General features: G+C 37.8%; 5 protein-coding genes across 7 annotated transcripts; 4 read left to right on the plus strand and 1 right to left on the minus strand.

Moving 5' to 3' along the window:
* The first annotated feature begins 9,354 nt into the window (after positions 1-9,354).
* On the plus strand, positions 9,355-211,702 carry LOC117388935 (ephrin type-A receptor 6-like). The gene is made up of 17 exons (XM_055230560.1): positions 9,355-9,746; positions 25,579-25,643; positions 74,876-75,539; positions 119,120-119,275; positions 122,464-122,799; positions 175,390-175,514; positions 176,529-176,691; positions 181,492-181,600; positions 190,620-190,690; positions 196,959-197,084; positions 197,765-197,950; positions 204,736-204,797; positions 205,648-205,857; positions 207,382-207,531; positions 209,212-209,405; positions 210,091-210,246; positions 210,803-211,702. The coding sequence occupies exons 1-17, from the start codon at positions 9,668-9,670 to the stop codon at positions 210,915-210,917; spliced, it is 2,967 nt and encodes a 988-aa protein (XP_055086535.1). The 5' UTR covers positions 9,355-9,667; the 3' UTR covers positions 210,918-211,702.
* Positions 211,703-214,240: 2,538 nt separating this feature from the next.
* On the plus strand, positions 214,241-217,696 carry LOC117389510 (ADP-ribosylation factor-like protein 6). Of its 2 annotated transcripts, XM_033987193.2 has the most exons (8): positions 214,241-214,475; positions 214,939-214,989; positions 215,089-215,150; positions 215,225-215,293; positions 215,376-215,470; positions 216,104-216,233; positions 216,745-216,800; positions 217,523-217,696. In XM_033987193.2, exons 1-8 carry the CDS (start codon positions 214,353-214,355, stop codon positions 217,546-217,548), a joined length of 612 nt encoding a protein of 203 aa, XP_033843084.1. In that variant the 5' UTR covers positions 214,241-214,352; the 3' UTR covers positions 217,549-217,696. The 2 variants fall into 2 exon arrangements, with proteins under 2 accessions (XP_033843084.1, XP_055086541.1); XM_055230566.1 differs by lacking the exon at positions 214,939-214,989.
* A 344-nt stretch (positions 217,697-218,040) lies between these two features.
* LOC117388937 (F-box only protein 47-like) lies at positions 218,041-222,658 on the minus strand. Its single transcript, XM_033986493.1, has 11 exons — positions 222,604-222,658; positions 221,806-222,009; positions 221,171-221,332; positions 221,021-221,097; positions 220,781-220,855; positions 220,390-220,498; positions 220,080-220,253; positions 219,467-219,616; positions 218,846-218,988; positions 218,616-218,775; positions 218,041-218,153 (listed from the first exon to the last, which is right to left on the minus strand). Exons 1-11 carry the CDS (start codon positions 222,656-222,658, stop codon positions 218,041-218,043), a joined length of 1,422 nt encoding a protein of 473 aa, XP_033842384.1.
* A 1,808-nt stretch (positions 222,659-224,466) lies between these two features.
* On the plus strand, positions 224,467-227,186 carry LOC117389412 (claudin-14-like). 2 transcript variants are annotated; one of them, XM_055230562.1, is made up of 3 exons: positions 224,467-224,536; positions 225,210-225,479; positions 226,254-227,186. In XM_055230562.1, exons 2-3 carry the CDS (start codon positions 225,246-225,248, stop codon positions 226,758-226,760), a joined length of 741 nt encoding a protein of 246 aa, XP_055086537.1. In that variant the 5' UTR covers positions 224,467-224,536; positions 225,210-225,245; the 3' UTR covers positions 226,761-227,186. The 2 variants fall into 2 exon arrangements, with proteins under 2 accessions (XP_055086537.1, XP_033842977.1); XM_033987086.2 differs by lacking the exon at positions 224,467-224,536 and adding an exon at positions 224,574-224,677.
* Positions 227,187-229,564: 2,378 nt separating this feature from the next.
* Positions 229,565-237,483, plus strand: LOC117389542 (high-affinity choline transporter 1-like). The gene is made up of 8 exons (XM_033987225.2): positions 229,565-229,805; positions 230,171-230,284; positions 230,745-230,900; positions 230,984-231,132; positions 231,839-231,982; positions 232,093-232,246; positions 235,544-235,761; positions 236,830-237,483. The coding sequence occupies exons 1-8, from the start codon at positions 229,622-229,624 to the stop codon at positions 237,481-237,483; spliced, it is 1,773 nt and encodes a 590-aa protein (XP_033843116.1). The 5' UTR covers positions 229,565-229,621.
* The last annotated feature ends 20,423 nt before the right edge of the window (positions 237,484-257,906 follow it).

Genomic DNA, 257,906 nt, shown 5'->3' on the forward strand with positions numbered 1-257,906 from the left:
CAGACTCAGATCCTGATGTTCATATAGGCAGATTACGCAAGATGTGTAGGCCCCCAAACCAGCAAGGGGCCCTATGTCCCAACAGTTTTCATTTGTCAGTCAATCAACAGGTAGTTACAACAAACCAAGGCCCTGATTTGCATGCATGCTTAAATATTACTTTCTGATTGGTTAAATGCACACTGCCCTTATCCCCTCGCTCCCTTGCTCATAAACGCATGCCGGTGACAGTATAAAGACAGCACCGTGTAAGTTTACTACACTTGTGTTTGTTGTCTTTGCCTCACATCCAGAATTCAGCATCTTTAGGCTGCAGTGGGTCCCTGTCGATAATGAGAGACGTTTCCTTTAGACGGGTGAATGACCCATGAACAAGGTGTAAATGTGTTTTCATGCATATTTATCAGTTATGTACTCATTCACGCACATTTGCGTTTACAAATCATGCACATATTAATAAGGTTAATCACCTAATAATTATTTGTGCAGTTTTTTGTGGTCTACCTCTATTTATTGAAGTACATTTGGAGCCCAAGAACATGTTTGGGGGCCTAATGCGGCAGAGTGGCACTACCTTATAAGACTTTATAACATTATAGAGTCCTTAAATATAATCACACTTTAGCCAACTGGAAAAGATGAATGTGCTAAAAAAACACTGAAAATGACTATAATATTCAACATTTCCTGCTTGATAATCAGGACTCAATTGTAGCCTATTGTTGTTCTACTAGCGTATGCTCTCAGCCTTTATAAATGCCTTTGTGCTTTAGTCTGTCTCATGTGGGTATTACATTTACTGCATATGATGGCAGCTGTGTTGTCGAATGTGAATAATCACTTGAACCTGAGTGGCACAGAGGTAAGGCCCAAACCAAATTTTGCTTAGGGCCCGCTGAAGGTTAGAGCTACCCCTGCATGCAACACCCCCATGGTTTAACATCAGGTACTGTCCTTTTAAAGGACCTGAGCAGTCTCCATGTCTCTGCACTGTATTGAATAAACCTTAAGTCAGGACCTGTAGTCTGAGGTGAGGGCTGCTTTGCATGACTGCCTGAAAACATTGTGCTGCTGCCTCTATGTTTACAGCCACTACAGTGTTCTTTAGTCTTTGACTCAATCTTTGTAATCCCTCAGACGTCCTGGTCTGATCCATAGCAATCTGACCAGAACTGAACAAGTGGCTTGGATGAGCAGGGAAATATCCTCTCTCCTACTTCTTTAACTCAGATAAACTCCTTGTTGTTTGTTGTTGCACTTTCCTCTTACATTTTATATCTTTATTTGGTTTGCACTTTCTGGTCTCGCAAATGTGGTGATGTTTTTATAGAGAATGCAAGATTCTTTCCATATCACAGCTTTTCTTTTGTAACAAGTTTGTATTATTTACTTGGAATATAGTCTCTAGTTACAGGGGAGTTTCATTTCTTGTACCATTTTTGTAAATTTGTTTAATTTTCACCAGATAAAAAGTTGCATTCAAACATAATTAACATAAAACAGTAATATATATGTAGTTTTAGTTGCATTACTTGTATACTATTTGGGAAATACCCTTTTATCTATGGTAAATACTTTCACATTACTTTGAGATAAAAATGGTACGTTTTGTGACACTGAATGACGGACCACGCTTCACTTTCTCAAATGAAAAACATGCACATAAATTATCAGGAAGTGGAGCGATTTGTGAGGGCAAGTTGGGACTTACTTTCTCGTTGTGCCGCTATTTGAAAAATGGAGACATCAGGCTGCAGTAATCTACTTTTTCACAGGGCCACAAGTTGGGCTGGCAATATGTTACAAAACCTAGTACTCGACTTTTTAAAATTCTTATTAAAACAAATAAAGTAGTTTTTTATCTTAATTTGTGGACGTACTTTTAGTTAGAGTCATTTACCACAAAAAAATCAAATTTATTCCTCCAAGTTTAAACTCTGACCCAAATGCAGACAGATTATTGGCTGTAGACCTGTCAATTGAAAAAAAAAATAAATAAATAAATAAAAGAAAAAAAATGTTTGGATCTCAATTTAATAAAAAAAAAAAAAAAAAAAAAAAGAACAGCTGTAGATTCATGTCAAAGAGTAACATCTGTGTTTCAAATATGAACCATTTTCTAGTTGTTTACCTTGATAAACCCCATTCTTGTGTCTATATTCAAAGCAACACTCCAACTTGACGTGGCCTGTCCTCTGCTGTACAATTAAGTGCTGCTATTTTTTTTTTTTTTCCTTGTTCATTTAGGACCCTAACAGAGCTGCTTTTATTCACTCGAGTCAGAGCAGGCAGACCTCACACTTGTGCAGCGACATAATGAAAATTAAAAGCTCTATTTGATTTTGAAAAACAAATATAAAGCCAAACAGACTGTAAATTGCTGTGAGCGATTCTGAAGCAGTGTAATCATGACTTGTTTGTGCACAATTGTTTTACGTGTCACTTGCTTTGCGGTGCGCTGTTTAAGATACTCAATGTCAACTTCATCTCAGGCAGGGAAAGCTAGATTTGTTTAGATAAAAGAATGTTCCCTTTAGGCCAATATGATAATGAACAATTGTAAAATGAGTTCACGGTTGCACTAAATCTTCAGTTTGAAGATTTTATTAAGGGGAAGACCGCACACATCAAATGCCTTAAAAATAATGAATCATGTCGGGTATATTTTGGTGATTTGTATTCAAGCATCAGATGTAGAGATTATGTTAATGATATAAGCCATAACAGGTAGAGTCAGCTCATCGTTTACAGAATGTGTTTTCTTATATTAAATCCAGCTTTAGTTCGATGTGTTTAAAGTGGTTATATCAGACATTATTTGTGCCTTAAAACTTCTTGCACATCTTAGTATCGTGTTGGTTTAAGTTCAACTGTTTAAACAAGGCGATACGCAATAGCTTCCCACATTGATGTTGGGTATCCTGAAATGATATGGAGCGATTAAATGCTCCAAACCAGTTAAGTGGGAATCTTATTCATTTCAATGGAAAATTTGGGAAAACATTCACGTGACCAACAAGTCAAAGCTGCACTGATTATCTGTAGACTTTAAAACAGCTTTGTAGTCCCTATAGCAGGGGTCCTCAGCCTTTTTTACACCATGGACTAGAATAATGTAGGTTTTATTTTCACGGACCAGCTTTCTATGCTTGGAAGATTAAATAATAGATAAAAATACAACTCACCATATCACTGAATCAAAAGTGCTTGTTTCTTTGAGATGAGATGGTCCCATCTAGGAGTGAAGGGAGACAATGACATGTCCCCCTCTTGTTGCACAGACATGTTCTATTCGCCCGGTTTGCTCACAAAAAAACTCTAAAGGCTTATCTTTTAATCCCGGGTGCTTAGTCTCCATGAGCAGTTTTGAAGGTTTCTTTGCCTCGTTAGCTATATTATGCAGAGCGGACTCAGCGTGTGAGAGTCACCTGTAGCGACAAATCCATATTTTAAGTAGCAGTTCTCCTATTGTCTGTTAAATTTAACTTTCTGTTTCTTGGAGGTTGTAAGCTTCTCTTCTGGCTCCTCAGTTTTCCTTTTCCCCTTTGCAGAAAAGCTCTCCAAAGACTTTCGTTTTTGGCTAATTTTCACTAGCTTGTGGGTCTATTTTTGTATAATCTACTTGCCATTATATCAAATGGCTTTCTGTGGCGACTTCCTATCAGGATTTTCATTATATATCTATGGACAAGCTTATTAGCGTGTCATGACGAACAGGAAAACGTTATGTCAGAGAAGATGTGGTCACTGATAAATTATTTACTGTTTTTGTGCAACCTGGTAGCAAATGTGTAATGGACCAGTACTGGTTCCTGGCCCGGTAGTTGGGGCCCACTGCCCTATAGCTTTAACTTATTTGATGTCAAGACCAACAGCCCTATGCAAAATAATACAACCCCAATGACGATGAGCACCCACAGCAACGTCCGGCAGGGGAATAGAGAAGGTGGACTTAAAAAAAATGGAAGAGCACCTTTGATTACCACTTGATGATATCATGCAGTGGACAGGAACAAGAAAACAGCCTTATTATGCAGGATTATGAATGAAAAATATCACAGGTATGTTTTGATGATTGTTTGATGTGCTTTGATGAAAATGAAACAGATCGGTGTTAACTCTAAAAGATCGTTCGGTCAGTTTGTATAACATGGCACCTTTGGAAACTTTTTGCATATGCGCGAGCCATTTAGGACAATGCTTATTCGGTGCAATATGGTTCTAGCAACACCCCAAGGTCAATGGAATGGAGCAATACTATGAAGGAGTTGACAAGTGTAAAATTTGTAAATATTTGGAGGAGGACTGGAAGAGAATATGAATTCCAATTTATGTTGAACGATACCCTTTGGAAATCCAGTCTGCTATGACATCAAAAGGCGAGGGAGTGCCATCTCAACACAACGCAAGTCCTTAGAAAAATGGATACTTCTGAAAAATGTAGTGTGGACAGTATTAACAAAGGGGAATCCAGAAGAGACAAACAAGTGCAGGCTAAAGACATATGGGAGTTAACAGCGAGAGGATGGGGGTCGGACAGAAGGGGCAAGCGGGACAGAGGGATCTGGTAATCGGGCCGTCAGCACAGAGAGAGAGGGAGAGAGATGGAGGGAGAGTAAAAGAAAGTCACAGATAGAACAGCAGAGGGGTCAGAACCACAGAGCAGGCAGAGAATGGTCAGCAGCAGAAACAGGACAGGGGAGACAAAGGAAGACACAAACATGGAGCGTTCTGCAGAGGGAGAGATAAGGGGATGCATTTATTATATACATTTTGTCTCATGAACACTGGTCTATCAACAGTACTGCTACAAAAATAAACACAACAATAAATTCCCAACCAATTCTGAAAGCAATAGAATCTTGTAGTGTGTTTTGACTAAACAATATGAAACAGATTAGGTATATTTAACGCAACACCGGCTAGCTTTCTAAAGGTGGCACGTGGAAATATATGGCTAAAATCATACTTACGGGACGTGCACCATGGATATGAGCCAGTTTCATGCACACAAAGGAATAACATTTTAATCAAAACGAGCAGAAAGAGTCCAAATGACTAATTGTCAGAGTAAAGATGCATGTGTTTCTTCATCTTTCTGTCTTATAAAAACTTACACAGTGAGGCTTTAAACTAAATGTTGTGATGCATTATTACAATAAATCATTTGGCAGTATCAGAATGGGCTTTGGTGTGCAGCTGTGTGGCAGGTGACAGTTATTACTGGACACAGCGGCTGCAGAGGAAGAGATGGGCTGAAATAGCTCTGGTGGAGACAGTGTGAACACCAGAGGCCAGAGACAGAGCCTGGACTGGGCCCACCACACACAGATGTGCTGACAGATGTGCGCTCCTGTGCCCAATGTCTCCATTTCATCGCTTATGCAGACACACAAGTACACTCACACATTAATGTAGAAAGAGAGTCTGATGCACAATGCAACTTTAGCACTGAGCACTTTTTCTGGGTGATGATAATAATAATAAGTCGTGACTGTATCAATAAAAAGGTAATGACAAAAGACACATTAGAGAGATATAAAATTAAGAATGTCAAGAGGATTTGGTTAAATTGATATTTGTGATTATTTAGGCAACAATAAAAATATTTCAATAATTCTATATGCTAAAAAAAACCCAACAACAACAAACATTACACATTAAGTTTCATAAAGGTGTTTGCCTGTTTACAGCTATGGAACTGTTACATATTGGCTATTAGTTTATTCTCAAACCATAGTTGACTTTCTTGTGTTTTTAGGACAAAATTGAAAAAAAGTTGCCGTTAATCCTCACTTACCCTATGCAATCCAAGCATCCTAATTATTCACAGTGAAGAGCGAAGAGCTTTTCACAGCTCTCAGAGACTAGTGTGGGATTTCGCCCTAACAACAACGAGCATGCTAACGTATACTTCATGATTCTCTGACAATACAATGCTTTATAAATGAATGCAGACAGCATATTTTGACCTTGAGAGCTGCTTATACAATATATCTATACTGAGCCAAGGCAAAGTTTGCTCAAACACATGGGAACATTAATTTGTAAACATTATTTTACAGTCCAAATTTTATATTCTGTTGCTTTAAGGTCAAAATCCTGAGTTGAGTCTCCATGTACAGCCATTCACCAATGTGTGGCAGTTCATTGTGATTGGGACATTAGCGTTGCCGTTAGCGATATAAAAACTCATCGCTGGTGTCAGATTTGCTGATGCTCCTGTTCCTGCTCCTGCCTGGGATGAGGACAGATGGACAGGGCAGGCTCTCTGTGGACAGGGGGCGCCGTAGCTCCCTGTTAGGACACATATATACTTTGCGGTCACATCCCATTGACCACCATTACACCAAAGCAAAGCAAATTATTGGACTGTGAAGATTAATAGTAAGCCCTCTTTTCTCCAGTTATCGTACTGAACTGAATTTTAGTTCACAAAAGTCGTTTAAAGGGTCTGTACCCATTTATCCATATAAAGAAACATTTTTACCTCAGTACAGATATATTGTTAAAAAAAAAGAGGTCAAAATGAGACTGCTGTGGTCTGTCTGCATCCAATTATTATCCACAAATCAGAAAGCAATACTGGTGTGCTGTTAACATGCTAGTTTTGCTGACATTACCGTGACAACAAATATCCGCTCTGAAAGTGAAACACACTTATAAAGTCATCACAGAGAATTATAAAGTATAATAATATTTGTTACCGCCTCAAAAAGATACCTGGAGTTGTATGTTTATGTTGTAACCCTTTATTATTAGTCTGTCTACATCTGCAAACTCGTAGTTATTTTCAGCTACCAGTTACCTTTTTACCTTTAGTCCAGTAAAGATGGTCAATTCCAGGGCTGAAATCATCCAAATGATTCTAATGAAGGTGTACCGAGTTGAAAATCACAGCAGAGTACTTCCTGTATTACCGCATGACATCACAAGGTGGGACAGAGTGTTTTCCGTTTGACAGAAAAAGAAGAAGAAGCCTAAATATGTGGGGTTGTGTCTTAAACATGTGTAAATAAAACAAAACACAACTCCAGGTGTGTTTGTGATGAGGAAACAGCATTATAACATTAGATCAGATAATAGCATATTATGGGCCGTTTAACCATACTGTGACTTAAATCATCCAACATTTGTTTTTAAATGTTTTCGCTTTACTGTAACCAATATTATCTACATGCCTACCCCCACGTACATATTGTCACCCATCCTCCTGACCGTTGGCATCTTGTGCATGTTGTATTGGTAGATTGGCCGGCTGCAGTGTTGTTGACAGCCTGTGATGAGATGTATTTACACAGTGTGAGCTGGTCCCATGTCCTGATTGACTGGAGGCATCACAGCAGACACTTTGGCTCTGTTTAACCTGAGTGGGATGGGGAGGTTTGCTTGTTCACTCGATCAGATGTCCAGGAAGATGAGGCAAGACCTTTCTTCATCTTGGCTGACATTGGCGGCTTGGCAAGAACTAGGAGGCGGGGGCATTGTAGTGTTGAATGTAGCTGTATATATATTTTTTCTAGCTCATTATGAATACGTTAAGATGTAAATAAGACATTGTTACAGACACGGTAAAGAGATAGAGGGCCACAGTAGCTCAGTTGGTTGAGTGTTTGTCCACTGTCCTGAGGTTGGTAGAGCAATCAAATCCACTGACCCACAGGTTGGCGATGCATTTCCAGCACCCACAAATTAACTGCGGTCGTTTTGTCATTGGGTAAGACACGTATCTCACCTCGCCCCCAGCATCTGCACACACTGATGGTCTCTTGATGCCTAGAAGGTGGGAAAGCGCTATATAAAAATGTGACCATAGATACATTTTGTCAATACCACCCTCTATACATTTGTTATAACACTGTTTATAGAGATGTTTTGGTTTGTGGAACATTTTCATGGTGTTCGCAGGCTAGACATAATGGGGGCGGGAAGGGCATCTGGTGTAAAAACTGCTGTGATTACGGTACTGGAAAATGCCAAGAGTGCAAGCTTGATTGAGATTCCGAAAATGCCATGAACCTTTAATTTTTCTTTTGTCCCATATATTTTAATAAATCTCCTCAGCAGTTTGTATTGCTTAACAAATCTGTCGCTAGTTTATATTGTTGATAATCTGTTGATGAGCTAGTTGTACTTTCTAGGAATACTCCTTCAGTTTCCCTGTGTTAAACTTTATTTTCCATTTGGTGGTTAAAGTATTTGTTTGTAGGGCTCGCAGCCGTAAAAACAAATGTCCCCATGCGCACAGCAGTAAGTCAGTGTGACATCCCGTCCTTATTCTCGTTCTTATTCTCTCTCTGGGGAGCAGCTGTAACATCTGAGAGCTTCTCTGTATTAATGACACACATGTCCACAGTCAACAGCACCGGCCTGGACTTGTGCTTGCTATTCAGTCATCTGCTGGCATCTTGGTACGCTTATTTATTATGTCGCGAACTGGTTCACTTCTTTGTGTTAAACCGCTGATGAGCTATTGATGACCCCTCCACTCTAAATGCTGCGATTATGTTTCTAAAGGTTCTTATTGATTATGGGCTCAAAACATTATTACAGCGGGGTCATTAGACTAGGGTGCTTGCTACAAATGTGTTTTTGAATTGTGCTAATTTAAAGTTTTAAGTAAACAATGTTCTTTTGCCGGTAAAGTTATAACAGTGAAGTAGGCTAATAACTTACAAAATTACAGTTTTTTCTGTTTTTATTTATTTTTTTTTATTTTTTTATTTTTTTCCCCCTGGGGCAGCACTTACCTTCTTTCTTCTTTTTTTATTTTTTATTTTATTTTATTTTATTTTATTTTATTTTTTTTTTGTTCTGTTTTGTTTTGTTTTGTTTTATTTTGTTTTGCCTATAGTTGTCCACTTCTGTATTCTTAGTGGAGTTTGCTGTGTGATCAACCCAACTGACTTAAATTAGGAAACCACTTTTCGTAATTACATAGTTTAATAGTTTAAATAGCAATGTATAAATGCATTCCTTTTTAAATTGTATCATTATTTCAAATCACAGACATTATCCTGGGCCACCACTTTCTGAATCGCATCTCGTCCTAACGCGTCAAACGTGTCTAATTCCTCTATCCTTGAGCGAGCACTGCACTTGAACCAATAGATAAGACATACAGACTCTCCTCCTCTTCCACACGCACAACGCACGCTCTCCGCTCTCCACAGCGCGCACACACGTGAACACGCCGTTGCCTTGTGAGCGAACCCCCCCTAGTGCCGAGCGTCTCTCCTCCACGGTCCAGACGCGCTCAGTTTCCCGCCGTAGCAGCAGCTGTGTGTGCGGGGCTCTTCTTCTGCCAGTCTCCTCTGCATCACCACCGACTATCCCCCGCGGAAACCACTTCACCAAACCGCTCAAGTGTAGGTTCTAAGTCCTGCTCTTACTTTACCGGAGAATTCATTTGTATTTCTTGATCCACGGCAGTCAGATAAGTGCGTAAGAAGACGTCAAAGTTATGAAGACAAGTGTTTTGGACTGTGCGTTGTGACTTCGCTTTTGGGGGGGAAAAGGATGGACCCGATGTTATTCCGCTATCCAGCACTACTGCTCTCCAACCGAGACCAAATGTAACGCACCGGACGCTTGCCTGCGGAGGAATTCAGCCAATCTTTTGTGTACGGGAATAACGCTTATCCAATCGTCCCTAAATGCAGCAGATATGAGTTTTGACAGCAAATACTCCCTCTTTTCACTTTTTCTGGGGTTTGTCATCACCGGAGTCGGCAACTGCAATCAAGGTAAGCCGGGTACCCGCATTGTGACAGGCTCCATTTGCGCGCCGTGAATGTTTTACGCAATTAACTATTAGTGCCATACCGCGCCGTGCTGTTAGGAGTCAATAAAGTAGCACGACATCATTATTAAAAGTCGTTGAGCACATTTTGTTGGCGAGGAGCGCTGATGCAAACACGCTACTGCAGCAAGTTTCTGCATTGATTCCACTTCCTCCAATGCGAAGATGGGAGGTCAAGTTGTAGATGACAGCAGCTATGTAGGCTAAATCCATCCTTTCTAGTTCACGTAGAGTAAAGTTTTAACAATAGTTTTACTTAAAATGTCTCACTTAAAATGAAATTGACATGTTTTATAAGCTTTTGCTCTGTGCGTAAAGATGACTTGGAAAACATCCATGCCAACGAGCTCTCCAAATGACAACCTAAAGGCAAAGATTGCACAGCAGAGATGAAATCATGACGTGTAATGGTGCTTATTAAGGAAGAAACTGTAGGCAACAACTTTATTTTGTGAGTTAAGGTAGGTTATTTTATGGGTTTAGCTACTTTTCCAAATAATAATCGCAGTAACTTGGAACAGGCGTCAAGGGAATACAGATCAATGAAACTGACACTAAATATTCATAGCCATAAGTCACTGCATTAAACACCAGTTACCATTTATTTTATACAGATGTTGCATATTAGTTAAATCAGTTAACAACAGCACTGCTTTATTTTACACTAACATACTAATATACATGCTCCTGAATGCTCCAGTTAACATTTAAGATATGCATTTTGTTATATGTGGCATCTGGTGTTGGAGATTTTGGCTTTGGATCAAATAACACTGAATCTATGGAGTTACATTATATTTGAACGTATTACTGTAAAATTCTTAGTACAATTTTAAACTGAAGTTATAGCTTTTGTCTTATATGATAACCACGACCGCTGGATTATTGGCATCTTCTGGTGAGTTTATTGAACCACCATTACCAATATTTACAACCAGTTTAATAGTTTTAACACCCTGCTATGGCAACAAAAGTTAACAACAGTAATTCCGGACCCCATTTAGACTATCCATATAATCTGTATCCGTTGGGCTTTGTATCTCCCTTGTATAACACACAGGTGCACCACTCATAGGGTTTAAAATAGCGCTATATCGATCGCACAGGGGCACAGCGGGATCTGCCCCCCAGGTTGTGTTTTATTGTTCTGGTGGAGAGTTCAATAAGACCCAATGCTCCTCTTTGCTCGCTCAGACACAACATTCTCACTCACGGTTTTTCCCCGTCCAAAGATGCCATGATTGAGCTGATGTCTGCTTTCTATTGTGCCAAAGTCGCTCATATCGACAGGTCCGGGACAGCGGTACAACTGCGGGGCAGCTTAGTGAAGATGGGGCCAGATAATAACTCAGATGACAGAGAAAAGTGGTTTGTTTTATAGCGCACATTGCTGCATTATTCGAGATGGATGAAGCCAAGCTGTTGTTTGTATTTATCAATTTCTTTCTTCAAATGATAAAGGTTTTCCATCATTTTTCTGTATAGCAAAATGTGATGTTTTCTATTTTGGTGAAGGCGAGACAGGGGATGTGATCTGATACGCTTTTCATACTTCTAACCGCAGATAAGGCACACTTTAAGATAAGAGGTTCAGCACAAAGAATTGCTTCCTATTTTTGCTCTGTTCTGTGACTTTTTTTAAGAGCTTGTCAGTTCAACCGAGGGGACAGGAGGTGAACAATTTCGAAAAGGAAAAGCTATTATTGAGATTGCATTGTATTACTTTCTTTGTTCTTTAACTCCAAACTCTATCTCGCAATTAATGTCATGCATTTCAGAACACTGTAGCGGTCTAAACTGCTGGGTTAGCTTTTTTTCAACGTATTACTTCATACTAACACCCCATTCATACAAAGCCACATTTATTATGACAGTTCAAATTACCACTTACACTTAAACATATGCGATTACGTTTATTCACACATTAGATGAATTCCCACATTGCCTTTCTGTGGAATAAAGTGCAGTGTTTAGTGTTCGAAATACTTCACAAAACTTGTTTACGCTCACTATTTCCTGTGCCCTTGTAGAATTTTTCCAACCAGAAGATTGCTCTGTAATTCTCAAGATGCTGTCTTTGTTCGCCACTTCTGAAACAGTTGGGATTGATTTTTCTCTTTTTCTGCCCTGACAGTGAAACTCAGGCATTAGAAGTCAAGAAAGCAAGCCGCTCAGAAAATAAATGAATCTGACGAACGTCCAATCAGATCAGTTAAACCCTCTGCCAACATCTCAGTCAGGGAAAGTCTGCTGCTAGTTAGTGCCACATGAAAGCACAATGTTGCCTGCAGTTGGGTTTGAGAATATAAAGACTGAGGCTTGGCTCTCTATCACAGCTTTTTGCCATCACTGAATCTCAGTACAAAAGCATTGAGATCTCCATCACCAGCGTCTGAAGTAGATATTCAGCAGCCGCGTGCTGTCAGGAAAAATCAATCAGAGTGGTCCGAGCGAGTGTGGAAATGTCAGAAGTGCTCCTCTGAGTCATGTGACACCGCTATGTGCCTCATAGAGCATTAGGTGTTTAAAAAAATCCACTTATTAGACGTAGTTAGTGATTTTGTATCTGCTGTGTCTCAGGGTGTTTGGTCATTGAGCTCATGGTTGGCAGTGTGATACCCAGTTCAGTCAGCATATACTGCAGTTGTGTCCACGGGCAAGGAACGTCTCTAGCCTTGCGGTCAGTAGCGGTGTCCACATGCTTGTCAATGTGTGTGTGACTGAGGAGGTGTATTCACAGTAAATGCTTTAATATATTTGGTGTAAAAAAAAAAAAAAGAAAAAGAAAAGAAATCTCTGACATTATTATTATTTTTTTTAATTAGCCTGAAGGACACAAAAAACTAGAGATAGACCAATATATTTGTACTTTTTAATGTGTCGGCTATCGGCCTTAAATCTCCAGCACAGGCCAATATTTTGTTTTGGTCAACTTGCTGCCTAGAGCATACACACAAAGCTTTATATTAACACTTTAATACAAAGAGATAGCTGCGCAAAACACAGCTCTCTTGAAGGTTTGTGGTAAAAAAAAAAGTGCTTGGGGGGAGTTTGCAGTAAATTAAAATGATATAATTTGGGAAAAATAATTCAAATCTACCCTATACAAATACCCATAAAATATCAGGAGAGCTTCTCGGCCATCGGTTCCTCTGGATAGAAAAGAAAAAAAGACTGTATCAGTATTGGTATCGGCCATGGGAAAAAACATATCGGTCGATCTCTACAATAAACATACTAGAACTGGAGATTTTCTGTAAAATGTGTACAAATTGTAGAAATTCATTTTAGAATTGCCTAATCCTGAGTGTCCCAGAGATGGAAAAATAAGTTGTTACTACTAAAAAGGCTAACTAGGCCATGCATGTATGTAAAAACTACAACTCCTCTGTCGCAATTCAGTCATTTACAACTGTACTTTTGTTTAATTTGTTTTCATTTGTTTCATTTGTCATGGCAAATGTTAAATACATGCGTCATTTTTAAGTACATATTTTGAAAATTTACGTCTCTAATCTTTGTAAATCCAGTGAAAGCCCTCTCCTCCCTCACCTTCAAAGACGTCCTGTGATGATGGTAATGACTGTTCAGTGGAAAGAATGACAGGCGCGCGCTCAACTGGATCTGCGCTCAAATCTCATCACAAAGTAATTACACAGGGAGAAGAAGGTGGCCAATATGACTGATATTTAATTTAATCCTATGGTGTATTTAAATGAGCTGTAGAATTCAAATCCAAGGCTTTACTTGGCAGTTAGACATACTGTACATTATAATATTATACTTTGAATGTCCCTGGTTAAATGAGGAGAGTAGAAGGCAACTTACTGTGTTAAATGAACTAAGTTTTAATAGTTTTCTTCAATTTATTGTTTTGTTTTGTACCGTCCTGTTATGAACTTGGTAGACTAGTCAAAGAGACACAAACAGACAACAGAATAGACAAAATAGACAAAAAAAAAACAGAAAATAAATATAATCAACCAATACTTCTTATAAACATATACTCATTTGAATTTTAAGATGAAAGTTGCAAAAGCCTTATGACAGCGGTGTTGTTTTTGTTGTATTCACACGACTAACTCAGCAGGAAGCCTTATTCTTCTAAACCTTGAGTCTTGAAACGCTCATTTATAGGCAAGCCAGGATAAACGCTTTTGAAACCTTTTAACAAATACTACTGAAGACCATTTTAGCAGAATACTAACCCAATTTGAACCATACTTTAAAGACAAAATATCTGCAATAATAAAATAAAACCAGCTAATAATTAATGTCAATAAGGAGTATTATAATTCTAGTGCTTTTGAGCCACTGAAATATTGTGTGTCCTTTATTTACTGAATGATAAGTGAGATCGCGACGGGCCCACTCATTTAACACTTTGAGCCCATGAAGGGTATAATCAATCCCAGTGTTTGCTTCAGTGTCTTTTCTATACTGTCTGATCTTGTGCTTGTGTTAAAGATCGCGTCACGCCTCTCTGGTACGGATAGCTTTCAATTTCACCGCACATCTTCAGCTCGTCTGTTTATACCAGTGTACTTTGTTTGCGCTCTTAAATAAAAAGAATAGATAATGTATTCACTCGAGAGATGCTCCAATCATTTTCTCAAGTCCCAACGCAATTACTCCAAATCCAGCCTGCTTAGTTTTACAGACATCGTCCTGATCACTTTATAGCCATAGGATTGTTGTAATTATGTTCACCTATTTCTTTTGCTTTTGTCTATTTCTCATGACAGGTTATTGAAATTTACAAGTTGCACTTTAACTGATAACTGACACATTTAAATCATAATTTATTATAACAAATACAGTGTTACTTTTCTTTCTATGCATTTTTCTTCAGCTAAAATATTGCCATGTATTAATTTGCACTTTGTAAAACCCATGTGTTTTGAGCCAGATTCCCTCCCTGTTGCAAACCTCTTACCCTTATCCGTGCTTGGGTACAGTATAGAATGCGTTCAGCCAAATTTACATAAATGTTTGCGGCGCCAGGATGAGTCACTATTAATTAATTAAACAAGAGAGAAATGTGAGAAAATGTTAATGCTTGTCTGACAAAAGTGTATAAAGTGTGTGGTGAGGGGTTTTACAGCTGCAAAACATATATAATAATTGTAAAAAATAAAGCTGATTACTTCGCGGATTTCCTATTGCGGGTTATTTTTAGAACGTAACCCCCACAATAAAGAAGGGACCACTGTATTGCTGAAGTAAATATAGACAATAAACGGTCAAATTCATGCTGATGACGCAATAACTGAAGAGCAGATTTAAACCACAAAAACTATTCTAAATGTAGTTTGCATCTGTAATGAGTTTTTATTATTAAGTTATTTATTCAGCCTTTTACAACTTAAATCTTATCATATAGCTAAAAAAAAAAATAAAAAAAAATGCAGTAGTGCAAAGAAAATGTTCACTTGATAAATGTTGACCCCAAAAATATCTTATTCCAGCTCTCATATACTGAATGATAGGTCCATATAGTAATTATTCTGACAGCCCTATGAGCCACTATAGCTGCATTCAACTTTTCAACACAAGTTTAGTAGGTGACTTCTGAACAACCTCGCAACTGACAAACTCATAAGCAGGTCGTCATATTTATGTACAAAGCCAACTCTCACCTGTAGACAAGCCTGCTTCACATGAGTGCGAATGGAGACAGCGCCCCCAGGTCTGTGGAATGGGCGCAGTTATTTTAAGGTGTTTGTTTTGCACAGTGTGGAACCGTAGGCCAGACAAGAGATGTCATCATTCTACTTGAGCTCCGTATATTTATGAGTTGGCCAGCTCATGTTCTATTTATACCCCACAGAGGAAGTCCCAGAGGACCGTAGCTGCAGGCAGGGTCTGTGGGTGCTGAGCTGAAGAGAGCAGAGAACAGGGAGGATGGATAGAGATGTATACCCAGCCAGTTTTTAGGCTACACTGACAATTACTTCACATCGACAAAAATAGAGTACAGCCTCCTCGACAAAAGGATCAGGAGTCAGGACATAAAGGATAAAACCATCAGCTAAATGATTTCTATTATTCCATTTACGAGGGCTGGGAATCATAGGGTCCCTGAAAATTCGATTCAATACTCGGTTCACAATGTGGTAATATCATATGTGATAATTGATATATTGCTTATGATATTCTGTGACGTTTCACTATTTTTAAGATCAATATACATTTAAACAACAGTGCTTCTTTGTGAAGCAACTACCTGCACAAACTGAATATGAAATACACCCATTTTAATCATCAAAATTCCTTTGGGATGGGCGAAATGGTATAATGTAATCACCATTATTTTCCTCGTACTGAGTGGCTCTCAATTTGATACAGATTAAATTAGTCGCACAGCCCTACCTCACTGAATTCAGATTTGAATACTAATATTTTGGTTTGAAACTGACACAAAAGGAGCTGTTGGTTTTGACTTCTTATATTAGAAAAACACTGGTTATCATAATCCTCAAACATTTGGCATGTTTAAGCACTTGCTACAAGGTATTTCTCATTTAGAGTATCAAACTTATGCTTTAAAACATAGGGCGGATCTATAAAAAACAAAAACAAAATTTGAAGATCATAAAGGTTATAATTATAATAATGTGTATATAATATCATATAAACTAGAGAATTATTAATAACTTATTACAATAAAAACTACTATAACAGCAGTTTATGTTGAAAATAGGGTGCATAAATAATGTCTGATCTGGAGCGTGGCTTATCATTAAATGTTTTTAGCGATGACTGTAGCGAGGGGGCAGATGGTGACCAATACAAAGATGCTAAAAAGATGGAAATATATTATTTATTTATTTATCTATTTTTGTTTATTTTACTATGGTTATTTTTCATATTGTATATTGGTTTGTACTTACTTGTTTGGGTTTGTGTGTGTGTGTGTGTGTGTGTGTGTGTGTGTGTGTGTGTGTGTGTGTGTGTGTGTGTGGGGTTGTGTGTGTGTGTGTGTGTGAGGATCTATGAATGTTAATTCTAATGCATTTGTGTATGTAACAGTTGTGTTCTGTTCCTGTGCTTACCTGGTGCCCACCTGTATGGGAGGGGGGATGGTGGGAGGTGGTGGGATATGTTAAAATGTACAAAAAAATATTAATGAAAAAAAAAACAAAAAACAAAAAAAAACACTAGTTCACTGGGTATATGGCAAAATCTAAATATGTTATTTTTGTATTGAATCACAAATTAAATACATTCACAATATTTAAATTTATTGCCACACATCTGTCCCTCGTGAAAATCATAAAGTGTTGCTTTCCAGTGCAAAATTATTGAAATGCATTCAAATCTATCCTGGTAACATAATTCATACTGATACTTGTGGAGATGAGTCAACTTGAAGTGGCTTGTCATGTAACACCTAAGTACAGGTGTTATAAAGTATGTGAGTGGAGGCGTTTCATTTGTCACAGGACTCATGCAGAGTAAGGAATACACAGGTCTGCTTTTGCATATTCTTGACTGCAGGCGTTTTCACACTTCTTATCCAAGTATATATTTTTATTTTAAGAAAATTGAAGCGCAAATTCTTCTGTCTGCAACAGTCAAAAGGGCCAAGTCAGCAGAGAATAGTTTACATAAAATGACAGCATAAGTGCTAGAGACATGTTGTCTTTGAGTGTGGACAATAGCAGATGATACACTAAGAGTAATAAGTCACTCGCTCATTTCAATGTCATGGTGAGGGTCCCTGATCACTGACGGGCAGTGACTTTCACATGGGCTCTATGCGATAATAATATTCCAGTTTTGCATTATATATTTAGACAGTTTTAATATATAAATAGTCCCTTTGCCAGCCTCTCGCAGTCAAGCCTAATAATATGTATTTGGTTTAAATTGTGTGTGAAAGTGCAATAGATTTTTGTCACATTTTTCTTTAACTGCCACATCTAGGAGAAGAGTAACAATTTGCACTAGTCCTGAACCTGTACAGTTGCTTTAAGGTACAGTTTATTATCCCTTTAGGGAAATTTGACCTCTACAAATTTGACCATCCTTCAGTACCGCTGGGTTAACCTGTCAGGAGCAGACCCATCTCCAGATCTTGAGCTTGGTCAGGACTACCTTAGATGGAGGATTTTACATATTGTAGTTTGACTTGATGGAGAAGAAGCACTAAGCATTTCAGTGTAAGTTAGATTTGTATTTAATAGTTCATTAACATAATATGGTCAATATATTGAAATCAATGTTGACTTTACTGAGAACTGTGATTCTTATATATGCACATGATGTCAAAGTTGCTTTGTATTTTGGCTCTCATGGAGAACACATTCCTCACTTTACATTGCCAGATTCTGTGACTACAATCAGTCCGTATAAACCTAAACTGTCGCTCTCTACTTTGAATGCTCACCCACAAAACCCCATCACCTGCAGCAAATCATTCATTATATCACAAGGTTAGAATTCTGGATCCTCTGAGGTTTTATATTGAGGGTAAGTTGGTACAACTTGTGTTCGTGTCCTCAATGCAGGTTAAGGCAACCCAGGTTCTGTTGTTATTGTAAAAACTGTTTAAAATCTGCATCCTTCGTATTCAGCTTTTTTTTTATTTTTATTGTGATGTTAGAAGCAAAAATGTAATATATGTTATGCAACAGATTTATTATGGAGATATGAATGTTATGCCTTAGGAAGCTGAGGTGAAGATTACAGTGGTACATCTGATAATAGTAGAACACCCACAGATGTGTCAATAGCACTAGATGCATATTTCTAGCTCACCATCTCGTTCCCACAAAGCAGCTGTAAAATTGACTGAATTGAAGCGAGATTGTCTTTGAAATATGTGAGGGGTTTTTTGCAACACAGCTCCAAATATGGAAATAAATGTAAATGGGTGAAAGAAATGTACAGATATGTAGATTATTATATAGATAGATATGTAGATCTTTTTTTTTTTTTTTTGCTTTTTGACTTTGCGTATCTCCAGAACAACCATTTCATATGATTTGTTTTTTATTATATTACCCCATCTCTATTTCAGAAAGTACATGTAAATTGCTTATGATATTATTAATATTTCATCTATTTAAATCATAGACTCTACATATAAATGGACATAGCTAACCTGCTACCCACCGTGTTCCAAATAGAAAGTGAGCATGGGTATACTTCTGGCTCAATCAATCAACTCTGGTTGCAATTCACTTTCTATTGAAAAGCTGTAGCGCCTCTCTCCGTAACTGGTGCTGTCAGACTCGTCATTTTGGTCTTAAAATGTTCATCTTAACCCGCTCTGCATGCTCCTGGTGTTTTTATTTCACTATTGTGTCCGTAAATATAAGTATGAAGCAAAAGGAGAAGTTTAAATCTGTCAACTGGACAAAACCTTGTAAGAGTGAAGACGTTTTGCTGCTCATCCAGACCACTCTTTCAGTTCTGGTCACATTGCTGTTGGACACTGCCTTATTTATCTGAAGGGAAAGGCTACACTGAAGTACACTGAAACTGTAAACAGCTATTGTCTCCAATTTCAGCCTTAATGACCCTGTTTAACCTTTAATGGCCCTCCTGTTGTTCTCTTTTGTTTCTTTTTGTTTGCTTTGGGTCAAAGGATCGAATCATAGATCTGTCAGAGATTATGTCTCAGGGCCCCATTCCTGTTTAAGGAGGGACTGTCTTTTCTTAAACAGGAATGACAGATATAAAGCAATGTCCACCAGCAATCTGACCAGAACTGAAGAAGCGGCTTGGAATAGCAACGAAACGTCTTCACTCCTACAACGATTTGTCGAGTTGACAGATTTAAACTGAATCTTTTGCTATGAATCAGACCTCGGCGACTGAGGGATTACACAGACATAAAGGTATGAACATAATACCAGACAAATCAGGTTCCTTCTTTTCCAAAGGTCACTCCTACTAATGTTAGCAACCCATTTGACATACAGCATTGCTAAGTCTTGATGAGCTTCATTTGACTGGAGCCAACACTGTGGGTAACTCCTTTAGTTCATTTCTTTATACAGTGTATGCTTTAAATAGATCAAAAGAGATCAAACAGGCTCTAATATGCTTATGGTACATACAGTATGCCTAGAGTACATGCATGTTAAATAATAATAGCTCCGTGTCCATTATATCCACAAGCCTCAGCAGAGTACCTCCTCGTGGCTGTGTCTCTCTTTGTCTCGCTCTGGCCTTCATGTGGTCAATGAAACGTGCTAAAATCGGTCAACATTAGCACTGTAATCGCTAATGATAGTGTTGCATGACCAAACAGCCTTCCTTTCTACTCCATTCATTTGTAATAACTAGCTTTCCCACAGCAATGATGTTCTAATGGAGATGAATCCATGATATTGTCACTGATTAAAATTTGTGTTGGCATAATGAGTACCCAGAGGAGCACTTGTGAAACCATAAGTGGACATTTTGTGAGTGACGGACTGAAAAGCCGGTCGTTATCAGAGTTGAAAATACATAACCGATCCGGGCAAAAAAAAAAAAAAAAGGTATCATTGTTTGTGTGGTTATGGCAGTTATAGCATCGCTGCAACAAGACAATGAGTGGTGGAGGACAATGTTGTTGGCAGCTGCTGATCATATTCAGCTGTAATGAGTCATAACATGTGAAGTAATGATCGACTATAAACAAGCCCCCGGAGAGGCGCGCCGTGCTTCCACAGAGAGAGAGCAGGGATAAGCTAACTTTTCACACCATATTTATGCTATCACAAACAATATTTGGATTATTAAGTTATTATGAAATCTTTAAAACTAAAGCAGTGTGGGTCTGATCCTCTGATTACTACCATATACTGTGCCTACCTTAAACCTCCACTGTACCACAGATTGAGAACCACTACATTAGCTAGGCCTGTCATGATAACACATATACAGTGATATACAGTGTCTCCATAAAGTCTCTACTCTACAATTTTAAAATGTAATTACAAAGGCAGTTGATAAGATATATTCATTAGATTTGTTCTATTGCACTCGGTAAGCTTTTAACCACATTGCATTTTAGTATTTCAGGCATCCTGTTGATTAAAGAGGCATTCTTTTGAATGAACCTCTAAGAAATGGCTACTCTTCAAGAGAAGGCACAATGTGTATCATGGTTTATCTGTATCGAACAAAGATACGGGAGAGTATTGAACTAAAGCAAAAGATAACAGATGTGATTGAAACCATTGATGAGGCTCTGTTAGAGTGAACATGGGAAGAAATCGAGTATTGTCTTGATGTGCTTTGTACAATTAATGGCTCCCGTATAGGTGTATTAAATGAGGTAAAAAGAGCACTATATAAAAAGTCTGATTAAGATATATTTTTTCATAAAGCCTGATAAACACAGATAAACACTTTTCTAAATATACCATGTTATTAAAAAGCAGGAGCTGGAATAAATAAATAGCACAATGTATCTGTAATGTACTAAAAAATCACAAAGAGATTTTTGAAAAAGTACCCACGATATAGAGCCCTAAAAATGATTGTTCCATCTATCATTTATTAAACGATAAGTCCATGTAGTATTTATAGTGACAGGCCTACCATTAGCCAACTCACCAGGCTCAAAATAAGGCAGTGAATGTTTTTTTCTGTTTTAACATCTCTCTATCTGAGACATATCCAACTCCAATCCATGCTGTGTGTTACAACACCCACACAGAGATTTCCGGGGTGCCAAAAAGCAGGTGAGGTTTGGCATAGATGGCAGGAGCTCTGAAGATGTGCAATGACATTCACAGTGACAGTGGAGAAATGAAAAATGACAAGACCCGGAGATACTGGCGTTTAAACTACTGTGGGAGAGGCCATAGACATTTTAGTCATGCAAAATTAGGCCACCTGAAAAGACCAATATCAGGTAAAAGGGTGTGCTATTTTTAAAACTGCACCAATCTGACATAATTTGAACTATGAACTAAAAGTCATTTCCATACAGCCAATTTATCTACTTTTAAATTGCGACCATAGAATTTTGAGTCCCATTAGGCCAGCGGTGAGGGAGTGCACTTGTAATACATTGGCGTTATATTATTTTGCCCATTGAACAACTTTTTATGTCAGAAAGTAGGTTGGGCATTGTCTTGATCCATCTTTTTTTCACTTATCCAGAGCCCAGTCGCGTGGGCAGCAGTTTAAGCAAGGACTCCAAGACTTTTCCACACCCCAGACACTTCATCCAGCTGTTATGGTGAGACCCCAAGGCATTCACAGGCCAGCCGAGAAACATAGTCCCTCCAGCATGTCCTGGGTCTCCTCGAGGCCTCCTCTCGGTGGGATGTGCCTGGAGCACCTCCCTAGGGAGGCGTCCTAGAGGCATCCTGAACAGATGCCCTAGCCACCTCAGCTGGCTACTCAAGACGTGTAGGAGCAGCAGCTCTACTCTGAGCTCCTCCCTTGTGACCGACCTCCTCACCCTATCTCTAAGGGAGCGCCCAGCCATCCTGTGGAGGAAACTCATTTTGGCCACTTGTGACTTGTCCTTTCGGTCATTACCCAGAGCTCATGACCATAGGTGAGGGTAGGAACATTGATTGACCGGTAAATCAGGAACTTTGCCTTTTGACTCAGCTCCTTCTTCACCACAACAGTCTGATACAACGATCGCATCACTGCAGACACTACACCGATCTACCTGCCAGTCTCACGCTCCATCCTTCGCTCACTTGTGAACAAGACAAAACAAGATACTTGAACTCAAGACAAGGAGGGGTTGAATTCTTAGTGTAAAAAAATACAAATAAATAATAATATTAATAATAAAAATAAAACAAAAAAATATGATGGGTTTCAATGGTTTCTCTGTGGCTTCCTTCATTTAAAGGTGGTGTGTGGGCTGCTTCTGGTGGTATGCAAGGTCACCTGCAGTGTCACCTGCAGTGATTTATCTCATTTGGAGCTCAAATGTATTAATGTTTTGTCCTCATTTGAGTAAACCATACAACTTCATGGTTTCATTTTAGACCTGTTCATTTTCAATCCTAATTCAGGCTTGATATAGTCTAGGTTTAGGTCTGGTGGTATTCAGAAAGCCAAATATTATCTTAGGTGGTACTTGGTGTGGAACGTTTGAGAACCACTGATCTGAAGGTAATAGGTATGTAATGATATTGGCGATATTGAGATGTAGTGGCAGCAAAATTGCCTTGATATTGGTCTCTTTTTAGTATTCAGTGGTATGTATTTAGGTGAAAAATAGTAGTTTTGAGTTTGTGTTAGCAGACAAAAAACTAATACAAGTTCATATACATGATTCTTTACACTGTTTGAGCCAATGGGATTGCACGCTGGAGGCAGACGAACAACAATGTAGTAGTAGCATTAGTTCTGCTGAGACACAGCGTATGTACCTTCGGGAAATACAATCACTATGAGGACTCGCTTGGCAAAATGACTCTCAAAAAAGTTCCACAAATTCATCAAAAATAAAGTGCAGTCCAGACTAAAAGACTTCAGAGCAACAGCAGTGCCCTAAAACAGCACACAGTACACTGCAGTACACACAGCCTGGGATTGACGTATGTTTTCTGATGTTGACAAAAAAATAAATAATAAAAAAAAAAAAAAAAACTTTACTGCACTTTTTTTTTATTTATTGGGTGGACAAGGGAAGTTTGTATGTAGAGCACAACACAAAGTAGGGCCTTGTTCAAAATGCTGTGTTACAACTGTCCAATTGTAATGTAATTCCTTTTTTTTTTTTTTTTTTTTGTTGGACATTCTTTTTTACTTCTCCACCAGGCTGTTCACATTGCAGTTGTACTTATCATAAATTGATATATTGCACTTGAAAAGGTATTATGACAAAATGAAGACAAAAGACACCAATATATCTGTTATGCTAATTATTGTAAGCATATGCCCAATATCATGAGTCTACCTGTAATACCGTGAGCGTTCCTACAATATCGCAATAAATATCGTGCCGTGAGTGTCATACTGAAATAATACCGTATCGTGAGTTCTGGATATCATTACATGCCTAGAAAGGAATACAGGTTTTGCTAAATGGACTCCAGTCCTTCCTCATAACACACAAAAAGAGAAATATGTGGAAATCAATGCCATAATAAGTGTCATGTTACAGAGTGGGCCACATATACATCTACAGTAGAAAACGATACTGTGTGTGGTAGCCCTGGATATGAATAAAGGGAGCTCTGTGTGCCGTTATTCGCAATTTGGTTTCCTCATAAACATAATGAATGATGCACTACATTAAACAGTGACTTTGTCCAGGCTGCACATCTGGAACAAAGAGCTGAAAGAGATGTGCTTTTATAGACACTGTGAAAGCTTCTGGTCACTTTTTTATAATGGCACCATGTGTTAGTTTGCTGCGTACTGCTAACACTGATTATTTGTGCTTTTAACAGGTTATGTTCAGTGTAATATAATATTCACATTCTGCTTGCACTTAAAGGTCCCCTCTGTAACTTTTGGTGAGTGGGTGACCTCGCTCATAGAAATAATGTCATTGAAAAAATGTACTGTGGCTCCACCAGATATGTTATGCAACTCGTGTGTGAACCAAACAATAGAATCATTTCATACCAAGAATAGGTGATAGTTCCAAAATAAATCTTTAGCTGTATGATAAAACACAGTAAAAGAAAATTCTAATCTGGCAAAAAGTTATACGAGTGAAGACGTTTCGCTGCTCATCCAAGCCGCTTCTTCAGTTCTGGTCAGATTACTGGTCGACACTGCTTTATATCTCTCTGAAGGGACGAGCTAATAACACTGAAACTAACACACCTTTCTAGGGATGTCAATGATGATAAAACATTTAGAATTCCTACAATTTTCATGAGTGGACCTCTATACGTTTGCATTTTGAGAAGCAACACCAAAATATCTTGTGAATCTGACCTAGTTGTTCCCTCATTTTTCTGTTCTGCTCATCAGTAAAGTTCAGAATAAAGGTCACTTTTAAGATTATTTGTTTGTGTTGAAATTGAACCAAACTTGACTCCATAAAGTTCTCCTTAAACAGAGCGGAGTGCCAGGGTGTCAGTCTGCCGATGCATTTGGGAGTTTCGTATGTTTTTAATACTTTAACACTTGCTGACTATTGCCACTGTACAATACCTAAATTTGTTTTCCCATCTTTATTTAACACTATTGTGCTGGCATGAACTCAAAGGTAATTCCAGGAAAGCCGTGTCGTCTATGGTTCATTGTAAATCACTTGTCACTGGCAGAGACTTACCTCCTGAATTATTAAATCCTCTGTCCTTGAGACCAAGACAAAATACTGTCAAGGATGGCAATATTTTCACCAGTCGAAATGCAATGTTTTTTAATACTGGCTGCAAGGTGAGAATAAATCACTGGAAGCCCGATATAATTGAATAGAATGGAGGGGATACAGCACTGGTGTAATAATTCAAATTCATAAACACAAGAGTGCACTGGTTAATAGTCGGCATAATGAAACATTTTGTGCCGTACAAATAGTTTAAATCCTGAGCCGGCAGCAAAATAGAGGTTTAGAGCCGCGGCGAGAGGAGACGCATAGAAGCGAATGGACTGCTGACAACAATCTGACTGTAATCCATCAACTCCAAATTGTGTCACAAATGGCAAACTAGACCTTTCACTGTTTCATACTTGTAAATATTAATGTAACACGCCAATTTTGCTAATAACCAAATGTTTAAATTAACTTGTTTATGACTAATATTTAAATATGAGTCATTTGGACACATTTTTGACAAATTTTGTGTTTTGACATGTTGCTAATAGCTGTGTTTTACGTCTGCTTTTTTTTCCAGTCGTGCTGTTGGATACAACGTCTGTGCTTGGAGAGCTGGGATGGAAAACCTATCCTATCAATGGGGTAAGTTTGTCCCCTGCACCAGTTTACCTGCCTAACATTAATCATTACTGTTATAGTAAGAGGTAATGCTGATTTATGCACATATACTTCTGGAAAACACTGAGAAAAACTGATTGTGCTGCAGTTGTATAAGCCAGTGAACATGTTTGCAGACAAAACTCCTTGGGCCAGGCTAAAGCTTGGCAAGTGATGGTTGTGTAATGGCTGCCAATACCCAGTTATGAGTCTATACTAAAACTAGTGTTTCTAGACTAGCTACTAGTATCAAAACAAAACAAAACAACAACAAAAAAACATAAAATGCACAAATGAATGAACTAGAATGGGTCCACACATTAATAAGAAATTGTATTGTACCAATGTATTGTACTAACGGGAAACATTTTTTTTTTTTTATTATGAACTTCTATGACTCATTATAGATTCAAACTAACTACTTAAGTGTTGCATATTGTTGTTTATTTATTGCAATTTTGTACATTTAGAATACTTTTTTGGGTGTAATACTTCTTTATGGTTTGGTTTCAATATTATCGTTTATCATCTATATTTACTTGTATCAATATATCGCACTTGAAAATGTGTTATCGTGACAGACCTACAGTAGAGTAAAATTGATTGTTTGTGCATGTAGGCCAACATATATACAAAGTAATTCTGTATACTTTTCAATCAAAAAACATCTCTCTTATCTGGCCGTATCTGGTCCCGATTGTATCACCGTGGACATCACTAGATTTAGCCCATATATCATGGACTATTCATGCATGTTTTTGATCCACTTGGGAAATCCAGTTACTTGACGACACATAATGAGCTCACGTCTCGGAGGAGTGTGTCTTTATAATGTTCCATCTTCCCTTGTCAATGTCTGTGCTGTCCGTGTCACTGAGAAGAATGACTCTATTATTTAACCTTAGGCTGGCATTTCAGATGGCAGTGGATTTCAAGGTTTACTGCAGAAGGACGCGAGCTGCACTTTTTGAATGTTAATTACCATAATCTGCAAAGATGTTATCACTGGAACTTGTATTTTTGTTATTCATTCGTAAGACAGGTAAACATTGGTTCATCTTGATATTTTGTGATTGTGTTTTGAGGCAAGGGTTTATTTTAGGATAACTTTGTTCTTTAGTTTTTTAGAGTTAGTGTAAAAATGGAACAGCAAATCATATTACCCACTGAAATATGAGATTTTTTTTCTCTACACTGCAAACAAACGATACAAATACTGTTATATCTTAAAATACTCTGAAATAGATTTTGTTGGCCTGTGTTCCATGTGATCATAGAGATGGGCAGCTGAATAGGTTATCAGCTTCGATCAATAGCTCTATTAAATGCACATTACACTTTCATAAAGAAGCGTGTATCTGGTCTTATCAAAATGACTGTAATCGATATAATCTTGGCCCTAATCATTAGAGAATTACTGACCCAATGAGGTTCATTATTATTTGGTCCTGGCCAAAGTCGCTCTTAAAACGCACCAAAGAATTCATTCTACCGATATGTGAAAGTGCTACACTATTACAAAATACAGGTTTGGATTAGAATTTAGTTTATTGTTAAATGAACGTATTTTCTATACTACCACAGTAACTCTACTTTTATTAGCTGTTGGGTTCTGGGGTCTCTGCAGTGACAATTACTTAATTAAATAGATTCTGAGGTATTTATCCTGGCTGGCGACACACACTGTCTACTTCTCTTTAAAGGTGCTTCACTAGCAAGGACCACGCCACAACAATGGTATATGATAAAGATATTTATTGATGATATAAATTGATGTGGAGGCGAGGTAGAGACCCCTCTCTGTAGATGGTGAGGTCTTTGGGCTGAAGGATGAACAAGAGACGAGAGTCGAGAAAGTGGAGGCAAATGGTGTTGCCCGGATAGGCTTGTACTAAGGCTTCTGGGTAAGTAAAGGTGTGGCTGAGGTGAGCTGTGGTTCGTTGAAGAGGAGCAGAAGGAAGTTGAGGTCTAGTCCTGCTCCTGAATCTCAATTAATCATTTTAACTTCATATAATGTAACATTTCTGCAAACGCACTTGCTTGTCTCCGTGGATGTGTCTGTAATGTTCCACAGAGCTGGGTGATATGACAATTTTTTTTTATTTTTTCATATTGATGTATCTCAATTTTTAATACAATTTTCTCTTATGAAAACACAAATTCTTGTTTTGGACAGAGGCTTGACTATAGAAATCACATTTTAAAGTCACATTTTAAAATCTGCCTGATCATTTGCAATTAGAAAAGTCTGAATCTCAATCTTTGTTCAAAATTGAGTAATTACAATCAGTTACAGATGCTGTGCTTTGACAGTACACCTTCAAGTCTGTAACCAGTGTCTGCTGTGTGTGAGGTGAAAATGAGACTTGCTGGGGGCCATCTCCTTCAGTTTGAGTGACTATATCTGACTTCACACCTATTCAGTCCATAGTCAATCCAAATGATCCTCCACTGCTGATCCCTGAGGACCTTTCCCCTGCCTGTCCCTCTCTATCTGTCCCCAAGCCCCCCAGTGGCCTGTATCAGGACTATAGAGGCGATTACATCATGTAGGTCGTGTGACAGCCGCCCACAGCACAGAGAGAGAGGGAGGAGAGAGGGAGGAGAAAGAGGGAGAGAAGAGAGATTGAGGGAGAGAGAGAGCTACTGCCATGATTAAGCTGTCAGCCATCCAGCCCCCCCCCCCCCCCCCCCCCCATTTACCATTAATATTTAAGGCGCAGGGTGAGCTGCCCAGGGGAGGTGTGCAGATCTCGGGAGCTAAAATAGTTTAAATCCCCTCTCCTACCTGGAAGCAGCAACAGAAAGTCAATCGGCTGCATATTAGACACAGCCCGGTATCAGCAGTACACAGGGACCCTACATACTGCAGTCTATCAGAGCTGCACCGGGAACGCACGTCTGTCAGTCCCTGCAAACCAATGGCATCTTTCAATAATCTCCCATGCACCTACTTTCCCCATGTCATTACAAGCTCATGAGCTGGACCAAATGTAACTGGCCACGTGATGTAGTTTGTGGTGTAATTTCAATTTTTGTATTGGTTAAAAGTTGCATATTAAAATCAGAAAAAAGCATGTCGTTACCAGCCAATCAAATTTTACCTTTTTGTACAGTTATTATTAGTTTTAGCACATATGATGTTTACAGTTATTCTTATGAACAGTAGCACTAGGCCTGTCACGATAAGTACTATATCAACTTATCGTTTAGTATATGAAAGCTGAAGCAACATATTTTGTAGCTCAATATGTATCATGTGTACTTTTTCTTAGTGGGGGGATTTTGGATGTTTTGTTGTAATACTATAACATTTGAGCTGCAAACGTTTGAATCAAGTGATTTTTCTGTCAAATTATTGGAATATTCTGTTAAGTATTTGTATATGCCTCTAAATCAGGGGTGTCAAACACATGTCTGCCCTCAAAGGACCCGATGTAAAGTAAGTCTAACTACTTTTTTAACTTGTTAATAAACTGTTTCTGTATTTATTGCTTACTCAAGTTACAAATATTACATATGTATTTGCCTAGATGTAAAAAATGTGGCTGTGTAACTGCCTATCTGATGATAAAATGACATTTTAAGACCATCGTACCTTTTAATTTACCCTGTCGAGGGCCACAGAAAATTATGTGGAGGGCGACATTTGGCCCGCGGGCCTTGAGTTTGACACATGCGCTCTAAATGATTCTGTCTGTTTAAAAATGGTTTACAATGTTCATCCGTTCGTGTTTTATTGTTATAGTGTGAGTGGCATAAAGTAGTTTCAATATTGTTTGTTTTTTTTAATTTTTTTTATTTTTTTATTTTTTGTATTTCCCTGTACCACTATGTATCATGCTTCAAAATGTGATATTGTGACAGGTCTATTTGGAGTGTGTCCTTCCTAATGCACCAAACTCAGTATATAGAAGGATACTTATGATGTTGTGTGACTCTTATACTGACTAAGGCGACACAGTATTCTATTCTATTCTATTACATAATATGCAATTACCCAGTATTTGTCATTTCAGTCAAAATGCCAGTTTAATTGTGTAATTATTCAGGTCTGGTTTTGCAGAAAGAGTGCGATGAAATCTCGAAATTTAACAAAGGTAATTATTTTCCTAAAAATTGTCCACCATTACAATATGATTAATTGCTGTTAATGGGATGTCATATTTTTATCACCACTTTTTTGTAATTCCAAAATAACTGTGCTGTGTCTAATATGGTGAAAAGATCCATTCTAACTTATCTCTATGCATCGCAGCAATATTGCATGGTTCATAAAAATAGCAACAGAAAATCCAGTTACCAACATTAATTAAACTCCCACTGTCAATGTAAAATTACAAAATATAATTGTCCCGAAACATACTCTCATTACAGGCTTTTAATTTAATTATTTCAACAGGCACCCCTGCATAAGCCCACCATGCGGCGTTTATCTCCATATTATATTAAGTCAGATTTTACTGTCGCTTTGGCTGCTATCACAGTTTATTAGCCACGCTGAGCTCCTGAATCCTTGCTATGGGCTCACTTATATGCGATTAGCACTGCTTACCTGGGAATAGTTTTAATTAAAGTGAAAATTACATGCAAAAGACAGAGGCGCTTCAATCAATTAATTACAGCTGCGTGGTCTTCACTGTGACCACATCGCCTGTTGAAAGATCACTTTTTTAAATCCGAGCTAGGGTCAGTTTGAGAAACCAGTTGGATTTGATGTAATGATTCTTATGTTTGTTAATGACCTGTTGGGAGTGTGGGAATTTTCTGAAGATGCAAATGCTTTGACTTGTTGAAGCGCGGGCTCATTAAATCCGTGTACATTGAACAGGCATTGATCCCGAGCAGATCTTTCAAGGGCATTGACTCGAAATGACACCCGGCAAAGGTAACTAACGCCTCAGAGAAGTTGACATTTGAATAAGATTGGTTTTCTAAAAAGTGTAGAATTGTTAGCTTGGGGATTAACAAGAAGGGCATGGGTTGTATTCTTCAGGCTGATATTTTGGCCTCTCCATAGACTGTATAAAAAGTGGAGTGAGTGAGTGAGTGAGTGAGTGTGATGTCACCCAAAGCATTCGGCTCCAGTCAAATGAAGCTCATCACTTACGGGAACGAAGCTGTTGAATGTAACGCCCCTTAATAATGCTGTCAGTCAGACCTGTTGCTAAAACTTGTAGGTGTGACCTCAGGGAAAGAAGGCACCTAAATTGTCTCCTATTAATGTTCACATCTTGAGTTACAGAAATAAAAATACCAGGATCATGTTGAGCGGGTCAATACGAACACTTTAAGAACAAAATGACGAGCCTGACAGCAGCATTTACAGAGAGAGGGGCGACAGATTCTTAATGTAAAGTGAATTGGAGTCGATGGAGCTGGAAGCACACCCATGATCGCTTCCTATTTGGATTAGCCTTGGCTAGTAGATTAGCTAGTCCATTTATATGCACAATCTACGGGCCTCTCTGATTAAGCCTACTCTCGTGTTCTAACCTGTAAATAAATCTCACCTTTGAAAGTAAGACAAAATATCTCTTCAATGTACTTCTGAAGAAAACTGTGTAAAGAGTTTGGGGACCTACATACGTATATTATCTATCGGAAAAAGAATGAAAAAAATACTTCAAATGTGTTGGATACATGAGTTTATACACCAGCTGGACACATGCATTGCCTATACTTGTCCTTGTAACTAAGTGCAACAGTAATTAGTTATTTACCTCCAAATGTTCCATGTTTAGGTTCCAGTTTCACCACGTAAGGCCCATTATTGCTGGGATTGCCTCTTACCAGTTTTTCTCCTCAACACTTTTTGGTACCTGATTTTTACTGTCTTAAACACACGAAAAACAGAACTAGTCCATTTTAAGTTATTCTTCATTTACCTTATGCACTCTGGGAATCCTAATTATTTACCATGATGGTTTTAGAGTTTTGGCGGGAAAGCTCCCAACAACTAGCATGCTAATACTCACTTCCTGACTGTGAAACACTTTAAAGTAAGAAGCTGACAGAGCGCAGTGGACATATTTTGGCCTCATGAGCTGCTTATATATATCTGAACAGGGCCAAGACAAGTTTTGCTTAAATCTATTGGGAAAAAATGGGTGCAGTGTGCAATCTTTTTATCTAATTTCTTCCATATCTGAATTGTGATGAAGTGTGCTGTAAGAGAAACCGAGAGAATGGATACCACCACAATAAAAGCTGAACTCTGAGAGGCCCGGCACTCAAATATGCATGAGTCATTTCCCAGTGGTGTTAGAGCAGAGCAGAGCCTTATTTATTAAATTACACCAAACGGATTTTAAGGGATTAAGAATGCCTAATGTGAGCTTTTGTCTTCACACCATGACTCTGTAACAGGAGGCCGTGACAGCGGGTTACACCACAAAGACTGATGCTTGTCCGTCATAAAGCAGACAAGGGAATAATCCTATTTTTATCTATTGTCAGGGATTGAGGGAAGCCAATGAGTCAGATCTACTGGGCCTGGATTGGTTATGTAAGAGGCAGCCCAAATATTAGAGTGTGCATCCCAGACGCCCATGCTCTGCTCAGGGCCAGACATTAGTTTCTGTGTGTGTCCCTGTGCAAAGCTGTGATGTCTTTATTTAATCATGTTTTATGCAACTCCCAGCTTGGAGCCAATATATCATTCATTTTCATTCACTTGTTCACTGCTGCTACGAGCCTTAGACGGGAACTCATCAGAACTCAGTTGCAAGGTTGACACAAACTGATTAACAATGTACAATAGGTTCAAATATGTCAAATTAAGGTTAGGACTTTTGTGGTGCATTTATGCTGCAGTAAACTAACTACATGTTGTTTTGCAGGACTTTAAGCCAGATGCTCTCCTGGATTCTTGTGAGGTTTAAGCCATGTTATACTGCTGTTACCTCATACCCGGTGTTGGGTTTTGTTTCATTCACACATCTTTGAGCAACCCTTTATTATTAGGCTGTCTCATAGACTGTATATATAAATCATTCCTGCTAGAATCAGCAACAGGTTTCATTTACAGCAGGGGTGTCAAACACATTTTCACCAAGGGCCACATTAGCAAAATGACTCCCCTCAAAGGGCCAAATGTACTACTTTTTTAAATTGTTAGTTAACTGTTTCTATATTTATTACTTAGTCAATTACAAATATTACAAAAGACATTTGCCTAGATGTAAAAAATATGGATGTGTAACTGCATACCTCCTGATAAAATGACATTTCAAGACCATCCTACTTTTTAATTTACCTTCTCGAGAGCCACATAAAATGATGTGGAGGCTTGCTTTATATTGGCTTTTTGGTTGCTATGATACTCACGGTCTGAATTCCTAATATGCAATTTGGCTCCAAATTCGCCCCTATAACTGCTAGACTCGATGAACTTCATTTAACTGGAGGCAAGCGGATGACGCCACTCTCCCTTAGTCCGCTTCTTTATACAGCCTAAGGTCCAAAGGTCAACATGCTCTGTGCCACCTTGTGATTTCTTGAAGTGGTAATTTTTAAGTTAACAGCTTCTTTTTACCTTTAGTTCAGTAGAGATTGGCAATTCCAGGGCTGAAGTCTTCCAAATGATTCTAGTGAAGATGTATGGAGTTTAAAAACACAGCGGAGCACTTCCTGAATTTCCACAAAAGTGTTTTCCGTTTGAGAGAAGAACTCAGCCTAAATATGCAGGGTTTGTGTGTTAAATGAAACGAAACACAACTTCAGGTATGTTTGTGATGAGGAAACAACATAACATAGATCAGAAAATAGCATAATATGGTCCCTTTAATGAGTCTTGCCTTGCAACAGCAACACACGCTATACATTTATAGCACACCTATTATGTATTAATATCTAGTTCTTTCCAGTTATTTGATATAAATGGCTTTGAATAAAATTGTCTTCAAAACCGCTACAACGCTGGCTGCAAAGACTTATGGTTCTATAACATGAAATTACATTAGTGCTTATAATATAGGTACATTAAGAAATATAAAAATATAAGCAGCAGCATTGTAACTTTACTGAGAAATGATGTGGAGTTAGATTCAATTTATAAGACTTTTTATTTATCATTGTGTAAGGCTGTGAAGATTTCTACAGTAGATTCAAAAAGTAATTTATGTTGCTGTCTCTAATAGATGTACAGTATTATGGCTCCATTGAGGTTATGCATGGGTACATTTTATATGATCATATTCATTTCGTACAGCTGATAAAGCAGTATGAGCATGATATACTGTAGCCTATATTCTCCTGCAGAACAATAAATGAAAGATGTTTTACATATTACCAGAATAAGAAACATAAATAAGCCAAGTAGGCAGTAAATATAGCCACAATGTATCCTTTATTATAGATGTTTAGTTTTCTTTTGCAAAATAAGTACAGATATTAAGGAAAAACATGAGGGAATTTTCACACCCCCTCAAGCCTCTATACTAATCCATAATCTTTTCTTTGCAATATTTATCCACAGTAATTGATTGCACAAACCCCCAACCAAAAGGCTTATCTGACAGCACTTGTTCCATCCATAATACTATTAGCCGTAAGAGTGGGACTTGAGCAACAGCGAGGGGCAAAAGTCTGTCTGTCCTTCACAGGGCAGATAGTGAGTGCTGGAGTGATGGCCCACAGTGCAGCTTTACAGAGTATAATCCTAAATCGCAATTTCATCTGCGCTGGTATGGGGTTTCGCTCAATCGTGTTTTTGGGTTTTATTGGTTTCCTTATGTGTAATTGTACCGTCGCATCATCACAGACAGAAGATTTGTGTTACTTTTTTAATGATATTTTCTACACACTGAAATTGAGGAAAAGTTAGTATTAAACTGTATTGTCAAGTGAAATCTTAAAACTTGGTGAATTGCTGAGAAGTAGTCACAGCATAGCGTATTGCTTATATGTGGAATACTGTATGTTTCAGTCTCAGAATGTACTTCTGTTATCAATGGAATTTCAAAGGGAAGAAACATGAGGGCCACTATATGTTAACCATGAAAAGAATACTTCCCTAAATATGTATAAAAAATAGACAAAAAAATATATATATCTAAATTAACTAATGACTAACAAGAAATTACAAAAAAATATACAGGAAAAAAAGGGACTTCTATGAACTGAAACTAGGCAATTAAAAAAAAAAAACACAAAAAGTGCCCAAACCTAATACCATTGAAATTCGCAATTCAAAACAAAATGTTCTCTAGATCTTGTGAATGGTCAAAAATCCACAACATGGCTCCTACAGCGTGAATCTAAAATCCTTGAACAGAAGTACAATACTTAACTTTGAATAGTCTATTGCTATGGAAACTGTCCTAATTTTTCTTGACTCTGATTCTCAGGAATAAGCAGGAGAAAAGCATTAAGAAAAACGTTGATTTCTGTTACAGCTTAGAATGAAGTGTCTGAGTGATGTCCAACCGTGCAGCTCAAAAATAAAATGTATTCCTGAACCCCTCCATTTCTCCAAGTGGTGTCTGTAATATAAAAAAGGTATGATGATTTCGCACTCTGGTGTTCATTTTGGGGACCTCTGCCATAACCGGGCTTAAGCAGTACTGGGGGAATCCTTCTAATTGGCTTGTTTCTTGTCAGGGACACGCCAAGGCCGATACCCAACGCACTCCCTCCTGGCATCTCGCTGACAGCCGAACATATCCTGACAGCTTTTTTGGGCTAACCCGCGCCGTGCCAGGAATATGAGAGAGAGTTAAAATACGGAGGGAATAGCGCCGAGGAGAGGGGCGTGCATGTAGATGGAGCGATAGCATCACGGGAAGCTAAGTGCGAGGAGGTTATTAGCAGCAGGGCGACCGCAAGAGCAGAATATATGAATAAAATAAGCCATGGCGACCAAGGAGAAAAGAATAGACCTTGTTTGCTCTGGATAGAAAACAGATTTGGGTTTTAGGCAGGGATGTGAAAAGGGATTGAAATTCAGCTGTTGCATTTGGAGGTAGCAGACAGTAAATAATATGGACTTAGAAATAGAGTTTGCAGGAGTCTGAGGTTGCAGGTTCAATTGGGACAGCCAGGTGCATTCTTTGTAAGGGTTTCACTTTCACACTTGTCCTGATTTGGTCCTGGTTTTGGGCCCAGATTAGTCCTGATGGAGACTTGGTTTGGCCTTTCCAAATTCTGATTTAGTCCTTGTGTAATCCTGGTTTAGTTCTGGATTTGGTTACAATATTGTGATGTGTGTGCAAGTTCAAAAGGAAACTTAGTCAGCTAACATTTTTATTAGTTGCAAAATTATTTTATTATTATAACATTATAATGGTTTCGTATGGACAAGAGCAAAAAGGAGAAGGCATAGAATAAGGTGCCTGGAGTGAACTGTTAATATTAAATCCCTTTGTACATATGAAGACAGTGTTTACTAGTAATTCTCAGAAGGTCTGGTAAGTGTAGTTTGGGTCAGAGTTAGCACCACACACACCCTTTAGTCTTATAACTGTTTCACTGGGCATGTCTTTAGCTGACCAATAGTTTCTTTAGCTGACTAGAGCCATAACCCTAAATAATTACACACTTGTTTCCATTTTTCATAAGTATAAGTGAATTGTTAAAGCTAAAGTTGTCAGTGAAATGGTAAAATGGTAAATAGTCACATTTTTATATAGCACTTTTCCACCTTCAAGATACTCAAATGGGCCCCTATTTTGTTGTTGCTAAGACTATTTTAAAGACTGATTTGTGTTATGAGGCAATTGGAATTGAACTGTTTGGAGCATTTGGAGCTATACACACTGCAAATAATACTGACATAGAGGCAGAATGGTGGGTGTTTTGTTGTCATTTTTGTCCTCGTCGCCTCCACCGCACAGAAACATTCAAAACCTAGTTAAATCCCAGGCTGATTTGTCCTTCAGAAAAGGGCGACGAGTGGGAGAACTTGTGTTATAAATAAGATAGGGTCACAAACTTTTAACAGGTCACTGAGTCTGACTGTGTTACTGCTTCTACTGCTCTGGATTTAGATAAGCACTTTAGTGAGCTAACAGTGGATTGTCTTTTGTATACAATGATCTGCCATAGCATTATGACAAGTGGCAAGTTCTTTTTTGTAGACAAGAAAGTTTGAGCGGTGGTATTGGAAGTATATGTTAGTATCTGTTTTTTTTTGTTTTTTTTAAGTGTTCATGAAATTAATTTCTAGAAATAGAAATTCAGTGAACTGTCAACGTGCTTTACATCAGGGAACCATCTACCCCATCCACATAGACATCTATGCACCAATGAATAGAGACATTGGAGGCAAGGCAGGTTAAAATGTTTTGCCCAAGGACACTGGAACAGTATAGTTGGAATGGGGAAACATACCACAGAGATACTTACTTACTGTACTGTACTTACTGTAGTACTTACTGTATCAGTGTTGCAAACAAAAATGTGATTGTGTCAAGTGCACAAAGGTTTTGGAGTGAAGACGTTCGGCTTCTTCATTTCTGTATCAGTGTTGGACATTTTTGGCAGCAGTTATTTCCCAAATGTGTTGCGGAACAGTATGTACAATGATATTACTCTATTTTAACATTTCCAAAACTAGAGCTGTTGATGTGATGTTCCTGGTCTGAAGAGAATTTTCAATAGTTGTCCAATAGGCCTGTCATGATAATTACTATATCGAGTTATTTTTCAATACATGATAGATGGAACAATCATTTTTGAGCGTCAGTCTTTACAGTGGGGACTTTGTCTTTGTACTAATGGAGAACATTTGTTTCTGTTTTATGATAACGTGCTTTAGAATGTTGAAAAAATATGTAATTATAGACACAAACTTACCACTACGAGTTTCATTCTGCTATGTATTTATTGCAGCTCATGTTTTTAATCATATGGGACATTTAGAATATTTTTTTGGGGGGATACTTCTACCTTAGGGTTATTGTGTCAATATTCAGTTCAAGTTCAATATTATCATTTATTATCTATATTTACTTCAGCAATATATCATTCTTCAAAATGTCCCAACAGGCATACCAATGAAAGAACACTGTCTCTTCCATCAGAGGGATCTAAATGCTAATTGAGATTCAAAGAAGGGTTAAAGCAGTGACGGTTATTACATTTTGGAACAACATGATTGACATGTGGTCAAAAGGTCAGAAAAAAAAGGAATTCTCATAACATGTGGGGCCTAGGAAATATGCAAAGTTTCTGTATTGCATCAGAGATAAATTTGCTCAGTTGAAGCAGGTTGTGGTGTTTTCCGTTTCACCTCTCCAGATCATCGCTCAAAACCCCAAACGCTGATGACAAGTGATTAATGTAGCTGCAGCAAAGGTCAATATGAGATGGAGTAAGTATTTTCTGTACAACTCATCAGTCAGACATCTTTGAGAGGAGAGCTTTTCAAACTCTTATTGTGATTCAGCAGCTCTCCAGGATAAGACAGTTCAAGTATCATATTTTAGCTTTTTCTTGAGATCTTGACAATCCTTAAGTGGGTATACTGTATCTCAACACATTAGAAATTAGAAATAGACATAACGATTTGTCACTTGAGAGCTGAGACCAACTATAATTGCTTGTTAGAAACTTTAAACTGATGGGGTGAATAGAAATGTGTTTTTGAATTCAGGGACTGTTGATAGATTGTTTAAAGTCCCAAACAAAACTTTTTTTTTTTTTTTTTCATGATGCAAGGAGTAGGGCAATACAGCAAAATGAATACCATTATAGCGCCTTGGTTGAGAATTTTATTCCATCATGAGCTTTTAAGATGATAACTATACAGTGTACTATAGTTATCATCTTAAAATGGACGTGTTATGCAAAATCAACTTTTTAGAGCTTTTAATGATGCTATAGTCTTTTCTGCTTCTCATTTACCCCGTCAAAGTTGTATTTAGAGTGATTCATGCATGTTTGAGTCATCTTTATGCTCCTGTATTCAAGACATCATTGCTCCAAACAACCCCCCCCCCCGTCTTCACCGCCACCCGTATACACTGCTCTGTACTTACTTTGTTCTCCAATTTTATTTTATTAATTGGTGACATGCATAGGATTCAGCAGTGTCGCATAGTCATTTTGGCACAAAAATATCCGCTACTCGCTAGTGTGATCTGCTGCTATCCATAGGAGGTGCTGACAGCTACACAGCTCTTTGTTGTGATGACATTTACAGCGACATCAGCTCCCATTGGCCACATTGGGCAGTTGTCTAAGCTGGAAGCCTTTTATGAAGTCTTTGTAGATCAATATTGTGATTTAAAATATCCAAATTATTACATACCGATCCATGGGTATCATAGATTATAACTATGAAGCAGACTTTAGCAGTGTTACTAAAGCTCTTATTTCTTTCGAGAGTTCACACACTGTGATTAGACAAATCTGCCTGCCGCTCATTCATAATAGGGACTCGGGACCTCGTATGGCTGAAAGTATTTTACTAAGAGTTTATAATTAAACCGATATTACAGTTTATTAAAGTACACTCTAATTGTGTGCACTTATGTGTAGTTAAAGTGAATTGCGTTTTCCAGAGGTTAACTCAACAATATGCTTTCTGAGAGTATTCACATTAAAAATGATTTATTTTCAGGGTAGTTGGAGCAAAACATGTGACAACCCAAACATAACCTCAGATCAACCCTCTTTAATGATTTATATCTATAGCTCTGTGGCAAATGTCCCCAAAAGCACAAGCTGTGTCCCCAGGAGTTCCCAGATTTATAATGTCATAAATACGCATACACACATACACACCCATGCATCTACACACATACTGCTAACGCCACAGTGTGCTGCAGTGGTCCGCTGGTCACTGGAAGTCAGCCCAAGGCCACACCACTGTAGCTCCAATGGACTGTTTACTTCTGTTCGCTTGTTCTTGTGTCATATACTGTGTAAAGTCAACCCTGCAGGTGTACTTTGAGAGTTACAGTAGTTCAGAAGGCAGAACTCTGTGTCAAGTAACTACAAGATAGGCAGCTATTAATTTTGTACACTGTTGACACTTAACTTGTCCTGGCTGAGACTGTAGAGGTTATTAGTGTAGCTCCATCTTCTTTAGCAGTTTGTGCCAAGGCGCTGGTGTTGTTACGACTCTAAAATTTCAAACTCGATTTCAATGCTAAGGTATAGACTTGATACTCAATACCGATTCGGATACTATGATGATGATTAAAAATGATTTACACAAAAGAGTATCAGTTTCAACATTAAATCATAGTGGTTTCTTTTATATTACAATCCTTCAGTCATTCGAGTAGGTTCCACAGTGGTCCATGGGCGTATACTAGTCTTATGTGGTCTAATACTTGTTCTGATATAGCTCCAGATCATGCTAAATCTATTCAGAAAAGGTTCATTTCTGTCCGGGCAAGGTTCTTTTTTTAATACTGATGCTTGATCAAATGAGTATCTAGTTTGGATACTAGTTTTAATATCGATTAGTATCTACAAGGTGTGTGTGGCTTCTGAAATAATCGACTTAGAATACATTGGAGAGAGAGTAGAAGTTGGCAGAGACAGTAATGGAGCTTGGGATCGAATGTCAAAAACTTAACGTTCCTGGCATTGGTCCATAGAGATGCTTTGGCAAAAACACTATAAAAAGTAAACAAAAGAGATGTGGAACAACCCGCTAAGCTACCGATTCACTACTGGTAAATGCATTTATTAAACTAAAGTGTCTGAATATGTTTGAATAAAGTCCAAGTTTAGTATTTAACATAAAAATCTGGTTCGGTTAGGCTAACAGAATTCTTTGACGTAGGACAATACGATCTCGATTCCTGTGAGCCTTGTGAGTCCCTGAGTCCCTAGACCCAAGATAATTATGGTACAGGAAAATGATGTAGGGCAGTAAGGAAGGAATATTTCTCCAAATTGCAGAGTTCAGAAAAGTCCATTATTATAAAGACTAATGCATTGTTATATAAGCAGCTTGATGGGCAAATGAAGCATAAAAGCCAATGTCCTCTTTTGTTACATAAAAGAAATCCACGCATAGACACCTAATGCATTCATATAGTGTTGGGAACAATATCTCTCTATAGGAAAGAGCCACTCTTCTATCAACAGGCCGAACATCTCTCTTAGGCTGTCCGATTATGTGTGCGTGATTGAAACAGGATTTTTCTTTTTGGGCTGTCTATATAGTCGTGTAATAGCTTTGTGCCTAGCGGAGCAATCGCGGTGCTCCATCAAGCCCTGACACATCCATTTGTCACACTCTCGGTGGTCAGATACACAACCAACAGAGAGGATGCTCGCACACATGTACCTCAAACAATTGTGTCCACAGCCTGTACTACATAAGGTCTTGTTGTATTTTGGCATCGTCGTACAAATCAGAATGTGTCTGCACTCCTCACACTGTTTAGACTTGTCAGAAGACTACAAAGAAGAAAAATTCCACCCGACTTGACAAAATGAAAACCAAAAATGAAAATTCAGATTGATCAGCCCAGAGGTGGCAGTTTGGACATAATCAGCGTAGTCAATCAAATGAAGGCACAAGGGACGAAGAGGCTTTTATCCAAAACTGGAAATCGAACAAGAGAGGCTCCTTTGACAGTGGCAGAGCATGTAGAAGTAGTTATTAGAAGCAGGAAAAAAGTGATTGCAATCAGTGTATTGCACATTGCATTAAAAAGTAGTAGGGATAGTAATAGTTGAAGTAGCCGCCACAGTATCAGAAATAACTTAAAAGTGCATTAACTATTCTAGTGGATTGTCCACTACCTGCTTGTCTCCATGGGGATCTTAATGCTCTGCCAGAAATGTTCCACAGCAATTAATTAAATCTAAATCTATTACCATGGAGATGAGCAGGTGACTTTCACTAGGCAAAGTTACAGGTTACTGTAGAACATAAATGAAAAACATGTCCATGGAGACAAGCAAGTAGCAGACCCCCACCAAAAAGTTACTGAGTACGAGCTCAAAGCTTGGTGTATAGTGGTAGTATGAGATGTAGTCATGCTAGTATAGCTGCAGAACACACAATAACAAAATATTATAATAACAAAGAGTAGAAAAGTAGGTGGCATTGTGGCAGAATAGCTAGCTCTCGCGCGGGTCACCCAGGCTTTGTGTAGTTTGCATGTTTCTCCATGTGTCTGGGTGGATTTCCTCTGGGCACTCCAGCTTCCACCATCAACTCAAAAACATGCACAATAGGTACAATCCTCCAGTTAAGGTAGTCCTGACCAAGCCTCGCTCAATGTCTGGAGATGGGTCCTGCGCTGTGGTGCAGACTGTTCAAGATGAAATACACCAGCAGTATTGAAGGATGGGTTAAATGCAGAAGACAAATTTCCCCACAGGGACAATAAAGTGTACCTTAACCTTAAGTAGCGTTTGTAACACCACATGCGTTTGAATACCTGTTTCACATAAAATATATCTAGATTTCTATTTTTAATGACTAAATGTGTCTGAAGTGATAATGAGATAGCACGTACAAACATGATCAAGCGCTCCACAAAGACATCTGATAGAAGTATTTTTAGCCACGGTTAAACCATGTTATTTTCGTCCTTTACACTTGGGAGCAGGGGCTCTGAGCTGCAGCATTAATGATAATTCTGACTTGGATTCACTTGAATAGATGTGGTCGTTGGGCAGAAAATGTGTTGGTGGGTGAGGTTCCAAGTCCAGACCAGAGCAGCCGACCTGTGCTTGGTCTAATTGGTGTCACCTCCGTGTCTGCTTGAGTGTAAGAGCTTCTATCTGCAGGAGAAATGGGGCAGTGGAGTTTCTCTACTGTGGTACAAGTATTTATACTGCACTGAATATATTTTTATAGATGATGTATGTATGTATACATATCATTTTATGCATGTTATCATTTGTGTAAGAGTTAACTAGATTCATTGTCGAGAAACATAGTTATTGTAACTTTTCTGGTCGAGGGGAATGCCATCTGTATGGCAACTCCATGGAGATGTTAGCTTGGCCTGATGGACATAGGTTCAGTGCCATAATGTGGAATATTTTAGGCACAGGTCACAGCTCAAATCTGTTGCCAATTGCACCCACTCTGTGGTTTCTATGCAATTTTGGGGAAAAAACATGTTTAATTTAATAACTACTATGGGCACTGTACTGTGGGAAAACAAAAGCATCTCACTGGAAACAAACAGATACCAGATGCCAGCCAGACACAGACAGACTTACATAGTGCACCTTTAAATTGTAAACATCAGATCAATAACTGCCTGATTATTAAAATAATAACATTTGTTATCTGAGATGTCTCTATATTTTATTGAAATAATTGCAAAAAATATAAAATGCTTTTACTCTTCAAAAATAAATGCTATTTCAGTGTGGTCATATGCTTCAAGTTCATTTTAGACATTTTTTCTGCCTTTTATCGTGTATCACACACTGAATTGCCAAGGTCAAATTGCACTGAAAAGGCAGAATTTCGACAGCTGCTGCTGAGACAGGAATAGGACAGGGTAAATCAACACATATTTTAGTATTGGAAAATTGGTTTGTGTTAAAGGTCCAAGGCTGAAATTGAGCTCAAATATTGTAGGTCTTGTCACAGCAACTAACCTCTCTGTTTTTCACTTTGCAGTTGGTGTTTTTCTCAGGGAGCTATATTCTCAATAGTACAGTAATAACTGACCTTGATCATTTGTGCTGGGGTGTTAAGGTCCTAACAAAACAAAAATAGACCAAAAGGAAACTATTTTTGGGATTGGGCAAAAACTCTACGAACAACAAAGGGCTATCTGGTAAAGTTTTGAATGTCAAATAATCTTGTTATTACTTGTGTGGTAAAACACCTAAATCTATTAAGTAATAGTAATATAAATACATTTTTTTTAAATGTATATTTGTAAACATCCATAATTCATTCATGTATATTGGACTACTAAATCAATTCCTTCAAAAATTTCAAACCAGCTCATTACATTTTTTTAAATATAATTTTATTTCATTATTTTTCTTCTGTCCCATTAGTTTTCTGTCAGTGCTTGTTTGTGGTCATCTTGTTTTCAGCCCTACACTCTCTTCTGTTAGCATTAAACAGCTCTTTTGGCTGTGCTGTATGTTCATGTGATTGTGTGATTTAAAATGCTGACCAGTCAGCCCTGACACCACATGCTTTCACAGTGGGCCTGGCCTCAGCCCTTTTGAACTTAGCAGGAGACTCATCCAAATCTGAGTGTGGATCTGTGCAGCCTGCCCATAACGTTACACTGTTCCACTTCAATTATATGTCTCTCTACAGGGCAAACACCTCAGAGATCAACATCTTCACACATAGATCCCCATAAATATGTCTCTGTGCGTGAAACCTAGTCCTTTTTTAACCTTACTTACTGTACAAGCACGAGCTGTATCTGTCTGCTACACCAGGAGTGGGTGCACTATGAAGCGTTTCTGTTGTTGAGTCAGCCACCTGCTTGTCTCCACAGATATGTTATTCAATTTTTCACAGTATGGCATTAAACCGACAGGTAGCTGCTGCCACCAGGATAATTTACGGGTTAGAACCAAGACAGCTCACGGGAAAAAAAATGCATGTTTTTCAAGTAAATTCTTTGTTAGGTTTCTGTTTGAAATGTAAAATATATTTTTAGAACAATTTAATAATAATGAATAATGATGAATACAATAATAATGAACACAACAATACAACGAGAGGACTGTAATGTTATGTCAGGGGAAATTTTAAAGGCACAGTATGGAGAGGCTGGGGTGGTTGATGGTTCTACTGCTGCTTTGGTGATGGAGCAGAAGTTGGTTATGATGTGTTGCTGCAGTTTGCGTTACTTATATGAAATATATGTATGTTTTTTTTATGAGATTTATATTCCTTTCTATTTTTCCTGATGTGCAAGTTTTCATGCAAAACAGCAAACCCTCACAATCATATCAACTGACACTTTCCACTCAGTTCAGGTAATTTCCCTCAATATTGCCAGTGCATGTTTCACAAGAGCAGAGAGGGAAAGTTGCCAGTACACTGGGCTCTTCATCTGAGATTTCATTATAACCTAATTCTCCTGGCACATAGGTAAGGCTTTCGTGTTCCCTCTGTAATAAAACTGCTAGTGGGGCATACTGGAAGCCTCCCTTTTTAGCTAATTCAATCACAACCAGAGTCGCCACTCGGCCCTCAAGCCCAAACCCCTAGTTCCCTGTGGAGGTTGCGGATGGATAGGAATTCTGTAACAAAATGCTAGCTCTTGGAAGATTGATCACAGCAATGCAGGACAAAACCACCTCCCTCTCGTCTTCCCTTTCACCCTTGGTATCAATTTGCGAAACGCTCCAAGATGGCAAAGTCCCCAAATCGAAAATCATTTGTCTCCAAGTCTTTCAAAACCAAGTTATCGCTGACATATCTTGGGAAAAAGTGAACCGAAGATAGATAGCTGGCAAATACATCTGCTATTTACTCATCGTGAAAAATTATTAGGCAGAAGTCAAACTCAAAGTGGCATGGGAACATGTTTGCCCATGTAGCAAACTATAGAAAAGACTTGAAAGATATATGACAGTGAATAAATCCTACAGGAAGACAGTAATGGATTGATATTGTGTTTCTAATTAGGCAGTTTAAAGGGAAAATCACTATGCAAGCAAACCCAAAACTTGGAAATCCCAGTCTCATTTATATTCTTGAAGTTTTCTACAGACAGGGTCACTTAGTTATGCTCCAAACCCTGAAGCTCTGCAGATTATCCTCACTTACCGTCAGAGGAAGACCCGCGGGTGACGGAAAACATCTTTATCTCATCTATCTTCTCGAGTACGAGCCAAGAATCAACTTTATCTTGCCTAAAAATGGCACAAGCAAGGTTATATTTGTGCCACTACCAAACGTGGATAAAAACACATATGCAAAATCACTGCTGAATTGGGCTGAATTGGAAGAGATGATATGCTGTAATGGTTGAAAAGATTTGGACTGTATATATAAAATAGTAATAATAATGTATTAGAATGCAAGCTATACAACTTTAATGCCATATTGTGCAACCAGCTTTCAAAACTTACCAGATATTGGTTTTAAAACATGCAAACATTTATAAGTTATATATATGGTTATCATTTCACACAATACATGATAAAACCCAGATGCACATTAAACTCACAAAATAGCCTAAGGAAAGTAGAGTAGGAACACCATTTGTATCAGAAGTAGCATCCTGTTAGCTGTCTATTGCTTCATTTGAGATTAATGTTTTGTCTGGCACCGCTTCTAAAATGCACTTATCTTTTTATCAAACTTTGGCGGACGCTAAAAGCCATGCTCCGCCACCCGCGTTGCCCCTCTCCGAGCTGCCCCTCTCCAAGCTGCCTCTATCTCCCAGCCTCTCTCTCTCTGTCCTAATTGATTGAGCAGTCCAGACAATCCCGCACTGTCTGCACTCATTTCCAGGCAGGCTTGTTTAAGCGCCTCAGACTGGAGTCAAATGGCTGTGCAGAGGACTGGTGTCTCCTAGTGTTACCAGACTCACGGGCAGGTCAACAGGAAGGTGGAGGAAGATGGAGAAGAAACCCAAAATGCATACCGTAAAGACTCAAGCTGATTTAGGGGAATTTCAAAATTACTGATTTGAAAATGACTTCCCAAAAGACCTGCTATTAAGTTCACGCCCCTTGCAAAAGTGGGTGTTGAGTGGATAAAATGGATCTCTTATGGTTAAGATTTATGATGGGTCTGTTGAAGCCATAAAAAAACTATCAAGTATTTTAAGAACTACAGAACTTTTGGCTGTAAATGTAAGACTGAATGTGTCTAAATGTCCACGCTATTCCTTACCTAAGGCACTATTTAGGGGTCATCCCATTTTTAGTGACCACAAAGTACCTTGGAAAGTAGTGGGCATCGGTGGTCACTAGACTAGTCAATATAGAACACAATGCAATGCAAAAAAGAAAAATAACTGCAGACAGAGACAGGTGTTTAACCGAACACAGCATGACTGAAAGAAAGCTGATAGAAGCGCTAGTGTATCATGCTGTTGATCCTGATGAATAAAACACTGTGCTGTGTAAATTTGCTAGTGCTGGCTGTGTCCCTTAGCTCGAACTGTTAAAAGAGTGATAACTTCCACATCTCTGACAAAAATTTAAAAATCTAGTCTATTTACGTGAGCTCCAACTTGACAAAAACTTGTACGGTTATTGTTAGTCCATAAATACTTGTGCACCAGTCCAGTTTCATCATGTTTTATGGCAGAAATCTAGTTTTATCAGCGTTTACTCAGACGCCAGTGTCACATGACCCGAAACTAGTGAGCTGCGTGTCCGAAACACTCTGTGAATGAGTGCACCATAGAGTTGTTTAAAGAATGCAGGGCTGTGTGGTGAATGAGGGGTTAGGGGGCTAGGGTGGACATTCGGACACAGCCATTGCTTTATTTTGTCCATCCATCCATCCATTTTCTTCCGCTTATCCGGGGCCGGGTCGCGGGGGCAGCAGTCTAAGCAGGGACTCCCAGACTTCCCTCACCCCGGACACGTCCTCCAGCTCCTCCGGTGGGACCCCAAGGCGTTCCCAGGCCAGCCGAGAGACATAGTCCCTCCAGCGTGTCCTGGGTCTTCCCCGGGGCCTCCTCCCGGTGGGACATGCCCAGAACACCTCCCTAGGGAGGCGTCCAGGAGGCATCCTGAGCAGATGCCCGAGCCACCTCAGCTGGTTCCTCTCAACGTGTAGGAGCAGCGGCTCTACTCCGAGCTCCTCCCGTGTGACCGAGCTTTATTTTGTATGAATTTATTTTAACATTTGATAAAAAATAGGCATAACTCGAGTCAAATGCTGACTCCATATCAAACCAGCAACCGTGTCTTTTTTGGCTTGATTTTTATTTTTTATTTAACTCACATTTAGACCTAATGACCTCATCTGCCTTGCACGTATGGATGAGCAGACAGAGCATCCATAAGATCTGGGATTGACAGTGTTGTGAACCTGCTTCGTAATGTGGTACCACTTATCCAGAATGTGATGTTTACTGTTGTCAGGGTAAGACTTCTGTCATCATGTCCTTAGGCAAGACACTTCACCTTGGCCTGTCACGATAATCACCATATCGACTTATGGTTCAATATATGAAAGTTGGAACAGTATATTGTGGGGCTCAATATTTATGGTGAGTACTTTTTCTTTGCAAAACTGGGAAGATTGTTGTTATTTTTGTTGCAAGACGATACAATTTCAGCTGTAAAAGATTGAATAAGTCATTTTTATGGCTTAATGCTTCAGACAGCTATGGATTTGTTTGTTTACTTCCACCAGATCTGGAATGAACAAATTATGACTACAGTATAGCACTTTAAGAAGTATTGTTATATTATTAGTACTATTTTGTGATATGCTTTTTTCATTGCTATAAGGATATGATAAGGATAACAATAAGCTCTGCCGATATTTTGGGACGATATGTAGGTCAGATTTTGACCATTTTCCCCAAATCTTTATCATCCACAATCTTATATTACTACAAACTGGATAGGAGAGCAGTGTACTCATTTTTTGCAGTACCCTCGTTTGACTGAAATGTTCAAATAAAGCTTTATGTATATATTTTCCATGCATATTTAGCCAGCTGGTTGAACCAAACACAATATTGGCCTCTGCTAGAGATTTAAGGCTGAAAAGTGCAAATATCGGCCCAATATATTGATCTATCTCTAGTTTCAGGGATAATCTGATTGAGGAACAGACAAGAGGCTGAGCTGAAGAAGCTAATGATCTTGTTAAATCACAAACTTTGTCAGAACTGCTCATGTTGAGAGAGGTCAGATTCTGTAGAGGCCTAGAGGAAGACCAGAGGCAAGAGATGAGGTGAGGATGAACAAAAAAAAGATTCTATATTTACTTTTTCCTTTCATGGGAATCATCAAAAAAGGTCACCTGTCAGGCCTCGACTATGATGGATGGAGGTGTCAAAAGAGGACACAGAGAAAGATATTTCCAGACAGTTTTGATGGCGGCTTGAGGTCTTTGTTTTAATATTGAATTTTGCCTGTGTTTACGCTCATATTTAGTTGTCAAACTCTGTGCCGCATCAAGTGTCACTTTTTATCTCCTGTCCCCTCACTCTTATTTGATTCCTTCTTCCCTCCCCCTCTTGATGTCTCCCTCCCTCACCTCCCCCTCCTCTTTCGCTGTCAGGCTGGTGGTAGAGCAGTAGACTGTGAAAACAGAGTAGATCTTGTATTGTGCTGGTTGTGTGTTTGTTGCCTCGCTTGTCTGTGTCGGAGTGCTGGCAGTGCAATTAACTCAACATTAGACACATGAGGACTAGAGGCATGTTTTGATGGCTCTTCAGATTCCTGCCTGTAGGTGGATGGAAAATATACACTCAAGTGGTTTTGCATGGGAATAAGGGAAATGAAATTGGTTCAGGCCTGCTTCAAATCATCATCAGTATGCTATAAAGAACTTAACAAACTAAGGTCTTCCCCTACAGTCTTGTTTAGATTGGTTTAAAACATGTGTTTTTCAAGCTGTATTCTGAACTCCCAGTTGTGTTGGGAGTTTTTTGAGATGTCTTGAGGCTGGAGCATTTTGGCAGATGCTAAAATCAATTGTTCAAGCTAAAGCAACATTTTGGCAGTGGGTAGTACTCAGTTACGTTTACCTGGGTCCATATTACACTATTTTCTGATTTGTGTTATAATGTTTCCTCATCACAAACCTGGAGTTGTGTTTTGTTTCATTCACACGTTTCATTTTCATTTTCATTTGGATAATTTCAGCTCTGGAATTACCAATCTCTACTGAACTAAAGGTAAAAGTTAGCAGTTAACTTGAAAACTACTACTTCATGACACCACAAGAAACAGAGCTTTGGAGTTGTAGACAGACTAAAAATAAGGATTACTCAGACATGTGTGAATGAAACAAAACACAGCTCCAGGTATGTTTTTTTGGGAGGGAGTAAATACCATTATAACATAGCTTAAAGCTCACAAGAGTTGATTCTGTGTAATATAGGACCTTTAAAATTGTACTTTTCAAACATCATACTTTTACTTGAGTATACTTGACTAACATATTACACTTCAGTTTACTTGAGTAAGCATTTTGGTTACTTTTCCCACAGTTTGAAGTGAATATTAATACTGGAAATATGAAATGATTTGAGCAAATATGTTTCTTTCTTCACTTCACTGTGGTCTGTGGTCTTTAAAACACCAGATATTGTGCATTCTCATTACATTAAGGTAAAATTATAAATCAGATGTTACTGACTAGCAACAGCTCAAATAAAAGCGTTAGTAAGAGTAACAAATATTTGATTATATTCTCATTTCTTTTACCACTATTGTACTTCTAATACTACTTCTATCAATGTTATTTTGAAGTAGCATAAGTAACCACTCTCAGCTTTGATGGACACAATTACTCACGGTATCAGCACTATTTAGTTCCATTATTCTGTACCTGAATCGATATCACATTGTTGGATTTTTTTCTAGCGCCATGTCAATAAAGCAGATATGAATTTGATTGAACTGAAGCCGTGGAGAGCGATATGGAAGAATGAGCTCAGTGACCTTTCCACTATTTGAAATGTCAGAGTTGTCTGTAGCGTTGACTTCAGTGTTTGGCTTAAGTTGGTGCCAGTTAGGTCCCTGCCTCTGAATCATCACTTTAAAAGCTGTTGATGTCGAGAAGAGAGCCTTATTATGTGCTCTTAAGGCGAGATTTGAGCGCTGCAACACAAAGAAAGCAAGTTCATATTTAGAAAAGCCTCCACACAAAATGGCTTCAAAATGTGTAAAGCGCAGCAATTATCACAGTTACAGATGTTGTGTTTTGCATAGTTTTTAATCTCCATTTTTCTTTTTACAGTACCTTTGCTTATTTTGGCACCATTTCTCAGTGCAACAAATGTTAGGTAATTGTGTTTATATAAAACTTTTGCAATGAAGGCTGCAAAATAACACGTGACTAGATGCCTTGCCTTTGTACGTTTGAGGTATATGCACAGTGGCGCCTGTAGGACTGCACACACGTTTAGCAACTAATCTAATGTCTGTCGCTCGTGACTAGTCTGTGTGCGTGATAGTGTGCGTGGGAGTATGCGTGGTAGTGTGTGTGGTAGGGTGGGTGGTAGTGTGCGTGGTAGTGTGCGTGATAGTGTGCGTGGTAGCATACATGATAGTACGCGGTAGTGTGCGTCGGAGTGTGAGTGATAGTGGGGGTGATACTGTGCGTGGTATTGTACGTGGTAGTGTGCGTGGTAGTGTGTGTGATAGTGTGCATGGTAGTGTACATGGTAGTGTGCGTGATAGTGTGCATAACAGTGTGTGATAGTGTACGTGGTAGTGTGTGTGTGATAGTGCGCATGGTAGTGTGTGTGATAGTGTGCGTGGTAGTGTGTGTGATAGTGTATGTGACAGTAAAAATGAGCTTAAATGAATTGTGATAATTTGATTGCAATTGATTTTATTTTTTTTTTTATGTTACATCCTTGGTTTGTCAACTTGGTTAGTTCACCTGAAATTCCTTAGGACATAGTGCATTATGGAAAATATATATATCTGTCAAAATTGCCCTCAACAGCACTATGTACTAAAATAAAAAGCGTTTTATCAAAGTGTTTTATCTGTCCAGACTAACACAGACCACTATCCTTTTCCCTGTCTAGTTTCCATGTGGGTGACCTGGTCTTATCTAAGCTGCTCCCTATCCCACCTCAGCGGCCCCAGCCACCGGCAAAAACCCTGTGTGTCGTAACACTGTGATCCCACATCACTCAGCTGCTGTCGGCCACATTGACATTCAGCACTGCTTTTCTCTCTCAGGCAAAAATAGATATGTAAAACGACAAGCTCCTCTCCTCTTTTTCCCACGCACAGTTCATCTGAGCTGGTGGGAAAAAGGGAAAGGTCTACTGCTCTGTGTCTGCACCCCTGAACAAGTGGAATATCTTTGTTTAGGCAAATAAGCCACGGGCAGGGCAAGGCTGTGAGGAGACTAGACTGGGGCTTTAAACACTATTGATTGCAGGTAGATGGAGATGTATTGCTTTTACAGCTGGATTTATTGTCTGTTCAAATTCACTATATGAGAACAAGAGTTAGTTGGGAAGTTGCTGCTTTTTAGGTCTGGATGTTGGAACCTTGTAAGTTACTGCACATCTACCATAACCTGGCTCTAAGCTTTGACCCACAAATACAGTTGCCAATTAAATTTGTATTTATTTACAAAATTAATCAATACTTTATGGTAGTTTAATGCGGTGCAGAAATGTCAGGGTGTAGGTGCGTGCGTGATAGTCTGAGTGCGTGTTGCAGGGTGCGAGTTAAATTAGAGAAAATAAACTAAATGGTGCAGGGCAGGCAGGTGCAGGGCTGGGAATGGAGTGAGCCAGGACGAGCTAGTGGCTGTAGGTGGGTCTTATACAGGTGCTATGTGTCGGGCCCTTGCACAGCCAAAGCCATTCCTCAGCTCCACCTGCGCAGACCAAAACAATTAAACACACAGCTCCCAGGGGGCATCCAATCTGACTGTTTCTTCTTATTTACGCAGATGTTTTATTAGATCTGGTAAGTTAAGTTCTTTACACATGCACATTGATGTAGGTCACATGGGTGGTTAGACCTAGGTACATCTGTTGCTGGATAATATGTTAAAGGGCTAGGCTATTAATTGAATTTGAATCAAGGTCATTTCTAACAAATGAGTGGTCTTCAGCCAATCCCCAGTAAAAGCATGTGGTTTAAGGTTAAGGAGGAAGACATGTGCCGATTTTAAGCCTAAAACTAACCCTAAATCCAGAAAAAAATATCTGTCTACATGTTTTATACAGATTGATATCAGTTTGGTCTCCACACCATCTGTTGCGTCTCAAGTTAAACGTGATCATGCAATCAGATCTGTTTTTTGTTTTTGTTTTTCAGTAACATGTGAAACCAAGGAGCTTATTGGTCACCTATGATTTTAGTGCTTTGCTCATTGATTCTGCAGAAATCCATAATGTTTTTCAGCCTCCTGCGATATTTTTTCCTTTATTATTTCCAATATGGCAAACCATGCACTTCCCCGATTGGCTAATCCACCTGTCAATCACACCCATTTGAAAACAGGGGGATTCACAGGCGAACAGACTCTTCATAAAGTATTGAAGTGAAGTATTGAAATGTGTATTCTGTATCCCAGGCAAACTGATTTAAAGGCTGTCTTGTTTATCATCGTGAAAATCAATACATTTTTTTTTATTTGTGTTTGAAAAGGAAAATAATATTAAAAAAATAATAATAATTGCCATATTGCCTAGCCCTAATTTGTACTTTCACCAAATAGCACACACGCACTTTAATTTACAATATTTGTATGGCCTTTTCAGTTTTGTGACTTATTCATTGACTAGGCACATCTGCCCTGGAACAGCCACCCACACTCACCACATTCATACAAAGGCAAGATGGGTGTCTTGCCAAAGGTCATAAAATCTGTATTCATTGGTAAGAGCAGGGTTCAAACCTTTAAGTTGGTGGACCAGCACTGCTGCTCCAGTTGCCCCACCTCTATCTTGAATCATGATTGGAAATGCATATAATAAAGGTCACATAAATGAATAGAAAGGGTGCCATTTGTGAGTATGTAGACAGCATGAAATCTGGAACACTTTGCAGCTCTAGGGTTGCTAGCCATGGGGAATAATCAAGGTTAACCACGCTACATTTCCTCCTCTTGATGGTCTCTTGCTAAACATTTTTGAACAGCTTTGAAGTGAACACATTTAGTTGTAAACTCATTCAATGGGCAAGCATAGATTATGTTTTGTGAGATTTTGTGAACATCTTTTAGTTTTTCCTACTATAATTATGCATTACACAGACTGCCACTTAAATCATTTACTTTATTATTATTATTATTATTATTATTATTATTATTATTAGTAGTAGTAGTAGTAGTAGTAGTAGTAGTAGTAGTAGTAGTAGTAGTAGTATTAGTAGTAGTAGCAGAGGCAAATGAAGTGGTATTTTTTGGCAAATAACAGCAAGCTAGAGTCAACTGTGAGGCATAGCTATTTTCTCACTGGGTTACTCTGAATCTTAAAAAAAAAAAAAAAGTACTAATAGTATGGGACATTTTCTAAATCGACTGGCTGGCTGGTAGTATTTTAAATCAAACACCTGCAGTTGTAATGTTATGAGGTTCCCTGTGCTTCCTATTCCGTATTGCACTATAACAAATGAAAGATGTTTTTAATTATGTTTCATTATGCATAGAGTTCATCTCGGTCCTGCAGATTCTTAGTACAACAAACATTGTAGCTGCTTTAGGCTCCCATGTGTTCAATTTGTTTTATGTTCTCTTTAAGTTTACATTGAATTATTTTTGGATCAAATGCAGTCAGTACAGTTTGTTATCACTGCTGCATCCACAAACTTAAGTTGACAGATGGAGGCTAGTGACATTTTTGAAAGACGTCCTCGTTTACAAGTCTGTTTTTGTTTGGTCACACTTTTCCAGCTCCGTGACAGTGTGCGTCTCCTTAGTGTCAGAGCAGATGGTAAATTGGATCCTGCGCTCCCCATATTTATTCCAGATGAAGTATGACCAGTTTGGCATGAATACATTTTAGGTAAACACTGACAGTCTCAAGTAGAAATGACATTTATTTGCCTTTTTAGGATTTAAATAAGATGACGCGTCAAATATAATTAAAATCTAAGCCATCAAGTTACATCTATAGCTATACGTTGATAATAGGGGTGTAATGTATAGCGCTGTTGTAAGCAACTTTTAAAATACTATTGGGTAGATATTAAAGTATTCATTTGTCAATATCACCCACCACCTTAAACTGTGGTCGAACTCGATGATAAGGCAAGTGCATTTTAATTGACAGGTCTACGGCCGGTGCTGTGGTAGTAAGAGCGTGTGGTGCTGAAGAGGAGTCACCGCTATGTTGTTTAAGTGAAAGCTCTGAGTTATGGCCTCAGCGCGTGTGGTGTCGTCTGCCCTCTTCTTGTGCTTCCTATCAGTCTAATTCAAGTTATGGAAAGTAAACGACTATTTTCTCACCATTTATGAGTGGAACTTAAGAGGTGGTGTAAGCGCACAGACATCGCATGTGTTTCTGTCGATAGTGGTAATGCGCTTATGCTTTTAGGCTTAATATATTGTACAAACCAATTCCAAACTTTAAATGCGGATTTCTCTTGAATTATTGGTGATATCAATACGGAATTAAAACTTTAGTGACCTTGACACCCTGTTGTCTATAACTATCTATGTTTTCAAAAAGATCACATTTTTCCCATATCACCCAGGCCTTCCCACCATTAATCATTCCATTACGTTTATTTATATGGATTTCATTACCATGCTAACATTCATTCTATAAGTAGTGCATCAATATTCAGTATACAGTAGAATATCTCATGGGAAAACAATGATAATGTTTTAATAAACTGTTTCAGGATGGGCATCTAATACAAAGTGTATACTGAATAAATGTACAGTACATCCCTGCAGACTAGGTCACTGTGTATGCTTTGGTGACTCCTGGTGGGGGAAAAAAAAAGAAAAAAAACAGAAAAACTAAAACAGATTGTTAAAATAGCTGTACGCGCATGAACTTGACATTGCAGCTTGGTTGAACTCCATGTTTTGAGCTCAGATGAAGCTCATAAGGCCATGACCAAGTGTGTCAACGTGTCCTAACACTGTGGCAAAGACAGATGGCCCCTACAGCGCCGCCCTGCTGGCTCCCCCTCTCTGTGATGGATGTGCGATGGAGAGGAGACTAGGCTCTTTGGATTTCATTCGCTCACTGCTGTTCACTTGTTTATATTGATCCAGGGATGTGCTGCTGATAGGTGCAGAGACAGTGTGTGCAAGAGCGATGGGGCTCGCGTTTTAGCCCTTTATTTTAATTGATGAGTCGTGCCCCTCAAGAACATTGGCAAACAACCAGATATCTTTAGAGGTTTATCTAAATGCATCCAGATTACTGATGACTAGATAAGCCGCACTAGGACCTCGCAGCACCTGATAAATGACTACACATTAGACTACTATCAGAGCTATAGAGCCAACATGTCTGCTACTACACTGTAGTTGTACACATGGCACAGGCAAATATAAGCTAAGAGCTTAATGGTCCTGTATTTCACAAAATTGATTCTTGGGAGCTTTATGCCATGTTATAATGTTGTTAACTTCTCAAAAACATACCTTGAGTTATGTTTTGTTTCATTTACATGTTTGAATAACCTTTTATTATTAGTCTGTCTACATCTTCAAACCTCAGAATGGTCTGTTTTACTTTGTGATGTCATGAAGTTAAAAGCTACCTTTTACTTTTTGTTCAGTAGAGCTTGGTAATCCCAGGACTGTATCAAAATTATTCTGATGAAGGTGTATGGAGTTTAAAACACACTGGAGCACTTCCTGTTTTGCCTGCCTAAGTGGAACAGAGTGTTTTCTCTTTGAGAGAACAACAACCTAAATATGCAGGGTTTGTGTGTTAAACATGTGTGAATGAACTAAACAAAACTCCAGGTATGTTTTTGATGAGGAAAGAACATTGTAACATAGACCAGAAAACAGTCTAATATGGGCCCTTTAAAGGCTTAAAGATAGATATGCTATTGATTTGCTTGTAATTCTCCACAGTATGGCACTTAACTTTCATGGAGACATGCAGGTTATGATACTAGTCCAAATTACAGGTAAGATCTGCGGAGAGTAGACTCCACTCATAGTAATAATGCTACATTTTCAATAAATTCTTGGCAATAAAAACATATGAATAAATGCCAGATAGATTCATGCAGTACGGAACATAGGCTATGATCCAATCAACAAAAATATAACATAATCGTTTCCTCTTTTAAAGAATTTGATAAAAAAGCTGTTGTTTAGGGTTAACATAATGAACTGCACCAGAAGCAGTACTAAATGTTGTGCTAGTAATTGTAATATCACTTTTACTTACACTACCAGTAGGAAAAGCATCATTAGGGTTTTAAACAAAACTGACAGCAAAATTATTACAAATTCAAGTTTTTGTTTTTGTTGTGAGCTTGAAAACCAAAACACTGTACAACATTTTTAACTTTTATTCAAGTATTTATGTATTTTAGTAAGAGGTATAACACTAATCCAGCATTACAGCACAGGTCTCGTGTTTATGTCCTACTCTCTCCATGTTTGTATGAGCAGAGTGCTGACAGCAAAATAACTGATCATACTCAGAGTTCACAGGTGCTCTGAGCTGCACACGATTTATTGGCCCTGTCCTGTCTGGACACAATGGGCTTTTGGGACGAAGGGGCGGGGCAAAATCACAGCGATCTGACATGGGATAAATAACAGGCCAGTGCATGTTGACCCGTGTTTTTGTCCAACGTGATGTATGAAAAGTATTAGCGTTATCACAACTGGGCGGTAAGACTTCAGATCAATATTAGGATTAATTTGTCTATAGCGAAAATGAATGTGTCTTGTTTATAACCTGGAAGATATTTGTTCATAAACTGTCCCGCCCAAGAAATGTGTCTAAGAATTATTATAAGCAGTAGATTTTTTTATTTATTTTTTTCATATAAATTAGAATGTGTAACACTGAATGTGTCACATATATCTCCTGGGTAGTTTTCTATTAGCATGAGTAGTAATGCTTGAAAAATATATTCATTACATTATCATTTATGTTGTGTTTATAGCTCTAAGCAGATGTGTGCTTCCCTGCTTAATTAGGCTAAAAAGCAAGTTTATGCAAAACTTTTCATTGCTCGTACTTTTTGGATGCATTTCAAATACTTTTTTTTTTTCCAGATTGTTATTTTCACACAGTAGAAAATATGTAGCCATTCTCTTCACTATGACATTTAATCCATTCATTTAGTTTAAAGCTACACTGTGTAACTTTTCTCTTGGAGGGTCCATTACCTGCTTGTCTCCATGGATATGTCGTTGTTTTTCAAAGTACTTTTGTGCAATACAACCTTTTGCCATTGCGAGATATAGTATAATGACATACTTTGGAACATTCCAGGGAAAGCAACATCTCAATGTAGTAGACCCCCCACTAAAAATAATAACAGGGCTGTCACATTTTGCTGTCATGGCATTATCATGTTAATGCAAAGTCATTTTAACAGTGTTTTACGCAAATGAATCGCATGTTAATTTTGGTCACCAGCTAAATTTGAATAGATGGGCGAGCGGTTTATAGAAAAAGCAGAGTGTGCACATGTAGAATGAGGCTCCAGGTCAGACTGTGCTCTGCTGCCTGATTCTGCAGGTTTTGGTCCGTTCCTCTACTACTCTGTGTGTGTGGGCCTGTGAAGGCTGAGAGGCGTGTGTGTGTGTACATGTGTGTGATCGCGTGGGCTGCGGAAGAGGAGAGGCGCAGGTGTGTTTACCTTGTGCACAAGGAGCAGGAGGATCCGAGCTGTGCGTCAGTGCATTCCTTGTCGTAAAAGCGCTACTAAGCCACGCCTTGACCTGTCATGTCTCAATGGTAAAATCCCAGAGCACGTTTGCAAATTGTGCGTTTTGTCCTCTTATGTCATTGTAAATATCCAAAACAACAGTCTTCCAAAAGTACAATAGCTTCCGCCGTCTAAGCTGTTCAATATGTCAAGACTCCACTATTATAACTAAAGCTTCCTTAAAGGCTCTTACACCATAAAAGTATCGGTATATTCCCGTTTCACAAAGAGTCTTACTGTGAAAGAGTCAGACAGGGACAGAGTACATTACACTGTGGACTTTTCATAATGTCACTGCTTCACATTATTACAGTTAGGCCTATATGAGATATGATAATATTTCAAAAACACACTTCTATATAGTGGTTATGCTTACAATTAAAGGTGTTAGTAACGTAAGCAATAAGAAAAAGAAAATTAATTGACAGCCCTGAATAATAATTGTGTGTTCTATTTCATCACCTTATGCTATTATGGGTTTTGAAATAGCAACACTTTGGTTAGTCATTACAGACGGTGCACACTGGGTCAGTTTTCCTCACTTGATTAAAAGATAATTTTGTTTTTGTTAGACAGCTTCTGTCTCGTGTCAAATCCAATCCCAATTTTCCACATTGGCATTCTTTCTGTAATTGAATTGGGAGTCCAAAAGTACACTGTGAAATCCATTTCCATAATTTTTTAATCAAAGTATCGATCTCCTTGTTGGCACTCAGTTGAACAGAAGGAGTCGTGGAGGTTGCCAGATATTGATGGAATCCCCCAAGTTAAGCCCCACTTGTCCCTAATGAGCCCTGGATAGACCCACTAGCACGCACACACATACATGAGGCTTTGTGATGTGTTTATCTTCCCTGTGCAGCTCAAGGGCATTCGAGGAAAATAGAGGAGGGATTTCACATACACTTTTAGACTTAGAGTACTATGTCAGTAATTAGTCTGTCAAGTCTAATTGAAATTCTGATCTGTGCTAAGCATTGGCATTTACTGAACAGAATTTTCCTGTCACCACGTTTACTCAATACAATAAATACATGGAGAGTTGTGGGCACATTTCATTTATTAGTATTCATGAGTTTCAGAATGATGAAAAATTAGCACCATTGCTTTAGCAATAAACTATTTAAAACGCTTTTATCTTTTGAATGGGGAAAAAGTCCTCAAAATGTTTCATATAACAGGAAGCTGAAACCCATGAATGGACTACTTAAAGTATTTCAAAGTTAAAGCTGTAACTTATAATACTGATATAAAATTTGTATATTTAAATACAAAATGAATATCTCCATGTTTTATTTATTAGTTGCAACTCTACATAAAACATGCAGTTATAGGTTGCTATTGGCAAGGACCTGCGTGCACAATTAATCAAACTGAATTTTAAATGTCCTGTCTTGAATATTGTAAATATTTAATGCAATGCACAATATCCCTATACAGCAATAGAAGCAGTCCTGTCTTACAACCACACTTTCCCAAACATGGAATGCTTTATTCTTTTTTAGTTTGTGGAGCTGTAATCAAATGTGTGTTAGCTGTGACTCCCCATCCATCTCTTCACTGTCCACTGTGTGTCTACTGTGTGTGTGTGTATGTGCGCGTGTGCCTGTATGTGTGTTTGACTTGTGTCTCGTCCATCACACAGGGGCACGCTGGGAGTACATCAAAATCTCTCCATAGTGGACACAATGACAACCACAGTCCCCCCGAGAGACAGCAAAGAAGAATGAGACAATCACATGTAACAGAGCTCATGTTTCACTGCCAGGGGTGTGTGGGTTCAATTCTCAGTTTGGCCAATCAAAACGTAGCTCCACATTATGCATGTTTTCTAGCAAGTACACAAATACTTTGTGTCTGTTCTCTCCTGCTACAGTATTTTTGTAATGCCTTTAGTTCATGCATTCATTGCACCATTCTGATAATCACCAGGCTAAAAGGTACACAATCTAACATCTTTGGAGGATAAAGGTTACATACTTGCGTCATGGAGATGTTATTGCTTTGCATGGAAAGTTCCACATTGTGGCATTAAAGCAGAGCTATTATGCTAAATCAACTTTTCAGAGCTGTTGACCATGTTGTTTCTCCTTCTCATTTACCCTCTTAAAGTTGTTATTGGAGTGATTTTGTGCATATTTGAGCAATCTTTAATAGCTTATTTTCAAGACGCCATACCGGCATATGCCCACTGCTCTACACTTACTTTGTTCTCCCATTTTATTTTCTTAGTTGGTGATACGTGTAGGATTTGACAGTGTCGCATAGTCATTATGGCAGAAAAAAAAAAAAAAATCTGCTGCTCACTAGACTTCAGATATCCATAGGAGGGGCCGACAGCTTCTCAGCTCTTTGTTGTGATGACATTTAACGTGAAGTCAGCTCCCATTGGACAACGCAGATATCAGTGGACTTGTTTCATTTATCAAGTCGTTTCAGATGAATATTGCGATTTAAAGTGCAAATTATAAAATAATCCTCCATGGGTATCGTAGATTATGTATAACTATATAGCAGACCCAAGCATAATGTCTTCATTACAACAGAAAAGTTTAAAGACATATTATGAAATGTGCCCGGCAAAGCAATATCATGGAGAAAAGTTCCATAGTGCATCTTTCAACTGCCTTCTCTGTGAAACACTCATCAATTAGCATCATGTTACTTATAGCCATGCAGCTAGTAACGGGATATGTGGATGATATAAGAATTACAGCCTTTCTATTTAATTCCTATATACATGATTAAAGTGATCAAACAGAAAGTTAAATGGTTATCTTTGCAGAATATTACGGCTTGAAAATATGAATGCATTTACAACAAAATAAAATGTTGAAAAATTCGCCAACAAAATTAATTTGGTAACAAACAAACACAGAAGGACATGTAGGGATAGCACTGGTAGCCGGTCAGTAAATTTCTTCCAATATTAAGCAATGTTGGAGACAAAATCTTGCTGTCAGTGTTTTTGAATTGATATTGTAGCTTCATTTATCTCAGGCAAACCACCCCTCTGCACAGTTCATTTACTCGTTCAAACAGGAGCCAAAACAAACAATATGAGAGATAAGTGAATCACTGCAAGCCAGACTGGACGCAGTAGTTTCATATCACACTAGTGCATTAGATATCTACTCTGTGTTTGCTAAGTCAGGGCTCGGGTTAGCACCTTACATATTAACAAGTGCTTCTAAAAATAACACCTGGTTTGGTATAAAAGTAATATTTAAGTCAAAGACAAAATCCAGTGAGAGGTTAAGAGACAGTGGCAGCTGCAAGTGTTTACATGGGATTGTCCTTATCTTTGCTTTAATTGAGAGAAGTCTTCAGAGGCCAAGCTAAGCACACCTGCTCCCCACGTCGCCCCCCCGGTGTCTGTGTGTGTGAGACTAAAGTAAATCGTGTCTTTCCCCACACTAAAGCAGTGAAAGCGTCATGAAACCGGCTGCAAAATCCATGGAGATGACAACAGAAAAGAGGCGATAAATATTTATAGGGTTCTTGTTCTTTCCAAACGACAGATGGTGCGACTTGGAGACATCATCAGTGCTGAACCCGGGGTTAGAGGGTGTTTGGGGGTTGGAGCGACAGCCAAGCTCACCTGGGCCATCCAGCTGAGTCCACTTTGAGGAGCCTGTTGAATGAAAACTATTTACTGTGCTTTTGTTTGGGCAGTATTTTGGATCATCTCTGAATAACATGAAGACATGTTAACTTGTAAGAAAGTGCTGAATCTAAAACATCATCATTTACAGGGACTTTTAGAGACCATTTTAGTTTTGCAAATGTTGTCTTGGTTTTAAGCAGCAATAGACAGAGACAGAGAAAGCTAGAGATAGGTTGGCCAATATTTGGACTTTTTAGTATATCTCCAACACAGACCAGTATTTTCTTTTGGTTAATCTGCTGTCCAGAAAATACACACAGAGCTTTATATTAACACTTGAATATGAAGAGATAGCTGCACAAAATATGGCTACACAGCTCTCTTAAATGATTATGGTAAAAAGTGCTTGGGGGAGTATGTAGTAAATTTAAATTACATAATTTGGGGAAAATGATCAGCCCTGCATATCGGCCCGAAAAAATCGACTGAGCTTATTGGCCATTGGTTTGATTCACAAACGGCTGCTATCACAACTTGAGATTGAAGGTACAACACAAATGCTATGACAAGGGGGGAGCCAGGACGCCAGGTCAGAGAGACGTTAACATCAACACCCCAACCCGCAGATTGGGTATGAAGCCCCAATAAGTATCACGCTGAGTGAGGCAGTGACTGACCTGAAAGATAATATCATGGCCCCAATGAACACAAAGCAAACCCGGAGCCAGTTACAGAGGCTAAGGGAAGTGCCATCTGAAAGTCTCCTAGAAGATGTGAATGCAACATTGAGAGTGATCCCTACCTCAACCATCACAGAAACCAATGAGCTAATATACACTTCAGTAGCTTCAGATACTTGGCTATGAGAGCAATCATGGGAGACATGAGAAACAATACCCACCATGGAAACGACAGTTAAAGGCTAAAATCAAGGCAGCGTGGACAGATGTGAGCTAACAGTCAGAGAGGTGCAATGAAAAAACAAGTATCTAAGAGGTACAGCCAGATGCCCATACCTGAAGCACAGGAAACTGCCAAACACAGGCTCAAAGCCTTAGCTAGCCACCTAAAGCCACACGCAAGACAATGAAGCCAGACACATAAACCGTCTGTTTGCAACACAACCAGTGAAAGTGTGCGATCGATGGCAGGGTAATAACACTAGAGCAGACCGATCAAGGCTGGAAACCGAACAGTACTGGAAAGGCATATGGGAGAAGGAGGCATCACATAACAGTGATGCACAGTCACTGTTGGCTCTGAGAGAAGACCACAGCCAAACACCAGAAAAACACCAGCTCCTGGTAGATCAAACAGTTGCCTGAGACTGCAGAACCCTTCAGACCAACCTGTACACTGCCTGGATTGATTACAAGAAAGCCTACTCAATGCCACACGTAATGCTCCCTGAATGCCTGGAGCTGTACATCATCAACAGGACTCTAAGAGCCTAATTTGTAAACTTGATGATGTTGTGGAAAACCACCCTTGAGACCAATGGCAAGCCACTTGCATAAGTGACCATCAAATGTGGAATATACCAAGGAGAGACACTGTCCCTACTGCTTTCCTGCATATGGTTGAACCCCCTCAGTCCAATCATCCATGGATACTGACTCAGGGGCCACCATCAGTTACGCCCTCTACATGTATGACATCAAGCTGTATGCTAAGAATGAGCAAGACATCGACTCACTGATCCACACCACCAGCACATACTTTGGAATGTCATTCGGGCTTGAGAAGTGTAGCTGGATGGTGACCGACAGAGGGAAGGTACTCCACACAGAAGGGGTCTCACTCCCAGAAGGAACAATATCATTATACTGAGGATAGTTATCTTGGAATCCTACAAGTGACTTTGGAATCCTGCAAGAAAACGGCAACCTTGAAGAGGAAACATGGAAAGCAGCCATGGCTACAAACCTCCAAGAAGTAAGGCAAGTCCTAAGGAGTCAGTTCAATGGCAGGAACAAGACCTGAGTAAATAAACAGTTTAGCCCTGCCAGTAATCAGATGTCCATCAGGAATCATAAGCTGGCTAAAGGAGGAGATAAAGACCACAGACGTTAAGACCTGAAAGCTGCTGGCCACACATAGTGGGTTCCATCCCAAATCCAGCACCCTGAGACTTTACACAAGGCGTAAGGAAGGAGCCTGGGGACTAGTGAGTGTGAGAGCCACTGTCCAGGATGAAACATCCAAGATCCATAAATACATCAAGGACAAGGCCCCAACAGATGAAGAGGAAGAGGTGCAGGAGGTACCATCATGGGAGGACAAGCCTCTGCATGGGATGTACTACCAGAACATAACTGAAGTGGCTGATATCAATAAATTCTACCATTGGCTTGAGAGAGCTGGTCTGAAGGATAGCACAGAGGCACTCCTGGCTGCACAAGAGCAGAGACTCTGATCTACCACACCAGACAAGAGACAAGCCAGCACATAACTGCATGGTGTAAGATGCTGGCAGGGAAAGCATACATGGAGCGGCATAACCAAGTGGCAGCTATAGTGTACAGAAACATCTGTGCAGAGTACGGACTGGAATGGTGATGGCAAACCAACCGGACATTGTGGTGGGCATCACAGTACTACAGTATTGGGAACATCAGGAAAAAGGGACATGAGAAACTAGAGAAATACCAGGGGTTCAAAGAAGAGCTGGAGAAGGCCTGGAAGGTGAAGGTATCAGCGGTGCCCATGGTCAATGGAGCACTTGGGGCAGTGACCCCCAAACTCGAGGATTCCAGATTCCAGGAAAAACATCAGACATCTCATTCCAGAAAATAGAAAATGCAGTACTAGGAACAGCAAAGGTATTGCACAGAACCCTCAAGCTCCCAGGTCTCTAGTAGAGGACCCGAGCATGGAAAAAAGAATGAGACAACCTGCGGAGGGTGAAAATGAGATCTATATCTATCTATCTATCTATCTATCTATCTATCTATCTATAGTTAGTAGTACATTAATATTAACATTTACATGATCCCTGTAAAAAGCTATTATTATTATTGTTATTATTATTATTATTATTATTATTCAACTGTTGACAAATGTTTAATGACAAATGTGATGATGCATTGAACTCTCTTACGGTCATGCCATAGAAATCTATCTATGTGTTGTAACGACTGACGGGGACCAAAGAGACAGAACTCGGGGAGCAGTTTAACAATGTTTATTTGACAGTTTTTAAATGTGTGACTGAAGGTAGATTGATCAGATAGTTGAGAGTGGGGTTGTTTGCAGTAGTCCAGGAGTAGATTGTGGGCAGCGGAGTCAGAGACGAGGTGAGCAGTACCGGTAGAGGTGAGCTGGGTCGGAAGGAGAGAGGTTCGTGTCAGTCGTGGAGCACTGGGTCAGAGAGAGAGAAGCTGAGCAGGTCCAGGGAGCGGGGTCTGATGAGGAGCCAACTTAGAAATGAGTGGTAAAATGCAAAAATAAGAGACTGAGCCAAGCAGAGCTGGACCACTGTGACTATCCGGACGATCTAGCGCTGAGTGTCAGGTCCTGGCTCCATTGTCCTCCCCAGGTGCAGCTTGATTGACAATTAGCTGCAGGTGTGCATGGGAGGAGCCCAAGTCTCCACCCAGCTCCAGGCTCTGACACAGAACAGAGGGGAAAACAGCACAAAACACAAGACAGACTGGGATCTTGACACTGTCTATCTATCTATCTATCTATCTAGATAGATAGATAGATAGATAGATAGACAGATGCTGATGATGATGATGATGATGATGATGATAATAATAATAATAATAATAATAATAATAATAATAATAATAATAATAATAATAATAATAATAATTATTATTATTATTATTATTATTATTATTATTATTATTATCATTAAACTGTTAACAAATGTTTAATGACAAATGTGATGATGCATTGAATTCTCTTACGGTCATGCCAAAAAAAAAAGAAAAAAGAAAACATACTGTAATGTTGTATGATTATATACCCAACTACTGTACATTTACACCTTTTACATACATTTTTCTATTTGATATAACTAAACTAGTATAACTAAACTAGTATTGTGGATTTTAAGTATTGTAGTTTTGCTCCAACTTGAGTCTATGTAGTCCCTTGTCTTACCTGTCCCCCTCTTGTGTTTTTCTGTTTTGACAGAGGATGCGGCACCTTGTTAGAGGCTTGTGTCTTTAGCTCTAACTCTGACTGAATGTGTCCGTCAGTCTCTGCCTTTGGTCCTGATCACAGACACTTGTTTCTTCTCTTGACAAGACTGTAGGCTCTTGTCACTCAATGTAAAAACTCCAGAAACTTGATAGAGACTTTTGACACAAAAGCTTTGGAGGGTCTTCCAGCTGCCTATTTCAGATGAGTGTGTAGACATTTGTTGCCCATTTTACTTCCAAGTAATATAAAAATATAATCTATTAGGTTTTGAAAGTTTTACTAGTTTATGTTTTCTTAAATTATGTTTTAAGTGTATTCATAACTTGGCCCCAGAACCACTCAGTACATTTATACAAAGACTAAACAGCACCAGAGTGACAAGAGGCACCGTAAACAAGAACTGTAAAATCCCACAACGCAGAACCTCTTTTGGACAGTCTGCCTTTTCATATCATGCAAACTGTGGAACTCACTGCCCACTGAAATAAAAAACATTTCTGCATTGAAAATGTTCACCTCTAGGGTTAAGAACTGGCTGAAAATGAGTCAAAACTGTACCCACTTGTAAATAGGTAGTATGACAGTTGGTGAGTGAGAGAACGTGTGAGTGTTGAATGTATATTTGGGCACTGATGTAACTATTTTAAGGGGCAGGTGTTTTAATATACTTTGCATATTGGTGAATTGTGGAGAAGCCCAACCAGGGACGGGAGTTGAGAATTAGCTTTGGCTATAAACTCTATATGCATCACATCAGCTGCAATGTTCATGTTGTAACTATGTCAGATTGCATTGTCCCTGTCAAATAAGTATATAAATAAATAAAATAAAAATCTTACTGTCTTTAGTCATCCAGTTACTCAGATTTCCTTATGACATAGGCCAAATGAAGTGAAGGTAGAATTCGTGCAATATTATAAATATTACTATAATGGGTATCTTGAACTCTGCCTTTCAGAACACAAGAGTTTGTCCTTTCATTGATTTTCTTCCTTCTATCTGTGGATGGGTCACAGGGGCAGCAAAGTAAGCAGGGACTCCCAGACTTCCCTTACTCCAGACACTTCCTCCAGCTCCTCCGGTGGGACCCCAAGGCATTCCCAGGCCAGCTGAGAGACATAGTCCCCCCAGCTTGTATTCAGTCTTTCCCTGGGGCCCCCTCCCAATGGGACCTACTTGCACAAGAGTTTGCAAAGGACAAAAATTACAGTTTGAAATTTCACATAATTTAGCTTGTTTGCCTTGCATCTTTACATTCTCTAGCAGCCTTCTGAAATTTGCATCCTTTATGATTTCAATCTTTTTCATAAGTCTATATTATCGACCACGCTACTCATCAATTTTATGTCTGTTCAGTACACAAAGACACTTCATCCAATTCCCATCCTCATTTCAGAGGATAATCTTATTATGTTAGAATGAAATGCAGATTGCATTTGAAATGTATGCATGTGTAGGTGTGTTTGGCAATTTTGGATAACGGAAGCTACGATGTCTCAGAGGGTATGAATAAAACAGATGTGTAATTTGTGATTATAATAGTGTGTTTTGCACTGACAAAAGGGGCTTATTCCCACGTGAACTCTACAAAACAGACTTTAATAAAAGACATGCAGACGTGCTGCTGTGTAAAGAGCAACTCAGCCATCCCATATTGTGTCTTTTTGCCTCTTCTTTTTCAAAAAGTAAATATTTGTAAAATCTTGAATAAATGACATTCATTTGAGAAAAGCAACTGAAGCAATTATATTTAGTTTGTTCATTTTATTTTTCTACTTCAACCAAAGAGTATGTTGACATTTCGTAGCAGTTCATTCTTTCTGTCATTGTATTGCCCATTGGTAGACTTCAGTATGAAGAAACTCAGTCACTCACTTTTGAAATTACTATCCTACGCCTAACTACAGCAAAATCTTTCCTTGTTTTGCAGTGAAATTTGAAACCTATGGAATTCAGCATAAACAAAAAGCCTTCGATCTGGGCATGTTTCAAATTGACAAACCAGCTGACAAAAACTGGGATAATAAGAGGGAAAATATTGTCTATTTAATAATTTGAATTCAGCCACTGTACATCTTTACCACTGCCATTGCTAGCACCTTGCCGTAGGTTTTGTTTTACATTTCATTTCATATTTTTACCACCTCAGCCCCATTCATGTAGCCAGGGTTTTCGTTCGAATGAATGTTTAATATTAATGGAAACAGAATGGAGCTGGTTACAGGACTATTGTTAAAAGTGTACAGCCGTCAATGGGACTCTGGTTTTCCTATTACAATAAAAGTAGCTCACCTCTGGGCGAGTGGCCAGTCAAATGATTGAATCTCTTTCATGTTAGACCCAGGCTATGGATGCCTTTGTGTGGGGTCGTAATCAATCTACCACTTTTCAATTAAACGTCTAGACACTGCGGTAAAGCTATGAATTTCGAGTGAATATTGCCCAGCTAAAAGCTCTGAAAATCCAAGCCAACTTTACAAGACTGTTGTTTAATTGCTTGTAAGACAAAACATTTCGGTTGCAGCATTGGTGTTGGTGCAATCACGGCCTGCTTGGAGGACTTTATATCACTTGTGAATGGTGTTTAGTGGGAGATTAAAACCACACTGTGTTCCTATCAGGGTGAATTGTTTTCTCTCTGGGGACGAATCGCTCTGACGTCCGCTCCGCCTCTCTCAGCTTTATCTCACACCGCATTTGGAGCACATTTCACTGCTCCAGGGGATGTGGGGATTGTCTTTAAAAAAACATCCTGATGACAGCCTGAGCACTGCAATGCATTTATCTGTTTCCTCACAGTCTCAAACCCCCCACGCAATGATGCGTTTAAAGGTTCACTGTGTAACTTTTCTAAATTGTCATCTCTAGTAGGCCTGCACGATGACAAATTTTTAAGTGCAATATATTGCTGAAGAAAATATAGACGACAACCGATAATATTGAAACAAAATTATGCCACTAAAACACAAACTTTAGAGCAGGATTATTTTCTAAACATCTATTCTAAATACATAAATAAAAATTAATAATTAACTTGCTCTACATCAGGGGTGTCAAACATATTTTCAACAAGGGCCACATCAGCAAAGTGTCTGCCGTAGAAGGCCCAGAAGTAGAATAAATGTAACTACTTTTTAAACTTGTTAATTAACAGTTTCTGTATTCATTACTTATTCAAGATACAAATATTGTATATGCGTTTACAAAGATGTAAAAATATGTCTGTGTAACTGTGTATCTCCTGATAAAATAACATTTTAAGACCATCACACCTTTTAATTTATCCTGTCGAAGGCCACTTAAAATGACGTGGAGGGCCACATTTGAGTTTGACACAGGTGCTGTACATGATCCTGTTATTTTTATTTCGCTATTTTGTCCAGTTCATCAAGATATGAACATTAATAACAGACAAATCAGACACCTTCTTTCCCCAAGGTTGTTCCCACTAGCATTACCAACAGGTTTGACTGACAGCACTGCTAAGTGCCCATTCCCTGCTAAACAAGCAGTGCGAACGGAAAAGCCTTCAGCAGCCTCGTTCTGGATTGGCTCTGTGATTGCTATGATACTCGTGGCTGGAATTCCAAATATGGAACTCGGCTCCAAATTCATCCCTATAACTGCTAGCGTCGATGAGCTTCATTTGACTGAAGCCGAACTCTATGAGTAACGTTATACTCAATGTTCCCTCTAATTTTTCACGGGTCTGAGCAAACACACAAACTCCCTGAGCGATCCCATGGACCACTGTGAGCAGCATCAGACGTGCTGCATCGCATCCATCCAAGTTAAATGGTTTATTAAAAGAAACAAATTACCGCATTTACATTTCAGTTATTAGACTTTTAATTAAGTGCTTTAGCCCACTTATACAATGAAAATGACAAAAATCTTGCTCATGACCTGTGTAGTATGGTAATGCTATTGGAAGTATAAATATTTCATTTTAACTATGGCAAAACATGAGCTTCCAACCAAACCAAGACAGCTGTAAACTCCAATGTTGAAAACACACTTAACATTTTTTATGATAAAGCTCTGACTCGTATTATTTTGCTTGATTTTTACAACTCATAAACTAGTGACAGTATGCAATGACCAATACACACTGAGAGGAATCTCTATCTGCACACCCAGCTGCTCTATTACTGTACATTTACATTTCATATCAAAACACAATATATAATGTGTATTTGTATGCGGAGACCGTGTCAGCAGTGCACAATTGCGCACGCGCGCAGCTTGGAGGGAACAGTGGTTATACTCCTTTAGTCCACTTCTTTATACAGTTATTATTTAGTTTACTTTACAGCTCCGATCTTATCATATTACACAAAAATAAGGAAAATTCCTGAACCAATACGAAGAAAAAATAGCCATGTTAAATAGTGACCCCCAAAAATGATTGTTACATGTAGCATTTATTGAGCAATAAGTCGGTGTAGTATTTATTGCGACAGGCCTAAGTTCTAGCATGTTGTAGCTTCAGAAGGTCACAATAGAACATTAAACTCATCTTCCATTGTATTTCCTATTAGGTGTGTTTATTGCAAAAACATACCATAAAAAGCATGAGTTCTTTCTATGACCTGGGTTGTATCTCCACTGATCTGCCCGCAAACCTGGCCTGATAGCATCACCTGCTTGTCCCCAAGTTACACAGTGGTTAATGAGTGACAAAAGTATAAAAGGTAAACCTATTTCTTTTGTATTTTTGTCATTTTATATTTGTGCAAAGTGGTAGTTGTCCTAGCAGCAATAGTAGTTGTTGTTGCAGTAGTTGGGGAGGTTGTAGGGCTAGTGTTGCTTTGAGTAATAGTACGTCATTTTCAATATGAGTGTGACAGTATAAACTGCGTGTACAATCTGTACTTGTTGAATATAATGTAGTAGATTGGTAGTCCCAAATGCAGTAGTAGTTAGTATTGCTAGTGGCAGAAGAAACAACTTCGTCTAGTAATTTTAATCTGCAATAAGTGTTCTCCTACTTCATTTGTCTTCCCCTAAAACATTTATTTGTTGCTACCTCATTTGCTCCCTCTCTTTCCCAAACCCCCTACGCAGTACTTTGTCATTAAAAGTGAAATCTAATAAGAGCGATGGCTTCAGTTTAATGCGCAGGTATTGGATATTTGCCGGAACAGAAAACAGCAGTGATATTCTATAAAACATGTTCTGGGAAGTGCGGCTCTGGGCCACGTCTGACCTTGTGCTAGGCTCAGTCTGTGGGGAAAGTTAAGCAAAGTCAAGTCGGGCAGCATCCAAACTCACAAGTACATAACATGCATCAGTACACGCTAGCACTGGATTAAGTGTTTAAAGCTATAGTGAATCTAATATACCAATACATTATTCAGTAATGGGAGTAAAATTAATTATAGTTAAGTGTTCTGTAGTCATTTTAGCTAGTTACATTTAGTTTGAGGCTATTCTGAAATTCCAGGTGTATTTTTCAAGTATTAGGGTTAGGGTTAGGGTTAGGGTTAGGGTTTGTTGCCTTGCCTAGAATGTTCTACACTATGGCATTAAGATTTATCTTCATGGATCCAAGCAGGTGCCCCAACAAGTTACATCCTTAACTTACATGTCTTCCCAAATGTTAAAGAGCATTCACCCAAGGTTGAATCAAAGTGTGTTTGGATTTCTATAATCTATAATAATATATAATAATATATAATAATATATAATAATATATATATATATATATATATATATATATATATATATATACACACACACACACATATATATATATATGCATTCATGTAGAATATAAGGACATGTAATGATATATAAAATAATGACTATGTAGGCTGTCCACTGGTTTGAGTCTCACAATAATGAGCATGCCCCAGTGTTGTACTTTGGACTGAAACTTGAACAAAAATTCTACTACCAAAAGTAAGACCTTGTTTCAGGGACAAGCTTGTTATCTGCAACTATATGTTAAATTCTTTTGTAATTAAATGCAAAAGTCAGCATTAGAATTATCAAAAATATATTGGTTATATAAGAATACAAGTTCAACACCCAACAACTGCCAACTTGCCCACTGCAATCAGATATTAGAAACAAGAAGTTGAAACAGCCTTGGAAAATCATTAAATATTAAAAAAGTCTGTTCAGCCAAATTCATCCATCAATTTTAAACAGAGGTATCTGGGGTAACCGTAATCACTGACAAAACAAGCTGCTTTACGGTTAAAGGTACACTATGTAACTTTTCTGGTGGAGTGTCTGCCACCAAAATATGGTCTGGGGTCAAATGCGACCCCGAGACCAATTTTGATTGGCCCTCAGGCCTCCCTCTGCTGAATTGGCCCAATGATCAAAGGCAGAACACTGCATTGTTATACAGACTGAAATGTTCTAGGTGTGATTAAAGATATGGTAGCCCTGTCAGTTATATGTAAAATGAAATCATCTGAATCACTCACTGTACTGACCACCTCCATATTGGTTGTGGATATTACGAGGGGAGCTATATGTCTATAACACAGCTGTATTCACCAATAAATAATTTACTGATTTATTGTTCATCTGTAGTTTTGGAGGTGTTGCAAGAATGAAAGGGTGTCCCTGCAGCGTTAGCTTCATGCTGTTGTCCAAACACATCCTTGTTCATATAATCCTTATTTTCTCTGTCATAAATTTCATGTCCCAGTTGATCTTAAAGCCAGCGCAGACTGGTGTTTTTTAATAAGCAGGGAATCAGATAAGCTTGTAAGCGATGCTACAACAGCAGTGCTAAACTCCACTAGCTTCTGTCTCTTACAGTAAAAGTTAATCAGACCTCTTCTTGTTGTACTCAATCAAATCTCTTCTTCTACACAAATTCCTTTCACCTGTCGTCAGGTGTAAGCGTGAAGCTGTCCCTGTGTCCTGTCAAGTTTTCTTTGTCATGTCACTGAGCTGAGCATGGGGGTTTTGGGGACTCTCTTCGGGTGCTTACAGTGGGAGCTGGGCTGCAGGGCTACCTTCGCTGTAAATAACTATTCATTAGGGCTGTTGACTTGACCGCTCCCCACAACTCTAAATTCATGCACAACGTTGAAATGTGTTGGATGTACAGACACGAGGATCTGATCAGATTTCTCTAATAGGCATTCAACGGAGCCGATGGGCTGTTTCACCCCAAGCAGCTCGGTGTGCAGACTTTGAAACACAGAAAATAAAGAAACTAACCTATTAAGCTACATTTTCTTGTGATTTTTGTATGATATGGGCCTATTATTTAAACTCTAATGTTGCCGAACTATCTCAGTTTTTTTATGTTAAATCTTCTACAAATTTGCATGATTGATGAACTCAGTTGTGACAAACTTCTTCAAATAAGAATTTGGAAAACAACCCACACGTATTCAGCCATCGTCACCAAACCGTGCTTTGCCATATTTAGCAGAGATGACTTTATTTACTGCGACACTTCTGTGAAGTGTTTTTGTGATTAGTCATGTACTGGCCGGTCACATCTGAAATTATAATCAATTTGTTGACTATAGTGGCAGAGTCGCACCTTGAGAGAAATGCACATTAGAGGCTGTCCCTGTGGATGATTGAATTAAAGCCTGTTATTAAAGAGGATAATGACTATGTGAAAGCAAACATTAGGCTGTGATTACTACTCTCATCAAGAGCTAATATTTAGCTAAGTGCAAAACAGCTTATTAAATGTGCAAGCTTATCAGGCAAATAGTATTGGTAAATTAACCGGCATCTCTGTTTCTCACCACTGCATTTCTGAGCTGTAGTCAATCTGTTTTCCACATATTAATTAATTAGCAGAGGGTTGAATCACACAGACCTCAGGATGGCAGCAGCAGAAGACATGTGAAGCTGTTGGACAGTAATTAATGCGCTAATGTGGCCTTATGTACCTGACCTCTCGGGAGTGTTTAGTGATTTTATCTTATGATGCTTCAATTGGCTCATGCACTGAAGAAACCGTGTCAATGACACAGTTTGAAATGAGGGAATCATTAAAGAAGTGATTGTATTTTTATGTCAAAAAAACCTTGACATAAAAGAATTACTTCAATGTCTTTAAATGAGAGGGTGGTAGCAAGTAATAGGAATAGTAGATATAATTGTGTGGAAAAAGTAGTACATGGTATATGGTATTTTTGAAAGTATATGTAACAGGGAGCAGTACTACTTTTGGGAATACTAGTTTTACATTAATTAATTTCATGTATGTACCTGTAACACAAATTAATGCATGGATGTATTTTGGGAATCTTCTGATAACAATAATGACATAATATTTTGCAATCCATCAGAAATGTGCAAAAGTCCCCTCTGTTTTTGTAAAGTACTAAAAACTTATTTTTACTGCTTTTTGACAGTAGCCTTAGGCAATAGACAGTATGTTTTATATGCAAATAGTGAATACTATTATACGTTCATTTTAATTTTATTTTGCAGATTTATTTTTTTTGAGTTAATTTGGTTATTCTTGCATTGTATAATTTAGCCTTAACAGGTCTTTCTTTTTTTGTTTTTTTTCAATCTACTGTACCAATATTGCAAGGAGATTCAAGTTTAGAATACACTTGGACCTCTATAAACAAAAATTGAAGCACTCAATGTTCAGTTTGTAGAAAAAGTTTGTCCCAGGGCAGGGCAGTTATTAGATTGTGTTCCTGGTTTTTTTCTGTGGTGGTTTTGGGGTCACACTTTTAACTAGTTCGTGCTTCACTAGAATTTTATCACTAAGGGAACTGATATCCCAGCATGCAATGTAATCATGTGACCCAGACACTTTTGAGCTTTTGACGAGGCTGCTCCAAAAAAGAGAGGGCAAGGATTTTATCGCGACAAATGGAGAAAAGAGAAAATTTGTTGCTGTTGAGTTTTAGAAATAGTATTGACTGTATACAGCTATGAAAAACACCTTTAGTTTATTTATTTATTTTTTTAGATTTTATATTCAATAAGTATGATTACAGTCCTTTGATATAATTTTAAACTCATTAGCAACTTTTTTCACGTCTCGGTTTTAGCTTGCTAATTCCTAACATACTTCTTTTTGCTCTTTCCACAGTGGGACGCCATTACGGAGATGGACGAGCACAACCGTCCCATCCACACTTTCCAGGTCTGCAACGTGATGGAGCCTAACCAAAACAACTGGCTCCGCTCCAACTGGATCCCACGTCAGGCCGCTCAGAAGATCTATGTGGAACTACGATTCACGCTACGAGACTGCAACTCCATCCCCTGGGTCTCTGGAACCTGCAAAGAAACATTCAACCTCTTCTATCACGAGACTGACGAAGTTCACAACATCAAATTCAAATCTACACAGTACACCAAAATCGATACTATAGCTGCGGATGAGAGCTTCACCCAGATGGATTTGGGTGATCGCATTTTGAAATTAAACACTGAGGTGCGTGAAGTGGGGCCTATGACTAAAAAAGGCTTCTACTTGGCATTCCAGGACATAGGAGCGTGCATCGCCTTGGTTTCGGTGAGGGTCTACTATAAGAAATGCCCATTTACGTTGAGGAACTTGGCGTCATTCCCGGACACAGTGCCACGGGGGGACTCTTCTTCACTGGTGGAGGTGAGAGGGGCGTGCATAGACCATGCAGAGGAACGGGACACGCCCAAACTGTTCTGTGGAGCGGATGGTGATTGGCTGGTGCCGCTGGGGAGGTGTGTCTGCAGCGTCGGGCATGAGGAGATAGATGGAGCCTGTGTGGGTGAGTTTTGCTTCACTTTAACCTGATTATATTTTAGTATATTTTGAATGTTACTCCTACACTGCGTAAATGTGAGTAAAAATAGATATTCGGGATATGCAAATTATATAAAAAAACATTATTGGAACATACAAGGAACATATTAATATATACATCGATATACGTTAGGTTTCAAGTGTTAAAACTAACAATATTGAAACATATTAGCAAGAGTAAATAAGGTTGCCTGGTTTCAACATCAAAACCTGCCCAACATCATCTGAAATCTTCCCAAATCAATAAAGTTCCAGGGCATTTTTACAAGTTTAAGTGGTGCAGTTTACCCCCTGCAATGACACAGGCCTGTTTCCTTAACTTTCTCAGAAAATAAGCAGCTCTGGTTGCTTTGTTTTGGAGGAATTTTATACAGAATAAGATTTTTTTTAATTAAAAATTTGACTAGAATTTGCATTTTTTACAAGAAAAATAGGCCAATCCCTATTGCAGACTTTATTTATTAGTTTCATTTGTGGCAACTCTTAAAATGTCACCCAACTTTGCACACCTGACCCTGGAGTAATACCGGGTTTCATTATTATTTTTGTATTAGAAAGGAGGGAATAATTTCTTTTTGTTCCACACAACTATTTAAATGTCATAAATATGAATTTGTAGCACAGACTTTTGTTTTTGGTACAGTGACCTCTGATGCACTACCAAAAACTCTACTAATTCAAACTGCCCATTGATCTGCTACATCCCCATACACTGCCTGTACCTATTTATTAACCTATTTATTAAACTGATGATGTGCTTTTGTGCAGACTGTGCACCAGTTCCATTACATATATCTTTTGTTAATGTTGCGTTCTTATAATTTTGCTCCTCTCACTCCCATATTATCAACAGTGTAACTATCCAAGTGTAAAATTGGATAAGAGTTTGTGGCTATAATAGGCATATAATTTACGAACATTGCTAAAGAGTGCAACTTGGGTACTCTTGTTGGCTGTACCTGGCATGGTGCTTTGTAGTCTATATAGTTTTCTGTTTGTGCAGTTCCCAGGGGCCATCTTGATGTGATAGATTACCTGGGTGAGTTTGATCTGAGCGCTCTGATACAAACTGTGGATCAGAAAAGCCAGCAGGTCTCAGCAGGGATACTGTGGGACCAGCTACACGGTGTTGTGATGGTCCAATGAAAGATCTCTGTAATCCACACAGAGGTTTGGCAATGGACTTCTAACAGGGAGGGACATGCACTGTGCAGCCGTGGGCAATAACAATGAATTAAAAAAATGACAGTTAACAAGAGTGTGCAAAATTTAGTCCAAGGTTTCAAAACAAAGACATTTATCAAACATTTGGTCCCGATTAAACGAGTGGATTAAATTAAGGATTTTAATTTTTACGTGTATCAATGGTGGCAGTGCTTATCTCCATAGAGACGGTATGTCTTTGACATGAATATTCCATTGTATCGCACTAAAGTATATTTAAACATAATCTGACCCATAGAGCTGACTTGTAACTTGGCTTGGTGCATATGCTTGGCTCCATGATAAGTTTAATATTATACTGTGGAGCATTCAAAGTTAAACACAAACATCTCCATTGAGACGAGCATCTTAATGGCTAAATGTTTTTAATAACCATTTACTCCACCAATCATTCCTCTTTATAGAATCCACTGATGACATTATAGATGACCTAATTCGCATGTCTCTAAAATTGTACTAAAATCTTGTGCTAATGGCCTGTCCACAAATGCTTTGGACACTCCTCAGTCCTGTCCCTGTACCATTTAGAACCAGATGTCTCTGCAGTTGATTACAATTCGTTTTGTGGCAGGAGTAGGTGAGACGGTTCCCCAGCTGCACAGCCAGCTGCAATGTAATCAGCGCCAAACTGCAGCCATGATTACACCCTCACTAATCAGTCGGCTTGTGGGACAGGTGAAATGTATTCTTTATGTTCAGCTTGTCTTTAATATAGATTGTAGTGCATCTCCCGGCAACAGAGGGCCAAATAGAAAGACTTTTCATTTGGATTTGAGATCTAGCGTTTAACATCCCCAGCCTGCTACATTCATTTGGTCTTGTTGACTTCATTGAAATGCCTGCTCTATCCCCCTGTTCCCAGTACACCTCTGTCACCGGGTTAAGCTGTGCCCATATAGCGGCTGCTCATTGTTCTGGATTCAAACAAGTATCATTATAAAGCTCTGTGCAGGTTCCACTAGAGTGCCTCAGGGGCCAAAGCTGCAGTGGTTGTTTCACTCCTTTAGTTACAGCTGAGCCCTTATACCACAGCTGTTTTATTAGAAAGCAAATGTGGAAAATATGTTGTATTTAAGAGTACTTCTGTTCCTTCTCATAATCCAGAACTTTTATGTTGGACAAGCCCAAAGTCTGGCCTGGGGTTCACTCAGTACACCTGGTAACAGTTGTGTGGCCCTAAAATAACATGTGAAATGGCACTTCTAATAGTTTGTACGGAAAATGTTTGAATTCACCAAATATATTCACCCTTTGCATGAGACATATGCAGTTGTATGCACCTTTATCTCACATTAAAAAGGCCCTGGTTCGGTTCTTGGATTATGGGGGTGAGTTTGGAATTTCAACTATTAACTTGTTATAATGGTTTGTTTCACACCTTTTGCACAAACATCAAAATTCTGACTAAGCTGGGACTAAACCTAGAATCTAACCTGGATTTGATCAGGAAAAACCTGTAACTAGATCAGGACTAAACACACAGTGCGCTCTCTGGAAAGACTCCCGTGGCACTACATTTAGTTCTGTTTACTTTACTTTTGGGTTAGTCTTGTTTTGCATAGATGGTGTATCACCTCAAACACCATGAGTCACTTGAGAGTCCATCAGCTTATTTCTATGACGTGCTTCAAGCAGACAGAGCCCCGTGAATACATGCGCACATGCTCTTTTCTCCTACACGCGGTGGTCTTTTCTTTCACCTGTGAGGACTGTATGCGCTGGTGGTAGAGGAGAAAAAGCTTTTACAGTGACACACAGACAGACCTAGGCTCACTGCCGCAGACTGATGCAGGTCAGCATCAGCATCTGCGCATCAGCTGTAGACTAGATTGATCCAAATGGCCTCGTCAGACGAACATGTCAAACAGCAGGTCTGCAGTGCCCATTCATACAAATATATATGGTCCAAGTTCTATTTTGCCCAATTCCAAGCACTTTTACTGTCACCAGGGACTGCGTAGGTCAGCCCGAGACTTGCCCCACACCTGCCCCGCACCCGACTTGCACCCGACCCGCTCCAAATCAGGGTGTGAATGTACTCTTGGGCCCACAGTTGATGATCAGCTCCTCAAAGGCATAGCTGAAATATCAAAAAGTAATTAATAAATCAAAAAAAGAAACAATAAGAAGTTTCCCCGGACGTACAATAGAGTATCTTAACCTTAATACGGTCTAGTAAGTTTGTTTTTTACCTTACATGACCTCTGAAGGTACTGAAGAGTCAAACAATCACTATGTTTTTGACTATATACGTACCCTCTACTTACCCAAAGAAAGGTGCTTATTTGAAGTCTGAATAAAAACCTTTACTTTCACAGAGTATGGAGGGAACTATTCACTCTCCTTCCTCTGAAATGACCACTTTGATTTGCTGCGGCTCACAACAAGTCATTCCGGTCAAAATGGCTCTTTCATCTGGCTCTGGATGCTATTTGTAGTCTGCAAAAATATAACATAACAGCAAGAAAGTAGGAATCTGCATGGGACGAACAAGTGCAATTTCTTATGCTACATTTTCCATTCTTTTCCATGTTTGGCACAAATTGACTGTGCTATGATATACTTTTACAGTCACTTGTAATGAAGCCATTCTGAAATGTGTGTACAGTGGTCCCTTGCTATATCGCATGCATGCTTTTTTTTTTTACAGTGTATGAACATGCATTGTCTTCCAAGATTTCTGCTAAAAGTAAATGTACATTTTGTAATTCCTACACAGTACATACATCTTTGTTCCAGAACTATGACCCATTAAAGAATACAATTATGAATTATTGTGCATTAAACAATCCACACATAGAGCTTTTGATTTCTACCTCATTTCTACCTACATTTTTATGTATAGGAGAAAAAAAAAAAATGCTAGTCAAGCTCTCTTGTGAACAATTGGCAATTAGCACATTAGTGCTTCGTTGATGCACATGTTATTCATCTTGTTGGGTTTGCCCATTGACTTCCATTAATTTCCATTCATTTTTAGCAGTTATAAATATGGCATGTGTGCTTGGATACTGTTTTTAATGCTTGGGGCGACTGAGAGGATGAAGCTGACAATGATGAGTGCACGGGCAAAGCAATAGACCCTATACCCTATAGGGACTCAGACCTAACAAAGGACTCACCTCCCATTGCTCAGTGTTAGTCCAAAATTGTGCCAATGCAAAGTGGAATAGTTGACCTAGCACAAATTCTAAAATACATCACAGGCTTGTACATAAATAGCTCTAATATGTACCCAGAGAATTGGCTAACACTTGCCTTCTGTGCTAGCTTGGTCATGTTGGTCATATTTGAACGTAATGTCGTTCAGCTCCATCAGGTTCATTCTGACATTCATGACCCATAGAAGAGCCGTAAACATGCCGACTTTCTTTTTTGGAGTAAAGAAAGTTTGTAGTCCGCAATCTGCCCTAGTACTTGTGAGTTCTGAGTTTAGTCCACCTCCTCCCAGATCCCCCTGTGGCTGTTTGTAGACAAGTGATGGATAGTGCTCATGCTGCGCACCTGACCTTTAGATAGTCATATATTGCTTACTGTATAGAGCAGCTAAAGGATCCACTTAAAACTGCACACTCACACAGAATGGACCAGAGGGATGTGGGTTATTACTATGGGTCGCAATGGGAACACTCGGACCACCAGCCCTGTTATCTTTAGCTCTCTTGCAGGTGTTGGTCTTGGTAGCCATTCGTCTTAATAAAACTATACCTTATAACTACTAACTTGCTTGATGACACCAAAGAGAATATGTGTTGCAAAGATTTATTGTTGCACTGTTAGCCTCATGATAATTTTGGATGAATATCAGGTTTTAATTGCTCAACTGAGGAGTATATCTCTATCAACCCAGATTCTACCTTGCTTTGGCCCCTTAATTAACAGACAGTTGTGAAAATGTTAAAATTAGGTGGCTATATTTGCTCTTGCTGTGTATATTTTTTTGCAAATGAATTTTAAAAATAATTGATAATCTTATTTTCAAAATAATATTATCAAAAACAACAAAAGCCAATGTGTTTAACCTTATATATGACATTGCAGTTACATTTTGAAATATCCTAAATGTTTCTTGTTACCATAAAGATATGCGTTTAGATCTGAACCACCCTTGAACTCCGGCATAGATCATTTAAATAGAAATTTTCTAAAATGTATTAAAATAGCTTCATAGGAACAGCTTCATTAACTTTTCATTAAAGGCAAAACCCAAATGTCCACACTAGTCCTCAGTATCTGCTCGTTAGCGGGCAGCAACAGAAGAAGGCCTACATCATGTTTTTCCTAAAATAAAAGCGGCATGCGTTCAGAGCAATGTAATCTAATGCGATGAGAATCATGCTTGTGACAACATGTAATTGGAGTTGCAGTTTATTTATACCATCCGGCAGACTGTGAGTGGGAGCACACAGCAAAGAACTACTTTCCCTTTATATTTGATTTTATTGACTCGTGAAAAGTATAGGGCTGTAAAATATATTGCAGTAAGAGCAATTTTGGCACATGGAATCTTCCTGTATGACCAAAAAATGTGTTTCTTACAATAATGCCTTTGCTGCTGGATTTCTTGAAAGTGCATAAAATAATGGAATAAAATCTGTATTTAACAGCGATTGCTATTGGATTTATGTTGCAATTGGATTTTGTTTGACATTATGAGACACTAAAAAGGTTTTCTTTTCCAAATATGTCAAGAAATATTGCTGATGCAGAATCCATAGGTGATCAGATGCTGCATTCATTGGTCCTCGATAAGATGACTTGTTTTTCTTTCATATGCTGTCTGCTCATTAACAGTGTTTAAAACTAGTAAGACATTGATGCTGTTAGCCTTCTCAAAGCTAAACATTATCTATTTACTTATGCTAGGTAACGTTACATCTGCAATCCAACAGTTGTAGCCTTGAGTCATTCTTGTGCAGATCTGTTGCCCTTATGATCTAGATCAGGGGTGTCAAACTCATTTTTATGAAGGGCCACATCAACAAAATGGTTGCTCTCAAAGGGCCAGACGTAACTGTAAGATAAATGAAATACGTTTTTATCTTGTTAATTAACCGTTTCTATATTTATTACTTTTTCAAGTTACAAATATTGCATATGGATTTGCATAGATATGAAAAATGACATGACACTGACATTTTAAAACAGTCATACCTTTTAATTTACTTTGTCACGGGCCACATAAAATGACGTGGTGGGCCGCATTTGGCCCACGGGCCTTGAGTTTGACACGTGTGATCTAGATAATTAGCAGACAATCCCTAAATGTAATTACTTTTAGTCAGAGTTCAAATGTGTTAAATCAGTTGGCAGAAATCAGCACATTTTTGTTCATTTGCACACAGCAGGTGACGTCAGGTGTAGAAGTTGGGAAGAATGTTTTGGCCCAAGTTCCTGAGTTGTTTTTCTGACTTGTGCGGGCGTTCATGTGCATTTTTCAACTCAGAAAAACATTTTCCCGAGTTCCTGAGGACCACATGAACGCAGCAAGAGTGATGAACAATTAACACTGTTGCCAAAACATTTAACAATTCAAAACAAAATAATACATCTTCTGAATGGTGAAAATGCCTGAAAATTGTGCCTATAAACAGTAAGCAGAAACCCATAAATAGCTAGAGTTTTAATCATTGGTGCCACTACTGCATTTTAATAATCCGGTGATAGACATTTATAGTCACACCTGCACCTGTTTTAAATGGACCTATGTAGTTATTTGTTTTGTTTGTTTTTGTTTGTCTTTTTACAGGGCGCTCATGAAAAAAAGAGAGTCTGCTACTCTCATTGGGCTCTCCCTGTATAAATAAAGATAAATTAAAATAAAACAAAAACATTAGCCTAACATTATCTGCTATTTCAGCCACATAACAAGCTGGTCCCAAGTCCCACGATAATGTGTGAGGCTTATGAGATTTGGTGTAAACCTTTTACCCAAATGTTATAATAAAAATCTGGCTTTGTTTGCAGATGTATAGCACAATACTTAATACAAAATATATTGTTAAAAAAAATAAAAAATCAAATCTGTCAGCTGTACAGAAAGTTGGCAAGGCAAGTTTATTTGTACAGCACAACATATAGCAAAGTAATTCAATATCCTTTACTGAATAAGAACGTCATTAAAATCACAATATAAACAAATCAAAACATAAACAATCACAAATAATGACAATCATAAAATTTGCATTAAAAGAAAAGGGTTCAGAATAAAAACATTTCAGTCATATGCACAGCTAAACAGAACCTGGATTTAAACATTGTCAAAGTAGAGGATTGTCCCACATCTTCAGGAAGACCATTCCACATTTTAGCTACATAAAACTGAAACGCTGATTCCCCTTGTTTAGTCCTGACTGAAGGGAGCTAACTACACTGAAACTAACACATACAACATTCATTCTCTGCCATTTTCTCCTGTTTAAGTTTTCCCTGGTACAAAGTCTGCTAGTGACAAATCCCCATGCCCCGCTTTGGTCCAACTGTTCTCTTTAAAGTATATGTTGTGCTGTGGCTTCATGGGCAGTGCGTGTGGCTCCAGGAAACTCATGTCTAAATATAAGCCCCTGCAGGTGCTCCACGGCCCACACATCAGTAAGTGTCCTGCTGCTAATGGGACAGGACTTCTCCCTCTGCTCATGATTGACACTTCACCAAGCTTTTTGTTTGTTTGACAGTGTTTTTCTTAGTCATTCACTGAGGTGGGGAAATATAAACTGAATATCTTTACTCATATTATCATTATTCTAAAACAAATAAATAAGTATTCAATGCACCTGCTACTAAATCTACCGTTAGTCCTTGGCTACTACTGCTAGGGATGTCACGATATCAGATTTTAGTGTTGTGGTTATTGTGAGAAAAAACACCACAAATTTAATGATCCTTCATGATTATTGACATCAAAGCAACAGCGATATAATTTTCTTTCATATCTGTTGTCTAACATGGTACAGTCAGTCACCTGGTTTATGAAATCAAACTTTCTGAATGATAAAGAAAGCTGAGGTGACATAAACAGCTAGGAAAAAATAACTGCATTTCTTGTACTACCGGTATTTGCAATATATCTAAAATTGTCACTATTGTTTTTTGGGGTTTTTTTTTACTATTGCAACTTTTTCAACTCTTTAATCACTACCACTACTACTACTACTACTACTAGACCTATCACTACTACGACTACTACAACTACTACTACTACCACTTTTACTACTATTACAAGTACTACAATATCTTCAACATCTACATTTTTGCAACATCATCACTACTACTGCCACCCGATTGTCTAACTATATGTTTCTGAAACTGCAAAGAGAGAGGGAAAAAAGCCACTGATCTATAACAGCTGTATTTTATCCTTATTTATTTTCATTTGATTTAACTTAATACAACAACTTGATGCTGTGACCATTTTGTTTTTACAGCAGCTCTTGTTTATTGGTTGAAGAGCCCTCTGCAGTGTTATGAATATGTAATCACATTCACAGTCTGTCTGTGCAGCTGGCTGCTGTTTGTTTTGTCCAGATGATTGTGGAGTTTATATGTTTGACACAGTGACATGTGTTTATATGATACATGGATGTGATGTCATGTGTGCCGGACACTAATAGGCAGTGGAGAAAGGGATCTTAGATAGTTCAGACTTTTCCTAGTTTGGTCATGGTTTGTGCCTGGTTTAATCCTGATGTTGACTTTATTTATTTATTTATTGATTTATGTATTTATTTATTTTGTTAATTTATTTTCCCCTCTTTTACCTTCTTTATATCTTCTTTACTTACAAATTACTAGTACTAGTATTCTCCTCTACTGGCCCACCTTACCCTCTCCAAAGTCATAGAAATATCACACATACACACACACACAAGCATACAATTGTAAATAGCTGTTATGTCTACAAACCATGTTGGGACTTGGTATGTTTCATTATGTCTTGTTATGTCTTGGTTTGTCTTAATATGTCTTGGCACGTCCTGGTATGCCGTGGTATGACTTGGCATGTCTTATCACCACTGTATACGACTGATCACTACATTTGTCTGTCTTGCATTGAATAAATAAAGGAGAAAAAAATTGTTATTCGGTTAACTTAATTTGATTACTTGATATTACAGACCAAAAAATTTAAAAATTAAATTCAGGTAAGAGTGTGACCCATTAAATCAATTCATTAACACATTTATTTATTTTCAACAACTCTAATTCATTTTGACGAGATTTTTCACAATTTGGATTTTGGTGGTTTAATGAGAATCTCTGCTTTTATTCAACATGTTTTTTTTACAATGCTCCACCTGCCTTGACTTATTGAAGGTGTTAAATGCTGCGAAGACCTCAGCTTAATATTCACAGCTTATGATTTGCCTCCTGTAACCAAACTATTACATGCAGCTAAACAAGCCTGCCAGCACAAATCACTTCGTATAAGGGCTGTGGAGAGCTGTCCAACCTGGGTAATTTGGCAGGTGGAGCGTGCTAGACTTTTGTAATGTTAATTGGCAGGCTCAGGATCAACAACCTGAAAACTTTTACTTATAAGACATTTTCAATTACACCTCCAGGATAGTCAGACAACAATTACGCAACATATCCCTCAAGCTGTCCACCCGCCAAATGAGACGTCTTCACTCAGCGCACACACACACGCACACACACACACACACACCCACACGCACACACTCAAAAGGCTAAGCTAACATAATAAATCACTTGCACACAACAGCGTATATTGCTCCCCCTGTACCACCTGGATTCACAGTCAAACAACAAGCTTTATCGCGGAAAGCTCGCACTGATGCAAGGGACAACATTTGGCTCCTACAAAAACACGATGGTACAAACAAACATGCCCAGAGGAGGCGCTCCGGGGGGCTCGAGTCGGCACGCCGCAGGGACACACGGTGGCATTTCCAAAAAAAGGATGCTTTTAGTGTAACAAGCCACATCCACTTCAGAGCTAATTGGGGGCATCAGCGGAGACGAGGGGAGATAGGTGTTAGGTGCAGTGTGAAGAGGACCTAGGTGTCAGAGTACGCTGTGAACATAGCATAAAGTTGGTGTCAGAAATTGAAACTTTGTGAAGAAAACTGGGTTTCCACTTTGAGGTGTGGGAAGAAATGTTACTCTTAGAGAAGACATTAATTTTCTTTTTCGAGTATTTAGTATTAACATACGTGCATTCTTATTTTACATTATAATAATACAAATGCGTACAAAAAACAGATCCGAGCCACTCTGATTATTATGCTTTTAGATATTAACTTATGTTTTTACTGTTGAAAAATGGCAATGTGAGTTTTTTAGAGCATGGATAGAGATAGGCAGACTTGAGACTTATTACTGTGCCTTCAATGTTCCAAACTATGACATTAAACATATCTATCTTATTCAAGTACAGGTGTTTTTTACTTGCTGAAAATCATACATTCTACCTGTGAGTGGAGTCGCCATTCCAGAGATCTGGCCTGTAACAACCTTGCGGGGCTATCTGCTGGTCTTCATGCAGATAGATACGTTTAAAGCCAAAGCAATAACATCTCCACTGATTTAAGGAAGTAGCAGAACCTGCGCCATAAAAGTTAAATAGTGCACCTTTAAATATCTAATCCCGTATCTTTATTTGTATAGCGCTTTTCTAAACAGTGTTAGTAAGTGCTTCACAGTGCAATTAACTCAATAGATCAGTGGACTTTAGTTAGTAGTTCAAATGTATTGCTGTAGTTTAATGTCCCCACACAGTTCTGGTGTTTTTCTTGCTGTGCTCCCGCTAGGTCAGTCTCAGTGGTCAGCCATACCCATGCTGATTTGGATGATTGAGGTCTTGATCTTATATGAAAAGATTTACAATTCAGATTAGAACTGTGGCACCCCACCTTCCTCATTAACTCTGCCCATTACTGGTGTAATTATAACTTTTTTTACTTTGACTTAGCCTATTTGTCATCTGCAAATATTTACTGTAAATGAGTTGCTTTTGTATACCACTTATATGCAAGATTAGCTTTTTATTTTTACTTTTTAATTCAGGATAAAGTATGTGTAAATTGTTGCATAAAAGTGACAGTTCCATTTGTTCCACATGTACTGTACTATTGTTTGTTTTCGGTGCCATGATAATCCTTTGCTCTTTGAACATCAGTGTATGCTAATGTGCCTCTCCCCTGAGTTGTCATTAAGCAGCTGTGCTCTGTAACCTGCGTGTAGTGTTCTGTGGGTTTGTGTATGCTGGAAATAGCTGCTGTCAGACGACTGGAGCGTTTAGTGTCACGTCTCACATGTCAGCATTGTAAACAGTTATCGGAGTGATCAATGATTATTAGGCTTAATCTCGATCAAATCTTTCAGAATATGCTGTAGTGGGGATTGTATGAAGGGCATACTGTATGTGTTTGATTGTATATGACTGTTTTTCATTTCAGAAAGGTGTGATGTTGATCTTAAAAATATAATACTGCATTAGCCTGACATACTTTCCAGTTTTAACTTGTTTAGGAAAAAAATCTTTGTGATATGCACTTGATATTGCTGTGGTGGAAGGTAAAAAAGTAAAGTACTGTACTTAAGTAGAATTTTTGGGCTTCTATGATTCAATTAAGTATATTTTATAGTGTATAATTTTTACTTTTATTTCACTACATTTGAGAGGAGGTATCTGTACTTTCTACTCCTCTACATTTTTTAACTGAACTGGATTGAGTTCAAGCCTCAGCTTTGAGCAAGCAAAAATCAGTAAAGTTGATAATAAAAATTAAGAAATGGATTTGTATTGCTACTGTTGACCAAAATCTGTGCCTTTTTTTTTTTTTTTAACAATCTCACTATATTTAACACTTAAACAAATTAACAACACTTGTGTGAAATACTCTTACTTTTTACTCTTAAAGTACATTTTTAAACGAATACTTAAAGTCATCCACCACTGGTAAAATGTGTGCACATTTGTAAACCAAAAAGATTTTTATCTTTGTCATTACAGTTAACATGAAAAAGTCTGTCCTTTCTTCTCAAAAACATATTTTGACTTTCTGAAACGCACACACTCCTCACACTGTATAACTAACTTGTTTGGTAAATATTTTGTTTCGTGACTTTCAAATGTGGATTTTATTTGAAAGTTTTACGGGTACAGCCTGTTGGGATTTTTTTGTGTTCCAATTTGAAGTGATGATTAGCGTCTTATAAAAACATCCCATCGGTGAGAGAAAACAAGGTATTTCTAAATAAAAACACATCTTGTTAAAGTGAACGATATAATGCATGCATACTAATTGGTTCATCCATCCTCTGCTTCATCTTGGCTCATTTACATTACAGATAAGAATTCACAGCGTATTGCCATTCCCTGTCTCTGTCCTAATCAGTCATTTGATGAGTATTAGAGGATCTTGTATTGTCGCACTTCAGGCTCTAATTGAGAACAAATGTGAATTGGGAGAGCGCATAATTGGGGATTGTCAAGAAGCGCAGATCTGGGCGGTATCATGGACACCTCCTTGTCGCGTTCCCCATTTCCGAAACTGTCTAGTAGAATAAATTATGCAGATTGTATTTTTTTTTTTTCACAAGAGTCCTAGTTATGGTGTGAACTTGCGATGACTTCTCTATATTTTTTTTCCCTTTTCCTCTGCTCCTTCCCCCCTCTTCACGGAGACGCACTTCAAAGCTGAGAAGTGATCAAAGAAAGGAGGAGAAAAAATAAACTCCCAAACGTAGCGGCACCCTGCATACATGCATACATAGCCGCTTGCCTGTCTCGGCGCGGGTAAGTCTCGAAAAAACAAAAGGAAGTGACAATGTCTGATGTTTTGTTTTTTTTGTTGTTTTTTTTTTTTTCCTGGAGCATATTCCTGTCAAACTTGGCTACTTTTCAACTCCTTCCCCAACCTCCTTCATACTTGCGTGTGTTCTATTTCGACAGTGACAAACTGAATTAGTTATAAAAAGGGGGTACGTATAGCGCGACATGGCCCAGATAGACATCACAGGCCTGGATTGAAGTGCAAAGTTGTCATAAATGAAAGTTGGTTTCGTCAGCGGGAGACGGTTGAAAAAGAAACAAAGAATCGGAGGGAAAAAAAACTGAGGTTATTGCAAGTTCACATTCACTTGATGACTATATTTTGTCTCCTTGGCAGCTTGTTTGTCTCCCAGACTTTAACTAAAAAATCCAGTCTTCTAATAATTTTGATGTCTTTTTAAACTTGTCGTGAATGATTTATGAGGAGTCTTCATTAGGGAGATGGTGAAGGATAGGATTTTGGAAGTGGTTTTTAATTAAGGCGTCCTGATGCTATCTTAAGTGTGACTGGAGGTCAGTGCAGACTCCATCTTGACCCGATGCTAGTCCTTATCTCATTGGAATAATTACTGCTTTACTTCAGGCACTAGACATTTTATTATCACAGAACACAAATATTAGCAACACAAGTGGTTTTAGTTTCACTAGTAGGCTTCCGGTATTTTGAAATTAATTTCCCAGTTTGTTATGAGGATGGTGAGATTGTCACTTGAGCAATGAATTTCAATCATAGACTGTATAAAGAAGTGGACTAAGTGAGTGTGAGTGTGACGTCACTCATCGCATTCAGCTCCAGTCAAATGAAGCTCATCAATCAGTTATAGTGGCGAATTTCCGAGTTCCACATTTGGAATACCGAGCACAAGTATTATAGCAACCAAAAAGCCAATCCGGAGTGAGGCTGCTGAAGATAACGCTAGCAGGAAAAAAGCTGATTTGTCTGTTATTAATGTTCATATCTTCAATTACAGACAAAAGAGTGAAATAAAAACACCAGAATCATGTAGAGCAGGTTAATATGAACATTTTAAGATCTAAATGATGAGTCTGACAGCAGCAGTTGCAGAGAGAGGGGTGACATTTTTTCAATGTAAAGTGAAATGGAGCCAGAGTCGACGGCGCTGGAAACATACCCATTATCACTTCACTTCATATTGGAACACGGCAGCTAGCAGGTTAGCTATGTCCATGTATATATAGTCTATGATTTTGATGTGTATGATGTATTTGTTATATTGCTATTCATTAAAAATATGGACATATGACAGGTAGTTTGCAATTATAGAAACATTAATGAAGTAGACTGTATTAAAAAACTACGATATTAATATGTGACAGTTCATTAACATGGAAATATATATTGCATCATTTGCCATATGTCTCATAAATTATGTATTTTCTATATTTGCTTGAAAGTTACTTTTACTTTACTTGTCCATATTGTTTATTTCTATCAGTTTCTGTGTAGTACGAGTGTGTATACCCCGGCAGTTCAACATATTAACTGGATCAGCGTTGTTTTGATGCATTGTAAGATATGTATGGCTGAACGCAATCTCAATCAGAAGAGACCTGAATAGAACTTATTAGGGTTGATCCTTTGTGTTGATGGAACGAAACTCTGGTGCTGGTGAGGAGGAGGAGTTGTAGAGGCTTAGCTGGCTAACACAGCTGGTTCTGCTGCTGTGGTGAGGGAACAGAGGAGATTGCGGAACACGATACAGAAGGCGAGAACTGTCTTCCTATAAATAGCTTAATTGGTTAGAGATCTGTTGAGAGGTAAAGATGGGAAGCTGTAATTGGCTTAGAAGAACAAGGAAACCAAGGAAACCCACCAAGTAAATAGATTTATCATACTCAGTTTTCCTCTTATTTCCATACAATTCCTTTTATTTACATGGGCGCATTTGCCTCTTGTAGTATTAACCCCACCTCAGTATCTCTCCTTCACGTCTTCTCCAGCAGCAGCAGAAGGCAATGATGAGACCAGGATACAAAAGACTTGAGCCTGCAGTAGGTGTCTCTCAATCTGGCAAGTGCAACGACCAAGCTTGTTAGTCACGCTGTGGAAAGCCCTCACACACACACACACACACACTGCAGTACACGCACAACCGTTCCGTGGATAGACTTAATCCTATGTCGAGGAAGCGGAAAGAGGAGATAGTAAAAATTGGGTCACTCTCTGAGCAGACTGGTGTGAAGGCGTTCCCCTGGAGGTGGATGGGGCGCTGAACTTTGGCTGACCTCGACACAACAATGAAGCCATCAAGGGGGATGAAGAGTGTTTGAAGTTATCCCGGTGACTTTATCGACTGGTTAAATGTAGGATTATGGAAAGGTATTGGTGATGGATGGAGCTGAGTTGGTTTAGCAATGCAGATGAGTTTAACACAGGAGTTTTGTGATCGTAGGAAGATGCACATAACTGCTTTCATGAATACCTGTGTTCATTATGTTAAATATCTTTTTCAGGACAGTCCATTTCAACATTTCAACATATGTTTATGGTGTGTTCCAAGGGTCTAAAATTGTTAGAGTGATTTACATTTGGCCTTTTGTATTCTCTTCATCGTCAATCTACAACACCTCTCTCTCTCGACTCTTCTCCTAAGAACTCAGATTTCTCCTAGGCAAGGACAATGAAACGTCTTTAATAAGCATAAAGGATGTACACTTCAATCACAGAAGATGTACCCAAGTGATCTTAGTTTGATTCCCAACGTGTGGCGATTTTTGTTGCCTGGATACACCGTTTCACTTTTATCAGGTCACATATCAGGGTCACGGCAACTCAGTTTGTCCACTGATCCAAAGGTTGGCGGTTGAACTCCCACTCTCGACGTAAACATCACTGGTTGAGCGGTCAGATCCACTGTCCCCCACAGGATGAATGTTGTCGTTGTGCTCTTGGGCAAGACACTTAACCCAACTCGCTTCCACTGTTGGCGTACACTGGTGTATGAATGGGTGAGTGGTTCCATGAAGGTGGAAAAGTGCTTTGACCATATCAGCTGTCAATACTAGTACTTTTGTTGTCTGACAGTACTGAAACAGTACTGTCTGTCTGTAGAGTTTTCTTTAGAGCAAAGTTAAGACATTTAACTTATCGAAATATATTTTATTTCTGAAACTTTGCAGCAGCATTTTACAAATTTTGAAGTGCTACGATTGTAAATCAGTATCAACACTGCAATAAGTTGTGAGGTAATACTTAATATATACCCAATAAATACCCAATTAATCTAACCAGATACCCGGGCCTGTCACCATAATTGTCATATCGACTTATTGTTCAATATATGAAAGCTGGGACACTATTTTTTAGGGTGTACATTTTCTTTAGCACTACTGGAAGATTTTGGGGTTTTTTTTGGCTGTATGATAATATTTCAGCCGTAAAAGGTTGAATTAATAACTTCTTACAGATGCAAACTAAGTACTAAAGTGTTTCATTTTGCTATTTATTGCATCTCATGATATTTTTTTAACAATATTATACAGTTAGATCAGTTTTTGTGGGTTAAATCTGCTTTTGGGTTTTTGTGTCAGCGGCATAAATTTGTTTCAGTCTATATTTACTTAAAGCAATATATCCCACTACAAAAGGTTTTATCGTGACACACCTACAGATACCTGATATCAGGACATTTGACAGCTATAAAATGTAGTACTGCTGTCAAGGTGCATGACAAAAACATCTTTACTATGTCGCGTCAATGAGAATCTCAACTAACATTGTGTCATGGAATTTGTTTATTCCACAGTGATGTTTTTCATGAAGGAAAGCTTGTGTTTTACAGTAAGTAGTTTGCCAAAATTAGTTCAGTGCAAAAAGTTGTTATATTTAAAAACATCTAATTCATTTCTTGCCAAGTTTAAGTGTAAAACTCAACGCACATTTAAGGCTTGTGATTTACTTTTAGTGCTGGAGCTGCGACACAAATCATCTCTATAGTCCAGAATTGCGTTTGTGGAGCCATTTTAAACTGCCGTTCTTCATTGTAACGGTTAAACTCTGCTCCACTTAGAGTCAGCAACTTGTCAAACACGCTGTTCATCCCAAATCCCCAAAAGTCGAATTCCCTGCCACAGTAAAGGCCAGTAGTTATCAACAAAGGAGTATAGTTTAAATTAATATTTTCAAAAAGTGCAATGTAATTGGAATTGGAATGGAAAATTTCTATTTGCAGGGTCTTGTAAGGGTCAGCTATGTTCCCACTGCTCAATATTCCTAAAGCTTTATGTTCCCATTTTTAGGTATTTCAGTTTTTGTTATAGTTAGCAGCACTTTGTTGTAGCTTTGAAGTAAAGTTTTAGTTAAAGCAAACATCTTACACAAAAAAAACTCGCGTTTTTAACCATGTTATAGTTGTATATTTATCACCTGAAGTTGTATTTGGGGTGATTTGTGCATGTTTGAGCAATCTTAAAGACGCCATATTACCGATCAATTCCCGTTTTCACCACCACCTGCTCTGCTCTTACTTCATTCTCCAACTTTATTTTCCTAATCAGTGATAGCAACGCTGTGTAGTCATTTTGGTACAAATGAAAAAATGTTTTTAAATCTGCTGCTCGTTAGCGTGATCTGCAACTATCCATCAGAGGTGCCTGCTTTTTGCTGTGATCACGTTTACGGCGACATCAGCTCCCATTGGGCTCTGCAGTTTTCTAACACGGAAGTCAGCGGACCGGTTTCTTTTATTAAGATGAATAATGTGATTTAACATTTGCAAATTATAACATTATGATCCACAGATGCCCTGGATTTTAGCTATATAGCAGACACAAGCACAATAGGTTAGGTATTGAAGTTAGGTCTTTTTGTATGATAATGGGTAAGTGTAGGGCCTTTATGGTTTTGGTTAAGTTTAGGGCCTGGTTTTGAGATTATTGCTAATATTAAGGCCAGGGTTCTTTCAAAGCATTCTAAGAAACCTGAAAACATAGAGCCGTGAACATAGCTTCTGTATTGCGTGGTTGTGCATGTCAATTGTCCATTCTCCATCACTAGCCACAGCCCATCCCACTCCTTACATTAGTGTTGATGTATGCTTATGCAGGTGCGCTGGCCGAGACGATAGCTTTGATTTATAAACCAATATAACTTGTTTTACGGGGGATTGATCCAGGCCACGTCTCCATCAGTGAAGCATTCCTTTGTCTTTATTCAGAGTGACAGCGGGTAATATCGGTGCGACACTCAAAGCCACGCAATCGAAAACTGTTTACTGCAAATGTTTAGTGTTATCACGCCATCTCACCTTCAATTATTAAGCCACTTTTCCAACCTGACAGAAAATGTTGTTAGGGAAAAACAGATTGGATTGGATGGGATATATAGCACTTTATGGAAAAGTTGTGAGACCCTGTGATACATGTTACACTGTATATTGTGAATGTATAAATGCGGTGTGAAATCTGAAAAGCCATATGCTAACTTTGTCAAATTGTACTTTCGACTGTAACATGTGAAATTCAATCAGTATTTCTTGTGTTTTGTTGGCAATGTGCAATTTTTTTCTTTTACATTTCAATTATTTTTAACCAATAGTAATGTTGGTAATTGGCCACAACATTAAATACATAAATACAGAAAAGTATACAATTGTACCAAAATATCTTGCTAACTTGGAATTAGCAAATTATTTGGCATAGTGTTGAGATGTATACCAAACCACTTTAAAGTATTGTAGTAGTAAAAGTAGTTGCATAGTAATAGTACATCCTAAGTTTTTTTTACAATTATAAATTCCCTAGTCCTGCTGACAGCTCAACTTGTTGCAGCATTATGTAATGTTTTATTTGTAGGTGCAATAGTGATTTACTACTGGCAGGTTGTTTTGTCTTGATTTATGATATAGACAAACTTAAATTACACTTATATCAACTTTATTGATGGCGTTGACACAATTCTGAAGTCAAACATAATATCGTACAAGTTTGAGGTGAAGTGATTAATTTAAAGGTCCTGTACCCATTTTTTCCCCAATTAGCAAAATTTGTCATGCCCCTGTAGAGATCTATTTTAGAAGCAGGTCAAAATATGTCCTCTGCTTGCTGTCTATTTCTAGTTAGAATGCATTTTGTTGTCCACTAATGAGAAGGTGCGTGTTAGCATGCTAGCTGTCGTTAGTTTTAGTGTCACGGCAAAACTTGGCCTCGGAGAGCTGTGAAAAGTGCTTATAGACTTATCGCAGTGATTAATTAGGATGCTAAGGGTGAATCTATAAGGTAAGAGAGGAATAACTGTGGACCACTGCAAACCGTTTCAGATTAACTAGTTCTGTTTTTCACATTTTTAAGACGCAGTGCCTTTAAGTAAACTTTTTAAGAAACTTTGATTAGACCAAGATGCGACTAATGATGGGGAGGATTAAAATTAAACTATACCAACTGCTATTAGCACAAGTGATGATGTGAACACCAAACTAGATTCTATTGTTCATGGTGTTTTAGTTTAGTAAGAGCCTTCAGTAGCATAAACCTCATATACAGTATGAGTTTCTTGAGAAGCATCGGTCAAGTGTTTATAGATTTCGTATAAAACTCAAGATGAGACATTTCATTTCACCCACAGTGTCCTTCCCATTTTGCACAACTGTTTCCAATCTCTTTTCCATAGCCCTTTATTTCACTTGATTTATTTATCCTGTTGCAATGCATACATCCAGACCTCTGCCCGACAACGCTGTATGTCAGTGGGCTTCAATCTCCTTCTGTCTCTCATTTCCAAGCAATCACTCTCAGATGTCCCGCGTCCGGTGGCTGCCATGTTGTAGACCCCTCTCCCTTTCTCTCCCCCCCTCTCCCCCATCCCCACCCCACGCACTGAGAGACACTGAACGCTCTGATTTGTCTGTCTGATAGCGCTGTCAGCGAGGACTGGATGTCGGACAGAAAGAATCTATTACGGGATCGATTTGGCCGTTGCAATTAGGTGGCAACGGGAATTTCTCATTTCACTTTTCTCTTTGGTAACGCTCGGCTCTCCGGGGGGCTGTGAAAAAGGGATCAAGTGATATAGTGTGATGGCTGGCAGTGGGAGAGGAAAGGATTATGGGAGCAGAGGAAACGCTGGTCCAACTTGGGAGGTGTTTATGCATTATATATGAAGAGCATCACAGCTATTCGTCTATCATTTCTTTAGTGCTTGCAAAGGAAAACTTGCGCTAATTGGAGATTGCCTCACAAAATGAGCCAGATTTTCTACAGATCATGTTTATTATCAGCATTGGCATTGCATAAACAACTTGTTATGACTTTGTACAGAGGGTTCTTCCAGTCTATGTAAATCATAAATATTTCTCCATCTGTAAAATGCATCATAATCTTATATTGCTATTTTTAGAAAAACATAGCAAAATGATTCATTGGCAAACTTTGAAACTGTTGGAGTTGTTCAGGAAAAAAAAACATAACTTGTTAATACATTCATCTAAAATACTTTTATATCCTTACTTACATGTCTTGCTTGTACTCCCACTTGTATTCACTTATACAGTATAAATATATAGATATGTATTATTAGGCCTGTCACAATAACAAATTTTGAAGCATGTTATGTTGCTATAGAGATATACTGTGATAAACTATAATATTGAAACTACTTTATGTCACTAATACAATTAAAATACAGCAAGATAATCCCAATAAAGGCATTTTTTTTAAACAGGCAGTATGATTAAAAGCCAAGAACTGCAACAAATAAATAGCCGAATGAAGCAATAATCAGCTATAAAAGTTACTTACCCGTACAGCTCAAATCTTAGTATATTACTACAAAAATAACAAAAATCTTCTCAATTTTGCAAAAAAAATGTGAAAATGTGCCCATAATAAATACCCAGCCCCAATATATATTGTTCCAACTTTTATATTGAACCATATATCGATATAGTAATTATTGTGACAGGCCTGTGTATTATTAATCTTTTAATTAATAAACTATTTTTGTTCAAAAAGTGAAACAGTCAGAAGGCATTAGTTCTAATGATTTGAGAAGTTATGGTTGGTATTAGTGCGCTTGCCAAAACTCAGAACACTCCAACATTTAATTTCAAGTTTACTTTCTTCAAGTATTTTCAATTATCAAAGCCGCTTTTGCTACTACTTCTGCCCCTAACATATCAAACTCACTTTAACTTTTCACCCACCCATATTGACTGCATTCCACCCAGAAGTCCATAACTCACCCGGTGCTATTGACAGCCTTACGATTTACCTCCCTCTATCGCTGTGAAAAGTGCCGAAGCATCATCTGTCTCCAGCTGTGCGCTAGATTTATCAGTTCTCCCTTGTCGCTACGTAGCCCTACCTAATGGCCTCCCCAGCTCTGCACCAGGACAGCGCCCGCGAGGATGCAACGGGCCGGCGGAGACATTTAATGAACACTTCTTGTGCTTGGCTAATTAAAATCTTCCCCTTTTCTCTCGCTATGTGATTAAGCCATATTTTAGGAGGAAGACAGGGGTGATGCTTTAGCCTCTGAGTTGTTATTTTGTAGCTCAAGTAGCAGGTGTTGAAGTGTGGGCGGTGGATGTGTTTGCATGTTTTGGAGGGAGAATTAGCAAGTTTGGTTGGACATAGACAAACTAGGAAAGCAGACAATGGGAAGCATGTGCTCTTGTTCTTGTACAAGTGAAGTTGCCCGCGGTTAGGCTAATAGGATACAGCATAAGGTTTTGACACTGCATTTTTCTAATATGTTTAAACTGCAGGAAGACTCCACTGGGGTTTAATTGGGGATATCCACAGACGTGAGTTCAATCAAGTATTTTTTATAACCCCTGTTCATGTTTGCTTAAGAAGAAACGGCATAATTTAAAATGTTGAAGTTTAAATTCAACCCTGATTTAAGCATCTATAGAGTTAACATTTTAGTTTTTTCACTTTTTATCACAGACTGTATGAAGAAGTGGACTACGTGTGACGTCACCTATAGCTGTCTCTGTAATCCCTAAGTCATCCAGGTCTGATCCATAGTAAAAGCCAAAGTTAAATCTGTCAACTGGACAAAACGTTGTAGGAGTGAAGACGTTTTGTTGCTTATCCAAGTTGCTCATTCAGTTCTGGTTATAATTCCATCCTCAGACCCAAAGGAAACAGAGAACAGTAGAGCGAGCCAGTAGGGCCATTAAAGGGTGAATGGAGGCCATTAAGGCTGAAACTGTAAACAATAGCTGTTTACAGTTTCAGTGCAGATAGCTTCTCCCTTCAGATAGGTACAACACAGTGTCCACCAGCAATATGACCAGAACTCAAGAAGAGGCTTGGATGAACAGCGAAACGTCTTCACTCCTACAAGATTTTGTCCAGTTGACAGATTTAACTTTGGCTTTTACTATGTCACCCATAGCGCTCGGCTCCAGTCAAATGAAGCTCATCCAGGCTAGCGGTTACAGGGGCGAATTTGGAGCCGAGTTCCAACTTTTGGAATTTCCACTGCAAGGATCATAGCAACTAAAGAACCAATCCGGAGCGATGCTGTTGAAGGTAACGCCCCCTCCCACCTGTACCGCTGGTTTAGCAGGGAGTGGACTCTTAGCACTAATCAAACCTGTTGCTAACGCTAACAGGAACGTTAGGAAAGGGAAGGAAACAGAGAGGGGTGACAATATTTCAGTGCAAGGTGAATTGGAGGTGGAAGCATCCATGATCCCTCTATTTGAATTTTTGTTGTTTTTTTTTTTTAGAGTTCTCTGCAGTCCAGACACAGGGCAAACCTCTATAAAGTTACATTTTATTTTGATTCACATCTCCAAAAAAGACAAAAACAAGTATACGGGATTTTTACTATAGTTAGGTATAAAGATTTTCTCACTGATTGGATGATTCCAAGGGAGGTTAGGTCTAGACACGACTTCTTTACCATTTTAACTTATGTAATCCAAGTTCAATATTACAAAGTAGATATTTCTATGTCCTGCTGTTACATGTAATTTCAGTGTTTGTCCAGCTCTTAAAAAGTACAAACATTAAACGACATACTTCCACATTTTTACAGGTGTGGGATTCGTTCCCCATGCCTCTGTTCTTAATATGCATTGTCCCTTCATTAAATAATAAACAAACAAACAAACATTTCATAATCTCCTCATGATCTATCTTTGTCTTAAGCACATACAGAAAAGTCGACCTTGTTTCTCTGTTTTGTTTTTTACACATCAGAAGCAAAGCAGTGGCCCGGGGGAGCTTTTGTGTGTTGTGGGTAGCTGCACATTCAACAACTTCTAAATGATCTTTGTATAGTTATTATGATTTACAGTACGTCAGCTGGAGAGAGAACTTGCTGCCCTGGGTCCCATGCTACCATATATTATGCAAGCTTTGAGCTGCACCACACCTGCATTACGGCTAATATGCAAAACTACAAGTGGAGAAAACATTTGGACAATTCTTAGCATATTGTAGTTTCAGTTCAGAATTTAGGTCTCACGATTTTTCATTTACATTATTTAATATTTGTGCTGTCATTTTACAGCTCATAAACCAGCAATTAATTTCCCACATGTGGCAATTTAATATCACAAGATCTTGTCACATCTGTATAGTAAACCATCTTCCCTCCCTTTGTGCATTGCTAGGGAATACTAAAATAATACTCTCAATCTTACACTCATGTACATGCATGGTGGATTTCCATGCTACTTGGGGAGATTACATTGACTTGCATTGATTTTCCTAGAGACTGGTTGTATCATCATCATCATCATCATCATCATCATCATCATCATCATCATCATCATCATGAAAATATGTAAAAAAAAAAAAAAAAAATGTAGAATGTGCTTCAGTGTGTGGCTTTAACTTTATTTATTTATTTATTTTTTATTTATTTATTTTATGTATTCAATAATGTTCTCAATCTCATCAATAATTCCTATCACATTTCAGCTATAAATGCCACCATTGTATTTATAAAGAGTAGATACTTTGAACTGTCTGTGAACATGACTCTATTGCCTTTGCTATGTCTCACTATCTTCATTTTTCCCATCAAAACAGAGCACACCACAAATCTAAAACAATGTAATCTCAGCCACCACGCCATCTGTCACCAATCCTCCATCACCGATTATTTGACATAAAGCTTAAATTAGAGCTAAATGGTTTTAACTGTACTGTTCATGTGAAAAGCGTTGATAAGAAAGGCCTCTTGTGGCGTATCCATTTAACCACTGGGAACCACATTGCTTGGACCAAACGGTGTCCTGCAGGGCCTCTGACAGCTTTAATTTTGAAACTAGCGGTCAGTGTGATTAGCGAACAGTAGGGTTTTTTTTTACAAAGTGGACCAACTGCCTTTGCCGCCCTGCAGGGAGGGATGGGAGCTTTGACTGAAGGACAGTGAGAAGATTGCACAGCTATTTCCACAGTTATTTTTTTCAGACTTTATATTGAACTGATTTGTATTTTCTGGTAAAACTGCACATGCACTGGTAAAACAAGGCATCAATACTGTGTGAGCGAAACACTGAAGGCATACTCTACATAAAGCAATAAAACTACCCCAATATACAAAATCTACAATATACAATAAATAAATATACAAGAATGCAGACAAAAGACTTTCTGGCACCATATAGGACACAATAACTGACTTCAAACTGCAATGTGCTGTAGTTTTTATTGAAGGCCAATAAATCAAGAAGAATGTGTCTAAGTCTTCTTCCTAAAAAAGAAATTTTGAATCCATCTGGCGAAGTGGTAGATGGGAGATCTACCCTTGGAACTGGGAGGTAAGAGCAGCTCTGCATGGACTCCAGGTTCTACTATGTAAAGAATCTCTACTGTGTCAGAAGTCTATACTGCATCAGGCTCCACTGTATCAGGAGTCTCTACTGTGTCAGGAGTTTCTACTGGACCAGGAGTCAATTCAACAGCAGTGATCTGCTCAGATAAAAGAAGAGCAGGGGACTCCTGGTCTCCAGTGGACTCTGGAAGCTCCTCAGTATGTATTTGTGGGAATAGTTGACAGATTACATCAGCTGTGGCAATGGTGACAACCCGAAGCAGACTTTTTGAGTAGGAGTTCAGATTGTGGAAAAAAAAAAAAAAAAAGTTGTTTTCCTGGAAACATCTGAAAGATATTTGCCATGAGTAAGTTCCTAGTTTGTGAACTGTGTTCACAAACGATGGCAAAGTCTTCTGATTCTGATTCTGATGATGTTTCCAGACCATTTTATCCTGAAAACAATGATAAAAGTAGCACTGCTGGAACATGGAGATGTTTGATTTTTCAAGTCTGTCCAGGACAGACTGACCCATTCCAGTGGCCAGAGAGCTCAGCCCTCTTGAAGGGATACTAAAATATGGAGCATCCACAGGAGGCCTCCACAGGCTGAACATAAGATTAGGGATGACTTCCAGGACGACCTCCCTTGGCTGAAGTAGAAGGGGCAGAAGTGTCCTCTACATTTTGGGACAGCAAATCCACAAACCTCGCTGCTATGTACAACAGTTGTGGGTGCCTTTGAAAAAGAGCCAAAGTTAGTAGTGCAGACAATCAACTGTAATTAGTACTCATCATCAAGAGACTTACCCGAAGGGATGTTTTTTGGATAAATCACCAACCTTGCTGCTTCAAACACAATGTTGCACATTTTGAGGTGATTGATAACATCCCAGGCCTGAAACAAAGAAGAGGCAAAAGATTAGTATGCAGAAGTAAGAGCATGCATAAAAATAATTTGTTAAATACAAGTATACTGAATATACATAGACACTATATGACTATTTTGCATCTTATCGTATTCAGAAGAGGTTTGTCGCTGTGATCAACTCCCTCTAATTCAAACTGCCATTGTCTGAAAGCATACACAGATTTAGTTTGCTTTCTACATATTACATGTTAAGAAGTATTACACTGGTAAACAGTTTGTAACTCACTGTATACAGTGAGACTTCCTCTGCCGCTCCAGCAGTGCACTGACCATGTGCCCTGTGGTGACGGCTCAGGGCATCTGGCCCACCCTCTTCAACCGAAACAGCTCCACAACCATTGCCATCTGAGTCGCAAAAGGAAAAACAAACCATGTTATAGTTATATTCTCAGACATTCATAAAAATAAATAAATCAATACTTACATTGGTTTCATAAGAAGGCACGTGCCAAGGGATCTGCAGGGCAGAGTAATGCACATAATGCTGCTTCAAACAGCTCCTAAAACATTTGCAGATAGAAATATAATTAGACAGCTTCCAAATTTAATGTTTCAAATGTACAGATTGGCATTCACAATAAATCATAGTTAAAGACACAAGTGTGTAAAGTAAAATACACTTGTATAAGTCAAATTTGTAGTCTAATTATATATTAATGGCTCTCAACTTTCTGTTTCACCACTCAAAAGATATATTTAGGTTTAAAATGTCAATCACTGTGGCAATAGTCCTAATAAAATGTACGTGTACATTTTACTGGGAATCAAATATTTGTATAATTTTACTTTGAATTGTCTCTATGGATTTTTCACCTTTGGGCTGAAGCATCTTCATTTTCCAGTTGGCGGGGAGTTGATGTGCTCAGATATGATTTATTGATCATGTTGAGCGCATTAGTTTACCCACTGTGTTCGGTTCAAAAGCAATAAGACATTTCACACCGTGTGTTCTGTGCAAATGCAATCAAACTAAACTAATTACATAAACTGGGGACAGACGAGTGATTTGTAAAAGATGGAGCAGTGTGCAAACCTTGAGATTCACTGAGATCCACAAAATGCTTGAAGTCACACAACAGTATTTAGTGCATTCATAGGAACTTTATTACTCACTTTTTAATATTTATAGTCATACAGGATAAAACACACTCCCATAGGGTTCTAGTAATCCTTGGTAGTAAATTAGATGTGTCTTTGTTTGTTTCCACTATCCTCCACACACAGCATAGTGTCTAGAGGCCAAACTGAGGGTAATTATTAAAAGAGTTAAACAGTATTGGCAACCAGCTTTATTATATACATTGCTATTTAATAATAGATTGTCAAAGATGGGGTTGTCAGAAAATCAAATTAGCAATTGAATACTGATTTGAATGTGAATAGTTTTTAGACTTGTGTACATTCTAATGTATAAAGAGCAAGTGTTTTATTAACATTGTCCTATCTGTATTAAAATCGATATATTGTGAGTTTGCATACATTTACTAAACTAAGCTAAGTTGGGGACCCACTTTTCTGCATATTCACCTCTCCCACATTAATTTCCTTCCATCGTATGCTTTTATCGCGCTTTAATAAAAACATATTAAATTGAAATGAAAAGAACAGCATTAAAGGAAAAGTAGCTCCCATCAGCTATTCTCTCTCTTTTTCATCAGTCGTAATTGATATTTGAGGCCCTCTGTGTTTCGCAGCAGGCCCGGACCTACCTCCTTTCCCCCCGAAATGAGCTTTTGAAATGGCTGAGGTGGTGGAAATGGAATTGGTTGTGTGTCGGTGCATGAGAGAGTGGGATTATCCTGCCATAATGTCAGCCTTATTAAACACTATTACAGTCTATGGATCAGGAGCAGATCGGGCTGGATGGACCAGACTGCCTCATTGTGTGAAGAGAGATTAGAAATGCGTAAATGAGGAGTTTAGTACACAGACATATAATCCCAGAGTGTGGCCTGGACCAAGGAAATGTGCATGTGCAAGTATTACATTATTATTTTTATTAATGGAATATCTGAATTTGTTTTCAGAGGGCAATAGAATGAGACCTGAAAGCCATACATTTGAAAGACACCACAGGCTTGAAGTAGGGCTGTAGTCAAATGAAGACATTCTTGGTTCGCTAAAGGCAACTAAAAGCTGGACCTGTGGCATTCGACTGGTTAAAGCTCTAAAAAACATATCTATGACCTGACTCAAAGCGCTCTTGCAACACCACACACTCAACAGTAAACTGCATATTTGGATGTAATAAAGGAGACCTAAAAAATGTACTCTTAAACTCCAGTTTCTCCAAGCCTTCTTTTTCTGCCCTGGTGTAATCTCTTGTAAACCCAATCAAATAGTCAACTAATGAAATTCTTGATGCCATTGACAGATTAATTGATTTAAGGTTTGTGAGGTGTATGCTATGAAGTATAATACACAGGCGATATTATTGAGATTTTCATGTGTTCTTATTTGATATAGTATTGTGTCAAAGTTCTTCATAAAAGATCTAGCTCACAATTGTAAATATTCCCTTTCTTAGGTTCAGAAAACTAACCATAATAATCCAATCCAATCCAACTTTATTTCTAATGCACTTTAAAAACAACAGAGTTGACCAGAGTGCAGACATACAAATATATAACTACAAACTGTACACTATAAAAGTCAACAAATCAATAAAAAGCTAAAGAGAAAAAGTGCATTTTAAGAGCTGATTTAAAAGTAGAAAGTGACTCAGCCTATCAAAGGTGCAGGGGCAACACGTTCCACAGTTTTGGACCAGCCACAGAGAAGGCACAGTCCCCTCGAAGTTTCCTCCTAATTTTTGGGACCACCAACAGTGAATGATCTGCAGACCTGAGTGAGCGTGCAGGAGCATAGGGTAACTGTAACTGTAATCTCAAAAAGGTATCATTTGTTCTGTAAGTGATGAACGTTTGTATTACCAGTTCATAATAAACCACAGCAGGCTTGTTCTCCGTCAGTTTTCACCCTTTACAATAGACACCTTTTGAAAACTTTAGCATCTGTATGTAAGCGCAACATGTTCATATTCTCTTTCTCTCTATTACAGTTTGGAGGTCAAAGGGCAAGATTTACCACTCGAAGGAGAAATGTAGGAGCAAAGTCTGACATACTTTTGACACAATTTAGTTGTCACTGCTCATTGTGTTATTCAGGGGGAAAAGTAGCTGATGTCTGGTAGCCAAATAGTGAGAAGATATGCATGCAGCTTTAAATAGAAATCCTGCAATGTAATCTGTGTATCTGAAAATGAGACAGGAACTAAGAGAAGCCATTTAAAAGTATTTACACTTGTGCTAACCAGTTTGTGCCTGATCTAATGTCGTCAAATGTGTAATTTAATAATGTGTAATTTTGTATTTATCTGTGGCATGATTAGTTGTACCCATACTTTCTTTTATTTGTCTGTGACTTTAGGAAATGGTATGCGTAAATTCTTGATGTGTGTGTGGCTAAATCTAGTCAAGGACAAAAATAAGAGAGCCATTAAATTATCAATATGAAATACAACTGCTCAAAATACACAAAAACCTTTTTTACAAATGCATAAAACAGTTTTACACACACACAACACTGGTTTCACAGATCAGTAGTTAGACATGCACTAACCTCCAGCTATGCTCAAGAACTTTTGACACGACCCTCATGGAGATCTGATCCACACGTAAGTGATGCATTCAGGGCCTGCCTAAAGATGGGAGATTTCCAACTGGGTCAACCACCATTGCTGTGAAACTATGTGTTATACAACATAAACAGTGTGATAAACAGTGTGAATAATGTTGTACAAAGAAGAGTGATCATGGGTTTTGCACATGTGTAAATACTTTTGAATGGATTCACTTCCCATGTGCCATAGCTTATGCTCACACGGGTCATCCTTACAAAATTCATCTTTCATCCCAGAGAATGCAAGTTCACAGCATAAAAATGCAAGTGTCTTAAGTATAGATCACCATAAAATGTTTGTTGATATCACGGATTTCAGTTAATTTGATCAAATTCTAGCTAGCATTTTTGAATGATGTTCTGAAAATGAAAATAACATTTTTTTCAACAAAAAGGAAAGGGGAGTTTTACATGGATACAAACATATTTTTTAAGCTTTTTTTCACAACTTCATCATGTAAGAGTAGAGCAAGGTCAGACCCTCTTATAAGCCCCAACAACACTACTGAGTAAAAACATCTCTATTATTATTATTACATAAGCAGCAAAATGCTTGTTTGGTAACCTCAGGCTTTCAAACACCAATTTGTGCTCTAAAATGTGTATTTGCTATCCATATTGAAGTTGACAAGAATCTGTGCAACACAAAAAAATAATATGTTGTTTTTTGTTTTTTTCAATTCTTGCCTTTACATAATAAAAATGAAAACATGATAGCAAATACCTGTACTATAACCTACAAATTGAATTTCCCTGTTTTCCACAAAACTAAAGTTTACCAACATGTATGAACTTGTATTTATATTAATTCAGTGATAATAATAAGTTGGTTCATTGCATTATTAGTCATTCACTCCACACTCGTTGACTGATAGAAGCGAGGCTGCCAACCTGTGCCATCAGCAACTCTGACCACCAACGATGCTCGTGCACAAACCATATTCATGTTAGACAATGTAGGTGAAATGTCTTGCTTAAGGACACAACAACAGTTTCCTGTAAAGTACAAGTTGCAGTGCGCTTTGGGGGTCACAGGTGTGTTTCTTGAAAGTGCACAGTGCCTTTCTAAAGTCATTACAAAATTCCAAGATTTGTATTCACATTAGTAAGTTATTCATAATACCCAAATTTAGCTAATGATACTATTTCAATCTTTTTGTGTTATCTTGCAGAATAAAGGTAGGCTCACACAGTTTACAGGTGTGTCTGCTGAAAGTACACTCTGCCTTCCTCAGATCATTAACTAGAGAGACCCGTGCTCCAGTTGTGCTCATTCTCCTCTAATTACTGGCAAATGTTCCCCGCTCATCCTCTGACGGAACACTTTATCACAATGGCGACTGTGTGAAGCGCTTTGTGTCCTTTTGCTAAGTAAGTTCTTGGAGAAACAAACCCTAACCGCATTAGAGAGGCGACAATGTGCTAAGGTGTGCTCCTGCCTGGGAAAACAAATGCATGCCCCATTCACACCTGGAAAGGTTATATGTTTCCTGCTGAAGAATGGGTAGTCACATTCACAGCAGGGGTCTAGGTGGGCAGTGGATATGATATAATGATATATTGTTATGGAGATCACATAATGGAGCCCAAGTAAGATTAAAATACATCAGTCAATTCAGGTGCTGTAGTCCAGCACAGCCTTATGATCTACCTATTCTCTAAATGTGTCTCTTCTATCATTGTAATGAGTAAGTAGAGCATTAACCTACGTTCTAGATCACAGTGAGGCTCATTGGACACTGTTATGCTCCTACCGTTAAACCAATCAGCTGTTTTGTGTCCTTTTAACTTTGTTCCCGTGTCCCGAACTTGAGAGATCCTTTCTTGCATTCAATAATCGTCATCAGAAATTGTCTGCCTTGCTCTGTCCCAGTCCTTGTTACATCTAGCAGTTGTGAAAGTATTCACGGCCATTCTACATTAAGTGAGCTCTTTGGCTACCAGTAACGAACCTCACGGTTTATGGTTGGTCAAATTTGAACATGTTTTGAAAGACTAAAAAAATAAGAAAAAAAAATAAGAAAACACAACCAAAATGGAAATTGTGTAAATAGTATAAATTATATGTTATATAAATAGCAAAAGTTATCATATTAGGTTTTCCTTTGGCAACATTCATACTTGTAACGCAATGAAGTAAAAGCAGTAAAGTACTGTACTCAAGTATACATTATACAGTGGGTACTTTTTACTTTTACTGCACTAAATTTGAGAGCAGGAATCTTTACTTTCTACTCCACAACTTTTTTGGCCTGGACTGAAAAATAAAAGTTTTGCTGAAAGACCTGAAAGACCTGCTGAAAAGGGTTTATTTTTAACACCTTCATAATTTGAGCAAACAAAATTATACAAATTAAACAGCTAGGAAGAAAAAAATATATAATTAAATAGTTTCTGTTGAAAAAATTCACTACATTTGAAGCTTTATAAGATATTAAAATCTGTGCAAAATACTTTTACTTTTTACTTTTTAAACAGGTATGTTAATATTTTTACTTAAGTAGATTTTTTTCATGTGTTACTTTTACTTTTAGGTATTTGTACTTTACTTAAGTACATTATACAGTGGGTACTTTTACTTCACTACATTTGAGAGCAGGTATCTGTACTTTCTTCTCCACAACTTTTTTTAACTGGACTGAAAAGTATGTGTTAATATTAATATTAATATTAATATTAATATTAATATTAATATTAATATTAATATTAATATTAATATTAATACTAATATTAATATTAATATTAATATTAATATTAATATTAATATTAATATTAATATTGATATTGATATTGATATTAATATTATATCTGAGACTTGCTGAAAAGGCTCAATGTTTATTTTTAACATCATCATTTGAGCAAACAAAATTAAACTAGGAAGGAAGAAAAAAACTTGGAAGAAAAAAAATAATAATTAAATTGTTTCTGTTGAGCAAAATTCAGTCTTTATCAAAACCACCACATTTGAAACTTTATAATATCTCAAAATCTGCACAAAATACTTTTACTTTTTACTCTTTAAACAGGTACTTTAATACTTTTACCTAAGTAGATCTTTTCATGTGATACTTTTACTCTTACTTTACTCTACTTTTTTTTTTTTTTTTTTGGCTCAAGTAACAAAATTTGAGTACACTGCTCAGACGCCAGTGTACGCAATGCAGGATTATGTATCTCGCCACAGACACAATAACGGTAAAGATTACCATTTAAGGTTTACAGATTAAACCTTCACCACTGCCACCCTGTATGTGGATTAGACTGCGTATTCCTGATATCTGTACATGCCACTGTAAAGTTTAAATCAGGACATGGAAATGATCAAATGCTTTTCCAGGAAGTGACACAATATTTGTCTTTGAATTAGTGTCTGTCTGCACAATACACCCGCACACGATGACAAACACAATCTCTGTCACACTTTTCATTAACGCATCTTTTTATGGAACAGAGTTTGCAGCATAAACAAGCACACTTTTCTTGTTAGGAATCTTGTTAGTCTAAGAACCCTTTCTAATGATTTCTCACTTCCTATCTTACACTAGATTTGACTAATGTGTTGTCGACAGTTCAAAAATATCTTTCCACGTGTTGCTGAGAATAGAATAGAATGCATTTATTGTCACTATACACATGTACAACACCATACACGTGCACAGCGAGATTAAAAAAAAGAGAAAAAGATGATGTAAGAGTTTGAGAAAATACCTAGTTTTCATAAAATCACTGTGAAAATAAACACTGGGGTACCTGAGATTTCAAACTGGGATAAGATAGATAGCGAAGCAGAGTGGACTGCCTCACACATCCAACAAAGTCCATTATTAGACCCTTCTTGTAGATCTCTATCCTTTCATCCTCCTCTTACAACAGCACAAAAAGCACTATAGAAATATACATGGACAGCTAATTTCAATTTTTCTTCATTTTTGTTCTTTGGTATAAAAAATCACAGCATTTCTTTGATTCAATTTGTGGTTGATGTCTAAAAATCCAACGCTGCTATGGAGGAGGAGGAGAGTCTCATCCAAGTGTTTAAACTGACTGATCCATTGTAATTTCAGTTCAGCTCCATTATGTTGTCGTCGATGTTTCTAAAACGCTGCTGTATCATTATCTTCCTCTTTTGTTTGGGCTTTCCAATTTTTCAGAAGACACGGTAGTTGTTTATTTTGCACTGGAAGGCCTTTATGCTAATGCTACCACTGCTAAAGGCAATTTGCTGTTAACTTAAGTCACACGGTAGGAATACAATCGGCATCAGTCCTGGCAAGAAAAGGGTTTTTAGAAATGAAATCCATGTCTATTATAATATTCTTTGTAAAAACTAAAGCTTAGCATCCTGTGTGTCATTGGCAAGGTGACATTTTGTTTGGAAAGAGTGGATTGAGTGTAGGCTTATTTGTTGTAAATAGTGAATGAATTTCCAGAAATACAAAAGTTTTACAAGAGAATGAGAGTTGACAATGTATTTTTTACAACACTAATGCGTCATAACCTGTCTAAGCCGTGGCAGTATTTAGACCATAGCTATATTCAAAAACCTCTCATTCTAAAGTAACAATATGCCAATAACATGATCGAGATATGGTGTATACAGACTGTTTTGACCCCTGACTCTTGTACTGATTTTGTACCAAGAGATTATGCGATTGCTGCAAACTCCATCTCTTTCAATGATAGAAACATTGTCCTGAAACTTAAGTGGTCTGGCAGAGGTCTCTTCAGTTTATTACAAAGTTTATCCAGTGTTGGTTATAATCAGAACTTTTGCTGGCGGAAGGTATCCCACCATCTTAACTCCATGGAGATGTTATTTTTTTGCCTAGAAGCATGTCTATTTTGAATTTATTTAGCTGGGTCACCACTCCAAAGATCTGACTTGTAACTTTGTCCCCACAGAGATAGGTAAGTTGAATGCCAGATGATGGAATATTCCAGGCAACACAATACACTCTTTTCACGGAGCCGCCTGGCTAGTCCCGGTTCCCTCAAAAAGTGAATGGTGAATGGATTTCCAGAAATAAAACAAGTTTTACAAGAGCATGAGAGATGACGTTGTATTTTTTTTTACAACAATACTGCATTATAACCTGTCTAAGCTGTGGCAGGGTTCAGACCATAACTTCAAAAGCTTCTCAGTCTAAAGAACTTATCTCCAGGAATGAGACAAGATGTCGTGACACTTGATCTCAGGGGGTAAAGTTGCCACAAAATTATAGCCAGTTTTTTGGTTTGAACAAAAAAGAGCAGTGTTACACCTCTTGAAAAGCAGTAGTTTCAGTACTACAATGATGGCAAAAATAATAAATAAATAAATGTGAGCCATGTTTTGTTACGCTTATCTCTTTATCATGTCCATAGATTCTTTTAAGACATTCACGATTCTGTCTGAGTCTGAATTCTGGAGCAGGCCTATCAACTAAGATGTTATTTAGCGACCCTTTGACGCTGATCTCATAAAGTTTGCATAATCCTTAGCTTCTCTGAATCATTATCTATGTTCACTTTGCTCTAAGGTCATTTGTATTGGAATACTGCCCTAGAACATTTTTAGGGAGTCAAGTTAATAAAAGGTGTACTATCTCTCCACAAATCTGACCTGCAATACTGTCCAGGCAAAGCGAAAGCCTCTTCATGCAGATGAGCAGCTGGAGTAACAGAAAAGTTACATAGTGCATCTGTAATGGAGTAAAATAAATGGATGTAATCTATTTGTGACAAGTTAGTAATAATCCCCCACTAAATGTACTAGCGAAATAAAAGTTCTTAGCCATAAGTCATCCGCAAATCACTATCTCCACCCAGTCTTTGCTGTTAAAGTTTTAGCTCTTTTTTTAGCGTCTCTTTTACAGTGTGAACCATTATCACAGTGCCCATAAAGCCCTTGTTTCACAGTGCACCCATAGCCTCTTCCTGCTCCAGCGTTTTGTCTCCACAGTGAGATTTAGAGTCGTCCACGGCGTTCCTCCGCTCAGCTAAGTGATGTTGTTGGAGGGTTTACTGCCTTGTTAGTTTGTCTGACACCGGACTCTTCAGACGCACCATAAACACAGCCATAAAGGGATGACCTATCCAGTCCATAAAAAGATCCAACGCACGATAATGCCACTGTAGATACAAGACCGTCTCTGAGCCTCTGTCTTGTGCGGGCTGGGCTTAAATCTAGCACTTGTGGTTTATTGTTGTAGTTTAATTGCTTTTTTTGCTTTTTTTTTTTTTTTTTTTACAACCTTTTAATGTTCTAAATGTACAGCACAATAAATGTTTAATTAGCAGGTAGTTTGTGGGTGTAGTTATCTCATGTTTTTTTTAAAGAATACTTTTCCTATATGCTGCTACAGAATGAAAAGCTATTCCTTCGTAAAGCAGTTTACAAATTAAGCTGACACCTGTTGATTCGGTAAATATTTGAAGGAAAACAAGCAAAGGAATAAGCAGCCTTCTGGGAACTTTTGTTTGATAGAGCGCACATACGATTATTACTGAGTCAAATATTTTAATTGCAGATCTTTTGTTGAGTTTTACAAATGAAATAATAATATGAAATTTCTTACGAATGGAATACAAGTACTGCATGGCGCTAATCCATTTTTGAGTATTGAAGCTAGAATCGGATATTTTGTTCTGTTGTTTGTTTTAGACATTTTCACCACGTACTCTTTACTTGATATGACAACTTTGGTACTTTTGGTATGTACTCAACAGTGGGGCAGAGTGACGTTTAAGTTTTGGATCATATTTACCCCCCTTATGCAGTGCTTTAAATTATCAACTTTCCCATGTGAACAAATGGGTCAAATGTTGTGCTTGGTTCATATTTTAAATGTGCAGTTGCATCAAAATGTACATAATGAGAGCAACAGGTGTGTGTGTATGCGTGTGTGTGTGTGTGTGTGTCTACTTAGGAGGCAGTGGAATCGCATAAGAACAAAGAGTTTAAAAGTATTTTTGTTTGAACTAGTATCAGATAGTGAAAAGACGGGACTTTAGTAATAGCATTGTATAAGAATCTTGTTGTCAACGCAATGCAGATTATTACCACTGATTTTCTTTGTTAATGTGAGTAAAAATAGCCTTGCATTTAAGAGGCTTATTTTGTCCATTGCCTTGGATTCTTTGTAATGGATTCGTGGTCGATGTGTTTCTCTAAAGCTGCAACGATCCAAAATCCGTGCACAAAATACCTAATTAAATTCTTAATTAAAGCTGAAGTAAATCACAAATGTAATTGATGGTCTTTAAATTACTTAGGCCGACTATGGCAGAACACTGTATTAATGAGCAAATTAAAATGAAAAGAGATTGTGTGCAATTTAAACGCAACCCCAGAGAGAAGGTTACTAATGCAAAAAAGTATAGTAATTCAGTCATAATAGTAGCAGTAGTAATAGTCGTAGTCGTAGTAGTCATATTCCCTTATTCCCAGTTGTTCCTTTTGATTGTTGCAGCTTTAGGTTCATCTTAACATTCAAATACATTGTCAACATTGTAATAATTTCCCTGGGTGTGAAATGTGCTGATCCCTAAATGTCATCTGAGATTAAAATCACAAAGCCAGCTGGAGAAGATTACACCAGAGTACAATATTGTCTTTGTGAAACTGGAACCCATAAAGATGAAAGTTAAAATGTCAGCTTGTAAACATCTCAGAAGGCTTTACAAATCTAAATGAAAGTCAAAGTAGATGCAAAGAATTGAAAGACGCTATTAATATGGTACCGGTATGCCAATAACGTGATTCACATATGGTGTGTTTACGGACTGTTTTTACCCTTGTGCTGATTTTGTACCAAGAGATTCTGTGACTGCTGCAAACTCCACTCAAGTTTACGAACAATGTTTCTATCATTAAAGGAAATTAACAGTGGTCTGAAGGAGAGGTTTACGTAGTGCTAGTTATGATCAGAACTTTTGCTGACTTTTGCCTTGAAACAGTGTGTAAACATGTCTGTCTTATAAGTAAGTTGAATGCCATATGACGGAACATTCCAGGCAACACAATAGACCTTTTTCACACAACCGCCTGGCTAGTTCTGGTTCTCTCAAAAACTGTGGAGCTGCACTTCCTGCTCCATTCATTGTGCACTGGAAATTTTCCGAGCCCTAATGAAATAAATCAATACTTAAATATCAGGCAGTGGTCAGGAAGTTACAAATACACAGTCACAGACAGCACGTCAAGACCTTTACTATCATGTAAATACTTCAAAAGAGGAAGCTTCTGTGTTTGGAAAAGTATGCACTTGTTTCTTGAAGCTAATTGAAATTAAAATGAATTTGTGATGTTAAATAGTGCTACAATCTAAATCATTTTGCACAGAAAAACAATGGACTTGTCATTAGATGAGTTATTTTGAGATTTAGATTAGGTTAACACAAATATCTACTTTTATAAACACATACATTTCTTCCAGTTAAGTGCTTACATGATCGTAAAGGTCTTAATTATTCATCTGTAATTTGCTTTCATCTGTCTGATATTTAAATATTGATTGATTTTAGCAAGACTCTGCTAAATCCTAATAGTGAATGAATGGAGCAGGAAGTGTGGCTCCACAGTTTTTTGAGAGAATTGAACTACTAGGCAGGTGGTTCCCTGAAAAGGATCTATTACATCTCCATTGAAACTAACTCTAACTAAAGTTACATAGTGCAGCTTTAATTAATACTCTCTTTTATCTCCTTCAGTCTCGGCTTGTCTTAAGTTATGTCACTAATTAAGAAACACCTTTGTAAAGACCTGAGCTGAAATGTTTGTGAGAAGCGCCTTTCCATTCTCCAGTGTGAATCACAGATAGCGCCTCGTCATCTGAGCAAAATAAATAAAAAGTGTGAGGAGGAAGAGTGAGAGAGAGAGAGAGAGAGAGAGAGAGAGAGAGGCCTGTTCATTTGAAGAGTCTCCGAGTGTTGTTCCTGATTACATGTGTAATGATTCAGAGGAGGCAGAGGAGGGCTTTGTGAGAGACGCTAAGAGAGACGTGCCATTTCACTCAAGTCAAAGTGTTTCTAGGTACTGTGCAGCGCTTATAAAGATATGATGCAGTTCAAATATAGATGACACTTAGGCCAATCCACTTGTGTGTTGCTGATAACTGGAATGAAGATTGTTTTCTTTAGAGAAAAAAAAAAAATGTGATTGGAGTGTTTTGTTACATTATTGAACCAAAGATTTTATGACGTTTTCTGCGGGAAGACATGAACATTGTGTAATCTCCAGTTTGTGAAAGATCGCACTTGAGTCACTTTTAGCCTTACAACTCAGAGCAGTGTTTTGTTGTGTAGAGCTAAAATGTAGCTTTGTGTACAGAAAATGTTAAAACACTTCTGTAAGCAAAAAAGTTGTAATGCCTGTTGGGTCAGAGGGAGGGCTCTAGTAAGCTACTTTAGGTTGTCCCAGAACAATGAATTAATTAAACATACCTTTTTTACTCACAGAAAGTCAAGAATATATATTTGAATTAAACCACCATAGTTATTGTATTGTACAAGTGTAAGTATATAAACCAAGTGTCATTGTTAGGGTTTTTTGTTTTTTAATATTTATAGATTTATTGTGTTCAAAGAAAGAAAGTTTACAGTTTTACAGACAGTTTAGAAAATAATCTCTAGAAAATTGCAATGAGTTTCTCTCATTGTCATTGTTAGGGTTACTCACTCTCTTCCATTGTTCCACTAACTTCCAGGCTGCATCTTCCCATCTTTGCAACTCATCCTTTGCTTGGCCTCCTCCTCTTCGCTCACCTCGCTGGCTTCTTTTGATTTCAAGAGCTGAACTATTCTGCAACATTTGTTGATGTGGTTCTGATAGTAAATGCTGCAGAATTGTGCTCCTCTTGGAATTGTTCTTCTTCGCTGGAGAGGGACCCATCACCGGCCTCCGTCCACGACCTGTTCATTCCTCTGCACTCACTCTCACACTCTAAGGTAGATGGGGCTTTAAGTCTATTTCCTGGATGTGATTGGGGTTTTAGCTGGAATAGCCTGACTATTAGCCAAAGGAAATGAGGTGTTAGCATGCTCTTGTAAAGTGCAATTTCTACAGGGCTGAGAACACTCGATTAGACTTAGTGGTCCTGTATAATTTAGGACAGTGTGGCAGATGGGTTTGATGGACAGTGAAGTTCTAACCACTCTATGCGCTGTAGTGGTTCAGCTCCATGTGTTCCGCTCTGGTCTGAAGGGGCCCGAGCGGAGACGCCGGGCTGGGACTGTGGACTCAGCTCATGGAGATGCTCTGGAACACTTCCAGACCCCATTAACCTTGGGCAGAAGAGCTCGGAGTAAATCAGCGCCCCTCGCAGGCTTCAGTCAGGCTTCTTGTCTCTCACACACACGTACCCACACACGCACCCACACACAGACTAGACATAACTGCTGTACATATATATTTACAGGTGAAGTAAAGATATCAAACATGAGATTGTGTAGCTAATGTTCCGCTCAACATTTTATTACACTTTCATTTATCTGTGTGGACACATAGCCTGCATGTGAAATATACTATCAAATGCATAAACCTGAATGCAACTGATACCAGAAATACATTTTCCAAATATATCATAAATGCAACTATCTCTTTCTCAACATGGCCAGTAGTAAAAATATACCATGGGAAACAGACTTCTGCTATTGTTATGATGTTTTTTTATAATCAGAATCCAAGGAAAAATACTACAGGGGTTAGATTTATAGTTTTCATCTTGCATTGCATTTTCTACTTTCAGTGCATGACAGCTATATAAAATATGTAATATACAAAGTTTCTACTTCAGTTGCATGTTAAAGGTGCACTATGTAATATTTCACATTTTAGTATGATATTAAACTGACCTTAATCTTAATCTTTTACAGTGGTGGAAGAAGTATTCGATTTTGTTACTTAAGTAAAAGTATAGATAGCAGGCCAAAAAATTACTCAAGTAAAAGAAAAACTATGTCATGAAAAAATCTACTTAAGTAAAAGTATTAAAGTAGGTGATTAAAATGTACTTAAACAGTAAAAAGTAAAAGTATTAAGTATTTTGAGATCTAGTAAAACTTCAAATGTGGCGATTTTGATAAAGATTTGTGTAGAAACAATTGAATCTATTGTTGTTGTTGTTGTTTTTTTTGTTTGTTGTTGGGTTTTGTTTTTTTTTTGGGGGGGGGGGGGTTCCTAGCTTGTATATTTATTTATTGTATATTTTTCTATTTGCTCAAGTTACATTAAGTAAAATTAAGTACAGATACCATTTTTTTTTTAAGTACAGTACTTTACTACTTTTACTTTGTTACATTCCACCACTGATCTTTTATAACATTACAGCTGTTTGGAAGTTGAATGGCAGTGGAATATTCTAGGCAAAGCAATAACATATCCATAGAGACAAGTAGGTCGTAGTACCAGTAGTGCTAGAAATGTTACACAGTGCACCTTTAACAATATATCCAAAGATGTTCTTAAGCCAGTCCTCAAAAATACATTCTTTAACTTTGAACAGTAGTCGTGACAGTGTGTACATCTAGCATGCTTCTTTTTTTTATATATTTAATCCAGTTTTGACTAACCTTATGCAGCATGTTGACCTTCACGGATCAAAAAAGCATGACATTTTGATTTGCAGACTGCACTTTTAAGTACCCGCTTGTCTCTCTTCAGTCAAAATATCCAGGTCTCACTCATATTGACAGGCTGTCCACTCCGGTCAAGTCCACCGTTTGTCACCAGCTTTGCCAAGACCCCTTTCCCAGTATTTGTGTGTGTGTATGTGTGTGCGTGTGTATGTGCGTTATAACCTCTCTGCCATCATTTGTGCGTCCCTCCTTGTGCGCAGTGGCCTTGGATCCACTGGTCCGGGCCAGACAGATCGCAGTGGAGCAGGGCAAGTCTCGAAACATCCCCACCGCTCCACTAAGGTCGGACCACGGCATCATTAGATTGACAGTCTAAAGCAGCGTCCAGTGGAGTGTTGGAGGGGGTTGAGTGGGGGATGTGTGACGGGCGTGGGGTGCAGGGTTAATATGAGGGGTGAGTGACGGATTTTGACTCAAGGACAACTCCGTATCAGAGGGTAATGACAGAGGCAGCCTTGGTACGCCGCGGGGTATGCAACTTATCATACTGTTACACATAGAGCGTGATGGCAGTGTTTTAAATAGAAACTGCTCTGTTGACAAAAAAAAAAAAAGTTTAAATCCCAAGATATTCTAACACAAAAAACTAAAGTCAGTTCATTCATTTATTACATGCGCAAAGTTGAAGACAGATGTTGCCAAATAAAAATCCTGTCCATGGAGCTGCATATAGTATAGTTCCACCTCTTTAAGAACAGCATTCAACTGATACATTGTGGAAAAATGACTGAATTCAGTGTAAATGGATTTGATTTGTTTATAAAAAAAATTTGAATATTGCAGTAGTGTTGCTTGGTATATTTTCTCTTCTGCGTAATTCAGCAAAATCAGCTGCCTCCTCATATGCAGTTATTTACTTATTGATGTAGCATTTTGTGGTTCTATTTCATTTCATTTTCACCAAAAAGTTGCTTATTGGGCCTTTAAATAGAAAAATGGGGCAACAGTGGCTCAGCTGGTAGAGCATTTTGTCCACTGATCTGAACGTTGGTGGTTCAAATCCCACTCTTGACATAGACATTATTGGTTGAGCGGTCAGATCCAGCTCCCACAGATTAATACTGTCATTGTGCTCTTGGGCAAGACGCTTAACCCACGTCGGTCTATGAATGTGTGCGTGAATTGGTGAGTTGTTGCTTAATGTAAAGTGTTTTCAGTTCCTGGTATTGTTTTGAAGACCACCTGATATCATTTTCTATATGGGTGATATGACATGATTGATCATTTTAATTGTGTGTCCTTTAAAACAACTAAAAGAGTCAAGAATCAATATTAATTTCCTGAACAAAATACAAAAATACAGGAAATATCAGTGAGCTCTACAATGAAATACCTCTCCCTATGTTATCAACACCAAAAAGTTCATCGAAAATGCAGGGATAGTTTACATTACCTTCATTTAACCAACTAAACGTGCTGCCATTTAGTTTTATTAATCCCAATCTTAACTAATAACACAGCCTTAATATAGCATTTCTATATTTAACCCATCCCCACATGTTCCCATCGTTGTCTTTGTCCTAATTGTTTGTTTGAAGATCTCTCCGGTGTGGGGGTCTTCCTTGTCCCCTGCAGCTCCATTTATCACCACAGCAGAGACGCTCAGAGCTCAGAAACTGTGGCCTCTTCAAGGTGATCCCGGCCCGCAGTGTCGCTGCCTGTGAAATCGATGAACTCACTGACAAACTGCAGCAAATGGGAATCTGGAGGCTGGACACCTAAATACACCCTCTCTGACAAAGAAGTCTGCTTTATTTATTGATTACGTCGTTGTTTGTGCTTTTTAGATCCAGAGTGTGAGGGTTGTATTTTACCAAGAAGAGACAGATAATTGATGAGGTATGAGTAATTTATGGTAGGGTAAAGTTTGATGGGTAGAGCTTGTCGGAGATATCATTGATGCTGTGATGGATTGGAGAAAGTGTCTACAATCACTGTTGGGAAAAATAAAGAGATTGAGAGGCTGAGGAGGAAAGTGCTATATGGTGGAGGCTTTCAATTTACTTATATAACTTCACAGATTTCCAGTTGATGTCCGTTTCTGTTTGGTTGTAACTAGTTTTTGTACAGTAGTAAACTCAAAATAGATAATTTATCAATCGCAAACCCAACACTGGAGTGCTGTTAGCAGGCTAGCTATTAGAATTTCTGCTTTGGCCCTTGCTTGTGAAACATGCATAAAACCTCATTGTGATGAATACCTGTTAGGAATGCATTGTGAAAGTGCGGGATGAGCTTGAACATCTGTAAACTAATTTCACATTTTCATGACGGCAAAAACTGTGTACAGCCCCTTTATATTTATTATAAGCACTTCAGCAAGATGTTTGCTCTTCCCTGCTTTCTGAATTTCATTGTGTCAGAATTATATTTAATGTGTCACAGAAGTAAATAGCATCTATTTAAAAACACACGCACAACTCAAACGCACACAATGCAAACAATTATCACAGCGTCACACTGATTTAATTTGCTCACGTCACACATTTTTATGCTGTTTTCTTGTATTTTTAATGGTATTTGCCCTAATACCTTTGTTTTATGTCTGTCTGTCCTCAGCATGTCACCCGGGCTTCTTCAAGGCATTTGCTGGAAACATAAAGTGCTCCAAGTGTCCTCCTCACAGCTTCAGCTTCAGTGAGGGCTCGGCCGTGTGCCGTTGTGAGACCGGCTTCTACCGTGCAGACAAAGACCCGCCCACTATGGCCTGCACACGTGAGTTTTGTTTGTATGTTTGTTTTTCAGATGGTAGAATATGATGATGCCACACTTTCTAATTCTGGCAGGGGGTTCGCCAATTGCTCAACAACGTGAAGATGATATTGCTTTGCCTGGAATGTTCCACAGTGTGACATTAAACTTCTTTGTCTCCATGGACAAGGAGACATACAGCAAAATAACTTGTTGTTCACTTTGTTTGTACTTTAACTGTGTGATAAAGGGTGATAAATACAGCAGCGTTTATCCAGTACATTAGAGTCTATGGGTCACACTTCTGCCTCGTCTGGTCTGTGATTCAGCGACTATCATTAAGACTTCATATTTGCATTAAATTACAGTTTAACCGGACTAATTCTGCTTTAATTAAAAATCCATTTGGCTGTCAGTGAGATAGACGGGGCCGTGTGCCGAGCTCACCAGTCTGTCTGCCACTCTTTAAGGCATGTTACAGTGGAGCGGCACTTTCTAAATCTAGACTGTGCGGCCGGGTACATCCAGAATAGACGATGAATGAAACAGCTGTATTTTTATCTGTATACTATATAACTTCTGTTTCTGTGATTCCATAGAAATAGAAATGTTAAACCATACTTCAGGACATTTTCTGTGGAGAAAGATAAGCTTCATGCCATACGGTGGAATATGACAAGCAGGTGGAGGGTTTCTCAGGTCTCAGGTTTTTGGAGATGCAAATCCGCTCACAATATGCTTTTTCTGTATTTTTCATTGCAATAAAATCATAAAAAATAATAATAATCAAAAAAAAATATGTCATCTTAGTTATTGCGGTAAAAAGTTACACATCATATTAATTTGCAGTACAGAATACTGAATGCAAAGTGTAAAAGAGTGATCACAAGCAAATGTCCTCTAATCCCAATTGTAAGGCACATTCACTGTCGCCATGGTGATGCATTGTAAAAACAGGGCCTCCTCCAGGACCAGCCCATAAACAATTTTTTTCAAGTGAGGAATTGAAATGGAGATTAAAGAGTTTCGGCCTGAAGACGGAGGGAGGGGTGTCACCGGAGTGCGATAAAGGTGACGAGAGGGAGAGCCGGCGACGGGAGCGTCCGATACCATCTACCCCCCTGGAGGAGAGCGGCCCTGATTGATGACAGCGGGGCAGCTCTGTGGGGCGGGGCTTTTACGGGGACTGTCCCAGGTGAAGAGAGGGGATTAGAGGTGATGATAGGAGAGGAAGACAGGGAGATTAAAAGGAGGGGAAGTTGTTGTCATTCTATAGGTCTAAATTGTGAGATAAAGATAAAGACGAGGAAGAAGCTTGTCCCGTGTACATGTTTAAAGAGTTGGGGAGTTGTATATCTGAAAAAAAGTTCCTGAATGACTGAAAATGCTGAGGCAAGATTGGGATTTCAATTTGGAAACAGATAACTGACGCCTACCCATATTTTCAACATAAAATAATAACAATAGTCATTTGTTATTTAGTTTACCATCTGGTCTTTTATGCATTATACAGGAGAACAAATGTATTAAAACTATTCAGAAAAGGTCAAAATGGGTTTACAGTGTGGGATTTTACAATACTATACTATACTATATACAGTACAGTAAGTATTGATTATAATTTAGATATTGATTTTATTTTTGTTCTGTTTTAGTAAACTTTATATTTGGCTTAACAACTGGAAATCTCCCACCCCAAGGACAACAAGCCGTACAGAATACTGGCATCGTCATTTATTGGCATCATCGGACTCTAAAACATGAACACAATAAAATGACAGGGGAGCGGGATGCGTGGGAGGAGTCAGTGGAGTCTGCAGGGATAACACAGGGGGGTGGAGTCATCTGGGGAGGGGGAAACATCCCATTGTACAGGCAGACAGTGAGCTTGGCAGGACGGGACTGTTCGGATCCCCCAGGTCTTTTAACTCCGCCCGGCTGACAGCTGCAGCCTGCTCCAGCACAATGCGCGCCCCATGCACAAATGCACCCTCTGTGAATCAGCCTGCATGAGCCAAAAACCATACATTGTTATGTTTTTCCATTGCCAATGTATACCCGTGTTTATTCCAATTTTGACAATTCTTCAGAAAGTTTGACAAGTTAACTACAATCTAGGGAGCCCAAAAAGTTAAAGAATTCAGGCCAGCTTTGTGCACAGCTTGCAGATTACGTTTCATTGGTGTTTTTCTTCTTTTTTTTTTTTTTTTTTATCAACTATTGGCTTGCCTCCTACTGATCCATGTTCATAATATTTACAAACGTCCCGGCATTTATGATATTTTGGTTGTTAATAGATTTCAAATGTGCTGATCATAGGTACGGCAATGTATTGATATCTTTTACAAAGTCAGTAATCACTAAGTTTAAATTGCAAATCTGTTGCAAACTTGAATAAATGAATAGATAATTGTGCTGAGCAACATTTTGTGTACTTCTACAGTGTCTTGTTCCCTGCTGTTCCTTCACAGTGGTAGGGTTAATATTACTCCACAAACCAAAAAATAAAGCTTAGAAAGTTTCTGCAGTGGACCACAGATCATATTTTAATAAACTGAAAATACAATCGCTTTCTTTTTTCTTCTAAGTATTAATGGTACTGTCTTGTAATGGTTGGTTTGGAAAGGTTTTTTGTGTCTAAACTTCGAAATTGTTTTTCGCCTGCAAACTTTTGGTCAGCCATAATATTTATCTGTTGACGTAGTATACCCATGTTTATTTTTACATTCTATTTATTACGTAATATGCAATCTAGGTAGCTCCAAAAGTTGTTTTGTACAAAATCAACATCATTTACACATAACTATTCATATATTGATTCAGAAACTTTACTTTAGGACCTCAGTTTTCAATAGTGGATCAGTGTTTATTAATAAATCCCTTTTCAAAAGTCAAGACAACAAAAGTGCCTTCCAGTACAATTCAAACAATCTAAAATCTGCATATGTTAGTTATGAAAACGTATTTGTGTAAATTACTGTTCTGTATCAGTACTGTTTGTGTTGGTGCTTGCCAGTTGTTTAGTGGTTTAAGATGTTGCACTCATGTAGTTTTTATCACCTTGGCATGATGGGGTCAATTCCTGGCCTCAAGCGCTTGCCGAATGTCGCTCCCCCCTCTCTTTCCCTATTTCACGCTACAGCTGTCCTATCAAAATATACCCATAAAATCTTTGAATAAAATAAATCAGATACTGTCTATGTTGTTTGCAGGCCCCCCCTCTCCTCCTCGTAACTTGATGTTTAACCTGAACGACTCCTTCTTGTTACTGGAGTGGTCCCCTCCCAGTGACACCGGGGGGCGCCGCGACCTCACCTACAACGTCCAGTGTAAGCGTTGTGGACCGGAGCAGGACCAGTGCCACATCTGTGAGGAGGAGCTGCGATTCCTGCCGCGGCCACTAGGGCTGACCAACGCCACTGTCACAGTCACCGACTTCTCCGCTCACGCCAACTACACCTTTGAGATCGAGTCCCTCAACGGTGTGTCCGACTTGAGTTCATTTCCTCGGCAAGTGGCTTTCATCACCGTCAGCACAGACCAGGGGGGTGAGTACTAAATTGTGTTTTGTGCTGTTATTGCAATGGAAAAAACGTAATACACTCTTTATTTTTATTTTTTATTTTTTTATCAGTTGGATTCACATATCAGGCAGTTTGCATAATGATGATTAGGCTTGATGGCCAATGGCAACTTCTATAGCTCACACAGAAAAAATCCATTCCTTATTTGGATGACTTCTTTGTTTCATTGCGACTGTGTCATATTTTTTGACAAATATAAGGTAAATTTGAGATTATTTTTTTTTTATCTGATGAGAAATATACATTATACTACAGATAATTTGAAAGGCAGACATTATGCCATTACGTTTATCCCCTGCCAGTGTATATATGTGTTTATGCTATAGTTTTATTGTTGTTCAAAGTATGATTCCCTCTGCAGTCAATGGGACCCACTAAAGTTATTAATTCACCATGGTTACACTGATTGAAAATTCTGTCGTCAGCTCACATCCGCTTTTTTTGTCTCTTTCTGTTTTTTTGCATGTATGGACTCAAAGGACGAAACTGTTTTTAAATTGCATAAGAAATACTAGTTTTTACAATTGTGGCCATTCGTCAAATGGTTTGACTGTGCTGCGTATATCTTCCAATGGAGTTGCCAGTGAAGCGAGAAAGTGGTACAATTTCAATGACATCTGCTAAATGTTATTGTAGTCTGTGGTTTTGCATTCTCAGCTGGTGCTTTATATATGATGGAAAAAGGCCAGGACTGTCTGTGTCTAGATCCCTGCTCCAAATCTGCTTTTTATTCAGAAAGCTGTATATTTCCTTTGGGACATGGTATGGTGTGTAGAACGCTTATGTTTTTAATTTGTGATTTGCAAACGGTGCTTTCTGCCTCCCCTCTCCGCCCTCTCGCCATCTCCCCTGACTATTCTCGTCTCCATATTTCAATTGGCTGTTGGTCCTCCTCCCTGCATGTTTGTTTTTGTTCTTTCTACCTTTCTCTCCATCCTTCTGTTGACAGGGGACTGTGGGGAAAATACATTTCAGTGCCAAACCATTAAATGCATTATTCAGTCTCAGTGGAACAGCTCCCGCCTTTACAGGTAACTCTATGTTGCAGCAGCCCTTTTATTTCATTAGGATGCCTAGTTTAGCACACAGTGTAGTGGCAGGTCCCCCGGCTGTCCACAAGGTACATTTGATCACTAACACACCTGGTTACTGTGTTATCTACCTTGCTCAGGAGATGTGGCATATGGCTTCTACTGAGACTGGCATGTACTGGCCAAAACTTGATCCACATAGGAGATTGGATAGCAACACTATTACTTATTAAGTATAGTAAAATGACATAGGATTGTCAAAAGTACTGAAAATCAGACACTAATCGATACTAAAGTCAAAATTGAAACTAGATATTCAATTGAGCAGGTATCAGTGCTAAAAAAGTCTAAAAGAAGTACTATGATTTAATGTTAAAAATCATATTTGACTGTTTAAAAAAAGAGTAAATAAAGATTTTATTATCATCGTGGTATCGGAATCGGTATTGCGTATCGGGTCTTTTACTTGAGTTTGAACTTTTAGTATCGTGACACTAGCATTGCACTAGTTGTCACCATGCTTATTGAGGAGCACATGAAGAAATTGCCCTGGAATTGCCCATCTCTACTGCACAAACGGTAAAAGGCAGCTGTTATCTTTAAAACCACCATTACGTGACATCACAAGGTGGAACAGAGCTTTTTGAAGTGTGGAGATGTAGACACACTAATCATCAAGGGTTACTCAAACATGTGCGAATGAAGCAAAACACAACTCCAGATATGTTTTTGATGAGGTAAAAAGAGTTCATTTCAAATAATATAGGACCTTTAACCATTGAGAGAAAAAAGTTGTCCAGAGTATCCATGGTGATCCAGATGGTTATGGTACAAAATAAGGTTTGTGTGGTCCTGATGTGTAATGCACTCTCTCCAGAATGCAATAATCATTTGTTTACTTTATGTCAATATTATATAATGTCATCAAGTAAGTAATTCTCAGCATATCTATGGATTAGTTTAGCATCAGATTTGCACTTGGTAAAACGTGTGAAGGTATTCGAATGCTTCCTACCTCTTCCTCTTGCATAATTCAGTGCTTCATGAGTGATTTAAACGTGGTATAACATTTGTGAAGTGCGTGAAAAGTTGGAGTGGAAACAGTGGAGGTGTAGACAGATATGTTTTGCATAAGTATTCGTGGGTTCACTACAAAAATGTCAAAATGTGTCATACTGGTAAATATTCTACTGCATGTAGTTTCAAAGCACACATATTTTAAAGGTGCACTATGTAACCTTCACCTTGTCCATAGAGGCAAGTAGGTTACATATGCTGGTATAGTTACAGGTCAGTTCTGTGGAGAGGCGAGCCCATTAACAGTTAAAATTCAAGATAGTTTTGCTATAACAACACCTGTAATTGAATGCATGTATAAGCTTAATGTCACACTGTGGGACATCCTAGACTAAGAAATAACATATCCATGGAGACAAGCAGGTCGTGGACTCCCTAACAGAAAAGGTACATAGAGCACCTTTAGCATGTTGTTAGTTCTGTCATATTGTATTCATTACTATCCCAGTTGGATTTTTGTGTACTTCCAATGTTCAACATACAGTGCATATGCATATTTATATCTATTTTAATGCTAACTATTCACACCTTAATTAGAACAGTATGCAGCTAGCTAGTTAGTGGGTTGGATTTTCACATGTCAGTAGTCTGTGCTATTTCAGTATAAGAGAAGAGTGACATTTATAAAGTAACTCTCACAATTACTACTGAATTACTGTCACTTTAACATATGTATATGTATACTTAGTCTATAATGAGACCATGTGTTGATGACCTTACAGCTTCTTTTAATTAGAAGTGTCAGTCCTCTACACATGGATCTACTTCCCGTTTATATTCATGTGATATTTTGATCCTTACCTAGCTATCAGGTTTAATTGGTAGTGAATATTGAGGCACTATATGGACATTTTAATTGATTCACATTATACATGAGGAGCCATATTACCCACAAAGGAAAAAAGTGTAGCCAAGTGAGCTAGCCCCTTCTACTTTCGTTTCAAAAGGAAGATGGTTTGGTAGTGAATTTACAGTGAATTATTACCCAGTCGGTTCGTCAGTCCACCAATTCATAAATCTTATATGATATGTGAAGATTATTGCAAATATCTCATGTAATGTTACTCCTTTTTATATAAAATTGGCTATTTGTTGATTATGACCTCCAACTTGTGTTACTGGCTCACAAGAAGTTGAACTGAATTGGATGAATAAAATCTATGTAAGTCATTGTTGATTTTTTTATCTGTCTTCCAGTCTTTTTTTACTTTTTAGACATATTTTTCTCCTACGTTTATTGGACCAAAGACTGTTCTCTACAATGTCTGCGGTAGAAATGCAAAATATTCCCGACCCTGTGAATTTCCTTGATAGAAAATAATGCAAATCTTCTAAGGAGAGCCAGAATCTGTGAGCTGCTGCAGTAATCATTTTTGCTGTATAATAATGCATACAGACCCATACATTTACACACAACAGCTTTAAACCGACTGCGATGGGCTTGTTTGGGAAGGTGCACAGACAAAACAAACTATATTACCATAGCGACGCCATCAGCAGAAATGAAGTCGTGAGGAATTTAAAGTGCAGCCAGTCATAATGAAATAAATTAGACATAGTTATTAAAATGCAGATGCTTCCTTTTGCTAAACTCTTTGCTTTTTGCAGATAATAGTATGCCTTAAATATGCATGCCCACACAATACTGCACAGATGAAATAGGGGTTGCTATATGGCCCTGTGATAATTTGCTGTCAGGCGTAACCTTTTCACTGTTTTTGATTCATTTGATGGGAGAAATGGCCGATAGAACACACACACATACACATGCACATATATATGCAAAGACACTGGATTGTAAAGAATAAGGATTAACAGCATGGGAGAGTCTCAGCCCAAACTAAATCCTCTTTATGTTTGGAGATAGGCATCAAGAGTCGGGGGAAATTACCAGCGCATTTGTTTCCTAAAGTCTGCAGTGACTAAAGTGAGGCGCTCCAGCTGTCGTGCGGACCCTCAGACAACTTCCTGGTTTGGTATTAGGGGATATAAGGAAGAAAAGTTTGAATTTTAAACATTTGCACAACAACAACTTCCAACCTATCTTCCAACAAAGTAATGGATATTTAAATGTCCCCAAACTCACTGGAAGAATAGACGTATTGCTTATAAAATTGTTGATTTTTTTTAAATATTTGAGATATGTTTAGAATCAGTAATAGTCTCTGTGCATAAGAGCGCTCGGTAGACTCACTGTTAGTGTCACTACTTCCTACTGTCCAATTTTATCTCTGTGTTTTTTGTTGAGCTAAAATGAATAAATAATTAAAGATAAGGCAGTGGACAGGGAGCTGTGGGTGAATGTCACTGACGGCATGTTAAAAACTACACAAATAAAATGAATACTTCACCGGAGGACACTTTGTTTTGGAAAGAGGTGGGAGAGTTGTTTGTGTCTCAATGCTAATGCTAATGCAAATTTTGAGGTGTAGTAAATATTAAAACACCAAAAAAAAAAAACTGTTTGAATTTTTATTTTGTTGTTTTGTTGTTTTATTGTTTATTTTATATTGCATGCTTTTAATAAAAGTTAGGATAAGCCTTGAAGATAACCATGGAAGTATAGTAAGACCTGGAAAATGAACCAAAGACAGCATTTTGTTGTTTTAATGACCTGTGCTCATGGGTGCGATATGCCACTAAAGATTTTTTCTTCCACATTAATTCCTGAATTAATGGAAATAAAGCCGGCCATCTTGTGTCAACAGAAACATTCACCACGTAATCAGTTCTGACCAATCAGAGCGATAGCTGTTAGAGTGGATCTAGCGCAGGCTCAGAGTGGGGCTAGGCTGAATCTTACAAACTTAACACTTTGAATGATTTAAAAATTCTAAAACTTTAATGTTGTGAAAATACAGAAGAATCCCTACAAACTCTGACCTTTGTGAAAGCTGTGGATGCCCTGCCGGCCAAACACAAGCGTTTGAATTCCCAAAAAAATCATTGTGCTCTATAGGAGAATTATTTCTGGGCCAGAGTTCCCTTAGCTGCAGTACCTATGGAACGGCCATTAATCGATTTCACACAGAGACGGAGGGGGAGTGTCTTATCCAGTTCGTATTATAGATCCATGTTTGAGACACAGCTAGCATGCTGCTGTGCACAGAGTCAGTTGTGGTTATAAATATGTTCATATATACTTGTTAGTATGATATTATTTGTGAATTATGCATTTTCATAACTGTTTGCAGTCTTCTCACAGTGTGCATAATACTAAAATTTGACAGAGCGAAAGCCTTAGGTTTAGATAAATGCAAGATACATATGTTTAATGCCATACAATGGAACATTCTAGGCAAAGCAATAACTTCTTTATAGAGAAAGCAGGCGGCAGATCTTCCACAAGAGAAGTTAAATAGTGCACCTTTATAGATCATATAAAATAGTGTGGGTATTTTTTTTTTCAACTGAATCTTTCAACAGACTGCAAAATATGCTAAAACATAAATATGAAATACAAATCAGCAAGGTATAAATATGTTTTTCCAACTTTTAAACTTGATAAATAAAACTACAGGTATCGTGAACTGAGGATATAAACTGTAGGGAAGTATGCCCATAAACTTTGAAGTCAAAAACTTAGAAAATGCTTAAGTGCAGGTTTTAATCAGTGATTTATCTGTGTTAGCACAAATGCACCAATTAAAATAACATAGCTGAGTTGATTATGTAGCACCTGCTAATTATGATTCTGACGATAAGGCACAGGCTGGGAAAAGCTCTTAGATGAGATACAGGAATAGTATATGTTGTAGACAAACAAGATGAAGGGCTGGTCGTGGGCGGTGATGCAGCAGTGAAGTTAGTAGGGTTGTGGTTCTTCAGTTGTTTAGTTGATGAATCAGTTGGATTCTTAGTCTGCTGAAATTTTATCAGGATTATAAGGATTTTTATATACAGTAGCTGAAAAGAAAAGAAGTGATAAAGTTAGCTAGCTGAAGATTTGGGAGTGAATTATGAGTTTAATCTGCCTTTTTAAAATTACTCATAAATAGACAGTGTCATCGTACTTTTCTGTAGTTGAAAGTTGAAACTTTTGAGTGCAGTTTGATAGTCACATACATTCAGGTCGTAGATACTGAAATGCTTTTGATAGAGCTTTTGCCACACCCCCTTTAGTCGACTGAGGATTTCGAGTCGACTACACCCTGAGAAGACAGAGTTGAGTGACAGTTGAAGTGAGCATTTGTTTGGTCTAACACAGCCTCATGTGTATTCACTTGTTACAGGTCTGGTGTAACACTGAAGGCAGCATTACACCACTGACACTGTTTATGCCTTTAGGAACAGTCCCCACCAGAAAATGTTGGCTGGCAGCTGACATGTGCATGACCTCTTGCATGTACGCTTTAATAAGCACATTTTGATAGAATACGTATTTCAGTACTGGCATGGCACTTCTAAAAACACATTCAAGTCTGTCGTAGTTGCCCTCTATTTTATCAGTCAAAATTTATCGATGCAAGTTCCTAGTTTGTGAATTTTGTTAACTGACAATGGCAGTAAAACGATTCTGACTCGGAGATGGAGAAATCTAAATCATAGACATTATATCGTTAATGTTTGGAAGTGTTCAAAAAGTGCTATTGTTTCAAGTAATTTGCCAGAAACAGAAGTACTTGTACTTGATTGTTGGCATTATTATTAATGGCAAAAGAAATCACATCTTTAAAGTGTTTTTCTAACTCCAGTGGAACTCAAAGCACTTCACGTCAAGGAACCACTCACGCACGCACACACACACACACACACACAGACACTGGGATTGAGGTGGATCAAGTGTCTTGCCTAAAGACACGGTGAAAGTATGCATTTGTAGGAGCTGAGATCGAACCACTAACCTGTGGGTCTGACTGCTCTGTCCACTAATGATAAGAGCAAGTAAAAGAGCATAGTTTACAAAAGGTTATTCAAAGTCAAAGTTGAGCTCCAACATCCCCACCATCATTAGTTTTAGAACTATTGCTACACCAACTACATATACTGCACCACTGCTTGTGTTAGTACATTGCTACTACTACTACTACTCTACTGTTGAAATTCTTCCCCAGATATTATATCCTAAATAATATATAGAAAACAAAAGTAAACTTGGTGCATCCATATTTTCCCCCTCTACTGTGTTTTCCTTTAGCCTTTGATATATTATATTAACCCTCACTGTGCTTGACTAAATAACTGCCCTGAACTGCCCTGTAAAACACAAACAGGGGCCATTCAGAGGTAATTAAAAGGATTTCCATAGTCCAGCAGGATAATATGTTATGAAGGAGGGGTGGACAGGTGTACAAGAGCCCGGAGAGGAGCAGGAAATGACCTAGAAACTGGAGTGTATGGCTTTAATCACAGGAAGCAGCTGTTTAATTGTGCGTGTCACTTTAAACAGTCGCAGAAATATCTCTCTAATGCATTTGAACATCTCCACAACAACTAGAGACTCGATCAGACAGGCTCTTGCAGATGAAAAGCTGCCGTGTAAGAGGAGCAGTCTTGTATATGAGAGAATTGCATTGGCTGCGCATTGAGTGGAAGTGAAGTGATCGGTTACTTCCTTGTTACTCACTTGAAGGCAAATGTAGCCGACATCAAAATATATTCAGCTTGCCTAATGTGGGGGAATATAAAGGGGTTATCATGCAAGGTTTTGGGGCTACTTTGATGTTGTGTGCAAAAAATGCTGGTAAATGTACAGCAAAACAAACCCACTACTGAAACAGATTTGTCAGTGGTGCAGAAAAGGTCCATTGTAACTTCTCATATGGAGTGCGCATTACATTCGTGTATCCATGGAAAATAATGCCTTAAAAACATGCATTCTTACTTTAAACAAGCTTACCTCTCCACAGATCTGACCTATGACCAGGCTCGGTAGCGACAGATTAGTTTAATGCCTCTGAACGTTCGAGGCAAAGCAATAACATCTCCACAGAGACAATCAGGTGGCAGATTCTCAACCCAAAAAGCTACTTGAGGGAGCACTATCCTCCCCTAGAATGGCCAATGTTCCTCCATAGCTCCCCCAAAGATTTTTGCTCCATTTTCACAGCGCATTCAATCTCGACTTAAAATGTTCAAATGGTAACCACGGAGTGTTCAAAATGAAACTATAACAAAAAAAAAACAAAAATAAGAATTTCATATTAGTTTTCATGAATCACTACAGGGGCTAACTACTTGTTTAAAACAGAGGACAAGTACGGTAGAGGGAGGGGCTGCACTCACACCCATATAAGACTCTAAATGAACATGTTAAGTTTGCACCCACACTGAAAAATTTAACACCCTCATAGTTTCCTTTAACACCTTAAATATTATGCATTTAGTGTAGTAAATCTATGGCTCTTGATTTCATTCATTAAGTTTTACATAACATATTGATTTCTCTTGACTTGAGCCTCCTCAGTTGTACACATAGAATGAAGTATTGCATATGAACACAAATCTATTCAAAATCATGACAGAAATGCAGCCTTGAGCCTTTATGCACAGAACACTCTTAAATGTATTACTCATTTTATACAGTTCAGAGACCTTCCTCAAAGCTTACACCACATCATCAAGTTAATACGGTGCCAAATTGATTGTAATTATGAAAATTTAATGAAACAGAATTATGATCCAGTTAAAGCCAAATTGGTTGCTAAAGTATTCTCTGGGATATTGTGTATTATAACGGTAACATATTTGGAGTTATGGAATTTGTTCATAGGCAGTTACTTTCCCCAAACCTGATTAGAAGCATTGTTTACTTGGCATCTGGAAGCATAAAATATACTGTTTACTGTACACCCATTGTAAAGAATATGAGGCCCTATTTATCTAGGAGGGAAAAGGTGACCTAGTTGATTTATACCATTACAGTTGTTTCTGGACCATAATCATCACATTTATTTGCACCATCGTCTGTTTTGTCTCATTTGGCTTTTTGTAGTTTTATGGTTGTATTGTAAAAGTAATGGCCCACCTGCTCTGTGTAGCTTATGGTCTAGCTCAAACTGGAGGTCATTTTCTAGGTAAAATTGTGTGAACTAGACAAAAACAAGTCGAGTGAACACAACCCCCAATAATCTTTTGACAAATACTGACAAGATATTTTAAAATACAGGGATGTAATTATGGACAAATATGTCATTTCATTGCCTGGAATGTGCCATAGTAACCATCTAGGAATTTGTTTATTACAGGTGCTTTAATGTTCAAAAATATAAAAGCAAACATTCTTATCTTATTGTGAGCTGGTTGCCCCATCTGCTGGTCTCATGATGGAAGCAGTAACATCTTCATGAAGATAAGCAGATGGTGGACTCTGGAGTTTCCACCAGAAAAGTTATGCAGTGTGGTTTTACTTAGGACCCAAAAAGCAGCACACAGCTGGTAAGTAGTTCAACCGTTTATTGTCCAGGCTAGTAATCAGGTAAATGTGGTAAGTATCAGGCTGGTGGGTCCAGAGGTGCAGGTAGGTATTGGGCTGGGTAACAGGCAGGTAGGCAGGCAGACAGACAGGCAGATCGATAGGGGACAGGCTTCCAAAAATAATGGCAGAGGCACCTGGACACAGAACAAAGCAATTGTAGTACAAAAAGCTGAAAAACATTAATTTGTCTTGTGGAGCCAAATGCTGGCGAGGAGCGGATGAAAAACCAGGCTTCTTATACTGCAGGTAATGATGGAAATTGGATCCAGGTGTCCCAGCTGTCAGATCAGGTACGCCGACGCCCAGGTGGGAGGAGAGACAGACAGCACAGAAGGGAGGGAGAAACAACAGGGAACGCAGTAGAAGGGAAGATCCAGTACACTTTTAAATGGTCCTTTTGAAGTAAAATTTGTCTTCATTTTAGTAGTCTACCCAGCTCTATGAATGGTATTTAGACATTATAATAATTTTGTCATGAGCATTCACACAAATGTCTGCTTAATGTAATTAATTTCATTAATCTGTTGTTGATATTTTAATGGGCCAGAAGTCTCCAAAACTCTTTATGAACTCGATGCGGAGCTTAACAAGTTGTTTTCCAGATTTTAAATGATCTGCTGGCGTGTTCATAACTCTCCCGTCCAGGAAAACATTTAACCAGTGGCACAGTGGGAATGCAAATGCGTACAACTTGGCAGAGCCTTTTCATTTTCAAATTCATGAATATTCAAAAACCCATATCTGTCAACGGGAACTATGATCAAGAACCAAAAAATGAGGGAGTCACAAACTATGTCGAGAAACCTCTGGCCCACCTTGATCCACACTGGCTTCACTGCATCCTTCAAAAACATGACATCCAGTCCCATTAGGCAGTGCTGGCTATAAATGAGCAAAGTGTTAAACTCTTGGCCCTTCTCAGCCACCGTTACCCTTCTCCAGGAAACGGTGCTCTGCTCTAACTAACTATGACAAATTAGCTCTGCACTTAATTACCAGCCTGGGAAAATCACAATGATGTTTATTAGGCGGGGCGTCATAAAGCTTGTGCGTTCATGTCTCGGGACCGTAGTTTGAGAAGCACTAATAACAACAACAGGGGTACAAATTGGCTGTTCAGAATGACCAGAGGGTTCCAAAACACGGGACGGGGCGGAGGGAAGGGGGAGCTAGAGGAGGTTTTCTGCAGAGGAATCAATAATGTGCTGTACTGTGCTGCCATGGTTTGGTATTGGGATGTGTGCTCTATTATAGACTAACGGGAAACAGTTAGTGATGATGAATAATGCTACAAGAAAATCTATGGGATTATCAGGCACTGATGAGAAACCATTCTTTCATTAGGCACAATCACATTTACTTGAAGTGTGAGTTAATGGAAGTAACAGCACTTTACTTAAAGATGCACTATGTACCTTTTCTGGTATTAATCTAGCTCCATGGAAACAATCAAGTGATACTACCAGGTCGTGTCATAGATAAGATCTATGGATAGGCAACCCCACTCATAATAAGAATGTTTTTCTAACTATTTTTGACTAGTAAAACACCTGCAATTAACAAAAAAAAAAGTTATGTAACACTGTAACTGTTAAAAAAAAGAAAAGAAAAAAGGAAAAGAAGAAAATTTAAAAAAGCTTTTTAATTTAATATTTTATTTAATTATTAATTTTTCTTTTCTATTATTAATGTTTGTCCACTGAACTGAAGGTCTCAACATAAAACATCATTGGTTGAGCGGTGGCGGTGTGATCCCAGCTCCCACAGATGAGTGCTGCTGTTGTGTCCTTGAGCAAGACACTTAATCCTCCTTTCTCTCTGTATCTTTGTACACTGGTGTATGAATGTGTGTGCGAATGGGTGAGTGGTTCCTTGATGTAAAGTGCTCTGAGTGCCTTGAAGGTTAAGGAAAAGAGTTATATAAAACTGTGACCATTTAACATTATGAAAAGTGTTACTTACCTTCTTAGTTGGATATTTTACAACATAACATATTATTTTAGTTATCTCAGGTTGATTTATGTTCTTCACCTATGTTCTTCACCTGTAAAAAATATCCTATCCCTTTCTTCTGAGTGAGATCCAGATGGCGACTTGTGCATTGCAGATCAGTTTATAACAGCACTTGTGAGCGGCGCACAGCTGGACTCTGGCCTTGCGCTCCTCATGGTCATAAATAGTCCTCTCCACGCTGCTGGCTTATTAACTCTTTGATTTATCTGCTCCTTTGTAAGAGATGAGCGCCCTTGGCTCCGGGGGCCCGAGGAGCACCCCCAGGGGCCCCAATTACCCTGTGCCATGTGCGAATGCGGAGGTGTGTCAAGGGAACAGTTTGTGTCACTGCATTGGACATGTTAAGAACACAAGAGCTCTCTGTGTCGTGTATATCAATATGGCAGAGTCGGTCTCAAGGGTGGCCCCATTATCAGGCCGTCTGTGAGGGGAGACACCCAAGGAACTATGGGAGAGGGTATACATCCACACAACAGCTAGGGGATCTTAAATTGGCCTGTCATTATGAATACTACATCGACTTATCCTTCAATACATGATAGATGGAACGATTATTTTTGGGGGTCAGTATTTATCGTGGGTATATTTTCTTTGCACTAGTGAGAAAATGTTGGTTATTTTTCTGTAGTACGATGACATTTAAGCTGTAGAAATTTGAATTATGAACTTCTATGACTTATTATAGACACAAGTAAATAAAAGAAACAACTGACACTAGTAGTGAGTTTGTTTCTAGTTTGTTTCAGGTTATTTATTCAACCCTCTATAGCCCAAAACTCACAGAACAAAAAAAATATTAAAAGTCCCCACTGGCACAAAGAAAAAGTACCTATGAGGAATATTGTGACAGGTCTAATCACAAATTGCTTTAACATTCTATCAGTCTCTTGTTAAAGCTATTTCTGTGCATGTTTGGACCGAACAATTTGGCATTTTGCGATTACAATTAGATGTTTTCAAATGTCAATTCAGTTTTTGAAGTCCATTTTAAACCCATTGGAAGCCTTAACCTTGAAGAGAAGAATGAAATATGAATTGCTAAATTAATACAACAACCAATACAAGAATCCCATGCATTTCAGAACACATTTGTAGAAGTCAGAACTACAGAGTTTGCAGGTTTAAACATTATCAGGACTATTTTGTTAATTGCAGTTGAAATGATGTTATTTATATGAAAAAAAAAAAAAAAAAAGAATTCAAATTGCTTTTTCGATTTGATTGTGACTGGTCTTGCGTCCATCGTGTGCATGTCACTGTTATACATGCAATTACAGCACAGCCATAGCTTTAGGTTATTTTCTTATCTCCATTTCATTTTAATCTTCCTTTAATCCCTTGTGAATTTCAGTCTTGTCCTTTAAATGTCAAGTTTATAATTTATTATAATGTGCTGTCTGTCTTTGACTTAAACAAGTTTTACTCCTGATCATAATCGCGGCATCTCACTGATTACTCACCATGATATAAAAAGGAAAATAAATTCTGATTTACAGTTTCTGTTCTTCGAAAAGTATGGTGTTTTGATGAGTCCAAATGTCATCGCACAATTTTATGCCCTGCTAAATGATTTGAGTAAGATTGTTACAGTAGTACAGTTAGTACAGAAGTTAGTACACTGGTGTATGCGACACTGACATGATGGTAAGCAAACATTTTATTTAATCATGCAATTTTTATTTTCAGGAAACCACAAAATGCTACAATAGTCAAGCTAAGTCATTATTCAATTCAAGGTTATTTAAATAACACATTTAAAAAACAATTTCAGCTGCTCAAAGTACTTCACATAAAAAAACAACAACAAATACACACACAATACGATACATAAGAAAAGAACACTAAAAACACCAAGATATCCTGTCTAGCTAGTAGTTGGTTTTCAGTCTAGTGTTAAACTGTGTTAAAGACTGAGAGGATCTGACAGGCAGAGGGAGGCTGTTCTATAGTCTAGGTGCTGCCACAGAAAAGGCTCTGTCACCCTGGCTTTGGGCACAGCTAGCGGAGTAGAGGGCTGCAGTAACTCCCTCAAATAAAGAGGACCCATAAAGTGCAGACATTTAAACACAATCAATACCATTTTGAATTGCACCTGATATGAAATAGGGAACCAGTGCAGGTTGCACAGCACAGGCGTGATTAGCTCTCATCTTTTAGTATTTGTCTGCAGAAGAGCTGCAGCGCTCTGGATATTCTGTAAGTGCTGCAGGGAGACATATAGGGGACGTACAAAGAATTACAATAGTCCAGATGCAACATTACAAATGCGTGGATGCTTTTTCAAAATCCACCTACAGAAGATCAAGCTTTATTTTACTTTACATTACGGTACATTATGGTAATCATAAAAGCACCATTAGTTAATTAAAAAGGTTACCAAATCCAGATCTTCATAGTGCCAACTTTTAAAAGCTTCATTTGTCCCTTATACAATAATCTTATCTTGTCTAGTAATCTTGTACTGGTCTATGCCATTTAATAAAGTTGTGTCTGTACCCAGCACCCAATAGGTGTCTTCTATTATAATGCACAGTGTATAGTAAATCCTAATGAAAGATAGCCACACAGATGGACTAGATTAAAGGTTCCTGGGCTGATTTTATGTATGGAGCTTGTTGTTTGTGAAAGTGGGCCCAGCTGGCACAATGGCTGCCTGTATACACTCCGCTGCAGAAAAAGCACATTGTACTTTGAAGGCTTTGACCCTGAGTCTAACCCTGACCTCCGACTGACCCCCGCACCTCTCCTTGTCCATTCTCTTCTGCAGACAGCTCCAAGTGTATCATTTAGAGCTCCCCAGCCGCTAATGTTAACCACAGCCTTCTAACTAGGACACAAACACCGGAAATTAAGGACAAGGTGACACACCATATGACTTTGCAGGGGTATGTTATAGCATGGAGGCATTGTTGAGCGGTCAGAAAGACTGTGTGTGGGCTATTTATGTTACTTAATTTGAAATTACCAAATTGTGCAGCTTTTTTTAGCCAAGTAATTATAGTTTGTGAGCATGATGTGACAGTGGGCATTACAGGTAAAAATTTAAATGAGCAACTTGAACACCAACACAAGAAATACATCAGTGAAGGTCTTGTTTCAGACTTTTTTCTGTTCAGGTAAATTCTCTTTACACTATGCATTGTATTGTAAAAGTATAGCTGTTTGAGATAAAAATGAAACTGAAGAATGTCATCTATGGATTTTGAAAGGCATTTTTGTCCAGTTAGACATGTAGCTCAATGAGAACCATGTAGAAACAATAAGCAGACACTTTTTTGTCATGGTGCAATATCAGAGTAAGACAAGGGACAACAAGGATGTGGCTAACAGTAACAACTAAACCATGTTCTTTACTCATGGTTCAAAATTGTGTGCAGCACCATTATAACTGGTAATAAATCAACATTAGAAGTTGGAAGTAAATCAATATTTGATTTGAACTTCATCTTTATTTATTTGTCTATATTTATACAGGGAGAGCCCGAAGAGAAGACTCAGACTCTTCTTTTTATGGGAGCCCTGTTCAAATACAGAAAACTACTAACAAAAAAGCAAACAAACCAAATAAGTACACAAGTCTGTGTGAGTATACATTTTTGTCATCAGATTATTAGACTGCATTTGTGGCACCGAAGTATCAAGTTTTGCATGTCCTTCCCTTTTTGGGAAGCAAAGTAACCAAAACCTTTTTTTTTTTTTTTTTTTTTTTTTTTCATTGTAGCTCTGGTGCAACCAATTGTTAGTGTTTTATTAGTGTTGTTAGTAATGTTAGTGTTTTTATGTATTAAAGGTTCCTGTATCAAAGTTCAGCAAGCAAGTGACATATTCAGGCAGTCTATCCAGTAGTCCCTTACAAATACATTTTATACAATGTAACACAGTGTGTATATATATATATATATATATATATATATATATATATATATATATATATATATATATATATATATATATATATATATATATATATATATATATATATATATATATGTTTATGAAATCCTTCATACACATTGTTGAAATATTGTGTCCCAGCTATGCATTTCCTGCAACCACATTATTTATTATTTAATTGCTTGTACTTTTGTATGTGTTTTTGCTACTCCTGTCACAATAACAAATTTTGAAGTACAAAATATTGCTGACTGATATTACTGATTGCTGTAGCACCATGTACAGAAACCTGCTTTAATATAGACACATAAACCATATAACATCAGAAATAGCAAGGTAAATACAAGATGAACGAATACAAGAAAGTGGGAAGAAACTCCAGTTCGTTAAGGCCCACATATTGGCATGTTTTATGATCTATAGTAACTGTGGCATTTCGCGGCACAGATTTTTCCCCTGGTGTGGGCTAATGGCACCTTCAGAGTAGTTCAGGTGATTTTAATGGGCCAAACGACACTGGAAATACTCTCATCCTCCAGTCAAACTGAAGTGTGCAAGTGCCTGGCCTCCGCAGGTACACATTAATGCCAGTATAATTTCACCTTTTTATACTGACTGTGCCCCACGAGGCCCCACTCATCTTTATGGAGGAGATAAAAGGGTCTCCAAGGTAAATATGTTAGTTTTTTCATCACTCTTTAGAAAGCAGAACAACTTTAAGCTCAATATCAACTCCTGAGCGTCTCAGGAGAGAGACGTGTGGTCCTAGCTGACGTTGGTGACTTTTAATAGAGGCAAGTGCTCAAGGAGAGTGAGTGGAAAACATGCAGCCACAATGTACCTTTACTGCAGACATGTTATTAGGACTAGTACATGACATGTATAACATTTTGCATCCATGAACTGCTTCAACTACATGTCAATCCAAGGGTTTCAAGGTGAGGAATCATTTGCACCGTTAGCAATTCAAGTTTATTTATATAGCACATTTAAAAAACAACTTCAGCTTCCCAAAGTGCTTCACTTAAAAAAAAACTAAAAAAAAAAAAACTACAAATATACAGATGATACGATAAATAGGAAACATACAATCAAGATATCCTGTCTAGCTAGTATTAAATGTCAGGGAGAAGAGTTGGGTTTTCAGTCTAGTCTTAAATGGTGTTAAAGACTGAGAGGATGTGACAGGCAGAGGGAGGTTGTTCTATAGTCTGGGCTCTGCCACAGAAAAGACTCTGTCACCTCTGGTCTTGAGTCTGGCTTTGGGCACAGCAGTAGGAGCTGGTCAGCTGACCTCAGGGCTCTGGGTGGACTCTAGTGCAGACATTTAAACACAATTAATAACAACCATATTCATAGCAAGTAACAGTCTATTTTTTGAATGTCCTCAGAATTGTGTCTTTAAAGAGTTAGCTGAAAATCATGAATAAGTGTTATTTATAAAGTCTAAGTGAAATGCAAGTGATGCATTTCTGTTCACAAGTGCTGACAGACTCTTGGCTGACAGACGTGTTGACATTCAATAAATAAGCAGCATCACATTTGAGTATCTAAGTATTTTGTCTATCTCTAACATGTAAGGAAGAGCTGCAAGCATCGGTAGGGTTGACTAAGTGTTGGCAGTCCCCCCGCTTCACTTTGCTAACTGAGAAAATGTGTTTTATTGTTGTGCACACACTCACATGCATATTTATAGATTCAAGATTCAAGGATTTATTGTCAGTGTCACAAGTAAAAACAATGTAGAACATGAAACAAAAAGCAAAGCTATAAATCAAGTATTAGTATTCTTAGCAGTACTAGCAATGTAAAAGGTTGTTACTTCAGACGTAATTTGAAAATATGGCTTTAAGGGTATTATTCATGTATTTTTATTTATTTCAGACTAAAATGAAACCGCAGTATACTCCCACACCAGTGTTGGAAAAAAGTACTCAGTTTTGTTACTTAAGTTAAAGTACAAATACCAGAGCAAAAAAATACTCAAGTAAAAGTATCACATGAAAAAATCTAGTCAATCATTAAGTACAAGTATTAAGTATTTAAGTATCCGTTTAAATTTTGTACTTAAAAAGTAAAAAGTAAAAGTATTTTGTGCAAATTTTAAGATCTAATAAACCCTCAGAGCTTTTTTCTAGCTGTTTTTATTTGTATATTTTTGTTTGCTCAGACTTCAAACATGTAAAAAATAAACCCCTCAGACTTTTCAACAGGTCTCAAACAATAATAAAACATACTTTTACTCTATAGTGCTTTCCAAAAAGTGGAGTATGTATTTCTCTGAACTGTAGTGAAGTAAAAGTAAAATCCAAGTACAGTACAAATACCAAACTTTTTTTTTTACTTAAGTACAGTACTTTACAACTTTTACTTTGTTATGTCCTACAACTGTCCCCCACACACCACATACTGTATATACTGGGCAAGGTGGCTGAAGTGTCTCACATAAGTACACAAATATTGTTCATTCCCAAAGTACTGCCTGAAACTCCAGTCTTCAAAGTATTCAGGATTTACACTGTATACGAACCCAATAGCCCCATACAAATGCAATAACAACATTTCAGCAACTGCACTGTGGACATTGGTACTTTCATAATATATGGATATGGCTGTGTTATGGCGCAGCAGTGGGCAGTGGGAAGGCTACAGCCAACACTTAATCTATCTGACTTGGACTCCACAGATTGTAGCTTCCATCTCTCTGGTGCACTGGCACTGGTAAAAAAGACAAATACAAAAAAAAAAAAAAAAAGAGAGAATAGTCCTTGTTTACAAATATTCTTGCCAATATTACTACTATTATAACTTCATGGAACTATAGTGCTGCTTTCTGATTTGAAAAGTATTTACTTGTAGTTGGTTTCATCTGAATCATGTGTTCCCCTTTGACCAGTCCTTTGTAAATGCTTTGAAAAGAGTTACATTCTGAGTAGTTCAACAGCGCAGGCAGAGCAGGTTAATGGGAGATCGTGATTCAAGGAGACACTTTCACATTGAGCCTGTTTGTAATATGCACTCATTGATTTCACTTCAATAAATATCCTTATCCCTGCACCTTGACTCAGTTTTATGATATGACATCAAATCTTGTGACATTACAAATAAACTTTTATTGCAAACTGTATAGGTCTAGTGTATGCTGTAAAACTGTAGGTGCTCAGCCAGAAGCCCTGAGTCATTGATTTGATTTGTTATTATTACAAGAAAGAGTCATATAATCAGCTCTTATTGTTACAAAATGCAAGGTGGTTACTAATGTTTCCCATTCCAAATATTCCACATTTTTGCACATGGTACTATGTAAATTTTGATGAAGCAATAACATTTCCATGGAGGTGTTTTTGCCTTGAATGAACCACAGTATGGCATTACATTTCTTTGGAGACTTCCATGGAGACAAGCAGGTCACGTCACCAAAGTTAGCAGTCCAATCTGTGGAGAGGCAAGCTTTCTCACAATAAGAATGCACATCAATAAAAACCTCTGTAATGGAATAAACCATAGATCAGATAGATCACTTAAATGCCTGATTGTGGAACATTCCAGACTAAGCAGTAATGTTTCCAGAGAGACAAGCAGGTGGCAGACCCCAAGCCAGAAACATTACAGAGACACTTTTCTTTAGACTTTATTCAATACTTTTAGCAGTCTTCATGTTTGGAAACATTCAGTAGCAATCATGGCAACCAGAGTAAGCCAGATTTTCATCCACCCGTACGGTCTAAAATTTAAACATATAACTTTTGACTTTTTAAACTTTGGTCCTTCTACACATTGGTTTAAGGTATTAAGTCATAGTATCGCAGGTACGTTTTTCTTAAGAGGTCGTACATTTTTCCTGCAGACTTTGAGATATCCTTCCCCATGTCCTGATAACGTGTCAACTTCCCACAAAAGCATTTAGGTTTGAATCCCGACTTTTTATCAGCGCGGGTGAATAATGCTGTATTTGTGGAAAATTAGCATGATTGAGTGCTCTTGTCAGGGGAGTTGGCTCTATGTATTAAGAGAGCGCAGTGCTGACTCTACAATTGTGCAAATCGGCCCATACGCTCTATATACCCACTCAAATGCACATACACAATTGCACATGCATAACAAGCACATGGGAGAATGAGCAGTGTGGAGAGATGTATACACCTATAATGGGCTGATATTGCTGAGTAAGGCACGCACAGAGAAGCATATAATGACCACAGCTTTATCAAAACACTGTAGTCTGTAGCGGTCACCTAAATGGTTTGGGATAGAATCATCATTGGTGATTACCTACCAAAGCACATGATATATGGAGACTATAATCTAGGGTGTGTGTGAAGCAAGGTGGGTTACATGGACAGAGGTGAACAAAAAAAAAAAAACATAAATAGTGTTTTTTTGTGTGTGTGTTTGTTTTTTGTTGTTGTTTTTGATATATATAGATGTATTAGACTGTATAAAGAAGTGGACTAAGGCAGTGTGATGTCACCCAAAGCGTCACCCAAAGCGTCACCCAAAGCGTCACCCAAAGCGTCACCCACAGCGTCACCCACAGCGTCACCCACAGGGAAGGGGGGTTAACGTTAGCGGGAGCGACCTTGGGGAAAGATGGCAATTGATTTGTCTCTTATTAATGTTCATATCCTGATTTATGGACACAATAGCTAAATAAAATGCCAGGATCATGTAGAGGTGGTTAATATGAACATTTTAAGACCAAAATATTGATCCTGACAGCAGCAGTTACAGAGACAGGGGTGAATCAATTGTAGACAGAGTTGACAATCACTTCCTATTTGGTACATGGGGGCTAGAAGGTTAGATGTACATTTATATATATATATATATATATATATATATATATATATATATATATATATATATATATATATATATATATATATATATATATATATATATATATATATATATATATATATATATATATACTATGATTATGCTAAATGAAAATTGAAAAATGTAAATATCTTCAACATAAAAGTTATGGAACACGATTGTATTTATTTAGTGTTGACAGAAATTGTAAGTGTATCTGGTCTTCAAAATAATACCAAAGTAAATGGTTGATCCGAAAACTTTTGCTAATGCATGTTATTTCCAAGCAACACATAGATTTTTGATACACATAAAGTTTTAAACTGAAAAATGCTGGAACTTGTGAATATGAGCTGTAATTTAAGTAAAATTATAATCGGTGCATACTCACATTTCTTTGCAAACACCAGGACACATAACTGATATTAACATAAATTTACTCAAGAAAAAGTATTTCTAAAAAGTGTAAACCTACTGCAGATGTACAATCAAGTAACTATTTCATGTGTTAAATGCCCTTTAAAGCTGTACAGTTAAAGATGACTCAAACCTGTTGAAATCAATACAAGAAGCACATAATTACTGCCACCAACAGTGTCCATTTAAAGTGTAGTTTCTATATATAACAGCAGGGCTCTTAGTCTAGACATTTAACCTTCACAATGAAAGCTAACAGTGGTAATGGCCAATCCCAGAGCTGCTTTAGCACAAACACTGGAGTCAGCACTCAGATATAATGAAGGTTAGTCCTGCAGGAATCCAGACACAAAGTTAACTCAGTACACATGCTCTTTCTGTTGTTGAAATCAAAACAGTTATATTGTCTAAGGAGATGTTTACATGCTTCAAAACAATCGGGTAATTATTAATTAATTAACCATTGGACTTATAAAGCAGCTTTCAAGATACCCAAAGCGCTTTATAGGGCATTATTCATTCACTCCACACTCTTTTCAGAGTAGACTGACGGTAGCAAAGCTGCCAATCTATGCCATCAGCCTCTCCGACCAAGACCGTTACTTACGCACACACCACTTTTTCATACTAGGAAATGTGGGTGAAGTATCTTAAAGTGTCTGGCCAGTTTTTTGTCACTGACACCCCACTGTGGCACCTGGTATTACCATTGGTCTCCCATCCTAACCAGGCCCTGCCTAGCTTCTGAGATCTGACGAGATCAGGCTTTGACAAACCGGTATGGTGACATAAAGTGACAAGGAGATATACCGATACTGATCAAATGATTACTAACTACACTGGAAAAACGAAAGTTTAAAAAAGCTTACAAGAGGTTGGCACATGGTTTACAATAGACCATTCATCCATTTTTATCTAGATTTGGTTCAGTCCATCAAACTAAAATAAATCAACAAACTTCACTATAGTACAACTGCATGCAAAATATACACAGCCTAGCAACCAGGCTGGTGCTCTCTATATTCACGTCTTTCAGGCAAATAATTCAATTTTTTAGGACCTTTTTCCATTCAAAAGATACAATATTTTGATCTTCTTGCCTGACTGCTATGGGACCGTTGTTATACTTTGAAATTTCAGTCACCACCTCCATCTCTGCAGTCTGGATATTTTCTATTATGTGTTATTTTTGTTCAAAATGCCTTGAAAAACATGCCTTATTACATAGTGCAGGGTTATCTCTCCACAGATCTGACCAGTAACTTTGCAGATTGGATCACCCGATTGTCTCCATGGAGATTGATCATTTTAGTGCCATACTGTGAAACATTCCAGGTAAAGCAATAAAACCTCCATGGAGACAATCATAAAAGTTAAATAGTACACCTTTAAGTTATGCACATGTTAAAGCTATCTGTTATTGCTGTAATAAAACCAGTGTTCTTTTTGTCCTGAGGGAAATTTGGATAGGCGTTTAAACATCCTGACATTTTTAAAGAGTGGCCAATAGCAGTGTTTGGGGTTATTGAGGTCTGGCCCTTGTGCATTTAACACAAAATCAATTGAGGAAACAGAGGCTGTGTGAGCAGGACAGGCTGAAGCCCAGAGCTGTCCCATGAATCTCCCTCAGCACACATCGCTGTAAAGAAGAGAAAGCTAAAAACGGCATCAAAGGTTGCCTTGTCTTTCAGTAGAGCAACTCAAACTAAGCCTCAGCATACAAGTGGTTGTAAGTTGTATTGCCCATTTACGTAAGACATGAGAAAATTGTAAGGTGTTTCATTAGACCATACTTTTTTTTTTTAGCTGAGTGGACAGCAGTTGCTCAGTTTAAAGAGTCTTTGTTCACTGTTCCGAAGGTGGGAGGTTCGAATCCCACTCCCAACATTAGCAAAGTTGGTTGGGCAGTCAAAGATACTAACAGTTTGTTTATAGTGCATTCGGTTGGTGCCCTTGGGCAAGACACAGTGTGAATGGAGGGTTGTTCTTTGATGTAAAGTGCTTTGAGTACCCATTGGAGGTAGAAAAGTGCTACATAACTGTGACCATTTACCATTTTATTATTTTGAAATGAACTCTTTTGTTTTTGTCCCACTGTGTAAGGTAATAAACGACAAGAGGGGTTCTGTCACCATACTGTACGATATTTTTGTTTTTTATCTGACCATAAACACATAAAGTGTTAGTATGATAACTGGATTGGATATTAACAATTTCTTCTTACTTTACTCTAATTTGAACATTCATTTTTTTAACAATATTTTTTCCACATCTTCTTATACTCGAGTAAAATTTTAGTCCTACTCCACCCCCTGCTGTTCTACCCATGCATTTTTATTATTTTTTTACCCCTTATACATATTGATTCCCACACTCCAAGCATCTCCGAATCTTTCTGCTATCACGCCCAAAACACATCTATCACAGAGTATGTGTGCAGACTTAAGCCATGTGGTCACATTGTGCACGTATGCTTGGGTGTCATTTAAACCACTAAAATAACACAGATGGATAGCACACACGCTGCTCGGGCCAACAGTAAATCCCCATAGACCTCTGTCCTGTTGGTACACGCTTCTCTGTCAAACTGTCCTTGAGTAAGACGCTATGTCCTTGTAGGGTCATTCTTCGTGAGCCACAACAAGAAGAACAATAATATTAAGTTAAAAGAAAGTATAATGACTTCTGATCTACTTAAAAATAGGGATGGAAAAAAAAAAACCTACTTATCCCTGATGATCTCTTCTAGATGGTCACATATAGTGCTTTTCCACCCGGTAGACACTAACGAAACCACTCCCCATTGATACGCACATTCATACACCAGAGAACACAGACACAGGAGACAAGTGGGTAAAGTGTCAAGCCCAAGGACACAACAACAGCATTCATCTGTAGGAGCTAGAATTACACCGCCAACCTGTGAGTCAATGTATCTGGTGTATCTGACTGCTCCGCCAATCTGCCAACCTTCATATCAGTGGACAAACACGAGTTATTGTTGTTTTCATTTATAACAAAGCATAATACTATAACAGTTTAAATATGGAATTTATTCTTAATATAAAATTTTGAATTATTTATAACAAGACATTTTTAAACTGTCTGTAACTAATAATTGTCGTGATATAATCATTAATCACAATTATTTTGGCCATGATACTCAAAAATATACCATGGTTCAGAGCATCTATCTCTTTAAAAACATATTACATCAACATTGCATTGAATGTTTGCCAACCTAAAGGTGCACTATGAAACTTTTCTGATGGAGGGGTCTGCTACCTTTTTTCCATGGAGATGTTATTGCTTTGTCTGGAATGTTCCATAGTATTACTTGCATTTATTTTGCACACTGTCTTGCATTAATTCACATACAGGTGTTTTTATTGGTAAAAGAATTACCTTGGAAAATATGCTGTTTCCACTGTGGTGCCATCTGCTCGTTTCCATGGAGATGGGTAAGTTTAATGCCATAATGGAAGATTCTATGCAAAGCAGTCATGTATCTATGATGACAAGCCCTGGCTCTCTACCAGGTGTGATATATAAAGCACCTTAAAGTAGAGCCAGTTACATTTAACATACAAAACAATAACATATTAATTGTTATTGCATATTGTATTTCTCATCTTCAGTTTATGTTAAAGGTGTTTATAAATAATTGGGTCCTGCATAAATGTTTCAAATGCTCATTTGCAGATGCAATGGGCCTATTTATTTTTATAGCAATAATGTTTAACAATATTGCATTTTAAATTGACATCGCCTGGGAGTGCTTTTTTCACTGCTTGTATGGGTGTTCTCATAGAGTACACAACCCCATTTAAATGAATTGGCATAAAATAGTTACACAAATAGAGTAGAATAAATACCCTAGTATCAGTACTCTTTCTAGGTCACGATAAATACAATATATGTTAGATGGAATACTTTTGAGGGTCAGTATTCATCATGGGTACTTTTTTCTTTGTATTACTGGCAGATTTGTGGTTATTTTTTGTACGACAAGACAGATTTAGATTTGAGCAGTAGAAGGTTGAATTTCAAACTTATATGACTAATTATAGATACAAATTATTACTTGAGTGTTACATTCATCTATTTATTTTTTCCAGCTCATATATATATATATATATATATATATATATATATATATATATATATATATATATATATATATATATATATATATATATATATATATATATACACTTTTTTTTAATATTGTACATTTAGAATAGTTTTTGGAGGATAATTCTGCTTTATGGTTTGGTTTTATTATGATAGTTTATTGTCTATATTTATTTCAGCAATATATCGCATTTCAAAATGTATTATCGTACCAGGCCTCTTACCAAAGAATACTATTACTTGCTGCTGAAAATACCTCTCCATTGTTTTATGCTTGTTTAAAAATACACACACGACTTTTGGTACTTTGTAATTAACTGCATCTTTAACTAATTCTAAGAGGGGCTTTTTAGAAACGCCCTTTAAAAATGTCCTTGGAGTTCTTTTGAATAAAGTTTGAATATAAAGTTGGTCTAAGCCCTCCGCTCCACAGTGAACCATGTGCATCTGTGTGCAGTGGCTGGAGACAGTGAAGTGCAGAAGGGCCTGGAGCTGTGGGACAGAGGCTTTGTCACACTGGACCACAGAGAATACTGGCATTTTAGACTATATGACAGACAAAGTGAATACAGACTGGATCTTATAAATTAAAGTCACATTTTCTTTTTAATTTAGAGTCATAATGAGATTTTTTACAACACAACTTGAATTTATATTGAAACTGTATTATACAATATTTGCTATTCAATATTTCTCATCTTATCATACAAATCTCCTTTTATATTTTGTATGGCATTCCTTTGTTTGGCCGATATTGATAAAAACAGGCCTTGAGATAATGCTTTGTTGTTGTTGTTTGGGTGTCTGCAAGAATTCTGGCATCTAATACTAAGTATGTGTGCAGCTTAGTAAAGGAATACAAATGCAGTTTGTCTCCTTATTTAATCGGAATTTTAAAATTAAAAAATACTTCTGCATATCATTATAGAAAGAGGAGCTGTACCTGATGGCACAAGATCACAATGTGAAACAAGAGTAACTCTTAAATATCTTAGATTATTGTCTTTTATTCAAAGGTGTATTCAGTAACTTTTTTTTTTTTTTTTTTCTGGTGGAGAGCACACCACCTTCTTATCTTACTTGTCTTTCTCCATGGCACCAACAGATCAGCTCACATGTCACCTACAGGCCAGGTTATGTGTCAGATCTGAGCAGAGGCAAGTAGGAACAGTAAGAATGTTTCTCAAATGTTTTTTAGCAATAATCCCACTTGTAATGAAGCAGGCAAGGCAAGTTTATTTGAATAGCACAATTCATACACAAAGTAATGTGCTTTACAGAATAAGAAAGACATTAAAATCACAAGTAAATCATATGAACATTTGTTGCCATATTGGGAAACATACGGTAAGTCTTGTGCTCTCCACCAGAAACGTTACACATTGTATCCTTCAATAAAAACAATAAAATAACTAATCTTTAACCAACAATAAAGAATCAGGAAATTGCACTGTGACAATGATCAGGAAAACACATGCAAAACTGAATTACTTTTTCATATTTAATCAAATCCAAAACTTTTTTATCTTTGAAAGTTATTACTTTAATCGTATATACTTCTGCGATTGGAATATTTCAGTAAATATAGTTTTAAACAGAACAATCCACACACAGGGAGAGTGTGAAGCAGTGATTTATGGTTAGCGGTGCGTAGCGGCTATGGGCTCATGTTGTCATTGACAGCAAGTGAAGGGTACAAGCCTGGCCCAGACCTGCTTATCCCAGGACTGTGAGGGCGGAGGGGCTGTATGTATGGATGTGAGGCTCAGACAGACAGGCAGGGGCAGGGGGCTCTGGCTTTACATTGTCTTCAACAGCTCCGGACTGAAGGCTGGTCCCTGTGGTGGCCCCGCTCCACTGCACATATACACTACTCTGAGCTGGAGATGTCTGAGCAGAGGGTGAAGAGTAGGGCTTATAAGAATGTCTTTGCTTGTCTGAATTTGTTTGGATAAAGGTTAACCAAGGCGATATTAAGCATGCATGGCTTTTTGCAATAAAGGTCTTTCCGATCTTACTTCTTCTATTGGAAGATGTCTTGCTTCTCTTCCAACTCGGTTTATTAATTGTGAAGTGTCTGGCGACTGTTAACCCAACTCCAGGTGACTGTTATGACATTGTTAGTGATTTAATCTGCCTGGATACTTAAGACTCAACATCCAGTGGAAGCAATGTAACATGAGGTTGGACCAAATACCTTGTATTTTTGGATTTTTTTTTTTTTTTATCCCTTCCACTTATTCCCTATCCACTTATTTCCCTTTTCTTTTTCTATATTTTTTTTACATCAAGGAAACACTCACCCATTCAGGCACACATTCATACAACAGTGTTCACAGACACTGGGGGGCGAGGAGGGTCAAGTGGTTGCCCAACGACACAACAACAGCATTCATCTGTGGGAGCTGGAATGGCACCTGTGGGTCAGTGGATCTGAGCACTCAACCAGTGATGTTTATGTTGAGAACCAGATGACTATTACACTTACATAATGAACTGAATAATCATGATTATTGATTAACCAGCCAATGTTGACATCCCTACACACAACTTCATGCACAATATTCTCTTCAATTATCTGCTGACATTTGACTAGATAGATGCTAGCAGAAGACAATTTTGGAAACCTATTCTATCAACTCCCAAGGCAATACCAGGCAGATCCAGAAAATTACTGTGCAATTTCAATTCTCCCAAAAGTGCCCTGAGCTTTTAAAATGTGATTCTTTTGCATATTTCTCTTGATTTCACAAATACATCACCATTTGCTGTGACATGCAGGGACAAGTATAAGGCTGGTTATTACAGAAGTCATGTTTGTCCTTTTTACAGATGTAGGACAAGGACATACTAAATGGGACATAGGTTATGAGCAGTATCAGATTCACAACAGTGTGATGATATCTGTGTAGGCCTTACAGAAACCTGCACAAGATGCTCAGTACAATGACTTGTGCCAAAGATTCAGAAGACTACAGCAAAGACTTTGATACATCATACTTGTTTTTGAAGGGGTTTTTGAATATTTATTTATTAAATATGGGACAGTGTACATTAATCAACATGTGTTAGTGCAGCATGTAAATGTGCCAGAGTCAGCCATGCAGGATAATTTTCAGATTGATGGCAAGACAGAAAACAGGACGTAGGCGGAAAACATTCAGTTCATACACATGACAAAGACAGTAATGATCAGTGAAATACAAAATGCCGTCCTATTAATACAATTAGATAGAAAAACAGACATTTGTTATGATGTTAAACTTAAATATCGGACTGAAAAGGCTGACTGTCCGAAGTAAGTCTTTCTAAATGGGATTTTACAGTCTTCTCTGAGTTTAACTATATGAACTATGTGTATTAATGGGGCTGGAGCAAGATCATGAAAGGTTTTATAGACCAGAATAATGTCTGAGTAAATAATTAAGTTTTCCCAATTAAAAACAATATATATATATTTGCTCAGGATTTTACAGTGATGATACACGTTTGAGTTTTGATGTAGTGTTTGACATTGCATTGACTTCATTCACATTGTCCAATAGATTCCCATTGCTAGTGTGTGAGTAGTCATGTGAAATGAAACTTGCTGAAAGTTAAAATGTGATATAAACACATATAAAAGCACTTTATTTTGAGGTTACTGTATTGATTGGATTAATATGAGTTCTCAAATTGTCAAGACTATTAATATGTTTTGCTTCTTACTTGAGCTAAATAATTTCCATCACTGAACTAAGTAATCTTGACATGCACATGTGTTGGTGGTTCTTTTTTTTTACACACAGCTTTTTGACCAAGGACACAACTACAAAGGACGCAACAACAAATACACTGTTCAGAAGTGGGATTAAACCTGTAACCCTCCTGTTATAAGATGATTACTCTACCAGCTGAGCCTATTGACCCACAGAAAATATTGCATAGTAGTATAGTTGATGAGGCTAAAGCTACAGGTCTGCATTAACAATGGTATCTGATGCAAAATCTTTGGCAAATGATTACACAAACCATTGCAAGCTTGAAGAACAATTATTTGTTTTGGCAGCCTTAGAAAGGATAACCTCAAAAGAAAAAAGAACTCTCATTTTTTGTTGACTACTGGTACTTGCAATTTATTACAATAATTGTCAAATGCAATTTCTTGTATTATTTTGCTCTTCATGTGAGTTGAGTACACAGTTATTGATCTGGGATTTTAGCAGCCTCACCTGTACGTCACCTCACCTTTCAGACACAGAGTTGTATCATCGTCTCAAATGCAGGAATGTGCAGCCCTCATGCTAAACAGTATAAACAGTGCTTAGAGGAGCACAGGGAACACATGCAGAATTATTCATTTCATTTTTATGGCATATTTTCAAGCAGTATCCAAACTACTCTAGAGAAATCTTGTATATAATAAAATTCTTGTTGTGTGGGAAAACAGATCTGAAAACAAATATACATAAAATTTTACAGCATGGCCCCAAAGTAATCTATATAAAACAGGAAGCATTCAGTTATTTAACAAATGCTACTTCATAATACTAGTATGGTTTTGGTACTGCTTTTGTGCAATATTAAAAAAAATGTAAGTAAATGCAAAAGAATTTGTTCTTTTGCATTTACTAATAGTTAGACATTTCAGTCAAATCTATTTATAAACTGCTTTTGCCATCTTAAACTTGGTATTATCAAAGGAGACATATTATGCAAAATGTACTTTTTGAAATTGAAACATGTCACTTTTTTTTTTTTTTATCATCAAAAACATACCAGTAGTTGTATTTTGATTCATTAAAAACACAGTGTGTGCATTGTTAAGTCCTAAAATATAAAATGTAATTCCAAGGCAACCAAAATCCTCTTTAAAAGTTAAGCGTTATATGTAGAGTTGAAGATTTGTGAAACTTTTACAATGCATGGACCAAAAGTAGTGTAAACATTTTCTAGCTCATACATCAGTAGAGTTTCCTTTTGTTCTGCCATCAGAGCAGTGGTATATTGCATTGTATAGAAAGAGGAAGAGTGTGGGTCCCTTCCCTTTACATGTGTGTGACTATGACAACCATCAGAGCAGCGGCACCCGGCCATCTGAAACCTTGAGTGAGGATTATAAAACCAATCAGCTGCCGGTGATTGCCACAGCCAGCCCCTGATTGGATCACAACTCGCTCAGTGCAACGGGGCCGGGGAGCGAGAGGCAGAGACACAGGCAAAGACATGGGCGAGCCAGAGACGAGGGCAAGATTGATAAAGAGAGTCGTCATGATGAAGCTCCGAGCGCCAAAGATGGAATGGACCGAACATCAACATCTGCAGGGTTTTTCATCAGCCGCTGTTCTCCGGTCCAGAAATACATTTACCACAGATACACTGCACCAACTTGTGTCTGAAGTTTGAACGCGCACATCTTTTAAATACAAAGATTGTCCAAAAGTTTTAAGGGGTCGTTTGAAGTTTAAAGCGATAACTTTATGGTGGGCTATTTGAGTAAGTCTGTTGAGGGCTGTGAAATTAATCTGATTTTAATCTACTCAAGATCCAATCATTTTAGACTGGCAATGATCAGCTTGGGTCTTACAGCGTTTTTCCACCTTCAAGTCACTGTAAGCGCTTTATATATCAAGGAACCACTCATTCACACACACATTCATACACACGTGTGTACACTGGTGTACGCATACAAGGCAAGGCAAGTTTATTTGTATATTACAATTCATACACAAAATAATTCAAAGTGCTTTACAGAATAAGATGGACATTAAAATCACGCAAATCAAAACATAAATAATCACAAATAATCATCATAAAATTAACAGTAAAACAAAAGAGTGCAGAATAAAAACCTTTCAGTCATATGCACAGCTAAACAGAACTGTTTTGAGCCTGGATTTAAACATTGTCAAAGTAGAGGCCTGTGTCACATCTTCAGGAAGACTGTTGCAGGTTTTCATTGCATAAAACTGAAACGCCGATTCCCCATGTTTAGTCCTGACTCTGGGCACCAGCAGGAGGCCGGTCCCTGAAGTCGTTAAAGTGTGAGATGGTTCCTATGGCACTAACATGTCGGAGATGTACTTTGGTGCTAGGCCATGGAGAGACTTGTACAGAAGCAGAGCTGTTTAAAGTCTATTCTTTAAGCTACAGGAAGCCAGTGTAGAGACCTGAGCACAGGACTTATGTGCTCATACTTCCTGGTTCTAGTCAGGACCCGAGCAGCAGCGTTCTGGATGTACTGCAGCTGTCTTAACGCTCATTTAGAGAGGCCAGTGAGCAGGCTGTTACAGTAGTCTAACCTACTGGAGACAGATACATGGATAAGTCTTTCTAAGTCTGGTTTTGACAATGTACCTTTGATTTTTGCAATTTTAGATGGTAAAAAAAACTGCAGATGTCACTGATTTGATGTGACTTAAAGTTCAAGTCTGAGTCCATTATTATCCCTAGATTTCTAGCCTGATTTGAAGGTTTTAGAGAGAGAGACTGGAGGTGACTGTTAACATTTTCTCTATGTTTCTGTGGACCAAAGAATGACTTCAGTCTTGTCTGAGTTTTGCTGGAGAAAGTTGTTTTGCATCCACACACTGACCTGTTGGATGCAGTGACAGAGTGAATCCACTGGTCCATATTCACCTGCTGCCAGTGAGACATAGATCTGAGTGTCATCTGCATAGTTGTGGTAGGACACATTGTTGCTGCATATTAACTGGCCTAATGGCAGCATGTAGAGATTGAACAACAGGGTCTCAGGATTGACCCCTGGGGAACCCCACAGGTCAGGGACATTTTATCTGAGACACATTTTCCAATTTCAACAAAGTACTCCCTGTTTTCTAGATAGGACTTGAACCAGTTTAGCGCCATACCAGAGATACCCACCCAGTCCTCTTGTCTCTCTAAGAGGATCCCAAGATCCACAGTGTCAAAAGCAGCACTCAGATCTAACAGGATCAAGACTGAGACTTTGCCTGCATCAGTGTTTAAGCGGATGTCATTTGTCACCTTGATAAGAGCAGTCTCAGTGCTGTGGTGGGGTCTAGGTGGGTTAAGTGTTTTCCCAAGGATGCAATGGCAACATTCATCTATGGGAATTGGAACTAAACCTGTAGGTCAATAAATCTGACTGCTCAACCAATTATTTTTATGTCGACAGTGGGATTCGAACCAGCAACCTATGGATCACTCTACCAAACAAGTTACTATTGCCACATCTGAGAAAAAGTCTATATTAGAAACAGAAACTGGAGAAATAATAAAGGTAGAATGTTTGAGGTATTATGTTTTCTTCACTATACTAGATGAGGCTGACTTTTATGAGATTTTAATTGTGCTCTAGAAGTTCATCAAAATCATACCTGAAGTTGTGCTTCATTTCACTCTCCGTATATTTGCACCTTTCTGATTGGTCATATTTAGTGTGTCTGAACTCAAAACGCTCTCTCACTCACACTGTTACCCCATCTGATGCCATGAGGCTGTACCCTTCTTCCTCCAGGCAGTGTCCTGTGTCTTCTTGAAGTCTTCCAGTGTAGCTGGCTTTAGTTATACTGCTGCCTCCAGTCAGTCCAATTACTAAGTTTTAAAAGTTATAAGATGAAATATCATTGCTAAAAGCCTTAATAAAGAAATATATAGATCACTTTTTTAAAATTGCACTCTGAGGAAGTTGAGGTAGAAATCAATAAAAGCATTTGACAGGGAGAGCATCTGGACAAAATCTGTTTCTGTCAGTTTGTTGAGCCTTTGAACATATGTCTTTATCTCCCGTTTTCCATCATGTTTTTTTTTTTTTCTTTGGTTTTTTTGACATATTGTTGTCATTCGTGTCGTGTTCTGTGATATGCATGAGTGTGTGCAGATTTACGTTTGTTCCCCCATATGACCAACCGGTAGCACTACAGATGTTTTCAGCTTTAAATCTAAAACAAGAAAAAAGCAGAACAGAAAAAAAAAGAAACATTATCAAACAGTGTGAATCTATAGTGTGTGAGGACCTGATTTCATTGAACGTTTTGTCTTTTATTTTTGACTGTACATTGTACAAAATATTTATTTGTTTAAAAAATTTGTGCTATGTAACTTTTCTGGTGGATGTTTTGCCATCTTCTTGTCTCTATGGAGATGTTATTGTTTAGCGTGAAATGTTCCACAGCATTTAATGGTATACAGTGGTCCCTTGCTATATTGCAGTTCACTTTTCGCGGTGTCGCTGTTTTGCAGATTTTTTTTGGTGCTTTTTTACTGCATATGAGCGCACATTGTGTTCTGCCTCTTTGGCTAAGGGACTGTAGACCATTGTTAATCAGTACAAAATGTGTTCAGCTTACCAAATTTACATAAATGTTCGATCGGCACTACAGCGGAGCGGCGCAACGACGAAGAGGCACGGTCAGAGGAACTGTGAAATACACGTGAGTCACTATCAATTAATTAAACAAGAGAGAAATGTGAGAAAATGTTAATGCCTGTCTGGGAAAAGTGTATAAGGTGTGTGGTGAGGGGTTTTACAGCCTTAAAACATATATAATAACTGTAAAAAATAAAGCTAACTACTTTGCAGATTTCACCTATTGCGTTTTTGTTTTGTTTTTTAAACTTAACCCCCGCGATAAACAAGGGACCACTGTACTTTAACTGTTGCATTTATTCAATAACGTGTTACTATTGCTAAGGTGCCTAACTTGGTGGCATCATCTTCTTGTGTTCATGGAGAGTTTAATGCTATACTTTGAAACATTCCAGGCAAATTAACCATGTTTAACATTAGATTATTAGAAATATGACCATCACACAATTTGTGATATATTCTTGATACTGTCAGCTGCAAAGAGCACTAACAGTTGTTGACATATGTATAGTAGTTTGAATAGGTTTCCAGTGAGTAGTTTGCGTTGTCATTTAGCACATGCCCTATAATCAAAATGTACAGTGTTAATTGCATATACACTCAGTAATAGATGAGTGCAGCTGCCATGGAGAAGTTGCCAGGTGCTGCTAACTGTGCTGTTGGCAGATTTGGTTTGCAGTTTTTTCCTTTGGGACATCAGCGACCTGGGGCATCTGCTAACCTCAGCTCTCATCCTGCCCGGGGCACATACCTTTATATCTGCCCCTGACCTGTGCCACCAAGTGTACACAAATCTTTACCTCAATAATGACCTCTTTGAACTTACCTGTCCACTATCATACAAATATACAGTGCTGGGGAGAGGTGTAGCCAGGAGTAAAACACTTTCATAAAAACATTATACATAAATATTGTTGTTGAGAGATACGCTGATGCTATAATATCACATCGCACCACAATCGCTCAGTTGGTAGAGTGTTTGTCCACTGATCCGAAGGTTGATGATGCAATTCCTGCTCTCATAAATTAATTCTGTTGTTGTGTTCTTGGGCAAGACACTTGACCCACCTCAGCCCCAGTGTCTGTGTACTGGTGTATGAATGTGTGTGTGAATGAGTGAGTGGTTCCTTGATGTAAAGTGCTTTGAGGGTCTTGAAGGTGGAAAAGCGCAATATAAAAATGTGAGCATTGACTTGCTGACAGAACACATTTTTTTGTTTTTGTATTTTCCAGTCCCTACGGAGATTTTGTGTGTATATTTTAACTTGCATATTAGTATTCTTTACTAGAGCTGTGCAATTTATCAAAGTTGGATCAGGACTGAGATTTAGTCACTTGTAATCGTCAATGATCAGCTTGGGTCTTTTTGGGTCTCGAGCCAATCCTCTGTCAGTGAAAGCATTTGGCTAGCAGCAGAGTTCAGTATTTGGAGCAAGAAATGTGACAGTTTTTTGTGGGCAAATGGCGTGATCAAGTTTGTCTTTTTCATGTTCGGAAAATCTATGTTAAAAGCAATGTGTATGTGCTTTTAATAATGTATTTCTTTTTTTGTAATATCACCTAGTCCTGCTCTTTACTAGTGATCTCCCTAAAGTGTATCAAAAGCTTCATTTGCAAAGAGCATTTACCCCATGAAATAAAAAAGTATTTCAAATGGATCCTGTAAAACTGTAAAAAATAAATAAATAAATAAATAAATAAAATAAAAACATCTTTTTTCCCTTAGTGATTTATTCCTCCTGATGCATTTATTTAAGCTCTAAAGAAAAACAACAGCTGTGTATGCAAGCAAACAGCTAAAAGGTCAGATTTTGCACAAGAAAGATTGCCCCAGTCCTAGTTTGTATTTAAGGAAGAGGCTAAGAGATATTAAGCCATTTAAAAAAGATATATAATCCAGTGTAAATAGAGGTACAAGGGAGAGAGGGAGGCCACATAAGCACAGCTGGGCTCAGGAGAAGGCTGCAGACCTCACTGGCCTTGTGTCTGTTTGCACTGAGCTGGCAGCATACAAATGTAAAGACATTTAATATGAACATCAAACAGTGAAATTCTTGCCAAAACTGCTGAAACGAAAGGTCTTAAAGCTGTTCTTTTCTGTGACATTGGCACTCTCTTGCACCATTGTCAAAGACTATTACCTCCTTTACATTTGTGTCACTGCCCACTCCAGTCCCATTACTGTAAGATATTATCAGCAGTTATCATTTTACATTGAAGAAATATATAAAGGAAGAAAGTTTCTATGGAGACAAGCAGGTGGAGGTCCTCTTCCAGCCCAAGTAAAAGTCAGGTTTGTGGAGTTGTAAGTCCACTTACTGTAAATGTTTTTGTACATTTTTGAGTGTTCTCATAAAACCCCCCAAAAAAGCATGTGTTTGTTTTTTCTCTAAAAGTTACATGGTGGGGCAAAAATGTTGTTTTAGAGGTAGGTCTGTGTAATCCCTCAGTCGTTCAGGTTCTGACAGCTAAGGCAGTATCCACCATTAATCTGACCAGAACTGACGAAGCGGCTTGGATGAGCAGCGAAATGTCTTCACTCCTACAACTTTTTGTCCAGCTGACAGATTTGAAATTTTGAGTTGTTTAACAGCACAAAACAACTCACCTGTTCCAACTAAGCCAATTGTTTATGGTCAGACTGTGTTAAAACAAAGCTCTCATTAAAGTCTAACTTCAGACAGAACCCCTTCAGTTAGCTTTACCCCCTGAAAAATATTTATGACATCAATGAAATGTATCAATGTTTAGCTATAAATGATAATGCAGTCAGGCTTTGCAAACTTTTCCATAGTTTGACATGAACTTTTGGCTTTACGTGAAATATGCCATTGGGCCCTAAATCTCTCCACTCTTTCTCCCCTCTCCGCATGGTCCTCCGTGTCTCTACAGCCAGCTCAGCGACATACACTGTAAGTCACCCATTCACCACCATTCACCAGTCAGCCTTAAGAATAGCTCTTCTCTGCACTCTTTTCAGCTGTACTCAGAGGCAGGTGAGTTTGAAGCAAAAAAGATTACCTATTTCCACCTCCCTCAAAATGATTTATGCCCAGACTTTTATCAGGAAGCGCCTATCCCCCCTGCAAAGATCATTCCCCTCGGTTTCACCTCACAACGGGGACTATTTTAAGCGTGGCTCATTAATACGGACTGATTGGATTCATTGTTCTGCGATCCTGATGGATGTTCTGTGAAGTTTCCTTTCTTTCAGCACGCACCTAAAGCCCTCTTCAATCTTCAGGCTGAATTTTCCGCAAAGAAAAGCGGGTGCCGATGTCTTGAGAAACTTCGATAAATCAGCTGCCAATGGCTTTGTCACTTCAGTTCATTTAAATGGGATTGCGTTCGGCTCACTCAGTCAAAGTATTCACCATGACAGCTGCGTCCGATAGACCTTTACAACGTGGACAACCTCTCCGCTCTGTGCCAAAATGTACACTGCAAATTAATTTTAATGTGTTAAATATGAATACATCAATACAAGGTTGGTCAAAACTGGCTGGTGACTTTCAACAGTGACAGACAAAATCAGTATTTGAAATGTCGAGGCTAAAATGGCCGCTTATCCACTTTCACAAATATAACACGAGCACACATTATTCAGGTCGTCTTTCAAAGCCATTGAGGGTAAGTATTGCATTTGACCCTGGAAACTGCTCTGCCTAAGACTTTTTTTTAACATGACTGCATTCAAAGTATTTAAAAACCTGTTTTTGATGAAAGGGCAAAAGTCAAAGTTCATATTATTTAACCTTACACAAATGTCACTGCAACAAACAATCAATAATCAAAGTAAATATTTAGCTCTGATTTACATTTAAGGTTAAAGGTCAGTATTTTGGGACCTAACAGACTCATTCACAACCATGACAAACAGCTCTCTTCAGAACAGCAAAATACAACTTTTTATATTACCGCTAATGATTTGCAATATTTTATACACAAAAGGTCATGCTCATTATAATCTAATGCAGCGGTGTCTGGCTGTGAATAACTGTTGGGGACTGAGTAAATACCATATGAAAAGCACTACGTATACAGCATATTTATCTTCATTATTATAGTTTCCTTTCTTCTATTGTCTGAAGCCATACAAATCAGGGGGGATATATAGGACACCAACATGATACAAAATAATAGCATTTCTATAATACCACATTATTATTGCACCCACTGCCATTGAATAAGATGTGTCATTAAATACACAGTCATTGTGCAAATTGGCAATGTAACAGAAAAGACCTAATAATTCTCACACATCACTGGCTTCACCTCTGTTTTTCACCCTATGCATTAGTGTCTGCAGCGTCATATACATTGAGATAATTGGGCCTGATGGGTTCTTGCAGAGGGGAGTGTGTGTGGGCTCTGGTGTGACTTTGAGGCAGGTTACATGGAGACAGCTCTATTAGACCCATCGCTATAGGAACCTAAAGTATCACCATGGACTCGCTGTGAGGGTGCTGCTGTGTCTCTTTTCTGGGTGAGTTATATGAGGGTTGGATATTTATATTATGCATGTCACTGCAGCTGCTTCACCCATATGCACTTAAAAGTACTTAAAACTTTAACATTCATGGACTTGACGTAAGATTTAAAATAAAGTGCCAATTGTGCTGCACTTGATACAGTCATAATATGTGCTCACACTCAAGAAAGCAATGGTTTGGGTACTATAGATGCATATAACTTAAGGTGTACTTGTACATAGACCATAGCAAAAGAAAAATGTTTTAGAGTGAAGACCCGGACCTGACCAAAGCCTAAACTGGGATGGCATTTTGAAATAATCCTGGACTGGACCAGGACTAAACCAGGACTAGATCAGGAAAAAAACAAGTCTTCACCTGGACTAAACTGGGCTCAAATCAAAACCCATCAAAGACGAGTGTGAAGGCAGCAGTGCCATACTGTAGAAAGAAAACCACTCAAATGCATCTCCTGTTTTAGAGTGTTTGCACTTACTAGACCACATCAAAACGGAAGCTAAATTGGGACAAATTATTTGAATTAATCCAGGACTAGACAGGACTGAACCAGGTCTACCAGCTGAACTAAACTGACCCTATACAGGAAATGTGAGTGCAAGCTTAGTTTAAGATAATACCAAAACTTTTACTTTTATTTAAAGCATTGCATCATTTTAATTGCCTTATAATTTTAAAATGCAGTCTTAATAAGAAATGTTCTACAATTGTTATTGTTCCCCATACTGTAATAGAGGGTAGACTATTCATACACATTCATTATATAATTATGTAATGTGTCAAAGTGAAATGTGTTACATCTTCTTTATTGTCACACCAGTGCTTGCATATAAATGACTAAAAAACTGATTTGCTTAAAGATCCTATATTATGCTAAATTGACCATTGTGAGCTTTAAGCCATGTCAGAACATTGTTGTCTCATCAAAAACATACCTGTAGTTGTGTTTTTGTTTCATTTTCACATATTTGAGTAATCCTGCATTATTAAGCAGTTTATATCTCAAAGCTCAGAATGCTCTGTTCCACCTTGTGATGTCATGAAGTGGTAGTTTTCATGATAACAGCTACTTTTTATCTTTTATTCAGTAGAGGCTGGCAATTCTAGAGCTGAAATTATCCAAATGATTCTACTGAAGATACATAGAGTTTAAAAACACAGGGGAGCTCTTCCTGTAGTAGCACATGACATCAAAATGTGCAACAGAGAGTTTTCTGTTTGAGAGAAGAACACAGCCTAAATATGCAGGGTTTGTGTGTTAAACATGTGTGAATGCAAAAAAACACAAATCCGGGTGTGTTTTTGATGAGGAAAGGACATTATAACAGACATCAGAAAATAGTGTAAAATGGGCCCTTTAATTGTGAAGAGTATATGTAATGTTATAGAGAATAGATCAGAAATATTAGCTGTAAGCGTTCTTCCTGATTAAGGGGCCTATAGTGTTTTCTGCCACTGTGACGTTACACCATGACACAGAAACAACCATCCTGCAGTTGTTTCCGTGTAGTTTTCCAATCTCTGCCTACTCTGCTGCCTGGTTTTTAGAAAATGCACTATGAGTCCAAATGTCCAGAATAGTTTCAACCTGTTGATTTCCCATGTTCAGACAGGTTTGTGATTTCAGACTCACTTTGGTTTTGACTAAAGCTCGATTTGAACCATAATGAAGCACTTAAAAAGGAGCAGGTCTAAGGACAGGACCAGGGGAAATCAGCTGTCACAGACACACACTTCCGCTCTGCTCATTAATTACTTTTGGTGAGATGAGGCGGAGGTTAAATGAGTATTGATTGTGCCGGGCCAGTCTAAGGGCTGGTTTTAATGGCCCTTTGCACACGTCACTGCTTGTCCATGTCCCCATTACTGTGGACACGAAGGTGAGGAGAGGGACAGAGCAAGAGAGAGAAACAACGAAGGAGAGAGGAGAGAGAGAGGGGAGAGAGAGAAGAGTGGCAGTGTCAGATGTCCCGTGCAAACAGGGGCGACAGTAGCTCAGTCGTTCGTCCAGTGTTCCTCTACTGATCTGATGGTCGGTGGTTCGAGTCTCGTTCTCGACATAATAACCATCATTAGAGTAGAGTTGTCAGATCCAACTTCCACAGATGAATACTGATGTTGTGTCCTTGGGCAGCACACCCCCTTGCCCCTAGTGTCTCTGTACACTTGTGTATGAATGTGTATGAATGTGTGTGAATGGGTGAGTGGTTCCTTGATGTAAATGCCTTGAAGATGAAAAGCACTATATAAAAATATAACCATCGCCAACAGAAATTCTTTCTTTCGTTTGTTAGGCTTTTTCTGTTTCTGTTTCATTACAGCAATAATATCCTTACACAAATACATTGGCTCATATGGACTGGTCATGTTATAAGTTGGTGATTTAATACTCCAACTAGTACATAATGCAATTGTGTCCTTGGGCAATAGACTTCACCCAACTTGCTGTATGAATGTGGTGCATAATTGAGCGAGAGGTGATGGTTAGAGATTGTCTCAAATTGACAGTGTCGATCAGCCCCAGGGCAGCTGTAACTACACAATCAGTGTCAGTTTTTAAACAGAAGTTACAAGTGTGGAAAGTGAATGAATAATGCAGCACAAACACAAAGCGTGAAAGTTCTTACGACACTTTGCAAGTTTTGGTTTTGAAAATGTCAGAGATGCACTTAAAATAAATTGAGTGAATGAGTTTTGCTCAAAAAATATATTTCCAAAAAATGCTTTGGTCTTTTTCCTTTTCTCATCTTCTAATGTGCAATTTTATGCAAACCGAATTCTCTTCCCCTGAAATTTCCTCACACTTTTAAACCAAACAAAATAAACTATTTAAAACATTGCTCTTCATGTACGCAACCCTTGTCCTCTCTCTGTACACCACACGAAAACTCACACAACTAACCCCAAGTCCCCTTTTTCTTCTACCCCTCTGCCCCTCCCTTTCGATGCCTGCTTTTGTTGTGTGACTGATGATTTTAATTACCTGTTAACTCCCCGTACCCAGTAGATAGACATGATAAATGTTTGGGGAGGCTCCGAGTTGCACCATCTGGATTTGGCCCAGGATGTTGCAAAGAGCATTTCTCTTCTGTCAAGCCCAAAGACAGCCACCTCAGCGGGGGGTGGGACTGCAGGTGTATCGGAGGGGGTGGGGGGGGGGGACCACGAAACGTCCCAGTTTAGATCCAGTTGACAGCTATTTAGTGTCATGAAGGTCACAATCATTTTTCCTTCCAGAGACAGTAAGCAGCGACAACATTCTTATGGAAAAACAAGCGGGTGTCTGTACGCAGTGGGGAAAGGGGAGGGGGTGTGTTAGACAAACAGGAGGCAAATTGTGGTGCTTTATATGGAGATTGTAGTGAAGAAGAGGGACAAAGATGTATTCAATGTATGCAGAAGTACAGAGGAAGGCCGTACTGCAGTGAGGAGCAGGTGATATGCAAAGTACTATGATCTACTTTCCCCAGTGTTCAGATATTAGCATAGCCTGTATACAGGGGAATAGTCTAAGAAGTAAACTTTGTGCCTGCAGCTTCCTTTAAAGGTGTACTATGTCATTTTTCTGGTGGAGAATCTGCCACCTGCTTGTCTCTGGAGGTGTTATTACTCCACGGTAAGCATAACGTTTGATTTGTCTTATTTATTCAATTGCAGGTGTTTTATTGATTTAAATTATACTTTATTTTTATCATTATATATAACCAGAAAAATTTACCTTTGAAGTATGTAAAGGTAGTGGCTGGAAATGGTAGTTCCTCAGTGGTTGCCAGATCAATCCAACCGGTTCTTACAGTTGTGGTGTCCTTGGGCAAGGCACTTCACCCACTCATGTATGTGGTGTTTTGGTGTTACTTATATAAATGCTATTGCTGAAGTTTTTATTTTGTATCGCACAATTTGTACATAAAGTAATTCAAAGTGCTTTACAGAGTAGCAAAGACACTAAAATCACAATACAAACAAATCAAGACGTAAATAATTATCATAAAATTAGCATTAAAAGAGAAGAGGGCAGAATAAAAACCTTTCAGTCACATGTACAGCTAAACAGAACCATTTTGAGCGTGGATTTAACTAACATGTTGGAGATGTACCTTCAATACTTTGGAAGCTGCCAGTGACTCCACACGTCCACACAGATTTAGAAATTGTCAAATTATGCCAGAAAGTATATTTTTGCCATCCATTTAATGATGAAAATAAACTCCCATCACTTGAATCTATGTTTCCACTCTGCTGCCATCTGGTCACTACAAAAACAAAAGACTAATTAGCTTTTCATTTCCCTCTCCTTTGTCATGTCCGAGCATTGAGTGTTACCCATTTAAAACCCCTCTACTCCATTGCAGCTCATATTAAAAATAGACAAGTACACCAACACTCAAACTTCTGATTGTGACAGTGACAATCAATTCCCATTTTCTCACTTTTACTGAAGTATCTCTCAAATGGCTGCAAAGAATCTCTTAAAGTGACTCTAAAAGTACTTTTTACAAAATTGCATCTGGCTTCAAGCAGTGCAGCTATTTCCCTTAATATCACAGTATGTCTCATGCTCCAATGGCTCATAATTATCACAAACAGTGCAAGTTCGAAACATATTAACTTGTGCTTCTTAGATCCATATCTCCACAGTGAAGCACAGACACTAGACACACATTGATCCATCATGAATCTTCTGGTTTGGTCTTGATTTGGTTCTGGTTTGAGCTGATTTTAGTCCTAATGTTGATTTGGTTTGGTTCTGTTTTAGTAAGTCCAGTTTAGATTCAGTGTGGTGTTTCTGCAAGTGTTATCTTACTAATTGAGAGCAACACTAAAGGTGATTTTGGATTTGTTGGGGTAGATGTCTTTTTAAGGAATTTAACTTTAATACTCTTAACTATTAACATTTAAATAGATGGTGCAAATTAATTTAAGTAGATAGGTGAAAGTGGCTTAGCTGGTTAAGACAGTTGCCCTCTAACCAGAAAGATTGGTGGTTAACATTTTATATTTTTTGTGCAGTAATGATGCTTTAGTAGCTGCATGCAATACAATTTAAATAACACCTTGGTTTTATATTCATTTATTTTACACCTTTCTATTTGCATCGGTTATTACACCGGTAGAATATCTTGATGGCAGAAGCTTTGACCCACAGGCCTATGGGGTGACCGCTGGAGGTAATGAAGGGTAATAAGGGCTTCTCCAAAGCTGACTCTGTGTCATTCAGTGTTAATATGGACACAGATACAAGTACAACTCAACACAGTGTAAGTATATGGCATGGTATTTGGCTTTTAGGTTGTTGAAGAAATATTGCCTAAATGTGATTCCCTATGACAGTGCTAAGGTTGTAAATTGCATCATAATTGGTTAATGAGCCTTTTGCTTAGTATTGAAATCAAGCTTATATTTTGAGTATTCAGACAACACTATTGTAGGTTTTGTGAACATGAAAAATATTGCATCTTTCACCCTCTAGAATGAAATGTTAACTGAAAAGGTCTTAAGAAAATTGTAATGTTGTATTGGTGAAAACAAGAGATGAGAATCTGAATAGATAGAGACAGATTATTTGTTATTTGGAAAAAAATACTTATTCATCTAAAGACAAATAACATCTGCAGGCAAGTTTTATTTGAGGTGACAAAATGTGCTCATATTTCAGTAATGATGCTTATCTCTCACTTTCATTTCATTGCAAATAATCTATTCTTCCTCTAAAGACATTTACAGAATGTGTTTAGGTATTGTTATGTTATGTTAGTATTAGCTCAAATAGAGTTGCTGTTGTGTTTGTTATTGTAATTCTCAATGCATTCTTCTCCCTTTCTCAGCCCAACACGCATCAATATCGGCGCTAAAGAAACTCCTTTATTGTCTGTTCCTCTTTTTGGGTCTATCTCTCCATCTGCGGTGAATCACTGTTGTGTTAGGACATCGCTTAGACCCCGCTCACCGCATCAATACCGCTCCTATTGATTTTTTAAACAGTTAATGGAAGCCTTTGGGGCAGGAAAGCTAATTAAAATCATATGCAGGTCAAGCTCATTTAAAGACTCCCCATTAGTTTATGTTGAGCTTAACCACGCTTGACTGGAAAATCTATTCATTGGCCATCGTAATTGACTGGTGTTTCTAATGCCTTTCCAATGTGTCTGAGAACAGCTATAGCAGGTCCCTGCAGCGTCTATGTTACAGCGTTTATACGATACATGCAAAATCATTGAACATGTCTGTCTTCTGTCTTCAAACAGTCATGCCTATGAAGTTTCAGGCATGAGTTTTGTATTTTTTGTCGCACGTTATACAAAGTAATCAGATGAAAAAAAGTAACTAATTGTATAATTTTATTATTTATGGTAAATGATTATATTTTTATATAGTGCTTCAAGACACTTAAAGAGCTTTACATCAAGGAAACACTCACCCATTCAGACACCAGTGTGCTCAGAGTGAAAAGTGTCTTGCCCAGGGACACAATGGCAGTATTCATCTGTGGGAGCTGGAATTGCACTGCCAACCTGTGGGTCAGTGGATCTGACCACTCAATCAACAATGTTTATTTTTATTTTCCTAATATGTATACTGTATTCAGGCAATTTTATGGCAACACATCAGAAATGTGCTAAAAATGATATCAACATATATACTGTATGTTCTTGTTATGTATGTTCTTGTAAGTCTACATTTCCATCCTAGTTTTATTGTATAGTTATTATAGTGTAGATAATTATACTGATATCTAAATGATATTCTACTTTATTTCAAGTTCAAATTATTAATTTTAATAAATAAAAAATACTGTAAATCAAGCATGGTATGTATCTATGATAACACTATGGAAACAGGGCTGCAGAAAGTATTGACTTCTGAGTGTAAATTAGAAAGGATAAAAATGTAAAAGGAGGGTTGTGTTTGCTAGTTTGTTTGAACAAAGTAGTGGAGAATATAACTCAAAAAGTAATTAGAGTTTGGTGACTTTATTAATTTATCAAGTAGTACAAGTCAAGTTTAAGTGTTTTCACAATTATTTTGAATGTCTCAAACTAATTGTTTTGTCCAACATCACTTTTTTACAGTATTTTTGTTCAAAGACACAGATAAAAATGGCCACCAAAAATGCATTTTGATGTTTATTATTCAAACTTTCAGTAGCAACATTCAACATTTTGTTTGGTGAACAAAGAAATGTTTCGAGATGTTTGTCACTGCACAAGTGAACACTTGGCAAGTTGTACTAAGAACTTTATTGTACAGTTTTATTTGCAGGCTGAATAAGTTAGAAAATTAAATAATAATGTGACTCACAAATATAAGATTCAGTGCAATCTGCTATCAGTGCAAGATGTGGAGACACTGGTATGGCTGTCTTTTTAAAAGATAAATGTTTACTGTTTATAATGTCACTGTCCTTGTCTGTTTTAAAAATGCACCATGAGTCCGGAATAAAGATGAATTGAATTGAAAATTGTCATCTCACAAAATGTATGTATGTAATTTGAAGCCCTACTAAATAAGCCCTATACTTTCATTCCACCACAGTATTACACATGTGCCTATTTCACAGCCAATCTCAAAGTGTATTCCTTTGGGTTGAGTCGTTTGTGTTTTCATAAACTGCACCACATCGCCATCTTCACATTCCTCATATTGATTTGCAGGCTGAGATGAAAGCCCTCCTTTATAAACCCCCTAATGAATAATGCCTAAGTGTTTACTGTGCAAATTACCCCGAATACATTTTGATAACACAAGATTACACGCTCGATGGGATCTTCACTCCCAGACGCAGGTACAATTAATCTTAGCTGAGGACGACAACAGGCACATCAAACCCTTCTGTGTTTACAAAATCTCACAAGAAGAAATACTTATTCACACATGACTATCGGATTGGTCTCTATGGTGTAAGAAAAACTGCAGATTCGAACTGTCTTTCCTTGTTTTCACTTTGTCAATGAGCTATTCTCACAGCATGTCATAGTCAAATTGTGCTCAGTTTGGTGTGCGTATTTCCGAAGGATTTTGTAGCTTTTTATAGCAGTGTTGAATCATTAGCTGGTGTTAAGCTCCTTTCTGTGATAATTGCTATAATTTGTTCTAACAACATTTCCTCTCTGTTTGCTTTTGTCCTCTTAAGCGAGAATGATGGAAACTGCAAAATGGAATTGCGGGCTTTTAAATGGCACAGAGCAGCTATAGACTTGTATTTAGACTAAACCAATGCAAAAATGGTACAGCAATTATGTGTTTGTCTAAAACTTTAGGTAAATCTAGATTTGGAAAGCACCTCTATTATGCTATTTTCTAATCTTTGTTGTAATGTTGCTTCCTCCTCACAATCACAATGTGTTTTGTTTCATTCATACATGTTTAACACACAAACCCTGCATATTTAGGCTGAGTTCTTCTTTCAAACAAAAAGCGCTTTGGTCCATGTTGTGATGTCATGTGGTAATACAGGAAGTCCACTGTGTTTTTAAACTCCATAAACCTTCACTTTTCAGCTTTGGAATTTAGCCTTTTATTTGAATAGAGCGCAGTCATCAGTTGGTATAAGCACCTTGTATATGCACCTGTCAATCATCAGAATTTGTGGAAACAGGATGTACAGGAAAAGCATCTTGGCTGACTAAGCACCTCACTTTGGATGGAAAATAAGCCATGTATTGTCTTGTATTGGTGTATAGGTGGAACACATTTTTCACGTTTCACAGCAAATCTACTCTGCAGGTGTACCAATTGTCTAATAATCAAAACAAAATATAACCAGCACAATTTATTCATTTAAACTTAACATTTCATTTTGATTTTTCGGGGAGTTTTCCAAATTCCATGGGACATAAAAATACACGGCCGTACCAGATCCACAAGAGCGACGAGAAAAAAGGAATTGTGCCTCAAAGTTCCAAAATCCACTGGTCGTGTCACTCAAACAAGAGAAGGTCTTTCCATATACTGTTCCAACCATCCAACTACTCGTCACAGTCTGTTAGAAGACAACAGCACTGTATGAAATTTATCTATAATGGACGACTTCAAAAACTGCCAGAATACTTTACCTATTTGTTACTCATTGATACGGGAACATTTAATACCAGATCACATGACTGCATGAGGCTAAGAACTAGCCGCACCAAAACTGAGAAGGGAAAGAGGGCTTTTAGCTGTTTTGCTTCACTAAAATGGAATACACTCCAAGGAAAAGCAAAACTGGACACGTTGGTAACACAATCTCAATTTAATAATCTGGTAACAAACATTTATACTCACACCTGCACCTGTTTTTAATGTTTTATGTGGACTTGTGCACTTGTTTATTTTGTATGTTTTTTTTCTACTTGTATTGCATTTTAAACAGGGCGCTCATGAAAAAGAAAGCCCAAATAAAGCCCTAAATAAAGAGAAAGAAAGAAAGAAAGAACAATTAGCATTATCATCTAATCCAAAAATATGAATCACTGACTGGACTGGTTGGCTTGTGTAACCTCAGAATTTACAATAGTGGACATGGCATTTAGAACAGTCAAAGAGGAAGCCATCTATTTACTAAAATGTTCAAATTTGTAATAAAAATGAGCTCAAAAGGAATATTGTTGTTACTGTTATACGTACTTTGCACTATCGATGCCTGGTGCAGATAGACCCACTCTACTCAAAGGATAGGTGTAAAATGCCGTTATAAAGTGTGGTTGGACTCAGAGGAGCATTGTGTGTCTGTGTTTATTGTTCCCTATCATTGGCTGTGTGCTAACAGCAGCTGCCAAACATATTACCGGGTCTTTGCTTGGGTTTCGGACTACATAACTGCGATCTCCAGCCAAGAGCTCTGGCCTGGTCACACTCCCAGCTGTGAGCACAAAACCTGTCACTGAGAAACAAGGGACAAAGTAGAAAATTAGACAAAGTTTGATCATGTAAAATTTTGTGATAGCAAGCCACTTTCACATTACAAAGATATAAAAGCACCTGCCAAATATAGAGCACGGCAAACTGATGTAATGTGAATTCTGACACCATGTTAAAATGTACTACAGTAGGTCATCTATTGAACTGGCTTACCTTTTGTTACTTTTCACCACTGTTCCTTCCTTCTTGATAGATACTAACCACTGCATGAACTGATTTTTACAGATGCCCTTTCTGTCTCTATGGAAAATTAGGAGAAGTGTCTTGCCTAGGAACACAAAAACAGTATGTGTTTCAGGCGGTATCAAATCAGCAAGTATACAAAAGCAGGATATAAAACAATACACTACAACTTCACAAATCTTGATGTGATGTGAAGTAGTTTCATTAGCAGCTTGCACGTGAATTGTGTTGTGAAAGGAGAGTGACTCAGACCGTCAAAACTGAAACATATTAAACATTTTAATATGTTGTTTTGTGGCGAATATAGCGTTTTCAAAAACATAAACAGTAACATGGTGATCTAATAATGTTATGTGTTCGCCATTAATACCTAAAATAAGTGTAATACCGCTCTTTAAGCATTTCAGCTGTCAATGATGAGAATTCTGCTGTTGATAGCTGCTTTGCCCAGTCTATATATGCCCAGTTTATTAAATAAGACTGTCATATAAAATGATTAGGCCTATATCATAACAGCTAATGAGATGTCAGCACTATTGGCCTATTATATTGCATTGGTGCATTTTCTACTCCATCTGCTCATTTAGGCAAAGGACCAAGTACGCATGTGTCCAAATACAGGTATATACGTTCAAAAGTGCTCATGTATGCAAACATATAGACTTCACTGATTGGGTTCATAATGCATGATAGCTGTTTTCACTCACGCATGATATTAATATTGTACTTTCTGCCAACATTTCACAAAGACTGTCAAATCTGGAGAGCCTATTAAGTGCAGGTTATTAAGAATCCGCCAAGCATTAAAATAGATTTTATGTAAAAAAATATATTTAAAAAAGAAAAAGAAAACCGGGTAATCCCAGACATGTTAAGTGAATTTCAGTTTGGTGAAAATACAGAATAAACCTGGAAAATGAACTCGTTAATACTGCTTGTTTGGGAAAGGTAAGTATTGTGTAATCATACCATAAGATTTAGGTTGATGTAGATATATAGTTTGTTTTGAAAGTATATAAATGTATGGTTATATAAACTTATTCCTTTTCAACCCCTGTTCTCTCTTGGTTTAAATTACCGATGGCTGCTATAGAATAGTTACAAAGCATGTGATTGCACAGCGGAGATACTATAAAAATCATACCATCACTGTTCTGCAGTCAGCTCCTTATATGTAGTAGTCTCATAATGTGGCCAGTTTGTGATGTCTCCAAGATATGTATATGCAATCCCATGATATTTGGACTGAAAAAATAACACATACATACATACAAATAAATATGTTTGGTCAGAGCAGCTAAAAATGACCATGATACTTAGTAATGAAATATGGCATATGTAGATTGTTATTTTATATTTGTTTCTGAACTGCAATATTGATGTAAAACGGCTCAACAATAGAAACATCGACTTCCTGTTCACAACTGCAGAACTGAGAGGCCTCACCTCCTCTGTGCCATGGTAAATCATATTTTTATATAGGGCTTTTCTACCTTCAAGGCACTGAAAGAGCTTTACATCAAGGAACCACTCACCCATTCACACGCACACTCATACACCAGTGTACACAAACTTGGGGGCGAGGTGGGTTAAGAGTCTTGCCCAAGGACACAAAGACAGCATTCATCTGTGGGAGCTGGAATCGCAATGCCAAGCTGTGGGTCAATAAATCTGACCGCTCAACCAATGATGCTTATGTCAAGAGCGGGGTTGCCAACCTTCTGATCAGTGGACAGACGTTCTACCAACTGAGCTACTGTTATTTATATGCTTTTACTATTAAAAAATGGCTACATTAAATTTTTTAACTATGCTTGTGTGATACGTAGTGTATTTTTTAAAACAACTGCAGGTAAATACATTGTTTTTAAGCGGTGAATGCAGGACAATACAAGATTACTCCAATATGCATGAATCAACCGAAATACAAATAAGTAAGCTACTGAAAATCACTACAACAAGGTTAAAGGTTCATAAAAGTTGACTTTGCATAATATTCCTCCTTTAAATGGTCATTGTGACCCATATGCTTTGTCAAATATTTCACACCACAAACCGATCTACTAGAAAGCATCTTTTTATTTCACACTCCATAACTTATTTTGTTTGTATCGAGTCAGCTTCCACTATAACATCCCTATAATGTATAATAATGACTATTGGGATAGCACGGACCTCTCTTGGGAGCAGCTCACTACAATTACCCAACATGCAATATTTCATACAGCTAAGGTTATGCAATTGAGTCCAAGTAGCTTCATCGTACTTATTTTCAATTAAAACATACATCTTGTGGGAAAAATCCAAACACATGCATTTTTTCTCTCCCTCTCCATGGCAGTAAAATCATATAAATAATATAATTGAATGGACCATGGATATGTGATGATTTTCTGCTGAAATAAAATAAAAAAGTGTCTATTTGTTGTGCTATATATTTGTTCATGTGTGTTGGAAAAGCCAAAGTTAAATCTGTCAACTGGTCCAAAAAGTTGCAGGAGTTAAGACATTTCGCTGCTTATCTAAGCTGCTTCTTCAGTTCTGAGTTCTGGTCAGATTGCAGGTGGACACTACCTTATGTCTAACTGAAGGGAGGAGCTAACTACACTGAAACTGAAAACAGCTTTTGTTTACAGCTTCTGTATGTAGGCTGGGTCTATTGAGCTACACTAAGTGTGCACTGTGCTTGAGACATACTTAACATATTCATACAACTCTTGTGTTTTCATACCTATTGGCATCCTGACAAGCATTATTGTTCTCTTTGCTTCCTTTGTTTGCTTTGGGTCAGAGGATGGAGTTAGAGATGGGGGTAGATGATGTCTAAGGCCCCCTTACCTGTTCAGTGAAGAATTGTCTTTCCTTCTTTAACTCCCATCTCAAACCATTTCTTTTCTCTGGCTAAAATCTGAACCTCAATATCTTCAAAGGAGTGGTTAGTGGCTTTGAGATGAAGATGTACAGCGGGCTGGGGTCCTGAGGAGCTCTCGCGTGTTGGTACATTCTCTTATGCAGGGCTGTTTACTTTCCTAAATTTAAAGCTCACTGCACTCTTCACTGCACTAAATGGAGTAAACCACATTACTTTGTTTATGGCTTGGGGTTTTGTCCTTTGGGCGAACAAGTTTCTGTCTTAAAGTGTTTGTAGGTTTGAAATAGACCAGAATTTCATACTGTCTGGGATCAGATTTCCTGTTGTCCTGTTTTTAGCTCTCTTAGAGGGCCTTCTCTATTGAAGGCCATTTTGGATATCCACTGGTTGAGAGGGCTTTCTCCACATGTTGTTCCTCTTTCACTTTACCCTGTGTGTTTGGAGGAATCACTTGAGCTCTGAGTTGTAGAGTACGGATTATTCCAAGTTTGTGCTGCAGTGGATGGTGTGAATCAAACAGCAGGTATTGGTCAGTGTGTGTGGGTTTCCTGAAGACGTCTACCTGGAGTTGCCGGTCCTCTCCTATAGTTACTGCACAATCCAAGGAGGTCAGTTTGTTCTCCTTACCTTCCCCTATGAACTTGATGTTTGGATCCACAGCATTAATATGTGCAGTAAAGGGTTCCAGATCTTGAATTTTGACTTTAGTCCAAATTGTTCCATATATAAGTTAGCCATAATTGGAGATCCATGGACTTGCCTGTAGAAGCTTCCTCTAAATTGGAACTATGTGATATTTAAACATATTTCCAGCAGTTTACAGTTTAGTTCTCTCTTTTAGCTTAGTATCCTGCAGTAGTCTCCTCCTTGCTGCCTCCACCACTATTGATGTGGGGATACAAGTTAAAAGAAAGGTCACATCAAATGAAACCATGGTCTTATCTGAATCTAATTTGAGATGCTTGGCTTTGCTCACTTTGCTCAGAAACGTTCATGTGTGTTGTATAGGAAAAGTATTGGAGTTGTTATGGTTCGTATACAGTAGTGGCTTAGGTCTTAGTATTCAGAGCACATGTGTGTTAGACAGGCTGCCAGTCGGGGTCAAGCGGTCTCTCGTCATCAACAAGACTTTATACGGCTGGAAAAGAAAAGGCTTCAGACTTTGAGGTGTATGTGAAGAATGTTCTGTTGAAATGTGGTGACGCAGAGGCAAATTGTAAATAGGCTATTGATTTAGTTTTTAATAGGCACCCCAAAAATGTAATATCTAGCCCTGCTTAGCAATGACTTGATTTACGAATATTTTGAGTAGTTTATGGATTTGATTAATTGCTATCTGGTTTCAAGGCATTTCTGACAGGTTACAAGATAAAAGAAAATGCACTTGTAAATGGAATGAGTAAACATTTCTAAGCCATATGACTGAGTATAATTTGGCTTGAAATCAAAATGGTAAATAGCTCATCTGTCTTTTTTTTTCCTGCAGTGTAGAGGTGGTATTAAATTTATAATACCACCTCTATGGTAATAATTCTATGATCTAACAATGTTTTATAATAGAAATAATATAATCCTTTTGTGTTTTATATAATTATATTATTTGAGCTTAAGGCGAGAGGTTCAGAAGTTCACATTTTCAGAATTTGTCTTGGACTTCTTCCTGTGTTTTCCATATCAGTTGTTTTTTGTTTGTTTTTTTCAAGTATTTTTCTTTTCTTTTCTTTTACTTTACTAACTATTTGTTTGCACTTGCAGTTTATGCATTATGTATTGTTCAAACTTTTTTTTTTTATATATATTACTTGATCTTATCTATAGATAGGACAAAGTGCTTTTTATTATATATTGCTCTCTTTTTGGGCACTCAGAGAAGCTTTACTTTACTTTCCTGCTGTTCTTGAACTTTGCACTGCAAGACTGTAATTTCCTCACTATCGGACAAATAAGTTTATCTTATCTTATTTCTGTCATTACAGGCCCATCTGTGGTCAGTGCCATGAAGAAGGACTGGGCCTCCCCGAACAGCATTGCCCTCTCCTGGCAGCAGCCGGAACAGACGGCCATGCCCATTCTAGAGTACGAGGTCAAATACTACGAAAAGGTACAACAAACTCTATTTACTTTCTATATAACTGAGGGAGGTTGTGCCAAGATTACAGTCATTGTGACAACCCATATTGCACTGCCTGTACCATCTTTATAGTTATAGACGGCTCACTGCTACTGTATTGTGATATAGCAGCTACTCATTTCAAACTGGTTGTGGGTGCTGCAGAAATTTAGCCTCGAGTGCACACAAGCGTAGTAAGCAATTTTATGTGACCAGGGCCGTGCTGCACAGCCAAATCTGGACTGGAGGTTGAAGCTGAATGATTACATTGTTAGAGATACAGTGGTGCAGGTGGAGCTTGGCCAGTAACTCTGAGTCTTTTCAGTGGAGTTAGTAGACAAAGCATATCCCCGTAAAGTGATGTGCAATTATTTATCAAACTTGAAGATCAGGCATAATATTAAGGGGCTGTGTTTTCATGTCATAAATTGAGGTTTGCTTTGCCCCAGTACAGATATATTAAAGGCAGCTGTTATGATCAAAATGAGTTTGTCTCCAGTTTGGATCTAATTATAAAGTGTTTTTGTCACTCATAAACTAGAATGAAGTACCGGTTAGCATGCTAGTTGTTTTTAGCCTTACCGTGACGGCAAACTCCACTCTGACTTCTGAAATACCTTTTTCTAAATATGCAATCAAATACTCAATACAATACTGCATCTTTTTATCAAAACTGGAATTTACTTAAATATGTTAAATGTTACTTTTCTGATAAAGGGTCTGCCATGTGCTTGTCTCCATGGAGATGGGAAAAGAGGAAAATTTAATTATGTCAACTGTGTTTCAGAGCACATAAATCTCTATATGAAATATTATAGGGCTGCACTGATAGTCTGTTTCGAAATGCTCATTATATACACCCTTATTGTCAAAAACTTAATAAAAAACTGCAGGTTTGTAAATGTGCTCATAGGAAAAGATAGATTACAGATTTTTTCTTTGCTTTATCCACAAGTCTGCTGTAAAACATCTCATTGTATTATACTGTTTCTTTTATTGTTTCAGGAGCATGAACAGACAAGTTACTCTTCCACTCGCACCAGGGCTCCCAGTGTGATCGTCTCTGGACTGAAGCCTGCCACATGGTATGTCTTCAGTGTACGGACCAGAACAGTGGCCGGGTACAGCTCCTACTCCCCCAAATATGAATACGAGACCACGGGAGACTGTGAGTATTTCAATACTCTGTAATCTTATCTATAATGTATCCATAACCTCACTATAACACTGAAATGTTAATATAGTTGTACAACTCATGCACACACTTGCGGAGACACTTAACAGCTAAACGTTTTACCCACTGTGCATATTCTAATACATTTTCAATATTCAATATTGTCTTCTACAGGGAGCTTTAGTCACAAACTATAGAGGATACACTCTCTATAAATATACTGTATAGGGCTGTCAAAGATATCTAAAACCAAATACTAATCAATACTGAAACTAATATTGAAACTAGATACTCATTTGAGCAGGTATCTATACTAAAAAAGTTACATTCACAGGACAGAAATGAACCTTTTCTGAATAGCTTTAGAATGATCTGTAACAGAACAAGTACAAGACAACATAGACTAGTATATGCCAATGGACCACTATGGAACCTACCAGGACGACTCAGATATAATGTTGAAAATCACATATTTTCAACATATATTGTCTAAAGAAGGAGTATATTCTACTATCATTGTTCCATCAACAGTGCTAATAGTATGACACAAAAATGACCTGAAGATGCACTATGTAACTGTTCTGCTTGTCTCTGTGGTGATGTTATTGCTTTGCCCTGAATTTTTGACTATAGCTTTAATTCTCCAAACAGATCACATCACTAGGCCAAGTAACAGGTCAGGTGATGTAGTGAGACAAACTTGCTCACAGTAAAAATACATGTTTTCTTCAGCATTTTTGAGCAACAAAAACGCCTGTAATTTAATAAATGTAAGATAGATAAGTTGAATGCCATACTGTGGAACATTCCAGACAAAGCAATAACATCTCCATGGAGACAAGTACGTGGCTGACCATACACCATAAAAGTTACATAGTGCAGAACTAAACTGACCATACCCATGCCCAGACAACACAGCAATTCTTATACATCACAGATAAATGTTTCAAGACTTTAGTTTTAAATAGTCAAGGTTATCCATAGCTAAAACTTAAACTAAAACTTAAAACTTTTTTTTTTCATCATTTATATTTCATATTTAAATGTGAGTGTTGCCAGATCATCATACATGGAGCACCAGACTGATCAGCGTACAACAGGTATACAAAATCCCCACCAATATTGTTCAAAAGCACACAGAACAGATGCAAGACAGCAACAACTCTCTAAACTCCACCCCAAATGACAGTAAATAGACTGTCTTAACTATTAAAAATATCCTCTGGCCATAATAGTTATCAGTTGAAGACATTTCCTTGGCTTAAAATGCCCGCTGTAAGCAGAGGTGCAGGGTCAGGAGTTCAGATCGCCCGGAGTTGCACTGGAGGCTGTTTGCATCAATGTCACAACAGCAAATAATAAGTGCAGAGGATCCCAAAGCCTGCATCTATATGTGCATACTCATACACATATTTTTAGACTTCTTATAGGGAAATGTATTCAAGAGACACATGAAATTTGAAGTGAGACAACAATGCCTTTCTCCCACTGGCTGCACGTCTCAATCCACTGCAGCGAAGTTTTAAATATGCTAAAAGTTAACACAGTCCCTTGGGTTGCCCTAGACTTGCATTTAAATTAGTTTCTGTGTTAGCAAAGTGGAAGACAAACTTGTTCATTTGGCAATACATAATTTATACCTTTTTGATCCAATTATTTCATGTTTTAATATACATGCCTAGTTAAACCTAGTTTAGCTATGATAGTATTTCTAGTGTCAGCCTATTTGAATATATTTTCATTTTGTTCATGTATTCTTATCTTAGCTCTTGCCAGATTGATATGTGTAGCCATCTAAAGTGAGTTATACACATCACTCTGGGATGGCTCTCACTGAAAGTGATCGCAACCAATGATCAGAACATTCAAACAAATACTTCATCCTCATTGGTCAAAGGTCACAACAGCAGAACAACCCAAAAAATCAACATTTAGTTAAATCTGGTTGAACAAAAAGCACAGGCGTCTTACCCATCCACAAATGCACAAAGCACTTTCCTCTGCATGTTTAGTCTGTATTTCCGCTAAAATAGGCCAACATCTGTTGGCATCTCCATGATTGTTTTGATTTGGCACTGGCTTTCACCCAAACCACAGTGCTGCCCTGTTCCCTTATTGGTCTGCACCAGCTATCACATGCAAACTGGAGCATGACGTATTTTGAAGAATTTGTCTTGCTGGCAAGATGAACCGTTGTGGGACTTATGCCTTATAATTTAATACAACCGATAACGTGACCCTGTTATTGAAATAGCTTCTTCTACATGTTTTGTCTGCTAAAATAACTCCATTGATCTTCCATCTATTTCTGTTTAGAAGCTAGGTCAAATGTATCCTATTCAAAAATACCCTTGGATAATAGTATTTCATAGCAAAGAAATATGCCAGATCAGCTAATTTCAGTTATGCGAACATGGTCTAATGAGCCTTTTGTTGAGCATGCTTTCCTAGGGGAAGGGCATCTGGGGTAGAACAAATGCACACAAATGCACGCAATATGCAAATTACTGCCAGGAAATTCATGTAAGAAACTTTAAAAACTTCTAAAATAATTGAGAATATCATATGCTTTGATACCACATGAATTTAAAGATTAGTAGTTATAGCAGCAGTAGTATTTGTTGCTGCTGTCTCATTTACTTTTGTAAGATTTACTACTGGACTATAAAATCTGGCATCTGCTGATCAGGTCTTTATCATTGCAAGATAGAGTAAAGTCATTTATGGAGGTCTAAATTTGAAATGCCACAGTTTTTACCAAATGTTAATGCATCAATAGTGAAATGTATAGTATTTTTTACAGATAAAACGTATTTGGAAAAGTAATTAATGAAATCACAAAAGTATATATATACTTTTTTTTTTTTTCCTTTTGTTATCTGAGCTTCTGTAATGATATTTTTAAGTGGTTTTGTTCAAAATTTGATTTCATCTAACATGAAATCACATGAATTTAGCTTAGAATTTATTGATTTCACACTGAAGTACAGCTGTTGATACTCACTTGTATGCACAACCTGCAGCTCTGCATGGTCACTTATAAAACTTTGTCTCTAAAGCAGATTTCCTCCCTGTGTCTTCCTATTGACTCCAGTCTCTTAGGGAAAACGCCAATACCTGCTTAATGTTTTGATTGAATGTTTTTGTGTGTGTGTAGTGGATTTATTGGAAGTCGACTGCTGAAGTACAAAGGTGCGTCTGGCCTTTCATGTCAGGTTAGCTATTGTTGGAGGTGATTTGGCTGTGCTCTCCAAAGCCTGAGACCTGGTTTTATCTGTAGATCAGGAGGCATTGGGCCAGGCCTTTGTACTGGGCTGCCTTTTATGTCAAAGAGAAGGCAGCCCAGGCCCCTGTCGCTGCAGCTTTCGGTGGCCCTGTCCATCCCCCTGTCACTCACTGTCCACAGCTCTGCTCCTCTGTCTCCTCTCCTGTCACTCCCTCACAGCTCTCTAATGCTTGTTTGTTTCTATCTCGCTTCAGTCATCATTTTGTGATGGTTTATCAAATATCTATTCAGTATGTTGACTCTCAAATAAACCCCAAGGTACAAACGTGACCTTGAATAACATCAATTTGCCCAAACAGACAATTTTCACTGAAAAATGTGTTGATCTGTAAATCATTCTCTACAGGCAGTTTATTTTAAGCAGCTTCTTGTTGGATTATTCAGTTTTGTATTTTTATTATTATTGCATGTTTTTTACTTACTTATGAAATTCATAATGGTCAGTCTGAACCTGCATTTTTCACAACATTTTGACCATTCCAATTCAGTGGAGCCAATCGAACTGAGTTTTCAGGTTAAGTTGGACAGCAGTTAGAAGCAGTACACAAATAGCTTGTCTTGTGGCATCTATGTATAAAAAAGTTATGTGATTTATGATCAAATTTGACCCATTGGGAATAATACTTACTAGTACTGCACCCTTGACCATTTTCAGCTCAGATTTACTATACATAATTCTGACACTGAAGCAAAATATACTGAAGCAAAATCTTACTAACTTCTAGATTTTTTTGTATTTTAAATTGCATTGAAAAATAAGAGCTGTACACTGTGTAGGGGGCACACACTGATATGAGGCATTCAAAGAACAATAAACACATACCATATATCTATAACGCATTTAACTTTGTACTGTGTCCTTTTAAATCCTTGTAAATGAACCCACCGCTGCACACCATAACTCCATAGTACATGTTCATGGTCACACTCACCTCCAGTCTTGCTCTCACTAAAGCCTTAAACCAGATGCCCATCCACGCACTGTATCCACCTCTAGAGTCCGCCAGTGTAAAAGCCATGGCCCATTCATATTTATTAAGTGTGAAATATTATCGAAATAAGTTTGGCAATGGCAATCATTTTTCAATTATCTGGGATTCGTTAGCCCTGTGACAAGACAGAGAAAGAGGAAAATCATGAATATCAAATGAGACCAATTTAACCAAATGATCATGGACTAAATCACAATTTCATGAATGAATAATATTAATTAAACAGCAGCCGGTCTATGGATCACTTCAGTGGAGGGGCTGACAAGGTTTTTTGCATTACAAAGCGATGATCAAACATTTCTCTGTAGTAACTGCGTGCTCCGTATGTATGGTGCCCTGATTAAATGGAATATTTAAAATAACCATGAATCTATTTTTTCTCTCTCCTCTTTTTGGTTCTTTCATGTTAATTTCCCATACTTTCCATTCCATTATGCATACTTTTTCTCTTGTTTCACATTTTTCATCTAATCCCTCTCCATATTTCCCTATTGTTTTGTATGTGATTGTTCAAAGCTTCCGACTTGGCAGCAGACCAGGGGCAGGTGCTGGTCATCGTCACGGCAGCTGTGGGAGGATTCACTCTCCTCGTCATCCTCACTCTGTTTCTGCTCATCACTGGAAGGTAAGACAGCTTTAATATAGTTTGTCTAATGTTGTGAGGTATAAAATGTAAATGCAATGTGATTTATGAATACAATTATTGGTCAAATCAACTACAACAAAAATCAAAAACAAAAATGAAAAAGGTTAAAAAAAAATGGGACCCATGAAGAGGAAGCCAAAAACTCACACACATGTACACAGACACTAGGGAGGGTGAAATGTCTTATCCAAGGACACAATGACAGCACTCATCCATATATAGACGCATTTTAAGCCATGCTTTTGAGTAATTATGAGGCACATACATTACTTTTTGTTTTAGTTACCCTCCAAAACAAAAAAAACAAGACTAAGTTGTAAAATAAGATGGCCTTACAGCTCTATTTACAGTCTTTTTAAATAAATAGTTTAAAATACAAAAGTAAATAAAGCAGAGTACTATCTGACCCCATTTGACTTTCAACGTGTCTCATGGAGTTTTCGGTAGGTGTGTGAGTCAAGGGTAATGTGCAAAAGAGCAGCCAGTTCAAACATCTGCAGTGATTTCACAACTGTGAACTACATGAAGCTTGGAGAGTCAATCATTTGGCTTTTTAGCTCCAATACACTCACAGAAAATAACTGAGTAGAGCACCAACAAAACATCCAAAATATGTTTCAGCAGAAATCCAGACTCTACAATATTTCTACAGTACATACAATTGCTAAGTTTTTCCATCTAACAATTATATTGGCATTTAACATTAAAGACTTTTTGTCAGACAGGAGCATTTGTTTATCTGCTTTGCATGTTTTGGCTACTTCTTGTATCCTTTCTCAGAAGAGTCACATGACGGTGTAGTGACGTGTCTTGTAGGCTGCTTTACTTTGTTTTTGCCAGACTGTAAGGGAAGCTTATGTCTCCTACTGTCTGATGGCTTCTTCAGGACTGCATCCCGTGTGTGATAAGGTGTAGGTTGCCTTGTCATGATTTATGCTCCTTGGACCTCGTTTGTGGATCTCGATGGCCTGTCTGAACAGTATTTGTTGCTTTCAGCACAGATGAACCTGGCATTGTTCCAGTCCATGATATGGTTTTGTCTCTTGCAATGGTCAGATTTGGCTGATTTCAGATTTCCCTGCTCTGTTTGTTTTTTTATTGCTCTTGTTTGTCTGTTGGCTGTTTGTTTTTCACATGCTTTTTTGATTTTCTTTTTTCTGTGTTCCTAATGGTTTGTTTCCCCTCCATGTGTTTTTTTTTTTTTTGCGTGATACACATACCATGTTTATCATTAACACTGATATGCATAACATCGGGTACATCTCATATATCATGTCACATTTGTGTTGTGGTTCTTTTCTGTCTTTTGGTTTCACTAATAACTGTCTGAGTTTCGTGTGGGGTTTGACCGATGTATTGATGTTGTGTTTCCTCATGGCTCTCTCTGTGTGTTCTGTGACCCCACTGATGTATTGGCAGTGTGATTATTGCAGGTTTTCTGGTATTGTGTGTGTGTGTGTGGTTTTATAATGATGTGTTTTAGGTCTTCTGCCAGTTGTTTTGAGTTCTTAGAGTGCTGATCCGTGAGTCTGAGTAGTGATTATTTCGACAAGTGATTTCGAGAATTTATATGTGACTGATCCTATGCTGTCTACTATGGGATGGACTGTTGTACCTATTTAGTGTATCTTCAGTGTGCCATATATCCACAGTGTGATGGCAGCTCTGGGTGCCAGTAGATTGTATGCATCCTGGGTTATTTTGTTTTTGGTTAATATCGGCTTTAGTAGCGATTTGGGAGTCCTTTTTAATTGTTCAACTTTTTTGAGTATGTGGAAGATATTGTCATTGTGTAAAAGTTCTTCCGTTTTGTGCTTGTAACTGTCCCTATCCATAACAACTGTAGAGCGGCCATTATTTGCTGGTAATATGATGATATCTTGTTGTTTTTAATTTGCCTGCTACTTCCTTGCATAATTCTGCCTTCTTTCCCACATCTTGTATGAATTGACATGCAGGTTCTGTGGCTAGAAAGTTGTTTACCCAGTTCCTAGAGTCGCTTTGTGTTAAGCTGTCTTCTTGTAGGTTTTGGCAATTAGCTTCTCAAGTCTTTTGATGTCCTTTAGTTTTTATGAATTCCCTTTCGTATTCCAGTTTAAAATGATCCGTCATATCCTCATCTATTGCGGTTTGCGGCTGATAGGTCTGTTTGAATAACTGCCTTTTTGCCTCTAGGTTTGCATTAATTTGAGTAATGTTGTCCGTAATGTGCTGTACCCTCTTTTGACCAGGGCCATCCATGCTTTTTTCATGATGTCCTCAGCATTCTTGGTCTTTATTGGGTTCTTGATGTATATGACGTCTTTGGGAGGAGCATACACCTTAACTACACACATGGGATGCAGTCGGGAAAGGAGTGTTTGCAACTGTACTTGAAAATCAAATATTGTATCATAGACTATATATTGACTGTTACTTGCATCAATGCTCCTAAAGTAATCGTTGTTATTTCCCAACTTTGCTTGCACATGAAGAGCTTTCTAAACCCACATTTAAATTTGATGATTTGTATTTATCATATTAAACCTCAAACTGTTCTCTTTAAATGGTAAATAGTGGTAAGTCCTTTGATGAATCCAATTCTAAGTTTCCTTGAGCTACAAAGAATACTGCTCTCAAGGTGAATCTATACTTTGTTGCTTCCTCGTTTCTGTAGTTTGGTTGTGAGCCTCTCTTTCACACTTTACTAAAACAACCTTTAAGATGTTTATGTTCTTGCTGAAGTAGAAGTATATCTAAATTGAACTACAAGCCCACTAAAGTCCTGCTGTTATGTCATATGCAGTGTCTTTATGACCTGAGTGGGAGGGACAAGAACTTAAAAGAAAAACACCAAATGTTCTTTGAAGCTGTCCAAAAGTTGTTTTTAATTTATGAAACAAATGGCAAAGGTTGATTCTGAATAAACTGCATGAAAATCTATATATGTAAAACAAACTGACATTTAACTTGCATGAATGTGCTAATCGGCTTACCTGCTTTTGAATTACAATTTTTTAGTTGTGTGTTATTCCAGGCCCATTTTTCAGATTATATTTTAGTGTACTTAGCATCTTATCTCATCTTTCTCTTCAGCTCTCGAATTGTTTGCCCATACATGGTTTACATATTATCTTAAACCAGAAAGCACCTCTGTCCTTTTAAATGATACACTCATTCTCATTTTAGTGTACACAAGAGAGGTGATTTGATTAGATTTTCATAAAATGGACATGTTACATCAGAAGTTAACAATCAATGAATTAAACTTTGTGTACTTTGTAGAGTGCTTTTCATACATCACATGTAACCCAAAGTGCTTTACATAGACAATTAAAATCCTCCTCACCACAACCACCCATTCACATTTTCAACCAGCCCATGTACACCCTCCCACTCACACAGTATTTCACTCACACATATACACTAAAATTTACAGTAGTCTGGTTAATATAGAAAATGCCAGAATACCAAGCTTGTGTGTCCAAAAGTAGTTTTAAAAGCTTGAGTTAACCATAGATTGGAACTGTGCTTGCTTCTATGTGTGCATTCCTTCTAGAAAGAATACAATATATTGTAGTTGTTATTGCTTAGAAAAAGCAAAGCTTAAAAAATAGGCATTATTGCTGTGAGTGGGCACACCTCTACACAAATACCCTTGTAATTTGGTCTGAACCCTCCCGCTTGTCTCCATGGAAGTAAACGCAAATTTAATGCCATACTATGAACATAATAGACCTACCTAGACTAGACCAGGACTAGAACAATAGCATGTCTACAGCAGGACTAAACCAAGAACACAGCCTAAATGCGTGTCTTTCTATACCACACATAAAGCAATAAGTAATCCTTTCAATTAGAATTAGAATTGTAACATTACATGGCATTTCTTTTCTCTTCTCTGCCCTTTGGTCCTGGCAGCAGGAGGTCTTGTGTAATGAGCTGTCTGCAGTCATGTCAGGCCAAAGAGCAGTGGCTCGTATTACACTGATGCTCTGATTAGGACTCTGGGCCCGCTGTCTCTCCTTGGGGTTTATGCTTCAACATAAACATAAAATGAAAATGTATCTTGACAATCCAGAGAGCTAAGCAGCAGCCTGGGTCTTTTGTGGTTGATAACATATAGGGTATTGTGGGTGTTCCCCTCTTTCCAACATGAAAGCTTATAGAGGAGACAGAGCTATGGCGGATAAGGAGGATCAGAGGATGGAACTGGAAATGGCTGATAACGACACATGCCACTGTTACTTTAATGAATAACTTGACCCCATTGGCAGAGGTCAACAGGCGCTGTCTAAATCCCGGGCCCTGGTTAGCACTATTCTGCTCTGTCCATCAGTGTCTGTTAGGTCCACAGAGTCCACTGAGCCCAGAAAGACCCAATCCAGCAACCCCCACTGCTCAAAGCACCTCTGACACCGGCTCTAATCTGGAAACCTGGATTATGTGAAGGCTTCAAAAGGCAGAGAGGGGCTCAGATACACATGCACCAATGCTACCAAATATACCTGCCCACATGAAAAGGGACACAGATGGTTTTATCAGTTGGTTTCTGAACTTATATTCCCTTTGAAAGGAATCAAAGGGTTGGTAGTTAGATCTCCACTCTATATTTCTTATAGGTATCTTTTTAGACAAGGTACTACATCCACCTTCCCTCTTATGTTTGTAATATTGGTGTATGTTTGGGGTAAAAAACAATACCTTAACAGATTTTATATAATGAATACTCTTGAAATGTAAAATAAAAATGTAGGCCAGATATCAATAACTGGGTTTTGAGTATATTTGGAAAGCCGAGACCAAATAATCCCAATCCAAATTGATCCAAAATATGCAAAGATGTATTTAATAGTAATAGTAACTTATGTCTAATGTTACCTAAACTAACCCCTCAGTAACCACTATAATACCAGTGTATTTGCAGATGATCCTAACAAAAATACTGGTTTTATCAATCTTAAAATATTGATGATAATATTTAACACTAATCAACATAAAAAGTACCATGGGGCCAATAAAAAAACACGTTCTTCTATATAATTCTGCCTTTTTTGTCAAGATGTGAAGATCCCACGTTGGGTTTATAACTGTTATAGGATATAGTTTAGGAATCCACATTTCAAACAGTTTACATCAGTGAAAACAGACAAGAAAACCATTGTAAAACTGTCCCAACTATAGCCTATACAGCAGATAATGGTATTAATAGTCATCAATATAAAGTTGGACAAGCGCCAACTTGGTGGGATGGGATGGAGCTTACAACACAAGCTCCATCCCATCTGTATCATTGGCAGTGAGCTCTCTGTCCTGTGTGTTTGGACGGTTCATTTCTTTGGCCCTGGCGCAGTCGGAGGAGGCGGGCCTAAGCACTCGATCAATTGAGCGTGAATGAGCCGAGCACAGGGATGGCACATTGTAGATGAGCCGTTTGGCTATTTGCCTTGACATCAGACACAGATAATGGTCGGGTGCCATGGGTGAGTGTAGCTCGAGCAGTGTCTTGGCAAGTTGTAGTTACAGTGTTTTTCTCCAGTGAAAACAAGTAGTAAGATATTTTTGCAAGTGTCCATGTGTTATATTCACATTGTCATTGAATGTGTCTATGTAGCTAAAAAGTTTCAATTTTGCAATATAGCACAAAATGGTACAATGAATTACAACAACTTGGCTATATAGCAAGACAACATATTTCTGTTGTTTTATGGCCATCGGTTTATGTTCCTGACAAATAACAAATTGCAATAGGGGTAACAATTATATGATGCCTGAAAGAGTTTGGACGTGAGTCACCTGCAGCGACAAACCCAGGTTTTAAGTAGGCATTGTCTGTTAAATTTATCTTTCTTTTTCTTGGAGGTCGTAGTCTCCTCTTCTGGCTCCTCAGTTGTCCTTTTCCCCTTTGTTAAAAGCTCTCCAAAGACTTTTGTTTTGGCTCATTTTCACTCGCTTGTGGCTCTACTTTTGTGCGTCGTGTCTGATGTGTTATACGTGATACGTCACCGCGGAGACAAGAGCAGATAATAAACTTGCTACTACATCAAATAGATTTCTGTGGCGATTTCCAGCAGGATTTTCATGATACATCTATGGACGAGCTTATTAGTGCGTCATTAGGGACGGGCCAAAGTTGCTCCTGACCCCTGTGCGCACAGCGTCTGAAAATCAGGGCTCTTTACGCAGGACTGTGAGCTGTGTCTGTGTCTGTGTCTGTGAGACGTGAGACGTGAGCGGTGTTTGTTTTGAACATTGTTCCGCGAGTGTGACGCTTATTTTGAGCAACGAAAAATAAGAAAATATAATTTTATTTTAAGATCATAATAATCTTCCAATTTAAACTACAACAAAAAGAACTAACACAAATAAAATACACTTCAGCCACGCAGAGCCGCAGTATGAGGCTGAAAGAGGCGCATACGGCTCCGGAGCCGCGGGTTGCAGACTCCTGAAATAGAGCCACTGCACGTAAGCTCGACATCAATGAATCCAACTTGGTCAATGTAAAAAGACGACAAAAGTTTTCAGAGGAAATAAAAGCAGATTTTCCGTTTTGGTGCAGTTTTATTTTCTAAACCTGCAGATGTGTTCATCCCGTGTTGTTGTCGTGTTGGTTCCAATTTTCAGGCACAGTTTAAAAAAAAGCGTGTCAGTGCACCGTCTTTCTGTGTAAATATCTCATGTTACAATATGAAAACCTGCGGCTTTTATTCAGGTGCGGCTTATATATGTACAAAATTGATTTTCTCTTCAAATTTAGCTGGTGCGGCTTTTAATCAGGTGCGTATTCAAGACTTTATGACCCCTGCCCTATCTGATAATTGAGTCAAAACGTTGCCCATATTTTTTATTTTTTATTTTTTTTATCTACATGCCCCATATAATTATATTTATTTAATAATATTTATGCAACAAGGAATATAACAGGCCTTACGAAGTGTACATTAGGACTTTAACGAGCCCATATTACTACTATTACTTACTATTTTCTGATCTATGATATAATGTAGTTTCCTCATCACAAACATGCCTGAGTTGTGCTTCGTTTCATTCACGCATGTTTAACTCACAAACCCTGCACATTTAGGCTGAGTTCTTCTCTCAAACTTAAAACACACTGTTCCAACTTGTGATGTCAATACAGGAAGTCCCCCACTGTGTTTTTAAACTTCAGGCTCCTTCACTAGAATCATTTGGATAATTTCAACCCTGGAATTGCCAGTCTCTACTGAACAAAAGGTAAGAGATGGCTGTTAACTTGAAAACTACCACTACATGACATCACAAGGTGGAGCAGAGCATTTTTAGCTTTGGAGATGTAGACAGACTAATAATAAAGGATTACTCAAACATGTGTGAATGAAACAAAAAACATCTCCGGGCATGAGGTGGTAACGACATTATAACATGGTTTAAAGCTCACAAGAAAGCATTTTGTGTAATATAGGAGTATGTAAGTATGAAAATGGGGAATGTTTGATCATATACAGTCACGGAGTCAAATTCTCATACCTTGTTGCTAGGGGGCAAGAGTGCTTAACCACAGTGATATTTTCCCACCTCATGTGTGTTTCAGTGTCTATGTAGTTGATCTCTTCTATAGCTCCCTCAGCCACACTAGACACTATCTCTCATCTCATCCACTGGGCTGTATACATTCAGAGCAGCGCTAAGGGACAAACTGCTCAAAGCTGCCTCACTCTAAAGACCTGCTCCTGTGAAGTGACTCTGAATCTGACACATTTTGTTTTTGTGTTTTGGGAATTTGAGTGCATACTTCACTTGCTGCCAGTGCCATCCTCAGAGCAGTGTCAGATACGCTTTTCAACAAGTAAATATCCAGCAAATGTTATACAGGAGTGCAAGTGAGAGATTGTGTACGTCACAATGGGACCATGGTAGATACACTGCTAACAGACTGTGTAGCCAGTTATACAGTGTTGTACAGTGTTATACCTGTTTTGTCAACTTCTGTCGACTTCTGAACGTATATGTTAAGAAATCATAGCCTCAAGTTTACAACTTATGTGGGTTTTTGTGATATGTTCATGGGTTTCAACTGCCTACAAGCAACATTTTGAAGAGTTTTTCCCATTCAAAGGATATATTTTGTGTTAAATTGTTAATTGCTCTGGAAAGAGGTTTTTATAATGATAGAATCCATTATACACTTTATCCTTTATCCCTGGCATTGTAAAGTGTTCATGTTTGCAATTAAGAATAAAAAAAAAAAAAGATTATTATTATTAATCTTAAGATCTTTGGACCAATGCATACTGTTTTGGTCTAGCTTAAACCGCCCATGTTATATGGTAATTAAGGCTAACAACCAGTTTGTGTATATAATAAACTCACTTAAATGTTTAATATATTATTTCTTTGGCCAAAACAATAAATCAGCCCCATTACTTCTCAAATGTCTGCTTTTTTCTGGCACATTAGCTGAGAGAAGTGGCCTTCTTATTCAGCTTTTGTTTGCATTCAGTTTCTCACACAACAGATTGCCTTTTATGTGACTTGTATAAAGTTGTGACATTAGCAACTAACAACAGTGTTAACATTAACAATGAATTAGAGGTTGCACTATTTCATTGTTCAGCTCCCTTGTTCAGTAGGCGTATGTATGTACAGAGAGCTCTCACAGTTTTGGCGGTTTTTAGTTATTAAATGACTTTACCTTATATTTAGGACTTGACTTAATACTGCATGTTTTTACTTTTTCCCCTTCTGGTCATTGGAAAGAACTTCTTCTGGATAATGTTAGTTAATAGTATTACTAGCCAACCCACAAATCTAAAAGCAGTTGGCTAGTGTAATTTTTTTTTTGTTTTTTTTTTTGTTTGTTTTTTTTTTTGGGGGGGGGGGGGGGCAATCACTTTGAGTAAGCAAATTGAAGAGTACACCATTATAACATGATTACAAACTCATAAAAGTCAGTTTAAACTATATGTCCCCTTTAATGTTGTAGACTAGATAGTCTGACAGCTTTTGTGAGGTTTAACATCTCTCTATGTTGCAGGTGTCAGTGGTACATTAAAGCCAAGATGACCGCAGAGGACAAGAGGAGGGCCAGCTACCAGAATGGCCTGGGTAAGTCATCTGCACTGTCTGTTCATATAATGTCACATTGTCCCATCAGTGAATCTAGTACTTCCTTAGAAGGTTAAGATCTTATATGGGGTCAAATTAAAGAACTTTAGAACCAAACCTTCCTGAACCACATAAACAGTATGTATGGTATCGCTGGGTTTTAAATCACATCATAACATTTCATGGACCAATAATAGTTAATACAGATGGAGGCAGCAAAAATGAATATTGTTAAAATGCAAATTTTTGTTGTAATACAGCGAGCAATACAGCGAGCTCTTGGGTCTCTTGGGCTCTTTCACTAATAGAAATGATCAGGTTCAACATTTGTGAATTTACCTTTGAGATATTTCTTTTGAGAATATAATGTAATCAATAGGGAAATACCTACATTTATTAAAAATGGGGTTGAGGATCTTTACTTCTTATGCATCAGATGCATAGACTGTATATACAAATGGACATAGCTAACCTTCTAGCCACTGCGCTCTAAATAGAAAGTAGAAAACAGTAACAGCTGCAGTCAGGCTCTACATGATCCTGGTATTTCTATTTTGCTATAAACATTAATAAGAGACAAATCAGTTGCCTTCTCTCCCCGAGTTTGCTTCAGATTTGATTGACAGTGTTGCTAAGCTCCCGCCCCCTTCCAAACGGATGGTGCAGGTGGGAAGGGGCGTTACCTTCAACAGTTTTGCTTCAGATTGACTCTTTGGTTGTTATGATATTCACGGTCGGAGTTTCAAATACGGCTTCAACTCGTCTCCAAATTTGCAGATATAAAGGCTAGCCTTGATGAGCTTTATTTGAGTGAAGCCGAACTCTGGGTGACGTCACACTCCCTTAGTCCACTTCTTCATACTACTATGACCAGATGAGAGAAATTTACAACATAGTCTTGTGAGGTACTATATAATCCATATATGTAGTAGCACCTTCTCTTCTAAGCTTTTTAACCAATATTTCTCAATGTACTCCTTCCAATAGCTTCATTCCAACATGAAACAAAAATGTGTAAAAGCACATAGCAGAGAGAAGATGGCCATCAAGTGAAAATGAGAACATGAGGCAAAAGTGGGATTGGTACAAGCAAGTTGAAAGGTAACATAATAAAGGAGTGCACTACGTAGACAGACACACTATAGCAGGTAAGAAAATAGACTTTGAGTTTAAATGAGCTTTTGAAGGTGGCTAACAAACAAAGTGCAGTAGGGTATTGCTGTATCAAACACCAAGGCTTCTGGGACACTGCGGTGGTCCTCAGGGAGTGGATGGACTGACTCAGTGCATCAGAGAAAACATATTGTAGTTTTTGTTGTGTGATATGGTATTGATTGGAGACATGGGGGTAGTGCTTGTGTCTAGTCCAGCCTTCAAACCTAAAGACAGGGAGGTCAAGGGTCATGGAGGGAACTGGTAGATTGATCTTGTACTTGCTCAAAGGCAGACAGTTGCTTTGTTGGGTTGGTGTTTTAAGGATTACCTGTTTTAGAAGAACATTCGATATGTGATCAAATTTATTTGAAAAGGATTAAGGCTTAGAAATATCAGCAGTCATATTAGTAAATGAGTGTGCGGTGTTCATTGCTGTAGTTCAGTCACCATTTCTAAAGTTCAAGTCCAAATGTGATTGTCTTAGTGAAACTGAAGGATGACACTTTCTAGCATTGCAAAAATCATTATACCTGTGTCCTTGGGCAAGACACTGCAGTTGGATGACTTGTTTTTGGATTTTTTTTTTTTTTGTTTGTTTATTGGATATTTTAATGCAAAAGTACTTTGGTTCAGTTGCTGCTGTTGTAAAGCTCTATACAAATAAAGTTTAATTGATTGGATGTAATCAATCCTCTCAATGTGCCCCAGGGTAGGTGGATCTACATAAGCTTACCAACAACAAGTGTGGAGAAACACATACATTTAATATGATTCAATGACATTTGTAGAAAAATGAGAAGCTTGGGCAATACAACAAATGTATTTCTGCTCATACATCACTCGGCCTGTCATGATAAATACTATATTGATTCATATCGATAGATGGAACGATACTTTTTGAGGGTCAGTATTTATTGTGAAATACAAACTACACAATCCAGGGATTCACAAAAAAACTTATAGGTCTAAGTCTCTTTAGAAATATTAAGCAGTGACATAATGGTTAAAATATCTTCTGTCCCACTGCAACGGCCAGAGTATTTGTGAGTGCTACAGTGTTCTGTGCTGTGCTGGAGAGAAGTTATTGGACTTCAGGATTAGGATCAACACATCTAATTGCCTCTGCGCTCATAATCGATAGCCAGGTGGAAACGCATCACTGTGTGTCGAAATTCATTTGTCTCACCTGTTACTGAATGTGTGTTTTTTGGGGTTTTTTCTAATGTCCAGAGACGAACTGTAGAGGATACATTTTTACAGAAGTTGATGTAACACAGTGGGCCTTTGTTCGCATTAATCTCACATTAATTTAATTTCACTTTTTTTTTTTTTTCCCCTATTCAACTAAACTACTTGACGTGACTATTCCGGGTTTGTTTTATTTAGTCTTTAGTCTTTTTAGTTATAGTTCACCTTTAAGTTAAATACCACACGTACACAAGTTTCTTTAAAGAGTTTATTTGGTTAAACCTACTCTTTTCAGCTATATGATTTAATTGAACATATCCACATTCATTCTTCCCTGAGTAAGACAAAGAGGGGGCAAGCCCAATTTTGGCCATTTTTAAAGACCTGGGGTGAGTTTTAAGTTCCTTTTTGTTTCAGTGTCTTTGTGTATTTTGATTTCAATTTTTATTTCACTGCCCTCAAAATTAACCAGTCAGATTGGACTACTGCTAAAGTTTAAATCTTATCGGTACTAATCGGTTTAATCAGTACTTACTTGGGGGAGGTCCTTCCTGCTGGGAGGGTAAAAACTGTGAGAATTAGTCTATCAGGGGAACATCAGTGTAGCCTGGTAGACATGGGGTTTTCCTTAGGTTTGTAAATCTCTGTTGCTTTTGATTAAGTTGAGCACAGTTAATATTTGTAGAGATATATTATTTTTGCCACATTTCACCACAGAGAATTTAAATATATTTTGTTTTTTTTTCTGATTCTGCCTCCAGCTTCAGACCACATTGACCAGCTTCCCCACAAATGTACTGACAAAATTTCATCCAAGTGCCCAAAATAGATTTATGTGAACTTACAATTCTACTTAACATTGTAATTACTATATAAGAGGCATATATTTTTCTCCCAATAGCAATTATCAAACTAAAAATACCAATGGGTCAGCCAAAAAAAGTATTGACAGCCACTCAGCCATTGCCACAAGCCATATGAGTAGTTCTATTGCCTCTTCACCTAATCCAAAACACCTTATCTAAATGCAAATCAGAGAACAGAAAGGAGCTTAACAGGTAGATAGAAGCACATGGGGGCATAGACTTCTACCAACGAATTAGCCCTTTCTCACAATGGTGGCAAGTTACTTCACATGAAACTTTATGAGATCCTAACTCTTTATGTTTGAGTTTGTTTGGAAATAGAACCATTTCCCCATTTTACTTAGTTGTTCCATCGGCAAAGCGATATGTTTCCATTAATTTAAGACATTTAGAGCTGAATATAACACTGTGGAGCGTTTACATTTTAACAACCTCTAATGTTCTTTGCTGGTTGAATTGTGTGGTATTTAGGTTAATTATTATCATCCATTAAACTGAAGCCAATAAAATAAACATGAATTTGGGCAATAAAAGAAGTTGTGTTATCCAAGCCCTATGCTCTGTTCTAACATTTCACTGAATGTGTCGTCTCTAATGGAAAATTAAAATAATATAATTGGATTTGGCTTCGTCGTGGCTCTGGCTCCTTCCCTAAATTGTTCCTTTGGCACATTAAGCAATATCACCACACACTATTTACAAGCAGTAACGAAAAGTAAGCAACAACTTGTCACTGTGGTCTTGGTTTGATTTCTGGATAGGGTGTGTTTTGGAAATGCACTATATATGTTTTTTGGGGGTGGCTCTGTCAACTGTTTGTGTCATTAAAAAGTTATCGCTTTGCTTGGAATGTTCCACTGTATGGTATAAATCAATCTTTTATTTATTCAATTAGAGGGTTTTATTGCCAAAAAGATACTTGGGTTGGTGGAGTTATTTGCTTGTTTCCTTGTAGAGATTTTTTTTCATATTGTGGAACATTTTGGGTAAATGGCAAGATGTCTAAGGATGATAGAAGGTTTTGGACCCTTGTAAACAAGCTTTATTTTAATATCTCCAAAAGATCTGTCAGTGGTCTTTTTAATTTGTTTGTTAGCATGGATTTAAAGTTGATAGACAGTATACCATTTTCTTCTGTTGTCGTAACAGCTGGGTTTGGGTGGACCAAAGACGTGCAGGACTCGGGACAGGTTTACAGTGTTTTATTTACAGTTAGTGAAAGGTACAAACAATAGTCCAATAAGCCAACAAGATACGCGGGCAGGGCGTGAGCGAGAGCCAAGGGCGCGTCGGGGGAAAACCGAGACGGGAACAGGAATCCGCCGGGAGCGGGGCGCAGACCAGACCGGGAACAGAACCAGAGGCAGCAGAGCCGGGGCAGACAGGAGAGTGGGAACCGGAGCCGGGAGCGTGGTACTGCCAGGGTCCAGGACGAGACAGGGAGGTGAAGGTAAGGAGTTGACAATACCAGAGCTGAAGCACAGAGTCAGGAACAGAGCCCGAAGCCAGGAGCTGGAAAGGTCAGGAGAACCGGAACCTGGGAGGCAGCAAACTCCAATTAGTATCAAAAAGAGCAAGAGACAAGAATGCAATAAAAGGAGCGGGTATAATCACGTTGACACGCGGACGATCTGGCACCGAGTGTCTTCTCCCAGCTCCTCTTATCCACAGCAGGTGTGGTGATTAGCCAGATGGACAACAGGTGCGCGCGGGAGGAGCCGAGAGCTCCGCCCAGCTCCAGGTACAGCATCATGTGTTAAAAGGGATTTGATATTGCTTATATTGCATTATTGTAAATTTCATGCTATTTTTAAGGCATTAATTTTAAAATGGAATATAATTTAGAATGAGATGTTGGTCATGGTGGTAGGTAGTAGTAGTAGTAGTTTCATTTGCAGTTTCAACTACTATGAGTGGGATAAACATTAAGAATAAGTGTTTTTACTATGTTGGGTAGTAACAGTAATAGCAGTAGTAGTAGCAGTTGTAGTTATGGTCAATAACCTGTTATCAACACTGATGAGGTCAAATGAAACATTATCATTGATCCCCATCAACATCTGAACCTTACAGGCAAATGTTGAGAAGATAAAAGATTACCTGAAAGAGTTTGAAAATAGTTGTTATCTTATTGCAATTTCAGAAACATGGTTAAAGAATGAAACAAATGATTATGCAATGGAAGGATATGAAATGTTATGTCAAAACAGAACCAAACCAAACAAAAAATTATACTCCCATAGAAATAGCTCTGAGCTCCTTATTATGATTTTAAACATAGATCTGCTAAAAATAAGGGACCACAGGCCTTATAAGAACTTCATAAATTCTATGCACAGTATGTCACTCTATCCTAAATACACCAGGCCAACCTGGATAACCTTGAATAGTTTTTCCCTGATAATATTCACTAATGTATTGGAAGTTCTGTTCGGTGGAATAGTAGTAAATTACGTAAACAAAGTGTACTAGAACAAAACTGTGAAACTGTACTAGAAAAATCCGATGTCAATTTAGCTTATGATTTTTACTATACTCAAATCACTTTATGATAAGCATTGTCCTGTCAAAACATGTCAATTCAATTACTGCAAATGACAAACACATGGACAAGTAAAGATCTTATAAACTGAATACAAAAAATTAAAAAAAAAAAATTGTATCTGTACAACTATGAAAAAAATAAAAAATAAAATCAGGGTGTGGTGTTGACTTCTGGAATGATTTAGATAAAACCCTGCAATGACTTCAATGAATAAAAAAAAAAAAAAAAAAAAAAAGTCAAATATATAATATTTAAGTTGTATTTAAATTCTCTATACGTTTCCAACTTCTACCTACTCCTTTTGAGTGCCTCAGCTATGCACCTAATGACAATGCACTTACTGCAATGTAAAGAAAATTATGATCAAATAAATAAATAAATAGTCATATAGAAGCAGTGGTGCTACTCGTAGCCATATAGCAGTATAATATTTTCTCCCCTACACCCCTACACAGTCCATAGCCTGTGAGTAGAGCCTCTCCCTGACTCTCATTATGTGTGTGTGTTTGTGCAGTACCGTTCCCGGGGATAAAGACCTACGTTGACCCTGACACATACGAGGACCCCACACAAGCTGTGCACGAGTTCACCAAGGAGATCGACCCGTGTCGCATCCGCATCGAGAGGGTGATTGGAGCTGGTGAGAGAGCTGACAAACCCATCAGACCAGCCAAATGATGTACATAGCTACATATTGAGGAGTATAGAGGGCTCTTCGGTGGTATCTGAATCTGTGATGGGTTTCATCCTCATTTCACTAAGTCTACTAACTCTACTAAGCCTATACAGCAAATCTGTCCGTTAATACTGAGTTAATCGATTTAGTCACACTATAAACAAATGTACACTACATTAATAGGTTATTTTATAATGCCAATATAGACATTCAACAACTGCAGCATCAACTGCAGTGTGAATCACTGGTTGGCTCCATTTAGGTTTTAGATGTAAAGCTGCAAAGTTTCACACATTTGAAGTCATTATGTGAGGTGTTGGAACAATTATATAATGAGCTATTTCTATATGTTATTCATTTTATTTTAATTTGTGCCCCTATTCTATACTTGTCTCTAGTAAGCTTAATTGAGACAAACATAATTTAAGTATGTGCATTTATAAAAAAAAAAACAAAAAAAACTGATTGTCATTGTGGGCAAACACACAAAAAATATATTTTCAGATAAAAAGAAACCAAAGAGTTCTGTTGTTGATTAACTTAGCAATGGAGATGCTCCACTTCAGATGGGTTGGACATTGCAACACTGCCCTCCGGTGGTGATAAAGTGCGGGTTTAATGTACACTATTCTGTATGTGTGTAGGAGAGTTTGGGGAGGTGTGCAGTGGAAGACTCAGAACCCCGGGGAAGAAGGAGATCGCTGTGGCCATAAAGACTCTGAAAGGAGGATATGTGGAGCGACAGAGGCGGGATTTCCTCAGAGAGGCATCAATCATGGGACAGTTTGACCACCCCAATATCATCAGACTAGAAGGAGTGGTCACCAAAAGTAAGTACATCTGTAAGCTAGACATGCAACCATATAAGAAGAATGTCAAAGGTACAATTATCACAATATGATATGAGGTAATTGCAAAAGTAGTAATTTATTGTTTTTTATTATATTTTTGGGGTATGTGAAAGTATGTGGAAAACCAAAATATCCAATGATGTAGATGGCATGTGTAGTGTGTAGTGTTTAATTCAGTGGATAAGACTTCAATGCAAACGTGGGACATTGGTGTAGGTTTGTTTTGCCTCTGAGCTATTCTCCTTGCAATTAAGTATAATTGGCCTCATTCATGAATGTTTTTTGTTTTTTTTTCCTTAATGTTTTTAACTTCCACTTTTAGAAGATGTTGTGAGAACTCTGCGCCAGATTCACAACATGTTCTTAAGAAGCAAAATTTCTACTTAAATGACACTTGCACCTAATTCACCAACATCCAGGTACAAACACCACGACACTCATTTAATTTTCATTGACATACAAATGAATATGTATTTTCTGAGAAACACTCTTTAAACTTCTATATATGGCCAATATGGGCTTGGCATTATTACATGTGAAAGCGTGAGGGACAGCATGAACGAGAAAGTCAGGTAGGGTGCACTTACAGCAGTTTTACAGTTTCAGTGGGGATTAAATATGACCAGACCCACATGAACACACTCAGTGAAGATATATTTAAGTCAACAACTTACTGAAACAAGTGAGCAATTTCATCATATTTATCACATTTTCTGTGGGTAGCTGCCCCATGATAAATAGCAGGGGAGCGGGGCTGGGGGTGTATATGAGTGCGCTCTGGTCATAGGGAGTGGTGGAGGTGTAGGGATGCTGAGTCCAGCGCCAGTACAAGGTGCAGGGCTATAACAGTGGCCGATATGGAGAGCACTGGGGTTGGGACAGACTGAGGCTGTTACTGCAGCCTGTAAAGTCTGTGTGACCAAATAGACTACACGCTCCACAAAACTCCTCATAAATGTTATTGAATCACATAGTAATATTTTATAGGGAATAATTTAAGAAATTATATAAAATATAATCACGGAGGAATTAGAATTTTGTGTTGCATTATTAGAGTAATTATATTCTAAAACAGCTGAATTTTTTTCTTAGGATTCTTTTAAAAAGAACATTTCAGTTATGAACATATTGTGCACAAAAATGCTCATAAGAAGGGCATACAAATTGGTTCTTAAGAACACTTCATGAATGAGGCCCAATGATTTTGAACAGCCACAGGTAAAATAGATCTCAGCTTAACCATTGCAATTAACAACACCAGAAGTAAATTCTGGTGGTAAAATACTTTTTAACTGTGGAGCCTATTTCAGTCTTTTAGAAATATACAGTGTATAAGTCACTGTTTATTAATATTTGAGTTTCCTATAGTACTGTATTTTCCAGACTATATGTCACTCTGGAGTATAAGTTACACTAGGAAAAAAAAAGTGTAATAATGAAAAAAAAACAACAACATATAAGTCACACTGGACGGTAAGTCATATTTTTGGGGGAGACCAAGAATAGATATTTTATCTTTAAAGGCCAGTTATAATAATACAACAACAGGCTGAATAGCAGTTCATCATGCTAACATAACACATAGACAACAAACTATCTGGTATGTTTACATTAGATACTAACAGTTAATCAGATATGCTACACTAACGTATTATACGTTGACTTGTCCACAAACACACGAGAGTTCTTTTCACTGATGTTTACTGTGGTCTCACTTCTTCATTACAGTTCATACCGTAGAAATAGCAAACACATAAAATATAACATAAGCTCTGGCTCATATCATATATACACACAAAACTGCATAGGAACACTTTGAAAATATACATACCACTTTGGCCTGCTAGTAAACAAACTGGTGAACCAGAAAATTTATATTTTACTTTTCAATTGTTTCTTAAATAGTGCTCTGTCAGGTAAGACTTTGCATTAGCGTAAAAGGCTAAACCGTACATAAGCCTAGAGTGCCCTCACACAGTTATCAATGTGACAATAATGACAAAGATGTGAAATTATATATTTTAATAATTTCACATATAAGTCACATCTGAGTATAAATTGCACCCCCGGACAAACTATGAAAAAAAGTATGACTTATAGTTCGGAAAATACGGTACTTGTTTTAATAATTTCAATATTTGCTTTATTTTTTGACACAATAAGCTGACTTAAAATGTATAGTTAAAATAAAAATAGTCAAAAGTTGGTGGTCAGTATAAGCAGTATTTTTCAGCATCTAAAATATTCCACCAATACAAAGTAACCAAAAGATGTTATGTGGCGACCTTCATGCTGAGCTAGAAATAGAAAATGCTTCACAAAATGTTAAGTGCATTTTGAAACTTAGCGCCTTCCTCGCCCACACAACAGTTTATCTCCCACAGAATACATTTACTGCTCTATGGGGCTTTTAAAAGGTTGAACCTCAGTTTTTGCATGAATCTGTAAGAGACATTGTTTCTTATTTAATAGTCATAAAACGCTGGATCAGTTACTTCTTTTACATGAAGTGTTTTTAAAAGTTTCATTTAATAACTGTTATCTGTATAGTTATTACTCAGATTGTTGTTGTTAAAGTGAGACGATGGTTATACATTCACACTTGTTGCTGGTAAGCTCTGATCCCTAATAACTCATTCACATACAGCTGCATCAATATAATATATAAGGTAAGGTGGATGAAGTGTGTTGCTCAATGACACCACAACATTATGGCTAAAGCTGTATGTAAACCAAGACATCTATTTTAGCAATATAAAAATCCACACGTTTTAATTTTATTACTTCTTGTTTAGTTAAATACTTTGTAAACGCAGCTGACAGGAAAGGATGCATTTTAAAAGGAATTTTGTTGGATGAGAACTGTCCAGTCAGGCACGTTGTTAAATGCCTGTGACTATCCCAGACAGTGTTTTGTCCATCGTGGTTCAAAATATAAGAGAGATATAAAAGTAAGTGGCATGGCTTTCAGTTCCAGCTAAATCATCATTTTTTATCACCAACAACTCTTTTAATAACACCACATCTCAATTTACTTAAAGGTTTGTAACTTTTCTGGTTGAGGGTCTGCTGTGTTTGCTTAGCTTTGAATGTTCCATAGCACAGCATTAAACTTATCTGTCTCCGTGAAGACGGCCAAATTGGAGATCAGATCTATGGAGAGGCGGCCTTGCGCACTTTAAAGAATGCATGTTATTTCAGGCAATTAAAACATAATGAAAGGAATGCTGGATAAATAATTTATTGCCACACTGGAACATTCAAGGCAGAGCAATAACATCCCCATAGACACAAGCAGACAAGTTAAACAGTGCACCTTTAACGTACCGATACTCTTTTTTTGGTTTCTTACTTCTGCCTGTTCTTTGTCTGCACACATAGTCTTGCAGCAGCAGGAGTAGTGTGTGCATGTTAACGAGTGCTGTTTTACGGGCCTCACCTAGTGCAACATATGGTTGTTTTTACAGCGCCAGTATAAAGCAGGACGTGACAGTGAATTTCAATGTGTCCCCCGTAGACTTGTGTAGAGATAGAGGACGCTCTTCAGCCGTGACCTGCAGACAACTTGAGAAGGATTTTCAGAAACCCAGAGTTACTGCATTACCACTTCCTTCTGAATCAATAGATTAAACCCAGATTTTCTTGTCAAGTATAATGGTAAATGCAATAACCAATTCAATAGCATGTCTCCAATAAGCAAACTGATTGACGCGCAAATCAAGGTCAAGATGAGATGCAAGTTAATACGTCTCAATACAGGTTGAGTGAATGATAAATAAGAAATTATTTGTTAAGTATGACATTGAAATCTGCAATTTTGGATTACTTTTTCAGAGGCTGTCAGAGCACATCTATTTATTGACTGATTTATTTTTGTGTATGTGTAGGTTGGAGTCGGAGTGGCCAAAAAACGTTTTATTGTTCAATTCTAGCTGTTTTGGTTATGGATCTACAGGCCTACAAATAATACCTTTGTTCACTTGTAAGATATTCAGAAAATATAATAAATATAATTAACACAGTTACACATTAAATTATTTCAGTGTCTGCCTCTCTCTCTTCCTCTTCTTCCTTCTTTCTCCTTCCTCTTTCTTTCTTGCTCTTTCCCTGATTTCCCTCATTTTCCCTCTGTCCCCTGTCTGTCTCAGTCTTGCTCTCTCTTCCTAGCTCCTGTTTGACTTTTTTCTTCTGTTCTCTCGTCTTTCCCTTTCTCTCTCCCCCTCTCTAACTTGCTTTCTTTCTCCCTATCCTTCATAGTCTTTCACTTTCTCCATCCTTCCTCTCCTTCCCCCTGTCTCTCACTATCTTTCCCTCATTCTTGCTCTCCCCACCCCCTCTCTATCTTCTTTCCTCTCTCCGTCCCTTACACTTTCTCCCTCCCTCCTCTCTCTCTCCCGTCGGCACTCACATCTGTTGTTGTTCTTGGGAGACTAATTATGGAGCGTATTGTGCTGTGACTGACTTCCATACCTGTGATCTAATAGCAGGTGACACATGTGGCTCAGGTAAACAGGTGCATTTGTTTTCATTCAAGCGCCCCACTGCATAACTAGATCATGTTTCTGGACCATCATTATCTTAAAAGTGTAGCTTGAACAAATAAAATCCTATCATTGCAGCCAGGTTTGAGAATAGCAAAGTTTGCACTGATTTATAGCTTTATTATAACATTAACACATATGGTCTGCCAAATAAAAATAATGAGAGAAATAATGATCTACTGTATGGTCATCAGGGACTGTGCAATATTATATCCACCCAGGGAATGTGCAATACTCACCCTTACACTTTTAGGCCCCAGGGAATGTGTAAAATATGCTAATTATGGGAATGGTGCAATATTATTAAATGTTGAATGGTCGTTTTTCTTATGAACTGCATTAATTGATGTGTCCACTGTGTGTGTACTGTATGTTATATGTCTCTATATGTGGCATGAGTACCCTTGTCCCAAGACAAATTTCTCCCAAGGAAGACAATAAAGGCTAATCTAAATCTAAATAAAAATGTAAATGGACTTAGTTTGGAGCCTTGTTGAACTCCGGAACTGTATTGACTGTAATAATGCATATAAGTGTGCTGGAAAAAAGTGTACTTTTAGTTTGTAATAATGTTTTAGAATTATTTGCTAATCCAAAGAATATCTGGAGTTGAATTTTTCAGCATTCTCGCTTGTCTCAGTAGTTCTGTTTACAAGACCATCTTCTCTGAGCTCTAACAAATGTATTTATTCAATGTTCAATCCCACTGCTGATATCAGAGAGCCTAAACTCCATACTGGAAACTGATGTGTAGTTTTCCAAACTTTTTTTTCCTAATTTTACGTTAGAAAATGTGAAAGACTATTGCCAAGGTACCATAAAGCATGCTTAAAAGCCAGTTAAAGTCACCCTGATACATGATATTATATCTTATTGGACCTGTAGTGAACCCTAGGGCATCATTGTCAGCCATAGAAGAAGTGCTTCTTTCAGTCAATGTTGAGTAAAGTTAAAGACAATTATTGAAATTTAGTAGTTGAAAATGTTAGTCTGCATTATACATTATTCATTTTAGTAAGGTCCAAGGCTAATTTACTGAACCAACTGCAATGATGACAATAATTGCAAAAGAAAACATCTTTATGCAGAGGTGGAGAGAGAACAGCTGTGTTTTAAGTATGCCTTAAAAGTCCCTCATTTGGAGTGTCATCACATGCTCAAATCACTTCCACATTCCTTATTTTAAATTCTTATTTCCCCAGAAGCCAGAGAGGATAGCTAGATATGCTACTAAACTATGTATTCATATTTATAAAACAAGTTTTATTTATGCAAAAATAACAATATTCAACACAAGCCATAGGTCTATTTTCACATTGAAGGTACAATTACCACAATATGACTTTATTACTGTTTGAAAAAGTTGGTTTTACAGCTCGCTCGTGGAGGCTCTGTGGGGAAACCCCAGTGTTTGAGAATAAAACTGTGAATGCACCTGTTCAAAATGTTAATTCCAGCAATACTCAATAAACAAGCTTTGGATTTATTGAGATGGGGAAGGCTTTTTTGTTGTTCTTGGCATATCCAATACATGATACAAATAATAAACCGGATTTGATAAAATTCATGTTAAGGTTGCAGTGACAATTTCTATTCGCTTTGGGGTTTTATAGTTTCCTGCATAATTTTTTTTTTATCAGCACTGTGGGAGAGTCTCTTATGACCTATGTATGGCTTACTTTTGTCTTTATAGTGTTCATTTATGTATGTAAACTGCAAACCTATTCCTGCAGGTATAAATGAAGTTACCTGAACCTGAGAGAGATCACATATAAACAAAAAAATATTAATTAATTTAAATTAATTAAATAATCAGCAAAACTAGCATTAAAGATGAAATAATAAATGAAAGATGTGTTTACTGCTTAAAGGCCTACTGTGGAACATTCTAGATGGCACCCTCTATCAGAAAAGTTACATAGTGCATCTTTAAGAATATGTGACTGGTATGTGAAAATTTGTAATAGTACACATAAGGACAACATCTTTAAGTGTCCCCGAGTGCTCTTTACCTGAGCTGTAGGTCATCGGTGTTTAATGGGCTTTAGTGTGTACACATGCAAGCAGGCAGCACTAATCAATGGATAAACCCTGGTACACATCACATAGAGTCATGTCTCCTGAATACAGCCTCTTATTTGTGTTCAGGGTTAAGATATTTCTCTCCTGCATGCTTCTTTGATAAATGCATTGAAGGTAATTGGTCATGTTATGCTTTTACAGGCCGTCCTGTGATGATAGTGGTGGAATATATGGAGAACGGCTCACTGGATTCTTTTCTAAGGGTGAGTAATGCAAGCAACTGTGCCCCAATACAACACAAAATGACAGCACTGACAAAATATTCGGTTACATTTGATAATAATTACACCTTAAATAGGCCCTAATAAAACATAATGAAAATACAGGCTGGAGTTAGGTATTAATTAAATGGTTACCCTAACCCTAAGCCTGAATTATTCTTTATCGAGTTTTTTTTTCATCATGAATTAAGTTTTCCTTTGTGCTTTGTTAAGGTTACCTATTATTAAGTGTAACCAGATATTATTATGATCATATATCTATATATGAACCAACTTCAATGATGGCATTTTGTTATATAGTATTTGGGAAGCTTTGGGAGATTTTTTTCAAATGGTCACAATTGTAGCATGGGCAAATAGAACAAAACTGGATTCAGTATTTCAAACCTTGCACACTCACCTTCAGGCTGCCCCCTAGTAGCAGTCAGAACACATTTTTTACATGCAGTTTACAAAATGAAACAGATTTCTAGTTAGCACTCCCTAAATATTACTAAAGATGATCTCATCCTGATCAGTGATAAATAATAAAATCTTGTAAAGTAAAAATGACATTCAAATTTGGAAATAAGCAAAAAAAAAGTGTCTGGAAACAACAACAAAATACACAAACTGACATTTTCTGAGCAGTTGTAATAAATGTGTTAAACTACTAGATGGTTATTTTGCTATTGAAACATGAAAAATACAATTTAGTTTGCTAATTGAATTTCATGCCAAAAAAGTAAACTCTGCAATTTTACAAACTAATTTATACCGTTTTTCATTACTATCCTGTCTGTGGATTATCCATACTTTATAGTTTGACAGTACAATTTTCTCCCTCTGTCAGCAACATGATGGTCACTTCACGGTGATCCAGCTGGTGGGCATGCTGCGTGGGATCGCCTCAGGGATGAAGTACCTGTCTGACATGGGCTATGTGCACAGAGACCTGGCGGCTCGAAACATCCTGATCAACAGTAACCTAGTGTGTAAAGTGTCCGACTTTGGCCTGTCCAGAGTCTTAGAGGATGACCCTGAGGCGGCCTATACTACAACGGTAAATATTGCACCAATGTTAAAAAAGACGTGTTGTGCTTTTTCACATTTCATCACATTTTGTTTATTGTAAACTGCATTTGACCTGAAAACAACTTAATATATGGACATGGGTCCATTGACTGCCATTTCAAAATTGTGGAACTGATTCTCTCCAGCTGGCTACACTACTATATAAAAACAGAAACTTTCAGAGCACTCAAGCCTCAAATGCAGGACAATAGTGGATTATCCAAACATGTATGAATGAATACAAGTCCGAGTAAGGCTATGGTGAAAGATTATAACATAATTACAAGTTCATAAAGGCCTATTTTACTATAGGTTATAATTTAATCAGTGCCTTTGAATGAGCTTCTTGAGCCTTTCTTTTCCAAACCCAGCCAAAACAAACCATGGAGCTAATTAGGGCAACAGATGTGACTAGACACATTTGTCTATGATTTGACAATTCAAGAATCTTGATGAACAAATTGTACAAATGTTTTCACTGCCCAAAACAACTCAGTTTCATTGTGAAATCTGATGCCTAAATCTTTTTTTTTTTTCATTGCTTATACATTACTGGCATAAACAGAAAAAAATACCTAGATGCGTGATAAAAATTGATGAACCAAGCAAAACATCTTCAAAAACATCTTAACTTAGCTTTCAAATGTTAAGATGTACTGACGTCATGTGTACTGCCAGATGGATAACTGCTTATGGCGCAGTGACAAATCCTCATTAGGAGAAAAGTTTGAAAATGTTGAAGAAAATACAGATACTGAAACTGCTTAAGTTTTACTCCAGCAGCTGTCAGGGATTAATCATAGATGTCCATACTATCCCTTTTATTTACATCAATACTACATTTGTTGTGCTAGCATATACCATTACTTTTGTTGTAGTTGTTTAGTGATTGTGGTGTATCTGGGGTATAGCGGTACAATTAGTTCTTATATGGTACAAATCTAAATATATTAGGATAGATTGTTCCAACTGGTCTAATATTTACTTTAGCCATTGTAACCCATAAGAGCTAATCAATAAGAGTTGTTTTTATTGTCACAGTTTATGGCATCTGTTTCTTTAGAATACATTTTGTGACTAAGAATGCATGATCTCGTAAGCCTGATCTCGGAAGCTAAGCAGAGTTAGTCCTGATTAGCACTGGAATGGGAGATTACTGCAGGAATACCAGATGACAGTGGGGCAATAGTAGCTCTAGAAGTGCAAACTGTTACTGTGTCCTTAGGCAAGACACTTCACCTATCTTGCCTACTGTGATATAGGTGTGTATTTGCGAGTGATTGGTGGTGGTCAGAGGGGCAGATGGTGTAGTTTGGCAGTCTTGTTTCCCAGAGCAGCTGTGGATAAAAAAAAGTAGGTTCCCGCCATCAGTTTTTGCAGCCCAAGCTTGAGTCACAACCCACAAATTGGACCTGATGGTGTTGTTATATTCTTTCTTTACTGTCTACTTGACTTGCATTCTGAACAGAGACTAGACATTTTTTTTTATGTGCAATCATTTTTTGTGTTACAGGGAGGAAAGATCCCAATCCGATGGACAGCTCCAGAGGCCATTGCCTACAGGAAGTTCTCCTCAGCCAGCGACACATGGAGCTATGGCATTGTCATGTGGGAAGTGATGTCATACGGGGAACGGCCATATTGGGAGATGTCCAATCAGGATGTGAGTACTTCATTGTATAGATGCACTGATTCTGGTGGCTGTAATAATGTAAGATAAAATGTTTGATGTTGTAAAATCATAAAGGTATTTAAATTTTTCCAGTCCGTGGAGTTTATTGAAATCGGTCATTGTAACCATCACTAAACTATGCTGCAATTTTTATTTTTATTTTTTATTTGGGCACTATAAATTTGTCCACTAATGCTGTATTCCAGGCAATGGGTTATGTCCAGCTTTTCATTGGGATTTCAACATCCAATCTCAGAGCGCAGCTAAATCAACTTTAGTGTCTCTTCTCACCAATGATAACATATTAAATATGTTCTTTTTTCTGTGTCTACAGCTGATTTATTTAATTTATATATTATTATGAAAGCTTTGGGAGATTTTTTTTCAAATGGTACAAATTGTTACACAGACAGAATTTGCGAATCATCTAATTCATTAAACACCACACTTTATGATAGTGGCTAAAACTGTTGCCCTTTTGCACAACCTGTACCAAAGAAATGCCTTTAGCTGCTGTGGGATATGGGACAGAAACAAGTAAAAATGGATAAAAAGAAAAGGGAATTGCACCATAAAGGTCAGTGGTTCTGAGGACTTGTCCAGCCCAGTGAGGGTTTAAATCTGTGGGTTTGGCTCAGCTGAGTGACCCCTTCATCCTGGACTTGTGGCCAGGGATTGGACCAGGACTATAGAGGAAGCAGAGCCATCCTTTTCTTCACTGGGTCTGAAATCTCCTCTGTAATCCTGCACACACATACACACATTTCCACTAAGGTCTGTGGGATTTGGGCATGGATTTATTCTGTTTGGGAATTGCTTAGAAGTGCTTTCCAAGGCGAAAAATGTCTGCCAAGCTTCGCTGTACACTATCTCTTCCTTGGTCAGCCACCGATCACAGGACTTCAGCTAGATACATGGTGCGGACTATCTACTAAAGCATACAATAATACATAAAAAGGAGAGATAAAGGGAGAGGTTGAGGCTGCCGGGCAATGACTTATATAGAAAAGTCTGGTCTTTTTATCCATGAGAGCCAGAGGAGTAGCTCATATCAAGTGCAGCACTCTTTATCATGTGCTCATAGCTGTATCACTGGAAAGTAAGTTAGAAGTGATCAGAGCATCTTCTTAATTTAATCCTGATTAAGAACTGGTTTGTTCCTTTTTTAGACCTGATTTACTACAGATTTAGTCCTGGTTTAATCTCAGTTTAATACTGACCTCATTTAGTCCTGATTTACAGTTGTCTTAATATAAACTTTCATGTTTTAATTTTGTGTCCGCAGCCTCTTAATAATCTCCCATTATTCAATTGCACAAACAAATGAATAAGGGTTACTTGTTACTTACTTTAATAAGAGAGGGGGATCTGAACCACCAAACATTGACTGTTTTGTTCTGTTTTTGTAGTTTTTGCCTATACCTATAATTTCGTCTTGGAATAATCATGTTCATTCCTGCTTTAGTAATGATTTGAACCCAATAAAAACGATGAGGTGAAAAGTTCAACAATCACTGCTCTGAAAAACATTATTCCTGATATCTAGCCTTGTAGCCTTGGAAGACCTTCGGTTCAACTTTGAAAACTTGTCACTTGTTTTACATAAAACCCTCTTTCCTCATCAGCTTCCCATGCAATCACACTCGTCTCTGGTCTGTGCTGTGTCTCTAGGTGATTCTGTCCATTGAAGAGGGCTACAGACTGCCGGCGCCCCTGGGCTGCCCTGTGGCTCTGCACCAGCTCATGCTGCACTGCTGGCAGAAGGAGAGGAGTCATCGGCCCAAATTTGTCGACATCGTAACATTTTTGGATAAACTCATCCGCAACCCCAGCAGCCTTCTGCCACTGGTAGAGGATATTCAAAGGTAGAGTAATGCATAATGAAATGTTTTGCTGTTTATAATGTTAAACTGTCTGTAAAACCCTGTAAAAAGAAACAGACATTGCAAATTGGCCCAGGCTGTAAATGTTGTGTGTAATGTGTCGCAACTTTAATGTGCATACTTTAAAGTTGTGACACATTGCACACAAAAAATTATATAGTTTTCTTTTAAAGTATCATTTTAAGTCATCTCAAACCAGCAATATAGTGCATTTTACATTCACATTTAGTATGACTAACACATATATTTGTGCTGTGGAGTATCCACAGGACTCTAAATGATCAATTGTTTGTAGAATATGTTTTGTTGTATTTTTTATGAATCAAATAATAATAAAATTACTTTTTTAATAGTAACAAATAGTTATTCTTATATATTTGTTGTGTAATTTAAATACATTAAAACTGTCTACTGCTTTTCTTATCATATTTCTTCAGTGACAAACCCCCTTGTATCCAAAATTGCATTGCCATTACAGTAAATACAGTTAAGGTGATCGTACCCCCATTTGTCAGAGTGTAGCACTCCTCTTCCAGTGAGGGAGTTAATAAAGTTAATCAAGTCTTTTACTCCTGCTTATAAAAGTGGATCCTATTATACAGATTCTGCTTTTATAGCTTTATGTAATTTAAGACAGGGCCCTAACTCCGGTCTGTAACCTCCTCAGTCTTCCAGAGTCTCCATGCCCGAGTGAAGAGATGGACTACCCCATGTTTATTTCTGTGGGCGAGTGGCTGGACTCCATCAAGATGTCGCAATACAAAAGTAACTTCATGGCTGCAGGATACAACACACTGGATGCTGTGGCCAGGATGAGCATTGAGTGAGTAACACTATTTCAGAGGGAGCTAGATAGATGGACATACATACATACATACGTACATACATACATACATACATACATACATACATACATACATACATACATGCATACATACATACATACATACATACATACATGACCTATGTATCAAGACATGTACTGCATTGTGAGGAGAAGTAAATCTGAAATCATATGCCACAACGCCTAATTTATAGATTGCATAAATACATAATTACTCTCTTATAATATAAATGCAATGGTTTACAGGTAAACAATATGATGAGTATTGCAGTGGTAAATATTATAATAGAACAATATAAGCAACTCTTTTTAATATGAGTAATAAAGTATAAGAGGGTAAGCACTATAGTTACGGTCAATAATTAGATTGTAGGTGCACCCGAAGGTATTATTTTGGGCCCATCATTGTTTATAAGCCAAAAAGATACATCCCACTACTTACATTATTTATTGTACATTGTAAAGTTGTCTGTATCATAAGAGGCCCTAAAGTGTCTGTTCTCTCTGTTCATCTTGTCTCCTCCTCTGGGCCTAGAGATGTGAGGCGTGTGGGGGTGGAGCTGATTGGACACCAGCGACGAATCATCAGCAGCGCTCAGACTCTTCACCTCCAGTTGCTGCACGAACACGACAAGGGGTTCCATGTATGAGGACGAACTTTGACCCCTCATACGACCCCACATATGACCCCACCTGGGATGGGTGCATGGAGGGGAGAGAAGTCTAGAACACAGCCTGTGCCCCAAATGTCAGAAAATCTTGGTTTAAGATGGACAAACTGGCACAGTGGACTTTGCTCCTGGTCGGGACACCTTCGTAGTACCATAGGTTTTTCTACTCTGCAGCTCACCTGACATTGGGCCAGACTCTATGGACTAAAGACTGACATGGTCCGCACTTATAGGGGAATGTAACCTAGCCAAGTAGATTTGCAAACATAATCTACTTAATCTTGACTTTTTGTTGAGTTATGTGCTCATGTAGCTGCTATCGGGTGTGCAATTTGAGACGTCTTTATTTGAAATTATTTATTATAAAATTTACTTATTTACCCATTCTCTCCAGTGAATCTGGTAGGCTAATACTTGAAGACATAGAGAGCAAAGTATGAGATAAACTTTATTGAATGTTTCAAAAGTGTATAGACAGCTAATCGATTAATTGTTATCATAAACTTATATCTATTAATGTGCAGTCTTGTATGTGAAAAAGCCCTAGTGAATTTGGATATTATAATTCATTTATTTTCTATCAAAATCAGCAATACAGCAAAATGCAGTCACCTAGGTTTTTCAGACAGAGATAAGGAAAAGTGCAATGGGAGATGGTAAGACATACAAACTACTGAAACCATTCACCAGTCAACTTTATCGCTAAGCTTTATCAGTTGCCTTCAAAGGAATAACTATATACTTCTAATCATGCCTGGAAGTATACTCCCCACTCTTAAATGAATGTTCACAAACTGTTCTAACTACCTGAATAATACATAGACTTAGATGGTTGTTCGGTGCTAGTAGGAACTCACTTTTCAATACTTATTTTTGCCTATAACTCTCCACTTTGCACACAGTCAAGTAACCTGATTTAAGTTAACTGGACAATGGTATAATTATGGTCATGCTCGTAGCAATGTGGCAACTATATGTACATAAGCAGATATAGAAGGAAGCTTGGTTTTGAAATGTTCGCTATCTTACCAGTGAATTGGCAGTGTTGCATACAGTTAATCGTAGTTTGAAGAGTTAAAGGCATCTGAAGTTATTTATAATATAATGGTTGGATTTTTAAAGCAGTGGTAGTTAGGTCAGGGCAGCAGAGAAGGACCTTGAGTATAAAGCAGCATCTTTATTGACAATAGTGTTAGTACTAGTTCTCCCATGGACACACAGAATGCCTTACAGCAGTTATAGAAGGATACACTAAGATCCACGGACCTAGACATTAAGTTATATTTTGCTTCACATTAAAAGCCTAGAATCTATGTAACTATGTTATGTTCAGAGGTGAATTTCATCTGGAACTGTGCCTTCCTGTCACAGTAATACTATGTAACGGTTTTAATCAGACAAGAAAGAGTTGATTATGAGATTTAGGGGAAAGTGGTTCATTTTGGATAGTTATAAGTTGATCTAAAATGAACTTTTAGATACTAAGTTTATGTATTTGAAATATATTCTTTAAAGTAACCTAAAATATACATTGGAAAATATGGCATAATATGTTATTCTATTTGAAGTCTCATTTTGTGAGTATAACAAATAATACATTTCACTACAGGTCATGGAACCAGAAAGGTTATTTTCTCTCCAGGTCGAGGCACAATGTCTTTATAATTGCAAAATATGACAGAGGTACTCCCAAGTGTTCAAGTGCTTCTACTTTAGCACTGTTCTTCTCTACAGCAACACATTTTTGTTGATTTTAATACCTGCCTAAGACCATTACATAGTATTGTATTCATCTTCAGGAGAGGGCCCATCACACATACACACACTCGCCGACCTGCTAGAGAAATGGAGAATATCAGATGCTGTTTGTTTAGCATGTTCTACTGCTGAGCAATGTTAGGACGTTCTTTTGTACCAGGTACAAGTTAAAACTCTTGTATTTTATTTTTCTATGATTTCCAAAGAGATGTTGTAGATCTTGCACACTGTAAGAGGCAGTTACAGTGACTATTTATTTGCAAATAAAGATGAACAGTTCTGGTGGTCGACTGCTTATTGCATTTGGGTTTGAGTTTTATTTGGTGATAGGAAAATAAGAATATGGGCAAAAGCACAAAATTGTTCTCTACCAGATGTGACCTGGACTGTCTATCATAATTCATGATACTTTTTATGGCAGTGAAGCTGGTATTATTGTTTGTTAGATAGAAGTACACACTCAGTCCTAATTAAATATGAATTAAACAGCTAGTGTTGATCACAGTAATTTATTTTGCTTACAAACCGACATTAAAAAGACAATTGTCACATCAATGTAATTTTGGGCAAAATTGTACAAATCATATAACCACAAGATGGAGCTGTTTGACCTATATACGATAATGCATTTATAATGAGAAGAAATGTTTGCAATTTGAGGTTAGCATCTGTCTTATGCAATACCAGATTGTGTTACTTCACTCTCTCTCATTCCCTATTCAAATGTCATGACATTTGTGTGATGGTACAGTGACATTTGTCATTTACCCACTGTTGTGTTTTAATAACTATTGTGCACACTCCACAGTAGAGAGCCACAGATGGTCTGAATTATGTGTAAAAGGCAGTGTGACACAAGAGAGTGACTCCAAATGTCCACAGCCTCTGAGCTCTGTCTACAAACACTAACCCCCATGCCAATAGTTTTTTTCTCAAATAATGGTGCATCTGAACTTTCAAAAGTTAACAGTATACACTAGTAAAGCTTAGATTGCTTAAACATGAGTCTAAATTGATAACTTTGGGGGAATTTTGATTATTGGCTTAAAGGTATTAGACACACCTTGGACAAACCTGAATAGTATAGTTGCTTTACTTATAGCTTTGGGTTGTTCTTGTGCATAGACCTATATGACGTTGAAGTTGGTGCAGTATTGTCTACACTGGTTATTATACCGTTCAGTTAGCATTAAAATTTTCAAATACCATGTTAAAACTGTGCATATTACACTAGCCTAGATAAAAACAGAATTATGTTTCTACAGCAGTTTACAAAATATTGGGATGGTATTACAGTCAGAGAATGAGAATTGACATTGTGACTATAATAATAATAAAATAAAATGACACAACAAATAACTGCATGTCCTCACTCGAAACAAAACAGCGTGAGTGCAGGGGTGTCCAATAGAGATGCGGGCTCTCAGGTCACCAGGTGCTCCAGCTTAATTCCCATAATAGGATTACCCCCCTACAAGCCGGGACAGTGCTGGCAGCCTCTCAGCCTGTATGACTGCACGGGGCGGACAACTATCTATTCTATACCTTTTATTATAGATATTTGAAACGTAGACCGATGCCTTACCATTAGACAGGCATCTATGGGGTGATGTATTCTTGTATTTGAATGGTGTGTAGGTAATAGTGTTTATAATAATGGGGTTGTTGGATAAACTTTCGGGCTGGCTTGGTCTTAGGAAGAAAGAGGTTAATGTCTTGTGCCTAGGACTAGACAATAGCGGGAAAACTACAATAATCAACCAACTTAAACCTGCTAATGTAAGTATTGAAAACATTATTTCATTTTTTATATCAACACAGTATCTTGCATGTTAGTAATCAAGCGGCCAATTGTGACAGACCAGTCATTGATTAGTGTAAGATATATATAAACCCTGCAAAATATTTTACTTAAAGGGACACTATGTAACTTTCCTGCTGTAGGGTCCATCACCTTCTTGTCTCCATGGAGATATTATTACTCTGCCTAGAATGTTCCACAGTATTATAGTATCAATGAAGTAAAACAGGTGACACCACCAGGTCAAGTTACAGGTCAGATCTGTGGAAAGGTAACCCTGCTCAATGCATGGTTTGCAATATATAGATAAGTACTGTGGGATATTCCAGACAAAGCAATAACAGCTCCCTGGAGACAAGCATGTGGTGGATCCTCCACCAGAAAAGTTACATAGAGCACCTTTAAATTATGTGATAGCAATGCTCCACTGCTTATTTTCAGCATTCAAATCATTTAGGGCCGTTGTCAGCGGAGTGGAAGCATGTTAGTCAGGTAAACCCTTCTTGCTTAGCTCATAGCCATTTCTACTTGACATATTTCCCATTACTTGTCTCTTTCTGTATACTTTGGTGTGTGTGGTTATGTATGCAGACACAGGCTCAAGATATAGTCCCAACCATTGGCTTCAACATTGAGAAGTTCAAGACCTCAAGGTATATAAACAACTGTGTGTATTTGTTTGTAAATAATAAGCCATTTAAAATAGATTTTTAATATTTGTGAGCAGCCTTTCTTTCACTGTGTTCGATATGTCGGGCCAAGGAAAATACAGAAGCTTATGGGAGCACTATTACAAGTAAGACACCCTTAACTCTTCATTATACTTACATAACAAAGTATTTACTATAATGTTCTGACCTATTTCATGTTCTCCATAGGGATAGCCATGCTATCATCTTTGTGATTGATAGTGGAGACAAACTGCGAATGGTGGTTGCCAAAGAAGAACTGGACACTCTTCTGAAGCATGAAGGTAATAAGAAATTACACTGGCCCTATCTTGCAATGTAAACATAAAGTAGGCCTATTCAAAGAACCTATTTTAGCTTAGGGTTAAATGCTTCATATTGAGCCACATAATCACTGTACATCTGTAGATCTCTTAAAGATGCACTATGCTACTTCTCTGGAGGTGGGTATGTCACCTGCTTCTCATCTTCAGATCGTATTGCGTTGCCTCAAATGCAGTATATTATTAATCACCAAAAAACTGATGCCAACCATGGCAAGATTACAGGTGAGATCTGATGACAGGCGATCCAACTCATAGTAAAAACACATATTTTACACCTGTGATTGCAAGATGGATAATTAAATGCCATACTGAGGAACATAGTAAGAGAAACTGCTGAAAGGCAGGTGGCAAACATCTCTCCAGAAAAGTTACATAGTGCACCAAAGACATGGATAGTACACCCTGATTGCAATATATGTGAGATTCAAAATCTTGCTGTGAGGAAATGCTCACTACTTTGTTGTTTGTTGATGTTTTTGCGAAGTTCATGAAAACACAACATTCCAGATAGGTGTCAATCAGTATTTTTATTTTTATTTATATTACTACCTTGGTGACATTTGAGAACAATTTTAAGACTTTTGTGTCCAGATATTTGCAATAAGAAGATCCCTGTGTTATTCTTCGCCAACAAGATGGACTTGCAGGATGCCATGTCATCCAATAAGATTACGCAGGCGCTGAGTTTGGAGAGTATCCAAGACAAGCCATGGCACATCTGGTAGAGTACCATCTGATCTAATACCACTCCTCTCACTACACCAAACAAAGAGATTACAGGGATCACAGTGGAAAAGCAGGTGTCACTAAGGCATTGTGATGGCTTGATCTTCAACTGTGAAAGTAGCCAGTTAAATAAATATATTCAATAAATTATTTTTAAAAATAAATTTTATTTATATATATGTATATCAACAATTCTTACCTTTTAGCCTTTCTTCTCCACAAGTGTTTTATCAGCCTATTGTCCATTTATTCAGGCATGGTACTGATGGAAAAAGTACAAGGCATAGTGTAGTTGTCTAAATTTGGTTAAACTTTGATGGACACCAAGAGGAAGTTATTTCTTACAGCAAGTAGATTTGTAAGTGTTTTCCACCCAGTTTGCTCATTAGCCAGATGGAGCACAGATGGATTAGAGCTGCTCAGGTTTAACTTTGAGATCCAGGAAAAGTCTGAGAAAGTGAGTGAGCTATCGTGTACCACAGATTAACGTCTCGTGCCTCTTTCAGTGCCAGCAATGCTATTAAAGGAGAGGGCCTCCAGGAAGGACTAGACTGGCTTCAAGGTAAGCACACCTAATTATATTCTTAGTTTATCTGTCAGTTATAGGAGTAGTTGGTTGCACTTATGTCTGTTACCACTAATAAGTTATTTTTTCTGTCCATAGAACACATTTTACTGTAAGTATCAACTGTGGTTAGGCATGGGTTGAATTTTTTTCCATTTGTGTTGTATACTAGTGCTATACTGCTTGGTCCTAGTATGTGGGTGTTTTGTTGCCATCTTGTGGTGCATGTTCAAAATTACAACTACAGCCCCGAACTCTCCTATGGTGCTGTTTCCTCATTATTTTCATTTAATTACTCATGCTATCCCATATTTCCAATAATTAATATATGAATAATATTTATTCATTAATCACTAAAGGTGCACTATCTCACTTTTGTGGTGGAGGGTATGCCACCTGCTTGCCTGCTTCTTGGAGATGCTATTAATTTGCCTGGAATCTTCCAAAGTATTTCATTACATTTCTCTCCATGAAGTCAAGCAGGTGACACCACCAGGCCAAGTTAGTCAGATCTCTGGAGAGGCAACCATGCTCACAGTAAAAAAGATGTTTTTTCAAAGTAAAGTTTAGCAATCAAACTCATCTTTGAAACCTCACCCATCTGATTTGAATGCTTTAATACATTTGGCATATCATTGTTATAAGTTCCTTATGTTTAGTATGTTCCGCACTTTTTTTTGTACACGTTACATAAGAATCTAATTTCGGTTTCTTTCCAGGTCATATCAAAACAATGAATGCATGAACAACTGAAGGGCTGCATGAATGAAGTGCAAAGGATATTTTCGCCCATGGGCTGTCTCTTTAGAGGCCTTATATTGTTATTATTAGATTGATTTTGCCTATTCTGTTTTTTAATACAGTACATTATTTGTAGATGTGATTTGTATATGTACAGTTGTAGGCCAGATACTTTTCCTAAAACATTACTACTAAAATTGCTATGAAACAGCTTTTTTATTGAAGCCCCATGCTTTTAATGTGAATGTTGTGTGGTGTGCATATTTAAATAAAACTTTTTTCCCAAGTTCAATTTCAGTTTATTTTATAAAAGTATGTAATTACAATTGCATGACAGTGTTTAGATAGAAGCAGAGAATAAGTTAGGCAAGGTCAAAAAATAATATGACTAATAAATAGAAAGCACATTCACACAACAGGATTTTGTAGCAAAAAATTCAAAAATTCTATAAAAGTAAGGATAAAACCTCGTTCACATTCATGCTGCTGTTTGTTGTCACATTTCCGGCCTCTTAAGGAACATGTGCAGGAACTTAGCGTGGAATCTCGCACTGGAGTCAAGCAGAATGCTCAGAGTCTGGAAGATCTCTCTGTCCTCCACAAGGTTCCCTACATCACAAACAATAAACAGTAACATCATATGGCACATTTACATGACCACTAAAACAGGCAACTAGAATAGTCATGCATATTTGATAGTCAGTCAGTTTGTGTGCTTTTACAAAAAATCTTATCATCAAAAAAAGCATGATGACATGTGTCAGTTAATCAGTGGATTAACGCTTGTATCTGGAAGTATAATGAATTTTTTAAAAATCTATCGTTAACATTGTCTCTTTAATTTTTGTCTTTGCCACATTAGTTAGACCTATTTTGCATAATTTTCCTTGTCAAAACCTGTACATGTATGAAAAATCAGAAACAAATTACTCACATCAGAAAATAACATCAAACAACTGTTTACTAGACAATTCTAGAAATCATAATTATCAGATTTTTGGTTTGTATGTAAACATCTCCACTGTTTAGGTGTATTAGAGTGAGTATTATTTTGATGTATTGAAAACAAACCTCCAACAGAAAGCTCAAAGAAGTCCCTGGTGGTCTCTGCGAACATGTTTTCCAGGTTTTGCAGAAATAAGAACTTCTCAGGATCGGAGCTGAAGACTTTGCAAACCTGCTGCACCAGCTTCACAGCCCAGTTCATGTGATAGCCGTCCTTTTCACACACCTATGGTCAAATTAATATTAGTTATACATATCTGATAACAATATTATAAACAGTTATCACATTGTCTTACCAGTATTATGTATACAATCAGCCTTGAGATCTCCTGTAGATGTCCATTGAGGGCTTTGCTAGCCAGAAAAGCGTAGCAGAGGTGACTGTCACAGAGCACCAAGAGACGAGCGACATTCTCCACATGCCATGGCTGAGGGATCACTGCAAAAGGACACAAACCATATATAGCTGTGTAATTTTTCAAGTTAGGGGTCTGCTACCTACCTACCTTGTTTCCATGCAGATGTTATTTCAGTGTCAGGAATAGTAAGGTAACAGTAAGGCGATAAACTTTTATCGCCATATACCAAGTTACTGGTCAGATTGCTGGAGAGGAGAGGTCAAAGTAGAATGAATGTGTTTCAAGGTATTTATGAGTAATAAAAACTTGTTTAATGCTATATTGTAAAACATTCCAAAGCAATAACATCTCCATGGAAACAAGTAGACCTCCAAACAGAAAAGTTACATGGTGCACTTTTATGTTAATACTTGTGCATGTTGGTTGTAATGTGGGTCAAGCATTTGTTAATATTGCATTGACAAAATGTGGTGGTTTTGTGAAGGTATGTGCCGCATTGTAAACCAAAAATTATTTCCCATGGGGAAATATAATAAATATAAAAAATAAAGGCAGTACCAGTAAGCTCCTCGAGGATGGCCAGTATAGAATCTGCGAACCAGCCTTTGACCTCCAGTTTACTAAAGAGCAGCAGCAGAGCTTGAGCCAAGTCCCACAGGGCACCATGAGGAAGTGCCCTCTCCACCAGCTCCTGCCAACCTATTGTACCTAAACAAAACAGTTATTACATCAGGGATCACTTTTTTTCTTCATATAATGTTAAATACACTGTGCTAAAGGACTTAAAGATTACATGAAGACAATCAATGACATTTATGAATGAAGGATCACCACTGAAGCTTCTACAAAAGCTATTTTTGTGTGTATACGTGTGTGCGCTTGAGTGTGTTTGTGTGTGTGTGTGTGTGTGTGTGTGTGGGGGTGTGTGTGTGTGTGTGTGTGTGTGTGTGTGTGTACACAAATATTAAAGTATAAGTATCTTTTAATAGGACCTCAAGAGGTGTAGTTGTCAATTTGGTGACAACTTAATAACTAGCCAAATAAATAAACAAATAAACCACAAACATTCAGAAACTATTGGAAATATAACTGTTAATGTGTTTTATTTGAATCAGTACATCTTAATCTGAAGAGAACTCAGCAGACTTACTCTCTGGTTTATGATGCATACCTTCAGGCAGGAGTGGTCCATAGAGGAAGAGCAGGAGATGGGCCTGACTGACCATGGGCCACGGCTTCAGTAGCTCTATTAACCAGAAGTGGAACTCCAGACGGTTTGACCAGGGATCTAACAGGACTTTACGGTAAAAGAGGCGAATCTCTACCTCCTCGAAGTAGTGTGCCCCTAAAACAGAAAAGAATTTCTTACCTCTTCTCTTATTTAAAAAAATTAACAGAACAGGAAGAGTTTGTTTTTGTTTTTTGTTTTTTGTTTTTGTTTTTTACCAGGCGGTGTGTGTATGTTTAGCATTAGTTCTCACCTGGTTTGTTGTTGATGAGGACTTCAGTTTTGGACAGAATGTCTGTAAGGTTACACAGGAAGTTAAACACCCTATGGCACTCCAACTCATCCCATCCCGCAATCAATGTCTGAAAAGATATTGAGATATTAAAAGTTATTGTCACATCGCCCTCACATAAATGATGTTAATATGAGAGAGTTCTTAATCTTTTTAGACAAAAAACAAATAAAGCAGAAAAAAGAGAATCTGATAGAAAAGTAGAAGGACTTATTACTCAGTATAATGAGAAAATGGATATACCAGTTTCAGTAATAATTTAACATTTTCTTATGAAGTGGAGAAAATTACATCTTATTGCATTGTATTCACACCGTTGTTATACTATATAGTAAAAGATGTTTCATTTTACCTGAAGAAAGCTCCCAAGGCATGCAAATCCAAGGCAGCCTTGAACAAAGCAATGCTCCAACATAAAACAAGGAATCTGAATGAGATGAGACAGAGAAGTCAATGCATTATAATGGTACAAGAAAGGTTTAAGTGTGTAGTGTATTCTAGGGCTGTGCAATGAATCAAATTTTCTGCAAGATCGAGATTGATGAAAAAAGTCTTTATTTTGTCACCCAGCCCTAAAATATTATAAGCTCACCTGTGAGAATCTCCTGAAGATGAATTTTAACCTCTCCTCTGTTGGAAGCAGCAATGTGCATCTCTTGAACAATAGCCCTAAGAATTAAATAAAGAAAAACAAAAAAATGTCCTCTAAGTCATAAACTACACACATCAAATTAGTTCTTACCTAACTCTCTGTAGTGACCGATGGTGGCCTGCTGCTCTTGGTAGGTTGGGTGATGAAAGTTTTGGAAGATCTCCTTGTTGGTCCACTTTTGAGAGGAGATGTAGTCCACCACATAATTGGTGATGTCCTTAGACGTCATACCAAACACACTTAACTCAAGTACTAAAACACAAATGAAATTGATTGTGATTTAATAACTAACCCAATGCAAAAATCAATCAAAATCATTCCTTTTCATCTTAAAATCCTCCCTTCTGACCAGTGATAGTTTTGTTGAGTTTACTCGCAAGTTCAAATCAACATAATATTTTTTGCAACTTAAGCAAAAACTAAACACAAGGACAAAATATCAGCAGTAAAAATGAAAAACTAATGACATGGCATGAACTAATACTAATACTAATAATGTTGGAGTAAAGGACTGAACTAGAAATATTTTAGTCAAAAGACAAAGACAAAATCGTTAAATCATGTTTTATATTGATAAATAAGCATATACAGACTGTTTTACTGACTGTTTTACTGACCTAGATTTTGTATAGACTTGTCTAGATTGAGTTCACTTAGAACTGGACAGGCTTAATTTGTGAAATTGTCTATTTCATAAAGCTTTAAAGACATAATTAAGTAACTACCAGACAGTTTCCCCAGTATTATATCCAGTAGCTCTGACGGAAGGCGGTGGAAGAAGTTGTCGGTGCTGTCCCGGGTGTTGCTGCTAATTTGACTCCGGGTTTGCATCCTCCTCCCCGGGACACAGTACCTCCCGCACGGGCCGGGGCTCAGCCAAGACCTCCCGAAATGACGTGAGGTCCTCTTTACCTTTACCATAAGGGTTCCTGTAGAGACAACAATCAGGAGCTTTTAAAACAAGTGAATATTACGACAAGCCTCAAATGATAACCATAATACGATATAAAAGAGCAAAGAATAAATGTAAAATGCTAATCATGGTTTACCAAAGTGTTCACTAAGATTTATCCGGTTGTTCTTTTCCTAATAGAATAAATGTGTCAACGTGTTCCACTAAACAAACTGTAGGTGACATTAAAGGATATCTTACCAATATTTAATACTAGATAAAAACAAAAAACAGCTGTGTTTTTCCGGGAATCAGTAAAAACTCTAGCGGCGCGAAAAAGACAGGGAAACGAACTCCATCAGAAAAATAAAAGGATAAAAATGTTTAATTTGTTTTTAATACATATTTGGTTAAAATATGAATAAAGCCGTGGCAAAGTGTATATTTAGCTTATTTAATTAATTAATTAATTAATTAATTAATTAATTAATTACATAAAAATATACATATATATTTTATGAAGACTTCCGGGATGTGCGTGGTCATAAAACTTTTGCTTTTGCGCTTTTGTCTTTCATGTGAGTGTGTATTATTTATTCCTATTTAAACTTGACTTTTTGTTTTTTTCTACGTGCCACTTGTAGAATCATATAAAACTGGGCGTCGATGTTAAACTCAAGAGTCATAATGAATTGGCTAGGTTACACGAGTTAAAGGCGCATAACTTTTCTGCAGATGGGTCCACAACCTGCTTGTCACCATGAAGATGTTATTGCTCTGCCTGGAATGTTTCAATGTATGGCATTAAACTTAGGCTCTATCTCTCTGCATGAACACAAGCTGTGACACTACCATGTTAAGTTACTGAGATTTGTGGGGAGGCGAGCCTGTTTACACCAAGGTCGCATTCACAATGGACTTTTGATTCAAATCGACAAGCAGGTGGAGGACACCTCCATTAGTAATCTATTAATGCTATTAATGCTACACCTATAAGAAGTGTCTATTGATTGATTGATTGCCTCTGATCCACTTATTGTATGTTTAAAATAATTAAGCTTATTTGGTACCCTATAGTTCTACTTTATATAGCCTACAATATAGTCTACAATACATTTTTAAATCATAATGGGAATTGAGTCATTATGTATTTAGTTTACCCAATCCACTCCAAACTGTGTGAACTGTATGCTCACCTTCTAATCACAGGATTACACTGTTTAACTAAGACTCTTATGCCTTCCTCGTGCAAATGGCGTCTCCCACTGGCACCCCTTCACACGGATCATCCCATTCCCGTCACTGCATAGCTCCACTTGGACAGACTACTGGCCCCAATGGGTGACAAAATGCACCTTCTATTGTTGTGAGATACTGAGAGTGAAGAACTGCACAAAGATGGACCTCAGGCTGAGAGAAGACATGACATTTGTGTGACTTGCATCACAGTAAGTAACAATAAAATTAACATTATGTAACGTTGTAGAGTAATTAAAAAATATAGTCTACTGTCCATTGAAAGTAGGTTAGTTATCCCTCTTTATCTAGCTCAATCTTTGTTACATCCTTGACATCCCTGCTGTTCACAGGATTATATTGTTGTTAATGATATCTAAATGCCTGGTCACTCACAGCAAGTGTCCTACTTTGAACTTACAGGTTTTGCTTGTTTGTTCAGACAGATGCAGAGACAGACGGGATTTGATCTGCAGGAAATCAGTGCCATTATCTTTGTGATTTGGACCCTCTCCAAGCTCCTTTTTTGGACCAGACACCTTGTAAGCATGCCTCACTAATCCAACCATAACCTTATGGGTGAGTATTTAGAACAGTGTTAAATGTTTTCTGAAGCTCAGTAGTTAATTGTACTGCAACACTGATGCCCTATCAGTAATCAAAAAGGAACCTTGTTTTCCTCCCTCTCCCTCTCTGGTCATGTCAGTGCAGTCAATCACTAGGTGATAACAATAGGGCTAGTATGTCGGATCTAGCAGACTCCAACAATACAACAAAACAATTGCTTTGCTTTACAAAAGGACTTTGTTTTGTGTTTTACACAAAACAGTACAATAATACTTGTATGCACCTAGTGATTAGTGATTTCTGTGTCCAAGTGTGGATATGTGCACTGGCTTTTCCAACTTAAACATGCGCAGTATAGTATATCATAAAACATACCATAGTATAATGTGACCAAAGATTGTAACTCAAATACGCAATACATTATAAGTGGCCATGAAGCAATAAACAATACATTCAGCCTCAGCAAAGTTAAGATATATAAAACCTTGTGTTCCAAAAATAAATTATTAACCTTGTAACCCATTTTTTAATGAAGCAACAATTTCAGTTATTTGACATCTTGACTGATGAGGTCACTTTAATATGACAAATGACACAACCACTGCCACTTATCCAGTAGTGTCTTATCTCTAACACCGTCTTCCTTAAGAAACAGTAGGTATTTTTGAACAAGCCTGTGAGCTTGGGCACCTTCTGTAAATGTTTAATTCCCCGTCTGCCTCTGTTCTTGTGGGAGGACGCCAGAGTGGATTTTTAAACAGGTGAAGCTGAACACTGCTCTCATTAGTTACACATGCGGTCACCTGCCACTCACAGGAGACATATGGCACCATACTAAAAGTGTATTCAGCTATTTCAGCACAAACTCGAGGGAAACTAGAAAGATGCCTCACCGACTCAGTGTAAGCTCATTGGATTTTACTGTTCGGCTGACGACATGGCAGAGTTAACATGACGATTGGACAACCTGTCTATGGCAATTATGGGAAGGCAGGAGAAACTGACTATTTCAAATTTTCCTTATGTACTTTGATTTTGCTACTGATTCTACTGCCTAGCTATATCACGCGTTCATGGTATTGTTATTGTTTGTCTCACTGATTCTAAAATCATATTTAAGTTAGTGGTTAGTTTAACTGTTTCTTCAGCTCTCTCTCTCTACTCCCTCAAGCTTCTGTTTGGTTACTGTCAACAAAACTATTACATTGATAAAAAGTATAGCAAAAGATGAAGTTTAAATCTGATTAAAGCTTCGTCTTTTGCTATGGATTAGACCTGGATGACTGAGGAATTACACAGACATGAAAACTAACAAAATATTAGTTTGAAAAAAGAACATGTGAGAGTTCTCTGTGTCATCAGATTTTGTTTCATTGAATACATAAAATCAAAACATAAATATTTTTAATTATTGTTTTGTTTTCTGTCCTTCAGTTGTGACACCTGTAGAGGAGACTGAGTGAAGCAAACATGGCCAACATGGCGGTACAGATTCTAGGCTTCTTCCTGGGCATGCTGGGGTTTGTGGGAACTGTAGTTTCCACGGTGCTGCCCCACTGGAGGAGTACAGCCTATGTCGGGTCTAACATCATCACAGCCACCTCATACATGAAGGGCCTGTGGATGGAGTGTGTGTGGCACAGCACGGGCATCTATCAGTGCGAGGTGTACAGATCCATGCTGGCACTGCCCCGGGACCTACAGGTAAGAGGAAGAGCAACGTGATTAAATTATTTATTCTCCTTTGCTGAACCAGGTCAGAATTTTGAGACTTAGATTTCTTTTGCGAGGGTCCCTGGCTGTGGTTTGTAGAGCACATCACAAAATACAACTGACAAAGTTACATGGAGACCTGTTGCAGAGCAGGACCTAAATAAGTCTCCAGCTGTGGTCCCTGTGCCTAGTTCTTCCTCTTTGTGTGAATACAAGTTAAAAAGGGGGGGAAACTAAATAAGTCAAAAACGGTAAAGGGTTTCTACTGTGTAAAAACTATATAGATGTGTTGCAATGTGATTTTTTTTTTTTTTTTTTCTTTCTGTTTTCTTTTCTGAATGTTGAACAAGGGTCATTGAAATCAAAATGTATAAGATAGTATAGATTTTTTATTTTACTTTTTTTAACATGTTAACTGTGCAACAACCTAGACTAGACAAAAGTTCAAGCGTTATGTTCTGCATCTGTGTCTTCTAATATATTCATAGATTAGCCTGATTCCACTATCCACTAGGTATTGATGCAACTCGAGTTCAGAAGGTTTTTTGTCATAATACCTATAAATGTTTGAATATAGTGTAAGATATTCTCTGAAAAAATACTTACCACGTAATATTATTTTGTTAGAACTAAAGTTACTTTCTTTTAGAATTAGGTAAAGAAGGAAGTTGTGTAAGAAATAAACATCAGTCTCTCCTTTTTCTATAAACGTTCTGTTAATATGTAACAGAACTTCTAACTGCTCCTATTTTTAACTCTTGACAGGCGGCCCGAGCTCTTATGGTCCTGTCTTGTGTCACGTCTGTACTGGCTGGTGTGGTTTGTGTTTTGGGAATGAAGTGCACCTATTTCGCACATCACTCCGTCATCAAATCCCCCCTGGCTCTGAGCGGAGGTGTTTGCTTCATCTGTGCTGGGATCCTCTGCCTGATAACAGTCATATGGACCACCAATGATGTGGTAATGGAGTTCTATTACCCCCAGGCTGGTTTTAAATACGAGATTGGTCTGTGTGTATACCTTGGTTACGCTGCTTCGTGCCTCAGCTTGGTCGGGGGGCTCGTGATCTGTTGGAACAGCAGTGGAAAAAGTGGGTCCAGACGTCCAGAGTTTCACACACAGAGGAGTCAACCCTTGTCTCCTCCTCCAGCTTTTAATAACATTTACCCCCCTGCTCCACCCTACAACCCCGCCGAGGCACTCAAAGACAACCGGGCTCCTTCCATGACCTCTCTGTCCAGCAATGGATACAGACTCAATTACTATGTTTAAATATCACACTATGGAGTTTTTGCACCCTATGATTCTGGACTAAAATCGCAACTTTTAATGAAATTTTCATATAATTTTATTATCATCCACTTTACACAAACTTTATAAAACTCTTTGGACTTTCCTTGGACCTCAACATCCTTGTAATCCTTACTGTTGAATCTTCACTGAAATGCTGTTTAGTTATGATACCACAAGGGGGAGTCATATATCTTGTAATAGGTTCAGTAGCTACATACAGGATATAACACTCTTTTCTGATTAGATTACACCACAAAAACACATTATTTTGGAAGATATGTAAATGTCCATTCATTAACTTTGCCTTTACAAAAGATAAATGCACCTTAATCTAATCATGATGTTTTATAAGAAATGAATATGAATTGTGTTTTGCTTCAGAAATTAATACACATGTTTTAATACAACCACAGACATAATAAATATATCTATACAATTGGTGACTTAAAATGTATTTTTAATTTTATTTTCATACAGCAAGATGCACTAAAACGGAAGATCTCTAGATGGCGCCAAAGAACCTCTGGAGTTTAGGTTGATTGCTCCCTCAACATCAGCACAAGTTTTTGAAGTCTGTTGCACTAAGCACTAATTTTTTGGACAGCAGTTTTCTTTATACGTTTATGGTTATGTTATTATTTTTGACAGTTTGAGTTTCTTATCCATGTTTATTAGCGAAACCTCCTCCAATTAAAGCTAACCTCTGCCTTCTTTTCTGACAGCTAAGCGCTTAATAAAGGGACTTGTCACGATTCAGGAAATGCACTTAAAATTAGCCTAAATAAATTGTCGATTGCTTAAAAAAATATGGTTTAGTTGCATTTGTACAGTATACCAAGCCAAAGCATTTAAGACAAGTTACAGTAACGATTTCCAGTTAATTACTATGGAACTACTACTATTCATACAACTTTTTGGAGTCCAAGTGCATTCAAATATTGTGACTAGATGTAAATAAATAAATAAATAAAGATGTATAGACCTGAAATTATCACGCTTTTTAAGAGTTTTCGTTTCAGCACCATGGTCAGCTCCAATCCAAACTTCTCCTAATAACTGCACGCAAAACATGTTTTTGTTATATTGCTGCTGATGTTATTGGGAGATCGAAGGTATCATAACGGTTGTTGAAGAGACTTTTCAAAGTAGACAATTTTGAACTGACCTTTTCTGAACCTGTTAAAAGACCATATGAAATACATCCTTCAATAGCAGAGTTACTCGGTCAAAGAGGGTGTCTGAAAGCTGAGTTTGTTGGAGTTGTAACGAATGGTTTTAACTTGGCAATAGTCATTGATAGGTTCACAACCTATATTAGAGTTCAAAAGAGAAGAGAAGACAAGAGAGATTATTTTGTCTCAATATTGAGGAGAAAGAGCGGAGAGGCAAAAAAAATCTCTCTTGTCTTGTCTAAAAGTCCATTGATGTACAGTTACTCTTAAAATTGTTATATGAGTGCTTTACATCCTACTTCCGACTAAAGAGGCCACGTCTGCAGAAAGCCCAGATGCTTAACTTGTTGGAGTCGCGCACGACCGTAAATCAGTACTTGGACGTAACCTGGGAAGTAAAGGTTTCGCCAGTATGGTATTCTGATATTGGAAAGCTTTCCCGGAGCGGAGGAGCCGTGCGTCACGCCACTCTCTATTAGGTGCTATTTTGGTCCAGGCCTGGAAGACATTCATCCCCTGTGTACCCACCCTGACAGCACCCAATAAACCCTCCACTCCCATTCATCTCCACCCCCTCCTCCTCCACGCGCCGCTCTCTCCATCGTTCGCTCCCCGCTCGACGCGCACTTTAAAACAACACAGGAGCATTAGATTCGTTCGTCCTGGAAGAATATTTTAAAACTGTAACAATAATAATATCATCTTTTGCACTTTGAAATCTTTCTGGGGTGTTTTTTTGGAGTCTGACCCTGCTCCCATAAAGAAACGGTAAGCATTCTGATTTAATTTTGTCTTGAATTATACAATTTGCTGTTAAACTGAAAGACGTCGAGTCAGTAACCGCATTTGACTGCAGAGACACGCGTTGATTTAGAGGAATCAATATTGCAATACTGGACTGACATCTGGAACCACAGAGTCAGTAGAAACGCAGAATGAGGTCCACGCGTTTGATCAAAGCAAACTGAAACTTAACTGTGGAAGATTTTAGTTTTGTTTGGTCATTTTAGACCGTGCGTAATGGTTGGAAAGGAGACATGCACTTTTACGCACCTTTTAATTAAGCCCAATTGTACAACCTGCGCAACACAAATTTGGTTTATGAATAGGATCCTTCTAAAAAAAAAGTATCAATAGTTGTCCCTCACCTCGCAAACTAGCTTTGGGTCAATTCTGAAATGACACATTGAATCAAACATGGTTGCATAATTTAAATGAACCATTTTATTCTATTGATGTAGGGAAATACAAAACCCTCAATTCTTTTAGTTAATGAGCCCTTGATATTTTCTTTCTTTCTTTCCTTTTTTTTTTTTTTTTCATTTATAGCTGTAGGCTAAACCAGCTTAGTCATTTGGGCTATCAGTAAAGGCAGTTAATTCAAAATGATTCCCTTTAGTATCGTTTCTATTTCATTATTTTTGAAATGACTTTATAATCTGACAATGCCTTTGTCAGATAATAAGGAATTAGGACAAGTGAAGTGACCATTCTCATAGTAATGTTAATATCCCATTTAAAGAAAGAAAGATTAGTCTTGGTTGTGTCTTGTCCCGTGCGCTCTCTACTCAATCACTCCTCTCTTTTCCTCAGCTCTCCATGACACTCTGGTCCAGGGCGCACAGTAGCACTTGATCTCGGCGGAGGGAAGCGGACCAAAGGAATAAGATGGGAATTCACGTCGAGGGTCTCGTGGCTATTGTACTTTTTTACGTTTTGATTTTATTTGTGGGAATTTGGGCTGCGTGGAAGAATAAAAACTCCGGAGTTACTGCCGATGGACACCGCAGCGAGAGCATCATGGTCGGAGGAAGGGACATTGGACTGTTTGTTGGCGGGTTCACGATGACTGGTGAGTTTTAGACATCCTTCACCAATCTTTTTACGGATTTGGAGTGTGTTTTACTGGATTTTGGTCGTTTTGGTAACTGTGCTGCAATTTGTCTAAAAAGTTTCACTGCGCACGGTATGTAAATGCTTTTTTACGCACGACCATGGCGCACACAGTAATAGTTTTTACCTAAGACTCATACTTAACAATGTTACATGCAATTACAGATGTCACGTGACGAATATTAGTATTGGGCCAAAGAATCGATTATATTGCTGTATAACAATCAACTTTCATCATTGCCACACACAAACTGAGTAGAATTCCCCGAATAATGTTAATGCATTCTTACACATTGCATTCAGATTACATTTTGTTCTTTCTAGCCACATGGGTAGGTGGGGGCTACATCAACGGGACAGCAGAGTATGTGTATCTGCCTGACTTTGGACTGGCCTGGGCACAAGCTCCGTTTGGATATGCTCTCAGTCTGGTTGTGGGTAAGAACACTTCACTTTGTTGATAGTCAGGGCTAATTAAAGCTTTTCACTCAAGAAGAATCCTATGCTGAAATTGGCAGTTGAAGCTTACACTGCCCGTGAAGTCCAAAGCAATTCTATTTAATGTAGCGTTATCTTCTATCCTCTGTCTAGCTTTTGGGCTACTGCTGTTCACGCTTGTCCAACCAATTTATCCGGCAGTGGTGTAAGTTATTTTGAGTGGGCCAGTTTAATTATCAAAAGAGACTCAAAGAAATTGTATAAACTGGAGTATACCTGTATAAAGTAGGATGTATTTTTCCTTATAAATAAATAAATAAATAAAATGTTCAAATATGCTCAGACAGCAGTAGTGTACCTTGCTTACTGTGGTGACTCATAAAGTATTCCCCATTCATTCATTTATTCATTAAATGACTGGCCATTTGTCTGACTTACTTAAATGGTTTGCATCACTCAGGAGGGCTTTTCTTTGCCAAGCCAATGCGTTCTCAAGGATACGTCACCATGTTGGATCCATTCCAACAGCTGTACGGGAAGAGGATGGGCGGACTGCTCTTCATCCCTGCGCTCATGGGGGAAATCTTCTGGTCAGCCGCCATTTTGTCTGCCCTGGGTATGTTCTCAATTAACTGAAAGTATCTAAATGGAAATACACTAATGAACTTATCTGGAGAATAAAATTGGTCTTGTTTGCAGGTGCTACACTAAGTGTCATCGTGGACATAAACATCAACATGTCAGTAATAATTTCAGCGCTCATAGCAATCTTCTACACTCTGGTGGGAGGACTCTATTCTGTAGCCTATACAGATGTGGTCCAGCTCTTCTGCATCTTTCTTGGATTGGTGAGTTTTAGGCTAGGCATAAGAAACCATAGCTGAATATGTGATAAGTCAAGTTTGGGACTCATGAGACTCATGAATATTTTTAAGTGCTTTATTTGTCATTATACAGTCATTGCAAAAAATAAAAAATAAAAAATATAAATATCAGATGGAGAGGTAGTTCTTAGAGGTAGAGGAAAACCAGAATAACAGAAAAAAAAATCCCCTTTCTTTATTAAATATACAAATATACAAAAATAAAATTAAGACATAACATTTAGACATTAAGACAAGAATAGAATTAAGACATAACATGTATTAAAATGTTAAACTAAAATCATATGACCATTTGGAAAATAGTTTTAACCCCCTGCACACCACTTTCATTTATAAGGGAAGTAACAACAACAATAACAAAACATGGAAGAATCAAACCCAGGAGCTTGCTGTGACCACTTCATTGGATTTTAGGCACAACTCTCATAATGTCCCAACTTTATTCTTCAGCTGAATAGGGCCTTCTGAGTTCGCATTTTACTCTTTGTGTGGGTGGGTTTCCTTTTGGTCCTTCGTGTTCCCCCATAAACTTAAAACATGCACAGTAGTCCTGTCCAAGTCAAGCCCAATGTCCAGAAATGGGCATTGAAGAACAGCAGGTGCAATATAGTGTAATATACCTTTGATGCTCTACAAGACTAAACATATTTCCATTCTGTTTTCTCTGAAGTGGATCAGCGTGCCTTTTGCTCTGTCCAACCCGGCTGTGTCAGACATCAGCATCACCGCCAAAGAAGTAGTTTACCAGAGTCCATGGCTGGGGAAGATTGTGTCTGATGACAAGTGGCTGTGGGCTGACAACTTCTGTTTACTAGTATGTCAACGGGTCCCAGCTCTCTCTTAGCTCACAATATCTCTGTATCTGTATATCTGTGTTGTGTGTGTGTGTGTGTGTGTGTATAGTGACTGTTTCTTTATTTGCAGATATTAGGGGGAATTCCATGGCAGGTGTATTTTCAGAGGGTTCTTTCAGCCTCTTCAGCCACATATGCACAGGTGCTCTCCTTCCTTGCTGCTTTTGGCTGCCTCGTCATGGCTGTGCCCTCCGTCCTTATTGGAGCCATAGGAGCCTCCACTGGTAAAGACTAATCACAAATTTTTATATGTTTTTGTTGTTGTTTTTGTATTTACTTGATTACTTTGTCGAGCAGCATGATCCTTCATATGTACATTGTCTGCATGGACATGAATTATGCATGTATCCACATAAAAATTAAGCCATCGGTGATATTTTGGGTTAATCTGTGCAATGACAAAGAAAAAAAGGAGGAATATTCTCAAAAAAGAGGTCCTTGAAAATGACTTATTTTGCCAGTTGCGGTCAGAACTAGATTGCTTGGTTAAATTGCGTGAAAATACATTTTAAAATGCAGTGTTTAATTAACTTTCCACATGTGGTAGTAGTAACTCACTAATGGGGAAAAATTGCCTTTTCCAACCATCACCAATCTCTCATTTACTCACCGGAGCTACAGTTGTAAGTAAAATATATAATGTCAATGAAGAACTGAATAATGAAAATTATGCTGTCCTGTCAAAAATAAACATAAAAGGCATCAGTGCTACCAACTTATCAACATATAGCACAAAAACACAAATCTATTAAGACTAACTTTATGTACGAATTGTGCTATACAAATACTAAACCATGAAACCAAGTCTCTTCTAATCTGTAAATTAGGTGTAGACACACACAGCCACATGTTGATTAAGCAGTTAATGAAACATCACAAGTCAGTGGTTGCGTCCAGGACAGTGATCCTTTATTCAAATAGACACAGATCAAAGCAGAGCCGACATGCATACTGGCGAATTTCAGGCATGGAAATACAGAGAAATACATAATCAAGAGGGAGTAGAATCCTGCCATGGAGAGCAACAGACCATGGCTTAGTGAATATTATATCTGAGGAGGAGCTTGTTATTTTGGTTGCAGTGAAGAAGTGTCTATGTAATCGCTAATTAGCTTAAGATTTTGAGATACGAGGAGGAAGACAGATGCAGACAGATATCGTAATCTTATGCGGTGCAGTTGAAATGGTTGGTGGGTTGAGACTGATGTGGGGGGTAGGTGAAAGAGCAAGCATGATTCACTGTCCCGCTGAGAGACGTAAAGGCCATCTGACCCCAGAGCAGTAGCGAGCCCTAGTCAGCTGAGATTAAACACCTTCAGTATACCTGCTTTGTAGGAGTGGGCAATATTGACAAAAATCAGTATCTCGATATGTTTTGCATTATCTTGCTAATATTTTAATGGTGTGTCTGGAATGTGCCTGTAAATGTCTTGGTTCAGGTTCCATTCTAGTTTAGCAGAAAATGTCGATGGACTGTAAAATTAACAACAACAGGGCAGAAATATAACTGTACACCCTTGTTTGGGAGATTACACTACAAACATACGAACATGCTCTACAGTGCATGTGAGTAGTAACACTTTAAAATGAACAAATTGTTTACTAAGATTAGATAAGGATTCGATTTTAGGGTTATGGTATTAATGATGTAGTTACTTAGGCTGGATTATTCTAGTTCATTATGAATTAAGTCTTTGTTCATGCTTTATTAAGGCTATTCAAAGTGTAATTATAAAGTGTTACCTGTGGTACTTGTTTACCGGGGTTAATATGTCAGTCTCCCGGATGTGTTTAAAATGTGCACTGCATACTGATTCATTATTTTTAAAAATAAAGAGTACTAAAAGCCACATAGATATAACTCTAAAATTGTACAGCCTTAACACTGATTGTGAATTACTGTCTTGATTAATATGACCCATTTGTTCATCTGTATTTCTTGATTCAGTTCTGTCAAAATGTCAAGTCAATATTAATAATGTTTCACAATGTTTCAAGAATAAATCATTATTAATTAAATGATTATTAATGAAAAACTCATTCAAAATCCAATTAAAGAGCATTACATATTCAACAACTCTGGGTCATTACTCAAAGTTGATGGTGCGTGACTGTAAACTAATCAATCATCTTGTGAAACTAAACTGTGACTTTTTGTATCACCAACGCTTAATTAGAGTTTGAAATATACTAAATTAAAGGTGCACTTTGTAACTTTTCTAGTGGTGGGGGGGGGGTCACTTTACGGAGATGTTATTAGAGTCTATTTTTAGTTTATTTTTTAAGTCTTTTTTTTTTTATTATTTTAAGCTATTTATCTATTATCTTGTTTTATTGCATGTACCATTTTCCTTCTGTTCTTTAACTGTGCGGTGCAATATTGGAATTTCCCCACTGTGGGACTAATAAAGGCATATCTTATCTTATCTTATCTTAAATACAGTTGAAACCAGAAGTTTACATACACTAAATAAAAAGACACATATGCTTCACTGTCTGACATGAAATCAGACTAAACTATTTTAGGTCAGTTATGATTATCAAAATTATTTCTATTTGCTAAATGCCAGAATAATGAGAGAAGGATTTTTTTCATTTTTCATTGCTTTCTTCAAAGTCAGATGTTTACATACATTCCATTAGTATTTGGTACCATTGCCTTTAAACTGTATGATTTGGGTCAAACATTTTGGATATCTTTCTGCAAGCTTCTCAAAATAGTTGGCAGAAATTTTGGCCCATTCCTCCTCATAGAACAGGTGTAACTGAGCCAAGTTTGTAGACCGCCTTGCTCACACACGCCTTTTCAGGTCTGTGCATAAATTTTCAAAAGGATTGAGATGAGGGATTTATGATGGTCACTCCAAAACAATGACTTTGTTATCTTTAAACCACTTTAAAGATAACTCGTTTAGCAGTACACTTCAGTTCACTTTTGAAGACCCATTTGCGCCCAAGCTTTAACTTCCTGGCTGATGTTTTGAGATGTTGCTTCAGCATTTCCACATAATGTTCTTTCCTCATGATGCCATATATTTTGTGAAGTGCACCTGCGGCAAACAAACCACACAACATAATGCTGCCTTTCCCATATTTCACAGTTTGGATGGTGTTCTCAGGCTTGCAAGCTTCCCACTTTTGGTAATCATAACTGACCTAAAACAGGAAAAGTTTGGACTGATTACATGTCTGACAGTGAGAAAAAAGCATATGTGTGTTTTTATATAGTGTAAACAAGAAGATTCTGATACTTCCACCAGCAAAGTAACGTAGTGCACCTTTAATCTACTACACATTGATATTTAATGCATTATGTATTATAATTGACCTCATATCCTATTGTTTTCCAAAGTAGAAATTGTACAAGTGTACAAATGTATTTGTGCAGCCATCATTTTACTATTGTCCCAACTGTACTGGCTTAAAAAAAAAAAAAAAGTCAGTAAAAGTGTTTTTGTTTTTTTGTTTTTTTCACTTAAATTGTTCCCCTTGTGACAAAATCTTTATCACTTTTCTCGCAGATTGGAACCAGACCACTTACGGATCTATACCTCCAAAGGACAAAGATGAATCAGAAATGATTTTACCAATAGTCCTCCAGCACCTGTGCCCGCCCTACATTTCCTTTTTTGGTTTGGGGGCGGTCTCAGCAGCGGTTATGTCATCTGCAGACTCATCCATCCTCTCCGCAAGCTCTATGTTCGCCAGGAACATCTATCAAGAGGCCTTTCGACAGTTGGTAAGTATCAACAATGATTATAATACTGTCTGCTACAACAATTTTAGAAAAGTCTGAACAACAATCAATAAATCCATTTTCGTTTTTGCTGTGTAATTTAAAAGTTTGTCTGTTGTCTTGAAAAATTGGGAAATGCAATCAAAAGTTTCTTGTTCTTTTGACTTTCAATTTGTGGGCATCACTTACAGAAGACCTATTGTGCTTGTGTTTGCTATATACTGTAGCTATAATCAATGACACCTGTGTATCATTATGTCATAATTTGGATATTTTAAGTCAGAATATTCATCTAAAATGGTTTAGTGGTGTCCAGTGGGTGCTGACACTGTGGAAAACGCCATCACAAGGAGTTAGCATCTCCAATGGATAGCTGCAGATCATGCTAGCAAACAACGATTTTTTTTTTTTTTCGTCACCAAAATGACAATGCAACACGGCCAAATCCTGAGCATATCATGATTAAGAAAATAAAATTAGAGAACAAACTAAGTAGAAAGCAGTGGGCATATGCCGGTGGCAGTGCAAATAGGGACTGATCGCAATATGGCATCTTGAAAATAAGCGATTAGATTGCTCAAACATGCACAAAGCACTCCAAATACAACTACAGGTGAGTAAACGGCAAGGGAAACAACTCCAAAAACTTCATAAAAAGTCAATTTCACATAATAGGTCTGCTTTAAGCAAATCTGCTGCCCCTTAGCTTATTTAGTGCAACTTGAGTTTTATGCATGCTGTTCTCTATTTCAGTGGTTCTTTTCAGTGTTTTCACAACAAGTACCTCTAAAGAAATGATCTTACTTTCTGAGTACTTCCTGATCTAAATGAGGTCTATAACAGGGTTGTATCGGGGCTGAACTAAGACTAAACTAGGTCTTAAAAGGACTTAAAAGAAGATCAAAATCATCATTTAAGTTATCTTACCAGAAGGGGTTCATGTTGCACAGCTTAAGAACCACTTCTCTACTTGATGCAACCATGTATGTTTATTTTGGCATGGCACTTGCACAACAAGTCTGACTTAAGATTACTGAAATAATTAGAGCATACTTTTTCTGTTTTGTCCAGGCATCGGACAGGGAGATAGTGTGGGTGATGCGCTGCACAATCTTTGTCTTTGGAGCAGCTGCTACCGCCATGGCTTTGCTAACTGGATCCGTCTATGGCCTCTGGTATTTGAGTTCAGATCTGGTTTACGTCATCATCTTTCCACAACTTCTCAGTGTCCTGTTCGTCAAAGGGACTAACACATATGGCTCTGTGGCTGGTTACATTTTTGGACTTTTGCTGCGTATTGGTGGAGGGGAACCCTACCTCAAACTACCTCCGTTTATCTACTACCCTGGCTGGGTTACTCAAGAGCGGGTCCACCATCTTACAGGGGATGTGGAATATTTCATCCAGCAGCGATTCCCATTCAAATCTGTTTCAATGGTAGCTTCATTATTGGCTAACATTATCTTTTCATATCTGACTAAGTATCTATTTGAAAGCGGTATATTGTCCCACAAGTATGACTTTTTGGATGCAGTAGTGTCCAAGCATAGCAAGGAGATTATGGACAAGACTACACTAGTTGGCAACCACGATAACATTACATTAGCCGAGATGGCACCGGTCAGACAAGCGTTGGGACCCCCGCTGGCTGGGACTTTTAGAAACAATGAAATCTTGAGCGACGATGGTGGATCAAGTCCTGAGCCGTTTGGAAATGAGGACTAAACGGCACAAATGAAATTGAATTATAAGATACTACAATGTAAACAGATGTATTCTTCAGGAAACTTGCTACTGCCACACTGGATGCAAAGAGATCCAAGTGACTCTACAAGTTTATGCTTCTTATTAAGGAAAGGTCTGAGGAAGTTAAATTTTCAATCATTTGAACATCTCAACGCAATCAGACTGATGCTGCTAAAGCTGACTGATGAATATTTGAACAACTGTGCTCTGGTAAAGAGAAAAGTGCAATATCTAATCAAAAAAATTGTATTGTGTGTCGATTCTGTATATGTGTGTACAGACCCCAGATCACGTCTTGGGCTTTTATTTTTTAAGATTTAATTTGCATAGTAGACAATAGAGCAATAATGTTTTAAGGTGCAGAGAGTTAAACACTGTGTAAATCTAACATTTTTACTTAAAAAAAATGTCCTTTTAGTGTCTTTGATCATCCATACAGAAGTTTGCCCTTCATATTTTGCCAAGATTCAGAGCCAAGAAATAAGATCATGAGTCAGCACATCATTCACACTACTAATTAATTAAATGACTTCACAAAGCTTAATTTACTAAATGAGGCTCCATCCACAAATCCATTGAAGTTATTGCTAAAGATAAAAGAATATATTCCTGTGGGTTATTGTAAAAAAATGTATACAGGAATAATGTTTATCAGATAAGTTTGCCATCAGAATCAGACAATATGGTGGAATTTGCTACAGCAGTCAAAAGGAAGGAAGCTTGCATCAGCTGTGTATATTTGACCTAAATGATTGAGAAAATCACAGGTTCAAAGATGAACATTTCTGGCCTACATTTATTTCACTAAGTATGTCAGTGTGCAGCTGTTTGCATAATAACTATTTGTTATAGTTGCATACTAAAGCAGTAGCATTGTTGATATGGTTCATATCTTCATTGGCAGACTGATTTCCCAGTGTTTAAATGTTTAAACCCCGGTCATTGGCCAGGTCAGTGATAAATGGTGTTCTGTCTGAATTGTTGTATGTGTGGGTGTTTATGATTGTTTGTTTCCTTGTCCTAAACCTTTTATTGAGCGCAGCAGGTTAGAGGAGACAGGAAATGAGTGTTAGTCCAGGACGCTGGCAGAGGGGCTGGTCAGTATTGATCCTGTCCCTGATTAGCCCTCAGGACATTTGATTAACGCTGCTGCGATGGTCAGTTTTCTTCTACTGTACACATGACAGAGAATAAGTCCTACTATTGTGATCACTGTAATCCTTTCAAGGCTCCTGCTATGTATGAGACTCTGGTCAGTGACTACTTTCTATGTTGTCTATGTTCACATGTAGCTTGTTGTTGTCTGTTCAAGTCTGTTTTCAGTTTAGCAACTTATGCCTTAATTCAAAGATCAGTGATTGAAATAGGCCTGTCACTATATCAACTTATCGTTCAATATATATACTTTTGGTGCTCAATACTTATTATGTGTACATTTTATTTGCACTAGCGGGGAATTGTTTGGAGTACCATATGATTTGAGATGTAGAGGGCCAAACAGGTAACTTGTTTGATTGATTATATATACTAACTGTTTTGTTCTGCCATGTATTTATTGCAGCTCATGTTTTGTTTTTGTTTTTTGTTTTTATTTTATTTTTACAGTAATTCTGCTTTAAGGTTATTGTGTCACTTGTATAGAATATTTTTTTCAATATTATTGTTTATCATGATATTTTTACGTGGCAATATATTGGACTTCAAAATGTGTTATCGTGACAGGCATTAAAGTATGTAAAGGTCAAGGACATGTTACATCCCAGTAGCCATAGCCAATTCAGATTATGCCCCATTTCTAAATATGGTGTCTGCTTTGAATGTCATTGTTCTGGCCAGTGTATGTGTTGTAAGAGAGTTTTGTCAATGCCATAGTGGTTTGGCTGATTAATATGATGATATTGATATGTCATACTCTAATTATAACATTTAACATTTTTAGACATGGGCCATTACCTAATAGAACTCTCTATATCACAGTAAGTTTGATAAGGACCTGTGTTAAACTGTGCCCTGATGCTCTGCAAAGTGTCGGGTGATCTCATCAAACTAAATATGAATGTAACATGAATGTCTGTGGCTCTGTGTTGTAAAATGCAATGTATTTTTGTGTGAGACTTGTAAATACACCAAAAAAGCATAGAAACTAGTCTAATTTTAAATGAAGCATTGTCAACAGTATTTATTTATTTATTGTATAGTATATAGTATATAGTTGTAAACATATGTGAGGTAAGTTAAATAAATTATATTATTTAGCAGCCATCGGTTGTATTGTCTTTCCATATGAATTTTGAGACATACAGTACAATATGATTAATTTTGATGTGAGAATGGGAGAGAGCGGGTGATTGTCAGCTCTGACAGTGGTGACAGTTATAAGATTCAGAGGTGGCTGTTTTGATTGATGCCTCCAACCAGGGTCAGTCTGAGATTAAACACATCAACAAGTCAGAGTTTGGACACATAAGTAAACCTTTTTTTTTTGTTTGTTTGTTTGTTTTTAAATTGATTTTAATGTATTTACTACTTTATTAGTTAAGTTTCCTATTATTATTCTGAATTGATACAACTCACCATAAAGACTTGGCTTCAATCCTACGTCTCTCTTAAAAATGATAAATCTCACCCCACCCCTGTCATTACCAGAGTCCCCCAGGGTTCTGTCCTAGGTCTCCTCTTCTTCATTATGTATATACTCTCTCTTAGTCAAATCTTTCAGAAGCACAATATTCAGTTCCACTGTTACGCAGATTTACCTACTTTACCTATTTACCTTTACCTACAAAGCCCTTCACAATCTTGCACCCCCTTACCTGTTAAACCTGCTCCACCCTTACACTCCTTCATGCTCCATACACTTTATGGGGGCCAGAGGCTTCTGTCGCTGTGCCTCAACTTTAGAAATTCCCTTCATAGTAATTGGTTTAGTGTAAACAAGACAGAAAATTTCTTGTATTTTGTACTAAGTGGAATGTTACTAAGAGTCACCTTTTCAAATGCTCCTTCTGTTGTATCATGCTTTGTATATTTATTTTCAACATTGAACTTACACATATATCATATAGTACATATTTCTTCATGCATAGGCCACTTTATGTGTCTAACTACTCTTTTACAAAGCATTGTTACGCTTTTCTTCACACAGTCCTCTGTTTGAACTCCCCTGTTGCAAGTCGTGAATATTTCCACCAGCAGGATCTGCACCGGCCCCAGAGCCAGACTGCAGGCTGCATGACTGTCCTCTCTTGAGATAACAACAATGTGAAAGAGTCTCATCAACGGTATGTTCTAAACATAAGAGGCCTTGGGTAAAAATTACTTATTCTCAACCAATGACATAAGGAAGGCCTACACCACCTTTTTTCTCCAAGGAAATGTTATTGCTTTGCCTGGAATATTCCACACTATAGGATTAAACTTATCTATCTTCTTATCCACCAGGCCAGTTACAGGTCAGGGGCCTCATTTATAAAGGATTGTGTTGGAACTTTCCTGAGCAAGTGTGTGCTCCTTGTGGCCACAGGAAGTGTGCGCCATGCTAGCTCCTGATGTGTAAAACCATGTATGCACACTGCACCAGCAATCCCACCTGCAGCTGGAATCAGCACACGTAAACCCATGTCAGATTACACCTTATCTACACCTTCACTTCACTATAAAAGGACCATGCAAAGTGACAGAGAGGAAGGAGGAGACACTCCACGCAACACCATGTAGTCACATCAAAGGCTTTAGTACAAATAAACCCAAAAATAAAAGTGATAGCAACGACTCATCTCTATTCATTTAAATTAGAAAAATACAGACTCAGTGACGTTATAGTACATATCATAATATTTAGGCAGTGCATTTTTAGATAGATTCAAATGCATAATATTGTTGAGAAGAAATTGTGGAATAAACAGCCCTTCTCCATGTTCTGCTTAAATTCTCTAATCTGAATGTAATTATTTTATATGATGTATTTGATGATTTCCTGATCAAACATTTCCTCAAACTCTCTTTACTTCTACTCCTCTCCACAATTGTTACTCTTTTCTGTGTCTACAGACTTTACGGAAAGCGCATGCCAAATAAGCTAAGTGTTGTGCCTATAGTTTTATGTGGCACAGAGGAGGCCCTACACAATGTAAGCTTTATAAATGAGGTGCCAGGGGCTCATCGTTATTCACCTATAATGATCTTTATTCACCTCTAATGATTGCAACATTCTGTAAAATTACAATATACAAATCAATTGTGTACATGTTTTCCACACACTTGTTCACTGCTCACAGTTCAGTTAAACTCGGTATCTTTTTCAGGGCAAACAAAGTCAAAATTAATAGTTTAAAACTTCCCCCAAACATGACTTCCTCAGACTCTCTCCTCACAGTTTACTTTACTCTCCTTGCTTTCAAGCCATGTCTCTGAAAAGTGCGTACTATGTACAGCAGCTCTACAGTTTGTGTGGAGGTGGCCAGTGTTTTGCGTTCACATTATGTTTTGGTTTTATAAATACCTTTGACATGAGGATGCACTTTTTAGACCTCTTTTGTTCATACAGAGGCTTTATAAATGAGGACTCTGATCTGTAGAGAGACAATGCTACTTATGACAATTTTCATGGTATTTGTAATGAAGCAACTGAAATTAAGTAAACATGTGATATGTCAGTTTAATGCCATACTGTGATTCCAGGCTAAACAATAAAATTTCCATGAAGACAAGCAGCTGCATGGAACCTCCACCAGGAAAGATGCACCTTTAATGAATGGACCACACATCAATTTCTGGAATTTTTGTGCACATGAGAAAGATATGATGGTAGATAAAGGAAATGCTACCTTAAGAGGAGAGCACAGATGATGTAATTTAAAGTAATAAATCTTGGCCCAGTTATGGCTTTTTCAATAAGGGGCCAGCCTGGAAAACAGTCATTACCTACATTAGGCTAAGTGCTCCACTTATCATGAGAAAGGGGTAGAACTGCAAGAGTTAAAAAAAATAATTTGATGAAATGAAGAAAATGCCTGATTAAATGTGGCTCAGGGCTTATAAAAATCAAGCTAAATACAAGAAAATACAGCTCCATTCCATTATGCACCACAGGATTGGTTTTCTCCCATTTGTGGTTTTAAACCGCAGCCTTCAAAATAGGCAACTGTGCCATTACATTTTCCCTCTTCCAAGTAGTAATTAATGTGTTTTTTGCACTAGTCTTCTTATTCATCACACTAGCTCATTTATGCTGGTTTAATATGCGCAGATGTTTTAAATGTAATTACGGCATATGCCTTTATTGGTTTTCTATCTAGATGTAGTCTGGACAATACCAAAATACAGGTCCATGGTCATTGACTTTTTTCAGTGAGAAACCCAGCTTGGTTTAGCATTAGCAATAATTAGCTATATAGGGCTCTCAGCATCTCTCCTAATTGCCCCAGTTAAGAGTAGCCCTAATTAGTTGCATGTGGCTAACACAACACGCTTTGATTAAGTGGTGTTGTCAGCTAGCCTACCAGTTATTTATGCTAACACGGCACATTTAGTAGGCCTATGGTTTAACATATTGGGATTGGAGAGTTTGTGAAGTTTGCTTTGGAGATTTTGAGTTATGTCTAATGCTAAATCTGATTATCCAGAGTCATAGAAATATTCTGTGAAGCTGATAGTGACAAGAATGGAGGATATGGAGGAAGTGTATGGGGAGGGGGAAGTCTGTGCTTTGCTGTTGCTGCCCCTGCCGAGCAATACCTGGTCATAAAATGTAAGATCATAGTTAAATAGAAACACTGTATTTACTGCATATAAATGAATCATACAACCACATAGTATACTGTAACATATTGGTATTTTCTTTTTCTTTGCTTGAATTCTTCAATTAAACGGACATCCTGTTGGCACCAGTGCACCTAGTCACCCATCTTCATATCTTCAGTCAGAACCTGGTCAACATTACCTCAGTCATTAACCTGTTGTGCATGTTTTGGGGTTGATGGAGGAAACTGGAACTCCCAAAGAAAATTCTTGAGGTAAGTGTTCTCACCAACCACCTTGAAATAAAGTGTCTGAACACTTAATTCTTTTGTTAAAAGCGTGCTGTTTATCTTTCCATTATTGCTCAAACAAGGAACCTATTGTGCAAAACATTGGAGCATTGCCATTTACAGCATCTCCACCATACAGGTCTGTGCCTATAAACCATATTGATCGAGTTGTCTGGTTTCTGCTACATATCAAGCCCTCAGCTGTCAGGTGTGCTACGGACCAGTTTACCAGTGACGTCCTTTGTTTTATGCTTCCATTAGATTATATGCTGCTCCACTGGTGTATTCAGTCACATCCCATTTTAGACCAGGGAAAGCTGTTACAAACGTCATCTCTGAAAACAAGTCAAAAAAACTACTCAACATCCTTTTTTGTGTTGGACAGCAACAATTACATGCAAAACATAAAAGGAGTGTCATGATGGCAAGGAACAGCTTGAAAATTTGACATTTGTGAAATTATTCAGTGCAAATTTCAGTTTTAGTAAATCACAGGTGTTTTTTTGTTTGAGCAAAGAAAAAAGGCTCTGTGCTTATTTGAATTTACTTTCTTTATCTTTGCTACAGTTGTCAATTGACTTGCATATTTGATGAATTGGTCATTGATTTTTTTTATTTTTTTCCTGCTTTTTTAATGGAAAGACAAATATTAATTTTCTTTGCAAAGGAGAACTGATAAGAGACCTAATTGTACGGTCATTGGAAGGTTTAACAACATTGTATATAGTTCTTTAACCTTTCAAACTATTTTAATGTTGGTAATCATTAAACCATCTCTTGAGTTTCTCCTGTGTCACAACTTGTCAATTATTTGAGAAAAGTTAGTATTTCAATATTTACATGTGCTACTACTACTCCTAGTACTACTGATGCTACTACTACTACTACTATAACAACAAACAAACACAACAAACAAATACAAACACAATAGCACAATTCATACACATACTTATTCAACATAGATTACATACAACAAGAAAGAATGCATTAAAAATACAATTTAAACCAATAAAAACATACATTATCATTATAAAAATGTTTAGACGAAAAGAAGGGAAGAGTGCATATAATAATCAATAAAAGCCTCTCAGAAACAGGGTCTTGCGTTTTATTCCCGGACAACCTGGAGAAGCCTTTGGCCTCTTGGAATTTGCATGTTCTCTCTGTGTTTGCATAGGATTCCTCCAGCAGCAGCATGGGGAAAAAATATTGTTTTGATGTGCAAACATGCATATGTTTTCCACTGTGGCTTTAAACTATAAATGTCAAATAAACTGAGCTAAACTAAAATATTATCAAACTCATTCAATAATCAGAAAGCACTGGGAAAAATAGCCTTATATCAAACAGCCATACACCATTACTTTCCCTCCATACCTCATTCTTCATTCAATAACTGCTGCGGTGGCTGCTATATGTACTAAATTGGCAAATAATAAATAAATAAATAATATCTTGTAACCTGCTACATCCAGTAGATCTGAAAGCATTGGAAGAATACCTTTACACCAAAGGACCATACTATGCTGCTTTCCCTCCACACCTCATCCTTCATTCACAAACTGCTGCGGTGGCTGCCGTATGTATCGAACTGCGGTAAGTAATGAAAATGGCGAGTGTCCACTGCTGCCTCGCTCATTGATTCCATCAGTGGTAAGTAGCTAGGCTCCAATTAGGCTCTAATAGGCCCGAGGGGAGAGCCTAGGAACAAGGAGAGGATTTTAGCTGCTCTGTGGAAGGTGTTCTGGGTAAGAAATAATATGGACTGTAGAAAGTGACAGGCTATTATTAGAGCTTAAAGACAGAGGGGAGAACAAATCCCAAATTCACCATAACTGACAATTGTTTAGAGTGCAGGCCTATGGGATAGAAAATAATATGGGTAAAGCATTTAATTAGGTTGGCAGTTCAATCTTACTTGCAGACACAATGCTGTTTGGCAAGACACTCAACACCGTCATTACCTCTGTGATTGTGTGATCGTCAGAGAAGCTAAAATCACAGATAGACGGCCATGGAAAAAATGAATAAATAAAAATCTTGTGAAGTCGAATACTGAGTTCAATCCAATAACATTATTCATCATTACAGATGCTCTATGTAACATTTAGTTACAGTTGACAAATATGCTTTCTTACTGTAAGGGAGCTCGCCTCTCCACAGTTCTGAGCTGTAAATTTGCCTTGTGGTGCCACCTGCATGTCTCCATTGAAATAAGAATAATGCCATAAAAGAGAACATTGTAGGTGAAGCAAAACCGTCTCCATGGAGACCAGCAGGTGCTGGACTCTCCAACAAAAAGACATATAGCACAAAATCATTAACTAACTAGACTGATAAGTGACTACAGTCCAGTCCCACTCATACCCTTATCCACACCTGTTAGAAGCTAAGTCCCTGTTTCTTGTCGATGAGCTGACAGGAGCCCAGTCTAGTCTCTGCAGTGCTCACATAATCAGCTGAACCCACACAACCTCAAACTCACAAATTACATTACGCCACTGTTCGGAGGAGGGGGATCCTTCACAGTGATTTACTTAAGGCTCACAATGTGAATGAATGGAGGAGGGAGGAGCAGCCTTGGGAGCGAATTAGGAGCATATAGTAGGGTAAACAAGGCTATGACCAGCTATACGTCAGCTATGCTCCACTGCTCAACACAAACATGAAATCATATCAAGATGAAAAGGCAAATCTGGCAGGTGCAAAGATGCTTTGGCTTCATAATATGGAAGAATTCAAAGCCTTTTCTCGTCAAAGTTGTCAATTCTTAATAAGACATCCACTTGGCACAAATAATTGTTTCCACTTTCATCCTGGTTAGAGGATGGATAAGTAGCCCAGTAAATTATTTATAGAATTTCCAATTATAATTTGAGATATTTATGCTTTGTTATGTTTTATGCTTTGTTTTTGTTTTTTTTCTAACACAAAGGAAAACTCATCTAATTACCTCAGATTTTCAGTATAAACATTCAATTATGGTTTCAGATTGCATTTTTTATGTGGAAATTTATACTTGTTAAATCCTCTAAATCACTCTCATCATATTACATTATAATATAATGGGTAATAATACTACCACTTGAAAAAATAAGGCAGTGACTATAACTCAATGATCAAGGTTAAATATCAATTAGAAATGGTTTGGTTCAAAATGATATCTTCAAACTCTTATTAGATCAGAATAAGCTGTTCAAATAATACTTGGTTTCTTTACTGGGCCTTTAGTTTCTATTTTGCAATGTTACAAAACTTTTATCCTTGACACATGTATTCAAGCTATTTCAATTGCAATTTGCTACAGTGACATATTGGTCTAAAAATAACCGTGGCAATTTTTCACAAATAGTAACAATATTAACAGTAAGCTTCTGGCCAATGATCTCTCACAGACATCTATCCTTCCTTACCTGTGGGCACCTGTTGGAGCAGACAGGATGTTGTTTAGATTTTAACTGATAGCGTCTTGCAGCTAACTGGCAGCTTACGGGCCAGAAACATTTATCTGGTTAACAAAGCCTTGGCAGCACGCTCTCCTCCTCCACGCGCTCTGTAATTCTTTATGACAGTGTCATTTAAACATGACATATGACCAGGAGAGCTGCTGAACTGCTACCGAATATTGTCACACATACACACACAAGTAGTACAAATAAATGAACATGCACTGCTAGTCTATAGGCTATCATGTTATTTATTTGATTGTTTCTATGGTTCGATATCTACCATGAATCAAAATCTATGGTTAAGGGTTAGATTGGACTGTCTGTTCCTATTGCTGTTTGTACCTATAGGCTAATATTTATACAGGTTTGTATACTGTCAGTTTAAAATTAGACTGTTGAAAAAGAATCCATTAATATTACTAATTTCTAATGTTTGGTTCTGTTACTGACTCCATGTGGTTGAAATTAGTATTGTGTTATTTGCAGTTATTCATATGGTCACACACAGTTACACTTTTTTTTTTTTTTCGTGGTTTTATATATCATGAATCAACCAAAATTCCCCTAATTCAAAAATGATTAAGTTAAGTATTTAAAGCCACTACCGTCACACAGTCAAGTAAACTTAATAACTTAATAAACATACTGTGTCTGTATGATTGCTTCTATTTTTTCATATATATATATATATATATATATATATATAAATGAATCTAATGGTTAAGAGTTACACTGTATTGCTTGTCCCCCATTGTGCCTATGTGTGCAGTGTTGATACATGTCCCAGCATCAAACAGCCAGTATCCCTATCACAGCAGAATCAGGGTGAATCCCACGCTCCCAAAAGGACTTGCTAATTGAATGCCACCATGACTTATTAATTAATGTATTAATAATTGATTCATTAACAAGAGAAAGAGAGTCCAGTGGCAAAACAAAACCTAATTATATCACCATCATTGTAAGCTCATGGTAAGTTCAGCCAAGACAAAGCAAGTTTATTTGTATAGCCCAATTCATTAACAAAATAATTCAAAGTGCTTTACAGAATAAGAACGACATTAAAATAATAATACAAACAAATCAAAACAAATAATCATCATAAAATGTATATTAAAAGAGAAGGGTACAGAATAAACACCTTTTAGTCATACACACAGCTAAACAGAACCATTTTGAGCTTGGACATTACCAGACATTCAACATTACTAAAAAGCATGTCTCGCATCTTCAGCTCATGAATCTTTATTGCCAATTTATTTATATTTATATCAACAAAACAAAAATAGGCCATAATATGATTTTTTTTTTCCTGTTATATGCTTTACATTTAAATTTATTATGACACAAATGCAGAGATCCTTTTTTTTTTTTTTTTTTTTTTATTTGAGCAAAACATGTCTTGTTCCAGCAGATACTGTATAAGCAGGTCAAAATATGTCTGCTGCATGTTGTCTGAATCTAATTAGAAGCTTAGAAAAGTAGTTGAACTTACTAAATTGTGTCCAAGTAGATGAGCTTTGTGATACAATTATTCATTATTTTAGACATTATCTGCACTAAAAAGAGTCAAGCTTCTTTTAGTTTCAGGCAATGGAATATTTTGATAATGTCAACACTACACAGCAAATATCAGTGTATCTGTCCTCCTTTGCCTTATTCTGATTCATATGTAAAGTCCATAGAGGAAGCAGCAGAAGATAATCAGGTTACTCTCTGGATGGGGAGCCATAATTAAATCTAACATGAGCAAACCTATTTACCATTTTATTTCTCAGTTACAGAGTGGGGACCCTTTTCCAAATGCAGAGGAATGGCCCTTAAACTGATACAAATAAAAAGAGCACTGGTCCTGTTGCTATTTCACTCTTTTAGTCAGATAAGAGTGGGAACATTCATAAATATCTGTTCAAGGAGAGGTGAACCATCAAAGGTGTGCTATGTAACGTTTCTGGTAGGGTGGCCACATGCTTGATGTTATTGCTTTGCCTGAAATGTTTCACAGTTGTTGTTTTTTTTATTATTCATTCACTCCACACTGGTGGTAAGCTACTACTGTGCTATTGTAGCCACATCTGGAATAGCAGTCAGGGGCAGACTGATGGAAGCAAGGCTGCCATGTGGGTGAAGTGGCGTGACTAAAGACACAATGACATGTTTTTGCCACTGGTGCCCCACTGTGGTATCTGATATTCCCACTGGTCTCCCATCCAAGTACAAACCAGGCCTGGCCTTGTTTAGATCTCATGAGATCAGACTTTGACAAGCCGCTGTGACCACATGGCATTAAGGTGTTTTAAAGTGTTTAAAGAAAAAAAAAAAAAGAAATCTGTGAGCGGGGTCTCTTTCCACTAACCTGTAACATGGCTGGTAAATGTCATCTGCTTGTTTCTAAGTTTAATGCCATACTGTGAAACATTCTAGGGAGGAAAAAAAGTATTTTTTATGAGTTTGTAACTTTTATGATTGTAAATTTTTAAACATAGCATAGCATTACCATGTTTAAATCTTTAGAGTACTTGCTTCTTCTTAAACCAAGTTTAGATGTGTTCTTTCAAAATGATGAACTGCAACAATATATTTATTGTGTAAAGCTATTATTTGACAAAATACAATCTCTAAAGTTCAATGTAAACACAAATATTATTGAGAATTGAAGAGACCTTCCTTGCATTCACTCCATTAAAACATTGATTGGCATTGATTCATTTGACAAAGAGCAAAAGCAGGAGGACATAGAGCAAAAGCAGGAGGACAAAGAGCAAAAGCAGGAGGAATGACCCGAAGAGTGTCCTGGGACCCTTTCTCTAAATAGAAGCTGTACTCACCGATATGGACGTTATAAGTGTTTTCCATCATTGTGATTGAAAATGCTTCATGGCGTTTTGATTTGTGGACTGGACGTATACGGCCAACTATCTACTATCCATGTGAGAATAATACAAGCACAGTGAAGTGATCCGGGGTGGTGGCATGAATCAGAGTATACAATAGAAGTGGAGCTGGCTGCACAAAGAAGGGCAATAGTATAATAAAAACCCTTTACAGTTGAAACCAGAAGTCTACATACTACATACTATACAATAACACATATGTTTTTTCCTGTCTGTCTGACATGAAATCAGACTAAACCTTTTCTGTTTTAGGTAAATTAGGATTACCAAAATTATTAATTATTTGCTAAATGCCAGAACACTGAGATATGGATTTTTTTTTTTAGACAATTTTTAATTACTTTCTTCAAAGTCAGATGTTTACATACATTTCATTAGTATTTGCTACCATTGCTTTTAAACTGTATGATTTGGGTCAAACATTTTGGATATCCTTCCACAAGCTTCTCACTATAGTTGGCAGTAATTTTGGCCCATTCCTGCAGACAGAACTGGTGTAACTGAATCAAGTTTGTAGGCCGCCTCGCTCACACATGCCTTTTCAGGTCTGCCCATAAATTTCCAATATGACTAAGATCAGGGCTTGTGATAGCCACTACAAAACATTGACTTTGTTATCCTTAAGCCACTTTGTAACTAGTTTGGCAGTATGCTTCGGGTCATTGTCCATTTGGAAGACCCATTTGTGCCCAAGCTTTAACTTCCTGGCTGATGTCTTGAGATGCTGCTTCACATAATGTTCATCTCTCATGATACCATATATTTTGTGAAGTGCACCAGTCTCTCCTGCAGCAAAACAACCCCACAACTTGATGCTGCCACTCCTGTATTTCACAGTTGGGATGGCATTCTCAGTTGTGCAAGTTTCCCTCTTTTTCCTCCAAATGTAACAATGCTCATCATGGCCAAACAGTTTAATTTTAGTTTCGTCAGACCACAAGACATGTCTCCAAAAATTAAGGTCTTTATCCTTGTGTACATTTGCGAACTGTAATCTGGCTTTTTATGTTTCTTTTGGAATACTGACTTTGTCCTGGCAGAGAGGCCACGTCAGTACAGTACTTGTTTCTCTGTAGATAATGGCATGCTCTTACCAGCTTCAGCCAGCATCTTCACAAGGTCTTTTACTTTTGTTCTTGGGTTGATATGCACATTTCGGACCAAATCATCTCCGAGACAGAGGACCCGTCTCCTTCTTGAGTGGTATGATGGCTGGACATTCCCATGATGTTTATACTTGCCAATAATAGTTTGAAAAGATGAACGTGGCACCTTCATGCATCTGGAAATTGGCGTCCTGACATGCTGGATGATTTTTTTCCTTGTGAGTTTCCCATGATGTTACATAAAGAAGCATTGTGTTTCAGGTGTGCCTTCAAATACATCAACAGGTGTGTTTTTAATTAACTCAAATTTTGCCAACAAATCTATCAGAAGCTTCCAAAGACATGACATCATCATCTAGGCTTTCCCAAATTGTTTAAATGCATAGTAATCTTACTGTATGAAAACTTCTGACTTTGAAGAAAGTAATGAAAAATTGTCAAAAAAAATCCTTCTCTCATTATTCTGGCATTTACCAAATAGAAATAATTTTGGTAATCCTAACTGACCCAAAACAGTAAAAGTTTAGTCTGATTTCATGTCAGACAGTAAGAAAAAAAAGTGTACGTGTCTTTTTATATAGTGTATGTAAATGTCTGGTTAAATGATGCACCACGAAATGAGGAAAAAAATTATATTATATCCAAAAAAGCAGTGCAAGAAACACAAATGTTTATATCATTTAATATTGTCAAAATAAACTTTGTCAATTATTCACAGTGGGAAGAGTTACCAAAACATTTGCTCAATTAAGAATACTGTTCAAACTAAATATTACTCAAGTAGGAGTACAAAGCTGAAAGAAGCACATTTTTAAAAAAGAAAAGAAAAAAAGCTTACTCAAGTACATGTAAGTAAAAGTAACTGAGTACTAACCACTTCTGCTCCCAATATGAGAACAAGCGTTCAAATTTGTTTTCTTCTTGAAGTTAGTAAGCCTGATATCAATTATAGTCCAGTAACACCAATAGTCCAGTAGATGGCTCATATTACTTCAGACAAACAAGAAACAGTGCAGTAACTGTGAGTAAAATTAAATGGGTTCCTCAAGAGTGCCCGTAAGCCCATTCATCTCTGAGTCTGAACAAACTGAATCTAAACAGTCAGATCAATACTGATATATTTAGGCTGCTAACTGCTCCACTAATATATTATTGATGCCCCAGTCTGTAAGATTGAATTTGGGCCATGCACCACAGTTCATCTTGATCAGCATGGCAAGATGGGTACCAAAAACACAAAAATATAGGCTACTTCTCGAAATATGAGCATGAAACCGGCCATACATGGGGGCAACAGTAGCTCAGTTGGTGGAGTGTTTGTCGATTCTTGCTCTCAACATAAACATTATTGGCTGAGCGGTCAGATCCACTGACCCAGAGGTCGGCGGTGAGATTCCAGCGCCCACAAATGACTACCATTGTTGTGTCCTTGGGCAAGACACTTAACCCAAATCACCCCCAGTGGACCTCACCTCTCCGGACGAAGAGTTTGTAATGCAGTAAAAGTTTCTTTGTATAAACCCAACTTTATATAATAATGAAAACCAAAGCTTTTAGGGTTATCACAGCTTCACACGCTTTATTTGTAGACTACATAATGACATAAGGGAGCATCTGTGCATATTGTTTGTGCTTACAGAAACGAAACTTAAAAGCCACATGGCAAATTTACATAAACTTGTTGATGGAGCTCCATGCACGCTCTACGCTCCGCTGCAGACGGATTAAAGGAAAGGATTTGGTGGAATATTTGTAGCGACACAGGATAGAGAAGACACTCCCATGATTTTGAGTCTGGAGAATATAATTATTTTGTTCTGTGCATGGGCCATCCTATTTCCTCATCAGCAGCAGTATTTAAGTTCACCACAGAGAGAAAACTCCTCTCTTTCCACCTAAAGGCAGTATATTTGCTTACTTTTTTCTGCGACCCTTAGATCCCCTGCCAGCCTGCTCCAACACCAACACCTACCTGCTCCAACGCTGGTATCTGTCTGCTCCAATGCCAGTACCTACCTGCTCCAGTGGTAGTACCTATTCGTTCCAATGCCAGTACCTGTCTGATTCTACACCAGTACCTAACCACTCCAGTTCCAAACTCTACCACCATCTTGCCTGTAAAATAAACCTCTTTACTGACCTGCTTTTGGGTCAGCCTTCTAGATCGTAACAGTCATTTCATAGAATTTTCAATTAGCCAATGTTAAACCAATGGATATTTTAAGAGTGTTCTGGATTGACCTATGTTTTGTTTAATATAGCATGGGATTTTGATTCTTGGCATTGTTGGAAGATACAATTTACTATTTTTCCTTGATATGTTTTTATATGTAAATTCAAAATTCAAGTGAAAATCCAGATGAATTCACAAACTGCAAGTACAGACAAATCAAAAGCTTTCAACTAAAATGTTGGTTTTCTTCCCCTCTTGCACTGAATGTATTTAATGTCTGTCAATTAGAAACAAAAGAAAATTTCATATTGATCGTATTCTAATAGCAAACAGAATTTATTCTGAAATAATTTCACCAGTTGTTTAAATAAGAGAAACAGTTCATTGGTACAGCACTCGTGTTAGGTTCCGTTTTAGCATGGAACACAGTAACCAATCTATCATTGGGTTTCAGAATAACACAAATGCACCGTTGTCATAGGAATAAACAAAGTACTCAAAACGGTGCATATAAGCAGGAAAATGAAACTCATAAATTCCCAGTAAACAATATTCCTATATAAACACACTGTAAATTAGTGGCTGCATATTTGTAATAGAAATAAATCTTGTCACTGAACTCCACTGTATTTGCCTTGTCTGTAGCTCCACATAGACCCTGCATTAGTGTAATTGAATAGAGACAACTTATGTTTTATGCATCTCCAATAAACCTCAGTCACCTATTTGTTACAGTAGCTGACCTCCATTCATTTAGAGGCCTCAGTATCGACATAGTGAATGCATACATACGTTCTGCGCTATTAACTCTCATTCTAAATCCCTGGTATTTTACAGTGAAAATACACTTTGATTCACCTTTCATATATACAGTATAGCTGTATATAGCAGGATTATGGAATAGTTTTATGTAAATAACAAATATTCACCTCACAATTATCTGGGAGCCTGTAATTCAGTGCTTCACATTTCATAACTCTATATTGCCGTTAAGAGTTACGCCATCTGTCGCTGATGATTTACACTTCATTGTGATTGATTAAATCTACCTGTCACTTAGTATAGGAAGGAGACTGAACAATGGGAGCAGTGGGTAAGTAAAAATAAATCCCAATATGATAACTTCACCTAAAGACAACACAACACAAAACACAATCATTTCACAATTGCACTTTGCCCAGTATTAGTTTCAAGCATTTTAATGATGCACCATATAACTTTTCGGATGGAGGGTCCATCACCTGTGTGTCTCCTTGGAGATTTTATTTATTTTTCCTTGAATGTTCTACATATATTTCTGGAGACAAACAAGTACAAGTCAGATCTGTGGAGAGGCAATCCTGCTCACAGTAAGAATGCATGTTTTTCAAGGTATTTTTGAGCAATAAAAACACATGTTGAATAAATGCAAAATAGACAGGTTTAATGCTGTACGGTCGAACATCTCAGGCAAAGGAAACTATCCATGGAAACAAGGGGATAGCATATTCTTAGCCATTTGGAGTACATTAACTTGCTTGTCCCTTGTATTTTCTATGCACCACTGAAGCCACAGCAATCTCACTAATGGGGTTCTTACCATCACAAGGCAGTTTTTCTGACACTGACTGATGCTGCGTAATTGCTCAAAAATCAGTCAATATGGAATAAGTATGGCTACATCAAAGTGCATAGTCCTCATGATGGCCATTGCGTGTTACATATCTTATAGCATGTCATAGGGGAGACATAGGAGGAGATAGTGTGAGTCTATGGAATTTTTCCATTAATGGGAAAAGTCATTATTTCTGATGAGCTGCACACTTAAGGATAGGAAAAATGGGCAGTAGAAATGTTGGTTCAGCAAAATCTATGCAGTTATTGGATGTGGAGTGTAACTAGATAAATGTGATAGTTGTTGTAGTCAGAGTGATTGTAGTGTAAGTAAGTCATAAGGTATTGTGTATATTGGAAAATCTACAGTCTAATTCACGGAGTAGAGACTTGCAATATTTTCAACCGCATTAGTAATTGTAGGTATAGTCATAGATATCCATGAGTAATAGTAATAACTGCTTTTTGCTGCTACGTCTCTCTGTCTTTAGTTGTAGTTGTTGTGTAGTAACTCCAGGGATGTGCAGTTAATCAAATTTAATCATCCATCCATCCATTTTCTTCTCCTTATCCGGGGCCGGGTCGCGGGGGCAGCAGTCAAATTTAATCAGGCTTTAGTAATTTCTAATCGTGAATGATATGCTTGGGTCTTTTTAATCGTGAGGTCTAGCTAATCCTCTGTCAGTAAAAGCATGTGGTTTGGATCTCAGACTTTTGGGAAGAGGTTAAAAGTGTTGTTTATGTGCAGGGGATTAATATTGAAAGCCTTTATGTATTTATTTTAGTAAGACAATACAAAATAATACAACAAAACCCCATTACAATAGATCTATATAGGGAAAACAATTGTGATTAATTGAGAGTATTCCAACTTTTATTACTGTGATCTAAATCCTTGTAGGTAGAGGGAAAACTTACTACTGACAATTACCTCTAGTTGACCTTGGCTGCACCACAAATGATTGTACAACTGCTTTTGCTGAGTTGGAGTTGTGGGCGTAGAGTGGAGATGATCGCGACAGCTGCAGAGCTCATATAAAGTCAGTGTACGCACAGAGCTGAGCCGTGGCCAGCTCCTCCATTAGTGCTGATTGAAACCAAGGCAGTGCAGATGAAATACGTTCACTGAAGGTTAAGAGTTGTTCCACAGACGCACCAACACTCGCGTATCTTAAAGCACAAAAAGGATTGCGTCACAGAACTAAAGCAAAAAGAATTGTCGTATTGATGATGAAGATAAACAGATTATTTCATTTTGAAGAATAAATTCATGTCAATAATATGGCCAAATACTGAAGGTTAATCAATGGGCACAATAGGCACAATGGGGCCACACTGGTCGTAGGTCCAGACCACTCATTACTCACTACCTCATCAGGTTCTGTCTTGTGTCTCCATTGACTCTAATGAAATAAACAGTCTCCATACCTGATAATGCGCATGTGCATAAGGGCTCCTTAAAGTAACAATATATCACAAGGAGCTGTCTGTTCAAGGCTGCCACACTGCACTGGGTTAAATAAATGTGTACATTGAATGTCATGGTGACTGCACAACAATAGGACCGACGATGGGGAATAGGTTAGCGATCACGTGACATCACAACAATCTACAGTCTTTAAAATCGAGCTAGAAGACAGGCTAGGATTCTACAGTGGAATTTGCTGTTTAAATGTTTAAAAGTCTTCTCTGTCTTTTAAAATTTTCATCACTCAACCCCAAAACCATGACTGTTGTTGAAAGAACTTTAATCCATAAGAATAGCATGGCACCATTCCCTAACAAATAATAAGGTTCAACATTTGTGAATTTTCAGTTTGGATATTTCTTTCATTCTCCCACTGAGTTAAATAGGCTTGTGCAGGCTACAAATGAAAATAGTGGCTGCTCGAAGATCAGTCAGTAATATATTATAATGCATTTTCTGTAGCTGCACACACAAATGTACAATATTTTAGGGTTGTTGTGATCTAGTTGCCAGAAAGCTGTTTGCTGTCTCCAAGAAAACACTGAGTCTGCAAAGTCCACTCAAAGGAAGTATGTGCCAAAGAGCTGGGAGCATGTTGGAAGCAAAAAAAAAGAGAAGATCTGAGAGGAAGAGGAGGAAGCAATTTGGGGGGATACGACCATACTACTTTTGTAAGGCGGCAAATCATGTACTGTAATACTTGTTTTATGCTGTTGAGAGACGTGAAAAGTAAAAAGAAGGGTTGAATGTGTTTGTAGAATGCTGCTGTCCAGAGTGCTAGTGTGTTCTCCCTGTAGTGAAATCCTAAAGTGGGCCTAAACTACTAAATTTCATATCAGCTTTGTTGCTTCTTAACTGTGTATATGATGGTTTAATAGTATTGTCCGGTCTTCCTTGTAATTTTTGGGCAATTTTGAAATAAACTATGTACATTTGTGTGTATGTGCTGCCTCTAGTGGCCACTGCAATTTCAAGTCACACACAAGTGCTCTAATTACAACAGGGGCACATAGTTTGAAGTGTGGATACCTGTTAGACCACCTGTTAGATCACACTATTCCTCATATGTTTAGACCTTGCCCCTTGTTTCTCCTCACGCTTTTCTTTAGTCCTCCAGGCACTGCCCAGCCCGGCAGCTCTATTTGAAATGTGGTTGTGGGTGACATTCAGGTGTTTATTTGTTATGGAGATAGAATGCAATCAAATGATTCATTATTTCTATGCTAAAATCTGTTAAAATGTTCATTTTGCAACCTATATTGTATTTTTTGTTTATAGAGCAACAGGGCCAGAGGAGGCGAAACCAAGTGTAATCAAGGGTGATCTCGGGCTCAGACAGAGGCAGGTTCAGCCCTGTTTTGATGACTGGAGTCCTGCTGAGCCGCAGCAAACAGATGAAAAACTACAGTCACAACTGTAGCTCTAATCACTGCATCTTTCACTTAAGTTAAAACCAGAGGTACAGATTTAAATATGCAAATCCATTTCTAACACAGTTCACCAAGAGCAGGGGTGACCAAATAACATCACAGTAACCATAAAAAGCAATTGTACTGAGTAACAATATCAAAACCGTCACAATCCATTGCACTTTAGAAATCTGTAATATGATGTGATGAAAATGAATGTACATTTATGTTATTAAGAGTGTATTCATATCAAAGTCTTTATATGTGTAAATGCACTGGGT

The sequence above is a fragment of the Periophthalmus magnuspinnatus genome, chromosome 21 (assembly GCF_009829125.3).
Source record: "Periophthalmus magnuspinnatus isolate fPerMag1 chromosome 21, fPerMag1.2.pri, whole genome shotgun sequence".
In the NCBI taxonomy this organism is placed as follows: domain Eukaryota; kingdom Metazoa; phylum Chordata; class Actinopteri; order Gobiiformes; family Gobiidae; genus Periophthalmus; species Periophthalmus magnuspinnatus.

Coding starts and splice junctions, on each gene's coding strand:
- LOC117388935 (XM_055230560.1), top strand. CDS start 9,668: ATGAGTTTTGACAGCAAATACTCCCTCTTTTCACTTTTTCTGGGGTTT. Junction 176,692..181,491: donor ATACGAGACCACGGGAGACT/GTGAGTATTTCA, acceptor GATTGTTCAAAG/CTTCCGACTTGGCAGCAGAC. Junction 204,798..205,647: donor CACTGGATTCTTTTCTAAGG/GTGAGTAATGCA, acceptor TCCCTCTGTCAG/CAACATGATGGTCACTTCAC.
- LOC117389510 (XM_033987193.2), top strand. CDS start 214,353: ATGGGGTTGTTGGATAAACTTTCGGGCTGGCTTGGTCTTAGGAAGAAA. Junction 214,476..214,938: donor ACCAACTTAAACCTGCTAAT/GTAAGTATTGAA, acceptor GCTTATTTTCAG/CATTCAAATCATTTAGGGCC. Junction 215,294..215,375: donor TTATGGGAGCACTATTACAA/GTAAGACACCCT, acceptor TGTTCTCCATAG/GGATAGCCATGCTATCATCT.
- LOC117388937 (XM_033986493.1), bottom strand. CDS start 222,658: ATGACTCTTGAGTTTAACATCGACGCCCAGTTTTATATGATTCTACAA. Junction 221,333..221,805: donor AATACTGGGGAAACTGTCTG/GTAGTTACTTAA, acceptor TTTGTGTTTTAG/TACTTGAGTTAAGTGTGTTT. Junction 218,989..219,466: donor CATCCTCGAGGAGCTTACTG/GTACTGCCTTTA, acceptor GTCCTTTTGCAG/TGATCCCTCAGCCATGGCAT.
- LOC117389412 (XM_055230562.1), top strand. CDS start 225,246: ATGGCCAACATGGCGGTACAGATTCTAGGCTTCTTCCTGGGCATGCTG. Junction 225,480..226,253: donor CACTGCCCCGGGACCTACAG/GTAAGAGGAAGA, acceptor AACTCTTGACAG/GCGGCCCGAGCTCTTATGGT.
- LOC117389542 (XM_033987225.2), top strand. CDS start 229,622: ATGGGAATTCACGTCGAGGGTCTCGTGGCTATTGTACTTTTTTACGTT. Junction 230,901..230,983: donor CGCCATTTTGTCTGCCCTGG/GTATGTTCTCAA, acceptor TCTTGTTTGCAG/GTGCTACACTAAGTGTCATC. Junction 232,247..235,543: donor AGCCATAGGAGCCTCCACTG/GTAAAGACTAAT, acceptor CTTTTCTCGCAG/ATTGGAACCAGACCACTTAC.